The sequence below is a fragment of the Sciurus vulgaris genome, assembly GCF_902686455.1.
Source record: "Sciurus vulgaris genome assembly, chromosome: 1".
NCBI classification, from domain to species: domain Eukaryota; kingdom Metazoa; phylum Chordata; class Mammalia; order Rodentia; family Sciuridae; genus Sciurus; species Sciurus vulgaris.
Window position 1 is genome coordinate 25,800,435 of NC_136461.1, and position 235,125 is coordinate 26,035,559.

General features: G+C 36.0%; 1 protein-coding gene and 1 pseudogene across 2 annotated transcripts; one reads left to right on the forward strand and one right to left on the reverse strand.

Annotated features, from left to right (window-relative positions):
• Positions 1–26,376: 26,376 nt before the first annotated feature.
• Positions 26,377–28,245, reverse strand: LOC306653802 (chromobox protein homolog 3-like; annotated as a pseudogene). The gene is made up of 3 exons: positions 28,000–28,245; positions 27,667–27,914; positions 26,377–26,413 (listed from the first exon to the last, which is right to left on the reverse strand). The product of its transcript is annotated as a chromobox protein homolog 3-like (transcript).
• A 21,340-nt stretch (positions 28,246–49,585) lies between these two features.
• Positions 49,586–229,409, forward strand: ZMYM4 (zinc finger MYM-type containing 4). The gene is given in 32 exon segments (XM_079130012.1): positions 49,586–51,255; positions 51,257–51,319; positions 51,321–51,329; positions 129,544–129,589; positions 169,042–169,566; positions 171,225–171,286; positions 171,639–171,809; positions 179,288–179,372; positions 179,609–179,864; positions 185,029–185,203; positions 185,310–185,522; positions 188,799–188,949; positions 189,290–189,405; positions 189,504–189,779; positions 189,951–190,101; positions 190,928–191,100; positions 192,152–192,302; positions 193,215–193,355; positions 193,684–193,721; positions 195,057–195,201; positions 198,279–198,397; positions 199,149–199,320; positions 201,523–201,576; positions 201,959–202,138; positions 202,725–202,819; positions 208,441–208,612; positions 208,784–208,879; positions 211,498–211,649; positions 221,768–221,879; positions 223,415–223,663; positions 225,668–225,797; positions 226,947–229,409. Coding segments are annotated over 32 exon segments (4,836 nt in total). The 5' UTR covers positions 49,586–51,105; the 3' UTR covers positions 227,155–229,409.
• The last annotated feature ends 5,716 nt before the right edge of the window (positions 229,410–235,125 follow it).

The window sequence follows — 235,125 nt, forward strand, 5'->3', positions numbered from 1 at the left end:
TAGTCACCTTCATCAGGGAAAGAGTAAGTGCTGTACAGGTACTAATGCTCAGGCAACAATACCAGTCCCTCCGCCAAGGAAATAGCTTTGGAGAAGAGTATATAGAGACAGAAGTTCCATGATTAGAACTTTCCAAAAAGAAGATGGGGAAATGAAAGAATGGACATTTTTTTTAAGCTGTCTGTTTTATCTCAACTCCCTAAGGTCTCCCTCCCAGTGATGGGAACAGGGCCCTTGGAGCTGTTCCAGGAAACAGCCCCAAACAGAGAGTAAAAGAGTGAATTGAGCCAGATAGCCAGGTAGTGCTCAGACAGTAAGATTACCAGAAACTATTGACCAGAATCTACGCCCTGTTGTAAAACATTGTGAAACATGTTGTATGTTATCAGCAAACTCAGACCCCCTTTGGAATTTCCCGGCAACTTTGTTCCCCTTTTTTTCCCCTTTCATGTGCGACCCCTCCCAATGTGTGGTTTCTGCCTTTATAAGCTTGTAAGATTTTCTGCTAGGGACTCGACTCCTCGACTCCTGCGTGAGTCACGAGTTGGGTCCCAGCGCGCTGGAATAAAAACCTCTTGCGGTTTGCATCAAGTGACGCCTGCTGCGGTTGATTGGGGTTGTCGTCGATCCATGGGACAGAGTTGGGGTCTCCTTTTTGGGGGTCCTACACAACAAAAGCTCTCCCAACTCCCAAACTCCCTTTTTTAAAAAAAATACAAATTTACTCTTGAGAAGCAGGAGCCTGAAGCAGGAGGATCACAAGTTCAAAATCAGCCTGAGCAATTTAGCAAGGCCCTAAGCAACTTAGTGAGACCCTGTCTCTAAATAAAAAATAAAAAGGGCTGGCCATGTGGCTCAGTGGTTAAATGTCCATGTTCATTCCCCAGTACAAAAAGAAAGTGCTTATGTCACAGGGCGGGGTGGACCATGCCTGTAATCCCAAGGACTTGGGAGGCTCAAGCAGAAGGATCACAAGTTGGAGATCAGCCTCGACAACTTAACCAGACTCTTTCTTAAAATAAAAAAATAAAAGGACTGAGGAATATAGCTCAGTGGTAGAGCATCCCTGATTCAATACCCAGTATCACACACACACACACACAAAGAAAGAAAAGGAGAAAGATGAGTTTCAATACCTTGAAATATAGCTCCTGCTCTAACACATTACTGCGGTTGTACTTTGAAAGTACAACAAATATCCCTTTTGAGCCAGTCCAGGCCTTACTTCACCCTTATAGTTGCTGAATGTTTTAAAACTTGGCTCAGTAACAAAGCCCTCAAGCGCCTAACGGGAATGTTAAGGGGATAGTAGCAAGGACATGGTCAAAAGATTACGAGGGACCTCCACTAAGAAATAGAGCAATGGACGTAATTACACAGGCCATATAAATGGGAGTGAAAGGGATGTAAGTGTACCCAAAGCTGCGGGACAGTTTTATTACCCTCTCCTTTTTTTTCTTTTGCATTTGCTTTCCTGAGGCTGAGTGCCAACTACATTGGAATAAGGAGAGAACTTATGGCATTTATCTACTTATCATTTTATTCATTGGTATACTAGTTTTCATTTGTTACCCCATACTGTGTTATAGATGAGGTTTGAGTATGTTGCCCAAAGTTTCATGTCCTGGAAGGTTGGTCCCCAGGTGTCAGTGTTGGGAAATGGAACCCTTAAGAGGTGGGGCCTAGTGGAAGCTTCCTTAGGTCACGGGGATGATCCTTAGAAGGGATCAGTGTAGTAGTTCTCTTGAGAGCCCAGTTGGTTCCTGTGAGAGTAGGTTGTTGTAAAGAACAAATCAGGTCTCTGAATCTGTCTTCCTGTCTCACCATGTGGTCTCTTTCACACTTGCTCCTGCCATTGTGCTATTGCCAAAGTCCCTCACCAGAGTTGGGCACACGGAGCACTATACCCTTGAATCTTCAGAACTGTGAGTGAAATAACTATATTTTCTTTATAAAGTATCCAGCCTTAGGTATTGTGATTTAGTAAGAGAAACTAGGCTAATATATAATATTTATACTGCCATGTAAACTCAAGGAGACCAAGAAACAGACCCTCAGTCCTACTCATCCCTTTATCTTCGTAACAAATACAATGCCTGGCAAGTTGGCATAGATATTAACATAGCAAACAAAGTAGGAAAAACTAGGAGATATTGGAAAGCACTTATTTTCATTTTCTTGGGGTATACAAAATGTTCCTTAGCAAGAAAGAAAACTAAGAAGCCTCCTATTACCAACTTCTTTTGTTATAATTAATGAGACAATATTGATTTTTTTTCATTTTTTTTATTGTAAACAAATGGGATACATGTTGTTTCTCTAGTTTGTACATGGAGTAAAGGCGTACCATTTGTTTAATCATAAATTTACATAGGGTAATGTTGTTTGATTCATTCTGTTATTTTTTCCCTTCACCCTACCCCTCCTACCCCTCTTTTCCCTCTATACAGTCCTTCCTTCCTCCATTCTTGCCCCCCTCCCTAACCCTAACTCTAACCCTAACACTAACCCCTCCCAACCCCCATTATGTGTCATCATCCACTTATCAGCAAGATCATTCGTCCTTTGGTTTTTTTGAGATTGGCTTATCTCACTTGGCATGATATTCTCCAATTTCATCCATTTGCCTGCAAATGCCATAATTTTATCACTTTATGGCTGAGTAATATTCCATTGTATATATATACCACAGTTTCTTTATCCATTCATCAATTGAAGGGCATCTAGATTGGTTCCACAGTCTGGCTATCGTGAATTGAGCAGCTATGAACATTGATGTGGCTGTATCTCTGTAGTATGCTGATTTTAAGTCCTTTGGGAATAGACCAAGGAGTGGGATACCTGGGTCAAATGGTAGGTCCATTCCAAGTTTTCTAAGGAATCTCCACACTGCTTTCCAGAGTGGCTGCACTAATTTGCAGCCCCACCAGCAATGTATGAGTGTACCTTTCTCCCCACATCCTCACCAACACTTGTTGTTGCTTGTATTCTTGATAATCACCATTCTAATTGGGGTGAGATGGAATCTTAGGGTGGTTTTGATTTGCATTTCTCTTATTACTAGGGATGTTGAACATTTTTTCATATGTTTGTTGATTGCTTGTAGATCTTCTGTGAAGTGTCTGTTCATTTCCTTAGCCCATTTGTCCATTGGGTTATTTGTATTATTGATTTATTATTAATGAAATGACATTCTTTTTTTCAGACTTCCTTAGTTTTTCCCAATGTCCTTTTTCTGTTACAAGACATCATATTACATTTGGTTGTCATATCTCCTTAGGTTCTTAGTTCCTCAGATTTTCTTTCTTTTTAATGACCTTGATAGTATTGATGAGCACTGGATCAGTCTTTGCAGGATATATCTCAGTTGGGATGTATCTGATGTTTTTCTCATGATCATACTGGAGTTATGGACTTCTGGGAGGAAGACCACAAAAATAAAGGACTGTTCTCATCACATCATACCAAGGGTACTTATCATAACTGGCAGGTTATTTTTATTTATTTAAATATGTATGTATTTATTTGGTACCAGAAATTGAACCCGGGGGGGAGCTTAATCACAAAGCTACAACCCCAGCCCTTTTTATTTTGTAATTTTGAGACAGGATCTTTCTGCCTTACTTAGGGTCTTGCTAAGTTGCTGAGGCTAGGTTGGAACTTGCAATCCCCCTGCTTCAGCCTTCTGAGTTGCTGGGATTACAGGCGTGCATCACCGTGACCAGTTAGGTTATTTTTATAATGAAAAAAAATATATGTTTTCAAAGTTCTGCCCAAGAAATAAAGCAATGTGTTTTCTGATATATTAATTTTAAACATAAGTTTGACTGCTATAATAAAAAGAAACAACAAATTAAAACAGCCAGGCATGGTGGCACATGCCTATAGTCCCAGCTACTCCAGAGGCTAAGGAGGGAGGATCACTGGAGCCCAAGAGTTTTTGATCAATGCTATGTGGGCAATATAGTGAGACCCCATCTCAAGTATTAAAAAGAGGAAAAGGAGGAGGAGAGGGAGGAAAGGAAGGAGGAAGAGGAACAGTTCTTTTTTCTTAAAAAGGTGTAGACAGGGCTGAGTTTGTTGCTCAGTGGTAAAGCACTTGCCTAGCATGTGTGAGACACTGGGTTCAATCCTCAGCACCTCATATAAATAAGTAAAATAAAGGTATTGTGCCCATCTGCAACTAAAAAGACAGTTAAAAAAAAAAAAAAAAAAGGTGTAGACCACAGAGTTCATGGATGGTAGAGAAATTCACTTCACAAGTTGGTAAGAGATCCAGGTTCCTTTTATCTTGTAGTTCTGTCTTCCTTAACAAGTAGCTTCCACAGCTACTGTTACATGGCTTATTTGGTACTCTAGAGCCAACCATCAATCAATCACATCCACATCAGCGGGGAAGGAGAGGGTATACTCTTTCCTTCTAAAGACACGACTGGAAGTCACACAGTTCATTCATTCTGCTTATTTTCCATTGGCTGGAACCTAGTCACCAGGCCACACCTACCTACAAGGGAGGCTAGCAAACTCTGCTCAGCTAAAATTTCCATAACTATTAAAGAAGAGGCTGGATTTGGGGGAGCCAATCAGTAGTCTGCCAAAGCTAAATTGCAAGCATTTTACGAGTAAGAGACCGATGGAAAACCCAGAAAACCAACACTTTGGTGGTTATTAACTACTACCTTCCTTACGTTACTACCAACATTTTAATGTGAACACCAGACAGTCCTTTCTCATATCATCTAGTTCCCCGCTGCCAAGGAATTTACACCAACCCCTTTTATTCCAGATTCCCCAACTTCATACCATTTTCATCTTTGTCCTATCCCACTGTTCTTTCCCCCTCCTTCTCAGGGGCAAAACCATATCCCTCAACTCACTTGAAGTGGCTTATCCATTCAGACTTATGCCCTTAGGGTTTTATCTGCTGATACAGGAGGATTATCAAGGTATTTTCCCAGAGAAAGACTTTCTCTTAGAAAAAAACTTATTAAAAACTTCAGGGGCTGGGGAGATAGCTCAGTCGGTAGAGTGCTTGCCTTGCAAGCACAAGGCCCTGGGTTCCATCCCTAGCACGCCCCCCCCCCCCCCCGCCAAAAAAAAAGAAAGAAAAAAAAAATTTCAGCATATTTACACACTAAGAACACCCTTCCCTCCAACAGACAGGGTAAAATTCCTTTGTCTTAGAAACTCCTTGAAATTTCTTTACACAGCGAACATGAGCATAGTCTGAAAATCTCGGTCCACAGCAGGTTCCCAGCCCCATATGAATATAAATATTGGGAAAGATTGTTCTCAAGTCCCTTTGGATTTTCCTCTTTGCCCTTTGTTATGATTTGGACATGAGGTGTCCCCCAAAAGCTCCTGGAAAGCTACAGGAATGTGCACAGGTAAAATTGATACCACCTTTACTGGTGACAAGTTCTGCTCCCTCTAATGTTGAAGTCTGAACACTAGAAAAGCAGCCAAGGCAAGGGTATTAAGCAGGTTTTATTTAAAAGTTTTATTTAAAAGACTTCTTCCAAGGGAGAGAAGGGGGCCATGGCTGAAGTTCTAGAATTCCAAGAAGTGAGTGCACCCTACATCTTTTATAGTTAAGGTCTCTTTTGTTCTCCAATTCTCTCCCCACTTATCTCTCTTTCCTACCTACGTGACTAGGCCTGGTTTTGCAGGTGAGATGTAAAAAGTGAGATGCGGATGGGGCAGGGGGAGGGCCAAAGTGATTCAGGCAGGCCCTTGCATTAATTAGCATTAATTAGCAGCTCCTTTCCTACAGTCCTTGATAAGGGCAGGTAAATTTGGTAATCACTGGGCTCCGGAGATCCTTGACTTTCTATTCTCCCAGGGCAGTCTTCCAGAGGCAGATGCTTTTCATGGCCTCCATTTCCTCGTTGCCCGATCCCTTATTTCTGCACTAATTGCCTGTCCCCAATTCTGGCTTCAAAATGATTAGATTATGACAGCTATAACCTAATCACTCCATTCCAGTTTGAATGGATTGACTAGGAGGTAACTGTAGGTAGGCAAGGCATGGCGGGAGGAAATGGGTCACTGGGGCATGCCCAGAAAGGGTTCAACTTCCCTGTGGCTCCTGCACCTTTCTCTCTCTGCCTCCTTGTAGCCATGAGGTGAGCAGTTTCCCTTCATGATACCCTTCCCCCATGATGTTCTGCCTCACCTTGAGACCAGAACAAGGGAGTCAACCAACCATGGACTAAATCTCTGAAACCATGAGGCAGAATAAAATTTCCCTCCTCTAAGTTTTTTATTGTTTGTCTGTTTGCTTTTTGTGATGCTGGGGATTAAACCCAAGGCCTTGAGCATGCTAGGCAAGTGCTGTACTAACAGCTACCTCCTCAGCCCCTCTGAGTTGTGCTTGTTGAGTATTTTGGTCACATTGACACAGAGCTGACGAACACACCCTTCTCTCCCTCAGCCTCTCCCCTCCTTCCTTCCCCACCACGGCACCCACAAGCCTTCCTCATGCCTTTACCCTCTCAAAACAATTCATGAACCACACTTGACTAAGCTATAAATAACAGTAGAGCATCTTGTTACTAATTGCAGGATTATTTACATTTTAACAGGGACTAAAGACTGAAACCTAAGAGGTGAAAGTCTAAATAGGAAAATTTCAAATGTCTTATAGTTCTTAGGGGAAATTTCTTCATCTCTGATATATTCAGGGGAAAATATGAGGTTAAAAATGAACTTTAACTGAACAGCACTAAGCATTGTACAAAAACTTTCACTTAAGTAGTATACTTAATTCTCAAGAATAATTATGAGTGGCACTATCATCTCTATTTTACAGATGAATGGAGACTTAGATGTAATAATAGGAATCCAGATCTGTCTGGATCAAATCTTTATTGTTTCTACTCTAGCAGTTATGAAATTAAGGATTGCCACAATTTCCAGGGGCCAAAACTTCTCTGGAACTACCCCTAGACAGATCTTGATCTAAAATGATTCACACAGGGAGTGGTTGTAAAAGAAGAGTAAATTCTACACCCAGTCAAACTCAGTCCCCCAAGAAACAACCTACAGGGGCTGGGGTTGTGGCTCAGTGGTAGAGCGCTTGCCTCTCACGTGTGAGGCACTGGGTTTGATCCTCAGCACCACATAAAAATAAAATAAATATATTGTGTCCATCTACAACTAAAAAATATTACAAAAAGAAAGAAGCAACCTACAGTCATGTCACCAGGGGGCCTTTAATAAAAATGTGGTCTTCACAGGGCTAAAGACGTAGCTCAGTGGTTAAAGCACTTGAAAACTGTCAGAAACCCTGAATTCGATCCCCAACACCTCAAAACCAACAAACTCCAACAACAACAAAATCCCTAAAACTGACTTCCTGAACTGAATCTCTTTTCAGACTACTGATACTGCCGTTTACCGGTGACGAGTTCTGCTCCTTTTAATGTTGAAGATTGAACACTAGAGAAGCACGCCGAGGCAAGCATATTAAGCAGGTTTTATTTAAAGGTAATAATACAGACTTCTCCTGGCAGGAAGAAGGGGGCCATGGCTGATGTTCTAAAAGTCCCAAGAAGTGAACGCATCCTACATCTTTTATAGGTTAAATTGTCTTTTGTTCTCCAATTCCCCCCCCCCCCCCCATCTCTCCTTCGTGCCTACACGTTACTAGGCCTGGTTTTGCATTAAGTGAAAAGCCATGGGCAGGGGGAGAGCCAAGGTGATTCAGACAGGTAAGGGCCCAGGGGGCATTAATTAGCAGCTCCTTGCTTGCAGTCCTTGATAAGGGCAGGTAAATCTGGTAATCAACGGGCTCCGGAGATCCTTGACATTCCGTTCTTCCAAGGGCAGTCTCCAACTTCCAGAGGCAGATGGCTTCATGGCTTCATTTCCTCGAATTGACCCGATTCCCTATTTCTACACTAATTACTTGTCCTTAATTCTGGCTTCACTACTACTGATCTGACTTCTGGGGAACACAGTCCAGCCCATGGATCTCCATTTTAAATGAGACTTTCTAAAGCACATGAAGTTTGAGAATTACTAGGTTAGTGAATAAACAGCAAAGAAGAGCTGTCATCCTCCTTCCCACCACTGTCCGTATTTTTGTAATTTTTAGAGCTTGTTAGCACTCTTGTCAGAGGCTGGAAACCAGAAAGTCTAGAAATCATTCTTCTAAATTATTCATTAAACAATTATTTATCACATGCTTTCAAATGTGCTAAGCATAGGAAAGCAAACACATTGCTTTTGAAATGTATTAGAAATGAGGCAAAAGACTTGAGGGAGGAAAATTTGAAAGCAATGGTAAAGAAGAATTTATCTTTGGGAAATTATTTGAACGTGCAGTCACTCTCTGAGTGTCCCCAGAGAGGTAGCTGCGATAATCTGCAACTACACAGAAATTTCTGGTTCTGTGTGTACGATCATGTTACAGGACTGGAGAATGACTACCCGAATATACTGGACAAAGATGGAGAGACCAGAGAACCATTTTTCTTTGAATAAGCCAGATCTCTACCTCTTATATTGCTGCAAAGGGATAAAAATCTATACATGGAGTGGATCCAGGTTTTGTAGGAGCTGAGCTTTTGTAATTCTGGAGGCCTTCTTCAAGAGAAAGAGAACAAAATTAGGACCACAATATTAAATATGGATGTGAATATTGTTTAGAATGAGAAGAGAAATCAAGACAGATTACTGAAGACTTAGATGTTTAGATCTCTCTTTTCTGAAATCTTTAGATGATTTTTCAGAAATGCCTACACGGAAAGGCTTCTGGATTGCAAAATCTCTTCCTCCCTTTGTCTAGAGCAGACTGCAAGTCTCAACAACTCCCAACTCTCACTAAACCACCTGCAGATGAGGAATCCTAAAACCTAAGCTTCATTAACTTCCCAATAAATCCTTCTTCCCTCCTCCTCTCAGTAGGACATGGTGCTAATCTTTGTTCCAGTAGCCTTTGCTAGCTTCTGCAAACATGCACAAGGCCAGTGGTTTGACTGATTTAACTGAGAGCTGTGTTGACAGAATAAACTCCGATTATGGTGGGGTTTAGGTAGAGGAAATGAATAGTTAACTGGTTCTGAGATAGTTATTCCACATCTTCCCTCTGGGGAACCTGCAAGCAGCAAAGCTCACTGCCACTAAGTTAATTCCCAGGACTTTTTTATTTTTTATTTTTAGATAGGGTCTCTAAGTTGCAGAAGCTGGCCTTGAACTTGTGTGAACTAAAACATCATTTTAGTTTTCTATTTCTCTATTTTTGGTGGTACTAGGAGTGGAACTCAGGACCTCGCATGTGCTAGGTGAGCTCACTGCCACTAAGTTAATTCCCAGGACTTTTTTATTTTTTATAGTATATGTATTTACTGTAACCAAGGTGTATAAGTCAGAAACTTTTGGCTTGAATCTATTACTGTGATTAGGTTGCAAGGGGTAGCTCTCCTTTGTTACTCAGAAGTTCTGAGTATCATATGAGTAATATATGCTGGGGAAGAGAATAAATAATTTGTTAGTAAATGCTTTTTTTTTTTTTGGCAATGGGGATTGAGCCCAGGGGTGCTTTACCACTGAGTTACATCCCTAGTCCTTTTGCACTTTTCATTTTGAGACACAGACTAAGTTGCTGAGGCTGGCCTTGAACTTGAGATCCTCATGCCTCAGCCTCCTGAGTTGCTGAGATTATAGGTAAGCACCACCAAACCAGGCAATGCAACCTGTTTAGGGAAAAACATGGTGTTCAAGGGAGGGGTGGTAAAAATGTTGAGAAGGACTGGTCTGGTTCAAGCACCAGAATTTAGAGTACTCAAACTCAGGTCTGAGAAAGAAAGATATGTTCAGAATCATGCAAACCAGAGAAAGGAAGAGAGGTGCTCAAAACCACAGTCCCTGCAATAGTAGAACAAAAATTCTGCTATTCTTGGTCCAGGCTTCTTGTTTGATCAGACAATCTTCCTAGATCAAAATCCTAGTTTCTGGGCTGGGGAGATAGCTCAGTTGGTAGAGTGCTCGCCTCACAAGCACAAGGCCCTGGGTTCAATCTCTAGCACCGCAAAAAAAAAAAAAAAATCCTAATTTCTAACAGAGTGTAGAAATTTGGGTTTGGAGCTGTTGCAGACTTGGTAAGGAGGTGATGGGCCAGGCTAGACTGCTGAAAGGAAGGTAAATCGGCCTAGCACTGTGACAGTTACTTGGCCACCAGGATGTAAAACCTTGGATGGAAGCTAGGGGTGTAACTCAGTGGTATATGTGAAGCCCTGGGTTCTGACCCAATACCACCCCCCACCAAAAAAAATTTTTTTTAACATATGTATTCTTCCTGACCCTAAAATTTCAATTCTTGGAATTTATTGTAAGGACATATCAGAAATGAGTACAAAATGTATGTACAAGCAACATCATTTTAGTTTTCTATTTCTCTATTTTTGGTGGTACTAGGAGTGGAACTCAGGACCTCGCATGTGCTAGGTGAGCTCACTGCCACTAAGTTAATTCCCAGGACTTTTTTATTTTTTATTTTTAGATAGGGTCTCTAAGTTGCAGAAGCTGGCCTTGAACTTGTGGTCCTCCTGCCCTTAGCCTCCCAAATCACTGGCATTACAGGCTTGTACTACCATACTGGGCTAGAGCATCATATAAAAATTTTAAAAATTTAAAAATTTAAAATCATACTTACAAGTCAATACAGTCAGAGGAATGAGAAGTTGTGCTCCATTTATGTGCAGTATGTCCAAATGCATACTACTGTCATGTACAACTAATTAGAACAAATTTTCTAAAAATTAAAAAAAATATTATTTTAAAAATGCCAAAAATAAAAAAAAATCAGTCAATATGAACAGATTGTGACGATACCCAGTAATTCTTTTTCCTACCAGTACCCACTGACTAGTTCTATCCTCCAGACTGTCAGCTACACTACCTATATTTGTTTTTCTACTTTCATATCTCTTAATCATATGCTCATACCACAATTTTTTGATTTTTCAATTTCAGACATTATTCATTGACTTCCTATTATGGAAAATGAAGATTTAGCTCATAACACCCACCACTTCCACTTCCTCACCTCATTCTTCAAGTATCGCAATTGATTGTCAAAGCAGTGATCAGTATTTGCATTATTATGATTTCATAAGCATTTTCACATCAGTGCCAATGTGTATGATTGCAATTTAGTTTTTCTCCTGTTGTTTTTCCTGCAATTCTTGCCTCACATTTGCTTAATTTCTAATCTTCGTATGATGAGCTTTCTTTATGTGTTCCATGGGATATGCTATATGCCTATCAATATTCCTTTTCCATGGTAATTTATATCACATATTCATCAATTCCACTCCCCCCCCATCTCTATCCCAGAGCCTTCTGCTGCTCCATTTGGCAGTAAGATCTTGATTTCTATGTCTGCTGCAAGCTCTTATCACAGGATTTCTTTTGGTCATTTTCTTGTGTTGTATCACCTATTTCTTCCATCCTATTTCATTGTCTTTCTAGACTTATTCCCTTATTTTACTGGAGTGCATCGTCCAATTGGTTCTCTATTAAGGGGGCATATAATGTAATCTACTAAGTATTTGTAGACTAGACATGTCTTGTTTCTCTCTCTATATATGTCTTTTTTTAAGAGGTAGAAAAGTTTATTTTGGCTTATGGTTTTAGAGGTTCAGTATGTGGCTGGCCAACTCCATTGCTCTGGGCCCAAGGTGGCCAGAAACCCATGGTAGAAAGGTGGGGCAGAGGAACGCAGCTCAGGACATGACACATGACAGCCAGGAAGTAAAGAGAGCTTAATTTTTTTTTTTTTTTTAAAGAAAACTTGCTTTCTTGTGACCATATAAATAGTATAAGTTTAGTGCAAAATATTAATAAAATTAGAATATTCAAGAGTAAAAAGACTCTCTCTTCCTGACTTTCACTCTCTCTATCCTCCTCACTCTTGAGCTCTCTTGCTTTCTCTCTCTCCCCCACCCCCTCTCACCCTGCAGGGAGACACTGTGCCTGTCTGCTTAATAAAATCTCTTGTGTGGAAAAAAAAAAAAAAAGAGTAAAAAGATCCCATATAGTGCCATAACTAATGTTTATAACCACTGAAAACATTCAAGTCTTTCAGGAGCTAACCATTACCAAATGGAATTAAAGGAAACGTATTAAGAGCAGTAGCATCCAGATAGAAATGACTTAATTCTATTCTCACAGTTAATGATATGGCAGGGTGAAGAAAAGCAGAGTGATACCCACCCTTAGAATTTGGAAAGGTTTGTTCCATTGCCTTCCGGCTTCCAGTTTTACACTCTGTTTTCAGAATGCCATCTGTTTTTCCTTTCTAAAAGCTTTTAGGAGTTTCGTTTTGCTTGGTTGGTGGTATTGGGGATTGAACCCAAGGGTGCTCTACATTTTCAGTCTTTTTATTTTCTATTTTGAGACAGGGTCTCACTAAGTTGTCCAGGTAGGCCTCAAATTTGTGTTCCTCCTGCCTCAGCCTCCTGAGTACCTGGGATTATAGGTGTGTGTCACCACACCTAGCCAGGAGTTCCTTTTTCTTTTTCTTCTTCTTTTTTTAATAGTGAAGTCTGAAATTTTAAGGTGTGCCTTAGCATGAGTGCCTTTTAAATTCATGTGTTGATCCTGTTGGTAGGTTCTTTTTTTAAGAGTATTTTTTAGATGTCAATTGACCTTTATTTCATTCATTTACTTATATGTGGTCGAATCCAGTGGTTCACACATGATAGGCAAACACTCTACCACTGAACCACAACCCCAGCCCTGGTAGGCTCCTTTAACCTGGAGACAATTTCTGTTAATACAAAAATATATATAAATGCCAAACATGCAAACTTTTAAAAAATTGATGACATGATGATTATCATACTTGTTTATGGGTACAATGTGACATTTCTTTCCTTTTTTCTATTATTATTATTATTATTATTATTATTATTACATTTTTTTGGTACTAAGAGTTGAATGTAGGGTCCTCTACCCCTGAGTTACATTCCCAGTCTTTTTTATTTCTTATTTTGAGACAGGGTCTTACTAAGTTACTAAAGCTGGCCTCAAACTTTTGATCCTCTCGCCTCAGCCCCCAGAGCCTCTGGCGTGTGCATCACCACACCTGGGTAAAGTGTGACAATTCAATCCATGTATGCAATATGTAATGATCCTATCAGGGTGATTAACATCTCAAACATTTATCATTTCTTTGCATGGGAAACATTCAAAATCCTCTCTACTAACTCTTTTGAAGTATATTATTCATTGTTGTCCACTTATCCCACTGTGCTGTTGAACTATAAGTTATTCATGCTATCCAAATGCACTCCTGTACCCATTAACCATCCCCTCTCTATCCACCTCTGTACACATATTTCTTTTCTTTTCTTTTTTTACGGTACTGGGGATCAAACTCAGGGCCTTGTGCTTGTGAGGCAAGCACTCTACCGACTGAGCTATCTCCCCAGCCCTGCCAGCCCTGTACACAGATTTCTAAACACAAAAAATATTAACAATATGGCTTGATTTCCTTAAAACTTTCCATTTTCAATTCTAAAGCTGCCCAGATTTACCAGGTATGGTAGTGCATACTTGTAAACCCAGCAACTCCAGAGGCTGAGGCAGGAGTTTCTTAAGTTTAAGATCAGCTTGGGCAATTTAGTGAGACTCTGCCTCAAAATAAAAAATAAAATGAGCTGGAGCTGTAGCTTAGTGGTAGAGTGCCACTGGATTCAATCCCCAGTACCCCCACAACACACGAGAGAGAGAGAGAGAGAAAGAGAGAGAGAGAGAGAGAGATAGAGAATCAATGCTTTACTAACTTCAAGTGAAATTATAATACCATGATACATTTCCTTTTTCTTCTTCTCACATTCTATCCATATTAATTAATTGATTGAATTTTGCATTTCTTTGGTTCACAAGATAAAATTAAATACATGTCATTTCTTCTTAATTCTTAAAACCATTAAATCTGTTGGAATCCTAGGACATGTTAATAACATCTTGTTTATTTTTTAATTTTTATATTTTTTTAGTTTCAAAGACTTCGAAACTTGAAAGAATCTTAGAATTTTGCAGTCTTACATATTCCTAGGGAGAGACACGTTTTTTGAATACATGACACCCATTTAGCTTTGAACATCTCATAAATTTTGTCTGATGTATGGTTACAACCTAAAAGATAATTTTACTGACTTTTAAAAAAATTTTTGATTCATTGTACACAAATGGGGTACAACTTTCATTTCTCTGGGTGTACACGACGTTCAACTGACTTGAATGCCTTGAGTTCTGTGGGAGAGTATAAAAGACTTAAGACCAAATCCAGCAGGGAAACGACAGTCACAGAGACTAGATTTCCCTTGAAACAAATTTGTCCCAGGTGTTGTAAGAACTGTGGGGACACCATAATCCCGGTATTTACTGATAACCATTATCAGAATCACTAATGTTTCTCTAAATCTCTCTGCTGTGAACTTTACAACACTTTGCTATTCGAATACTTTCATTCATCTGTTCATTCAACACATACCCAGGGGCTGGAGATGTAGCTCAGTGGTAGAGCATTTGTCTATCACAGTGAGGCCCTAGAACTGCAAAACACACAAAACACATATCGAGGGAAGAGAGGTTCTTCCCACTTTTTAAGATCTGACAGACATGACCTCACAGAATAATCTCCCTAGGATCTTACCAGATGGGTAGCATTACTTCAGAGACCAGGAAGCTGATGTTAGCAGAGCAGCTACCTTGCTCCGGTTCACCTAAGAAGGTACTGTGCATCTGCTGTGAGGAAAACAGGCTCTTACCAAGGGAGATTTTATAACCCTGTAACATGACGGACACCGATGAGTACATATAAAACAAAGGACGTAACCAGGGAAGTAAAGGGGAGAGCAAAATGCCCAGCAAGACCACAGAAAGGGAATTAAAATGCCACTCATCTTTAAGCTCTAACACAAACACCTATGCCCACTTTGAAGTCAGGGGGATGGGTGTTTGTGTTGGTGCTTAAAGATGAGTGACATTTTAAATAGAATTTAAAGAGGGTTTCCTTTGCTCAGGACACAAAAGTGAGAAAGGGCCCTTTGTTACTGGGGAACAGCAAATGACTGTGTAGTTGATAAGCAGAGAGGGTAGAGACAGAGGGGAAATAAGGCCAGCTCATGAACGGTCTTGAAGGCCATGCTATGACACTCATATGGCCTGATTCTGAAGGTAGTAGGGACATAATCAGAAATGAGTGTAAAAATGTTGTGCCAATACGTAGTTTAGAGCAACAGTTCTCAAGTGTGTTCAGTGTATTCCAAAGAGTCCCTGGGACCCCTTCATAGGGTTCATGAAGTTGATACAATTTTTTGTAATAATGATAATAACAACCATAATGATACATTACTTGCCTTTTAAAAAGTATGATAGGGCTGGGGAGACAGCTCAGTCGGTAGAGTGTTTGCCTTGCAAGCACAAGGCCCTGGGTTCGATCCCCAGCACCAAAAAAAAAAAAAAAATTATGATAAAAAACACAATATAATATTTGCCATCTTTTTTTATATTCTTTTTTTAAATTGTAAACAAATGGGGTACAACTTCTTTGTACATGAAGTAGAGGCATATCATTTGTTTAATCATACATTTATATAGGGTAATGGTGTTTGATTCATTCTGTTATTTTTTCCTTCCCCCCCACCCCTCCCACCCCTCTTTTCCCTCTATACTGTCCCTCCTTCCTCCATTGTTGCCTCCCTCCCTCCCCGCTTATATATCATCATCCACTTTTCAGCAAGATCATTCATACTTTGTTTTTTTGGGATTGGCTTATCTCACTTAGCATGATATTCTCCAATTTCATCTATTTGCCTGCAAATGCCATAATTTTATTATTCTTTATGGCTGAGTAATATTCCATTGTATATATATACCACAGTTTCTTTATCCATTCATCAATTGAAGGACATCTAGGTTGGTTCCGCAATCTGGCTATTGTGAATTGAGCAGCTATGAACATTGATGTGGCTGTATCTCTGTAGTATGCTGATTTTAAGTCCTTTGGGAATAGACCAAGGAGTAGGATAGCTGGGTCAAATGGTGGGTCCATTCCAAGTTTTCTAAGGAATCTCCACACTGCTTTCCAGAGTGGCTGCACTAATTTGCAACCCCACCAGCAATGTATGAGTGTACCTTTTTCCCCACATCCTCGCCAACACCTGTTGTTGCTTGTATTCTTGATAATCGCCATTCTAATTGGGGTGAGATGGAATCTCAGGGTAGTTTTGATTTGCATTTCTCTTATTACTAGAGATGTTGAACATTTTTTCATATATCTGTTGATTGCTTGTAGATCTTCTGTGAAGCGTCTATTCATATCCTTAGCCCATTTGTTGATTGGGTTATTTGTATTCTTGGTGTAGAGTTTTTTTGAGTTCTTTATATATTCTAGTAATTAGTGCTCTATCTGAAGCATGAGTGGCAAAAATTTTCTCCCACTCTTTAGGTTTTCTCTTCACATTGCTGATAGTATCTTGTGCTGAGAGAAAGCTTTCTAGTTTGAATCTATCCCAGTTATTGATTCTTGCTTTTATTTCTTGTGCTATGGGACTCCTGTTAAGGAAGTCTGATCCTAAGCCAACATGTTGAAGATTTGGATCTACTTTTTCTTCTATAAGGTGCAGGGTCTCTGGTCTGATTTCAAGGTCCTTGATCCATTTTGAGTTGAGTTTTGTGCAGAGTGAGAGATAGGGGTTTAATTTCATTCTGCTGCATATGGATATCCAGTTTTCCTAGCACCATTTGTTGAAGAGGCTATCTTTTCTCCATTGTATGTTTTTGGCATCTTTGTCTAGTATGAGAAAACTGTATTTATTTGGGTTTGTGTCCATGTCCTCTATTCTGTACCATTGATCTACCTGTCTATTTTGGTGCCAATACCACATCATCTTTGTTACTATTGCTTTGTAGTATAGTTGAAGTTCTGGTATATCCCCCTGTTTCACTCTTCCTGCTAAGGATTACTTTATATTCTGGGTTTCTTATTCTTCCAGATGAATTTCATGATTGCTTGCTCTATGTCTGTGAGGTACGTCATTGGGATTTTAATTGGAATTGCATTGAATTTGTATAGCACTTTTGGTAGTATGGCCATTTTCACAATATTAATTCTGCCTATCCAAGAACATGGGAGATCTTTCCATCTTCTAAGGTTTTCTTTAATTTCTTTCTTTAGTGTTCTGTAGTCCTCATTATAGAGGTCTTTCACCTCTTTTGTTAGATTGATTTTTTTTGTACATTCTTAAATGTACACTTTAGTAGTTAAGTATATTCACTTTGCTTTGAGAACTTTTCCATCTTGCAAAACTGAAAATCTATGCCCATAGATTCAATGGGGAACTCCCCATTTCCCTCCTCTCCAAGCCCCTGTCAATCACAATTCCACTTTCTCTTTCTATAAACTTCATTGTTTTAGATACCACATATAAGTGGAGTCATACTTACACAGTATGTGTCTTTTCATGAGTGGCTTATCTCATGTAGCATAATGTCTCCAAGTTTTGTCTGTTGTAATGTGTCAGAATTTCCTCCTTTTTAAGGTTGAATAATATTCCATGGTAGGCATATGGTACGTTTTGTTTATTTGTTCATCTGTTTATACACATTTGGATTGCTTGGCTATTGTAAACAATGCTACTATGAACATGGGTGTGCAAATATTTTTTTTCTTTTTTTGTGTGTGGGGGTGCATTGAACCTAGGGCATCATACATGCTAGGCAAGTATTTGACCACTGAGCTATACCCCCAGACCACAAATATTTGCGATCTTCTCCTGTTTTCAGTTCACTTGAATATATGCCCAGAAGTAGGATTGCTGCTTCATATGGTACTTCTATTTTTATTTCTTGTTTCCTCCCTGTCTCTTTCTTCCTTTTGGAAATGAGATCTCCCTGTGTTGCCTAGGCTGACCTCAGACTCCTAGACTCAAGCAATCCTCTTGCTTCAGCCTCCCAGGTAGCTGGGATTATAGGCACACTCCGCTGTGCAAATGCCTATTTTTAATTCTTTGAGGAATCATCATACCGTTTTCCTTAGCTGCCATTCCATTTTGCATTCAGTTATTTGCCTTTTTAACTCTGTTGACATTTGCATTGACGCTGCAAATCAATGGTGGGTTAATCTGCTGACCTTAGCACAACAGTCCAACCTGGTCCTGTACTCGTTGTGCCCTTTTCCACCACACAGTCGTAGTAAAACAAATGTTCCTGATGCAGTATTAAAAATTATTAATTTTATTAAATCTCAGTCCACAAATGTATGCCTTTTTAATATTCTGTGTGACTAAGTGGGAGATAGGAATATAGCACTTCTGCTGCTTAGCCAAACATAATGATTATTTCAAGGAAATGCCCTTGTGGAATTGGCTCTTGTTTTGGAAGCAGAGCTAGCAGCTTTTTTCATGGAACACCATTTGTACTTGAAAGAATGACTGACAGACAAACTGGCTATGCAGGCTTGGGTATTTGGTAAACATTTTCTCAAAGCTGAATGACATGAGACTATTACTTTAAGGAAACAACTGACGGTCTTTTTGCCAGTAAAATCTAAACTTTCATGTGAAATTAGAATTTTGGAAAACTTGTATTTGCCATCATGAGCTTGACAACTTTGCAGTACTGAGGAATTTTGTGAGAAGATTGATGAATGTACTTTAAAAATATTTTATAGGGCTGGGATTGTGGCTCAGTGATAGAACACTTGCCTGGCATGTGCGAGGCCCTGGGTTCAATTCTCAGCACCACATATAAATCAATAAAAAATAAAAATAAAAGATCCATTGACAATTAAAACAAAAATTAAAAATAAATAAATATATTTTATAATGAAATATGTCGACAGCTGGAAGATTGGTATAATTTGGTGCACAAATTCTTTGTGTGTGTGCGTGTGTGCATGTGTGTGGTTCTAGAGATTGAACCCCAGGTCTTCCACGTTACAGTAGGCAAGCGCTCTACTCTACCACTGAGCTATATCCTCCCCTGGCCTGAACCAATATTTTCTAAATGACTAACACATGATGTTACAAAATTATTCATGGGTAGAACATCCCTTCAGGGTAAAAGATAATGCAATGAATTTTGATGTAATGAGTACAAAAAAATCATTAATATGGCTTCATATTCCATATTGAGATTAACCTTTTTGTGATTTGCAGGTATAATTCAGTGGCAGAGCACTTGCCTAGCATGCATGAGGTTCTGGGTTTAATCCCTAACACCTCAAAAAAAAAAAAAAAGCAATTATGATTTGTTGATGGTTGATGTAATGTCAAAAGGCTTTTGAAATATTCCTCTTTTCTAATAACATACCTGTGTGGGGCCAGATTCTCTACATAGACTTCAAGCAAAAGAGCATGTTGCAATAGACTGAATGCAAAGGATAGAAGAATTCAGTTGCTTTCTTGCTTTTTTTTTTGTCTTGTCATCTGAGGATTGAACTCAAGGGTGCATTACCACTGAGTTACATCCACAACCCATTTTATCTTTTCTTTTAAGACAGGCTCTCACTAAGTTTCCCAGACTGGCCTTGGATTTGCAATCCTTCTGCTTCAGCCTTCCAGGTCACTGGAATTACAGTGTGTATCACCACACCCAGTGTGAGCTGTCTGTATTAAACCAGATATGAGTTTCACAAAAATTGAAAAGATGGCACTTTTCATTAATTTTTTTGTATTGGAAAATACAGTTACTTTTCATTTACAATACATAAAATGGGTTTATTGCTGTTTTAGTTAGCTTTTTCACTGCTGTGATTAAAAGACCCACCCAGAACAATTGTAGACAAAGAAAAGTTTATTCAGAGACTCACAGTTTCAGAGATCACAGTCCATAGATAGCTGGCTCCAATTCTTGGGCCTTGAGGTGAGGCAGGACATCATGGTGGAAGAGTGTGGCAAAGGGAAGCAGCTCACATGATGATCAGAAAGCAGCGAGAGGGATCTCCACTTGCCAGATACAAATATATACCCCAAAGCTACACCTCTAATGCCCACCTCCTCCAGCCACACCTGCCTTCAGTTACCACTCAACTAATCTCATCAGGTGATTAATTCACAACCCAATCATATCCCCTCTGAACCTTCTTGCATTGTCTTATACATGAGCTTACACATCCGAACCACAACAATTGCTACAATTTTTTTTTTTTTTTTCTGTACTGAAAGTTGAACTCAGGGCCTCACACGTGCTAGAAAAACATTCTACCCTGGAGCTACATTCCCACCTCTTTTAATTTTGTTTTGAGACAAACTCTCACTAAGTTGCCCAGGCTGACCTCAAATATGCCATCCTCCCGCCTCAGCTCCTCAGTCAGTAGGATTACAGGTGTTCACCACCATACCTGGCTTACTGGTACAATTATAAGTGACGTATGCATGCGTTTGTGTGTGTATGTGTGTTTTTTAAAAAATCACACACACACACACACACACACACACAGACACACACACATATATATATAAAAATATATATATATATATATATATATTTTTTTTTTTTTTACTTTATTTCTTGGTTCTGGTTCTAGTGACTGAACACAGGGCCTCATGCATGCTATACCACTGAGCTACACCACTGGTACAAGAAAATATTGTCTACCTTTTAAATATTTAGTTTCAAATATGGTAAATATATATAAACAAAAACTGTACAATTTAATATTGCAAAGGGATTCTGACACCAATAAGCTTGACAACCACCCGATTTAGTTGCCAGGTACCACATGACCAGAACCTTTTTTTTACAATTCTCAAAGTAAAAGAAAGGCTTAAAGATTACAAAAGAAGGAAGGAAGGAAGGAAGGAAGGAAGGAAGGAAGGAAGGAAGGAAGGAAGGAAGGAAGGAAGAAAAAAGAGAAAAAGAAAGAAAGAAAGAAGAGAAAAAGAAAGAAAGAAAGAAAGAAAAAAGAGAAAAAGAAAGAAAGAAAGAAGAAAAAAAGAAAGAAAGAAAGAAAGAAAGAAAGAAAGAAAGAAAGAAAGAAAGAAAGAAAGAAAGAGGGAGGGAGGGAGGAAGGAAGGAAGGAAGGGACTGGTAATGTATTTTGTTGATGAAAGTGCAGAAAAATATGTGTTACTTTCACACATAGCTGAAGGATATATAAACCTTTGTAAGACATATCTATCTATCTATCGATAGATAGATAGATAGATAGATAGATAGATAGATAGAGAGATAGATAGATACACACACATATATATCCAGAAATTCAACTTAGAAATTTGTATTACATAGCTAGGGGTGGTGGCACACACCTGTAGTCCCAGCTACTTGGGAGACTGAGGGCAGAGGATCATTTGAACCCTAGGAGTTCAAGTCCAGCCTAGACTACAGAGAAAAACCCTGTTTAAAAAAAAAAAAAAAAGGAAAAGAAAGAATATGCACATTTGTTGAAAATTACATATATGTGTGTAATACATATGTATGATATAGAATAGATATAATTTTTTTCCACTATGGCTTAAATGTCCCCTCTAAACTCATGTTGAAATTTAATTGCTATTGTAACAGTGTTGAGAGGCAGGACACTTGAAATGTGGTAGGTTACTAGGGCTCTGCCCTCATGAATGGATTAATGTTACAGTGAGACTGGATTAATTATTTTGGGAGCAGTTTCCTGATAAAAAAGGATGAGTTGGATTGTCTTCCCTCTGTTTCACACACGCTTGCTTGCCTTTCTGTTATGTTACGATGTGGCATGAAGGCTCTCACTGGATGCTGATGTCAAGCTCTTCCAGTCCCCAGCATGGTAAACCTATAAACTTCTATTGTTTATAAATTATCCAGTCTATAGTACTCTGTTTTAGAAGCAGAAAACATACTAAGACATAAATGAATTTTTTTAATTTTTTTTTCATTGTAGGTGAACACAATACCTTTATTTTATTTTTATGTGGTGCTAAGGATTAAACCCAGGGCCTCACCCATGCTAGACGAGCGCTCTACCACCGAGCCACAACCCCAGCCCCTAAAGAAATGTTGATTATAAAAAATAGAGGCCCTTTAAAAGTCCTTACAGGATGGTTACGTATGTTGTGGTATGCATATAATGGCACAGTATAAAATCAGTGAAAAGAATAAATCAGGTTTGTGGATTCTAATATAGAATTATCTCCAATTAATTAACAATTAAAACATTGTTAGTGAAAAATATAGGGTTGAAAACAATGTGCATTGTATGCTAAAAAAATGTGTGTGCAAGTGTATGGTAGATATGTAGCATCTGGTAATATATACAAGAGACTTGTAATAGTGACTTCCACTGTAGTAGAGACAACAATGGAGAGAGATATACTTTTCAATGTTGTAACCTTTTGTAACTATAAAAAGTTTCATGTCAAGAGGCTGGGGGTGCTGGCCCTAGTGGCATATGCCTGTAATCCCAGCAACTCAGGAGCTGAGGCAGGAGGATCACAAGTTTAAGACCAGTTTCAGCAAGTTAGCGAGTCCCTGTCTCAAAATAAAAAATAAAAAGGGCTGGGGATGTGCGTCAATGGTTAAGCACCCATGGGTTTAATCCTTGGTACAAAAAAAAAAAAAAAAAAAAAGAGGCTGGGGGTATAGCTGCTGAGTGCTGAGTGGTAGCACTTGTGCTTAGAGTGTTCAAGACCCTGGGTTTGATCCCCAACACCAAAACCAAAAACCAAAAATTTCACATCAGGTATATGTGTTATTGTTAAAATTATTATTCCGCCAGGCACAGTGGTGCATGCCTGTAATCCCAGTGGTTCAGGAGGCTGAGGCACGAGGATTTCAAGTTCAAAGCCAGCTAAGGAACAGCTAGGTGCTAAGCAACTCAGTGAGACCCTGTCTCTAAATAAAATACCAAATAGGGCTCGGGATGAGGCTCAGTGGTCGAGTGCTCCTGAGTTAATCCCTGGTACCAAAAAAAAATTTTTTATTCAAATAATTAAGGGAAGAAATAGTTGTGATGATAGTTGAGGGTTTTGGCTATGGCAGATGCAGTGAACTGGACTGCAGAAGACAGGTGTGACAGACCTTGCAAAGGCAGAATGGATTGGTCATGGTAATTGATTTGATTTTGAAGGTGTGGATGATGGGGCTCAAAGGAAAAGAAAAAAAAGAAATTCAAGATGATTTAATTTCAGAAAGATTGGCTAACTGTGCCATAACCCTGCGGGAGTGGAGAACAGAAGTATGTTTACATGCAATAGTGGTGAGGGGATGAGAGGTTATGAGTTTCAGGCCCAAATTCTCCTATCATTGATGGAGGATATACTTATAATTTACTAAATGCTGCTAAATATATTTTCATAATCTCTTTAATCCATAAACAGACCAAGCAACCATATGAATTAGGAGTTCCTATCCCCATTTTATAGGTGACAAAATAGCCTCAGGGATTAAGAAACTTAAACACAACTAAACAGCTCTCAAGTGGAAGAGGCTGGACTTAAAGCTGGTCCCAGGCTCTCAGAACAGTGTTTTTTCCATATACCAAACTAGTTTTAAACTGGCAGAAGACGCTAGAAGGATGGTTTTGGATTTGAATAGATGGTTCAAATCCCAAGTTTGTTAATTCCTAGTTATATGACCTTGGGCAAGTTTACTTCACCTGTCTAAACCTCAATTTCATCCTCAGTATCCAGTAAAAAGGCTTAAATTAGATGGTGCATCCAACACTTCAGCAGACACACATAACTGCTTAGTAAATGGCAGCTCAGCTGTCATATCGATTGGACATGGGATGTGCTGGTATAGTAAATCAACAGTAAGAACTTTGAAGCCGGAGTTAAGGAGGGAGAAATACAGACTTAACTTACTGCATGGCCATTTACTTAACAACTTTTTGCCATAATGGCTCTTGAAAAAATTTTCCACTTTTCTAGTCAGTGACTCATTTTTTGCCTCCTGGTATGACTTTTTCACTTAGATGTATACAAAAACAAAACAGCTGTAAGAAGGAATGTTTTGGGCTGGGGTTGTGGCTTAGTGGTAGAGAGCTTGCCTACCATGTGTGAGGCACTGGGTTCGATCCTCAGTACCACATAAAAGTAAATGAATAGAAAAAAAATGAATAAAATAAAGGTATTGTTCCATCTACAACTGAAATTATTTTTTTAAAAAAGAAGGAATATTTTAATACTTTGATTTTAGGCAAAGACTCACCACTTGATGCTACAGATTTTAGGTAGAGACTATCATATGAACACATTTGAATTGTGTCTTCTGCTTGAATGAACACACAATGTTTTGTTTTGCATATGGATGCCTCTGTCAAGTGAGAGAAATGACGAGGTAGTATCTTTATGTCTCTTCCAACAATTGTGCATGTGTGTCATTTCCCTCTTTCAAAATACTTTAATATTTAGCCTTTACTTGCTCTAGAGAAGTTTTTCTGGTTACAAATTTACTTTTTTGAAATTTTAATTTTTTTTTTTTTTTTTATAACAGTGCTGGGGAATCAAAACCAGATCTTATATATACCAAATTTACTTTTGGGTTGGGGATATAGCTCCGTTGATAGAGTGCTTGCCTTGCAAGCACAAGGCCCTGGGTTCAATCCCCTGCACCAACAAAACAAAACAACCAAAAAAAAAAAAAAAAAAAAGGTTAAGGGCAGTTTAAGTGTTAAGTGCAAGATAACCACAAGTACTTAAAATTGAAAAATTGGTAAAAATTGACCAAAAAAAAAAAAAAAAAAAGAATGACCCCTTCTCTACCAACCACTTCCCACAATAATCAAGTATTCTCTTCTTCCTTTGGCCAGTTTGGTAAACTTAATTGAATGATGCTTCACGTACAAATGATGCTTACCTTCAAAGAGTTGTTTATTTGAAGGTTAATGTATCATGTTACATGATATAAACTATATAAATTTATTTTCAATGCCCCAAAGTGTATTTATTTATTTATTTATTTATTTGTTTTAGTTGTCAATGGATCTTTTGTTTAATTTATTTATATATGGTGCTGAGTATTGAACCCAGGATCTCACCCATGCCAGGCAAGCGCTCTACCACTGAGCCACAACTCCAGCCCCATGTATTTATTTATCTTTAGAAACTGCTTGCATACCTTGAGTTAGGACATTATAGTAAGCAGGATGCCAAGATGGCTCCAAGATTTCCATTCCCCGGTGTGCACAGTCTGTAAAATTCCCTCCACTTCAGTGTGAGTAGGAGTATGAATAGGACTTGCAATGATGATGGGATATAATTCTGTGATTAGGTTATCTCATATGGGAAAAGAGGGAAGACTTGGGGCATTGATATGTCCCTAATGAGTTGACTTTGACTTAATCAAAAGAAGGATTATCCTAGGTGAGCCTGATCTAATTGTTTGACTCTTTTAAAAAGGAGCTAGAGGTAAGAGACAGAAGAAGACAGAGATCGGAAGTGCTAAAGTGGCTCACCTGTTGGCCTTGAAGAAGCAGACTGTGGGCTGGGGCTGGGGTTGGGGCTCGGTGATGGAGCGCTTGCCTTGCACATGTGAGAAACTGGGTTCGATCCTCAGCACCCCATTAAAAAATAATAAATAAAAAATAAAATAAAGGTATTGTGTCCAGGTACAACTAAAAATAAATAAATAAAAAGCAGCAAACTGTCATGATAGAGAGAGGGCTATAGCAGGGCAGGCATCGTGGGGGGCTGCTAAGAGTTGAGGAACTTAGTCCTACAACTGCAAAAAAACTGAATTTTGCCAACAACCTGTGAACTTGGAAGAGGACCCCGAATCTAAGAGGAGGTCATAGCTCTTTGTTGACACCTTGATTTCAGCCTGGTAACACCCTGAGCAGAAAACCCAGATAAACCATCACTGGACTTCTAACCCATAGAAACTATGAGATAATAAATTTTTGGTACTTTCTTTTTTAATTTACTGAGTTTCTGATAATTTGTTATATAACAAAAAAACCTGACAAAAGTGTATGAATTACCTATTGCCACAATAATGCTATCTAACAAGACTTCTCAAAACTCAGTAAAGGAGTCACTGTTATTTGTCATAAAGATGGCTCACTGTTGATTGACTCTAAGCTGGTCCTGTCCAGTCAAGACTAGTCCCACTTTTTCATGGATCCATAAATGGCTGCTGGGTGAGCTGGTTGGCCTCAGCTGGGATGCCTTGGATCCACTTCCCAAGATCACTCGTCTTCCAGCAGGCTAGCCTGGGCTTGTTCTCATGGTATTGCAAGGTTTAAGGAGAAGAGAAAACGCTTAGGTAATTTTTCAAGACATCTTGCATCAAATTTGCTACTATTCCATTGGCTGAAGCAAGTCACTTGAGAAGTGAAATAATGTATTTATACAGGCCTCTTGCTGACTGCCATGTTGAACTCTTGTCAGAAGAGGGGAATCCAATTGAGCCAGTGGACGAGCTAGAGCCAGTCGTCCACTGTTAGAGCAGCCGGGGCAGGGAAGAGCCGAGCCTGATCCTAAGGAAACAGAGAAGTTAAGGGAAGCTGTACACTGGTGGTTGGAGCTTTGAAATTACAGAGGGTGGTTTAAGAGAACATTGTAAGAGGCTGGGCACAGTAGTGCACACCTTTAGCTACTGGCAGGTTGACACAGGATTACCAGTTCAAGGCCAAAGTTAGAGGCCAGCTTGGGCAATTTTTTTTTTAAGTAGTCAACGAGAACTTTATTTATTTATTTGTTTGTTTATATGTGATGCTGAGAATAAAACCCAGTGCTTCACACATGCTAGGCAAGTGTTCTACTACTGAGCTACAACCCAGCTCCAACCTGGGCAATTTTGAGAGACCTAAAATTGATGTATTGTAGTAGAGTGCTCTAGGTTCAATTCCCAGTACCACAAAAAGAAAGAGAGAGAGAGAACATTTTGAGAGATGGTGCATACTCAGATTTTGTAGTAATGAGAGATATCTCCAACCCTGAAAAAACAAAAAACATAAAACTAAATGAAAATATATTCCAGGGGCTTTGGTCCTGTGACCTACTCCTGTGTTGAAGAGGTAGATGTAGCAAAGTATACTTGAGCACACATAGTTGGAGAGCATGGAGTGGAACCAAAGAGCTGTTTTCTAGAGAGAATTCTATAAAACCTGGTGTTCATATAACAGTGAGGAAAAGCCTAGTGACATCCCCAGCCCTTTTAGTTAGTAAATTAATTTTTACATGGGATCTTGCTAAGTTGCTTAGGGTCTGGCTAAGTTGCTAACGCTGGCTTTGAACTTGTGATCCTCCTACCTCAGCCTCCTGAGTCACTGGGATTACAGGCCTGCACCATCACCACACCCAGCTCCTTTTACAACTTTTTTTTTTTTTTTTTTAAGGAGGCAATTACAACAGAAAGCTTTTATTGGTTTAAAGTAACTACTGCTATTGATGCAAACCAAAAAAGTAAAACACAACAACTCCCCCAATAATATTTTCAAAACCAACATGTCAAACTTGATTTTCATTAGAATGTAGTTATTTTTTCACACTAATAAATTGAAAACCAAGACACAGAGTTTAGAGCAAATATATATAAACTATTATATATATTATATATATATATATATATATATCTACACACACATATATATATATATTTTGAGAGACCTAAAACTGATATAGTAGAGTGCTATTAACTATAAAGTATATATAAATGTGTGCATATATATATATATTATATATATGCACATATTTTATATATATATAATAGTGTAAACAATTATTGAGCTTCATCTTCTCTTCATAAAAAGCAATTACAATTTGAGGACACTTCATATTTGCTTTTTTTACCAGCACCAAGTCTGCCTCATCTGAATCTTTCTATTTCATGAGAAACATCAATTCTCCACTGCTCTCTGTGGCCCCAATTATCATTCAGGATCAAGACCTCTTTCTTCTTTGATTTGCTAACATCAGAACCACTGTCTGATAAAGATTTGTACCATCTTTCTCTCTCTCTCTCTCTTTTTTTTTTTTCTTTCCAATGCTGGGGATTGAATCTAGGGCCTTGTGCTTGCAAGACAAGTACTCTACCAACTGTGCTATCTCCCCAGCCCTTTACCAGCTTTTTGAGAATTAAGAAATGCTTCAATTAGCTCTGGACAATCTAAGTTTTCTTCAGGTTCCCCTGTATTGCCAGCATCTGTAAATCACTTCCACTTCAGGAAGCATTCCACCTTTCCATTCACTACACGTCAGTCTAGTGCTTTTTCTACCACAAATTCTTCAGGCTCTGCCTCTTCAACTTTTTACTCTTTCCATTCTGTTTCTTTCCCATTTTTTCCAATGTTGTTTTGTTGGAGGCCATTTTTTTATTGCAGACTTGAAGAGCTATTACAATCTCTCTACCTACGATGCTCCAGGTCGCGGATCTGCCTGCTTTTCCAACTTATGATCATCAGAATACAGTTGCTTAAATTGTTGTTCAGAAATCCCACACTGTTAATGGACATAACAGTGAAGTGAAAAAGGCTTTTTATAAACAAGAGATGCAAGTCTGCTGGATCACAAAGAGGTTGTTGAGGGGGATCTGGCAACTTTATGGATCATGGAGAAAACTTTGGAAATGGTAGAGGTAATTTTGACCATGGTGAAAACTCCGATGGAAGAGGAGGCTATGGTGGTGAAGGTGGTAGCAACAGAGGTAGTTATGGAGGGGATGATGGTGGCAACTAAGGTGGTGGTCCTGGTTATAGTAGACAAGGAGGCCATGGGAGGCTTTGGTGGTGGTGGACCAGGATAGGGGAACTAAGGTTGTAGATACAGTGGTAGTGGAGGAGAATATGGTGGTTAAAATGAAGGAGGAAATTTTGGCAGTGGTAACTTTGGTGATGATTGGAACTACAAGGACTTTGGAAGTTATAATGGACAATGACAATCAAATTATGGACCCATGAAGGATGGAAATTTGGATGGAAGAACGCTGGCAGTTCCTATAGGGTGGTTATGGATTTGGTGATAGAAGTGGTAGATATGGTACCAGAAGCTTTTAAAATAGCAGAAAAGGGCTATAGTTCTCAGGATAAAAAGTGAGAAATTGTCAGGAAAGCTGCAGGTTACCTTGAGAAAAGTGTCCCAAATGTATTAGAGGAACTATAAAAATCTGTCATAAAAGAAATTATGATCTATGGTCAGAAAAATTATTGCGACTTTCTCTGTTTCCTGGCTGGCATGAACTGGAGAGCTTTCCTCCACCACACACTGTCCCGTGATGTTCTGACTCACCTTGGGCCTAGAGCAATAGAGTTGGAAAAACATGGACTGAAACCTCTGAAACCAAGAGCCCCAAATCAGTTTTTCCTCTTCTAAGTTGTTATTGTCGGGTTTTTTGGTCACAGCACAAAAAGCTGACTCAGTTCCTAGGTAGCTGGGATTACAGGTATGCCACTGTGTCTGGCTGTGACCTTGTGTTCTGAAGAAGGTTCTGAATTCATTTCCTCATCATTTCCCGCTACCTTTGTGAGGTCCTTGCTCCCTTTCAGTAACAGCTTCCACTTTACTGGTCTCAACTCTAATCCTCCACATCACCATCAGAGTTGCCTTCCTTAATACCTTTAGATCTGTACATTCTACCTATGTAAAGTTTATAGGTGACAAGGAGTCCCTCGAATTACAAAAAGATAGCAGGATCTCTGTATTAGTCAGCTTTTCATTGCTGTGACCATAAGCCCTGACAAGAACAACTTAAAGGAGGGAAGGTTTATTTTAGACCACAGTTTCAGAGATTCAGTCCACAAACAACTGACTCCCTAGCTCTGGGCCTAGGGTGATGCAGAATATCATGGTAGAAGGGCATGGCAGAGGAAAGCTGTGCAGTTCATGACAGACAGGAAGCAGAGATAGAGAAAGAGGGGCCAGGGACAAAACATAAATCCCAAAGGCATGCCCCCACTGACCTACTTCCTCTAGTCACACCCTACCTGCCTACATTTACCACCCAGTTAATCCATTCAAGTGGATTAATTCACAGATTATGTTACAGCTCTCATAAACTAACCATTTCACGTCTGACCAGTCTTACATCGTCTCACACATGAGCTTTTGGAGGACATCTCATATCTGAACTATGATAGTCTCCTTAAGAAATATCTCATGTATATGTTTATAGGTTACTAAAAGCTGTAATCTCCCAAATCATTGGTGATTAAGTACCAATGAGAAACTAAGATGAACAATATCTGAAATTATAGTGATAAAAATGAACATTTGTTATTTATGCAACAATTATTTATTAAGCACCTCCTATGAATCAGCAGATATTCTTCTAGGAGCTGGAGCTACAGACTTGTAAAAGATGGAAAGGAAAGACAAAAGAAAAAAACAAAAGTTACTGAAGGCTAAATTAAAAAAACCCTTCTTGTTCAAGATTATGGCCACAGTTTGCAAAAAGTGAAGCCATTGATCAATTCAATGTGGTATCAGATATCAGACTGATGTACATTCCTGAGGTCTTTTATCTACTACAGTTTTTTTCTTTTCATTACATCAGATATATTTCCCTGAAAACTGTGGTAATGGTACCAGAAGAGAAAATTAAATAACTTTAAATTTTTCAATATTTGCATACTTCAGTTCTTCTACATAATAGTACAGAAACTTTTTTAAAAAAATTCAGTTTTTCAGGGGGCTGGGGAGATAGCTCAGTCAGTAGAGTGCTTGCCTTGTAAGCACAAGGCCCTGGGTTCGATCCCCAGCACCCCCAAAAAAAAAAAAAATTCAGTTTTTCCTTGTTAGTTACATGTAAAGAAGATCATTATTTAAAAAAAAAAAATTTAGTTGTAGATGGATACAATGTCTTTATTTTGTTTATTTATGTATTTTTATGTGCTGCTGAGGATTGAACCCAGTGCCTCATACATGCTAGACTAGCGTTCTACCATTGAGCTACAACCCCAGCCCCTGTTTATTGGTTTTCTTTTTTTTCTTTTGCATGAATTTTGCTAAAGATGTAAAGAAACAATTACTGACTTGCAGTTGAAGAGAAATCTATTTCTCGCATTTCCAAACCATGACATGAATGGGCACTGATATGTGGAGAGAAGAGATACTGCTATGTTTGCAATGTGTGTGTTAGATAAACAGGATTGGGCATTTAAATTAGTGTATTTGTAAATTTAATAGCATTCAAGATTACCTTCAAATGAAAAAAATCTCAAAATTCCAAAAAAAATCCTTACAAAGACTTGTGCAAAATGTTCACAACCACTTTAGTTATAATAGCCAACAACTAGAAACTACCCAAATATCTATCAAGAAATTGTGGCATATTTACAAGTGAAAGATTATTCAGCAATAAAAGAAGAATTACTGATCCAAGTAGCAACTTGAATGAATGTCAAAAACATATTGAGCCAAAAAGTCAAGAGTCAGACACAAGAGTACATTCTGGAAGATTCCATTTATATGAAGTTAAGGAACAGTTAAAACTTGTGTATGGTATTAGAAATCAAAACAAAAATTGTCTACAGGCAACAGGAATGGAGTGGAAGAGAACATGAAGATGCTCTCCAGGTTCATGGAAATATGTTTTATCTTGACTAAGGTAGTGATTCCATTAAGTATATACATTTAATGAAACTCTTTAAATTGTACACTGTAGTTTTATGTATCTTGCTTTATCTAAATTTTACTTAAACAGGAACTGATGTAGTAGAAGGAACATAAGCATTGGTGTTAAAAGTCTTCCATTTTAATATCATTTCTAATTTATAGCTGTATAAAATCACTTGAATCTTCATAGCCTTAATTTTTTCATTCATAAAATGGGAAATTTGTTTAACTCTGTATTTTTGTTATTGTAGTAAACTATACATGATGTAAACAATAAAAATTATTATTTTAACCATACTTAAATATACAGTTCTGTCTTCTTGCTAAGGATTGCTTTGGCTATTCTGGGTCTCTTATGTTTCCAAATGAATTTCATGATTGCTTCTTCTACTTCTATGAAGAATGTCATTGGGATTTTAATAGGAATTGCATTAAATTCATATAACACTTTTGGTAGTATGGCCATTTTGACAATATTCATTCTGCCTATCCAGGAGCATGGGAGGTCTTTCCATCTTCTAAGTTCTTCTTCAATTTCTTTCTTTAGTGCTCTGTAGTTTTCATTGTAGAGGTCTTTCACTTCTTTTGTTAGATTAATTCCCAAGTATTTTATTTTTTTGAGACTATTATAAATGGGGTAGTTTTCCTAATTTCTCTTTCAGTAGACTCATCATGGATGTATAGGAACATGTTTGATTTATAGGTATTGATTTTATATCCTGCTACTTTGATAGAATTCATTTATTAGTTCTAGAAGTTTCTTGAAGGAATTTTTTGGATCTTCTAAATACAGAATCATGTCATTAGCAAATGATAGCTTGAGATCTTCTTTTCCTATTTGTATCCCTTTAATTTTTTCTCCTAATTGCTCTGGCTAGAGTTTCAAGGACAATGTTGAATAGAAGTGCTGAAAGAGGGCATTCTTGTCTTGTACTAGTGTTTAGAAGGATTGCTTTTAATTTTTCTTCATGTAGAATGACGTTGGCCTTGGATTTAGAAGAGTGAAGCATGAGACTTCACAATACCAGAGACCTTGAACTATCTAACAGAGCAACAGTAACAAAAACAGCCTGGTACTGGCACCAAAACAAACATGTAGACCAATGGTACAGAATAGAAGACAGAGAGACAGACCCACATAAATACAGTTACCTCATAGTAGACAAAGGCACCAAAAACATTCACTGGAGAAAAGAAAGCTTCTTCAACAAATGTGCTATGAAAACTGGAAATCCACATGTAACAAAATGAGATTAAATTCCTATCTTTCATTCTGTACAAAACTCAAAGTGGATCAAAGGCTTAGGCACTAGAACAGAGACCCTGTGCCTAATGGAAGAAAAAGTAGGCCTAAATCTTCACAATGTTGGCCTAGGATCTGACTTCCTTGACAAGACTCCTAAAGCACAAAAAGTAAAATCAAGAATCAGTAAATGGAATGGATTCAAACTAAAAAGCTTCTTCCCAGCAAAACAAAGAATCAATAATGTGAATAGAGAGTCTACAGGATGGGAGAAAATCTTTACCACATGTACCTTGATAAATCACTAATCTTCAGGATGTATGAAGAACTCAAAAATCTTAACACCAAAAAACAAAACAAAACAACAAAACAAAAAACAAATAACCCAATCAATAAATGGGCAAAGGAGCTGAGCAACACTTTACAGAAGAAATATAATCAATCAACAAATACATGAAAAAATGTTCCACATCTCTAGCATTAGAGAAATGCAAATCAAAACTACTCTAAGATTTCATCTCACTCCAGTCAAATGGCATTTATCAAGAACACAAGCAACAATAAGATAAGTGTTAATGAGGGTGTGGGGGAAAAGGCACACTCTTACATTGCTTGTGGGACTGCAAATTGGTGCAACCATTCTGGAAAGCAGTATGGAGATTCCCCAAAAAATGTGGAATGGAACCACCACTTGACCCAGGTCTCCTACTCCTCTGTTTATACCCAAAGGACTTAAAAATCAACGTACTACAGTGACACGGCCACATCATGTTTATAGTAACTCAATTCACAATAGCTAAACTATAGAACCAACCTAGATGCCCTTCAACAACTGAATGGATAAAGAAACTGTGGTATAGGGGCTGGGATTGTGGTTCAGTTGCAGAGCGCTTGCCTGGCATGTTTGAAGTCCTGGGTTTGATCCTTAGCACCACATATAAATAAATAAAGGAAATAGGGGCCCACTGACAACTAAAAAAAAGAAGAAGAAAAAAAAAGAAACTATGGTATATATATATATATATACAATGAAATATTACTCAGCCTTAAAGAAAAATGAAATGATGGTATGTGCTGGTAAGTAGATGGAGCTGGAGAATATCATGCTAAGTGAAATAAACCAATCCCAAAGAACCAAAGGCCTAATGTTTTCTCTGATATGCAGATGCTAATTCACAATAAGGGGTGGGGGCTAAGGAAATATAGAGTTACTTTGGATTAGGTAGAGGGGAGTGAAGGGAGGGGAGGGGCATGGGGGTAGAAAGAATAGTAGAGTGAATCTGACATCATTCTACATATATGACTATATATATGACTACACGACCTGTATAACTCTACATCATGTACAACCAGAAGAATGAGAAATTATACTTCATTTATGTATGAAGTGTCAAAGTGCATTCCACTGTCAAGTATAACTAATTAGAACAAATTAAAAAATGAAAAAATACAGTTCTGTAGCATTAAGTATGTCATTGTTATGCAACTATCATCAACATCTACCTCCAAAACTTTTTCACCTTCCCAACTGAAACTCTGTAACCATTAAGCCCTAAAGCCCCATTTTACACTTTCCCCAGCCCCTGCCAACCACCGTTCTACTTCCTAACTCTATGAAATTGACCATTTTGGAACTTCATATAATTGGAATAATAAAGTATTTGCTCTTTTGTGTCTGGCTTGTTTCACTCAGCATAATATTTTTTCAAGGTTCATACATGTAATGTATCAAAAATTCTCTTCTTTTTTAAGAATGAATAATATTTTCTTGTTTGCATACATCACATTTTCTTTATCCATTCATCCACCAACAGATTCTTGAGTTGCTTCTACCTCTGGGTGTTATGAATAGTGCTGCTGTTCACGTGGGTTTACAGATATATGTTCAAGGTCCTATTTTTACTTTTTTGGGTGTGTGCACAGAGGTGAAAATGAAGGATCATATAGTAATTCAGCGTATAATTAAAAAAATATTTTTAGTTATATATGGACACAATACCTTTATTTTATTTATTTATTTATATGTGGTGCTAAGAATTGAACCCAGTGCCTCATATATGCCAGGCAAGCATTCTACCACTGAGTTGCAATCCAGCCCCAGTGTATAAATTTTTGAGGCATCATAATATCATTTCCCATAGCAGCTATACTATGTCATATTTGTTTCTACCAGCAATGTGGAAGTATTCTATTTTTCCTGCATCTTGGCAACACTTGCTATATTCTGGGGTTTTTGTTTGGTTTTGCTTTTGGATAATAACCATCTTAAAAAAATAGTAGACATTCTAATGGGTGTGAGGTATTATCTCACTATAGTTTTGTCTTGCATTTCCCTAATTATTGGTGATGTTGAATATCTTTTCTTATTCTGACTGTTTATTTCAATTTCTTAGGAGAAAATTTTAAGTTCTTGCCCATTTTTAAATTATTCATTTTTTGTTGTTAATTTGTAAGAGATATATATATATTGAGTATGTGTGTGTGTATATATATATATATATAAAATATATGCAGATATGTGTATATGTATATATTTGTGGTGCTGGGGATTGAACCCAGGACCCTGTGAATGCTAGACAAGCATCCTGCCACTGAGCTACATCTGCAACCATATTCTTCATATATTCTAGATATCAAATCCTTAACAGATATACAATTTGTACATATTTTTTCCCATTCTGAGGTCTGCCTCTTCACTCTGTTGACAAGAATACACCACCATACCTGCCTTGTTCATGATGTTCTCTGATGCACAAAAGATTTATTTATTTATTTAGTACTGGGGATTGAACCCAGGGGTGCTTTACCACTGAGCTACATCCCTAGCCCTGTTTTTATTTTTTACCATGAGACATGGTCTCGCTATGTTACTTAGGGCCTTGATAAACTGCTGAGACTGGCCTTGGATTTACAATCCTCCTGCTTCTGCCTCCCAAGTCTCTGAGATTATGAACAGGTGTCAACATGCCTGGCTTAGTACCATGGTTTTATGGTAAAATTTGAAATCATGAAATGTGAAAGGTCCAAATGAGCTCTTTCTATTTTCAAAATTGTTTTACTACTTGGGGTTTATTGAGATTCTATGTGAATTTTAGGATGGTTTTTGTATTTCTGCAAAAATGTCATTGGGGTTTTGATAAGGATTGCATTACATTGATATCTATGTTGGATACTAGTGTCCTCTTAACAAAATTAAGTCTTCTAATCCATGAGCCCGGGATGTCTTCCTAATATTTGTGTATTCTTTAATTTCTTATTTATTTATTTATTTATTTTCTTTTAGTATTGGGGATTGAACCCAGAGCCACTTTAGCACTGAGTTACATCTGCCCTTTATTTTTTGTTTTAGGACAGGGGCTCACTAAGTTGCTGAGGTTGGCCTCAAACCTGAGATCCTCCTACTTCAGCCTCCTGAGGAACTGGGATTATAGGCATGGACCACCTGCCCAGCTCTTTTCAGTAGCAATTTGTAATTTTCAGAATGCAAGTCTTTTGCTTCCTTGGTTAAGTTTATTCCTACATATTTTATTGTTATCAATGTTATTATAAATGTATTTTTTTCTTAATTTATTTTTTGGAGTCTTCATTATTCATGTATGAATCAAAGCTGAGCTGGGTACAGTGGTGCATACCTATAATACTAGTGATTTGGTAGTCTTGAGTCAGTAGGATCACAAATTCAAGGCCAGCCTGTGCAACTTAGTGAGATCCAGTCTCAAAAGAAAAAACTAAAAATAAAAATTAAATGTAGTTTAATGGCAAAACATCCCTGGATTCAATCCTCAGTACTGTAAAACAGAAATAAAGATGAATGAACAAATAAACAAAAACAAAAAAACACAGGGCTAGGGAGATAGCTCAGTTGGTAGAGTGCTTGCCTTGCAAGCACAAGGCCCTGGGTTCAATCCCCAGTACAGAAAAAAAAAAAAAAAAAAAAAAAAAAAAAAGCCACACAGCTGATATTTTGGTGTTGATTATGTATTTGGCAACTTTGCTAATTGGTTTATTAGTTCTAACAGATTTTTTTTGTAGAATAATTAGGGTTTTCAACATGTAGGATCATGTCATCTGCAAACAAAGATAATTTCACTTCTTCATGTTTAAATTGATATTTTCAATTTCTTTTTCTTGCTCATTTGCTCCATCTAGGAATTCCATTACAATGATGTACATAAGTGGTAATAGCAAGTATCCTTGTCTTGTTTCTGATATTAAAGGAAAAGCATGGGCTGGGGTATAGCTTGGTGGCAGAGCACTTACCTGACATGCAAGTCTTGTGTCCTGGGTACTGGGGATTTAACCCAGGGGTGCTTTACCACTGAGCAATATCCCCAGCCGTGTTATTATGAGTCCTGGGTTCCATCCTCCACACTACAAGATAAATTAAAAAATAAGGAAAAGTTGTCCATCTTTCATCTGTATGATGTTGACTGTGGATTTTCATACATGGCCTTTATTATGCAGAGGCAATTTTCTCAAATTCCTTGCTTGTTAAGTGTTTTTAATCATGAAAATGTTGAAATTTGTCAAATGATCTTACACTGTATCAGTTGAGATGATCATTTAGTTTTTTCTCCTTCATTTTGTTTATGTGGTATTTTAGATTGATTAGCTTTCATATATTAAACTATCTTTGCATTCCAGGAATGAATTTCACTTGGTCATGATGTACAATCCTTTTACTATGCTGCTGAATTTGGTTTGCTGAATTTTTGCTGAGAAATTTGCGACAATGTTCATAAGGGATGGTTTGTAGTTTTCTTTTTCTTGTAGCGCCTTTTCTAGCTTTAGCGTCAGGGCAATGCTGACCTCATAGAATGTTAGGAAATATTCTTCCTTTTCAACTTTTTGGAAGAAATTAAGCAGGATTAGTGTTAATTCTTCTCTAAATGTTTGGTGTAACTCTCCAGTGAAGACATCAATCCTGAGCTTTTCTTTGTTGGAAGATTTTTGATTATTGATTCAATTTTCTTGTAGTAATATGTTTGCTCACATTTTCTATTTGTTTATGATTCAGTCTTGGTAGGCTGTGTGTTTCTGGGAACTTTTGCACTTCATCTGAATTATCCAGTTCATTGGCATGCATTATTTACAATGTTCTGTTGTAATCCCTTTTCTTTTCATAAAACTGGTGGTAGTGTCTCTCCTTCTTTTATGATTTTAGTTATTTGAGTGTTTTTTTTCCTTAGCAAATCTAACTACAAATTTGTCAATTTTATTTCTTTTGTTTCTGGTGCCGGGATTGAATCTAGGGCCTTGTGCATACTAAGTATGCAATCTACCACTGAGCAACAGTCCAGTGCCTCAGTGCTGTCAATCTTTTCAAAGAAGCAACTCCTGGTTTCATTAATTTTTCCATCATTGGTTTTTTTGTGTGTGTGTGTGTGAGAATTAAATAAGATAACAACATAATAACTCCTGAAGAAGAAATACAAATGATCAATAACTATGTTTTATATAGTTGGGTCTCCTAAAATAATTCAAAGAAATTAACGTGACAGCAAGATACAATTATTCTACCAAACTGGCAAAACTAGAAAAAGCCTGAGTTAGAAGTTACTTTCTTATGGAGGAAGGAAGGACAGTATAGAGGGAAAAGAGGGGTGGGAGGGGTGGGGGGAAGGGAAAAAATAACAGAATGAATCAAACAACATTACTCTATGTAAATTTATGATTACACAAATGGAATGCCTTTATGCCATGTACAAACAGAGAAACAACATGTATCCCATTTGTTTACAATAAAAAAAAAAAAGAAGTTACTTTCTAGGGTATGGGGATAGTTATTGAAAGGGGATATACTTAAGGGAAATTTGGGGATGCTGGTAATATTTTATTTGTTGAACTGAGAACTGGTTTCTTGTTTTAAAAATTCATTGAGCAGGGCTGGGGAGATAGTTCAGTTGGTAGAGTGCTTGCCTTGCAAGCACAAGACCCTGGGTTCAATCCCCAGCACCGAAAAAAAAAAAAAAAAAAAAAAAAGTGTACCCATGCAATGGAATATATAAAGTCATTAAAAATGTGCACTAGGGTTGGGGTTGTGACTCAGTGGTAGAACACTTGCCTAGTGTGTGTGAGGCCCTGGGTTTGATCCTCGGCACCACATAAAAACAAAATAAAGGTATTGTGTCCACCTACAACTAAAACAAAATATTTTTTAAAAAGTACACTAATCTTGGGGCTGGGGAGATAGCTCAATTGGTAGAGTGCTCGCCTCGCAAGCACAAGGCCCTGGGTTTGATCCCCAGCACCACAAAAAAAAAAAAAAATACACTAATCTTTATCAACATGGTAATATATTTATGCTACATTCAATGGAAAAAATAATGAAGTAAATATAAAAGATATAAAAAGCCACAAAAATTTGCCAGTGGTCATATACTTTGGGCAAAGGAAATATATTGACTTTTAGTTTTATTTTGCTTATCTGTGCTTTTAATTTTCTTTGAGGCATATACTGTTGCCTTTGTAAAAAGAAAAAAAATTGTTATTTGTAACAAAGTAAAATGCTTGACATTTACATTAATTATGTTGATGGCATAATTTCTTTCTTCTTTATGGCTGAGTAGAACACACACACACACACACACACATGCACACACATTACATGTTCTTTATCAATGCATCTGTTGATGAACACGTAGGCTGGCTCCATAACCTGGCTATTGTGAACTGTGCTGCAAATAAAGAAGGATACAATTAAGTAATTTGCAGGTAAATAGATGGTATTGGAGAATATCAAGCTAAGTGAAATAAGCCAGATGCAGAGAGTTGAGAGTTGAATATTTTCTCTTAGATGGAGAAACAGAGAGAGAGAAGGATTTTTAAAAAGGGGATCTTATGAAAATAGAAGAAAGAACAGTAGAGTAGATGAAGGGATTGAGGAGGAGGAAGGAGAAGTTGGAAAGGGGAGGAACAGTGGAATGAAATTGACTAATTTTGCTTTGTGAATGTATGACTCAATCATAATGAATCCCACTTTATGTAAAATTATAATGCACCAACTTTTAAAAATTAAAAAAAAAATTTGGAGTTGTAGATGAACAGTATGCCTTTTTTGTTTTGTTTTGTTTTTGTTTATTTTTATGTGGTGCTGAGGATTGAACCCAGAGCTTTACACAAGTAGGCAAGGGCTCTGCCACTGAGCTACAGCCCCAGCCCCAAATGCACCAACTTTTAAAAAGTAAATAAAGAAAAGGAAGAACAGAAAAGGAAGGGAATTGGGGAGGGAGGAAAATACTGGGGAATGAAATTGCCCAGTATGAATACATCACAACAAAACCTATTACTCTGTAAAACTATGGTGCACTAATAAAAGCATAATAAAAATGAGAGATTTATTTTAAGGAATAGGGTCACATGATTATGGAGGCTGGCAAGTTCAAAATCTTCAGGGTGGGTTGGCAGGCTAGAGATCCAGGGAAAAGTCAGTGTTGTGATTTAAATCTGAGGAGGCCTGCTGACAGAAAGCCTTCTTACTTGAACTGGGGACTAGAGAGGAAACCAGTCTTTGTTCTGTTAAGAACTTGAAGTGATTGGATAAGGCCTATCCACATTATGAGGAGTAGTTTGCTTTGCACAAAATCCACTAATTTAAACGTTAATCTCATCCAAAAAATACCATCACAGAGACATCCAGAATAATGTTTGAGCAAATATCTGGGCACCGTAGCCCAGTCAAGTTGACATAAAAATGAACCATCACATTACACTTTTGTAAGGCTTGGATGTGGTCATCTGGTGAGAGGTAGGGGGAATAAAATAAAATACTTAGCCTCTGGGCCACTTGAGTGTTTCCAGGAAACATGAATTTACCACAGAAGCCAGCATGTCCACAAACTCTTTAACTCTCTAGGGTTTTTACAAACTGTATGCAATTTAGTTGTTTGTCTCACACTAGGAAGTACTCATTCTAGGTTTGGTCACAACTAACAATGCACAAGATTATATTGATTAAAGTTGAAAGGGACAGGCACCCCATACCTAAGAGAAAAGGAATGTTTCCTCTATATTATTCCCTATTTTAACCCCAGAAGTTACAGCCTGCTTTGTCTTCAGGTTGCCCTAGGAGGCTAATAAGGGAATGGACTGTGTTGGTCTGGTCTGTCCAGGTCTGTGTCTCTCTTGTTTTTTTTTTTTTTGTACTGGGGATTGAACCCAGGGGTGCTTAACCACTGAGCCACATCCTCAGCCCTTTTTTATATTCTATTTATCTAGTGAGTTGCTTAGGGCCTCACTAAATTGTGGAGGCTGACTTTGAACTTTTGATCTTCCTGCCTTAGCTTTCCCAGTCGCTGGGATTACAGGTGTTCACCACCGCACCCAACTCTCTCTTGGTTTTTAATGTTTTCTTCTCCCAGTGTTTGCCTGCATGCCTTCCTTATTGATCTTTGTTATCCTACTTTATAATTCTGTTAGGTGACATTAGTTTAAAACCTTATAGGAAAGTTGCAGAATGGGGACTTTGCAGATGTTTCTTCCTGGTATGAGGGATATTTAAAACCATTTGACTTAAATGATATCACTCAAAAGTGCATCTATACAGTGGAATCTAATTCAGCTGTAACAAGGAATGAAATACATGTTACAGCATGGCCGAACCATGAAAACAGTATGCTAAGTGAAAGAAAGCATTCACCAAACCATACATCAGGCAATTCTGTTCACATGCAATGTCCAGAATAGGATATTGTTAGAGACAGAAAGTAGATTAGTTGTTGCTCAGGGCTGGGAGGTGGAGGAGATAGGACATCAGCAGTTAAAGGGTATACTTTCTAATTTTTGTTTTTATTTTTAGAGACAGGCCTAGCTATATTGTTCAGGCTGGATCCTGGGTAATTCTCTTGCCTCAGCCTCTCAAAATGCTGGGATTGCAGGTGTGCGCTACTGCATCCAGCTGAAAGAATCTCTCTTTAAGGTGATGCAACTGTCTAAAAGTGACCATGGTGATGATTGCATATATATGAATATATAAAAATAATTGAATTATATACTTTAAGTGGTCAAATTGTGTGGTAGGTAAATTATGTCTCAACAAAGCTATTTTTAAAAAATTGGGTTCTGAGCGGGACATGGTGGCACATGCCTGCAATCCCAGCGGCTGGGGACGCTGAGGCAGGAGAAACTCGAGTTCAAAGTTAGCCTCAGCAATTTAGCGAGGTGCTAAGCAATTCAGTGAGACACCCTGTATCTAAATAAAATACAAAATAGGACTGGGGATGTGGCTTGGTGGTTGAGTGCCCCTGAGTTCAATCCCTAGTACCAAAAAAAAAAAAAAAAATTGCGGGGGGGGGGGTTGTTGGATATTTAGTCAAAAGAATTGAAAACAGGGTTACAAAGAAATTATTTGCACACCCACGTTCATAGCTGTACATGGGTCCACAATAGTCAAGAGGTAGGGTATCCCAAGTATCCATTGACCAAGCAATAGATAAACAAAATATGGTTTTGAAATATTATTCAGCATTAGAAAGGAAGGACATTTTTTGCTGGGCATGGTGGCACAAACCTATAATCCCAGTGACTCCGGAGGCTGAAGCAGGAGAATCACAACTGCAACACCAGTTTCAGCAGCTTAGCAAAGCCGTAAGCAACTTAGCAAGATTCTGTCTCAAAACAAAAAATAAGGGCTGGAGTTGCGACTCAGTGGTAAAGCGTTGCCTGGCATGTGCAAGGCCCTGGGTTCCATACTCAGCACCACAGATAAATAAATAAAACAAAAATTCCATTGACAACTTAAAAAAGATTTAAAAAACCAAACAAACCAACCCCAAAATGAAAAGGACTGGGGATGTAACATAGCTCAGTGACCCTGGGTTCAATTCCCAGTACTACCAAAAAAAAAAAAAAAAAAAAAGGAAGGAAGAAAATTCTGACACATGCTAAGTGAAATAAACTAGTCACAAAGGACGAATATTATATGACTCCACTTATATGAAGTATCTAGAGTAATCAAACTTATAGAAACAGAAAGTCAAATAGTGGTTGCCAGGGGCTGGGGAGAGGGGAAAAGAGGAGTTATTATTTAACGGATATAGAGGTTCTGTTTTGCAAGGTAAAAAACTGCTGGAGATGAGATGTCTAACAAACTGAATATCCTCATCATTAATAAAACGTGCAATTGAAAATTCTTAAGATGGTCAGTCATATGTGTATTTTACCACAATTAAAACTTTGAAAGAAATTGAGAAATTTCAAGTAAATTCCAGCCAGGTATGAAAGTGAATGCCTGCTTGGGAGGCTGAGGTAGGAGGATTGCTTGAGACCAGGAGTTCAAAATAGGCCCGGGCAACATAGTGATATCCCCATCTCAAGACAAAATAAAACAAACTCCAGTTTCTAAATTAGGAATTCGAAGATCTGGCAAGTCTTCTGGCATTCCCTCGTGGCAAGAATCTCCTGGAAGGAGTAGTGACTGCCTCCTGTACAGTGGGCATGGTTTGTTTTACTCATTTATGCTCTCTACAAATTCCTGTTTTAAAAAATTTTTCATTTTTGCCTGTGTTCTGGGGTCTTTCACCTTCTTTTTCTTTTCTACCCATTGTCACTATATCCCAAAATGACCTCTAAAACCGAAATCCGTCAGCCTGAATGTCTATCAAGTTCACTCTCTTATTAGATATTTGACCTTGTGATGGTCACTTAACCTGAGAATCAGCTTCCTTTCCTATACAGTAATGTGAGGGCTGGAGGTTTTGTTCAGGGATCACACAGGATAAAATATTCTCTATCCAACAGGCAAGACAATGAAGTGTGTGAAAATACCTTGTAAGCAATAGTGGTCATAGGGAAAGCATGCTAAACAATATGTGTTCCAAATCTATTGTTTAATGTATGCTTGACTTTTTGTTTATTACACCATTATTTTAAAATTTACTTCCGTTCTCTAATTTTTTTTAGAAAAAGGAAAAAGAAGATTTATTGCTTTGCTTCAGTTCTCTAATATTTTAATCAGAAATTTGGGAAAAATAATAGTCAACTTCAGTTAATTTTTTAAAGCTATATGGCAGCTGGGCACTGTGACTTACATGGAATTACAATAGTAATTGCAGCTACTAAGGAGGCTGAGGCAGGAGAATCACAAGTTTGAGCCCAATATGGACATCTTAGTGAGACCCTGTATCAAAATAAGAAATAAAAAGGGCTGGGGATCTGCAGATGTAGCTCAGGGGTAGAGCACTCCTGGGTTTAATCCCGAGAACCACATACACACACACACACACACACACACACACACACACACACACAAAAAGTAGTATGGGGTTGGGGTTTTGGGGTGTGGATCAGTGGTAGTGTGCTTTCCTAGCATGTGGGAGATCCCGGGTTTCATCCTTACATTGCAAAAATTGAAAGTAAACAGATAAATAACACATTTAAATAGTTCAAAAACTATTCAAAAATTAAAAAGGTATAGAATGAAGAGTATCCCTGTCTTCTTTTCATATGACCCCAAATCTAGTATTAATTTCATCTGTGTTCTTTTCCAGATTTTTAAAAATACATATGCAAGCAAACAAATATTATTTTCTTAGGGAGGGTAATTTTTTTAAATATAAAACTTTAAAAGACTTTACTTTTGAAAAATAATTTCTATAGTACTGAAAGCAATGTTGCTGTCATTATTGTCATTATTTTAGGGAATTAAAACATGATTATTCAATTGACTTACGACGATTACTGTCACTTGCCAGGCTATGTCTTGACATTCCAAGATCTCTAACTCATCAGCATTCAGTGTGCTCATCTTTAAAATATCCTTGTTAGCAATGAAATTTTATCTCATCCAGTAGGACCTGAAAAACAAGGTTCATAGAAGTATAATGATATTCTCTTTCTTCAGTAGAAGGAAACTAATAATTATGACAACTCTAAAGAATGCATTTTCCAAGGGCTGGGGATACAGCTTAGTTGGTTGAGTGCTTGCCTTGTAAGCACAAGGCCCTGGGTTCAAATCCCCAGTACTGAAAAAAAAAAAAAAAAAAAGAATGCACTTTCCAGAGATTAAATGCTAGATGCAGCATTGGCTTCTAAAGTTGGCTTGACACCAAGATGCATGATTTCCTCTTTTCAACCCACTCTTGTCATTTACTTCCTGGTTCCCCCCACCCCCACCCCTACTGTTACAGATTCCTCTATATAGTTTGTGCCTGTTTGGAGGAAGAGGCCTTTGAGAATATGTCATCTACTTAAAATTTCCAAAATATTTGGAGACAGATGATTTACTATTTTATGAGGGGGGTACTGGGGATTGAACTTAGGGACACTTGAACACTAAGCAAATTCCCAGCCCTATTTTGTATTTTATTTAGAGATAGGGTCTCACTGAGTTGCTTAGCACCTTGTTTTTGCCGAAGCTGGCTTTGAACTTGCGATCCTCCTGCCTCAGCCTCCCCAGCCGCTGGGATTACCAGCATGCACCACTACTGCTTTACTATTTTTATTTTTATTTTTTTTTAAATATTTTTATTAGTCAATGAACCTTTATTTATTTGTATGCAATGCTGAGAATCAAACCCAGTGACTCACACATGCTAGGCAAGTGCTCTACACGCCACGATCCCAGCCCTGCTTTACTATTTTTAATGTGCTTTAGTGATTCCCATTTTAAATAGACAAACTTTCTTCTTGAAATAATTGTTCATGCTCACTGTCTCTATTTCTTTATCTCCGAATCTATCTTCAGTCCATTCTGATCATGGTCTGTCCATACCAACACACTGAAATGGCTCTGGTCTACACCACCAAAGATCTTTCAATCTTCTGGTCAGTCCTTGGAGCACATCTTCCTTATCCTCTCAGTGACATCTGACAAATTGGTAATTAATCCCCTCTCTTGAAACCTTTTTTCTTGGCTTCAGAGGCCACACACTCTTCCGGGTTTCCTGCTACTTTATGTATTCTCTTTCTCTTCCTGAGTTATAAATGTTGAAGTGCCTCAGGGCTTGGTTCATTTTATACTCCCTGAGTAATCCTATCCAGTCCTTTGGCTTATACTGATGACTCCCCAATTTCTATCTCTAGCTCTGTTATCTCTCCTGAACTTCAGACTCAAATGTCCAACTGCCCATTTGACATTTCCACTTGCACGTCTAGGAAGCATCTCAAATTTAACATGTCCAAGATATGACTTTTGCTTCTTTCTCTGCGTGCTCCTTCATATCTACTCTACTCTCTCCATTTCAAATAACTGGCAACACCACTAACCTAGTTGTTAAAGCTAATGAGCTAAGAATTTAATTATTCTTAAGTCATCTCTCCCTACATCCTATTGGCTAAACCTCCAAAAGATGTATCCTGAATTCAACTATTTCTCATTATCTCTTCCTATGAAGCTCTAGGGTAAGCCATTGTCATTTCTCACTTGGACTGTGCTATGAAGCCTCTTAACTTATGTCCACCCTTGCTCCCTTGTGACTCATTCCGCATATGGTATCCAGAGGGTTCACATAATTTTTTTTTCGAGGTCTCTAATGGCTTTTTATCATACACAAAATAAAATTTAAAAATCTTTACCATGACCATGTGGGGTGATACAAGACTGTAATTTTTTAATTTTGAGACAGGGTCTAAGTTGCTGGGGCTGGCCTTGAATTTGCTATCCTCCTACCTCAGCCTCCCTGGGCACCACCATGCCTGATTCTGCATAGGTGGTTCTTGTTCATTATTTAAGTTTCAGTTCAAAGGTTGCCCCCTGGGCTGGGGATATAGCTCAGTTGGTAGAGTGCTTGCCTTCCAAGCATGAAGGCCCTGAGTTCAATCCCCAACACTGCAAAAAGAAAAAAAAAAAAAAAAAAAAAAAGTTGCCTCCTCAGAACAATATTCCCCGATTACCATATCTAAAGTAGCTTCACTCCAGTCTCTTTTCATCCCAGCATTTTGCTTTACTTTCTTCTTAACATTCTTTGAGTTTACCTAATATATCCAATTTGGTTTAAAACATCTTTGAACTTGACAGTTAGAATTCTTTTATGGCATACCCCCTTTTGGAAAGAAACACAAAGTCTTTCATGTAGCTGCCCTTTACCTCTCTGTGTGTCCCTTAAGTGGTGTCTGTGTGTATGGCTGGGGAAGCATGAGAATGGGATCCATTTGATATTTCCTGTACCTTTCCCTTTCTCCTCAGATGCCCAGCACTCTGTTGGTCAGTGAGCGGAGGAGGATCTTGTAGGTTGACCTCTCTAAGCTTGCTCAGAATGTGAAGGCAACACACAGCTCTTCCTGAGGTCTGTTACTACTTTTTGTTTCCAGACCAATGTCATGTACAAAGCCACTTTCCCCATTCGTTCCAGAACTATTCTTGGCTGTCTTTCCCTATTCCACAGGGCATGGGGGAACTTCTGGATGCATTCTATATCACACAACAGCTAAAAGTCACTCTCTTTGCAGAGCTCTGAGTCTGTATTCAATTTATATGTGTAACTTTGTGTTCTTTTTCTTAAAAACAAAACCAAACCAAAACTCTGTCTCTATCACATAAGCTTCAAGACCTGTAAAACCTGGATTTACCCTTGGCTAAAAGACACTCAGAAGAGCCAAAGAGAGCCCTTTTCTCTTTACCCAACTACTCTGGGGTATCACTTTCACTCAGATGTGGCTGGCTGATTGCTGGTGTGGGTGTGGTCTGCAAGTCTTTCTACTTAGAATCCCAAATAGCAGCAGAGAAGAGTCCTTTCTGCTTTGAAGAGCTGGGAAGACAGGGGCACTTGTCACTCAATCGATACCTCTCTTACCTCTTGCTTTCTTTTCCCCCCCTTTCACTCTGTAATTAAAAGAATCAGGCTTTTATTTCTTGATGTCACAGTCTCATGGCTGAGTTGTTCTAGATGAAAGAATTATGTTCTCTGGAGTGTGGGAGAACTCCGAGACTCTTAATATTTGCAGAACTTCATAGGTTAAATGGAACCAAGGAAATTTAGCAAATTCTTCTTCACTCCATTAAGCCTATTCTATTCTCTTCTGAATAAGAAAATAAATCTGAGGGCCATACTTTGGAAAAGAGTCTGTAATGGAATATGACTTAAGAGAATTAAAATGAATCAGTTTGATACTTGCAAATTATTACCCTCATTGTATTCTAGTTTATTTACTAGCGAAGTAAAAAAACTGAGTTCGTAAGTGAATTATCTCATTTTAAATGCTGGCGTATACTTAAACAACTTTTAAAAAGATAAAGTAAAAACACATGGTGCTAGGAACCAGAAGTGTTCTAACAGATTAACAGATATTAATTTATTTAATCTCCCAATAATTCATTTTCAGATGAGGAAACCCAATTGCAAGGTAAGTAACTTGACCAAGGTCATGTAATTACGCACAATATATGTCAAATATATATCTATCGGACAGATTTGGTTACAAGGTCACTAGTTTGCAATTTCTCACTAAAGATATTTCAAATCCAGGAGGAACAAATATGAATTGTCTCAACCTCTCTGCTTAATAACCTTGATCAGTCCCTTAATCTCTATGGACCCCTCTGTAAAATTATGATTAACTTCATAGTGCTCACTAAATACTGGTTTTCTCTTTTCTTATCCCTCCACATAAAGGATTGCATCAAACACTCCAGGTATGCTTGTATCTTATCTGGAATGCATAAACCCTGCCTATTATTCAAGACCCAACACATGTCTAATACCTCTAGAAACAGCCTGATGCAGGAGAGAATCTTAGGCTGAGGGTCAAGGTGTCTGTTCCAGTCCTGAAGCTGTTACTAATCCTTTGTGTGATCTCCAACAAGTCACATCTCATCTCTGGGCCCATGGTTCCATCTTCAAAATGTCCAATTAGTCCAGGGGTTATAGCTCAATGATAGAGTGCTTGCTAAGTATGTGTAAGACACCGGGTTTGATGCCCAGCACCATGAAGCGGTGGGGGAGGCGGGGAGTGGAACTGGCCTAAATCAATGGCTCTAAAACTGTAATCCGAGAAACCCAACATTTTTCTAATGAGGGGATGGAACTGAAGAAGCAGAAGTCAAGTCTGAGGCTGAGGAACAGTCTTGTGGACACCCACTTCCAATTTAAATTTGGCAACTCCACTTTAAGCAGCTAGATTCTATTAAAAGCAAATATTCCACTGTTAATAAAACAGGTGAAAACCACTAGATCTTTTATGTACCTACAGTCACCTGGAATTATCTTTTCTTGTTTTTTTTTTTTTTTTTTTTTTTTTTTTTTTTTTTTTAATTTCCTTCTTGTTCAGAACATGAAACTAAAGAGTCCAATATATTTTTAAAAAATTCTGGCTGAAATGATCATATATACATATATATATGAACAAGGACCAGAATGGACATTTCCAACCATTTCAGAGTTTTCAGCAAAATATCATAGATTTGCAAACTTTTTGGGTTCACAACACCTCCCAAGTGACACACAAAAGTCAAAGTGACATATAGATGTTACTTCTCAATAACCTTTTGAATTCAGGAGTTGCTCATTTCCATTTGAATGTGTCTTGTCATGGGGAATGAGGTTAAAGAGGCAACTTCTTTGCATTTCCTACAATATTTCCCCATTGTCCCTAAGCTATCATTAGGAATGCCATTAGGGAAATTTTTCTGCACCCAAGACTCAGGGGACAAGAAAGAAGAAAGAATTAAGCCCTTCTTGTCCTCAGCCAACCTCATAGATGATCCAGCTTAGGTTCCAGGGCAAGATGGACCCAAATCTACTTCTTGGTTTCTTGCTTAGACAATAAGAAGATGCTCATTCTTTAAATCAGATTCTCAAGCTCCTTTAGTGTGTCATGGGAGAAGAGATGTCTCTGAGAAGGGTCAGAGGCTGGAGAGAAGCGGAGCTCAACTCAGGACCAGCGGGGGTCTTGACATACCTGACAGAAAAGAATTTCAGCACCCAGCAGTCAGAAGCATACACAGAAGTTTATTTAGGAAAGCACAGGCGCATCCAAGGGAGAATGAGTTTTACCTCCAGTGAAAAGCGGCAACTCATTGGTGTTGGGTGTTAATATTTAAGGAGGGAAAGTTGAGAGGCTGGTCTGCAGGTAGAGTCACTGCGGAGTTATTCAGTTTTCCCTGTGCTTGCGCATTGCCCTCTCGTGCTACTTTATGCAAAGGAGGGCAAGGGTCAAGGGTACTGACTCAGTTGCTCAGGAATTGCAAAGGTTCATGGGCGCTTTCTGCATCTCAGTGGTTCATGGGTACTTCCTTTGGGACTCAGTATCTTTCTTTTTTGTATCCCCAAATTCTTATCTCAAACGGAGGTGAATGGGGACGTACAAAAGCTGCAAATCATCAAACTTATTCCAAGAAGGACTACAATATTCTTGAATTATCATGGTACTTTCCTTTTTAATGTTCTTGCTTGCGTTGAAGATAGGTTGGTGCCTTGAAAATCCTGAAGGACTGTGACTCAACTCTTGATTCTAGTTCCACATCAGCCAGTAGGTATCTTGAGGTAAATTCTTCCCATGACCATATTGCAATTTTATCATTCAGAGACTGGAGTAGATGGTTTCTTTCCCATTTTGATATTGTACTGGCAAATTACTATTGAGGAAATTATCTCCATTGTTGGTTCAGTCTTCAAAATCACCAAAGGATCTGATTTTGAGCTTAGGCTATTGGAGTTGGTCCTTGATATTCTATATCCTGTGCTTCAATCAGGTTGGCAAGAGGTAGAGAAGCAAATTTTTCTTGAGATGACTGTCTTGTTCCCTTATTGGTTAGGGTTCTTCATGTTTAGAGGTCCACTGAGAACTTCAGCTCATCAACATTTTCTCTTTTCAACAGTATCTCTGTAGTCAGGTGTAAGATGGTGATGTGGACCCCTCAATGACATTTCACCCAATCCTCCAGACTGTCCTTTCATGGATTTCTTTCATTCTTCCTTCATCACTGCGTCATGGTCCCTTTAAGGGAGCGGCCATAGTTGAGTGGTGGGAGCAGCTGCTGGCAGTAAAGAGACTTGCAGGATTTGGCCTACCCTGGGCCACTCACCGCGCACGCTCAGGACCGGGGGCTTGGTGGGAAAGGGGGGAGGGGCTTACGGTGCGCCTGCGCATCAGGGGCGCGCGCAAGGGGCTGGTTTGGTGATCCCTTTAAGAAACCGCAGGCGGAGGAATTTCTCTGAGAGAAAATAATCCTACTCACGGGGCCCCTTGGAGGCCATTAACCCCCCGAGTCCCGGCCCCCCTTTCCCGGGCAGGCCCTCCCGCCCACGCGCACACCCGTGGGACCCCAGGATCCGCAGCCCCGCGCGCGGCATCCGCCCCCTCCTCACTCGCGCGCCAGGCCCGGCCGGGTCCGGGGAAGCCGAGGCGCGGCGGCCGTGTCTGCAGTGTGGGCGGGGGCCGGGGGCCCGAGCGGTGCCGCCGCCGCGCAGGGAGCCGCAGCGGTTCCGAGCGGGGCCCAACATGGCGGAGAGAGAGGTGGAGTCCGGCCCCCGAAAGAGGGTAGGTGAGGTGAGGCAGAAGTCGGGCGGCGGGGGGCGGGGCGCGGCCGGGCCGGGGCCGCGGCGGGCGGCTGGCCAAGCCGGGGCTGGAGCAGGGGGCGCCGACGCCCGCGGCTGGGGGAGGTCGCGGGCAGGTCCGCGGCCACCTCGGGGCAGGAGCGCGTCGGCGAGTGGTCCCTTCGGCAGGTGGGACAAAGATTGGCTGCTGGGGGGAGGGGCGGGGGCGGTTGTTTGCGTCGCCCCCCGCCCCCAGCATGGGGGGCGGGTGTATGTGTTATTGGGGGGGCCCCGGGAGGGAAGGGGGTCAGAACCTCAACTACGTGCTCAGTAAATGAGAGTCCGGGGAAGTTTCACTGGGAGAGGTCAGGTGGGGGTAGTGGTGGCGGGAATAAGTGGTGGAGGGCGTCTCGTGAGCGATAACCAGAGGGATTTTCAGAAACACCATCGCGAATTCATTTGGCTGCCTCCTTTCCCCTCCCCCCTTAACCGTTATCAAGACCAAAGTGGAGGTGGCACTCTTACCTGTGAAGAAGTGGGATCCTTGGCCTATCCTGATGTAGGAGAAAGATTTCGGCACCTACACACGGTCCTGCAATTAGGAACGTGGAAGAGTATGACAAAGTTTGTCATAACAAGGATGTCCCCAACCAGCCTGCATAGGTGAAGCCAGTTCTACATAGGAGTTGTTGAATGCCTTTTATTAAAGTTTGCCTTGAAACTTTTCTTATTGGATTCTGAGTGGTTTTCTTCAGATGGAGAACAATACTATCCATTGAGCAATATTTTTCAGACATTTCTTTTAAACTCCCCCTTCCCCCAACATGTTAAGCAGTAAGTTTCTCATCAGGAATCTTCCTTTTGGGAATGGTCTCAAAATGATCAATTAGTGTTAAGCCAACCTGGTTAAAAAAATAGCTACTTCATCTTTATTGAGAAAGCCCTTTCCTTTTAGCACAAAGTTGTCAATCTCATCATGTTGTTAGCAGCTAACATTTTGAGTGATTGGCACTGGGTGAAATGCTTTATGTGTAGAATTTAACCTCAGAATAACTATTGTAAAACTCATTTGCGAATGAAGAAATGTAGTCATAGAGAGGTTAAGTAACTTACTCAATATCAGACTGCTAGTTAAGAGTTTTGAACTGGGATTTGAACCCAGGTTCAAACCCAGGTTTGTCTAAAGTAATGTGCCTGTGTTGGATACCACTTAGGAGTTTTTTTTAAAATCTGCGTTTCTTACCTTAAAAGTTTAAGTCATTGGGAAATATTTATAACTGTCCATCTAAATTGAAAATACAGTCCAATTCAGGATGCATCCATAAAACCTACCACCTGGATTCTCCTATCAGCATTTTACTAGACACTAGTTTCATCATATATTTATTCCATCTGCCTTATCTATCCATTCACCAGTAGTCTTTTTAAAATACGTGTCATTGTATTTTGAGCAATTAAAATTTAATGTTGATAGTATTAGGTTTACAAAATGTTACATTCTCTTCATGCAGTAATTAGTCAAAGCAAGTTAAACTGAATGATAGTATGACTAAATAGTTCATTGAATATAAATATTGGGTATGGAATGCATGTATTTTGAAATTTTAAATTGTTCTGCAAACTGATCAGTTTTCAGATAGATCTCATTTTTCTTTTTCTTTCTTTCTTTTTTTTTTTTTAGGGTGCTGGGGATCAAACCCAGGGCCTTGTGCTTACAAGGCAAGCACTCTACCGACTGAGCTATTTCCCCAGCTCCCTCATTTTCCTTGAATGAATGCATATGAAAGTATGATCGATCAATTAAAATATATAGGATGAGTTTTAAGTGTAATGTTAATTCAGGAAGATTTTGTCATTCATCATTTAGGATGTTCTAGAATGTTCTAGGTACATTGGTAACTAATTAGACTAAATTTTAAGTATATTCTTTCTCCTGTTACATTCAAAGGTGTCACACTGGTTGCAGTAGAAACTTTATACGTGTAACATGTGTAGCACTTGTATAGGGTTTACCCATTATTTTACAGTTTTCATTGTGGGGGAAGGTTACAGTCAATATCTTCAATATCTTTTAGATCCATAGTCCATTTTGTTGTTGGTGTTTAATTAGAATGTTCAGTAGGATATTCTTACAGGTACAAGTGCTCTTCCCCCACTTTGTGTGTGTGTGAGCCAAACTCCATGTGTATTACACATGTGTATTCCAAACAAATTAGTGGAAATTATTTAGTAGTTTCTTTTTAAATAATTTGACTGTCTTGAGGCAGTTAAAGCAAATTAACTATATAGGTCTGGATGATAACCATTAGGTTATTTAATCTGAAATTGCATTGGTGACATGGTACTGTGTTATGATGCTTGTTGCCTTTAATGTTTATAATCATAAATTGCAAGAAAATTATTGAGCACCTATGCTAGTTGATGAGCTCTATGCCAGGCCTTGGGCCATGTTATTTATGGTCATTTGGGATAGTACATGTTGGTAATTCTGCTAAATGGTGAACCTCTTTAGGGTAGAGCCCTTTACTGCTTTTTGTGTCTTCAGTACTTAGGACCTCCACGTGAGAGGAACTCAAAGGCTTTTATTGATTTTTAGTAAGAAAAGTTTACCTCTTACAACAGAGGCTGTATAATTTGGGTACCACATTCTCTGCTTTGTAATTTTGGGGACTTCAGTAAATACTTCACACCATCTTCGATGCCCCTAAGTTCTCTCCTGAGCTCCAGATTAAGGGATCTTCTAATTATTCAAGATTGTTTAGGTGGAGAGTGACTGCTTTAAGACTGTTGGTGTAACCTTAAATTCTTTGTGGACCTGCTTGATGTTTTTTTTTCCTGTTTGTGGGTCTTTCATAACAATAGATATTAATTAGGCAGGATCATTTTGATTGTAATCAGATTATACTTGAGTGCCAGTCTCTGAGTTTGTGAGTGGATCAGCACTATATCCATCAATATCTCTTGTTACAGAGAGAACCATGTTTATATTCTACTGTCTATAGTGAAGGCCAGCATTACATACACATACACTGAACTCAGAATATTTTTGGGATACTATTCATGATTTTTTTAAAGATAGTAACTAATTTTATTTTCTAAAATAGGTTTTGAGATTTGTTTAGGCTTGTTGTATATAGTTGAATTATTTATGCATGGATGAAATAGTGTGTTAGGTATGAAGTCTAAATCTGGTGGTCATATTTTGTTGTAAAATCCCTATCTTTTCAAAGTTATCTTACAAAAAATAATTTTTGTAAATGTATATATTATTAACTGGTCCAGCAGATCCCTCCTAATACTTAAACTTCTGTCTATATTAAATTCAAAGTACAAATGTTTGATATGCTTAGCCATATAGATGGCATATCTATAAGTTATATACTTCAATTTTTGTAAAAACAAATTTAACTTGTTTCTGTGTATGTGACTATGTATGCTAGACACATACCATAGCAAGGGGACTAAGAGAAAGTTTATGTGTGGGGACTAAGAGAAAGTCCATTTGTAAGGACTAAGAGAAAGTTGTGAAGGATACTTGTCATGCTGTTATCATTGGTTATCTTCAAGGAGTAGAGATGATAAAGGAAAGAGTATAAGGATGAAAATTTTGTAAAGTGGAAAACATACTTGTGGTATTATGTGAAATGAAAATGTGGACTATGAAATGTCATGTTCTTGTAATATGTAAAAACTGGATATGCATATAGATAAGGAATAGAAAATAACACGAACAAATGAAAACTTTGATTTCATTAGGTAATGGGATTATGGAGAAATATGATTTTGGATTTCTGTTATTTTAATATTTTATAGCAAAATAATTATAAAAGATTGATCACTCTTAATTCCTTGATGGACTTTTTCTTTTTAATTTTTTGTAAAATGTTTTACTTAAGAATGGTAGTACATATTAAAATACTTGCAGTTGAAGTATATGTGGAATAAATCATCTACTTTAAGAATGTATCGGGGGCAAGAATGGATGAAGGAGGGACTGTATAGAGGGAGGGAAAAGAGGGGTGGGAGGGGTGGGGGAAGGAAAAAAATAACAGGGTGAATCAAAAACTTTCACCCTGTGTAAATGTATGATTACACAAATGGTACGCCTCTACTTCATGTACAGAGAACAAGATGTATCCCATTTGTTTAAAAAAAAAATGTATCACGGGCTGGGATTGTAGCTCAGTGGTAGAGTGCTTGCCTAGCATGTATGAAGGACTGGGTTTGATCCTCAGTACCACATAAAAATAAATAAAGGTATTGTGTCTACAACTAAAAAATATATACACACACACGTACATATGTATGTGAAAAAAAAAAAGAATGTATTGGAGCCAAGCATAATGGTTCATAGTGGTGCATACCAGCTACTTGGGAGGCAGGAGGATCTGAAATTTGAGGCCAGTCAAGGCAATGTAGACCCTGTCTCAAGATAAAGTAAAAAGGTCTGGGGATGTAGCTCAGTGGTAGTGTGCATGAGGCCCTGGTTCAGTTCCCATATGTGGGATGGGGCAGTGAAGGGGAGAGGGAGTGCATTGACTGTTTTTATAGAGAACATTTCAAGAGGCCATTCTGGAATTGACAGTGATCCTGAGTTGTTTTCATACTGTTTACTATCTTGTATTAAGCAGAGACATCTGTAAATAATGATATTTTTTATTTATAAGCCTTTAATTACTAGTCATTATTCTAAATATTTTATATGTAGTATAGTTTAGAATCCTCATTAATTTCATGAGATTGTCACTACTATTGTTCCACTTTATAAATGAGGAAACAGAGAATTGCATGAGATCATAATATAATGGACTAAACCAGAATCAAGTATCACGTGAACGTTGTTTGGCACCTTTGACCTCCTCTCTTCTAGTTGTTCATAAAATATATAACAGGTTATTGTGCTGTGCTGCAGAACACTAGAATTTACTAATTTCTGTGCTTTGGTACCCATTATTCACCTTCTGTACTTCCTCACCTCACCTTTCCGAACCTCTAGTAATCACTATTCTATATTCAGATTGATTTTCTTTTTAGCATCAACAGATGAGAAAGAACATGCAGAATTTTCTTTGTGTCCAAATTTTTCATTGACGCGATGCCCCCTAGTTCCATCTATTTTGTTGCAAATGTTAGGACGGCATTATTTTCTAAAACTGAATAATGTTCCATTTTATACACATACCACATTTTTGTTATTCATTTCCAGAAAATGATGGGATGGAAATGTTAATTACCTAATTTGATCAGTACATGTTGTATACATATATTGAAATATCACACTATGTCATAAGTGCAATTAAATTGCATTTAAATAGGTACATAAAATAATAAAATCTTGTGGTGGATATCTATTAAAAGTTGTTTATTCAGTATATTCATAGTTAAAGGTTCTATTTTCATTTGAGAAAACAGAATTTTTAATGTGGAATTTATGGATGTTAGAATAATTTGAATTACATTTAAATCATATTGCTGTAAATTATCTCCCAGGAAGCATCAAATTCACTTTTTCCCTAAGATGTACTTCCTTGTTTGAGATCATCTTAAAACAAGTCTTTGCTTCTCAGTAATTCTGTTTTAGAAAATGTACACTAAATATTTTGAAGACATGATCCTCTTATCTTTTTACTTCAGCTTCCCAAGTTGCTGGGATTATACCACACTTGAACTATCTGCCTTTGGCCAAGATAGTACTTTTTTCTCCCCCCCTTATTTAGGATGTACTCTACCTACCACTCTAGGCTCTTGGAGGTCAAGGATCATATGCGTTCATCTTTCTTTACATTTCCCATGTCTTAAAATTTAAGTGTTTTTTTCTTTTTTGTACCAGGGATTGAACCCAGGGGCACTTAACCACGAGCCACATCCCCAGCCCTTTTTTATTTCTTATTTAGCAACAGCGTCTGGCTCAGTTGCTTAATGCCTAAGTTGCTGAGGCTGGCTTTGAACCCTCCTGCCTCAGCCTCCTGAGCTACTGGAATTACAGGTGTGAATCACTGTGCCTGGCTTAAGTGTTTTATGTATATTCTGACATGCGTACTATTACATTTTTAAGCAAAACATTTAAAAATTTTTCTTAAGTTTTATAATTACGTATTGAGCACAAATATGGAATGATAAAGTAAACCCCCATGTTCCTATTAACCAGTTTTGACAACTTTGCAGTTTTCAGCATTTTATCATTGGTGTCTCTTCTAACTTCTCACTTCTTCTCTTCCCTCTTTCTTTCCTTTTCCTTTTGGTTGAAATAATTTGAAGGAACTATCAGGCATCTCCTTATTTAACCTGTAAGTAATCCTGTGTATATTTCTAACGGGTAATAACTTTTTTTTTTTGGTTACTGAAAATTGAACTCCAGGGTCACTTAACCACTGAACCACATCCCCAGCCCTGTTTTTTGTTTTTATTTTGAGACAGGGTCTTGCTAAAGTCCTAGGGCCTCAATAAATTGCTGAGGTGGGTCTTGAACATGCAGTTCTCCTGCCTTAGCTTCCCAGGGTTGCTGGGATTACAAGCCTGTGCCATTGCACCCAGTTCAGGTAAGAACTTTTAACAAATACAGTTATAATACTGTTTCGCCTAACAAAATAAAGAGTTCTTAATTCAGTCTATGTTTAAATTTCTCTGATTCTTTTCTTTTTCTTTTTTTTTTTTTGTGGTGCTGGGGATTGAACCTAGGACCTTGTGCTTACAAGACAGGCACTCTACCAACTGAGCTAATATCCCCAGCCCTCTCTGATTCTTTAAATGTCCTTTTGTACTTGGTTTGTTTTAAATCAGTGTCCAAATAAGATTTACACATTTTATTTGGTTTATGTGTCTCTTTTAAGTTTTTCTTAACTTTAGCCGTCCTCCTCACTACTATATACTACCAGTAATTTTTTCCCATGCTGTTTATTTGTGGAAAAAACTAGGTCATTTGTCCAGGAGAATTTCCCACATTTCTGGTTTGGCTGATTGAGTAAATCCTTGTTATGGTGTTTTTAACATGTTCTTTTACCCCTCATATTTCCCACAAATTAGTAGTTAAGTTTAGAGCAGTGGTTCTCAACTTTTGCTGAAACTTTAGAATTATTTGAGGAACTTTTAATTATCTCAGTGCCCAGGCCACATCTCATACCAATTAATCAGAACTCATGGAATGAAATCTAGACACCAGTATTTAAAAAAATTTCCCAAGTGATTATAGTCTGTGGCCAAAATTGAGAATTTGGACTGGTAGGGCTTGATGACATTTAGATTCAGTTTCTTAGGCAAATTTTATAGAGATTGTATAATTTATTTCCACACAGTTTTTAAAACATATAATTTTTAGTTGTAGGCGAACACAATAACTTTATTTTTATGTGATGCTGAGGATAGAACCCAGGGCCTCTCGTGTGCTAGGCAAGCGCTCTACCACTGAGCCACACCCCAGCCTCAATTTTGAAAACAAAAGGGGGGCTATTAATTACTACAGTGGGATGATAACCATAAACCAGGACTGTTATAGATAAATTAGGATGTATTGTCACACCATTAGATGGTGCTGTGAATTTTTATTACATCATTCAGAAGGGTCATAGGTGTTTATCCCTCATCTAGTGATATTGCAGTTGATCATTTGGTTTCATTTCTGTCCATAGGAGTACAACAGTTTTTTGTTAATTTTTCACCTAAATGGATTTAAATCTATGGTCATAAATCTATGGTCAGTTCTTTGGGTACCCTATAATATCGGTTGTCCAGGAATATCTGGGTAAGTGTTTTTTGCCTCTTTATCAGTTTTCAGAGGAAGAAATTGATGCTCTAGCATCTCCTAGAGGTAAGGTTTGGGAGAGGGTATCATTATGAACTTATGAATTTTAATATTTAATTTATTGTCATTTTTTTCATGGGGAATTTTTCTCTTAAGGTGCAGGATATTGAACTGAACGTAGGGCATTATGCATGATAAGTAAACACTCTACTACTGAGTTGTACCAGAGCCCTCTCTAGCCTTATTCTGGTCTTTTTTTGGCTGTGCTGGGGATTTAACCCATGGCTTTGTGCTTTTGAGGCAAGCACTCTACCAACTGAGCTATATCCCCAGGCTTCTGGTCATTATTTTTGATGTTCATATTTGTCACATCTTTAATCTTGGTGGTTAGTATTAGTTTTCTAAGGATTCCTTAAAAAATATTACAAGCCTAATGGCTTAAAACAAGAGAAAATTATTCTTTCATAGTTTGGTAGGCTAAAAGCCCAAAGCTAAAGTGTTATCAAGGCCATACTTTCCCTTGAAGACTTCAGAGAAGGATCCTTTCTTATTTATTTATTTTTTTTGGCACCAGGGATTGAACAAAGAGGTGCTTGACCCCTGAGCTATATCCCTAACTACCTTTATTTTTAATTTTGAGACACGGTCTTGCTAAGTTGCTTAGGGCCTTGCTAAATTGCTAAGGCTGGTTTTGAACTTGCCATCCTCCTGCCTCAGCTTCCTCTACTTTTTCTTACATTAGGCATTTTTGTATATCAGTGATGAATCCTCTGAAAGATTAGGAAAACTACCCCATTTGCAATAGCCTCAAAAAAAATTTTTTTTTTGGGGGGAATCAATTTAATAAAAGAGGTGAAAGACCTCTACAAATGAAAACTACAGAATACTAAAGAAATAAATTGAAGAAGACCTTAGAAGATGGAAAGATCTCCCATGTTCTTGGATAGACAGAATTATTGTCAAAGTGGCCATACTCCAAAAAGTGTTATACAGATTTAATGCAATGCCTATTAAAAATCCCAGTGATAGTCTTTATAGAACTAGAAAAAGCAAACATGAAATTCATTTTGAAAAATAATAGACCCAAAATAGTCAGAGAAATTCTTGGCAAGAAGAATGAAACAGGGGTATCACAATACCAGACCTTAAAATATACTACAGAGCAATAGTAACAAAACCAGCATGGTATTGCACCAAACTAAACATGTAGACCAATGGTACAGAATAGAGGACACAGAGACAAACCCACATGAATATGGTTATCTCATACTAGACAAAGGCTCCCAAAACATGCATTGGAGAAAAGATGGCCTCTTCAACAAATGATGCTGAGAGAACTGGAAATCCATATGTAGCAAAATGAAATTAAACCTCTATCTCTCACCCTGAAAAAAACTCAGCTCAAAGTGGATCAAGGACCTAGGAATTAGACCAGAGACCCTGCATTTAGCTTACTTTCATGCTCCATGTTTTACTTTCCCACAAAGTGCAGCATACAGCATGTGCCAGGGCAGGAATGTGGAGTGAACAAGAGTGAATAAATGGGTGGACAGATGGTTTCCACAAAGCAGGGGTCCCTGGGTACCTCCAGTGACCACTCTGATGACCTGCTGTGGAGGGTGAGAAAGTGTGAGGTTTTGGGCTCCTACGCCTGGGTCCTATAAGCAACACCCCCCCCCCCCCCACTTCTGCCCACCCTGGCCCACTTTGCCTTCAGGAACTCCTCACTAGTAGGCCCAAGTGGCTACTGGCTAGCATGGGTGATGGGCTCCACTACTAGCGTTGTTTTTTTTCTGGTAGAATATTCCTCCTTATGTAGCTAGGGTTCCACACCATTGGAAAAGAGAATTCTTCACAGATCCTTTCTAGATAACACTGTCCTTATTTGTGGCTTCTGTTGAGATGGTTGATTGGATCCATGAGTCACATAGCTAATAAGTTCAGTAAATGGTTATCTAACCACATCATTGATCCTCTTTCTAGAGCATGCTTTTCTGATAGTGAATTTCCTAATTTTAGCATCCTTTTCAATGGGGATAATCTGGAAACTTTGTACATGAAATCGAGAGTTGATTGTTCTGAGTAATAGTTTCTTCCTGCATTTCTTTCTTTCTTCTATTTTATTGTAAGCAGCAAGGAGAAACCAAGCTGCATCTTCAACGCCTTAATTGGAAATCTCCAAGGCTAAATATCTAAGTTCATTGCTTCCAGGTTTTGCTTTCTACTCATTAGTAAAACCCAGTTAAGCCAAGTTTTCTGCCATTTTATTAAAAGGATACCACTTATCCACTTTCCAGTCATTTACTCTTTATTTCTTTCTGAGACCTCAACAAAATGTCCTTACCTAAAATGTTGATATGAACCACCATGTTTATAATGAACATTCTGTTCATAATGTTTGTATTTTCTAGGATTGTGGAAGCTTTTTCTTATTTCATTTCCTCCTCATGGAATGTTTTGTTGAGAACATTCTGTAGCCCAGGCTTTCTATTTGTAAATTCTTTTAACTTTTGTTTATCATGGCAGGATTTTATGTCATCTTCACATCTGAAGGTTAGTTTTGCTGGGTATAGGATTCTTGGTTGGCAACCATGTTCTTTCAGAGCTTGAAATATGTTGTTCCAGGCCCTTCTAGCTTTTAGAGTCTGGGTTGAGAAGTCTGCTGCTATCCATATTGGTCTCCTCCTATATGTAATCTGATGCTTTTCTCTTGCGGCCTTCAAAATCGTATCTTTATTTTGAATGTTAGGCGTTTTCATTAAAATGTGCCTTGGTGTGGATCTGTTGTGATTTTGTGCATTTGGTGTTTTGTAAGCCTCTTTGATTTTCCATTTCATTCTTCAGGTTTGGGAAATTTTCTGCTATTATTTCATTGGATAAGTCGTTCATTCCTTTGGTTTGTATCACTGTGCCTTCCTCAATCCCAGTAATTCTTAAATTTGGTCTTTTCATGTTGTCCCATAGTTCTTGGAGGTTCTGTTCATGATTTCTTATCATCTTCTCTGTTTGGGAAACTTTTTTTTCAAGATTAAATATTTTGTCTTCATTGTCTGAGGTTCTGTCTTGCAAGTGGTCTAGTCTTTTTGGTGATGCTTTCCATTGAGTTTTTTATTTGGTTTATTGTTTCCTTCATTTCAAGGATTTCCGTTTGTTTTTTTTTTTTTTTTTTTTTTTTTTTTGAGAATCTCTGTCTCTTTGTTGAAATGATCTTTTGCTTCCTGCAGGTGCTCTTCCTGCAGGTGCTCTTTCAGCTTATTGGTATTATCATTCATTGCCTGCATTTGCTCTCTTATTTCACCTTTGCTTTGTGAATCATCTTAATCATGTATAATCTGAAGTCCTTTTCTGACATTTCTTCTAACATGCTGTCATTGGATTCTATTAATATAGAATCTAGATTTGTTTGGATCATTTTCTTCCCTTGTTTTTTCATGTTGTTCATGTACTTCCCCTCTAGCAGTGCAGATCTGGGGTATTGCAGATTTCCCCCTATAGGCTTATAGTGGCCCTATAGGTTTCCAAAACCCTTTCTTTAAGGGGAGGTCAATATTAGCAGTGCCCAAATCAGACACTATGCAATCCTAGACCAAATAGCCCCTATGAGGACAATAACAAAGTTGTCATAATAAACAGAATGAGTTCAAATATTATCTTCGGTAAAACAAATTCGCAATAAGGTCTGCAATTTCTAATGGAGGACAAAGAGGATGCAGAGAGATGTAGAATGTGGCTGTTAATGGGATAAGAAAAGAATATACATAAGTTCTAGATAATAGAAAGGGTGAGGGTGTAATCAAAAGAAGTTGGATGTTAGCATACAAAAAAGGGAGAAAGAGACTCTGAGGGAACAGGTAAACAAAAGGAAAAGAGAGAAGAAAAGTAAAGAAATAAAAACTTAAATTTTTTCAATAAGGAGAAAACAGAGAATCGACAGTATAAGAGTCATATAGTAATGAAACCTCCCAGTCTTCAGTAGCCTGATGCGTGAGAGGTATCTGACAATGAGCTTCAAGCCTCCAGCAGGTGTCTCAGGGTGGAATTTGCCCTACCGAAAGATCAGAGCTATGGCTTCCAGGATTATCCCAGATGGCCACTCTGGCTTTGAAATGTGTTGGCAAATGGGGAGCTGCAGCTCAGGGTGTGGACGTGGTCAGCTGGAGGTCCTGGAGTCAGGATGAGGTTGGTCAGGCAGGGGTCCTGGAGGTCGTGTGTGTTTGGTGTGGTTGTGGGATCCTGGAGGCCGGTTGCAATCCGTCGGTCTGGGGTCCTGGTGATAGGGCGCAGTCAGTCTGTCTGGGGTTCCTGGCGGCAGGGAGCAATCAGTTGATGTGAGGGCCCCAGAGGCAGGGAGTGATCGGTGGGGCTGAGGGATCCTGGAGATGAGGTCAGGCCAGGGGTCCTGTGGGGCCTGACTGTTGTCTCAAAATGGCGGCAGCCACGTGTAATCAAACCTGCAGGTACTGTGACAGAGAACTTCCAGGCAACAGCAGGCAGCTGGTGCTCTACTGGCGGTCAGTGATAGGTTTGCTGACTGTTGTCGGATGATCGGGAGGTGAACCTCGTGCGGTGGGTGATATATAGGTGTAAGGTAGGCGATGGACCGGCCAGAGGCAGGCAAATGGCAGATGATAGGCGTCTGACAGTGAGCAATCTGCACTCAAAAAAGGCGTCGATATGCTGGCAGACTGCAGGTGATCACAGCAGACAAATGGGGTAAACACCAGGGAATCGATAAGCAGCAAAAACTGCCTCACCAAGTAATAGATATCCTCTGCTTGAAACCGGAGTTACGGAGCGACAAGGAACACAGCCTCTCTCTAGTCCGCCATCTTGGATCTCGCTTTTTCTTATTGGCTCCTTCCATCCTTCTGAACCTTTTCCAGAATTGCTTTTAACATCCATATATCTACTAACCATCTTTTAAGGGTAGTTCTGTGTTTTTTTTTTTTTTTTAAATCACGCTTCTTAAAATTCTTCATCCTGTTACCCAGTTTCAAAGCCACATTTTTAGTTTTTTGCTATTCTGACATTCTACTTCTGTGTACTAAAATCTATAGTATTTTTCTAGGTTTGCCATAACAAATCATCATAAATTTGGTGGCTTAAAACTATAGAAAATGTATCATCTCACAACTCTGGAAGTTAGAAATATGAAGTCATTGTGTTTGCAGAGCCATTCTCTGAAGGTCCTAGGGAAGAATCTGTTTTAGCCTATGGTGGCCTCTGATATTCCTTAATTTGTGGTATCTTTTCTCCAGTTTGTTTTAAAATGAGCTCCTTTTCATTGTGTCTTCTACCCTAATCCAGAATGATCGCATTTTAGGATCCTTACATTAATTAGTTCTCCAAGGGACACATGTTTTTGGGGGATGAGAATTTAACTAGTTCATAGAAGTCTTTAAGGTTGACACCAGACTCCTTTAAAAAAAATCACTATTTATTTTGTGGTGCTCAGGTACCAGGGCTTCACACATGCTAGGCAAGCTTTCTACCATACATGCCCAGCCTTGTTGTTTTATATTTAAACAGTTATATTCAAGATTTTAATGTTAAAATATGCATAACATGAAGTGAAATAAGGCAGATACAGGAAGACAACCAATCTTTTCACTTCTGTGTGTAATTCCAAACTATTGAACTCATAGAAGTCCAGTAAAATGGTGGTATCAGAGCCTGGAGAGTGGGGAAAATAGGGAGATGTTGGTCAAAGAGTAACAAGGTGGAGTTAGGGTAGGTATTTATGGTGATGGATATGTTAGGTAGCTTAATTTAGTCATTTCACACTGTGTGTATGTATATATATATACACACATATATATATACATATATCCCATAATTACATATAATTATTTGTCAGAAAAGAGAAAATACACAAAACTGACCATTTAACTATTTTAATTGTATAATTCAGTGGCGTATGATGTACAACCATCACCATTACCTGTTACACCCTAGATAGAAACATGACAATTAAGCAGTAGCTCACCATAGCCCCTCACCCTTCCTGGTAAACTTTAATCTGCTTTCTGTTTCTATGAAGTTGCCAATTCTAGATATTTCATGTAAGTGGAATCATAAATTTTTCCTTGGTGTCTAACTTGCTTCACTTAGCCTTGTTTTTTCAAGTTTCATCCAGTTGTAGCATGTCAGAACTTTCCTTATCACGACTGAAAAATATATTTCGTTGTATCTGTATACCACATTTTGCTTATCCTTTCATCCATCAATAATCACTTGAGTTGTTTCCACCTTCTGACTATTGTGCAAGTCCCTGATCTTGATCCATTCTTTAGTGTATATACCTAGGTGTGATTTGCCGGGTTATATGGGAATTCTGTCTTTATCTTGGTGAGGAACTGTATAACTATTTTCCATAGCTCCTGTACCATTTTCTGTTCCCAGTAGTAATGCATGAAGTTGATCCAATTGCTCCATGACCTTATCATCATTTGTTATTTTATTGTGAGTAATGCTACTTTACATACACCAGTGTTTATAGTAGCATTATTCACGATAATCAGAACATGGACAAACAAAATAACTGACCATTGAGACAGGGTCTCACTAAGTTGCTTAGAATCTTGCTAAATTGCTGAATTGCTAAATTGAACTTGTGATCCTCCTGTCTTAGTTTCCTGAGCTTCAGGGACTACAGGCGTGTGTACCACTGCGCTCAACTGGTAACCAATTCTTTTTTTTTTTTTTTTTTTTTGTGGTGCTGGGTATTGAAACCTGGGCCTTGTGCATGTGAGGCAGGCACTTTGCCAACTGAGCTACATCACCAGCCCTGATGACCTTAATTCTTGAGGATAAATACCAAGGAGTGGTATAGCTGGATCATATGGTGGGTCCATGCCTGATCTGTTGAGGAACCTCCATTACTGATTTCCATAGTGATTGTACTCATTTACAATCCCAGCAACAGTCTAAAAGTGTTCCTTTTTCTTTGTATCCTCTCCAGCATTTATTATTAGTAGTATTCTTGATGACTGCCATTCTCACTGGGGTAAGATGAAATCTCAGTGTAGTTTTGATTTGCAGTTCTGTAGTTGCTAATGATGTTGAGCCTTTTTTCATATATTTGTTGGCCATTTGTATTCCTTTTTTTTGAGAATTGTCTGTTTAATTCATTTGCTCATTGGGTTATTTGATTTTTGGTGGTAAGTTTTTTTAGTTCTTTATATAGTCTAAATATTAATTCTTTGTCAGAAGAGTAGCTAGCAAAGATTTTCTTCCATTCTGTAGGTTCCCTTTTATTTTTCTGTGGTGCTGGGGATTAAACCCAGGGCCTTGTGAATGCAAGGCAAGCACTGTACCAACTGAGCTACATCCCCAGCCCTGTAGGTTCTCTTTTCAAGTTTCTAATTTTAATGAAGTCCAGTTTTATCTGTGTTTCTTTTGTAGCTTAATTAAGCTATTGATGTCATATTTAAGGAAGTATTGCCAAATTCAAGGTTGTGTATGTTTTCTTCTAAGTGTCTTTTTAAGTGAACACATAAATATTATACATATTTATGGGAGAACTGTGATATTTTAATACAGGTGTACTTATGTAATGTTTATCATCAATTGTTTATCATTTCTATATGGTGAAAACATTAAAACTCCTTCTAGCTTTTAGAAAATATACATTATCTGTATTCATTCTGTCATAGAATTTAATTTTAATTTACATCTTTAGTTCATTTTGAGTTAATTTTTGTTAACGGAAGTATTGAGTTTTATTCTTTTGTGTGTTGATATCCAGTTTTCCAAGCACCTTTTATTCAAGTCTGTTCTTTCCCTATTGAATGATCTTGGTATTCTTTTGAAAGTCATTTGATCATTGTGTTAGTTATCTTGGGTTACAATAACAAAATACCATGGACTAGGTGACTTAAACAACAGACATTTCTATCTCACAGTTCTGGAGGCTGGGAAATTCAAGATTAGTGACTGTAAGTTAGGTGGTTTCATTTTGAGGCCTCTTCTCTTGCCTTGTGGATGGTCGTCATCTTGCTTGTGCTCACAGACTTAGTGTGTATGAGAAAGGAGAGGGTATAAACTATGGAGTTCTTCCCTCTCTTCTTTCCTCCCCTCCTCCTCCTCCTTTCTTTTTCTTTTTTCCTTTTGTGGTATTGAGGATTGAACCCAAGTGTGTTCTACTACTGAGCTACATCACCAGCCCTTTGTATATTTTGTTGTGAGACATGGTCTCGCTAAATTATGGAGGCTGGCCTCAAATTTGAGGTCCTCCTGCCTCAGCTTTCTGAGTTGTTGGTATTACAGGTGTGTGCCAATACACCTGATGGGGTCCCTTCCTTCCTTCCTGATGGGGTTTTGCTGTGTTGCCCAGGTTGGCCTTGAATTAGTTATCTTCCTGCCTCAGTTCCTGAGTAGCTGGAAATGCAACTACATGCCACCATATCCAGCTTTTGGTGTTTCTTGTATAGGGCATTAGTATTAATTCTGTCACAAGAGAGCATCACCCCTCTTGATCTCATGATTATTTCCTAAAGGCCTCATCTCCAACTACCATCACACTGAAGGTTAAGACTTGAATATCTGAATTTAGGGGGGTTTATTTCTTGAATCTTATTTCTGTTCTGTTGGTCCTAATGTCTATTCTTTTTTTTTTTTTTTTTTGGCAGTACTGGGGATTGAACTCAGGGCTTTGTGCTTGCAAGGCAAGCACTCTACCAGCTGAGCTATCTCCCCAGCCCCTAATGTCTATTCTTGTGCCAGTACTTCTCCATTTTCATTATTGTGACTCTGTAGTAGGTTGGAAATTGGGAAGTGTGAGTCTTCTTTTTCAAGATTGTTTTGCCTATTTGGGGTGCCATGAAATTTAGAATTTTTTTTTTTGTCACTGCAGGAAAAGAAAAATCTGTTAGAATTTTGATAGGGTTTGAATTGAATTTGTAAATAAAGAGTAATATTGTCATCTTAAAAGTTTTGTCTTCCAATGAAATTATGGCATTTGCAGGTAAGTGGATGGAACTGGAGAGTATCATGCTAAGGGAAATAAGCCAATCCCCAAAACCAAAGGCTGAATGTTTTCTTTGATAAACGGATGCTGATCCATAGAGGGGGTGGGTAGAGAAGAATGAGGGAACTTTGGATTGTACAGAAGGGAGGGAGAGGAGGTTGGGGTGGATGGGGAGGGGAAGGACCGTAGATTGTGAGACATTGTTACCCTCTATATACATGTATGAGAAGAATTAAAAAAAAAATTATCACTGTACTGTCAAAAATCAGTGAAAATAAATAAATAAATAGTTTAAAAAATAAAATAATGCTTTAAGAAAAAATTTAGTTCATCAACATGGAATGTCCATTTATTTTGTTTTTTAATTTTTTTCTTTTAAATGTTTTTTAGTGTTTATGTACCTTTATTTTTTATGTATTTTTTTATATCAGTGGACCTTTATTTTAATCATTTATTTATATGTGGTGCTGAGACTCGAACCCAGTGCCTCACACATGCTAGGCAAACACTCTACCACTGAGCCACAACCCCAGCCCAGTCTTTAATTTTTTTTAGCTGTTTTATAAAAAAAAAAAAAAATTGTGTAGTTGTAGATGGACGGCATGCCTTTATTTTATATGTTTATTTTTATGTGAACCCAGTGCCTCACGAACATGCTAGGCAAGCACTCTGCCACTGAGCCCTGGTCCCTTTTAACTATGTTTTGTATGTCTTTCAAAAGTCTTGTGCCCCCCCCCCCCCCCCCCCGCCCCGCTTTTTTTTCTTGGTGGTACTGGGAATTTAATGCAGAGGCACTCTACCATTAAGCTACACCTATCTCCCATACCCCCCATATTTTTATTTTGAGATGGTCTTAAGTTGCTGAGGCTAGCCTTGAACTTTCAATACTTCTGCTTCAACATCCTGGAGTTGCTGGGATTATTGGTATGAGCCCACCACACCTGGTATTTAAATTTATTTCTAAGAGGTGGGAATTTTAGCTCAGTGGTAGAGTACTTGCCTAGCATATGCAAGGCCCTCACAGGATCACAACTACGACAACACCCCCTATGTATCCATTAGTGTAATATACCACATATAAAGGATAAAGAGAAAAAACCCTACATCATCATCTCAGTTGATGCCCCCCCCCAAAAAAAAAAATTTAACAAATTCAGTGGCCTTTCATGATAAAATTCAGTAAATTAGGAATAGAAGGAAATTTCCTTAACATGTTAAGAGTACATATTAATAATCATAGTACATATTAATAATCTTATACAATCATACTCTGTGGTACAAGAGTTTTTCCCTTAAGATTAGAAAGATTAGGATGACCTGTGTCGCTACTTCTACTTAATGTTGTATTGAAGTTCTAGCCAGAACAGTTATGTAAGAAAAAAGAAAAGGGATCCAAATTGAAAATGAAAAAGTAGTACTGTCTTTATAGATGGCATGATCTTAAACATGGAAAACCCTAAAAATACACAAAAGGAGAGCAAACAAGAAATTCAGTTGGAGGGAAGCAAAACCAGTGCATAAAAATCAATTATATTTCTATATGTTTGTTAATGAAAAGTCTCAGAAATCAAGCAAGCAGAGTCAGATGCGGTAAAACCTACCTGCAGCCCAGTGACTCAGGAGGCTGAGGCAAGAGGATCTAGAGTTCAAAGCCAGCCTCAGCAATTAAGTGAGACAATAAACGACTCAGTGAGACCCTGCCTCTCAATAAAGTATAAAAAAGGGCTGAGGGTGTGGCTCAGTGGTCAAGTGCCCCTGAATTCAATCCTCAATCCATGGTACCAAAAAAAAAAAAAAAAAGCAAGTGTTACTTACATTAGCATCAAAAACAATAAAATACTTAAGCACCTGTATCCTTTTAACTTAAATTTCAGTAGTTCCTGGAAGATTCCTTCCTTCCAAAAAGAGGTACCCAGGCTCAGGCTCATCCTATACATTACTCTCATACTTGAAATTAGCTAGTTTGGGGGCTGGAGTTGTAGCTCAGTGGTGGAGCAGTAGCCTGGCACATGTGAGGCACTGGGTTCGATACTCAGCACCACATAAAAATAAATAAATAAAATAAAGATATTGTGTCCATCTACAAAAAAATATTTAAAAAAAGAAATTAAGCAATTCTTGGAGAAGCCCTGGTACCTTTCAGTAAGAAATAATGTATAGGGAACGTAGTCTGAACTCAAGCAAGCAAGCTTTTTTTTTTTTTTTTTTGGGTGCTGGGGATGGAACCGAGGAGCTTGTGCTTACAAGGCAAGCACTTTGCCGACTGAGCTATCACCTCAGCCCCTAAAATATATTTTATTGGTGCATTATAATTGTACATATTAGGTTCATTGTGATATATTTGTACATGCACATAACACAGTTTGTTCAATTTCATTCTCAGTACCTTTTTCCTTACTTACTTTCTTCCTTCCCCTAATCCCTTTCCTCTACCATACTGGTTTCCCTTCTATTTTTTTTCCTCCTCTAACTTTGCCATATGATAGAAAACAAAGAACCCTTGACTTTGTGAGTCTGGCATATTTCACTTAACATAATGTTCTCCAGTTAAATCTTGTTTTCCTTCAAATGACAGTTTTGTTCTTTATAGTTCAACTCCATTGTGTATATATTCCACATTTTCATAATGCTTTTATCTATTATCGGACATATCGACTGATTTCCATAACTTGACTACTGTAAATCATGCAGATTTTAATTTTTTTCGATAAATAACAAGTTGTGGTATAACTGAATCGTATGGGGGTTCCATTCCTGGTCTTTCAAGGAATGTCCATACTGACTGCCATAGTGGTTGTACTAATTTAAAATCCCACCAACAGTGTAAAAGTGTTCTCTTTTCTCTATATCCTCACCAGCATTTATTATGATTGCCATTCTAACTGGAGTGAGATGAAATCTCAGTGTAGGTTGTTTTATTTTGTGGTACTGGGTATTGAACCCAGGGGTGCTTTACCATGGAACCATATCCCTAGCTCTTTTTTATTTTTGAGAGAGGGTCTTGCTAAGTTGCTACTGGCCTTGAATTTGGGATCCTCCTGTTTCAGCCTCCCAAGCTATTGGGATTATAGGAATATGCCACCATACCTGGATTTGGTGTAGTTTTTTTGTTTGTTTGTTTGTTTTGGGGTGTTTGCATTTTGATGCTGGGGATTGAACCCAGGGCCTTGCACATGATAGACAAGTGCTCTACCACTGAGTCACATCCCCAGCCCCTCAGTGTAGTTTTCATTTTTTTAACATTTTATTTAAAATAATTTCCCCCTTCAGTTTAGGTTTTTTTTTTTTTTTTGTACCAGGGATTGAACCCAAGAGTGCTTAACCACTGAGCCACATCCCCAGCCCTTTATTATTTTTTATTTTGAGACAGGGTCTCACTAAGTTGCTTGAAACCTCACTAAGTTGTTGAGGCTGGCTTCAAACCTGTGAAGCTCTCCTGAGCTGAAATTACAGGAGTGTGCCATTGCACTGGGCCCTTCTAGTTTTGATTTGCATTTCCCCAGTTGCTGAAGATTTTGAACATTTTGGCTGTTGTATTTTTTTTTTTTTTGAGAAATATCTATTTAGTTCATTTGCCCCTTTATTGGTGGGCTTATTATTTATGTTTTTAATGTTAAGTTTTTTGAGTTCTAATCTTTTGTCAGAAGAGTAGCTAGCAAAGGTTTACTTCCATTCTGTAGGCTGTGTTCACACTCTTATTTCTTTGCTTTGTCGAAGCTTTTTAATCTGATGCTATCTCATTTATTCTTGGTTTTGTTTCACGAGTTTTAGGAGTCCTTTTGAAGTTTTGGCCTGTGCCTTTATGTCAAGAGTGTTGCCCCTATGTTTTCTTCTGGCAATTGCCTAATTTTCTGGCCTAATTCCTAGATCCTTGATCCAATTTGAGTTCATTTTTTTTGCAGGGTAAGAGATAGGAATCTAGATTCATTCTTTTATGTATGATGTCTGATGTCTGGTTTTCCCAGAACCATTTATTAAAAAGACTGTCTTTTATCTAGTGTTTGTTTTGGTACCTTCGTCACGAATCAGATGACTGTATTTGTGTGGGTTTGTCTCTATGCCTTCTGATCCATTGGTGTGTGTCTGTTTTTTGCCAGTACCATGCTGTTTTTGTAACTATAGCTCTGTAGTGTAATTTGAATCAGGTATTGTAACCCCTGCAACATTACTTATTTTGCTCAGAATGATTTTTTTGATATTCTGAATCTTTTAAAATTCTTCCATGTAAATTTTAGAACTTTATCTTGTTCTGTGAAGAATATCATTGGTATTTTGATGGGATGACATTGAATCTGTAGATTGCTTTTTTTTTTTTTTTTTTTTTTTTGTTGCTGTGCTGGGGATTGAACCTAGGGCCTTGTGCATGCAAGGCAAGCACTCTACCGGCTGAGCTATCTCCCCAGCCCGCCTGTAGATTACTTTTTGTAGTAAGGCCATTTCACAATATTAATTGCATGAATATGGGAGACCTTTCCATCTTCTATTGTTTTCAGTTTCTTCAGTGACCTGTAATTTTCATTGTAGGGCTTTTTCACCTCCTTGATTAGATTTATTTCTAGGTTTTTTTTTTTTTTTTTTTTTTTTTTTAAGGCTGATGGAATTGCTTTCCTGATTTATTTTTCTTTTTCTTTTCTTTTTTTTTTTTTTTTTTTTTTTTTTTGCGGTGCGCTGGGTATTGAACCCAGGGCCTGTGCTTATAAGGTAGGCACTCTAGCAGCTCAGCTGTCTCCCCAGCCCCTGATTTCTTTTTCAATGGATTATTTTTAAAAAACTATTTTTTAGTTGCTGACGAACCTTTATTTTACTTATTTTTTTATATGCAGTAATGAGAATTGAACCCAATGCCTCATACATGCTGGGCAAGCATTCTACCACTGAGTCACAACTCCAGCCTCAGTGGATTTATCATTATTATTATTATTTAATTTAAATTTTTTTGATGGTACTGGGATTGAACCCAGTGCAAGTGCATGTGAGGAAAGCCCTCTACCAACTAAACTATATCCCCTGTGCCTCTCACCTTTTTTTTCCCCCAAGTTTTTTATATATCTTGGAGATTAGTCTTTCTCATGTGCATGCGGTAAAAATTTTCTCCCATTCTGTAAGCTCTCTCTTCACATTATTGTTTCCTTTGCTGAGAAGAAGCTTTTTAGTTTGAATCCATTCCATTTATTGATTCTTAATTTTACGTCTTGTGCTTTAGGAATCTTGTTAAGGAAGTTAGGTCCTAAGCCGACATGATGAAGATTTGGGCCTACTTTTTCTTCTATTAGGCGCAGGGTCTCTGATATAGTGCCTAAGTCTTTGATCCACTTTGAGTTGATTTTTGTGCAGGGTGAGAGATAGAGGTTTAATTTCATTTTGTTACATATGAATTTCCAGTTTTCCCAGCACCATTTGTTGAATAGGCTATGTTTTCTCTGATGTATATTTTTGGCACCTTTGTCTAGTATGAGATAACCACATTCATGTGGGTTTGTCTCTGTGTCTTTTATTCTGTACCATTGGTTTACATGTTTCTTTTGGTGCCAGTTCTGTGCTGTTTTTGTTACTGTTGCTCTGTAGTATGGCTTAAGGTCTGGAAGTACAGTGCTTCCTGCTTCACTCTTCTTGCTAAGGATTGTCTTGACTATTCTGGGTCTCTTATTTTTCCAGATGAATTTTTCATGGTTCATTTTTCTCTTTCTATGAAGAATGTCATTGGGATTTTAATAGGAATTGCATTGAATCTATATAATACTTTTGGTAGTATGGCCATTTTGACAATCTTAATTTTTGCCTATCCAAGAATATGAGAGATTTTTTCATTTTCTAAGGTCTTCAATTTCTTTTTTTAGTGTTCTGTAGTTTTCTTTGTAGAGGTCTTTCACCTCTTTTGTTAGATCAGTTCTCAAGTATTTTATTTTCTTTTATTTATTTTATTTTATTTTTATTGTAAACAAATGGGATACATGTTGTTTCTGTTTGTACGTGGAGTAACAGCATACCATTTGCGTAGTCATACATTTACATAGGGTAATGATGTTTGATTCATTCTGTTATTTTTTTCCTTCCCCCCCACCCCTCCCACCCCTATTTTCCCTCTATACAGTCCCTCCTTCCTCCATTCTTGTCCCCCTCCCACACCCCATTATGTGTCATCATCCGCTTATCAGTGAGATCATTCCCCCTTTGGATTTTTGAGATTGGCTTATCTCACTTAGCACGATATTCTCCAATTTCATCCATTTGCCTGCAAATGCCATAATTTTATTATTCTTTATAGCTGAGTAATATTCCATTGTATATATATACCACAATTTCTTTGTCCATTCATCAATTGAAGGGCATCTAGGTTGGTTCCATTGTCTGGCTACTGTGAATTGAGCAGCTATGAACATTGATGTGGCTATATCTCTGTAGTATGCTGATTTTAAGTCCTTTGGGTATAGGCCAAGGAGTGGGATAGCTGGGTCAAATGGTAGGTCCATTCCAAGTTTTCTAAGGAATCTCCACACTGCTTTCCAGAGTGGCTGCAGTAATTTGCAGCCCCATCAGCAATGTATGAGTGTACCTTTTTCCCCACATCCTCTCCCAACACCTATTGTTGCTTGTATTCTTGATAATCGCCATTCTAATTGGGGCGAGATGGAATCTTAGTGTACTTTTGATTTGCATTTCTCTTATTACTAAAGATGGTGAACATTTTTTCATATGTTTGTTGATTGCTTGTAGATCTTCTTCTGTGAAACGTGTGTTCATATCTTTAGCCCATTTGTTGATTGGGTTATTTGTATTCTTGGTGTAGAGTTTTTTGAGTTCTTTATATATTCTGGAAATTAGTGCTCTATCTGAAGTATGAGTGGCAAAGATTTTCTCCCACTCTGTAAGCTCTCTCTTCGCATTGCTGACGGTTTCCTTCGCTGAGAGAAAGCTGTCTAGTTTGAATCTATCCCAGTTATTGATTCTTGCCTTTATTTCTTGTGCTATGAGAGTCCTGTTAAGGAAGTCTTATCCTAAGCCAACAAGGTGAAGATTTGGACCTACTTTTTCTTCTATAAGGTGCAGGGTCTCTGGTCTGATTTCAAGGTACTTGATCCATTTTGAGTTGATTTTTGTGCAGGGTGAGAGATAGGGGTTTAGTTTCATTCTGTTGCATATGGATTTCTGGTTTTCCCAGCACCATATATGGAAGAGGCTATCTTTTCTCCATTGCATATTTTTGGCACCATTGTCTAGTATGAGAAAATTGTATTTATTTGGGTTTGTGTCCGTGTCCTCTATTCTGTACTATTGATCTACCTGTCTATTTTGGTGCAAATACCATGCCATTTTTGTTACTGTTGCTTTGTAGTATAGTTGAAGTTCTCTTATTGCAATACCCACTGTATCATTCTTCCTGCTAAGGATTGCTTTAGCTATTCTGGGTTTCTTATTCTTTCACATGTATTTCGTAATTGCTTGCTCTATTTCTGTAAGGTACATCATTGGGATTTTAATTGGAATTGCATTGAATCTGTATTGCACTTTTGGTAGTATGGCTATTTTGACAATATTAATTTTGCCTATCCAAGAACATGGGAGATGTTTCCATCTTCTAAGGTCTTCCTCAATTCCTTTCTTCAATGTTTTGTAGTTTTCATTGTAGAGATCTTTTACCTCTTTGGTTAGATTGATGCCCAAGTATTTTATTTTTTTGAGGCTATTGCAAATGGAGTTGTTTTCCTCATTTCCATTTCAGGTGTTTTGTCGCTTGCATATAAAAATCCTTTAGATTTATGCATGTTGATTTTATAGCCTGCTATTTTGCTAAATTTATTGATGAGGTCTAGAAGTTTTCTGGAGGAGTTTTTTGGATCCTCTAAATATAGAATCATGTCATCTGCAAATAGTGACAGCTTAAGTTCCTCTTTTCCTATTTGTATCCCTTTAATTTCTTTGGTCTGCCTAATTGCTCGGGCTAGAGTTTCGAGGACAGTGTTCAATAGAAGTGGTGAAAGAGGACATCCCTGTCTTGTTCCCATTTTTAAAGGGAATGGTTTCAGTTTTTCTCCTTTAAGAATGATGTTGGCCATGGGCTTAGCATAAATGGCCTTTACAATGTTGAGGGATGTTCCCACTATCCCTATTTTTTCTAGTGTATTGAGCATGAAGGGGTGTTGTATTTTTGTCGAATGCTTTTTCTGCGTCAATTGAAATAACCATATGATTCTTATCCTTAAGTCTATTGACATGATGGATTATGTTTATTGATTTACAGATGTTAAACCATCCTTGCATTCCAGGGATGAACCCCAGTTGATTGTGGTGCATGGTTTGCCAATATTTTGTTAAGGATATTTGCATCTATATTCATCAAGGATATTGGTCTAAAAATTTCTTTCCTTGATGTGTCTTTTCCTGGTTTGGGTATGAGGGTGATATTAGCTTCATAGAATGTTTGGTAGTGTACCCTCCTTTTCTATTTCCTGGAATACTTTGAGAAGTATTGGAATGAGTTCTTCTTTGAAGGTCTTGTAGAACTCCGCTGAGCATCCGTCTGGTCCTGGGCTTTTCTTGGATGGTAGGTTTTTAATGGCTTCTTGTATTTCATTGCTTGATACTGATCTGTTTAAATTGTGTGTGTCCTCTTGGTTCAGTTTGGGAGGAGTATATGTCTCTAGAAATTTGTCAATGTTTTCGGTAGTTTCTATTTTGTTGGAATACAGATTTTCGAAGTAGCTTCTCATTATGTTCTGTATCTCAGTGGTGTCTGTCGTTATATTTCCTTTTTCATCACAAATTTTAGTGATTTGAGTTTTCTCTCTCCTCTTTGTTAGTGTGGCTAAGGGTTTGTCTATTTTGTTTACTTTTTCAAAGCACCAACTTTCTGTTTTGTCAATTTTTTGAATTGTTTCTTTTGTTTCAATTTCATTGATTTCAGCTCTGATTTTAATTATTTCCTGTCTTCTGCTACTTTTGCTAATATTCTGTTCTTCTTTTTCTAGGGCTTTGAGATGTAATGTTAGGTCATTTAGTTGTTGACTTTTCATTCTTTTCTGGAATGCGCTCCATGCAATGAATTTTCCTAGTATTACCATTTTCATAGTGTCCCAGAGATTTTGATATGTTGTATCATTGTTCTCATTTACCTCTAAGAATTTTTCTATCTCCCCCCTGATGTTTTTTGGTATGCATGTTTCATTGAATAGCATATTATTTAGTCTCCAGGTGTTGGAGTAATTTCTCTCTTTTATTTTGTCATTGATTTCTATTCTCAGTCCATATGATATGATAGAACACAAGGCAGTATCTCTATTTTTTTGCATTTCCTAAGAGCTGCTTTGTGGCATAACATATGGTCTGTTTTCTTTTTTTTTTTTTTGGGATTTTTTTTTAAATTTATTTTTATTGTAAACAAATCGATACATGTTGTTTCAGTTTCAGTTTGTACATGGAGTAACAGCATACTATTTGCATATTAATATATTTACATAGAGTAATGATGTTTGATTCATTCCGTTATTTTTTCCTTCCCCCCACCCCTCCCACCTCTCTTTTCCCTCTATACAGTCCCTACTTCCTCCATTTTGTCCCCCTCCCACCCCCCATTAAGTGTCATCATCCGCTTATCAGTGAGATCATTCCTCTTTTGGATTTTTGAGATTGGCTTATCTCATTTAAAATGATATTCTCCAGTTTCATCCTTTTGTCTGCAAATGCCATAATTTTATTATTCTTTATAGCTGAGTAATATTCCATCGTATATATATACCACAGTTTCTTTATCCATTCATCAATTGAAGGGCATCTAGGTTGGTTCCACAGTCTGGCTATTGCGAATTGAGCCGCTGTGAACATTGATGTGGCTGTATCACTGTAGTATGCTGATTTTAAGTCCTTTGGGTATAGGCCGAGGAGTGGGATAGCTGGGTCAAATGGTAGGTCCATTCCAAGTTTTCTAAGGAATCTCCATGTGCTGCTGAGAAGAAACTGAATCCGCTCTTTGATGGATGGAATATTCTATATATGTCTATTAAGTCTAGGTTATTGATTGTATTATTGAGTTCTATGATTTCTTTGGTTGGTTTTTGTTTGGAAGATCTATCTAGTGGTGGCAGCAGTGCATTAAAGTCACCCAGAATTATTTTGTTGTGGTCTGTGTGATTCCTGAAATTGAGAAGGATTTGTTTGATGTACAGGGATGCACCATTGTTTGGGGCATAAATATTTACTATTGTTAGGTCTTCCTGATTTAGGGTTCCCTTAAGCAGTATGAAATGTCCTTTATCCCTACTGATTAACTGTGGCTTGAAGTCCACTTTAACTGATATAAGGATGGAAACCCCCACTTTTTTACTGACTCCATGTGCATGGTAGGTTTTTTCCCATCCTTTCACCTTTAGTCTGTGGATGTCTTTTTCTATGAGATGAGTCTCTTGCAGGCAGCATATTGGTGGGTCTTTTCAATCCATTCTGCCAGTCTATGTCTTTTGATCGATGAGTTTAGGCCATTAACGTTCAGGGTTATCATTGAGATATGATTTGTATTCCCAGTCATTTGGGCTTATTTTTGGTTTTTAAGTTGGCTTGGTTTCTCCTTTGAGTGGTTTTTCTCTAAGGTTGTTCCTCCCTTCGCTGACCTACATTGTTGTTTGTCATTTTCTCCTCATGGAATATTTTGTTGAGAACATTCTGTAGCCCAGGCTTTCTATTTGTAAATTCTTTTAACTTTTGTTCATCATGGCAGGATTTTATTTCATCTTCACATCTGAAGGTTAGTTTTGCTGGGTATAGGATTCTTGGTTGGCAACCATGTTCTTTCAGAGCTTGAAATATGTTGTTCCAGGCCCTTCTAGCTTTTAGAGTCTGGGTTTAGAAGTCTGCTGCTATCCGTATTGGTCTCCCCCTATGTGTAATCTGATGCTTTTCTCTCGCTGCCTTCAAAATCGTATCTTTATTTTGAATGTTAGGTATTTTCATTAAAATGTGCCTTGGTGTGGATCTGTTGTGATTGTGTGCATTTGGTGTTTTGTAAGCCTCTTGTATTTGATTTTCCATTTCATTCTTCAGGTTTGGGAAATTTTCTGCTATTATTTCATTGAATAAGTTGTTCATTCCTTTGGTTTGTATCACTGTGCCTTCCTCAATCCCAATAATTCTTAAATTTGGTGTTTTCATGATGTTCCATAGTTCTTGGAGATTCTGTTCATGATTTCTTACCATCTTCTCTGTTTGGGCAACTTTATTTTCAAGATAAATATTTTGTCTTCATCGTCTGAGGTTGTGTCTTCCAAAGGTCTAATCTTTTGGTGATGCTTTCGATTGAGTTTTTTATTTGGTTTATTGTTTCCTTCATTTCAAGGATTTCTGTTTCTTTTTTTTTTTTTTTTTGAGAATCTCTGTCTGTTTGTTGAAATCATCTTTTGCTTCCTGCAGGTGCTCTTTCAGGTTGTTGGTATTATCATTCATTGCCTGCATTTGCTTTCTTATCTCATCCTTTGCTTCGCGAATCATCTTAATCATGTATAATCTGAAGTCCTTTTCTGACATTTCTTCTAACATGCTGTCATTGGATTCTATTAATATAGAATCTAGATTTGTTTGGATCATTTTCTTCCCTTGTTTTTTCATGTTGTTCATGTATCTTCCCCTCTAGCAGTGTAGATCTGGGGTATTGCAGATTTCCCCCTACAGGCTTATAGTGGCCCTATAGGTTTCCAAAACCGTTTCTTTAAGGGGAGGTCAATATTAGCAGTGCCCAAATCAGACACTATGCAATCCTAGACCAAATAGCCCCTATGAGGACAATAACAAAGTTGTCATAATAAACAGAATGAGTTCAAATATTATCTTCGGTAAAACAAATTCGCAATAAGGTCTGCAATTTCTAATGGAGGACAAAGAGGATGCAGAGAGATGTAGAATGTGGCTGTTAATGGGATAAGAAAAGAATATACATAAGTTCTAGATAATAGAAAGGGTGAGGGTGTAATCAAAAGAAGTTGGATGTTAGCATACAAAAAAGGGAGAAAGAGACTCTGAGGGAACAGGTAAACAAAAGGAAAAGAGAGAAGAAAAGTAAAGAAATAAAAACTTAAATTTTTTCAATAAGGAGAAAACAGAGAATCGACAGTATAAGAGTCATATAGTAATGAAACCTCCCAGTCTTCAGTAGCCTGATGCATGAGAGGTATCTGACAATGAGCTTCAAGCCTCCAGCAGGTGTCTCAGGGTGGGATTTGCCCCACCTAAAGATCAGAGCTCCAGCTTCCAGGATTATCCCAGATGGCCACTCTGGCTTCGAAGTGTGTTGGCAAATGGGGAGCTGCAGCTCAGGGTGTGGACGTGGTCAGCTGGAGGTCCTGGAGTCGGGTGTGGGATAGTCAGGTTGGGGTCCTGGAGGTCGGGTGTGTTTGGTGTGGTTGTGGAATCCTGGAGGCCTGGTTCAGTCGGTCTGGGGTTTCTGGCGGCAGGGAGCAGTCAGTTGATGTGAGGGCCCCATAGGCAGGGAGTGATATGTCGGGCTGAGGTATCCTGGAGATGAGGTCAGTCAGTCCTGCCAAGGTCCTATGGGGCCTGGCTGTCGTCTCAAAATGGCGGCAGGTATGTGTAATCAAACCTGCAGGTGCTGTAACAGTGAACTGCCAGGCAACAGCAGGCAGCTGGTGCTGCACTGTGGGTCGGCCATCAGTTTGCTGACTGTTGTCGGACGATCGGGAGGTGAACCTCTTATGTTGGGTGATGGATAGGTGTAAGGCAAGCGATGGAGAGGTGAGAGGCAGGCAAATGGCGGATGATAGGCGTCTGACAGTGAGCAATCTGCACTCAAATAAGGCGTCACTATGCTGGTAGACTGCAGGTGATCACAGCAGACAAATGGGGTAAACCCCAGGAGATAGATAAGCAGCAGAAACTGCCTCACCTAGAAACAGACATCCTCTGCTTCCAAGTATTTTATTTTCGTTGAGGCTATTGTGAATGGGGTAGTTTTCCTAATTTCTCTTGCAGTGGATTTGTCAATTAAGTATGGAAATGCATTTGATTTGTGGGTATTGATTTTACAACCTGATACTTTGCTGAATTCATTTATGAATTCTAGAAATTTTCTGTTGGAATTTTTTGGATCTTCTAAATATGGAATCATGTTGGCAAATGGTGATGGTTAGAGTTCTTTTCCTATTCATATCCCTTTAATTTGTTTCTTCTGTCTGATTGCTCTGACTAGATTTTCAAGGATGATGTTGAATAGAAGTGGTGAAAGAGGGCATCCCTGTCTTGTTCTAGTTCTTCAAAGTAATGGTTTCAATTTTTCTCCATTTATAATGATGTTGGCCATGGGCTTAGCATAGGTAGATTTAAAAATATTGAGGTATGTTCCTACTATACCTAATTTTTCTAGTGTTTTGAACACGAAGAAGAGTTATATTTTATCAAATGCTTAGCTGTGTCTGTTGAGATAATCATATTATTCTTGTCTTTAAGTCTGTTGATGTGATGTATTACGTTTATTGTTTTCCGGATGTTGATCCAACCTTGCATTCCAGGGATGAACCCCACTTGATTGTGGTGCACTATCTTTTTGACATGTTTTTGTATGTGATTTGCCAGAATGTTATTGAGAATTTTTGCATCTATGTTCATTAGGGATGTTGGACTGAAGTTTTCTTTCCTTGATACGTCTTTGTCTGGCTTTGTTGTAAGGGTGATACTAGTCTCATAGAATGAGTTTGAAGGAGTTTCTTCCTTTTCATGGGACAATTTGAGGAGTATTGGTGTTAATTCTTCTTTTAAGTTCTTGTAGAACTCGGCTGGGAATCCATCTGGTCCTGGTTTTTTCTTGGTTGGTAGACTTTTAATGACTTCTTGTATTTCATTGCTTGAAATTGATCTGTTTAAATTGTGTATGTCCTCCTGCATCAGTTTGGATAGATCATATAGCTCTAGAAATTTTTCCATGTCTTCAAGTTTTTCTATTTTATTTGAGTATAAATTTTCAAAATAGTTTCTATTTATCCTCTGTATTTCAGTAGTATCTGTTGTGGCATTTCCTTTTTCATCACAAATTTTAGTAATTTGAGTTTTCTCTCTTTCTCTTTGTTAGTGTGGCTAAGGGTTTATCAATTTTATTTATTTTTTTCAAAGAATCAACTTTTTGTTTCATCAGTGTTTTGAATTGTTTCTTTCAGTTTCATTGGTTACAGCTCTGATTTTAATTATTTTCTGTCTTCTGCTGCTTTTGTTGTTGATTTGTTCTTTTTCTAGGGCTTTGAGTTATAATGTTAGGTCATTTATTTGTTGACAACTTCTTATTTTAATGTCATAGCTCAATGCAATGAACTTTCCTTTTAGCACTGCTTTCATAGCATCCCAGAGATTTTGATATGTTGTATTGGTGTTCTCATTTACCTCTAAGTATTTTTTTATTTCCTCCTTGATTTCTCCTTTTATCCATTGAGTAGCATGCTATTTGGTCTCCAGGTGTTGGAGTAGCTTTTGCTTTTTATTTTATCATTGATTTGTAGTTTCATTTCGTTATAGTCTGATAGAATGCAGGTTCGTATTTCTATTTTTTTTTTTTTTTTTTTTTTTTTTTTGCATTTGCTGAGAGTTTCTTTGTGGCATAACATACGGTCTATTTTAGAGAAGGATCCATGTGCTGCTAAGAAGGAAATATATTCCCTTGATGATGGGTGAAATACTCTGTGTCTGTTGAGTCTGAATCGTTGATTGTATTATTTAATTCCGTAGTTTCTTTGTTTAGTTTTTGTGTGGAAGATCTGTCTGGTGGTGAGAGAGGTGTGTTAAAGTCACCCAGTATTATTGTGTTGTGATCTATTTGATTCTTGAAATTGGGAAGGGTTTGTTTGAGGAACGTAGATGCTCCATTGTTTGGGGCATATATATTTACAATTGTTAAATGTCTTGTTGGTGTTATGCTTCCCTTAAGCAGTGTGAAATGTTCTTCTTTATCTCTTCCTACTGACTTTGGTTTGAAGTGCACTTTGTGTGATATGAACATGGAAATCCCTTCTTGTTTACCTAGTCCATGTGAGTGATATGTTTTTTCTCAACCTTTTGCCTTCAGTCTGTGATGTCTTTTCCTTGGAGGTGAGTTTCTTTTTTAAAAAAAATTTTAATTGTTGGTGGACACATACCTTATTTATTTATTTTCATGTGGTGCTGAGGATCAAACCCAGTGCCTCACACATGCTCGGCAAGCGTTTTACCAGTACAACACAACCCCAGCCCTGGATGTGAGTCTCTTGAACACAGCATATTGTTGGAGTTTTTTAAAAATCCAATCTGCCAGTTTATGTCTTTTGGTTGATGAACTTAGGCCATTAACATTCAGGGTTGTTATTGAGATACGATTTGTATTCCTGGTCATTTTGGTTTATTTTTGGTTTTTAACTTGACTTAGTTTCTCCTTTGATTGACTTTTCCTTTAGTGTCATTCCTCCCTTTGCTAGCTTTCATCATCATCATCATCATCATCATCATCATCATCATCATTATTATTATTTTTATTTCCTCATGGAATAGTTTGCTAAGAATATTCTGTAGTGCAGGCTTTCTAGTTGTGAATTCTTTTAACTTTTGTTCATCATGGAAGTTTTTTTTTTTCATTTTCAAATCTGAAGCTTAATTTTGCTGGATATAAAAATCTCAGTTGGGGCTGGGGAGATAGCTCAGTTGGTAGAGTGCTTGTCTTGCAAGCACAAGGCCCTGGGTTTGATCCCCAGCATGGCAAAAAAAAAAAAAAAAAAAAAACAAAAAAAAACAAACCTCTGTTGGCATCCATTTTCTTTCAGAGCTTGATATATGTTATTCTAGGACCTCCTTGTGTTGAGGGTCTGGGTTGAGAGATCAGCTGAGATCTGAATTTGTTTCCCCTATAGGTTTTTTTTTCTCTTGCAGCCTTTACAATTCTATCCTTATTCTGTATGTTAGTCATTGTGATTATAATGTGCCTTGGTGTGGGTCTGCTGTAATTTTGTACATTGGGTCCTGTAAGCCTCTTGTAGTTGATTTTCTATTTCATCTTTAGATTTGGGAAGTTTTCTGATATTATGTCATTGAGAAAAAGATTATGCATTTCTTTCGTTTGTAACTCCATGTCTTCATGTATTCCGATAAATCTTAAATTTGATCTTTTCATGTCATCCCATAGTTCTTGCAAGTTCAGTTCATGGTTTCTTACCATCTTCTCTGTGTGATCAACTTTATTTTCAAGAGCATATATTTTGTCTTCAAAATATATATATATATGAGGTTCTGTCTTCCACATGATCTAGTCTGTTGGTGATATTTTCCACTGAATTTTTAATTTGATTTATTTTTGTTTCCTTCCTTTTGTAGGATTTTCACTTGATTCCTTTTTATAGTCACTGCCTTTTTATTGACGTGATCTTTCACTTCCTGTATTTTCTCTACAATACCATCCTTTTTTCTGAAGATCCATCTAACTATGTATTTTCTAAAGTCCTTTCTGGGACATTTGTTTGTGTTGTCCGTGGATTCTCTTGTTGGAGCATCTTGATTTGTTTGAGGCCCTTTGTTCCCTTGCTTTTTCATGTTGTTTGTGTGCTTCTCCTCTAGCAGTATAGAGCAGAGGCAGTACAGATTCTACCCTGTCGTCTTTTACTGTCCCTGAAGGCTTCTAGTACCTCACCTTTAAGGGAGGACCAATATTAAGAGCACCCAATGAAAACAGTATACCCCCTTAAATGAAATGGCTCCTATTAAGGTTTACAATTTTGTCATAATAGAAATGAAGTCTTCAATTATTGTCTAAAATATAAACAGTAAGTTTACTAAAGGGGTTTACCATTTCAAATGATGGACACTGAGGGAGCAGAAGTAGTGTAAGATGTGATGTTTATTAGGGAGAGGTAGAGAAGATGGAAGTAAAAATTTATAGTAAGAGCGAGGGAGGAATTAATAGAGGTTGGCTGTTAGTATGAGAGAAATGAGAAAGAGAATCTAGGGAGATAGGTGAGAGAAAAAAAATATGTACAGATTTTTTTAAAAAAGTAAAAATATAGGAATATACAATTGTCATACACTATTCAGACATATCATTCCTCAGTAAATGGCTGGGTGAAAAATATTTGGTTTCAAAGATGGTAGAGGTGTGAGAGGGCGAAAAAAGAAAAGAAAAAAAGGAGGAAGGTCGCAATGGAAAATTGAATGATTGCTTCCATTAGCTTTCAGAAATATTCTCAGCTTCCCTTCTCTGCTGATAAGAGGGGTTGTCTGAAGTTTGATGTTAACTCCAGTCCTGTGGGTGTCGGATTGCTTGGTTGAGTGAGCCCATAGCAAGATGCCCTCACACCCTCTTACAGTCTTCCCACTGTAGCTGGCCCCTTTTGTCCCTGCATACTTCAGGACTCACTGACCTGGAGAGAGCCCAGTTTTCTCCAGTTTCTTCAACCTGTGCTCCCTGTAGGGAACTGCCCCTTGTCTCCAACTTTCCACAGGCTTGCCAGACCCAGACTGACCCACACAAACCCAGCTGCAATCTGATGCACCTGGGCTTCAGCTTCTCCAGACCCTGTCTTGCTGCAATTCCAGGATCTCAATGCCTTTTCAGTTTACAGAGACCACCAGGGGTGTGCTCACACAAAGGAGCAACTCTGCAAAGAGGCAGCCAGATGGCAGCCACTACCACACTGAGCAGAAAAACCTCAGGTGCCCCCAGACCTGCAGGTACCTCAGTATATCTCCAGGCCCTGGCCTGGGTCCCTAGACTGATGTGGCCATCCCTGAGATGGCTGAGTCTGCTGTGGCAAACCAGCAGGACCTGGCTGTTGTCCCAAAATGGCGGCAGCCATGGGTACTGTGATAATGGACTTCCAGGCAACAGTGGGCATCAGGCTATCCGCTGGTGATCTGCAGGACGTGTGCAGGCTAATGGCAAATGATTGGCTGGTGGACATTGGGTGGTGGTGATGGGCAGGCAAGAGGCCTGCAAACAGGCAAATGGCAGATGATACAGGCTTTGGTATGTAAATTGGTCCACACTCAAAAGGCAGGCAATATGCTGGCAGAGGGTGTGATCATGGTGGACAAATGGGGCAGCGATGACTGCTTCATAGAGAAACAGTATTTCCTCTGCTTGAATCCCAAGTTACGGAGCAACAAGGAAGGCAACCTTTTTCTAGTCCCCCATCTTGGATCTCCCCCTTCCTATTTTTTTTTTTTAATTCACTTTTATTGTAAACAAATGGGATACATCTTGTTTTTCTGTACATGAAGTAGAAGCGTACCATTTGTGTAATCATACATTTACATAGGGTAATAGTTTTTGACTCATTCTGTTATTTTTTTCCTTCAGCCCCACCCTCCCACCCCTCTTTTCCCTCTATACAGTCCTTCCTTCCTCCATTGTTGCTTCCCTCTCACCCCCCATTATGTGTCATCATCCGCTTATCAGGAAGATCATTCGTCCTTTGGTTTTTTGAGATCGGCTTATCTCACTTAGCATGATATTCTCCAGTTTCATCCATTTGCCTGCAAATGCTATAATTTTATTATTCTTTATAGCTGAGTAACATTCCATTGTGTGTGTGTGTGTGTATCACAGTTTCTTTATCCATTCATCAATTGAAGGACACCTAGGTTGGTTCCACAATCTGGCTATTGTGAATTGAGCAGCTATGAACATTGATGCGGCTGTATCTCCGTAGTATGCTGATTTTAAGTCCTTTGGGTATAGGCCAAGGAGTGGGATAGCTGGGTCAAATGGTGGTTCCATTCTAAGTTTTCTAAGAAATCTCCACACTGCTTTCCAGAGTGGCTGCACTAATTTGCATCCCCACCGGCAATGTATGAGTGTACCTTTTCCCCCACATCCTCACCAACACCTATTGTTGCTAGTATTCTTGATAATCGCCATTCTAATTGGGGCGAGATGGAATCTTAGGGTACTTTTGATTTGCATTTCTCTTATTACTAGAGATGTTGAACATTTTTTTCATATGTCTGTTAATTGCTTGTAGATCTTCTTCTGTGAAGTGTCTGTTCATTTCCTTAGCCCATTTGTTGATTGGGTTATTTGTATTCTTGGTGTAGCCTTTTTCTTAATTGCTGTGGCTGAACTATCAAGTACTGTATTGGATAGGAGTTGTAACAGTGGACATCCTTGTCTTGTTCCTGATTTTAGAGAAGTCACTTAATTTTTCCTCTTTCTGTATCATGTTGGCTTTGACTTTGTCTCATTTATGTCAAGATAAGTTCCTTCTGTCCCTAGTTTCTTCAGTGTTTTTATCATGGATGAATGCTGAGTTTTGTTGAATGCTTTTTCTGCGTCTGTTGAGATGATCATGTGATTATTGCCCTTACGTCTATTTATGGGTTGAATTACATTTTGCTTTGTGTATGTTGAACCATGTTTGCATTCCTAGGATAAAACCAGTTTTGGTCATGATCTGTAATCTTACTGTGTTGTTGAGTACGTTTTGGTGATATTTTATTAAGGAGTTTTACAAGTATTTTTATGAGGAATATTGATCTCTGATTTTCTTTCTTTGATGTGTCCTTGGCATGTTTTGGAATCACAGTGACCCTGGTTTTATAGAATGAGCATTGACATTAGTTCTTTAAAGTTCTGGTAGAGTTCAGCTGATTATTCATCTGGTCTGGAGTATTGCTTTGTTGGAAGACTTTTTATTAATACTTCAGTCTTCTTCGTTAAGGTTTTTTGTATCTTCTTGGTTCAGTTTTGGTTATTTATATATGTCTAGAAATTATCCATTTCTTCTAGTTTTTCCAGTTTATTGCAATATAAGTTTTCAAAAGAGTCACTAATGATCCTTGGTATTTTTAGTGTTGTTAAATAGGCCTTTTGAAATTGGAATCTGGCTTCTTTTTTTCTTTTGTTACTGAAATCTCTTCTTTACGAAGAGATTTTCTTTCTGCTAATCACCATAGCTAATGTATATTTTCCATGATATTCTTTTATATATATATAGATATATGTGTATGCATATATATACATATATATCTATATATATTTTTTCTAGTTGTATATGGATGCAATATCTTTATTTTTATATATTTTTTTAATGTGATACTGAGACTTGAACCCAGTGTGTCACACATGCTAGGCAGGTGCTCTACCCCTGAGCTACAATCCCAGCCCTTCAGGATATTCTTATGTGACCTTTTCTTAGACATCTGACTCTATTGTTCTTGTCCTTCTTGAAACTTGTCTTATTTTATAAGATGGCATTTCAATGGTTTTCCTTTTGAACTGCTCACTTACAATCATCTTGTTTCTTTTTACATACCCAATAAGTTTCCTCAGCTTGTTTTTCTCAGGCAGTCACTTCTACAGTAGTAGTTTTTTTTGCCAGTTACTCTCTAAATACATTATGTGACTTTCTTTCCCTTTCTTTCCTTCTGTTTTATCTCTAAAACTCAAAACCAATTTCTGAATTATGCTTTGACTTGACTTTAACTCTCACAAATGTTACAAACGTACTGTGTGTAAACCTGAACCCTTATTTCCTCATTCCCTATCGATTACTTGTTTTGCCAAATAATGGTCTCTTCTCAACCTGTTTTCTTTATATAGTCTTCAGTTATTGACCTCTAGTTACCAAAGTTAGATACCTTTGAATCATCATTGCTTCTAAACTTTCCCTTGTTATCTAGTTTTAATTGCTAAGTCTTGTTGAAACTATATCAGATAGGATTTTAAAACCCTTTTTGATTTATATTGCCACCACCTCAGTTCTTCTAACTTTCCTTACCTTTCCAATCCTTCTTTTTCTTCTCCTTTCTCTACTGTTTCCTCTACCCTCTGTCCTATTTATATACTGGGAGATGGATTTATCTTCAAAAGTAAAAATCTGCTCATCTGTAGGATAACACAGTGGCTCCCTTAATACTATTCCAGTTACCTAAGATAGGTGCTGGTCAGTGTTTCACCCTGTAGCAAGATGCAGTTTAGTCTCACAGTGCTTTCGTCAGAAGTTTCTTTGAGATGATCTTTTTTGCTATCTTGCTAGCCTATTTTGCTTGTGTCCCATAGTCAGTATGGGAATAGAATCTTTGCCTATTTCTACCCAGCACACTGAGACCAGGCTGTTGTTTGTTTTTGGTACTGGGAATTGAATCCAGGGTGCTTTATCACTGAGCTACCTCCCCAGGGTTTTTTATTTTTTATATTGAGACAGTCTCACTAAATTGCTGAGACTAACCTGTATTTGGGATTCTCCTGCCTTGGCCTCCAGTGTTGCTTGATTATAGGTGTGCACCACCACATCTGACCTGGGTATTTTTTAAGAAAAAAATTTTTAAACAAATTTTATTAAGATGTAGTGCAATAGGCAATTATAGAACAAAAAAAAGTATAACTAGCTCTTATATATGGGTGATCTAGGAGAAACAGGCAACATCTACTTGCTGAGCCTTCATCTTGTCTCCTGGTGAGCAGAGGACATCTTTTGTTGGAAACTTGGAAGTAGTTGGAGACCTGGGGGGAGGAACTTTTTCTCTCCAAGAATCTTACTTCCTGACCTGTAATTTGTTTCTTGACTGATTGAGATTGAGAAGACTATCAGTTAACTTTAGGAGATGTGATTATTTTTCTGCAAAGATGTATTATTACTTTTTGGCTCCAACAGAGCAAATAGAACATCAGTAAAGTTGTTGGTTCATTCAGTGGTTATTTAGGACACAGGTCAGGCATGGTTCTAAGTGCTGGACAAAGAGCAATAAAAAAGAAATATAAAGATTGTGTTAGTGATATTTACAAGATAGAAAATAAACAATATATAAATCAGATATTTTCAGGTAGTGAATAATTTCAGGTAGGGTATTATGGTAATGATTGGGTTAGGGAGAAATAATAGTAGATATTTCTCTGAGAAGCCTGTTAGTTAATATATCTTTATATCTTTAAAAGATTCCTCTGGTTCCTGTGTAGATAACCATCCTAGAGCAAGATGGGAAACAGGATCATTTAGACTTTTGATATAATTCTGGTATAAAACTAATCATTAGGATGGAGATGATAATTAGTTGGTATGTATTTTGGAGGTAGAATCATTAGAACTTGATCAGTGTAGAAAAATAAAGTAAGACTGCTGATGTCTAGGATTTCAGATGTCTAGGTTTTTAGCTTGAAAAGCTGTGTATCGCTATTTCACTCCCCATGCTGGGTATTGAACCCAGGGCCTCACTCTTGCTAGGCAAGCTTTCTCCAATGAGTTACACCCCTAACCCAGAGCTGTTAAGTATCAAGGGATATAGTTGATTTTTTTTTTTTTTTTTGCAGTGCTGGAAGTAAAAACCAGGTCTTCAGTCATGCTAGGCAAGTGCTCTACTACTGTGCTACACCACAACTCTCATTTATTTATCCATCTGTCTCTTTCTGCTTAGGTGCTAGGGATCGAACCCAGGACTTCATGCATGCTACTAGGCAAGCTCTCTACCTCTGAGCTACATTCCCATCCCTGAAAAACTAGATAGTTGGTGGCATCATAAATTGAAATAGGAAAACCGGGGAAAGAATACACATTGTAATGTGGGAAATGAGGAAGCTATTATTTTCTTACTTTAGATCACTGTACTGATTTAAAAATTCTTGGTGATTACCTCACATTCTCAGTGTGCTCTGGATCAAAATTTCTAAACCTTAGCACTATGGACATTTTGGGTGAGGTAATTCTTTGTTTTGGAAGATTATTCTATGCATTCTGGCATATTTAACAGTATACTTGCTCTTTGTCAACTAAGATGTTAGTAACACTGTCCCCCAGATTATGGCAACTAAAAGTATCTTTGAACACTACTAAATATTTTCTGAAGGGGCAAAATCGCTCCTGGTTGAATTCTACTGGTCAAGATCTTTTTACTATGTGCCTGAAAGACTTCCAGATTCTTCTGGTCTATGTAGTTGCTTCTGATTATATAAATTCTGATAATACAGCTTGTTGATTCAGTTTTCTTACCACTTGCCTTTTAAAGATCATAATATTTATTCAGTCATAATGTCTGCTTATGCCTAGTACATTTCTTTTCAGGGTATTTCTATGCATATTTTATTCTATTTTTATGTTTTTTGGTACTGAGGATTGGACCCGGGCCTCATACATGCAGGTAAAAGCTCTTCTACTGAGCTGCAACCCCTACCATCATATGTGTATTTTAACATAATTAACATCATATGTACAATTTTGTCTTACACATTTTTATCTTAATTTGCATCTTGTGCATGTTGCTATTATTGAAAATCTATAAACATAATTTTAATAACTGCTTAGTATTTTATGGAATAGGTATACTATAATATGGTACATTCTTTGATTCTTAGGTTGTTTAAAAAAATTTTTTCCCCCATTAAAAATGGAGCTAAACTGGAGACTTTGATGGGACAGAGGAATGATAAACACTACAGGATTTCTTTTTTTGGATTAAATATTTTAAATCGATTGTGGTAATGGTTGTACATCTCTGAATATGCTAAAAACTATTGAATTTTCATTTTTTAAATGTACTAGGGATTTAAACCCAGGGCCTTGTGCATGCTAGGTTAAGTTGTCTGCCACTGAGCTATACCACCTGCTCCCCCACTCTCAAAAATTTTAGAACAGGGTCTTGTTAAATTGCCCAGATTGGCCTTGGAACTTGCCAGTCTTCTGAGTAACTGGAATTATAAACTTGCACCACCACACCCACTTTGAATTATGCACTTTAAACTGATGAATTATATAGTATGTGAATTGTATCTCAGTAAAGCTATTACAAAAAAAGGAAGGTAAGCCATGTAGGATTATGTGTAATTTCTGTCTATAGCTCTAGTTTCCAAAAAGGGAATTTTTTGCTTCAAGGCATGAATAGTCTATTCAGGTCTGACTATATAGTAACATGCATTGAACAGTTCTAAAAGGGTTTTTTCTTTTATTTCTTTTCATGGTACCACAAATTGTACCCAGGGGTGCTCTATCATTGAACTCCATCCCTTTTCTTTTTTCTTTTCTTCTTTCTTTCTTTTTTTTTTTTTTTTTTTTTTTTTAATTAGAGATAGGGTCTTCTTAAGTTGCTGAGGCTGTCCTCAAACTTGTGATCCTGCTGCCTCAGCCTGCTGAGTCACTGAGATTATAGGCATGCACTGTTGCGCCTGGCACTGTTCTGTAAGGTTTGACAGATGCCTGTAGTGGTAAATCTAGTACTACAATCAAGATACAGTGCATTTTCTTTACCCCTCCAAATTCCCTTATGCCCTTTGATAGCCAGGCTTCCCCCTCTGTTAGTCTGTAGCAGTCCCTGATCTATTTTCCATAATTTTTCTTTTTCAGAAAATTGTATATATTATGTCATATATTGTGCAGTCTTTTCAGTGTGAGTTCTTTGATATAATGTTATGCATGTGAGATTGATCTGTGTCTTTGTATGTATCTGGCTAATACTCATTATATGGATGTACTGAGATTTATTTTCTATTCACCAGTTGAAAGATATTTGTGTTGTTTTTGGTTTTGGGTGATTATGAATAAAGTCATCACATTTTCCTGTACGTTTAAGAAAATACTGTATTTTGCCAGGTGTGGTGGTTTACACCACCTCAGCTATTTTGGAAACTGAGGCAGGAGAATTGAGAGTTCAAGGCCAGCCTGGACAAGTTAGACCCTGTCTTGAAAAATAAAAAGGACTGAGGCTGTGGCTTAGTGGTAGAACACCCTTGAGTTCAGTTCCTAATTCCACAAATAAACCAAAACAAACCCCCGTGTATTTTAAATAAGAGTATACTACTCTTAACAGTTTACTAGTTTTTTTTTTTTTAATTTTAAAGCCAATTATACAAAAAGGGAAAAGGAGTTTTATTGCTACCAAGGAATTAGTAAAAGGAAAAAACTTCCTATGTTTAACCTAATTTCTTTATGGATATTTGTTTAAATTTGAGACAGTTCAACAAAAGGCATCCAAGAGTAAAGATAAAGGACCATGATAAAGGAAAATACAGATAATTTTAATGTTGTGATTGATCAGAGAATATGATTAGTTAAATATGTTCCATTATCAGATGTAGAAAACATTGCTGCATCTGCCAAGAAGCATTTTCTAACACTGATTCTCTTTCCATATTTTTAAAAAATTGGTGCATTATTTAACTGATTCTAGAAGTAATTTCAGATGTGATTCTTTAGTAGGAGGTACTGAGTAATGTCTTCAGTAATGTTTTATTTTTAACAGAAAAAATAGCCTGAATTTCTTTCTTTGATTTCTTGCTACACTAGGATTCTAACCCAAGGCTTTGTACATGCTAAGCAAGTACTCTTATCCCTGAGCTATGCTCCCAGCCCCCAAATTTCTTGTTTTATAATTTTTTACAAAAATATGTACTCATTTTTCTTGAATAAATATTTAGGAATTGGTTTTTGGGTAATACCTTTTTTCTTATATCGTGTTTGAGAGTTCTTTATATATTTTGAATACAAATTGTTTATTAATGTGTTTTGCACATATTTTCTCTTCCTCTATGAGTTGTCTTCATTTTTTAGCAGTGTTTTTCAATGAATAGAAATTATTTTGTCTGTCTATTTATGTATGTAGCTAGCTATCCATCCAGACTGAAGATTGAATTTAGGGATGCTTTACCACTGAGCTACATTCTTGGCCCTTTTCATTTTTTTATTTTGAGATAGGGTCTTACTAAGTTGATTAGGAACTTGCTGTTCTTGTGAGGGTGGTCTTGGACTTGTGATCCTCCTGCCTCAGCCTCTCAAGCTGTTGGGATTATAGATGTGTGCTACCTTGCCTCACTTGTCAGGCCCTTTTTATACCATATCCCTGCTTTGGTATCATAGCATTTTTTGAGTCATGTAAGAAAAGACTATTCTAAAGGTAATTGGGAACTAAAACCAGAGTTGGAGATTAATGCTGGTGAATACACACACAAAGACTCAGCCATACAAATTTAATTTTGTAGAAATCTTCAGGTAACATGAGAAGACCTACTAGAAAGCATATCTTAGTGGTGGTGTTTTTAGTGAGCAGTGTGCTTCAAAACCCTCTGGAATTTTCTCCTTTCATCCTTAAAGTAAACTAAAGCCCAGGCCATTCTGAAATGGAATATGGAATGCAAGGTGAAGGATTGCAGGGTAGGAAGCACTATCGTCAAATTGTAACCCTGGTGCCAGTGACATGGGTTTTGTTTTTTGTGGTAAAATGGAAACTCAGTACTTAATTATGTTTTTGTAGATTTCAATAGATTAGTGTGCGCTGAACACATAATACTAGGTGGTAATTTCTAGAAACAAAGCAGAAAGAGTAGGAGTTAAAGGTAGTATTAGGGAAGCTAGGAAGTAGAAATGAACATTTCCTATTTTCTTGCCTTCCCTTCTGTGTAAAACACTTGAATTATTTAAGAATCAAAATTTTGGGCTTGGGATATGTCTCAGTAATAGAGTGCTTGCTTAGTATAAGTGAAGCCCTGGGTTCAGTGGTCAGTACTGCACAGTTAAGTCATAAATAAATAATAAATAAAAATTGTATTGGAAAGTAAAACTATGTATCTCAATATATATTTGTCAAAACTCAGATTATCTAAGTGCAACAACCAACAGTAATCCCTAATATAGACTGTGGACTTTGGGTAGTAGTGCTTTGTCAGTGTAAGTTGTATACTGTAACAAATGTCAGGGCTAGGGATGTAGCTCAGAGGTTTGATCCCAAGCAGTGCATGAAGAATTAAAAAAAAAAAAAAATCAAAATGTGTCTTCCAGTTATTATTTCTTTCAGTCCTTGTTTTCTCCAAATTGGCTATGACAATTCTAGAAGTACTTGAACTCCAATGTCTTAGAAACTTTTTTTTTAATGTGCTCTTTCCTTGATTTTTCGTAAAATTTATAATTCTAGGACTTGAAAAACATGAGTGATATACCAGATTCTTGGATTGGAAAACTATTATAAAAATACATGTTCCATAAAATTAATATTATTACTTCAGTAAATATCCCAGTGAAAAAATTTTTCTTAATCTTTTTGTTGGTGAGGAAGGCAGAATTTGGGGTAACAAATTCATAGGGAATTATAAATATGTGATTGTTTTAAATTAGGAGAATAAAGGTGATGGAGTAGGGGATTATGAATCTTGTTCTGGACTCTGTGATGCTAATATGAAAATATTTAGATAAATTATTACAGATGAATAAATAGATTTATGTATGTTTAAGAATATGGCATACAGATTGTTCATTAAATGGTTTTTTGGATAGTCTGGTGGTTGTTTTGGAAAAAATGAATAAATCTTTTTCTCATCCAGATCACCAAAACTATATCCTAGAGGGATTCAGTATGTGCATAATAGAAAATGAAACTGTTAAGGTATCTGAAGAAAGTAGAAGTCACTGTCTTGGAATGGAGACTTACCTTTTCAAGCATAAACATTCAAGCAAATAAATTGTCATTCAAAAGAAAGATAGAGTAGACTACATTGAAAAAAATTACTACATTATAAAAAAGAGAAATACCAGAGGGAAATGGCTATATTCAGAACAAGGTATTGGGCAGATTATAACTATAGAACTGAGGTAGAGTAGCAAGGATGGAGCACATTTGGTTGATGCCTAGTCCCCTAGCCTTGAGGCAGAGAGGTGCAGTTCTTGGTTGAGGGAAGGTGTGGTTCACTGGATGCTGGAGAAATTTGAGTTGGTGCTGGCAAGCATGTAATCTGCCTCTGGGGTGCCAGCAAAAGTCATTAGGAAGCCCCTTATTAAATCTGGCTAAGAAACCAGTGGGGGCACTAGCAGAACTTTCTGGGAAGTCCTTCCTGTAGGAGTGCTGCTGAAACTTGTTGGGAAGCTGTCCTCTGGGGTGCTGACAGAACCAGGAAACTACCTGTGTGTGTGTTGCTGAGACTTGCTGAGGTGTTGGTTCTTGGGAGGACCATTTGGAATCTTATACACCACAACCCTTTACTGGAGCAAGAAGGCTAGAGCACAATATAATGGGAAGAGAAGGTTCTACTTTCTGGAGTATTCCTCCAGTGCCATTTACTGACAAAGGTTAACATTTCACATCATTGTAGCTGGCAAAGAGGAAATGTTTATGGGAACCAACTCCATTATAGGAAGTAGGACAGAGAGATGGTTTGGAAGTGAGAGAAAATCCATGTGTAACTGGTACACTAACATATTTGCATTGTCATATTTTTTATTCCTTAGGGTTGACCCTGATTTCCATGTGCTGTCATTTTCCTTCTGCCTGAACGACTTTGCTTTAACACTTCTTGTGGTACTGGTCTGCTGGTATTGAATTCTTTCAATTTGTATATCTGGAAAACAATTTTGCTTTCAGTTTTGAAAGGTACCTTTGCTTGATTTAGAATTCTAAGTGGATATTTCCTCCTTTTCTCAGTACTTGAATGACTTTTTCTTTTTTCTTTCTTTCTTTTTTTTAATCTTTTCCCCTTATGGTACTGGGAATTGAACCATAAGGGTCCTCTGCTCATTCCAGGCAAGTTCCACTGAACTACAGCCCTACATCTTTAAGTACTTTTAAGATGTTGCTTATGTATCTTTTAGCTTGCTTTATTTCCACTGTTTTTTCTGTAGATGTCATTTTTTTTCCTGATTGCATTTAAGAATTCTTTACTTAATTTTGGTAATTTGATTATGCTTTCTTGTAGTTTACTTCAGCCTTCTTCATAGGGTTTTTTGAGCATCTTGGTTCTAATGGGTATGTAGTTTTTTGTTTTTTTTGTTTTTTTTTTTTAATCAAATTGGAAGTTTTAGCCATTATATTTTCAAAAACTTTTGCTTCCTTCCCCTTACCATATTTGTTGATTCTAGTTACATGTTTGTTATATCACTTGATATAGGTCCAGAGTTCACTAATATCTCTGTTCATTTTCTTTAGTCTTATTTCTCCTTTTATTGTTGGTAGTGTGCTAATTTACTAATCTTCTGCAGTATAATCTACTAATTCTATTCATTGTAATTTTTATTTCAGACATTGGATTTTTTCATCTCGAGTTAAATTTGGGTCCTTTTTATACCTTCTGTGTGTCTCCTTTGTTCATGCTTTTGCCTCCACCTTCTTGAATATATTTGATAGCTCTTTTTCTAAAAATATTTTTTCTAGTTGTAGGTGGACACAATACATTTTATTTTTATTTATATGTGGTGCTGAGGATTGAACCCAGTGCCTCATATGTGTTGAGTGCTCTGCCGCTGAGCCAAACCCCAGCACACATGATAGCTCTTTTAATGACCTTTTTTTTACTAGTCATCTGTATTACTCAAGGTCTTTTTCTGTTGATTAATTTTTCTCATTATGAGTTGACTTTTCTTCTTTGTATGTGTGGTAACTTTTTAAATTTTTAGTTGTTGACATACCTTTATTTATTTACTTTTACTTATATGTGGTGCTGAGAATCAAACCTAGTGCCTCACTCATGCCAAGCAAATGCTCTATCACTGAGTTATAAACCCAGCCCTGTGTGGTAGTTTTTGATTGAATTCTAGATATGGCACTTTGTTCAGTGCTGGGTTGTTTTCACATTCCTCTAAATAATTCTGAGTTGTATTCTGGGATACAGATAAGTTACTAGAAACAGTTTGATGATCCTTTTGAGATTTACTCTTATGCTTTGTTATGTGGTGCTAGAATGTTCTATTTTATGCTCTGTATAATTGGTATCATATGTGTTAGAAGGTCTTTCCTTCTCTCTTTTTTTTGTGTGTGGTACTAGGGATTTAACCCAGTGACTTTTTACCATTGAACTACATTACCCCATCCCTTTTAAATTTTATTTTGAGGCAGGGTCTCTCTGTGTTGTTGAGGTCTCTAAATTGCTGAGGCTGGCCCCAAATTTGTGATCCTCTTGCCTCAGCCTTCTTAGTTACTAGGATTATAGATGAGTGCTAACATGCCTGGCTGATCTTTTCTGACTGGTGGGAATATGAACTATTTTATATTTTAGGTCGTGTGTAAGCTCTAGGAATTGTTCAGCTTGTTTCTTTGTGGTGGTGGTTCTATGGGCCTCCATAGTTTTTCCTCTTATGTGTATAATTCACTACTCAATAAAAACTAGAGGAGAATCCTCTGTAGATCTCTGGAGATAGGTCTCTCTCAGTCTGTGTCTCACTTTCAGTATTCTGCCCTGTGAATTAGGCTCTTCAGTATCTGCTAACTCTGAACTCTACTTCCTCAACTCAGTGAGATTGCTGGGCACAATTTTTGTTTTCCCTGTTTTGTGGCCTGAAAACTCTTTCCAGGCAGTACCTTTAGTTCCTTGGGGTAGTCATAGGACAGCTCACTTGCATCTCTTTCTCTCAGGGATCAACTTTGACCTTTTAGTTGTTTAAGACAGAAATCTGTCTTAAATTTAAATCCAATCTTATGTTACTTCTTTTTTTTTTGGTGGTACTGGGGATCAAACTCAGGGCCTTGTGTTCGCGAGGCAAGCACTCTACCAGCTGAGCTAACTCCCCAGCCCATGTTACTTCTTTTTTAAAAAAAAAATTAAATTTTATTTTTATTAGTGAATTATAATTATACATAAGTGTTACTTCCTTCCCTCCCCCTTTCTCCTTCTCTTCCTTTTCTCCTCCTCTCGATTGAACCCAGAAGCATTTTATCTCTGAGCCACATCCCCAGCCCTTTTTATTTTTTTGAGACAGGGTTTTGCTAAGTTGCTCAAGGCCTCCCTAAGTTCCTGAACTGGCTTTGAACTTGAGATTCTCCTGCCTTTGCCTCCTAAGTTGCTGGGATTACAGACATGTGCTAGTCTAATGCTATTTCATGATGACAGTTCCATTGCTTTTTGTTTTTTGAAGCCATTCTCTAGAATAGGGGTCTGCAAACTATGACCTGCTGGCCAAATCTAGTTTGTGGCCTGCTTTTGTATTACCATAAACTAAAAATAGCTTTTGCATTTTAAAGAGCTGTTTAAAGAAGAGGAGGAAGAAGAAAAATATTCAACAGATGCTTTTGTAGACTACAAAGCCTAAAAAATATTTACTATCTGGTATTTTATAGAAAATATTTGCCAATTTAGTGAGAACCAATTTAGTGAGAACAACATCCCAAGTTGTTCTCACATGTTGATACTTTTGTACAGGCTTGCCTTGTTTTTATTTTATTATTATTTTTACTTTTTTGAGATAAGGTCTTGCTTACTGTGTTACCCAGATTGGTCTCAAACTCCTCTGCTCAAGCAGTCCTCCTCTTGCCTTGGCCTCCAGTGTAGCTGAGACTACAGGTATATACTGCTAAACCTGGCTTTAGGGATTCCTTGTCTTACTACTTTTTTTTTTTTTTTTTTTTTTTTTTACAAATTGAAGGTTTGTGGCAACTCTGTGTCAAGCAAGTCTGTTGGGACCATATTTCCAACAGAGAGTGGTCACTTTATATCTGTCACATTTTGGTAATTCTCACAATATTTCAAACTTTTTCTTTATTAAATTTAAATCTGCTTTGATGATCTGTGATCTCTGATGTTATTGCAGTTGTTTGGAGGCCACAGACTGCACTCATATGAGATGGAAGACTTAATCAGTAAACGTGTTTGTGCTGACTGTTCCACTGACTAGCTCCCTCCTCCGTTTCTTCAGATAGTACTACTGAAATTAGGACAGTTAACCTTATAATGGCCTCTACGTGTTCAAATGAAAGGAAGAGGCCAATGTCTTTCTCATTCTAAATCATAGTCTGAAAGTGGCTAAGCCCAGTGAGGAAAGATAAGAGGAAGAAAGCAGGGCCTTGTGTGCCAAATAGTTAGCCAAGCTATGAATGCAAGGAAAAAGTGCTATTCCAGTGCTGACGTTACAGCTCAGTAGTAGATTTCTTGTCTAACCTAGCATGTATGAGGCCCTTGTGTAGATCCCCAGCATTGGAAAAAAGCAAAACAAAACAAACAAAAAAACGTGAATACATGAATGATACCAAAGTAAAAGAGCCTTATTGTTGATTTGGAGAAAGTGTTAGTAGTTTGGAAAGATTAGCAAACCAGTTACAACATTCCTTCAAGTCAAGCCTAATCCAGAATAAGAACAAGACTCTTAACTCTTTTCATTTTTAGGAAGGTTGAGAGGTTAAGGAAGCTGCAGAGGAAAAGTTTGAATCCAATGGAGGTTGGTTCATAAGGGTTGTTTTTTTTTTTTTTTTTTTTTTTTTTTTTGAGGTGCTGGGCATTGAACCCAGGGCCTTGTGCTTGTGAGGCGAGCACTCTACCAACTGAGCTATCTCCCCAGCCCGGTTCATAAGGTTTAATGACAGAAACCATTTCCATAACATGAAAGTGCAGGTTGAGGGGCTGGAGTTGTGGTTCAATGGTAGAGCACTTGCCAGTCATGTGAGGCCCTGGGTTTGATACTCAGCACCACTTATGAATTAGTTCTGATGGAGAAACCTGCAGCAAGTTATGCAGAAGATCTTGCTAAGATTATTGATGAAGGTGGCCACACTAAACTACAGATTTTCTGTAGATGGAACAGCCTTATGTTGGAAGAAGATGACATGTAGGACTTTCGTAGCTAGAGAGAAGTTGCTGCCTGGCTTTAAGGCTTCAGAGGACATGCTGACTCTCTTGTTGGAAATTAATGCAGTTGAAGCCAGTGCTCATTTACCATTCTGAATATCCTAGGGCCCTTAAGAATTACACTAAATCTGTGAACAACACATCTATTCACAACGTGGTTTACTGAACATTTTAAGCCAACCGTTGAGGTCCACTCCTTAGAAAAAAAGATTTTTTTCAAAATATTACTGCTCATTAAGAATGAACCTGGTCACCCAAGATCTTTGGTGGAGAATGTACAATGAATTTTCATGTTGTATTTATCCCTGCTAACAGATCATCCATTCTGTAGCCCAAGGATCAAGGAATAATTTCAACTTTCAAGTTATATTATTTAAGAAACATTTTGTAAGGCTCTAGCTGCTATCGATAGATTCCTCTGACAGATCTGGGCATGGTAAATTGAAAACTTTCTGGAAAGGATTCACCATAAGATGCTATTAAGAACATTGGTTATTCATGAATGAGGTAAAAATTTCGACATCAATACCAGTTTGGGGAAAAGTTGATTTCAACTCTCATGGATGACTTCGAGGGGTTCAAGACTTAAGTGGAGGAAGTAATTGCACTTGTGGTGGAAATAACAAGACATCTAGGAATGGAGCCTTGAAATGGAGCCTGATGATGTGACTGCAGTGCTGTAAGCTCATGATAAAATTTTAATGAAGAGTTGCTTCTTAGTGATGAGGAAAGAAAGTAGTTTCTAAAAATGGAATCATCTTTTCCAGAACGTGTTGTGAGCCTTGTCGAAATGAAAACAAAGGGTGTAGAATATAGCACAAACTTAGTTGGTATAAAACAGTGGCAGGGTTTGAGAAGATTGATTCCCATTTTGTAAGAAGTTCTGTGGGCAAAATGCTATTGAAGATCATTGCATACTACAGAGAAGGCTTTTATGAAAGGAAAAATTGATGGATGTGGCATACTTCATTGTTTTCTTATTTTAAGAAATTGCCACGCTTAGACAACTACCACCCTCATCAGTCTGTAGCCAGCAATGTTAATGCAAGACTCTCTACCAGCAATAGATTACTGGCTGAAGGCTTAGATTGTTAGTATATTTTTTAAGCAATAAAGTATTTTTAAACTAAGATATTTGTATTTTCTTTTAGTCATAATGTTACTGTATACTTAATAGATTATAGTCCAAACTTAACTTTTACATGCATTGGGGAACAACAACAACAAAAAAACACATAATTTATGTCAATTTATTGAAGAGGTCTGAAATCACACCCATAATATCTACATGTTATGCCTGAGTATTAATGTCTGATGAAGTAAGATTTTTAAAGAGTATAATGAGTATGGACTCATTTAATATCACGATCAATAATACATAATTTTAAGTTATGTATTACCTAGCATTACAACTTCAAAATACATGAAATGGGGTACCTAACATTACAGCTTCAAAATACATGAAGCAAAATCTTCTTAAAAGAGATTAAGGGATAAGCAAAATCTCCACTAGTTTACTAGATGTATAGTTTTGTTAGTTAGAGGCCAGGTGTGGTGGTAGACACCTGTAATCTCAGTTACCTAGGAGACTGAGGTAGTAGGACCACAAATTTGAGGCCAACTTGGGCAACTTGGTTAAATTCTATCTCAAAAATTAAAAGGGCTGAGGATGTAGTTCGGTGGTAGAGTGCTTGCCTAGCATATGCTCCAGGTTCAGACACCAGTACTGTGCAGAAAAAATAAAGTTAAAAGCCAAATAAAGCAAATGAAAAGAAGTGAAGAAAAAATTAAAGGTCTAAGCAAAAATCAGTTAAATAGAAAATGAAAACCAGCATAAAAATTAGTGGTCCCAGAAGCTAGTTCTATTAGAGGGGCAATATAATTGAAAAACCTTCAACTAGACTGATAAAAGAAAAAATAAAGATGCTCATTGCCAATATCAGGAATGAAAATGGGAACACCACTACAAACAGGCATTAAAAAGGACAATAGGAAAAATTATGAACACCTTTATGCCAATAAATTCATCTACTTAAGATGAAATGCATCACACCTTAACAGATTCAAATTACCAAAAATAAAACATGAAAAAAAAAGAGTAGGAAAATCCTGTATCTTTTAAAGAATTCAAATGGGTAGCCTGGGACAATGGCACATTCCTGTGATCCCAGCACTTGGGAGATTGAGGCAGGAAGATCACTTGAGCCCAGGAGTTTGAGACTAGCCTGGGCAATATAAAAACAAAATCGAACCAGAAACTGAAATTTTAATTGAATCTTCTCACAAAGAAAATTTAGGCCAAGTTGGCTTTACTAGCAAAACTATCCAACCTTTAAAAAAAAAAAATACTGATCTTACTCAAACTTACTTAGAAATTACACAGAAGAAATGTTTTCCAGCTCAATTTGTAAGACTAGCATTATCCCTAAAATAAAACAAGATGACAGTAGTCAAGAAAAACTGCTGACCAATATTTTCATGAATGTATATATAAAAATTCTTATCAAAATGTTACAAATGGAATCCAACAGCATTTAAAAAGTATTATTGATCATGGTCATATGGGACTTATAGCAGTATAAGATCAACTTGGGGCTGCGGTTGTGGCTCAGTGGTACAGCACTCACCTAGATGTGTGAGCCACTGGGTTAGACCCTCAGCACCACATAAAAATAAATAAAGGTATTATGTCCATCTACAACTAAAAAGTATTTTAAAAATGACAACATTCAAAAAGCAATCTTACTGTAAATGAAGAAACTGAGGGTTTGGGGGCACATGCCTGTAATCCCAGCAGCTTGGGCTAAGGCTGGAAGATTACAAGTTCAAAGCCAGCTGCAGCAATTTAGCAAGGCCCTAAGCAATTTAGCAAGACCCTGTCTCAATATAAAAAAAAATGGGGACTGGAATGTGGCTCAGTAGTTAAGTGCCCCTATGTTTAATTCCAGGCACGGGTTGTGGCTCAGTGGTAGAGTGCTTGCCTAGCACATTTGAGACACTGGGTTCAGTTCTCAGCACCACATGAAAATAAATGAATAAAATAAAGGTCCATCAACATCTAAAAAACATTTATTATGGATTTTTTTTTTTTTTTTTTTTGCGGTACTGGGGATTGAACCCAGGGCCTTGTGCTTGTGAGGCAAACACTCTACCAACTGAGCTATATCCCCAGCCCCCTAAAAACATACTTAAAAAAGATTGTAATAGAGCTAGACAATTTATATCTCAGTGATGTTGCAGCTATCATAGAGTTTGTGGTAATGGTGGTATAAACAATCCTCATATGCCGATATGCCACGTTATGTGCTGTAAAAGTAACACATACATAAAAGTATAGCTTATACAATGACAATACTACTTCAATAATATTTTGATAATACTTCAAAATGGCAATAGATACCTATGTTACTGTTCATGTATTTCTGTGCTGTACTTTTTAGTGTTAGAGTTACTCCTAGTTATTTAAAAAAGCTATAAAAAAGTTATTAAAAAATAAAACAGTAGGTTGTGTTATACTAGCAGCAGCTTCATATATCTTTTGTTTACTGTGCCTCTTGATTACATCAAGTGACTATGTTGAGTGATCTGTACCATTTAATTTTGTGTAAGTACACTATGATGTTTGCACAACAATGAAATAACCTAAGGACACATTTCTCAGAATGTATCTCAGTTGTTATATAATATGTGACTTTAGAATCCAAATTCGCCTGCTCAGGATTAAATGGAACCCATAATAGGAAAGAGCCAAATAAAGCAGAACACATAGAAAGTCAGATCTCAGAGTAACAAAATTTTTTTAAATTTATAATTTTATGAAAACAACACAGTAGGAGCTCTAGAGTATGGAGCTAGGACATCTAACCTGAAAATTTTTTCTCTTATTAAACGTTTGGGAAAATTGAATAAAAATAAAATGAATAAAAATTGAATTCCAAACAGTTATTTTAGGAAAGAGCAAGAAACAGAACAATATATCTACAGAGAAGAACTAAATATAAAAACCCAATATAACCACTGTTCTAGAAAGGCACTTGGTCTGTGCATAAAGTCCCTTCTCTTAACTTGAATTTCATAAATATATTGTTGTGGAAGCCTTATGGCAGTCATTTTGACCTTATAAAGAATTGATCTTGGGCTGGGGATATAGCTCAGTTGGTAGAGTGCTTGCCTCACCAGTACAAGTCCCTGGGTTCCATCCCCAGCACTGCAAAAAAAAAAACAAAAACAAAAACAAATTGATCTTGGGGCTGGGGAGATAGCTCAGTTGGTAGAGTACTTGCCTCTCAAGCACAAAGCCCTGGGTAAAAAGAATTGATCTTTTCATCTGTATACCCAGAAGATTTTTTTCTTTTTCTTTTAAATCCAGTAATTACATCAAACTGTCTTGATGTAGGTTATTTTGAGTTGAATTTCTCAATTATGTTCCCTTCAAGTTTATTTTTTTTTTCAAATTTCTAGAAAATTACCCATCAACCCTATGATATACTCCAATACCCACTCAAGACTGGACATATGTGGCTCTGATTATGTATCTAGTTTATCTTGTCTTTCTTATGCCTGTACCCGATTTTGTCTAACTGTTGTGGACTTTTTTCAGTTTTCATGTCCACCATTTGTTAACTAAAACTCCCTTTTTCTTTCATAGCAAATACTTTTTCATCCTCTGATCTAAAGGATGTCTTTAATTTCCAAATATGTTAAATCTTTGCTTATTCAATAACATTCATCTAACTTTGTAATTCATTAATTACTGTATTTCCTGCTAGTCTCTCAAAAAATAGGAATTTTGTTTCATTTCCTGATGTTTTAACATAATGACTAGAACAGTTTGTGCCTGATATGTAGCAGGCAGCTATTCAATAAATATCTGTTGGCTAACTGATTAAAGCAGGCATGTTAACCAAATTTATCCTTGGGTGATTTATTTTCCTCATCTCCAAAGTGAGAGAGCTCTACTAGCATTAAATTATCATTAAAATTCATTCATCTTTGGAATTCTTTCATAGTATGTGGTGAGAATAAGAGACTAATTGAGTTTGAGCATAAAAATCCACATCATGAAGTAGGGTGACAAAACACTACATTTGGGTGATAAAACATTATATATGTGTGTGTGTGTGTGTATATATATATATATATATATATATTTAGTGTTAACACAGTTTAGAAATTCTTCAGGGTATGAATGCAGTGGGAAAATCTTCACACTTTGGTAAAAATGTGACTGACAACAGATGGATATGGTTTGCTTAGGGAAACTATTCTTTTGTTAAATGCTGACTTTTTGTGTCTACAAGTTCATGTGGTATTAAATTTTAAGGCAGGTATAGAGCAGCTGTTGTATACCACACAAATGAAATACAGTGGCATATACAAATACATCGTCTATACAAACTACCTGTCACATTCTACATGCTTAAAAGTTCAATCGTGGAGGATTTTCAGTTTTAAGTCCCGTGTCTCAAAATTGGTGATTGAGCTAATCTTTAGAGTCCTGGTTGCCTTAACTTTTCTGCTTAGTGTTTGTTCTGCTTAAAGTTGTAGATTCGTAAGGAATTTTTGTGGTAAGAATGAATGATGAAGGTAGGTGCTTTTGGAATATTCGTACAAAACATTAAGACCAAATTGATGCCAAAAAAGGTTAAAGGTTTAGAGCAGGAATCCTGGTTTGAGAAAGGAAAAATGACAGAAACAGAAGATAGTGTCATGTTAGGGTGGTAAGTATATTTGAAGAAATGGGGGATGGGTTACAAAGAGGTTCTCAAGTATAGATGTAACATCCTGACAGAATAATGGATGCCACACTCACTGAATCAGGGAATTGAAAGAAACAAGGTAACCTCATTGTAGATATTTTATGTCCATTAACTATATCTTTGGATGGATATGTATTTTACAAGCTTGGGGATCTTCATGAAAATTGGTATTTTAATAGGTTTTAGTCTTTGTAAATTTAGCTTTTTTCTTTGATATTAATAAGTCCATTTTCCTTAAATTATAATAACAACTTTATATTTGCTTATTCAGCAAACACTTATTTTTTAATTTAGTGCCAGGTATTGTCTTAGGCTTGTCTTATAAGGAAAGGATAAAGTAATTTATCATAGGAAATTGTGCAACCAAAGTTTTCATTATTTGGAATGATTTAGTCTGATAATTGGCTTATAATGATCATTTATATCTGTATAATGATTATGTGTTTTGGAAGGGGAGTTGAATATACTTTGTAGGTTATACTGGCTCATTTGACTCTTCAAAAGCCTTATAATTGGATTGGGGTTGTAGTATAGTGGTAGAGTGCTTGCCTAGCATGTGGGATGCACTGGGTTGAATCCTCAGCCTGCATATAAACAAACAAACAGACAAAATAAAGGTCCATTGATAACTAAAACAAAAAAAGCCTTATAATTGTTTTGTTAGTATATTTTGGGTGGGGGGGGGGCAGATGCCTGCTATGTACTGCTTTATTCTTTGAAATCTCAAAAAAACATAGTGTTCTGATATACTCATTTTCCAAATAATTCTATGAGATAAATGTATTTAAGTGGCATCTTATAAATAAATTTAAGTATTTTGCAGTTTCTTTTGAATATTCTATTCTACTTTATTTTTTATTATAAAGTTAGCATTGTTGTAAATAGTTTGAAAGATTATGAAAGGTATAAAGTGTACCTGCTCATGCATTTATTTGTAATTCTGTATAAATTTATCTTGCATATACATACATATATATATATATATATTTTTTTTTTTTTCTTTCTGTTGCTCTTTTTTTTTTAGTATTAGGATTTGAACTCAGGGCCTCATGCGTGCTAGACTGCTATATCCCCAGCAGGTTTTTTTATGTAGTTTTGAGACAGGTTGTTTCTAAATTGTCCAGGCTGACTTTGAACTTGGAGTGTGCCTGCCTCAGCCTCCTGAGTTGCTGAGATTATAGATGTGTGCCATCATGCCTGGCTCATGCATTTAATTAATTAATTAATTAACCTGGTGCTCAGGATCAAACCCAGGGCTTCACATATGCTAGGCAAATGCTCTCCTACACTCCCAATCCATATTGTTTAAATGAATGCGTGTTAAAATTTTTTTATATTTGCTATATAGTGTATTAATTATAAATAACTAATAATTTGGTGCTAGGGATAGAACCCAGGGCCTTCCACATGCCAATAAGCACATGCTCTACCACTGACCTATATTTTTAGCCCCCATATGAATTTTAAACATGGATATATAGATTCTTCTAAATACCACCATAACCTCACCTAACAGTTTAATCATCCCCTAAAGCTTCATCATGCTACCATTCATACTCATATGCCCTATTTAGTCTTTTCTTTTTTAAAATTTTTTTAGTTGTTGATGGATCTTTATTTTATTTATTTATATGTGGTGCTGATAAATGAGCCCAGTGCCTCACAAATGCTAGGAGTCCCCCTTCAGTCAGTCTTAAACCACTGCAAATCATTGTAGTATTCTCTGTTACTATATTTTTGTGTTTTTGAGAATGTCAAATAGTGTGTAACATTTTGAGACTTGCTTCTCAGAATGAATATTTTCTTTCCAAGTAAAATTTAGTGAATTTGGAGGGTGGTTTTACTCTTCCCTTAAGTGTCATATTACATACACAAATATTGAAAGTCCATTGTATAATGTTATTTTTATATTCAACACATTGGGTAAAGAACTCAAGAATAAAATAAGCTATATTTACAGTTATATTTATTTAGATAGTTCACATTTCTGTTGCTTTTTCTTCATTATTGTATCCTAAATTTTCTTCTGATATAATTTTACTTTTTTAAAAAATTTCTTTTTATTGTAAACAAATGGGATACATCTCGTTTCTCTGTACATGAAGTAGAGGCATACCATTTGTGTAATCATACATTTACATAGGGTAATAGTTTTTGACTCATTCTGTTATTTTTTTCCTTCAGGCCCACCGTTCCACCCTTTTTTCCCCTCTATACAGTCCCTCCTTCCTCCATTGTTGCCCCCCTCCTACCCCCCATTATGTATCATCATCCGCTTATCAGCAAGATCATTTATCCTTTGGGTTTTTTTGAGATCGGCTTATCTCACTTAGCATGATATTCTCCAGTTTCATCCATTTGCCTGCAAATGCCATAATTTTATTATTCTTTATGCCTGAGTAATATTCCATTGTGTGTGTGTGTGTGTATCACAGTTTCTTTATCCATTCATCGATTGAAGGACATCTAGGTTGGTTCCACAATCTGGCTATTGTGAATTGAGCAGCTATGAACATTGATGTGGCTGTATCTCCGTAGTATGCTGATTTTAAGTCCTTTGGGTATAGGCCAAGGAGTGGGATAGCTGGGTCAAATGGTGGTTCCATTCTAAGTTTTCTGAGGAATCTCTACACTGCTTTCCAGAGTGGCTGCACTAATTTGCATCCCCACCAGCAATGTATGAGTGTACCTTTTTCCCCCATATCCTCACCAACACCTATTGTTGCTTGTATTCTTGATAATCTCATTTTGCTTTTTAATTAGTCTTACTTAGCAGTTCTTTCAGAACATATCTACTGACAACAAATACTTGCAGTTTAACTTCATCAGAGAAGTCTCTACATCATGTTTATTTCTAAAGGTTATTTTCATTGCATGTAGATTTGTCAGTTGACAGTTCTTTTCTTGAAGCACTTTAAGTATGTTTTTCCCACTTTTTTTGGCTTCAATGGTTTCTGATGAAATATCAATAGAAATGTAAGTGATATGTTATTTTTCTCTATTAGTAAAGTTTTTTTTTTTTTTTTTTTTTCAAATCTTTAGGTTTCAGCAATTTGATTATAAGCACCTTCGTGTAGCTACAAGTGTTACCCTTTGGTACCTTATCTTTTGTTTGTTTTTGTGGTAAAGTATATAACTAGAAATTAGCCCATTACTGTTTTTAAGTGTGTAGTATAGTAGTATTAAGTACTTCACACTATTGTGCCATGGTCACCACTATTCATCTCCAGAACTTTTTACCTTATTATAGTCTGCATAGAATCCTATAGTATAATATGTATTAATAAATTGTTTTGCTCTTTACCTGATGAAAGTACTTCAGTAATTTTTTATGGTTATAAATAAAATGGAAGTATTTAAATTTTTTTTTTTATTTTTACAGACTGCATTTTGATTCATTGTACACAAATGGGGTACTGGGTACTACTTTAAATAGAAGTATTTTTGAAGGTAAGCTTTTGTCTGTCAGTTTTATTTACAGTGATAGTTTTAGAGGTTAGAATATTTGTAACAATGTGAGCGTTTTGGTGAAAATTAGTCTTCTTTCTGTTGTTGTTGCTATTTTGTTTTTCAATATTTGTATTGAAGTGGCCTTGTGCAGTGGCTCATGCCTGTAAACTGTGTTGCTTGTGAGACTGAGGCAGGAGGATTACAAGTTCAAGGTCTTGGCACCTAATCTCAAATAAAAATTAAAAAAGACGGGATGTAGTTCAGTGGTAGCACATTCCTGGGTTCAATCCCTGGTATCACTGATCCCTAAATTAGATTGAAACGCATTGTATGTCTTAAATGCATATATCATATGACACCAGGGCTTAAATTTTTATTTTCTGTGTATCAAAGTGATACATGATGATTATTATTATTTCTTTAATGAATAGTAGTGTGCCAGGTGAGGTCCTGGGTTTGATCAGCAGTGCTGCAAAACAACAAAACAAGAGTTACTAGTCTTTAAATATGTTTGTAAAACAGCATGTTTGGACTTTTCATAAATTAGAAGTTTGAGAAACATGTAATTGAGAACATCTAGTTTCTATAGCTTGGTAAGCTTTGTACTTACTAACTTGCAATATACTGATAACTAAGCCATATAGAAGATCCATTACATTAAATTTAGATAGGGGTATCTTGTACATTCAGTAAAATGTTTATTTAAGAAGACATCTCTTATATAAGATGAATGATCCAGAAATGCTGAGGTTTTTTACTTCTTAGATACAGTTTTATTGAATTTTTTTTTTTTTTTCTAACTTGAAGATAAAACACCACACTAGAAATTGTGAGAAGTGGATGGGAAGATCAGTAGAATAAGACAGACTATTACCCTATATACATAAATAATTACACTACTGGTGTGACTCAGCACCACTTGTACAGCCAGAGGAATGAGAAGCTATGCTCCATTTATGTACAATGTGTCAAAATACATTCTGCTCTCATGTATAATCAATTAGAACAAACAAAAAGTTGTGAGAAGTAAGAAATATGAAAATGTAGTGAAAAAGTACTCTTTGTGCAGGGCATGGTGGGGCATGCCTATATTCTGGTTACTTGGGAAGCTAAGGCAGGAGAATTACAAGTTTGAGACTAGCTTGGGCAATTTAGGGGGACCCTGTCTTAAAAACATTTGAAAAGGTCGGCCAGTAGCTCAGTGTTAGGGTTCTCTGGGTTCAGTCCCCACTAATGCAAATAAAACCAACCAACCAAACAAAAAAGAGAATATAGGTAGAGAACAGAAGGTCAAAGTACAAAATTATTAGCAATTAAAAATCTGTTGTAAAAAAAAAATCTGTTGTTTTTTATTTTTATTTTTTGAGGAACTAGGAATTGAACCCAGGGCATGGTATATAGTTAAGCAAGCATACTACCTTGAGCTAACAACCCATCCTTGATTTTTATTTGATTTTGAGATAGGATCTCCATACCTTGCCCAAACTGTCCTTGAACTTGCAGTCCTCCTTCAGCTACCTGAGTAGTTGGGATTATAGGTGTGTGCCAGTTGTGCCTGCCTCTATCAATGCCATCTAGTTTAATATATTAAGTATTATACTAAATTGTAATTATATTTAATCTTATCACACGTTAGTTGTGACTTTGGGAAAACACAAAGAACTTAGATTGTAGAAATGTCTTTTTTGTGATTAAAAAATATTAATGGGGGACTGGAGTTATGGATCAGTGATAGAGTGCTTTCCTATCTCTACCAGTGTGAGGCATTGGGTTTGATTCTTGGCACCGAATATAAATAAGTAAATAAAATAAAGGGCCATCAGCAACTAATAAAAATTATAAAAAATGTTAATGGGATATCACTAAAGGAAAGAATATTTTACAATTATAGTTGAACTGATTAGTCTTGCTTTTGAGTTATTCTTTAAATAAAAGTCCTTGCCAGGTATGGTAACACTATTGTGTAATCCCACTACTCTGAGACAATTTTAAGTTGGAGGCCAGCTGTGGCAGCTTAGCAAGACCCTGTCTCAAAATAAAAAATAAAAAAGGATGAGGATATAGCTCTATAGTAGAGTGCCCTAGATTTCATTCCCAATACCAAAATAAAATTTATATATGTATGTATATAATTTTTCCTGGATCTATATAGTTCTATAATGCTTTTCCCACTTAAGAAATTTTAAAATGTTTAAGTGCTTTTTTCTCTCTAATATATACTTTCATGACAACCATTAATATTCAAAAGTATGGATTTGCATAATTTTTATTGGTCTTTGCTTTTTCTTGTTCTTTTTATGGAAAAATGTTATGAATTTTTTGATTGTGGGATATATACCTTTGTGGGCTTTATCACAAATTATTCCTTAAGCTTGGGATTCAGCTTTTAAAAATATTTGTCTTGTCATTAGGATGAAATTATAAAGGGACAAAAAAGCAACAAATCCTTTCCCTTAAGATTGCTTACTATATAACATTTACGACTGTGTTGAATATAGTGACTCTCAGTGTAGTTTAATGCAACTCACTGCTTATGAGTTCAGTAGTTCTACCCACCATTTCTTTTGTACCAGTTGTGCAAATGTCAACACAGTGAAAAATATAAATACTAACTTAGTATTACAGTGAAAACAGTTTTGACTTTTGGGGCTTCTGAAAGGGTCATGTAAAGAATTTCATGTAAAGAATTCTTTATGGGTCTGAAAATCACTGCTTCTGGGGTTCCCTCTTTTCAAAAGCTTTTTATATGGTTGCAGGTATCTTTGTAGGTAGAATGATCTTTTTCTTCATCAAACAGATGCTTTGGAAAAATCTAGACATTAGTTGTCTCTTCAATTTTTTGTCAATATTATTTCAGAGTTTTCTTTGGATTCATTTTTACATTTTGGAGGTTGTGATAATTTCCTTATTTGAAGTCAGGGATTACTAATTGAAGGCAAGTAGTTCAAGTGGTTTTTGGTTTTAACTTAAATAATTGAAGAAACTTATGTTGTTCTTTTATTTGTAAGTTTTAAGATTTACATGTTCATATTTGCAGATTTTACAAAGCACTGAAAATATTTTCCTTAAGGGGCAGCATGAATTTTATCACAAATGTTCTTGATTTTCCAAGCTAATAAATACTTGATGCATTGTTTTTGATCTAGAAAAATGTGACAAAAAGTGTAGTTTAGAAACTTCCCAACTTACACAGAATTTTGGGGAACACATTTTCTTCATTTTATTTCAAAGATAGATATAGCACACTCTACACATGCAGATTAAAAAGGAGGCAATATGTAACTACTAAAGGTTTTACTTTTCCTTTCCAAATCTGTGTAACTTGATTCTCTTTAGCTGCCATGAAGTTATTAAATCACTTTAAGATGATAATTTTTCATAATTGAATTTTTTTTTTTAAAAACTATTTTATCAACAGTGACTGGGAAGTTATACCCTATGTTTGGCAATAGATTTTTTTTTTTAATGAATCTGTTTTTTTTTTATAGTTGTAGATGGACACAATACCTTTATTTCTTTAAATTTTTATTTTTACAGACTGCAGTTTGATTCATTGTACACAAATGGGGTACAACTTTTTCATTTATATGGTTGTACACAAGGTAGATTCACACCATTCATGTAATCATATATATATACATAGCGTAGTACTGTCTCATTCTATTATCTTATCTTCTCCCACCCTCTCCCTATTTATTTATTTTATGTGGTGCTGAGGATCAAACCCAGTGCCTCACACATGTTAGGTGAGCATTCTACCACTGAGCCACAATCCCAGCCCCATAGCTATTTGTAATAGCCTGCACATGAAATGTGAATTACAATTTGATAATCTTATCTACAAGTTGGTAGATAGTAGATAGCCAGTTTTGTATTGAGGGAGAAACAAAGCTATTTAAATTTTAGTTCAGAAGTCCGATAATTTCACTGGAAATAATAATTTTGTTTAACAAAGTTTATATAAACTTTGAAATAAAAATATGAAAAGAAGATGAATTGCATTCCATTTTAAATGAAAAGTTAATAGGATAAAAAGTCATTATTGAGAAAGAAAAATGGCACATTGAGAAAGAATGTTATATACTCTTTTTTGTGTGCATGCTGCAGATTGAACTCAGGGCACTTTACTACTGTGCTAACATCCCCAGCCCTTTTTTCTTTTATCTTTCCTTTTTTTTTGGGGGGCGGGGGAGAGGGAGGACTGGGGCACTCAACCACTGAGCCACGTCCCCATCCCTATTTTGTATTGGGAGACAGGGTCTCACTGAGTTGCTTAGCACCTTGCTGTTGGTGAGACTGGCTTTGATCCTTCTGTTTCAGCCTCCCAAGCTGTTGGGATTACAGGCGTGCGTCACTGCACCTGGCCTTCTTTATTTTGTGAGACAGCGTCTCACTAAGTTGCTGAGCCTGCTGTCAAACTTGGTGATCCTTCCACCTCAGCATATTGCTGGGATTATAGGTGTGTGCCACCATGCCTAGTTTAGACTAATTTATCAGGTCCTCAGTTACCATTGTACTAATTTGAATTCTTAGTTAATGATTAGCTTGATAGCAAACTGTGAACATCAAGATTGAGAAAACTTTTATTTTTACGTAGACTGAAGAATTTGAGTGCCAGAGGATTTAAGTGTCTAGCTTAATGTCTGTTAGTGAATTAGTAGCAGAGCAGTGACTAGAACATAATAATACAGAAAGTGGCAGTCTTTGTTGAGATGTATTCCTTTATTTTTTAATTTTTGTGTTTTTTGGGTGGTGCTAGGGATCAAACCCAGTGTCTTGCACAAGCTAGGCAAATGCTCTCCCATTGAACCACAGCCCCTGCTGCCCCTGTTACATATTTGACAGCAAATATTTTCCCCATCTATTTGAAGATTTTTTATTTGTACAGTTAGTTCTTACTTCACAGTTCTGGTGTGCTTAGAATTTCAGATGGCACAGTTCAAACACCAGTGCCATAACAACAGTTTACCATAGTAAATGAAATCACTATGTAATTGACAAATTTCTGTCATGTTTGGTGACCAGTCATATCACTTATTTCAGTCTCTTTGAATTGGTCACTGTGTACACACAACTCATATACAGAATTGGCCAACGAAGATGAAAATGTGGAAAAGAAATGAAAAGTGGTAACATGGGAGTTGATAAAGTGTATGTTAAAAGAGTTGAAGATGATGAAAGGTACATGAAGATAGGACAGGTGCTAGGCCTACATGTAGCTATTGTGTGACTAGGTTGAAAAAGTTCAATAAATATAAGAAACAAATAGCTTCAACATCATTTAAATATCTTAGTAACCGATCCCACATCAGTTTTTCCAGCATTCAGACACAAATGTGTTGAAGTTAGCTGCGTTGATAGAAAACTGTAATGAAAAGGAGATTAAAGAACTTTTTATGTCAGTAAAGACTAGTTCTGTTTTTTCAGAATGCGTGTGGATTAATAATCTTTCTGGTGAAATGAAGCTACTAGAGAAGATAGAGATGCTGCTGTGAAATTTGTATCCACATTACAAGGATTGATTAAGTTGAGTAGTTAGGGTTTTCACCTGTTTAGTGCTGATTAAAATAGGTCATTTTTAGAAGCCATCCTCACTAACTTGTGTAATGAAAAAACATGGAATTGCCAAGTGGCCTTAAGGAGAAGTATATAGATACATAGTCTCAGGAATTTATAGTAAAGGCATATTCAACATAAATAACAGAAAGGATGAAGATGTCCTAGTAGAAATGATACTGGTAACAGTTTCAGAGTAAAGAACTCTTGGAGATATTCACAAGATTGAAAGGGTAAAGGGTAAAATTTTGGAAACTAATAAAAACTTAGAAAGAATTGTGACACTTTGCCAAGGCATGGAAAAAAGTGCTTGTTATGTGTGTGGATGTGTTTGAATTGAATTTTTTCTAGTGCTGGTATGGATCCCAGGGCCTCTCATAATGCTCAGCCAGTGTTGTGCCCCAAAGAAAACACTTCAGACTGGGGCTGTTAGTCTGTTGGTAGAGCATTTGCCTAGCTTGCATATCCAGTACCACTCAAGTAAACAAAACAGCAGCAACAACAAAAAACACCACTTGGATCCTCACCGTTTCTTGTGTGTGGGTATGTATGTATGTATATATATATGTACGTATGTATTTATTTATGGTACTGGAATTGAACCCAGAGGTGTTTAATTGCTGAGCCACATCACCAACCCTGTATTATATTTTATTTAGAGACAGGTAGGGTTTCACTAAGTTGCTTAGGCCCTCACTAAATTGCTGAGGCAGGTTGAGCTGCTGGAATTATAGGCTTGTGCCACCATACCTGGCTAGAGTTTCTTGGGTTTAAGTTACTAGTTATACCGTATTTTTCATTTCCCTATACATTTAAAGTGGCAAAGTTTTAATGTTTTAATAAAAATTCAAAAGGTCATGAAACAATTTAAATTTTTCCCTTTGACCTTTAAGATTACTTTGCATGTTTTCAGCTTGTATGACCATTTTTATGGTCCTGCTGTATGGCTGCTTGCATAAAAAATATAATTTTTTCCATAACATTTGTTGCATTTTCCAACTTGAGAAAATAATTATAAAAATCATTAGGAAGAATACATTTGAAAGAATAAGTAAAGGATGTTTGAATTGGGGTAATAAAAGGAAGAAACAATCATTACCATTGTGGGGTGAAAGAGGAGGATTGGACCTTGGTTCTGGAGGGGTCTGTTGCAAGCATAAAAAATTATTTGGATCTTCTGTGTAATCTTGAAGATTCTTGCACAATTTAAGGTGCACTTAAGGATGTTTAAACATTTGATCTAAGCAACTTTTGAAGTGCTTGATTGATTCTTTTATTTAGCAAACTTTTATTGAACTTTTTTATGTTATGCAGTGTTATAGGTGCTAGACTTATAACAAAGCAGAACAGTCAAAAATTCTCTCTAGGCTAGTGTGACATTATGATGGAAGAAATATTTATTTGATATGTGTCCCAGGTTCCTGGCACATAGATTCTAAAATCCTTGGATCTCTGGAATTAGAAGTGTCTTTTGTATTCTGGATCAGTGGCTGGGGGCTTTTAGACAGTTTTCAGGGTGGGTATTGGTCCCAGAAAGATTAGGCATGGTTGGAGGGTTAAAGGTTGAGTCAGTCATCAGTGACCAGTGTTAATCAATCATGCCTTCATAATGAAGTATCCATAAAATCCCCAGAGTGGAGTTCATAGAGTGTCCCCATTACTGAACATATGGAAGCACTGGAAAGTTAACATGTCTATAGAAGATATGAAAACTCCTTCCTTGCAATACCTTGACCTAGGTGTCTTCTCTTAAATGAGTGTTCATGTTTATTTTTTATTGTAAAGCAATAAACCTAAGTTTAAGTGTTGCTCTGAGTTCCATGAGCTCATTGTTACTAATAAATTGAGGAAGAGATTGTGGGAACCTGATTTATAGCTGGTTAGTCAGAATCATAGGTCACAACTTGGGGCTTGTGATTGGCATCTGTAGTAAGGAAAAGTTTTATAGGACTGGACCTTCAGCCTGTGGAGCTTGATGATAACTCCAGGTAGATAGTATCAGAATTGAACTGAATTATAGGACACTCAGTATCTTCTGAAGATGTGATAGTGTAGTAGGAGAAAAACTGTCATCTCCCCCACCCCACATCTAGCTGGATGCTCTTTTGCCTACCTTCTGGCTTTAAGAAATGTAGAGGAACTGGAGTTGTGGCTCAGTGGTAGAGCGCTTGCCTTGCATGTGCAAGGCCCTGGGTTCAATACTCAATACCACAGATAAATAAATAAAATGAAAGATTCATTGATAATTATAAAAAGAAAATTTGTTTCTGATCCCTTATAGTCTTGATTTCATTTAGATTTTTTTGAAAGAAACCAACTAGATTGTTCAATTTTTGTATAATTCTAAAGGTCATTGTACAAAAAGTTTATTTTTATTGATTTGTTAAAGAAGATAGTCTCCAAAATGGAATTAAAAATCACTGTATAACCCCTGTTATTTGTAGGTAGATTAGACTATAAAAAGAATGGAATATTTCATTGTACAGCTTCCAAAATGCCTGAGTAGTTGATTCTTTATGGTATTTTCAGATTTGAAGTAATGTTTTGCAGAATTGTTGTCCTAAGACACATCTACCCCAGAGGAACTGGGAAGAGAGTTGTGAATTATACTTTGTTTAGAAAGTTGAGTGTGTGCAAGATTAAGGCATCATAGAGGATTTGTAACTTTAGCTCAGTAGGTGTTTGCTCTTGAATGAAAACTGTAAAAGTTAACAACTGTACAACAGTCCAGATGTATTGAAACTACCTGAAAGATTGGGTGAGCTATAGGTCATTCATAATAGCTAGAGCATTTGTTTGGGTAATGAAAATATAATAGGAACATGAAGTTAGGGAAAGTAGGAGCTGTAAGGGAAGGTAGGAGTTCTGGAGGTAGGTTCTGAAGGTAGGTTCTGGAGTATAATATTTATTTAGAAATTTGGATTTTTTTCTTAAGAGACTCTTGGAGCTGTTTATGTATGCCGTCCCCTCACTCTCTCGGTACTTCTGTTTCTTTGTCTATAAAACAGAGGTGTTAACAAGTACCTACCTTCTGAAATTTTGGGGGAGATTAAGTATAATTAACTGATGAGCTTGAAAAAAGTGTTTGACACAGAATGAGGTTCCTGCTGAGTGTTATTGCTGGCTCGAATGGTTGGGGAATCACTGTTTTAGGCCACCTACAAAACTCTATTCAGGTAGTGGTTAGAAACATGAATGACATGGTTAGTAGCCAGAGTGTTACTCAAAACTGGAGAAACAAAAATGAAAATAAATATAAAGTAAAACAACAAAATGCACACTGGTAGGTGGGAATATTGGAATGTTTTTTGTTGGGCAATTTGGTAACATATCAACAAGTTAAAAGTCTGTGTCCTTTAATGTCGTGGTTCTACTTCTAGGAATTGATTCTACAGATAAACTAACATGTATAAGCCAAATTATAGTTTCAAGGATGACAACTACAATATTATATTTATAAAAAAAAAGCTGGAAGCCACTTAAACATCCATCAATATAAGACAATAAACATAATATAGTCACTATGAGAAGTGAGGTAAATTTCTATGTAAAGAGGAATTTCCAAGATATACTGTTAAAAAAAATTAATGGGGAATTTTTCTCTCTCTCTCTGTACTTATTTATATCTTTGTCAGTGTCAGAGAAAGTGGTATCTGATTTTAAGTTTGATTTTTGGAGGGGAGTATATGTTTAGTATTTATGTACTATATATCATCATTTGGGATGGTTGTCTTTAGATAAATTTAAGATTGTTTTGTAAATAAGATATTAACCATTGACATACTATTAATACAAACTAGTTTGATTTTAAGTCTTAAAGCAATATTAAAAACTGTGGTTAAGCTTTTAAAAATCTTTTTTTATGAAGATTTATGTTTCTGGTTAAAAGATTTAATTATTTTCTAGTATGTTTGGTGTTTTTTTTCCCCCCAAAATTATTTTTAACTTATCTGAAATTTATTTTGGTGTGAAGTAGTGGTCTCAGTTTTTCTGCTGTAAATGGTTGCTTGTTATAGTCTGTTTTGCTTTGTTTTGTTTTTGTTAAGAAAGGGAATTGATCTTTGGGTTTAGCAGCATAGAGGGGTCCTTCATGACATTGACAAGAACAGTTTCAGTAGAAATAGGAGCAAAAGCCTTAATGAAGTAGGTAAGCATGTATGGTACAACTCTGAGAGGCAGCATGTGTAAACAACTCTCTTGCTGGTCAAGGGGAGAAGAAAAGTGGGCAGTATTTCTAGGGGAATAGGGAGATGTGAGAACCGGTTTTTGTTGTTGTTGTTGTTTTTAAATGTGCTGAGGATCAAACCCAGTGCCTCACACGTGCTAGGCAAGTGCTTTACCATTTAGCCACAACCCCAGCCTGAGAACCGTTTTTTGAGATGGAAGAAATAATATATCATGTGTGTATGTTTTGGGAAAAATCCATTAGAAAGGGGAAAATTGATGGTGTAGGAGAGAAAATGGAGACTTCAGGACAGTGTCTCTAAGAAAGTAAGAGAGAGTGTGATTTAAATTAGTGCCCAAGTGAAGGAGTTGACCTCAGTTTGGTAGGAACATTGATAGCACATCTTTAATAACAAAGAGGGAAGGAAGGAGGGCGATAAGATTGGCAGTGGAGACTTGCAGATGTTCTTTTCATTTTCCTTGATAAAAAAAAAAAATTAATTGAAAAGTAGAAATTACATATATGGTGAACAGTATGTGTTGATTTATGTACACATTGTGGAAAATGACTAAGGCTATTCACATAGGCATTACCTCACATACTTACCATGCTTTTGTAGTGAGAATACTTAAAATCTACTTAGCAATTTTCAAGTATACAACATACTGTTATTTAGGTTCACCACAGTATATTTTCTCCTAACTGAAATTTGGTGTCCTTTGACCAACATTTCCCCAATTCTCACACCTCCCAGTCTTTGGTAGCCACTGTTTTACCCTGTTTCTATGAGTTTGATTTTTTTTTTTTTTTTAAAGAAACGCTTCTACATATAAATAGGATCTTGTGGTCTTTCTGTGTCTGGCTTTTCTCATTTAACCTTACACCCTCCAGGTCCATTCATGTAATTGAAAATGACAGAATTCCTCCTTTGCTGCTGTATTGAACCCAGGGGCACTCTGATCACTGAGCCTCACCCCCAGCCCTTTTTATTTTTTATTTTGAGACAGGGTTTTCCAGGGTGGCTTTGAGATTGTGATCCTCCTACTTCAGCCTCAGAAGTCCTTTCAGGTATGCCAGTCCACTGGGCCCCTGCAGCATTTCCATTTTTTTTTTTTTTCCAAAATCTTCAAAAGTTGATATATTTATATATGTGTACTTGGAATTCTTACAGATTAGTGTATGCCTAACCAACGGTATGCATTTAAATAAATTTAAAAATAAGTAGATAAGAGGAAAGCATCAATGGTTACACTGTCAAGGAGATACATAGGTGGCATATTATAGAAAATATTATCTTATAGAAGATTAATGTATATAATTTAAATTGTCATTACAATTAGAATGAATATGCCTCACAATACAAAGGATCTAATTTACTAATAAGACAGACTTTGATTTTTACACATACCCTGTCAGTTTAGAATTGGTCATCCATAAAACCTTCCAGAATTCAAATAAAAAGTGTTTCTACCCAACCACTTACTATAAGATAGCCATAATGTATATAAAAGTTAAAGAAAACACATACAGTGATTACTGAGAAAGAGTTGCTCCAAATGGTCATTAAAATTATTCAGCTATAAAAAAGTGAACTTAATTTTTAAAAAATTTTGGAAAATCTAAGAATAGTTAAAAGCTTTTGTAGCCACTCTATGGTATGAATTAAATTGGGAGGATGACATGCAAACACTCATACCCTACTGTATAGCATCTTCATCTTTTAACCCAAAAGAGAACATTTTGTGATGACTTTGTCTATAGTCAACACACTGTGGTCAGATGTATCTCATCTAGACATACAGACTAGAGGAGGATACATCATTTCCTTCTTTTTAAAGGTTGAATAATGTTCCATTGTGTATTTCTGTGAGATAGGGGAGGGATGAGAAAGACTGAGAGAAGACACCACATTCCCCCCCAATCCCTCTTTTCCCTCTATGCAGTCCTTCCTTACTCCATTCTTGTCCCCCTCCCACCCCCCATTATGTATCATCATCCGCTTATCAGAGAGATCATTCGCCTTTTGGTTTTTTGAGATTGGCTTATCTCACCTAGCATGATATTCTCCAATTTCATCCATCTATTGATCACTACTTGGGTTGTCTCTGTCTAGGCTATTGTGAATGGTGCTGCAATGAACATGAGTGCAGGTATTATTTTATATACTGATTTGCTTTTATGGTTCTGGGGATGGAACCCAGGGCTTTAAGCATGCTAGGCAAGTGCTCTATCACTGAGTTACATCCCCAGTTCCAGAAATGAACTAAAAATCTCATATTACTTTGGATTATGTTACTAAATATTGAAAGAGATTTTCTTGTATTAAAATGTATAGGAATTCATGTTATTGTTTGGATTTGAGGAGTCCTCCAAAAGCCCCTGTGTTCATGCAGGAATATCCAGAGGTGAAAAGATGAGATGATGGGAATTGTAACCAATCAGTCCATCCTAGTTTGAGCAAACTGACTGCCTGTAGGCAGGTGGGGCGTGGCTGGAGGAGGTGGGTCATGGGGGCGTGCCCTGGAAGGGTTCCTCTTCCCTCCGGCCCCTTCCCCTATCTCTGTCTCCCTCCTGGCTATGAGAAGTTCCTACGCCACACCTTTCCACCATTTTGTTCTGCCTCACTTCGGGTCCCACTTCAGGTCCCACCTCGGGCCCAGAGCAGTGGAGACTGCCAACCCTGGACTAAACTTCTGAAACCGTGAGCTGGAATAAACTTTTCCTCCTCTTAAGTTGTTCATGTTGGATATTTTGGTCAAAGCTTAATGCACACAACTTAATGATTTTTTTTTTTTAATATTTTAAGTTGTTGATGAGTCTTTATTTTTTATTTATTTATTTATTTATATGTGGTGCTGAGAATCGAACCCAGTGTCTCACACATGCCAGGCAAGCGCTCTACCACTGAGCCACAACCCCAGCCCCAACTTAATGATCTTTAATGCTGACACCAGTTAGTATCATTTCCCAAAGTGGTTTGATATTGTTAGTGTTATCCTTCAAAAGTGTTCTATGATCAAGTGTATTTGGAAAATGCTGGATAAAAAATAATACAGGTTTCTTGAGTTTTAGAAGTCTTAGTTAGCATTTAATGAATCAACATGCATTGTTAATCACCAAAACAGATTTCTATTTTCCGTATTTACTTGACCACAGAAAGTTTTTCTTTCTTTTTTCTTTCTCCTTTCCTTTCCTCCCTTCCTTTTATTTTCCTTTCTTTCATGGCACAGTTAGTATTGGGGATTGAGCCCAGGTGCACTCTTTAACACACAGCTATGTCTTCCCAGTCCTTAATTTTGAGACAGCGACTCATTAAATTGCTGAGGCCTCAAACTTGCGATCTTCCTGCCTGGACCAGCTCCCTAAGGCACTGAGGTTATAGGTGTACCTCACTGTGCTTGGGTTGATCACAGAACTCTTTTTTTTTTACTTTTTAATCTCAGAAATTGAGAAATACAAAGTTATGGCAGTCATTTGTTTTAAATGATATTGAGAGAATATGCAAAATACAGTGTGCTAGGGCCTGTTGATATCCGAGGATAAAAAAAGATTGATCTAGAAGGTGATACTGATACATGCATAAATTAACTATCACAAGTGACTATAAGTGAAATATAAATCAAGGGCTACAAAAGAGAAATGATTTATTAAAAGGGTCAGAAAAGGTTTCACTGAACAGCTGTACTTTGAAAGAACAGTGAGATTTTATTAAGTCTTTCCCCAAAGAGTGGAAATAATATAAGAATGGTATGATTAGAACTTTGTATAGGAGTGAGAAAGGACATTACTTCATAGCGGTTACTTTTAAAACCCAAATCTTCTATTTTGCTGCCTCCCTCCTTCATTGGTTTTTCACAGGATAAAGTCCAGTACGACTGATATTTAGGGTGAGCAAACAGACATTTTTTTTTTGAGAGTTGAAGGGGAGCACACTAATAATTACTAGGAAGCTGGGCATGTGGCCTGTGCCTATAACCCCAGCCATCAAGAGGCTAAGGCAGGAGCATCACAAGTTTGGGACCAGCCTCAGCAATCTAGTGAGGTCCTAAGCAATTTAGCAAGACTTTGCCTGAAAATAAAAAAATAAAGACATGGGGTGTAGCTTGGTGTTTAAGTGCCCTTGGGTCAATCCCCAGTACCATATATATAAAAAATTATGTGCAGATGATAGATATAAACTGGGATGCCTGACCATCTGTCTGTGAAGAATGTACTGCAGTGTTTGGTGTATTACTTTGTCCTCAGCTTTATATTGCTCTACCTGCTTTATTCCCTGAATTTTCATCCTGCTAACCTTTCTGCCATTGAATTCTGTTTGTTCTTCTGCTGTCAACTTTTATATTTGCTGTTCTTTCTTGACCTCCTCCCACCTGTCCAACTGTTTTAATTTCTACTTATCCTTTAGATCTTAAGTGAAGGGATAGGATAGTTTTTTTTTTTTTTTGCCTTCGCAGACTCTTGGGTATAGGTTAGGCTGGCTTTCTCATTCTCATTTGACAAGAGTTCTGTTCCTACAGTCTGTCTCTGTAACCATTAATTTCTTTAGTTGACGTTTGATAAGTATTTTCCACATGAAATAAGGGTTGAGTCTGTTTTCTGCCCACCATTTTATTGCAAGATGTCTGGCATAGAGTATGGACTGAAAACATATCCAAAAGCTACAAATGTAAGCAGAAGGAGTAGAGTAGAGGATTTATCTAAAACATTAAGGTATGTTAGAAATAATAATGATATGTATAATTAAAGAGAATGAGGGAAATACTCTTATTTTGAGGTCTCTAGCTTGAACTCCAGGGTGTTTGAGGCTGCCGCTAAAATGAGAGAGGGAACAAAAGAAAAGGTTTTAGATAGGAAGAAATAAATCTTATTTGATAGTTTTATTGTTTTCTTAATCAGTGAATAATTTAGCATAATTCCCCACACTATTTCGGAGTTGTTGATGTGTTAATTATTTGTCTTTGAAAGAGTTTATCATGTGAACTCTTTACATAGATATTAAAAGCAGTTTGAGAATGTTATTATTCATATTATCACTCATGTCTAGGGAATTTGTGAAGTGTCATGGTGTTTGTATCAGGGGTAGAAGAGAAAATTAACTTTCTAAAAATAAGAATTATTGATCCAGAATCCAATATATTTCTAATTGTGATCCTCTTTGGAGGGTTGGCTGGGGTGTGTGTGCAGGTGATTTGTTTATCAATTCACACTATATAAAGCATACCCCCTCCTCTGGAATTAGGGTACTTGAGTGTTTGGTTTAAGTTTTGTAAGTAAAAATTATATTATGACCCCCATCGCTTAATTTTTGAAATACAAGGGACCGTGTGTCATTTGTCCAGTGCTTTTATTTTTTAAAGTGGGTATATTTCTATAAATATTTAGTGAACTCTTAATTTTTAAAGCAGGGAAATATGTCTCTTTTTTTTGGGGGGGTGGGGCGGGTGGGTACTGGAGATTGAACTTCAGGGCACTCAACCACTGAAACACATCCCCAACCCTAATTTGTATTTCTTTTTAGAGATGGGGTCTCACTGAGTTGCTTAGCTCCTCCCTTTTGCTGAGGCTGGCTTTGAACTTACCATCCTCCTGTCTTAGCTTCCTGAGCCACTGGGATTATAGGTGTTTGCCACCTTGCCCGACTGTATTTACAATTTGACAAAGTACCATGCTAAGTCTTTTGTACTTTTAAAAATTTAATCCTAACTAGCCTATGAAGTAGGTATCTCTATATCTAGATTTTATGGACTTTTGAATAGCTGGTAAGTGGCCAGAGTTGAAATTTAAAATCAAGCAATTTGAGAGTGGCGTAGGCTTTTAACTAATGTGCTTTGATTGTTTTTAATGGTGTATATAAAATAAGCTTAAACATGCAATAGTTACATAGTAACATGCAATAGTTAATGTGTAGAAACTATGAGACTTTGTTGCTGATTAAAAATTCAGTGATATTTGTAGTATTGAATTAAGATCCACATTCCTATTTTCTTTTTTGGTTTTGTAGTTTTGAGAAAACTGCTCTCTCTCCAAAATAGTATTACAGAAAGAAAATCAACTTTAGGTTCACTTTAATCTTTTCATTTAAACTTGAAGGATGAGTAGTATGACTTTGATTTTCAAGCTAAATTGTGAATTGCTTCTGTCTAATTTATAAATATATAGGTTGTACAGATTTGGGGCTTACATCATGGTAAGGTATGTGTTTAGCATGCAAGAGACCTTGAATTCAGTCCCCAGCATGGGGTGAGGGGAAAGCATCTAAAATATAGAATGAACAAGAAGCACTCAAACTTCAGTTTAGTAAAACCATAGTATCATCATGAAGCTAAGTATTACATGTTGTGATGGTTTTTTTTCCTTTTGGTACCAGAGTTTGAACGTAGGGTGCTTAACTACTGAGCCACATCTGCAACCTTTTTAATTTTTGAGTCAGGGTCTTGCTAAGTTTCCTAAGGCTTCGCTATGTTGCTGAGGCTGACCTTTTAACTTGCAATCCACCTGCCTGAGCCTTTGGGATTACCTGTGTTTGCCATCACACCCAACCTGTTACTTGTTGTTTGTTGTTACTCAGTTGGTGAGAACATAGGCCAAGCGGATATTCTGGAGTCTTGCCCAACATTTGAGAATCATGTTAATGTTATCTGCTTGTATAATGTTAAGTGAGTGGTCATCAGCAGATTTGAATTAAAAGCAAAATTTAAAAAGTCATCTAAAACTAGACTATCCTTAATTGATACTGTACCTTCATATATGTGATTTCCATTGAAATGAGGTAATGCTATTATCAAATAGCAGTGTTTATTTTCAAATAACTGACACAGTAGGCATGTCACAGTGCCTACATCATTCACTTCGTTTCATCTCATCAAGTAGACATTCTATCATCTCATCCTCACTAGAAGGTGAGTGTATAGTACAGTAAGATATGAGAGAGGAGACCACATTCATATTATTTATTACAGTTATAATTGTTATTAATAGTTGATCTCTTGCTGTGCCTAATTTATAAATTAAACTTTATCATAGATATGTAAGTATAGGGAAAAAGCATAGTATATATAGGGTTTAGCACCATCCATACTTTCAGGCATCCACTGAGTTTCTTCAAAAGTATCCTCTGCCGATAAGGGGAACTGCTGTATTCATAGTTGTGCGTATCCGTTAGTAAATTGTTTACTGATTCTCCCTCCTGCTCCTGCCCTAGCCTTGGGCAGCCACTAATCTATTTTATTTCCCCAGGGTTTTGAAATGTATACCCATTTCCAACAAAAGAGACTGGGTATAATTTTGTCTATTTGTAAATTGGTTGGTGATCAAGAGGCAATGTTTTAGTCTTTTGTTTTGAGAGGAGGAGGAGGGAGGGAGAAGCAGGAAAACAGGAGTTTGGTTTTGAACCTGTAGAGAAGGAAATTTAATTCTGAAATCTTTGACATTTTGAAAGAGTGTTTTCTGAAATTTTAACACCTGATTCTTTCCTCCCTCCCCGCTTTTTTTGGTGCTGGGAATTGAATCCAGGGGGTGCTTTACCACTGAACTAAATCCCCAGTCCTTTTTATTTATTATTTTGAAACAGAGTCTTACTAAGCTTCTGAGGGGCTCACTAGGTTGTTGAGACTGACCTCAAACTTGTGATCCTTCTGCTTTAGCCTCCTGAGTCACTGGGCTTACAGGCGTGTGCCACCATGCCTGCCTGGCAACACCCGGTGTTCTTCCTGACTAGATTTGTTCATTTCCTGAGAATGATCAGTTGCTATTTCTTATATTCAGAGTAATTTTAATTATTTTTCCTCATTTTCATTTTAGTATTTTTCATATGAAATTGTAGAGGGTCTAAATTAAATGTTTTATTTTTTTTTTCTCTTTTTCTTTTTTAGAACACTGTGGAAGTTATTCATCTTTTTTGTGTCCGGCTTAGAGAGGAGATACTTTTTCCTATAGAATGGAGTCTGATCTTAGGAGTTAGGTTTAGTGTCAGCTCAAAAAATGTAAAGGTTATGTTCCTTACAAACTCCTGGAGCTGAAGAAATAGGTTGTATTGGAGAGTGCTTGCCTAGCATGCGCAAGGGCTGCAGTTCGAATTTCCAGTGCCTTAGAGGATTAAAAGAAATAATAATAATAAATAAATAAAAAATTAGGAGCTGTAGAAATAGCTCGTTTTGGAGAGTGCTCGCCTAGCATGCGCAAGGGTCGCGGTTTGAATCCCTGGCGCCTCAGGGGGGGCGGCGGGGAATCTTTTAAGTCACTCATAAATTATAGACCTACTTCATTTTGGTAATATCATGAGTGCTATTTTTTTTTTCCTTATAACATTGTGCAAGGTTGTTCCTTTATTGGTTGAACATGGTTGGTAAATTGTCTATGGTCAATATTTTATAAAAAGCATATAACATTAAAAAAAAATATGGTGGGTGCCCCCCTTCCCCTGTGCCAGTTTATGCATTTTAAAAACAACTCCTCTTACTTTCTTTTGGAATTCTGAAATTTATCTGTATCTTTTCTCTACCTCTTTGGTATTGGATGGGCCCATTCAGTCACCAGATATTTGTATTTTCAGTTCAAGAAATTTTGATTTACATTATTCCCTTCTTCTGGGGTACCTTTATATATAAATTTATTTATTTTTAAGTTGTAGATGGACATAATACCTTTATTTTATTTGTTTTTATGTGGTGCTGAGGATCGAACCCAATGTCTCACACCTGCTGGGCAAGTGCTCTGCCACTGAGCTACAACCCCAGCCCCTTTGGGTACCTTTGAGATTGTTGTCAGACCTATGATTTCATCTTCATGTCACTCAAATTATTTCTAGTTTTTTGTCTTTTTTTTTTTTTTTTTTTTAATTGATCAAGAATTTTGTCATCCTTCCCAATAAAGTTTTTATTTTGGCAGTCATTTTCTTGTTTCCAAATATTTTTCTTTTTTTCTTCTCATGACCTCATGCAATTATTGTTATTATTTTGCATATGTAGCCTCTCAAAATTTCAAGATTTAACTTAAAACATTTAGAAGCTTTTTTTACTTTAAATTACCCGTTTCCTTCTTGAGTGGTTTTCCATTTGTTCACTTTGAACCTTCTCTTCCCTGGAGTTAATTTCTTTTAGGAACATGGGATGCTGTGTTTGTTTGTTTGTTTTTTCTTCTCATATAGTGAATATCAGGCACTGTTAATTTCTATAGCTACTATGTTTTCTTTGCAGTTATGTAGGTAGCTAGGTAATTCTGTTTCTGTCTTGAATGGAGTGGCCAACTCTGAGTTTTAGGAGGCAAGGTTTATCAAGAAGTGGTGTTCTTGTGTTCTTATGTCATTGGTATATACAGGAGGCTGAAATACTAAGATTTGCCAAAGTAAGGAGGTTTTTGAAGACTCAAAGTGGAGCATGCTACCTCTTTAATTCCTTGGTGGAGTTGCTTATGTTTTAATTTCACCTCTGTGTCTGTTAAGGTCTAGAATTTCTTTTGACTTGACTCTACTTCTATCTTAAGCCTTAATATACTCAATTGAAAATATCCCTGTAACACGACTTACTTTCATTTTGAGAACAACAAATTTCTGCTCTTAGCCTAAGATTAGAAATTGTCATTGCCAGTTGTTCTGTTTAATTTGGTTTTGGTAAGTCTTTATGTAATTCTCCTTAAGTTCTTCTTCTTCTTCTTCTTCTTTTTTCAATGAAGGAAGGAAGGAAGGCAGAATTAGTGAAGAGGACATCATTTAAAAAAATATTTTTAGTTGTAGATAGACACAATACCTTTACTTTGTTATAGTTTTATTTTTTTTTGTTTTGTTTTGTTTTGTTTTTAATGTGGTACTGGGGAATCAAACCCCGTGCCTCACATATGCTAGGCAAGCGCTATTACCACAACCCCAACCACAACCCCAGCCCAAGAGTTTATAGGTTCTTAAGTGTTGACTGTGCTTATTATGGATGGATATATGTGGTCATCCTTTTTTGTGTGATTTATTATAAGAGTGATTAATAAGATAGAAAATGTAATATAGTTCTTGGGTTCTGATTTGGAGGCTTTGGCCTAAGAACAGTTTTTGTTCATCCTAAATTTTATTTTACTCCCATTTGGAAATGTTTTTGTTTATGTCGTTTATTTGCATAATTTGTCTTGAAAATTAGAGCTCCTGAGGGGCTGGGGAAATAGCTCAGTTGGTAGAGTGCTTGCCTTGTATGCACAAGGCCCTGGGTTCAATCCCCAGCACCACAAAATAAAATTAGAGCTCCTGGAGGAATAGGGAAGGATACCAAGAAGTATGAATGAAGAATATGAGAATAACGTTACTTTTCTCTTTCCTTTTTTGCTTTTTCAGTTTGAACAGAAAAGTGGTGCAGTTTTTGACGAAATTGTGGAGAACTGTAAGTACCATTTGAGAAAACAATCTTTAGATGGTTTTAAGTCTAGACAAAGCATTTAGCATTAGCATGGTTAGGGTTGATTTATGTGATGGTCCAATTACATTTAATCTAGATCTCATCACATCCTGTTAGTACTTTTAGCAGATTAATTTGAATTATGAGTCTTGCTTTTTATTTTCCATGAAATATTTTACTGTTATTAATGTGTTGAAATATAGTAACACGTTGTGCCAGTGTGACTTATATAGAAAATTATACTTAACAGTTTTAAAGGTTTCTACTTTGTTTATAACATCTTTTAATGTCCTCTTTAGAATCTTTGCGCTATAGCATTTTAAAGAATTCTTTTTATGATTATAAAAGTAATACATTCAATTTATGGTATAGAAATCAATAAAGTAGAAAGTAAAAATGTTTATCATTATCATTCTCCAAAGATAACTGATTTTAAGAGTTTAATATATATCTTTCCAGACTTTTTTCTATGACCACAGATACATATGGCATATGAGAATTTATGTGTATGTGCAGGAATCATATGAATGCCATTCTTTTTCATTCAATTGCATAGACATCTTTTTGTGTCAGTGGGTATAGTCTTATTGCATTCTTTTAAATGGCCCCTTAGTATTTTATTCTTTGGCTATATTATAATTTAACCAGCTTCTTCTTTTATACATGTATAAATTATTTTCAGTTTTTCATTATTATAAACAATATTGGATATGTTTTCCTCTACATGTCTTTGTATACTTGTTAAGGTGTTTTTGTAGGATAAATTCTAAGAATAGAATTGATAAATCATTAAAGGATGTTTGTGTGCTTGTTTATGGAGTGTAATTTTTGTCAATTAGAATTCTTCAGGGGAAGGTACCTTTCTTTTTTTTAATTAATTAATTAATTAACTTATTTATTGACATAAGAGGGTTTATTAAGCAAACAGAGTATCTCCCTGCAGGGTAAGAGAGAAAATGAGAGGAAAAGAGAAAGGGCGTGGGCAAGAGAGAGTGTGAAAAGAGAGGAGGAGAGAGAAAGAAAGTAGGAGAAAGAAAGCATGAGAAAAGATCAGGTACCTTTCTTTTTTTAAAGTTTTCATCCACCAGTAGAATCTGTGAGTAGGTTGTTTCTTTTTGGAATTTGCTGGGTAATATTTTCGAATGATAACAGTTTTTTTTAAGACTAGTCTTAACTTTTTTTTATTTGATATTGAGATAACTAGTTCTGGTCTTCAGTGTATTTAATTATTGAATATTGGTTTTGTTACAGGCAACAAAGTAGACTAGCTAGTTTATCTGGAAGAAACATTTTAGATGTATATTTGGTGTTCCACAAAATTTAGGGTGGAGGTGAAGAACAAATTTCCTACAGGGTACTCAGCAAAGATCACCGGCCTTTCTCTATAGTGCTGTCAGAGAACAGTTATATGGCAGTGACTTTTAGTCTTTGTTTATTCATTTTTAATTTTAAGTTCCTAGAAGAAACATTATCGTTGGATCACCCTGATTCTGATGTTCATCTTTGAACCAATAGTGTGATACAGGAAAACAATCAAATGTTAAAACAGCTTTTAGAACATGTTCTTCTACCACTACTTCGTTTTTTTTTTTTTTTTGAGTACTGAATATTGGACTTAGGGACAATCAACCACTGAGCCACATCCCCAGCCCTATTTTATATTTTATTTAGAGACAGGGTCTTATTGAGTTGCTTAGCACCTTGATTTTGCTGAGCCTGGCTTTGAACTCTTTTTTTTTTTTTCTTTTTAAGTTGTACATGAACACAATGTCTTTATTTTATATATTTATGTGGTGCTGAGGATTGCACCCAGTGCCTCACACATGCAAAGCAAGCGCTCTACCACTGAGCCACAACCCCAGCCCCGGCTTTGAACTCTTGAGCCTCCTGCCTCAGCCTTCTGAGCTTCTGGGATTACAGGCTTGCACCACCTCATCCAACATTTTCATTGTGTGTTTTTTTTGTTGTTGTTGGTTTGGTGTTTGAACCAAGAATCTTGTGCTTGCGAGGCAAGTGCTTTACCATGAGCCACATCCCCAGCCTTCACCAAGTAATTTTTGAATACTTGCTCTAGACGTGTCTGTGCTTAAGTCTATATATTGGTAATGGAAATGAACAAAATAATTTTTCAATGAAGGTTTTAATCAGATGCTGTATTTGGTAGTTATTGCAATAACAATAATCTTAAAAGTGGCAACAGGAATTTGTCTTTAAAGCTGTAATCAAGCTGCTCTATCTGGAGTCTTATACCTAACATTTATGTTTATATTTTTAATAGTGCTTTTTAAAATCCCCCCCTGCCCCCTGCATGCTGGGGATTGACCCCGGGGCCTTGTGCATGCAAGGCAAGCACTCTACCAACTGAGCTATATCCCCAGTCCTTAAAATCTTTTTAAAAAACTTTTTTGGTACTGGGGATTGAACCCAGGGATGCTTAACTGCTGAGCCACATTCACAGCCCTACTTTTGTGTTTTGCTTTTTAAAAGAGATAGGGTCTCACTATGCTGTTCAGGGTCTCCCTAAATTGCTAATTTGAATTAGCAATCCTCTTGCTCCTCCTGAGCTGCTGGGATTACAGGTGTGTGACACTGCGCCTGGCTAATAGTGCTTTTTCACTCTACTCTCTCAGATACTGTTAAGCTGGAGAAGGGCTGAGGATGTAGCTTAGTGGTAGAGTGCTTGCCAAGCATGCTTGAGACCCTGGGTTTGATCCCAGGCATTGCAAACAAAACTAAACTAAACAAAACAAAACTCGAGATGTACAAGTAGTTGGTTTTACACCAAAGGTCAGATGTAAGTCGTACAGTTTCCCTTTTTCTCTTCCTTTCTGGTAGTTTATCATTAAAGAGATATTGAAAGCTCTGGAAGCAGGGAGGTGACTAATTTTGAGGAGACACCAAGCCTCTCTCCATGAATATGTAGAAACATCTCTTAGAATTAGTAAGGGCACACTGCTTTCTGAATAATATTCAGGATACCAAAGATGGTTTTCAAGGCCTTACACTTTGTCTTAGGATACACGTCCAGGAAAAAATAGATTCGTCATATTCATCATATTTCAACGAGTGCCTCAAAATCATATTGCAGTTGTAGTGCTAGACTTACCATGTACTCCTGACCCAAGATGTCAGGAGGACATGAAACTTCATATATTTATTTTGTTAATTGAATTCTGTAACTTTTAGCAAATTATTGTATATGCTAATTATTGGTATACATAAATCGATAGAACTTAATCCCATTAGTGAGGAATTTGAGGCAAAAAAGCTAAATTGACTTTTCAGAGATACAGTGTCTTTAGTGAATGGAATTTAGAAGAAAAAAGTCTTCATTTTATGGGTAAAAAGAGAATGTACAGTTGTCCATCTTGTTCATTTGTCAGGAGAATATGTGCTGTGCTTTTTCAAGATACATGGTATGAGAGAAAGTGACTGATACTGTGAATCATTCATGTTCTCCCATCTGTTGATGGTTAATGTGGCGTTTGAAAGAAGTTCAAATACTGTACAGAGATTATTTTTCTTTAATGTATTCACATAGCTGTTTTCTTAAAGACTTTTCATTAAATGACTCTGAGATAACCAAGTGGTCATTCAGCAGTGATTAATTTTGTTCGTTTTTTGGTACTGGGGATTGACCTGACTGCTATCCCACTGACCTACATCCTCAGTCTTTTTTATTTTTTGACACAGAGTCTCACTAAGTTGCTGAGGCTAGCTTGAATGTTTGTCCTGCCTCAGCCTCCCTAGTTGCTGGGATTGTAGGCATGTGCTACTGTGGCTAGTTTAGCATCAGTTAATTTTCTTAATGATAGAGCAAGTTCACTGAATGTAATAAACTTGACAATTTCAAAGGAAAAGTAGGAGCATAACTGATTTGTCCTTGAAGTTGTTATTTGGATTCAAAAATTTATTTGATTGCTTGTAATGTATGAGTTTATTTGTAAAAAACTTTACAAGTATTATTCTTTAAAAATTCAGATATTAGGTTCAACTATTTATAGTAGAAACAGGATAGAAATTTATTTCTCATAATCAAGAAGCCCAGATGATAATATGGGTTCATGGTTTTCAGGGATCCAGGGGCCTTCAGCTTTCTCTATTGCATTCTTAATGCATGGCTTCCATTTTCAAGATGTCTTGGTGTTCTACGATGGATGATGTTTCCAGGGGAGGAAGGAGAGCAAAACCAGCACACTTCTCAACACAATCAACCTCTTAAAGGCCTTTTTTCTGGAAATTCTACCTGTGTGGTTAGGTGTATATTTCTTTTTCTTTTTCATTTTTTTAAATTTATTTTTATTGTAAGCAAATGGGATACATGTTGTTTCTGTTTGTACATGCAGTAACAGCATACTATTTGCATATTCATACATTTACATAGGGTAATGATGTTTGATTCATTGTTATTTTTTCCCACCCCCCCACCCCTCCCACCTCTCTTTTCCCTCTATACAGTCCCTCCTTCCTCCATTCTTGCCCCCCCTCCCACCCCTCCTTATGTGTCATCATCCGCTTATCAGTGAGTTCATTCCCCCTTTGGATTTTTGAGATTGGTTTATCTACTTAGCATGATATTCTCCAATTTCATCCATTTGCTGCAAAGTGCCATAATTTTATTATTCTTTATAGCTGAGTAATATTCCATTGTATATATATATACCACAGTTTCTTTATCCACTCATCAATTGAAGGGCATCTAGGTTGGTTCAATTGTCTGGCTATTGTGAATTGAGCAGCTATGAACATTGATGTGGCTATATCTCTGTAGTATGCTGATTTTAAGTCCTTTGGGTATAGGCCAAGGAGTGGGATAGCTGGGTCAAATGGTAGGTCCATTCCAAGTTTTCCAAGGAATTTCCACACTGCTTTCCAGAGTCGCTGCACTAGTTTGCAGCCCCACCAGCAATGTATGAGTGTACCTTTTTCCCCACATCCTCTCCAACACCTGTTGTTGCTTGTATTCTTGATAATCGCCATTCTAATTGGAGTGAGATGGAATTTTAGTGTACTTCTGATTTGCATTTCTCTTATTACTAAAGATGGTGAACATTTTTTCATATGTTTGTTGATTGCTTGTAGATCTTCTTCTGTGAAACGTGTGTTCATATCTTTAGCCCATTTGTTGATTGGGTTATTTGTATTCTTGGTGTAGAGTTTTTTGAGTTCTTTATATATTCTGGAAATTAGTGCTCTATCTGAAGTATGAGTGGCAAAGATATTCTCCCACTCTGTAGGCTCTCTCTTCACATTGCTGATAGTTTCCTTTGCTGAGAGAAAGCTATTTAGTTTGAATCTATCCCAGTTATTGATTCTTGCTTTTATTTCTTGTGCTATGAGAGTCCTGTTAAGGAAGTCTGATCCTAAGCCAACAAGGTGAAGATTTGGACTTTTTCTTCTATAAGGTGCAGGGTCTCTGGTCTGATTTCAAGGTCCTTGATCCATTGTGAGTTGATTTTTGTGCAGGGAGAGAGATAGGGGTTTAGTTTCATTCTGTTGCATATGGATTTCCAGTTTTCTCAGCACCATTTGTTGAAGAGGCTATCTTTTCTCCATTGCATATTTTTGGCACCTTTGTCTAGTATGAGAAAATCGTATTTATTTGGGTTTGTGTCCATGTCCTCTATACTGTACCATTGATCTATCTGTCTGTTTTGGTGCCAATACCATGCCATTTTTGTTACTATTGCTTTGTAGTATAGTTGAAGTTCTGGTATTGCGATACGCCCTGTTTCATTCTTCCTGCTAAGGATTGCTTTAGCTATTCTGGGTTTCTTATTCTTCCAGATGAATTTTATGATTCCTTGCTCTCTTTCTGTAAGGTACATCATTGGGATTTTAATTGGAATTGCATTGAATCGGTATAGCACTTTAGGTAGTAACGCCATTTTGAAAATATTAATTCTGCCTATCCAAGAACATGGGAGATGTTTCCATCTTCTAAGGTCTTCCTGAATTTCTTTCTTCAATATTTTGTAGTTTTCATTGTAGAGGTCTTTTACCTCTTTGGTTAGATTGATTCCAAAGTATTTTATTTTTTTTGAGGCTATTGCAAATGGGGTTATTTTCCTCATTTCCCTATCAGCTGTTTCATCGCTTGCGTATAAAAATGCTTTAGATTTATGTGTGTTGATTTTATAGCCTGCTATTTTGCTGCATTTATTGAGGAGGTCTAGAAGTTTTCTGGAAGAGTTTTTTAGAGTATTATCCTCTAAATATAGAATCATGTCATCCGCAAAGAGTGACACCTTAAGTTCCTCTTTTCCTATTTGTATCCCTTTAATTTCTTTGGTCTGCCTAATTGCTCGGGCTAGAGTTTCGAGGACAGTGTTCAATAGAAGTGGTGAAAGAGGACATCCCTGTCTTGTTCCTGTTTTTAAAGGGAATGGTTTCAGTTTATCTCCATTAAGAATGATGTTGGCCATGGGCTTAGCATAAATAGCCTTTACAATGTTCAGGGATGTTCCCACTATCCCTATTTTTTCTAGTGTTTTCAGCATGAAGGGGTGTTGTATTTTGTTGAACGCTTTTTCTGCGTCAATTGAAATAACCATATGATTCTTATCCTTAAGTCTGTTTATTGACATGATGGATTATGTTTATTGATTTACAGATTTAAACCATCCTTGCATTCCAGGGATGAACCCCACTTGATTGTGGTGCACGATTTTCTTAATATGTTTTTGGATACGGTTTGCCAATATTTTGTTAAGGATCTTAGCATCTATATTCATCAAGGATATTGGTCTAAAATTTTCTTTCCTTGATGTGTCTTTTCCTGGTTTGGGTATGAGGGCGATATTAGCTTCATAGAATGAGTTTGGTACTGTACCCTCTTTTTCTATTTCCTGGAATACTTTGAGAAGTATTGGAATGAGTTCTTTGAAGGTCTTGTAGAACTTGGCTGAGAATCCATCTGGTCCTGGGCTTTTCTTGGATGGTAGATTTTTAATGGCTTCTTGTATTTCATTGCTTGATATTGATCTGTTCAAATCGTGTATGTCCTCCTGGTTCAGTTTGGGAGGAGCATATGTCTCTAGAAATTTGTCAGTGTCTTCGGTAGTTTCTATTTTGTTGGAATACAGATTTTCGAAGTAGCTTCTCATTATGTTCTGTATCTCAGTGGTGTCTGTCGTGATATTTCCTGTTTCATCACGAATTTTAGTGATTTGAGTTTTCTCTCTCCTTCTCTTTGTTAGTGTGGCTAAGGGTTTGTCTATTTTGTTTACTTTTTCAAAGCACCAACTTTCTGTTTTGTCAATTTTTTGAATTGTTTCTTTTGTTTCAATTTCATTGATTTCAGCTCTGATTTTAATTATTTCCTGTCTTCTGCTACTTTTGCTAATATTCTGTTCTTTTTCTAGGGCTTTGAGATGTAATGTTAGGTCATTTAGTTGTTGACTTTTCATTCTTTTCTGGAATGCGCTCCATGCAATGAATTTTCCTAGTATTACCATTTTCATAGTGTCCCAGAGATTTTGATATGTTGTATCATTGTTCTCATTTACCTCTAAGAATTTTTCTCTCTCTCCCCTGATGTTTTTTGGTATGCATGTTTCATTGAATAGCATATTATTTAGTCTCCAGGTGTTGGAGTAATTTCTCTCTTTTATTTTGTCATTGATTTCTATTCTCAGTCCATATGATATGATAGAACACAAGGCAGTATCTCTATTTTTTTGCATTTCCTAAGAGCTGCTTTGTGGCATAACATATGGTCTATTTTCGAGAAGGTTCCATGTGCTGTTGAGGAGAAAGTGAATCCGCTCGTTGATGGATGGAATATTCTGTATATGTCTATTAAGTCTAGGTTACTGATTGTATTATTGAGTTCTATGGTTTCTTTGGTTGGATTTTGTTTGGAAGATCTATCTAGTGGTGACAGCAGTGCGTTAAAATCACCCAGAATTACTGTGTTGTGGTCTATATGATTCCTGAAATTGAGAAGGATTTGTTTGATATACAGGGATGCACCATTGTTTGGGGCATAAATATTTACTATCGTTATGTCTTCCTGATTTAGGGTTCCCTTAAGCAGTATGAAATGTCCTTCTTTATCCCTTCTGACTAACTTTGGCTGAAGTCCACTTTAACTGATATAAGGATGGAAACCCCCGCTTTTTTACTGAGTCCATGTGCATGGTAGGTTTTTTCCCCATCCTTTCACCTTTAGTCTGTGGATGTCTTTTTCTATGAGATGAGTCTCTTGCAGGCAGCATATTGGTGAGTCTTTTCAATCCATTCTGCCAGTCTATGTCTTTTGATCGATGAGTTTAGGCCATTAACGTTCAGGGTTATTATTGAGATATGATTTGTATTCCCAGTCATTTGGGCTTATTTTTGGTTTTTAAGTTGGCTTGGTTTCTCCTTTGAGTGGTTTTTCTCTAAGGTTGTTCCTCCCTTTGCTGACCTACATTGTTGTTTTTCATTTCCTCATGGAATATTTTGTTGAGAACATTCTGTAGCCCAGGCTTTCTATTTGTAAATTCTTTTAACTTTTGTTTATCATGGCAGGATTTTATTTCATCTTCACATCTGAAGGTTAGTTTTGCTGGGTATAGGATTCTTGGTTGGCAACCATGTTCTTTCAGAGCTTGAAATATGTTATTCCAGGCCCTTCTAGCTTTTAGAGTCTGGGTTGAGAAGTCTGCTGCTATCCGTATTGGTCTCTCCCTATGTGTAACCTGATGCTTGCTGCCTTCAAAATCGTATCTTTATTTTGAATGTTAGGCATTTTCATTAAAATGTGCCTTGGTGTTGATCTGTTGTGATTGTGTGCATTTGGTGTCTTGTAAGCCTCTTGTATTTGATTTTCCATTTCATTCTTCAGACTTGGGAAATTTTCTGCTATTATTTCATTGAATAAGTTGTTCATTCCTTTGGTTTGTATCACTGTGCCTTCCTCAATCCCAATAATTCTTAAATTTGGTGTTTTCATGATGTTCCATAGTTCTTGGAGATTCTATTCATGATTTCTTACCATCTTCTCTGTTTGGGCAACTTTATTTTCAAGGTAAATATTTTGTCTTCATCGTCTGAGGTTCTGTCTTTCAAGGGTCTAGTCTTTTGGTGATGCTTTCCATTGAGTTTTTTATTTGATTTATTGTTTCCTTCATTTCAAGGATTTCTGGTGTTTTTTTTTTTTTTTTTTTGAGAATCTCTATCTCTTTGTGGAAATCACTTCCTGCAGGTGCTCTTTCAGCTTACTGGTATTATCATTCATTGCCTGCATTTGCTCTTTTATCTCATTCTTTGCTTCGTGAATCATCTTAATCATGTATAATCTGAAGTCCTTTTCTGACATTTCTTCTAACATGCTGTCATTGGATTCTATTAATATAGAATCTAGATTTGTTTGGATCATTTTCTTCCCTTGTTTTTTCATGTTGTTCATGTATCTTCCCCTCTAGCAGTGTAGATCTGGGGTATTGCAGATTTCCCCCTATAGGCTTATAGTGGCCCTATAGGTTTCCAAAACCCTTTCTTTAAGGGGAGATCAATATTAGCAGTGCCCAAATCAGACACTATGCAATCCTAGACCAAATAGCCCCTATGAAGACAATAACAAAATTGTCATGATAAACAGAATGAGTTCAAATATTATCTCGGTAAAGCAAACAGATTTGCAATAAGGTCTGCAATTTCTAATGGAGGACAAAGAGGATGCAGAGGGATGTAGAATGTGGCTGTTAATGGGATAAGAAAAGAATATACAGAAGTTCTAGATAATAGAAAGGGTGAGAGTGTAATCAAAAGAAATTGGATGTTAGCATGCAAAAAAGGGAGAAAGAGACTCTGAGGGAACAGGTAAACAAAAGGAAAAGAGAGAAGAAAAGTAAAGAAATAAAAACCTAAATTTTTTCAATAAGGAGAAAACAGAAAATCGACAGTATAAGAGTCATATAGTAATGAAACCTCCCAGTCTTCAGTAGCCTGATGCATGAGAGGTATCTGACAATGAGCTTCAAGCCTCCAGCAGGTGTCTCAGGGTGGGATTTGCCCCACCTAAAGATCGGAGCTCTGGCTTCCAGGATTATGTCAGATGGCCACTCTGGCTTCGAAATGTGTTTGCAATGGGGAGCTGCAGCTCAGGGTGTAGACGTGGTCAGCTGGAGGTCCTGGAGTCGGGGTGGGGTTAGTCAGGTTGGGGTCCTGGAGGTCGAGTGTGTTGGCGTGGTTCTGGAATCCTGGAGGCCTGGTTCAGTCGGTCTGGGGTCCTGGTGATAGGGCGCAGTCAGTCTGTCTGGGGTTCCTGGTGGCAGGGAGCAATCAGTCGATGTAAGGGCCCCAGAGGCAGGGAGTGATATGTCGGGCTGAGGGATCCTGGAGATGGCGCTCAGTCAGTTTGGCCAGGGGTCCTAAGGGGCCTGACTGTTGTCTCAAAATGGCGGCAGGTATGTGTAATCAAACCTGCAGGTACTGTGAGAGAGAACTTCCAGGCAACAGCAGGCAGCTGGTGCTCTACTGGCGGTTGGGGATCGGTTTGCTGACTGTTGTCGGACAATTGCGAGGTGAACCTCGTGCGTTGGGTGATGTATAGGTGTAAGGCAAGCGATGGAGAGGTGAGAGGCAGGCAAATGGCGGATTATAGGTGTTTGACAGTGAGGAATCTCAGGTGTCTATTTCTTGCCTAACTTAGCTTCAAAGAAAGCTGGAAATTATAGTCCTGTGTCAGAGCCTGTTGTTGCCAAAAATAAAATTGAGGATCTATTAGTAAGGAAGAGAAGAATTGTTATTGGTGGGCATTATCTTCCACAGCAAACCATGTGGATGAAGATAATATGGCTGACTTCATTTTACTAAGGAGAAAACTAAGGCTTAGAGATATCATTTAGCTTTTAATTGATGGGGTCAGGATTTGTATGCAAGTCTACCTCACTCTAAAGCCACGCCTTTATTTTTATTTTTTTGGGGTGGAGATTACTGGGGATTGAATTCAGGGGCACTCAACCACTGAGCCACATCCCCAGCCCTATTTTGTATTTTATTTAGACAGGGTCCCACTGAGATGCTTAGTGCCTCGCTGTTGCTGAACTAGCTTTGAACTCGGGATCTTCCTGTCTCAGCCTCCCAAGCTGCTGGGATTACAGTCGTGTGCCATTGCACCTGGCTAGCTCCTCCTTTAAAATCTTTCATTACCTGTTTCTAAATTACCCTGTAATTCATTTTAGTCACAGTTTTGGAAGAATAACAATCATTTGATAGGAATAAAGGAATTTGTAAAGTAACTTTGAAATATATTAAGGAGTATTAACTCTGAGGATTTTGTTGTTGCTTATGGGGAGTCAATATCAGTTTATGGCTGAATTTTATCTGCCTTGTCAATACAGTTCAATTTAAGAAAATTGATACAATTTTTAAAAAAGCAAAATATAAGAAAACAATTAAAAAAAACCCTGATAATTGAATAGTTTTCTACCTATAACCAGAACTGTTTACATATTTTTGTTTACATTGTTCATTGTTGAATGTTTGAATTCTTCAGACATTGTGAAAGTTTCTTCAGGGGTGTAACCTGAGAATTGCTAGGTCCTTAACTGGTGTTGGGGGGGGGGGGGGGCACCTTACAGTGCTCTACAATATTTTAGTTAATTAAATAGAGACAGAGGTGCTTCTTTAATTAAGCAGATTGACCAGTAACCAGTATAATTATGGACTTAAAGTAATTTTTGTTTTATTTCTGTGTTTTTGTGAACAAATTACAGCTATATTTCAGTATTGTTATCAGTAATACTGAGTTTTGTCAGAGAAACTGAAGAATTGTATGTGAAATTTAGTTCAGATTGATCAGTAAGATTATAGAGAATAAAAGCAGATTGTAAGTGTGTAAACATAAGATGATTTGTAGTATAGGATTCGGACCTATTTCTCCAATGAAAGATGAAAAAATAGAATGTGGCCATTTATAACACATGTACAGAGACACATGGATGAAGTATAGTAACCGAATTGTGTATATATTTAAAACTTATTTATGTTGAATGATTTAGAAAATATACTTGGTCCTCCATATCCATGGGTTCTGTATCTTTGGATTCAGTAAAACTTAGATAAAATATTTGGAGAAAAATTGCATGCGTACTGAGCATGTATAGTTTTTTCATTGTCATTTTCTGTAAACAATAGAGTATAACAACTATTTACATCATATTAGGTATTATAAGTGATCTTGATGATTTAAATTATACAAGAGGATGTGTCTAGCTTACATGCAAATTCAATGCCATTTTGTCATATAAGGAACTTGAGCACCTGTAGATTTTTTTAATCTATGAGGAATCCTGGAAACAGTCCTACATGGATACTGAGCCAACTATAGTGATTTTCTTCCAGTTATTTTGTGAAACTTTTATTTATCTGTGTATCATGTGTTTTAGAACTTTGACATTTTAATCACCAGTATAGGTTTAAAAGTCAATTGACATAGTTTTCTGGGATTTTTAAAATTGTGTAAGATAGAACACAGTTTGAGTTTGCATTCTAATTACTACATGCAATTTAAACCATCTGAGACTTAATATAAAATATCAACAGTTTTATTCTGCTCAAAGACTGGGTGACTCAGTTATTCAGAAAGGGATCACTCCCCCACCATAAAACAATGTCTTGGGTCTTGACAGAAGAATTGAAGGCTGAGGGTGACTCTAGCAGCCTGGAGTAACTTGGAAGAATAGCCTTAAAGTTGATTGACTTATGTCTGGTGCCTAGGCCGGAGGACTCAAAGTATGGGACAGTGACTTGAGCACCAGGAAATAGTCCGTGCTTGCTTTCCTCATACATAGCAGATGGCCTTGGGGTAGTCAGACTTTTTTAATGGTGGCTTAGGGTTCCACGCAAATTGGTAATCCAGTGAATAAGGCAGAAGTTGTATCATCTTTTTTGATTCAACTTCTGAAGCCTCACAGTATCACTTCCACCACATTGCATGGTCTATGGGCAAGTCACAGGCTTGCCTGGGTTCAGAAGAAGTTGCAGACTCTTCATCTTTATAGGAGGTAGACAAGGTCACATTATGGAAAGCACATGGATGTAAGGTGATGTTATGGCCATTTTTATGAAAATACAGTGTGCTGTCACAGCATAGGATTCTGTAATTAAATATTTCATTCTAACTATAGAGTAACTTTTAAAAAACTCATACTATATGTATGTATATAAATCTCCACAGCATTAATCACTTCTTGTAATACATACTCATAAATTACATGAATCTGTTTATGTATTTCTTTTTTTAGAGTAGTTTTTTGACATTTCTTTTGGTTTGTTCTCTCCTTTCCATGTCATTGACCCTGTCCCTTTTCATAGTTGATGTCAACAGCTTTGTAGGTAGCTCCATGTTCTTATCAGTGCTCTTAAAATTATTATCCATGAACATACATAGATAAATATATGTAATAGTTTTGAGGGGTATTTTGTTTAGCAAATGTGGAATCATATACATACTCTAGTCAATTTTACTTTTCTCTTCCAAAAGTACTTCATGAAATCCTTCCATCACAATGGGAATAGCTATACCTCTTGTAGTATATAATATTTTGTGATTTAACTGCACAGTAAGTCTTTTTCTGCCCCGTTTTTAGGCATTTACATTGTTCTTAGGGTTTTTTTCCTTTTGCCATGATAAAAAATGATGCATTTAGAATCCTTTCATATATGTCCTTACTTATTTGTGACTTTCTATCTGTGCATAGATTCTGAAGAGTAGAGATTATGGGATAAGGGATATGCCTAATTTTAATAGGATTGGTGGACTACTTTTAATCCTTAAATCTAACATTTTAGCCAGCAGGTATAAGAATACTTTGTCCCATTCCTCAGTACATGTTATAGCTCTTCTTAGTGTTTGCCAATCCAGTAGATGTAAAACCTCTGTTGTTTACTTTAATTTGCATGTTCTTTAGTCTTATTGAATTAATATGTTTAACATTTGAACTTGTTCTTCTGTATTGTCTAGTCACAAATATTTGTTGAATATCTTTTGCTTATTTTTCTATTTCCTTTTTAATGCCAGGTTGTAGTCTTGTTTTATATTATCATAAAAATTGTTAAGGTGAGTCACACCATAATAAACATTTGAAGAATATTTAGGCATATGTTTAAAAAGATAGACAATCATTGTGTTCCTCAGTATTTTTAACTTCTGGAATGCATAACTAAAAACTCTTTTGAAAATGGAGGCTGGGGTCCTGATTTCCTGTGTTTAGCTTTCTTTTTTATGTCATCTTTTGTTAAGTAAATTAAAAAAATATTTTTAGTTGTAGGTGGACACAATACCTTTAACTTATTTATTTATTTTTATGTGGTGCTGAGGATTGAACAGTGCCACAGCCACGTGAGGCAAGCATTCCACCACTGAGCCACAATCCCAGCCCTAAGTAAATTTTTAATTTTTTTAGTAGTCAATGGACCTTTATTTTACTTATTTTTGTGTGGTGTTGAGAATCAAATCCAGTGCCTTACACCTGCTAAGCAAGTGCTCCTCCACTGAGGTATATACCTCAGCCCCCTAAGTAAATTTTTTAACATTTAAAAATTTCAGCAATTTTAAAAGTAACATCTGGATTTGTAGTCTTGGTTAGGAAAGTTTTTCTTATCTCTTGATTATATGCTGTCCTAGAATTTCTTAGAGTTTTAGAAATCTGTTTTTATAAATTATTAAATAAGCACCAAAATATAACATGAGAGAGATAAAACAAGAATCTGTGACTTTGCTCCCTAACTTTTAAAAAAAAGTAAATTTCATGCTTTTGATGCCAGTTCTCCAATCCCATGTAAATAACCAGTTCTTCAGTAACCACTATCCTGAACATTATTTTCTTGCTTTAAAAAATAATTTTACCATATTTATAACTAATATCTTTCATTTTCCTTACTTTTGAACTTTGCATTGTTTTTGAATCATAGTGTATATATTACCCTTGCTTTTTTTCTTTATGTGTTCCTGAGACTTGGCTGTATCAATGTAAGTAGTTTATTCATTGATTACTAACATATGATAATTCATTATGTAAAGATACCACATACTTCTTTATCTGTTTATTTAAAATAGTCAAAAACATAAGAAAACTTACTACCCTAAACCCATTTTAAGCATGCAGTTCTGTAGTGTTAACTGTATTCACATTGTTCAAGAAATCTTTAGAACCTTTTCATCTTATAAAACAGAAACCCTATATGCAATGAGCAACAACTCTCTATTACTCCCTCTTCCCATCCCCTGGCAACTACATTTTTCCTAAGAGTTTGACTCCTTTAGCTACTTCCTATAAGTGGAATCATATAATATTTGTTTTTTCTTGCTGATGTATTAACTTAGCATAATGTTGTTTTATCTTTGTTGAAATATGTCAAAATTCCTTAATTTTTAAGGATAAGTGGTATGCATATATCACATTTTGTTTATTTATCTATTTGATGGGCATTTGAGATGTTTCTATTTCTTTGCTATAGTGACTAATACTGCAGTAAATTTGGGTATGCAGATAGAAACTCTTTGGAATGCTGACTTTTTAAAAAATATATTCTCGGAAATGGAATTACTGGATCATATGCAATGCATTTTAAACTTTTTAAGAAACTACCTTCCAGTTTTCTACAGTGATTATAAGATTTAACATTCCTACCAAGGGTGTGGAAGGGTTTTAATTTTTGCATATCATCATCAATACTTGTTATTTTGTTTTTGATAGTGTCCATCTTAATGTGTGAGGCACTGAGTTTAATCCTCAGTACCACATATAAAATAAGTACAATAAAGATATCGTGTCTATCTGCAACTAAAAAAAATATTTTAAAAAATGTGGCCCAGGGCTAGGGATATACCTCAGTTGGTAGAGCACAAGGCCCTGGGTTTAATACCCAGCACCGCGCAAAAAAAAAAAAAAAAAAAAAAAAAAAAGTGGCCATTTGTCTTACTTTTGCTTTAGTTGCCTGTGCTTTTGTTGGTATATCCCAGAAATTACTGCCAAATCCAGTATCAGGAAGCTTTTGCTTGTTTTCTTTTTTTTTTTTTCCCCCTTCTGTTTTCTTCTAGGAATTTTATATTTTTAGTCTTATACTTAAAATACATTACAGTTTTAAATTATATTATGTTGTCTGTAGGTTCCTTGACGTTTCCACTTTTTCTGTTATAAATCTTCTGTGAATATTCATGTTTATGTTTCCTGGTAACACATAAAAAATACCATGTATGAAATTCAGTGTAAGATGTATTTCTATGGCAGTTTCAAAAATATTGTTGGAGGGATTTTAGCTTTGAGTGGTAAAATGCTTGCTCAGCATGAATGAGGTCCTGGGTTTGATCCCTGGCACTGGGGGTGGGGGGAGTGGAGTTCTAATTGACAAATGCATACATTTATATATTACTTTGGGAAAGAATCAGTGTTTTTATTTCATATTGTATTATGGCACATCTTATCATACAGATCTTGTTTTATGTCATTCATTAAAATTTTGATTGATTTCTAGTAATAAATATTTTATGCTTTTCTTTATGCCATTTATACCAAAGTACTTTGCTACCTTTGAAAATGAAGTATTTTTTTCATTTCTAGGTTCTTACTGCTAGAATAGTCTAGAATATTTATACAAAGTCTAGAGGCTTTTAAAATAAACTTGAGTCTTTAGTGATCTAGACAAAAACCATTATCATTGAATAGAATTTTTTTTACCCTCAGTGGTTGCTCACATATAATTTCATTTGTTTTGGTAAAACTTGTAGGACTTCCTGAAGTAATAATCAAGGTAAAATAGTTACCTCTTACTGATTTTTTGATTTCACTTCAAGTAGTTCTTACATTTCGTCATTTGGGATTAATTTTTGTTGGTTTCTGCCAAATAAGCTTAAGCTTTATTACATTAAAAAATATTGTCATTTTATCGTGAGAAATTGCTGAAGAATATTAGTATTTACATATTGTTGGCTTCTATTTGCTAATATTTTCTTTTTCTTGGGTTATATGGGCTTTTGCTCATGCTAGGCAAATTCTCTGCCACTCAGCTGTATCTCCATCCCTGATATGCTACTTTTTTTAAAGGAGTTTCCTGTCAAAATTTGTGTAAGATTGGGATTATAGCTTCATTAAGTTTTTAAAAAGAATTCACCAGTGAAACCATCAAGGTCTAGAGATTTCTAGATATGAAGGTTTTAAATTATGAATTCACTTTCAATTGAGATAATGTTAGTCACATTTAATGTTTCATCTTGTGTCTGTTTTGGTAAATTTTCATGGAATTGGTTCATTTTAGTTAGGTTTTCTCTTTGTCTTTTGAATTATAGCTATTTTAGTGGGGTTGGGTAGTGACATCTCATTGTTTTAAGTTGCATTTCCCTGATAAATAAGGCTATTGAGCATCTTTTCAGCATGCTTATTGGACTTTTCTAAATGCTGTTTTGTGAAGCATGTGTTCAAGTCTTTGTCCATTTTGAATTTTGTTGATGTTCTTTTTGTTTTTTTGGATGTAAAGTTTATATACTTTGGATTCAAGTCTCTGTCACTGTAGATTGTTTGATGGCAAGAAATAAATGGGAATATTTCTGTATGTTTTTTCTTATACCTATATTCATATATCTTTCTCCATTTACATCCATCCATCTCTTCTGAGATTTGCCTTTTCATTATCTTTGTACTATCCTATGGGGAAAAAAAAAGTAGTATCCTTTGAAAAGCACAAGTTTTTAGTATTGATAAAGCCCCATGTTATTAAAATGGTATAGTCTGTGCCCTTTGTGTATTAACAAATGTCCTAAAATCATGAAGATTTTAACTTTTCCCTCCTACAAACCTTAAATTTCATATTTAGATCAGTAATCCATTTTGAGTTAGTTTTAATATGTAGTATAATGTAAGTCAAAATAAATATTTTACATGTGAATATCCAGTGCAGTACCATTCATTAAATGATTTTTGTTTTTTCAAATTGATTTACTTAGGTACTTTTGTTGCATATCAGTTGACCTAATATGTTTGAGTCCATTTCTGGACCCCTTTGAATGGATCTCTACGGTTTTCCTTAGGCTAATACCATATTATCTTGATTAATTTAACTTTATATTAAATCAGATCTTTTTTTTTATTTTAAAATTTGTTTATTGACACATAAGAATTGTACACATTGAAGGGATTCATGTTATATTTCCACACATACATACGGAGTGCATTGTTGCTTCCATCCACTCTTCTACCATCTTCCCTCACACCCTTTCCAGTCCCTAATAAGCACTTTATGAGGTAGTTCCATATTCCAGGTAACTTTTTTTTTTTTTTAAATTGCATATTTGAAGGAGAATGTGCCAAATTTACAGCTATTTTCAGAACAGCTGGCAAAAGTAAGCAGTCTGTATATGTAAGTGAATATTTATGGAAGGTTTTTGACACTGAAGGTAAAACAGAGAAGACTGTGTTAGGCATTAAGGTGCAGTTATGGTTCATCACCAGCTCCCAGAAACGCTCCACAGATACAGGTCTCACACAAGGAACTTCTATTTTATGCAGATGATTCACGTCTGCACGAGGGAAAGGGAAGAAAGAAAGAGAGAACATGGCGCAAGGTTTCTCTCAGACACAGGAATTTCGCGGGCTGAGAGGAACCAATTGTGGAGGAGAATTCTTACAGACTGACTGATGGACCAATGATATATTAGAACGTAATGTGGGAGGCAGGACGATTATGGCAATGTAAGCCGGAAATGCCTGTAACGTGAGAGGCGGGCGAACACAGATTGACAGGTGGTGGGGCAAGCCTGGAATTCCTTATATTCCCCCATTTCATTTTATATAAAAAATAAAAAAATCTTGCTCTCCAGTTCTTTTTGAAGCCTTTTCTCCTTCCTGCCTAGGTGACTGGGGTTGGTTTTGCAGGTGAGATGTAAAAAGTTCATTCTCCTCCCAGGCTTCCAAAGGCAGATGATTTTCATGGACTTCATTTTCTCGATTTGACTGATCCCCTATTTTTGCATTAACTGCCTGTCCCCAGTTCTGACTTCATTTACCCCTCTAATACTAGGAACTCCTTCACTGCTGCAGGGAAAAGGGCCGATGACCGATCTGACTTCTTCGAGCTGGAAGTGGGCAGCGTGGGGCAAGCAGTTTGGAGTGTCCTTTTTAGAAATCAGGTCAACTGAGGGGTTCATGGTAGAAGTCCAGTTGCGGGGGGAGCAGGCTGTAAAGGCATCTGGGGATGGGTGCTTCTATGGGAGAAGAACAAAAAGACATGAGTACTGAAATGAGATTGATACAATATAAATGCTGCAGGATCTGGAACATGCTAATGCATATTATAAAGATGACAGAAGTCAGTAATTCCTCACCAGGGGGTGGAAGAACTGAGAAGTTGTTCCCATAACAAGGCCTAGCAAAGGCTGGAGAGGACAGGCCTTTATTCAGGAACTTCAACATTGTCTAGGCTATCAGGAATGTGAACACAACATTTAGTAGAGATCTCTATACTTCTGTTACTAGCAAACATAGATTAAGCCTACCTGTGTCTGTAGGCCTTAAACTGACTAAAAACTTCTGACTCTGGCAGTTTCTCTTGATAGTTACTATTATTTTTAAATGCCCAAGAATGGCTATACTTTGGTTTTAACTGATTTGCTAGGTGTTTATGATCAAGCTGGTCAAAGTGACCTGTTCCTGTCTGTTAAAGAGTCAGCTGAGTTTCCACAGGGGTAACTCATAGAGAACTTAGAAGCAGCTTCTCAGCTCCATTAGTGCCATTTGGTTAGGCAGGGTCTTCTCAATGACGTGGCTTTCCTTGAAAGCATTAGGGATGTCTCCCTTTTTCCTTGACCCTCCTCTGTAGCAGGTGCACTGAGTGATTTTTCATCCTCTTGTGGTCTCATCAGTCTCCTTGGTCAGGAGGTTGTGTGACCCAGAGTTGCAAAGCTCCTTGGAGAAGTCCTCTTGTTCCCTGGGTTCAGGCTGACTTTGAGGGCAAGACCCAAATATGGATTTTCTTGACCTCTGTATTTAATCTCAATCTCTAAGTTTGATCTTAACCATCAAGCAAGTCAGTCTCATAAAGTAAGAGTACTGGGCTTTGGCTTTAATGTCTATAACTTTACAGTTATTTACCCCCTTTTATGTAATTGGGGTTTACATTATCTGTTCTATAGGTGATGGCTTACTATTCCAAGTTAATTTATGATGTTTCCTCTTGAAGCAGTACTTCTGCAAAATATTGATCAGGCAACAATTAGAGTTTATAAGGAAAATACAAAATGGAGTCATCAACAGTAAAACATTCAGTTGTGCAATAGCTATTTTGAATTTTGGCTCAGTTCCCATTTAAGATCACAGTAATCTTTACAACAAACATTAAACTTTTGAACACAACTTTAAATGAGTTAAAGTCAGGCTTACTTTGGAGCCATTGTAATGTGTAGCAGGGTGGTGAGGCAGAGCCTTATCTCAGGTAACGTGGGGCTTTTCAGTGAGGGGCAAAGGAGTATATAAACACAGATTTTGAAGATTAAGCTGAGATCAGATGGAGCTCTGTTCTCTGATGGAAATGTGGATCTAAAGAGTTATGTCAGCAATCTTAGCAATCTTTATATGTGTGCAATGTTAGGTTATATATACCCTATTGATGACAGGTCCTATAATAGAACATTAAATGGTAGGTTTACCATTACAGACAAGTTTAATTTGGAGAACAGCAGCTTGATAAATTTTCTGCTTTAAAGGCTTGTATACCTGGAAAATATGAACACAATTAATATACAAAGAAAAATGTTTTTAAGCATGTTACTCCATGGAATAGCTTTATAAATTAATCAGATGTCCCTAACAAACACATTTGAGTAATCCCATACATGTTGCTTATTGTAGAAAAAACAAGACATCAGACAAGTGTACCAACAGTATTTGCCGTCTCTTTCCTGTTGAAGAAAATTCCTAGAAAAATTGATGTTAGACATTTTACTTTTATTAGTTTACCCAATTTAAATTGAACCTCATTAAATCATGTGAATTAAAAATATTTGGATCCATTTTTAAAATTTTAATTTTTATGCGCGCTTATATTTAACACAAAAGCAAAGGCCTTGCAATATTTATTTCCATTGCAATGTAATGAACGTTCAAAAATAACTCTAGAGTTGGATAAAAAGAACTGATCAAAAATTATTAACCTGGGTCTGTAGGATCAAAATTGTGAGCTCAAAAATACAGCATTTAAGAAAAACAAAGTCCTGGAAGAAAAATGATAATGGTCATGAATTAAAGAATGAGAAAATGAGAAGGAGAGAAAAGTTGAAAGGGAGAAAAGTATTCTGAGTTGTAGCCCAGGAGAAATTTAAAATGGACACTTTTACACTTTTTTTTTCCTTAGGTTTGAAACTGGTTTCCTACTGTGCCTTCCTTCATTCACATGTTAATGTAACCCTTGACTGAGATCTGAATCTGAAAGGGGCCAATATGTTCTAGCAGAAACTTGATGCTTAGGTCCTTTTAATTTCTTGAGCCGGCAGGGAGAGCTAAGAGAGAAAGAAAAGATTTGAAAATAAGGAATCAGCCAAGAGAACGTGTTCAGGTTTTACTCCCTCTGCACCAGCCACCTCCCGTAAAGGGGCTAAGACATGTGCACGGGACCGCGTGGTGGGGGGACTTGGTGGGCAGAATGGAGGAGCGGAAGGAGAAACAGAATGAGGCAAAGGAGAGAAATGAACAGGAACTTCTGCAGTAGGAGACCTTAAGGACATGACTCATCACCTGGATTAAACTTAGAAGAGAAAGGATTAAAAGGGGGAGGAGAAGCAACAAGAAAGAAAGGAAAAACACGAAGGGGAAAAAGTTCCTTTCCATTCACCAGGTTGCCCACATATGTACTTAATTATAACTAGTACAATTAGCCATATAATTTTACCTAGTATAAAGCTAGAATTTAGGGTGCCATAAATAGACCATTCTGACTTATTATCTAAAGGACAATTTAGCTCTGATTCAGCGAATAGGTGAAGGGGTTTGAGATGATTCAATAAACATCTCAGGGAGGAGTTTGCTGAACTGGATGTCCTGAAGCCCATGGTAAGCTGAGACCCACCTGGCTAGTGATTTTGGCGTCCCACGAACATGGTGCCAGGCAACGAGAGGTTAGAACAGAGACTTGGTCGTCACCAAAAAAACCAATGTTTAACCAGGCATTAGCCAAAAGAGTTTGGAGACCTGATCAGGATTTCGAGCGAGACACAGCGGGAAATAAAAGAACTTCAAACCCTGAGAAAGAATCTCAGCACCATAAAACCCAGGAGTCCACCCAGCAACTAGGACCAGCTATGGGGACCAAGGAGATACCCCCACACCTCGGCAGTCCGGCGGCGGGAGCTGCGGGGCAGGCTGCAGAAGCCACGAGCGGGAAGCCGCAGGGCAGCGGGAAGGAGCCCCGGGGCGGGCAGCGAAAGCCCTGAGCAGGGAGCCCCCGCCTCAGGGCGGAACCGCAGGAATGGCTGCTTCTCAGATACGGGGTGGGGGGGGGGGGGGGGGGGGGGGCGACAACACGGCGGGAGCCGCAGGCGGCTGAGATGTGTTTAAGTGGTCAGGGCCTGCTGAAGGGGAACTCACCAATTATTGAGTCTGGTGTTGTATGCAGAAAACTGGGCATCCAGGTAAATGGAAGGTGAGCCTGTATCTGCAGGCGCCAGGGCTTGCTATCGGATGGGATTCCGCCTGCTAAGTCAGCGGAAAAACCCATCCCCGAGTCCTCGGCACCAGATGTTAGGCGTTAAGGTGCAGTTATGGTTCGTCACCAGCTCCCAGAAACGCTCCACAGATACAGGTCTCACAAAAGGAACTTTTATTTTATGCAGACGATTCACATCTGCACGAGGGAAAGGGAAGAAAAAAAGAGCTTAAATCAGATCTTCTAAGTCATTATTTTTCAAAGTTGTTTTGCTGTTCTATATCTTTTGCATTTCTGCATAACATTTAGAATGAGCTTGTCAAGTTTCTAAAAAAAAAAAAGGTGCTGTGTCAAGCAAGAAGTTTGGAGAGAATTGACATCTAAATAATTTTAAGTCTTCCAGTTAATTAAGCATGATAATATCTTTCAGTTTCTATAGATCCTCTTTACTATCTCTCAGCAGTGTTTTATAGTTTTAAAGAGTGTATCTTGTACATATTTGACTGTCCTTAGGTATTATAAGTTTCTTAGTTGTAAATGACATTTAATAAAAAAATTAAATACATTTTGTTGTGGTATAATTTACAGATAATAAAATTTGCTATGCTTTAACGTCATTTTAACTTTTCACTTTGAAATAATTCCATACTTATAAAGTTAGTATAAGCCATCCAAATTTTTTTTTTTTTTTTAATTTTTTTGATTCTGGGAAATGAACCCACTCAACCATTGAGCCACATCCCCAGCCCTTTTGTTGTATTTTATTTAGTGACAGGGTCTCACTGAGTTGCTTAGGACCCCACTAAATTGTTGAGGCTGGCTTTGAACTCGTGATCCTCCTGCCTTAACCTCCCAAGACGCTGGAATTACAGGTGTGCTGCACCACGCCTGGCCAACTCTGTTCTTTTTAAAAATTGTTTTGGCTGTTCTTTGCATTCACATACATATTTTAGAGACAGAGTATAAATTTCTGCAAAGAAGCCACAAGGAATTTCATTGGAATTACATTATATCTGTAGATTAATTTGAGACATATTAAAAAAAAAAAACCTTTAGTATATAGCCTTCCTTCCTATCAATGAGTATGATACATTTCTCTATTAAGGCCTTAAATCTGTAATCAACATTTTGTACTTCTTCATGTACAATCTTCCATATATTTTGCTAAGTTTAGTGTGTGTGTGTGTGTGTGTGTGTGTGTGTGTATATACATACTCACAGTCTTTTAAATCTTTTGTCTGAATTTCTTGTTTATGGATAAATTGAAAGATAGCCCTGAAAGATAGCCAGTTAGTCTTTTCTAAGCCAGTGAATTATAAAATTATAACTCATCTTTTCTTTTTGTTTGTTTGTTTTTTGGTACTGAGGGGTTGAAGCCAGGGGTGCTTTACTGCTGAGTCACATACCCAGCCCTTTTATTTTTTATTTTGTTTTATTTTTAATTTTTGAAACAGAATCTTGCTAAGTTGCTTTTAGAACTTCACTAAATGCTGAGGCTTGCTTCAAACTTGCCACCCTTGTGTTTTAGCCTCAGTCTCCCAAGTATTACAAGTATGTGCCACCATGCCTAGCTGTATAATGATCTTTTCTTTACTGACTTAAAATGTATTCTTATTTTAAATTTATTATAATTTTTTAAAAAATACAATTTTTGGCAGCTCAGTGGTAGAGTACATCATGTATGAGGCCCCGAGTTCTGTTTCAACACTGCAAAAAATTAATGATCTTTATCAGTATAAAAATACAGTATATTCTGTGTATTGATTTTGTACCCTGCAACCTTGCTGAGACCACTTTTTAGTCCTAGTAACTTTGTTGAATTCTAAAGTTTTTCTAGGTCTGTAGGGATGCGGCTCAGTGGCACAGCGCTTGCCTAGCATGTGTGAGGCACTGGGTTTGATCCTCATCACCACATAAAAATAAATAAATAAAATAAAGGTTAAAAAAGTTCATAGTCTTTAAAAAAACTTTTTTCTGCAAAGATAATCATGTTACCTCTGAATAAAGACAGTTTACTTATTGTTTTCCAAATTACCTTAAATTCCTTTTCCTAGCAAAGGCTAGAATCTTTAGTACAACATTATATAGAAGTGGTAGAGCTTCTTAAAGTGGAAGTTTTGGATAGTGATTTTGGGCTTTTTCTTATCAGAAGCAAATCTATTTATTTCCTTCATAAGTACTGCTCATATTTTGATAAGTTTTCATTGTTACTCATTCATAATATTTCCTGATTGTCTTCCTGATTTCTTCTTTGATTCATAGAATATTTTCCTTTACCTTTAGTTTTTGGGCATTATTGGGGATTGAACTCGTGGTATTGAACATGCTGAGTCAAGTGCTCTACCACTAAGCTATACCCCAACCCTTTTTTATTTCATTTTGAGACATGATCTTGCTAAGTTGCCCAGGCTATCTTGAACTCTCTTGAACTCGTGCCCTCTTGCCTTAGCCTCTGAAGTAGCTGAGATTGCTCCTGTGTGTCACCATACCTGACTGGTCCATGGGATTTTTTTTTTTTTTTTTTAAACAAAAGAAGCATTTTATTTTATTTACAAATATTTTGAGATATCCGAATATACTTGGGTGTTGGTATTGGGGCGGGGGAGTTGAGAATTGAACCTGGTGTCTTACACCCGTTGAGCAGGCACTTTATCAGTGAGCTATAAGCCAACCCCAAATAAGTTTTTTAGAAATTAGTACTAATTTAATCTCATTGAGGTCAGAGTTTATATTCTATAAGATTTCCATTATTTGAAAATTCTGCCATATAATATTTCCCTCATTTATTATATGATTAGTTTTGGCGATGATTCCCATGTGAACCGGACAGGTATATATTCTGCCATTTTGGGCTATGTTATTTTATAAATACCATTTGGATCAAGCTAACTGACTGTGTCTTTTCAGCTCTTTCATATTTTTGCTAGCTTTCTGATTTTTCTGTGAATTACACTTAGGGAAGTGCTGAATTCTTCAAATGTTATTATGGAATTGTATGTTTCTGCTTTTAATTCTGCCTTTTTCTAGTTTTCGTCATTCCTTTTTGAAAGATCAGTTTTCCATAAGGTATCTTTTTCTTCCATTTGAAGAACTTTTTAAAACATACATTGTCATGCAGTCCTACTGGTGACATATTTTGCCATCCTATTTTTGAAGATTATTTTTACTTTATAAGGAATTTTAGGATGAAGGAATGTTTTTGTTTTAGCATTTTCAAGTTCAAAGACTGGGGGAAATATTTCTGGAAATGCCCACCCTTTCCTACTCAAGTTGAATGTGTTAGCCTGTCCAGTATTGTACTGTGGATCAATATTGCATTTGAAGTTTTTCAACCTTTTTTCTTCCTTGCTTCTGTCTATATAGTTTTTTTTTTTTAATAGTATTTTAAGTTGTAGGTGGACACAATACCTTTATTTTTATGTGGGACTGAGGATCAAACCCAGGGCCTCTTGGATGCTAGACGAGTGCTCTACCTCTGAGCCACAACTCCCTGCCCCTGTATAGTTTTTATTTTCCTATCTTCCTGTTTTGCTCCTGTTTTCTTTTGTATTTTGTATTGTTATGAACCTACCAGTGAATTTTTATTTTAGATCTGTGTTTTCCAGTTATGGATGCTCTTGTTTTAAAAATACAGTTTCACCAGGTGTTGTGGCTCATATCCTGTAATCCCAGTGACTCAGGAGGCTGAGGCAGGGAGATTGCAAGTTTGAGGCTAGCCTCAACAACTTAGTGAGACCCTGTTTCAAAATAAAAAACAAAAAAGGCTGGATGTTGCTCACTGGTAGAGTGCCCCTGGTTTAAATCCCCAGTACCTAAGTAAATAAAGTTTCTACTTTACTCCTCAAGTTCATGTTTTCCTTTATTATCTTTTCTTTCTCTAAAGAGTGATTGTTGAGTTTTCTTACATGGGTGTTATTGTGTGGGCGCTTGATGCAGTTAGTTTGCTTTGAATTAGCTTCATCTTTTCGGCACTTGTTTTTTAACCTTGTGAAAACAGCTCTAGGATTGATTTCATGGTAGAGTTAGTTTAGCCCTATTCTTAGTGTGCAACATTTTAGGGATTGCTATTGATTAACCCAGGTATTTGACAAGTTCTTTTTTCTTTTTCTTTTTTTTTAATAGTCTTTATGTTTTAGAGCAGTGTTAGACTCATAGGAAAATGTAATTAAAAGTACAAAGAATTGCCATACTTTCCCTACCTCCTTCACTGTACCTTCCCCAAACATGGATATCCCAAACTGCAGTGGTACATTTATTACAATTGATGAACCTACAGTGACACATTATTGTCACTCACATTTCATAGTTTGCATTAGGGTTCACTCTTGGTGTTAATAATTCTGTGGCAGATGTATCATGACATATCCTCCATAGTAATATCATATAGAATAGTTTCACTGTTGTAGAAATTCTCTGTGTTCTCTCTGTTCGTCTTTCTCTTCCCTCTAACCTTTGTAAATCCACCAGTCTTTTTACTTTCTCCACCATTTTGCCTGTTTTAAATGTCATGTATCTGGAATTGTATGGTATGTGACCTTTTCAAATTGGCCTTTTTCATTTAGTACTATATGCTTAAGGCTGTCTTTTTTTGGATCGATAATACCTTTTTTTAAAAAAAGCATAGAATAATATTCTGTTATCTAGATTTATCAGTGTATAAAGTGAAAAGGTCTCATCACTCAGGTTAATCAGAATTTAAAAGTATTCTCATCCTTGTGAGAACACCAATAATTTTTCATCTTATACTTCCATAGTAGTTGTTCTGTGTTCATCCTTACAGAATTTTACCTATACGTGTGCAGCTTACTATCTAGCCCAAGAATTCTTAGTGCTTCTTTTCTGAGTATTTGTTCCTTCTTTGGTAATTTGTTCAACAAATATCAGCTGCTGCCACTTTCTTTCTTTCTTTCTTTTTTGGGTGCTGGGGATCGAACCCAGGGCCTTGTGCTTGCAAGGCAAGCACTCTACCGACTGAGCTATCTCCCCAGCCCCACTCTTTCTTAAGCTCTATATCTTGTATCCTCAGATTATTGAACCTGGAGTGCTCTTCTTTAGTTTTGCCTCTTGGTGCCTGGGTTTGCTAAGTTCCCTGACTAAAAACCAAGATGAACATAGGGCTCACATAATTTGCTTCTGTTTTCTCAGAACACTGTCTTGTTTGTACTCTGAAAAGAATTGTTTTGTACATTTTGCCTTATTTTTAGTTATCTGCAGCAGATTTATTCATTCTGTGAATAGTACCTCTACCATGGCTGGAAGTGGAGTGTTTCAGTCATTATTGTAGCTGGTGTCTGATTTACATTCTCTGTTCTTTTGAACTTAACTCAAGTACAGTTCTATAAGAATTGTCCCTAAGTAGTTTTCTAGACCTGCTTAACTCAATGTATTTCTCTAGCATGACGCCATTTGTATTCTGTGACCCATGCGTGGAAATATTCCTATAGGTCAGAGGCCAGCACACTCTTTTCATAGAGCCAAATAGTAAATTAGTTCTTGACTGTGGTGAGCAAATATTGTTTCTCTCTTCTTCCTCTTCCTCATCGTCGTCTTCTTGATCTTCAAATATATGTTTCTTTATCTGTTGATCGATTGATCTATTTATTGATTTAGTGGTGTTGGGATTTAACCCAGGGGCCTCGTGAGTTTTCATGACGCTTTGAAAATATAAAAGAATTTTAAAAATGCCCTTAGTCAAGGGCTGTAGTTCACCAGCTCTTATTCTAGATAAAAGTTATTCAAGGATAATTTTTCAATTTTTCTTTAAAAATTAAAAAGAACATTTTACTGACTGTTGCAGATACCACGAGCTAGTAGAAGTGGTATGTCTTGTGTTTAATGGTCTCATGAGAGTAACAAAATTATGTTGTCATAAACTTACTAATGTTATCAAGGGGAGAAAAAGTATAGGTTACTCTGTTTCTGCAGTTTAAAGGCTTTAAAAAAAGAGAATTTAAACATAGCTTTTTTTTTTCTTGCTTATAAAGTGTCAAGATTAAAAATTAGATTCAGAACTTGGACAGATCTTTGTTTATCTAAATAGAGGGGGATACCAGGTAAATCTTGGGTGGCAATAGAGGAGAGGAAAAATAAAAATAAAAATTCCATTTTATAAATAACATAACTATGTTACAGAAATTTTTTAATTAGAAGGAAGAATAGTAGGAATGCCTTTGGACTTAAAGATTAGAGCACAGTTGGAACTGTCTCCTCATACCTCTGTTTCTTCATCTATTGGCATAAGTGACTTTGGCTTTCATTTATTTTTATTTAAGTATTTTTTCTGCTTATGAAAGTAATATGCTCTTCCAAATATTGGGGTGTTAAAATACATATAAAAGTTTTGAAGCCAGACATGGCAGGGTGTTGCACACCTGTAATCCCAGTGGCTCAGGGCCAGGTTCTCACTATGTTGCTGAGGCTAGCTTTGAACTTGTGATCCTCCTCCTGCCTTAGCCTCCTGAGCTGCTGAGGTTACAAGTGTTTAATCACATCACCCAGCTCAATTACCCATATCACAAAACAGTAGGCGGGAAATATAATTGCCAGCTTACAGGTAAGGAGAGCAAATCAGAGGTGAAATCACTTGTCAAAGTCATACTGCTGGTAAGCAGTGATGGCAGAATACAAATGCAGCAGTATGGAATTAATCATTCTGCTAACCTGGCTCCCATCCTGTATCTTTATCATGCAGAATATAAAAGCAAGTAAATGAGTTTATATATAGGTGAAGTATTAATTTTAAAAAGTGTTGCTTTGTTTTGCTAAAAACAGCAATAAAGAATTTTACCTAATAAGGCAAATCCATCAATGATATAATGTATGTACAAGGAAGTCATTAAGAATGACTTTTTAAGAAAATTTGTACAACAAATGCACTTTAAACCTTATGTATTCAAATAAGTGTTAAACTGTAATATTGATCCTGGGTGGGGGGAAATTATAACAACATGGCTCAAAATACTTTCTTCTGTTTTCTCTTTTTCCCCCCTAGTTTCTCTTAATTTATAAGAACCTGAAAACATTTTTAATTATATGATTGAATTTCATGCTTGACAGGATAATTCAGTTTAATCACTCACTATCTTGACTTGATAAGGCATCAAGTAACTTTTCAACTCATGCTAAAAAGTCAGATGTGTACCTAATTTAATCTAAAAGAGTGTTTCAGAGACTCTGAAGGCAGTACCATACCAGAGATAAAAAACTTTTTGAGAGGCTGCTCAGGGCAGAGCATTTGCGTAGCATGTGTGAGATCCTGGGTTTAATCCCTGGTATTACAATAAATAAATACGTACATAAATAAACAAATCTAAGCAAGGGCAGCATTATGGTAAAAAGTCACTGACCAGGGTGGCTACTTAAAAAAAAAAATGCATTTGGGTATGTAAGTCATGGCAAGTTCTTTAAAATGTAATTCATTTTATATTGATATTTAATATGCTGAAAGAAAATATCTAAAAACAATTAAATTTACTTTTATATCAGTTTCATTAAAATGACATGAACATATTAAAGTAAGGTATAAGAAGGGCATTTAAAGCCAGGCATGATGGCACACGCCTGTAATCCCAGCAGCTCTGGAGATTGAGCCAGGAGGATCAAGAGTTCAAACCCAGCTCAGCAAAGGCAAGGTGCTAAGCAACTCAGAGAGACCTCCTCTCTAAATGAAATACAAAATAGGGCTGGGTATGTGGCTCAGTGTGCATGCCCCTGAGTTCAATCTCCAGTACCAAAAAAAAAAAGAAAAGAAAAAAAAAAGGACATTTTTAAAACAAATTAAATTTGAATATATAAAACAGTGAACAATATCTCTCCCTTTTGGAGATTTTTCTTTCAGCAGGATTTACTTTTAGATGCCTTAGGCCAATACACCAAATAGGTAAACTGTCACCTATCTCAAAGACAAAATATTCTATAAATTAAGTATACACAATAATAATGCAAAGTAATAATTATAAATAGAAGCACATAAATATTTAAAATTTATTAACAATAAGATCCCATTTATTAAATACTGTGTGCTAGACAATGTGCTATCACTGTCTTATTGAAATCCTAGGGAGCCAGATGTGGTGGCTCACACTTATAATCCAGCCTTTCGGGAGGCTGAGGCAGGATGTGAGTTCAAAGTCTGCTGTAACAATTTATCAAGGCCCTAAGCAACTCAGCAAGACTCTGTCTCTAAATAAAAATTTTAAAAAAGGTCTGGGAACATTGTTCATTGGTTAAACACCCCTGGGTTCAATCCCTGGTAACAACAACAAAAAAGTTTTGGAGGCAGTAAGTTCCTGTAAGTTCAGTAAGTTCCTGTAAGTTCAGTGGTAGAGTGCTTGCCTAGCATGTGGAGACCCTGGACTCAATCCCCAGCACTGCGAAAGAAAAAAAAAAAAAAAAAAAAGACACCAAGAAAACCTCACAGAAAACAAATAACTTTACTACATAAAACGTGATACTTTATTGTAGTCATGTGCTTCAACTTTAATAGGCCATTAACAATTTTTATGTACATGCTGAATATTTGGATCATTTTATAGCTACCTCTCATCTGATCATTACAAATATCAGTGAGCATTAAAAAAGTAAAATCTGTTGTCTGGAATTATCCTTTGAAGAACAAATGGTTATTTTATAAGATATTTTTATAATGTACTTAAAAATTATAATTTTTACTTTATTTACTTTGTACAAGTAGACTTAAAATTGGTAAAATCAAATTCCTATCAAAAAATTTCAGGTGTCAATATCTGTTAGTTATCTTTTAGTAATGTATAAAATCAAATTGATCTAAATATTCCACTTGCGTCAAGCTTTTAAAAATTTTTTGAAACACTTAGAAATATATTTTACATTGAGACTATATATATTTGTGCACATTGTGTACACATATCCACAAATGTTTCTTGTAGCATTGCTTATTGTAATTCTGTATAGTGAGCTTTTGCTTTCTGTTAGTTAATTTAAATGAAAATTCTGGCTGTGGTCCACTAATATGTTGATACCTGCATTTTGAAAGTAGATTGAAACATATTTTACATCTTGTCCCATTTTCATGAAAAGTTAGTTTTCTCTTGGTCGCTGTTGATAAATAAGAGTCTTTTTCAGCATATGGTAGTTTCCCAAACAAAATTCAGTATGCCTACCAAGAGTTAGTTTTATTTGTTCCCAAATTTGTTTATTAACTGTTAATATTTGTCGTTGTAATTAAATATTTGGACTATGGCCTTTTTTACACAACTAAAGTCTTCCTTTGAAAAGTGAGCCATTTTTTCTTGAGTAATTTGAATGCTTTCAAAACACCAAGTGAGTCAGTAAAAACATGAATGTGCGAGTGACTTTATCATTCCACTTTAAAGAAACTTAATTGCAATTATAAACGTGATATTAGAGTTGTGATTTATTCAAGAAGTCACGTTATCAGGGTTTTGACTGATCACCACGTGACTGCAAATGTGCTTCTAAATGTCTCAAATAAAAATAAGCATTTAAGGCATTTATGTTTAATAATTTCTGGCTTTATATAAATGTTATTAGCTGTTGAACTATATTTGTGATCTTATAGTTTAAAGAGTCTTTTATTATTTAGAAAATTGTATCATATTAAGTAGCAATAAAAATCAAATTATGAAATATTTCTGTGACAAAATGCTGATTTAAACTTTTATTTAGAATATACCACAATCACCTCATTTTTATGTTTATTGTTTGTTTTTGCATTCTTAGTAGTTTTGGGAATCCCCTGCCCCCATTCTTTGTTCCTTTTTATAGCAGAGAAAAGTAGCAACCTCAGGAAATTGATAGAAAACCATAATTTCTGAAGTTGGAATTATAAGTGACATTACTTTGTGACAGTTACACTTTAATTAAACAAAACAGGCAGACTTAAGTGATATTATAAATGAAAGCAATAGCCCTTTTGCATGTTCATTTAGTAATTGGATCTCTTAGTTGTTAGTATATTAAAATGAAATGATTTTTGGACATAGTATAGAAATGTTAGTATACCATTAATGCAAGGATTAAGCATAAGAACAAGTAGTAGTAAAATTTGACTTTATCTGTCAACATGAATTTGCTCTTAATAGCAAACAAATATTCTACTTAAATCGGTTAAAATAACTTTATAATTTCTCTCCTAATTCTACCAATCTATATTTTACCCATTTTACCGATCATAAACTGTATTGCCCAATGATTTTTCTCCTGAATACATTAATTACTGTTTAATGAATCATTCCCATGAGCATATTACAAAGTTGAAATTTTTCTCCATTTAAAATTTTTTTCTCGTAAACAAAACAAAATAAAAATACAAGTTAAAAAACCTATTTATTCCAAGATTTTAGTTTAGTTTCAGCTTATTTTCTTTAATTCAGAGCACAATTTCTTTGAAGAGTTATTTGTACTTAATGTTTGCCAAGTTACCTTCTCTTTTTGAAGATTACCTCCTGCATTCCAGTTCTTAAGCTAGAAGTTCATTTTAACTTTGCCAATATCAGTAATAAATTCTCAGTCTTCATTTTATTAGTTATGTTAGCATTCAATATATAGTTGGTTATTCTCTTTTTTTCCCCTCCTACCTTCTGGCTTGTCTCTCCCATCCTCACCCCCACCCCAGTTGGGGATTGAGCTCAGGGTCTGGTGCTTAAGAGCAGGCACTTCACCACTACATTTCCAGCCCTGGCTGTTCTTGTTTTTTTCTGATCCCTTTCTTTCTACCAGATTTCTAGATGTTAAAATACTTTATGACTCTTGGCTGTTTTCCATTTGTAGTAAGTAAACTAATTAGGTGATCTTATCTAGTCAGGTGGATTTTATACTGTCTTCTACTTTGTATTCCCAATATTTTTTTTCTCATTACTTGGCAGAAGTCTTATCTTTAACTACAGACTAATATATTCAAATGCCCTATTTCATTTTTTAAATTATTTTTTTGGTACTGGGGATTGAACTCAGGGTAGCTTTCCCTCCAGTTTCATCCCCAGCCCCCTCTTAAATTAAATATTAATTAAATTTAATTAAAATTTTAAGAATTTAGTTTTGAAAGTGTCTCACTAAGTTGGCCAGGCTGTCCTTGAATTTGCAATCTTTCTGCCTCAGACTTCTCAGCTTCTGGGATTAGACTTTCACTGGGCTCCAACTGCTTATATTTCCACTTGAAGATTTAATAAAGGCATCAAAATGAACAAGCCTACAACCAATCTATTCATCCTATTCTTTTTGGTTTGCTATTCCTTTAGTGTTCCTTGTTATGTTATCCTTGACTTCTTTTATTCCCAGTGTCTCATATCAGGAAATGTCTCTACCTTCAAAGTATATCCAAATCTGATAACTTCTTTATGCCATTACTACCTTGACCCTAGTCACCAGTTTTTCTTTGAATTATTGCAGTAGCTTCCTAACCAGTCTTCCATCCTCTGTTCTTCTCCTCCTCCTATTATTTACACTCCTCCTATTTAACACTCCTCTGGGATATGGAAGCCATATATAAAACACAAGATCCTTATGTCAGTTTCTCTTCAGGAATTGTAAGTGTCTTCCCTTCTCACTTAAATACTTACAATTTTTCTGTTATCTGCAAATATCTAATAGATCTATTCCTTCCCTGTTCATTTTTAGCACTTTTGCTCATTCAATTCTAGCATAATGTACTTGTTTTTCCAGAAACATGCCAAGCATCATGTACAGTATAGGAGAGGAAGAGATTCTTTCTTGCTTCCCCCTGAACCCTTATTTGGGCTTTTTGACTGGATCCAGGAACCAAATTAACTTAAGACTGATTAATAACAGCAGCAACAACAACAACAACCAAAAAAGCATACAGGTTTTAATAATTTTACATGTACACGAGGACCTTCACAAGAAATTAAATCCAAGTGACCAAAACAAGATATTTTATACTCTTTGCACATAGAACAGTAAATTTGTGAATAGAAAGACCAGAACAAATGAGTATCTGGATAAGTAAATTCTAGGAATGTCACTAAGAGACAGACATATGGGAAGGGTATAAATCTACTGGAACATCAGGGGCTACTCCAACAAGTTTATTTATTCAGGTTCACATTACCTCCAATTTCTAGCCTATGGTGAGAAAAGCTATTTTCTCCCCTAGTACATACAGGGAAGGTACTGCTTTTCAAAGAATTGTTATGGCTTGCACAGGTCAAGTGGCCCTTCCTGTAGCCACAGTTCCTGGGTGCTTTGACTTGAAATCATTAATAAGTCAATTTGGAATGTTTTGAGGTGGCACATCCTTAACTCCTGGAGTCTAAAACCTAGGAATTTTCCATGAGAAATTTGTGCTTTCAAGTTTTTGAGGTACTGTGATCATTGTGCTGTTTTTCCCCCCATAGATCTGGGCTGTGAAACAGAATGCCCACGTGTTGTATGGACCACAAAGGTGACAAAAAAAGGTTTCAATTAATTAATATACTTATCATCTTTTAACTGTGTAAGAGTTTAAGCAGCCTGCAGATTTATTGTGTGGTAAGTACCAGAGTGCAAATTCAAATTAGGGGTTTTGTCAGAAATTGACACCCAGTAAAGCTTTAAATCTCCAGTGCATTTTCTAGTAAGATTTTAAAAATTGTTAATAGATGCATGTGTTTCATAACTCAAAGTTAAAAGATCCTATGAAAAGTGAGTGTTTGTTGTCCAGCCATCCATGTTCATAGAAAATCAGTGAATGAATGATGTTTTGTGCAGTGATAACCTTTATGTATGTATAATATATATATATGCGTATTTTTTCCTTTACTCATTAGATATTGGGAACTCAAAGTCACCTCATTCTTTTTTTTTTTTGTGGGGGGGATGTTGGGGGAGTGGTTCTGGGATTGAACTCAGGGGCACTCAACTACTGAGCCATATCCCCAACCCTATTTCATATTTTATTTAGAGACAGGGTCTCACTGAGTTGCTTAGCACCTCAGTTTTGCTGAGCCTGGCTTTGAACTCATGATCCTCCTGCTTCAGCCTCCTGAGCCACTGGGATTATAGGCAAGTACCACCTTGCCCGCCAACCTCATTCTTTTTAACAACTGCATAGTATTATGTTGTAGCTGCCTTATGGACTATAATTAATTTACTCTCACTGATGAACAAATAGGCCCTTTCCCATCTTGTGCTGCTGTAGATGTTCTTTCATAGATGTTTCATGAGAGTATACCTGCAGGATAAATTCTTAAAAGGATTATTGTTTCAAGAGGTGTATCTGTTTAAAGCATCATAAATATTGTCTAACTGTTCTTTATTAGTTTTGTATCAGTTTACATTCCTACTAATAAGTGTCTGACTGCAGGGTTTGGAAAATTAGTTTTTTATTAAGGACCATATAGTAAATATTTTAGGCTTTGTAGCCCATGTTTGGTCTCTGTCATATATTCTTTATTTTTTGGCTTTAGGCCATAGTTGACAGTTTTGGTGTACAGTGTTATTGAAAGACTTACCATAACTTTTTTTTTTTAAATTACCAACCTGCTATGTGAACATGGTAGCTAACTCATTGCATTATTTCTTTTACTAACCCTTGGTATTTCCCTTCTTTGAAATGTTTGTTCAAATCCTTTGCTTTTTTTTTTTTTTTCCAGTGCTAGGAATCTGAGCCCAGGGCCTTGTGCTTGCAAGGCAAGCACTCTACCAATTGAGCTGTATCCCCAACCCCAAATCCTTTGCTTTTATCTATATATTTGGTTATGTGTTTCTTTATTGAACTGTGAGTCTCTTTTTCTCTTAGACTCTATTAACCTTTATGATATAGTTCAGTGAAATCTTTTCAGCCAGTTCATCCTTCTATCTTTTGATTTGATTTTTTTGGTAGTTATATTTGATCCTTTGTTTTTATTCAGTAAACTGGTATTTTAATTTCCTTTTATCATTATGAAACTTGTTTAATCTTTATGACTTAAAAATAATTCTTTCATGGTTTCTTTAAAAAAAAAAAATTAGGATATCCAAACTAGGTGCATATGGAAGTTATTTTAGTGTGGGTTAGGAATCTGATTTTTTTCCAGGTGATTAGCTTTTTTTTCCAATTCTACATTCTGAATTTAAATGTAGAGATAGAAAAAATTGCTTGCAATATTGCTTTTTAATATTGATTCCTCATCTACTGTAGAACTTAAACTGCAGGTCTTATAAAATGCATTTAATTTATGGAATAGAAAGCGTATGCTATGTGGCCTGCTAATAAGGATAAACTGTTGAAGAGAAAAGGCTCTAACCCTAACCTTTAGGTGCTTACATTCTGGTAGAGGGGTGTGTGTGTGTGTGTGTGTGTGTGAGATACACACTGTTTATTTGTATTTTCTTCCTAATCTTCTCTTATTATGAGAATTTGCAAATAAATGGAAAAATTAAAAGAATAATGAATATCTATAGTATTATTCCCTCTGTCTTCTCCGTCCTTGCTTCTTCTGTGTGGGATACTGTGAGAAAGTAAGTTACAGGCATGATGATGACTTATCCTGTAAGTTCTTAAGTGCACATATCCTTTAAGATTTTAGCATATGTTTTACCATTTGTTGTCTGAATTTATTATTATTTCAGAAAGTAGGAGTGATTTTTTGGTTCAGTATTTCTTCATTTATTAGCAAGCATTCTTCTGATATATTAAACAAAAAAAAATTAATCTTTTATGTCTTCCGACATCATTATGAACTTGAAAGTTTTATTTACCATCACCCTATTTTCTAATTTTCCATTTTATTGTTTTTTTCTAGCTCTGAGGAGTAGAAATTATAATCATCTTTTTATCCTTGGTACCTAACACAGTGTTTACCACAGAATATGTGCCCAGTGAGTGAATCAATATTTTAGGAAATCAATATTGAATCAATATTGAAGAATATCATGGGAGGGAATAATATGGAATGATTAATGTTTTAGATAATTCTGGTGTGTCTATAATTCTCATTTGAGTACATCCACACAACTGGGATACTAATTAGAATAAGACATATTCCACGTTTGTATCAATATGTCAAATAACACAATATGTCCCTACTACATAAAATAACTGTCATATATAACCAAAAAGATCAAATAAGAATAAATAAATAAACTTATCATTTGGACTTTTTAAAATATTTTTACAGACTGCATTTTGATTCATTGTACACAAATGGGGTACAACTTTTCATTTGTATGGTGTACACTATGTAGGTTCACACCATTACCATTCGTGGAATCATACATGTACATAGGGTAATGATGTCTGTCTCATTCCACCATCTTTCATACTTCACTGTTTTTTATTAGTTCCGGTTTGTCTATTCATGGACCAATTAAGTGTATACTGGGCCTAGGATTTGTAAGAATATAATTGTTTCCTAGATGATTATATGGATTGAGTTAGTTTACTGTCAAAGATACTGCAGTAGGACAGCAAGAAATTTGAAGTATTAGAATTAGGTGCTGAATGTAAGAGATGTATTTGAGGGAGTTTAACTAATAGAGTTGACAGAAATTGTCCAGGGGAGAGGAGAATTGGAGCAGTTCTCTTTTGTATCTTGAGAAGTTGCTATTCTGGAGCAAGTGAGGGAAATACAAGAAGCGTTAGCTTGGAATAGGTATAGGATGAGTTTGAGTTTAGAGTTACTAAGTTGGAATTCCTTAGGAATCTATGTACAAAGGAGATAATTAAATATAGATATCTGATTCTTAGGAGAATGTCTAAGCTAAAATAATTAGAAAGTAGCAAAAGTCAAGGCTATTTAGGTGAATAAAATATTTTAATCTGAGTGGAATAAGATAACTAGAATTCTGGAGATAAAGCTAATATTGAAACTATGAACAGGAAAAGGGATAGGAAATAAGTTAATATTAATAGCCCAGTTAGAAAGGTGAGAAGAAATTCAGTTTCAAAGAAATCAGAAGAATTTTATGCAGTAGGGACATACCCACATATGGATTGAACATAATCAGTTGGTCTTGATGCTAATATTATTAATGAGAATAGTTTCAGTGGAAAGTTGGGAGCTGATTATATCAAGTTCAAAAGACTGGTGATTTGGGAGGTGAAGTAGAAATGAACTAATGTAGACCTCTTTCTATAAGTTTGTGTAGGAAAGGTAATTGAGGGCAGTATAGGGTTGGGGGGGTCTTCTTTTTTTTTAAATTTTGGAATGGGAAAGACCTTAGCATATAGTTATAAAGAGTAAACAGGCTTTTTTTTTTTTTTTTTTTTAAAGAAAATTGTATGATGGCTGAATTTTATTTTTATGTTTACTTACTTAATTTTGTAAATATTACCTGTGTTAAGTCTGAGTTAGTGTTAACAGAAAGACAATGGAACTCTTTAGACCAAAGTCCTGGGTTCTACTATAGAGAGTATTCTGGGTAGCTGAATCCAGAATTGTAAAGTTACATTTATCACTTTATATTCCGTTCTCTGTTTCAGTCACTGTGTTAGTAGGTTCTTTATCTTTCACTAATTCTCACCATAAATTAATCTCCAAGGTGAGTATTATGCCGTTTTATCTATAGACCCTTGAGAGTTTACTTTTCAGGATCATGGTATGAGTACAACCCAGATATGTCTGATTCTGAAGTTGGTGCTCTTTTCTCTATGTCACTTTGTCTTCCTTTCTAATCTAAAGTAGTTTTTCAAGTTTTGGCTCTCCATTTCTTTTAAGTGTCAGGTAGGGATAATCATATCTGTCACACCTATATCCAAATGTTAAATGAATACTATGGTTATATTATCTATTTTGTTTGAAAAGAAAAAATACATATATTTGGCTAACTACCAGACAGACCTTATAATTGTGGTCATTCTTAGCACTATTATTTGTCTAAACAGTATTTTACTTTTTAAGGTGGTGGTATCATGGATACAGAAATGTCTGAAGATATAGACCACAACTTAACTCCTACCCTTGACAGCATGTCTTATGGAATGCCGAATCAAACAGGATCTGAAAATTCATTGCTGGATGAAGATGATTATTTTTTGAACTCTGGGGATCTTGCAGGAATTCCAGTCGTTGGTAGTGACAATGAGGATGAACAGGATTTTAGTTCAAAGGACAATCTTGTTTCTTCAATTCATACTGATGATAGCTTGGAAGTAGAGAGAAGAGTCACACAGCATGAATCAGACAATGAAAATGAAATACAAATTCAGAATAAATTAAAAAAAGACTTTCCTAAACAGTTTGATCAGGTTTCTGTCTTTAAATCAATACGGAAAGATTTTAGTCTAGTAAGAGAAAACAGCAAAGAGACATTTTCTGGAAAGGAGAAAAATAGAGACCTAACTTATCATGAACGTGAAAAACGGTTGGATAAACCCCATAAAGATTTGGATTCAAGGTTGAAAAGCAGTTTTTTTGATAAAGCAGGTAATAATTGTTGGAAAGCACCATGAACACAATAACAAAGTACTGATAATAATATAGCTTTTTATTACTTTTGATGTTAAGTGAATATGAAAAGTTAAATTCATTGTAAGCTTGTCATTTTTCTTTTATCCTTGTTCTTTGCAGAGTGACTGAATTTATCCCAGTAACTTTTGGTAATGGTATAAATGGTTGAAAAATAGCTCTAAACTTCATTTCTCCTTCCCCTGGTTGCAATATTTTGATGAAAAGGCAAGATACTTGAATCACCTGTTCATTTTCTTTGAACATTGGAACCTGAAGTTGGATTTAACTTCTTTGTGCTGTAAGCACTAATTCAAACTGCTGTCCCACCAATTAGTGTAGAAAGATTTAAAAAAACAAAAATCTATTTTATGTTTTAGAAGTTTCTTGAGGCTCCTTTTGAGTCTCTTTGCCCAGTGCAACAAATGTTAGCTTCAGTACCATTCTTGAATATACCACATATTTTCTTCTATGCCTTTCTTTATTCTTGCTGTTCCATTTGCCTGTGTCCTTTTCTCTTTGTATATGTGCCTATAAAAGCGCCTCTTACTCAGTGATGCCTAACTCATAAACCTTTTCTACTCTGTCATCATTCCTAACTGCTCTATATCAAGACTGAATTGTTTTCTTATCTGTATTTCCACAACATTTTGTTTCTGCCCCATTTGTAGTACTTACCACACAATATGATAGTTATTTTTTGTTGTTGTTATTGTTTTTGTTTTTCTTTACCTATCAGTGCAGGAGTTTTTTGAGAGCTGGATTGTATCTTTCTCATCTTTGTATTCTTGGGGCCTAACCTGGTGCAATGAAAATTGTAATCCTTCCACAAATGTTAAAGTGATGGGAAGGAAAGCAAGTACACTATGCCAATTATTATGTTTCTTTTGACAATGCTAGTTAATATTATAGTTAAAAGAACAAAGTAGTATTATTTATAAGGAAAATTATATACAAGGTTCTGTAAGGATATACTGTGTTTTTTGAGTTGTGTAATTCAGTATATATTTTCAGTATCTCTGTAGAGGATATTGAAAATTATAGGAGTCCTTTTTTCGAAAGGAACATATTATCTAGTAGTAGAAGGGGCAAGACATCAAATAGCTGAGTTTGAATGACCAGTTGAATAGCATAAGATTTAATTTATAATTAAAGGCAATATTAGAAGAGTTTATCATAAGGTAATACAAGATTTCTTTCAAATAGCTGAAGCATTGTGTTCTAAGGATTCTTGGGAGAGATATTTCTTAACCTAGTGAACAGGGCAGGTAGTGTTTTATAGAGGAGAGGTGAATTTGAACTAAGCAGAGTCTGGAAAATTATAAACATTAGGATAGAGGAGACTTAAAGTGGAATTAGCAGAAATGAATGGAGAACAAACACAAGTAATTTTCAGAGCACAGTGAATAAAGGAGCAAGGAAAAGAAGTGAGGTAATGCTAAAAGGTAGGTGAGGCCAGATTGTGCAGAATTGTGAGTGAAACTTCCCTTTTGGGTGTTCTTTGGGACCCAGTTCACTCTAATGAGCGTATTTGTTAGAAAAGAGAGGTGATTATCAAATGATAGCTTTTTAGGTCACTTTTAATAAGATTTGTTATTCATATACATGTATTTGTTTGTTTGTTTTTCTTTCAATAGCTAATCAAGTTGAAGAAACATTACATACCCATTTACCACAAACCCCAGAAACAAACTTTAGGGTAAGTTTTCAGTGTGTATGTAGATTGCTGTTAACTGTGGCAAGTGTCAAACTTTTCTTTATGTCACTTTCTACTCTAACTATATGTGTTAGGTAGAACACTGATTTTTTTTTTTTTATTTGCTTTATTATTTGGGTAAGGACATATTTGGAGACACTCTACAAAGCCTCAGCTCTTAGGTGCTTTATTTATATTTGATATTTAGACCTATAGCACATTTACTTTTAGGTATAGGGAATCTGATGAATGTCCATAGTTCTTCATTTCCAATAAGCTTTTCTTTGGGTGTTAAACCTGAAGAGGAATAATTTTTAAATTTGAATATTTATTAATCCTTTATATTGTGTTTTAGGATTCCAGCTACCCATTTGCCAATAAAGAATCCATTGGTTCGGATCTGGGGAATTCCTTTGCATCAAATATTAGAATTAAAGAAGAACCTTTGGATGATGAGTATGACAAAGCAATGGCACCACAGCAGGGACTACTAGACAAAATTAAAGATGAACCCGAAAATGCTCAAGTAAACATTTCACCTTTTTGTTTTTCCCCTCCTTTTTGTTCCACACATTGAATTATTCATTTGAGAGAGGAAGTGCTTAAGTGAAGTTGCTTGTTGACAGGGTGAAAGGAGACTGTTAAAGGAGGTTGAGCTGATTCAAATTGTCTTGCAAGGCATTAACAAGAGTTAAATGAAAATTTCCCAATTAGTAATTAAGGCTTTTAATTATCTTTGTCTGTCAATACCACTGTGATTTTTGCAATGCATCTCAGTGAAGGATTAGGAAACAATGAGTCTTTAAGGATTTGAGATTGATAGAGTAGATTTGCTTGAAGGCTTATGGTAGATTATGGGTTTGTGGTGTGATTGCATATAGAATGATAATCCTTTGCAGTTACTGCTAATGAAGGACAGGTTAGATATGGATTTACTGTCTTTCAGGATGGGGTTAATGGCCAGATTATCTTTGGAAGGGTTAATTGAACAAAGAACCAGTTTATTGGATTAGTGGGTAGAAAGTAAAGGAAGCTTTGGTGAGTGATACATGTTTCCAAGTTTGAGATTTTTTAGAACTAAGGTTAAGAGTATTTTAAGTTGCTCTCAAGGTGAAAGTCATAGGTATCCTATAACTGAAATCTTGAAGTCAACTAAGTTATCCAGTTAATGACTTTACAGTGGTTGGTATGGAAGAAAGAAGTTATATCAGATGCCATCATCATTTTTAAATAGAGGAGGGAGTCTAAAGGATGAATACACAGTAATAACAATTATTTGAAGTTGTCTATGTTTTATACAGATGGCATGAAGTCAGATGATAAGAAGTGAACATAGCATGAATTAGCTATTTTTCTGAAATTATGTTTGATCTGGAGAATGTTCTATTTTTTTTTTTTTTATTTTGGTACTGGGAATTGAATCCAGGGACACCTAACCACTGAACCACATCCCCAGCCCTTTTTATGTTTTATGTTTTTGAGACAGGGTCTCACTAAGTTGCTCAGGACCTTGCTAGTTACTGAGTCTGGCTTTGAACTTGGTTTCCTTCTGCTTTAGCCTCCTGAGTTGCTGGGATTACAGGCATGTGCCACCATGACTCTTACCTTTTCCCATCTTTCTGTTTTATTAGAGAATTTAAGAATGTGGGATTTCTGTGGAAGAGGATTTTTTTATTCAGGTCTCCTTGAGCAGAATTTCTCAAATCTCAGCACCATTGGCATTTTGGGCCAGATGATTCTTTGTTAGTAGGGGCTGCCCTGTGCATTGTAGAATGTTTAGCCACATCCTTGGCTTCTACTTCTCTCTCTGTTTTTAACAACCAAAAATGTCTCCAGATATTGCCTGATGTCCCTTGGAGAGCAAAATCATGTTGTATTGAGAACCACTGTTCTAGAGTAAAGACAGGGAAGAATAGGTGATTATGGAGATAGGTGATTCATATGTATCAGATTGATACCCAATGAAGCCAGAATTTCATGGTGCCTAAGAGAAGGTGTATGTGTATTAGGGTAGTGACAATAAAGCTATAGGTATTAGATTGATAAAAGTGTGGTTCTACAAAGAAGGCAGTAAAAATATGAAATATTTGAATAGAAAGTAGAGTGGACACTTTTGTAAGATCAGGTAAAATGGAGATCTTAGATTTTTGAACTAGAGATAAATGTCCTGACACTCAGGGAAAATTCATGAGAGAGTATATGCCTTAGAAGATGACAACTATGGCTGTATGCAGGGAAAATCTCAAATCTTACATGCTCCAATGTGGACATGGGAGATATCATAAGAAATCATAGTGCTGGCAGGACACCAAAGACATTGGTTTCTCTTGTACATGACCCAGTGACATTTCTTTGGAACAAAGGGCAGTTATAGCAAAGACCAAATACAGTGGGGGTAGAGGACATTGGTGACTGGAAAATATAAATAGGATGAAATGGATAGAAAAGCATATTTTTTACATATTCAGAATTATAAAATATGTTATAAAATGCTGAATATGAAAATTTATCCTGACTTTGGGGAAGAATTTCCCCAATTGCTCACCTCATGGTTAGATTCTTAAGAACGAAGCAGTAATGTTAGTAGGTCCTGGGCATATGATTCAAAAGCATTCTTTACCCTGACCCCATAATAAAGCAGTCCCAGCATGTGAGTAGATAAATGTAGGTTTTCCTTGAGCAGTCTTCTCTATTGTCAGCCACAGTAATCCTGTTGAACCAGACCTCTGATAATTCTTCTAGAATCCCCCAGGGGAGCTCATGTTATAAACTATAGATACACGAGTTCTTTCCTCTTTGTTTTTCCCTCTCTGGCTCCCTCTCCATCTTTCTCTCTTCCCTCCCTTCCTGACTTCCTTCTCCTCCCTCTTCATTGTCCTGTTCTTTTATATATTTCTCCCCCATGACCCATAGAAATCAGTATTCCTTGCTTTTCAATGCTGCATAATGCTTTATTAATCTTATTAATTTCCCATGGACTAAAAAAGGGAATTCCTATGTATTACTTTCATAGTCTCAAAAACATTACTTTAACCTCTTATAATACTGATAGACTTTAACAGTTGGTCAGCCTTTACTTTTGACTGTCATTTACTAGTAACATCTCATGGTTTAATAAAATCATAGTTTGAACTCATGGCACCTTTTCAAAACTTCCCTTGGTTTTCTTTATGTTTAACTTTGTAGTTTTGCTTTCAGTTCACTTCTTAATTCTCTTTTTTACACAGTTCATTTTGGTTTTAATTTCTTTACTTTTATATATAAATTGCAAAGGAATTGAAATGTGTATATGTATATTTAACTTCTACCCATTTGCTCTTGGTTATTTCTTCAGTTATAAACTTCTGGGTTTGTCAGTCACTTCCTTCTGGTTCTCTTATTACCATAACATCATTTGATTTTCCAGTTTCATTTCTTCATTCTAATCCCATTGCATGTTACTGTAGTGTTTTCTGTAGTTTTTTTTTTGTTTTGTTTTGTTTTGTTTTGTTTTGTTTTTTTTAAATAGGTATAGATGCCTTTATATGTACTTTGGTATTTCATCCACTCAACAACACTGTGCAAGATGGCCAGAGTAAAGATATTTAACCACTATTGAATGGGGGAGCTGCATTTCTAGAGATTGTTATCTACTCAAGGTCTTATGTCCAGGAAAGAACCAAAGTGGGGTTATAATCAAGGTCTTGTTTTTGTTGCTTCATTTCTTAAAATGCCAAGAGAAGAAGATTTTAAAATGGAAATTTTAAGGAGGGCCAGAGACCTAACATTTACTTTTCTTTTTTTTTTTTAAACAGTTCTGAAAACTAGACACAGCAAGTACTATATGAAAATCATGATTCTTTTCTTCTTGCTCATAAAAATAGAGGGAGAGCTTTCCCCAACCCCTTCCTTTCTTGGTATTAGGGATTGAACTCAGAGGTGCTCTTGTCACTGAGCTATATTCACAACTTTATTTATTTTAAATTTTAATACAGTGTCTCAGTAAGTTGCTGAGGCTAGCCTCATACGATCTTCCTGCCTCAGTCTCCTGAGTTGCTGGGCTTATAGAAGTGTGCTGTTGTGCCTGGCTAGGGAGAGTTAATCTGTAATCTCTCATTGAAATGAATTAAGATGGGAAAGCAAATTTACCTGATTGTCACAATAGTGATTCATATAGTCTTGGAACATAGAATACAGTCATTCAAATGTTAGGACTTTGTTTTAGCCTTAACAAGTTAATTTGGCTATAGGAACTGTGTTCTTCATTTCTAAAATAATGTCCTGGAATATTGATATGGATCTTTCTGTGTGGTAAGCAAAGTCAAGGTATTGGTAAAGGATTGTTTTGGCACCTGTGTTTTTCTCCTTCTGAAAGCTTTGGGTCATCAATCAGTTCTCAAAATACCTTTATTAATTATTTGCTACTCGTTGATCCATTTAGCAAATATTTGTAAAATTACCCATTGTGGAGGTATACCGACAAACCAGATATTCTGCAGATATTCTGAAGATATTATGGTGTATTCAAACAGAGAACTTAACATATATACTTATTTTACTACAAGTAATATAAGTATAATAATATAGGTTGGTTGGTTAAGAATGCATCAGACTTTTGGAATTGCCATCACAGAGAATAATAGAGCTCTTTGGAGACCATTGATGTGAGCTAATGAACACTGATTATTTTTGGAGTTTTCTGAGATTAAAATTTTTTTGCCACTGGAAATTTGTTTTAATATACTTTGTAACATAGGAATGTCAGGATGTCAATATATGAAAAACTTCTAATATATACATTTCATCAGCAGCACAAATAAGAGTATTTGTTTAGTCATTTTCTTAGATGCCAAAAGACATCTCATGTAATTCCTTATACATTTCTTATAATAGATACTCTGTTAAAAGACTGCAGATTATTGATGTCAACATTATTATTTAACTCTTACTGGATTTTTGGCCCAGTAGATGTTAAGGATATTAGAAGAAAAAATTAATGGAAAAAAGGAGATAAAATGATCATCATTTGCTGGTAAGGATCTTTGTTAGAGAATTACTAGAACTTTTGAAGGTTTAGTGGAGTACCTAGTTGAATTATAGTTATAAAAAAGTAGTATTTCTATAAATTACTTTTCCAAAGTTTTACGATAATGAGAAAGATAGTTATTCCCAGCAGCATCTAATAAGTACTATGTCACATGAAAGATAACTTGGAGACACAACTTTTTAAATAAATGTAAGAAATATATCAGTTTTTTTTTTTTTTTTTTGTGGTGCTGTGTGATTGAACCCAGAGCCTTGTGCTTGCAAGGCAGGCACTCTACCAGCTGAGCTATATCCCCAGCCCAGTTATTCTTAAGATATATACTTGATATAATTCTGAGGAAAATGTCAATGGTTAGGTCCCAAGTTTTGAAGACTAATATGTGTGCACATACACACATATATTTTCTACCTTTTCTTTTTACTTTTTTAAAATAGTACTGGGGGGGGTGTTGAACCCAGGTTCTTGTGCAAGCTAGGCATGCTGTACCACTGAGCTATATACTTATGTATTATAAAAATTAGTTGGGGAGGTTGAGAGTGGCAAATCATGTTAAATGGTTAAATATCCTACAGTTTCATTTGATTAGAATAGTGTGGTATAAGATCAGTTAGGCTGAAAATGACACAGCATAGATAGTTCCAAGGTATACATTATTGTCATGAACTTAATTTTTTTTTTTGTTCTGAGGCTGAGACTGAATCTTTATGAACTTAATATATTATTAATGGCAAGTGGGAAGGAATTCACTAGTTGTTTAGGAGAAGAAAAAGATGCCTAATCCTGGTTGGCAAATTATCACTGGCTGGCCAAATCCAATCCACCTTGTGTGTGTGTGTGTGTGTGTGTGTGTGTGTGTTTTTCCCCTAACCCACTGCTTTCATAAATAAAGTTTTATTGGAACATTGCCACGGTCATTTATTTACATTTATTTGGGTGTTTTTGCTCTACCAGGGCAGAGTTGAGTAGTTGTAACAGAGACCAGAGTTGAGTAGTTGTGACATAGACCGTATGGCCTGCAAAGTCAAAAATATTTACTATCTGGCCCTTTGCAGATAAAGTTTGCCGACCCCTGGATTAAAGGACTGTATTATAAACAATGAAACCACTTTCTTATTATTTTATTATGGAAGTAAAACTTTGTAAGAGATAGAAGAAACCACAAAGGTAAAGATTGTTAGACTTTTGGCATAAAAATGGAAACCTCAGTACATAAAAATTTTAACTTAAAAGTACATATTGAGGAAATGTTGACAAGATGGTACAGAAGGTTAATTCCGTAAATTATAATGTACTTATGGAACACTAAAAATAACTGCAAATGGAAACAATGGGAAAATACTTAAAAAAATTTTTTTTTATTAATTGCTGGAATAAATATAATTAAGAACAGTTTAGAGCTGGGCATGGTGGCGCATGCCTGTAATCCCAGTGACTCGGGAGGCCGAGGCAGGAGAATCGCAAGTTCAAGACCAGCCTCAGCAACTTAGCGAGGCCCCAAGCAATTTGGTGAGACCCTGTCTCAAAAATAAAAAGAACTGGGGATGTAGCTCAGTGGTAAAGCACCCTGGGTTCAATCCCCAGTACCAAAAAGAAAAAAGAGAGAGAGAGAGAGAACAGTTTTGTTGGAGAACAAATCTGTCATTAAGTATCAAAAGCCTTTATTATGTTCCTTTTTATCTAGTAATTCCATTTTAAGAATTAAATTATGGGTATTCACAAAAGATATTAATCGTGGCATTATTGATTGTACTAAATGTGTGGAAACATTAAATGAACTGGCATTGGGTTATATCATCTCAGTACCATGCAGGGCCATATTGGAGCCTGAGGCAAAAGAGAAAAAGTTGATGTCTTTATTTAAAAATTTGCTGTTTTGTTCATCATGATTTTTGCATAAGTTTTGGTTTTTGAAAATACTACATTAAAATACTATCTTAATTGCTGAACATTTTGGTGCCTTTAATTTTGTGCCTGAGGCAAGTGTACTCAACTGCACTTCCATCATGTCCCTGTGTAATCTTATATCTGTTAAGTAGTATGTATTGATATTTCTCAAACTGTAATAATGTACTGACACCCCGCCTCACCACACACACACAAAAGGAGTATGTCTGAGATACTCCAGAATTCCGAGAACAAGGGATCTTTGCAGTAATTTGAACTTTAGTGTGATAACAATATCTTAAAAGTTCAATCTGTCACTAAAATGTTACGATGAAACAATATCATTATAAAAGCAAACAACAGCAATCAATTGTATTAGACCTCATTTATGTGATGGTTATTCATGACCTAAAATGTTTGTATGCATTTAAAAATCATTTAAATAGCAATTTAAAAAAATTTATTTTAGATTTCTCAGACTACCTAAACCACAGGGTTCTTGGCCTTCCATCTTGGAAACATTGGTATTTTAACCATTAGAAGTTATTTGGAGTAACATGAATAATATGCAAAAGTTCAAATGATTGAAATTCATGATGCATTTTAACAAGACATCAGTTTTTAAGAATAGTTTATTTAGCATAATCACAACTGTGTAAAGAAGAAAAAAAAAAACGTTTGAATAGAGAAGGGGAAAAGACTGGAAAGAAATATACCAAAAGAACAACAGTGGGTTTTTTTGGGGTGATGGAAATACGTTTAGATTTTCTTCTTATTTCTCCTTATCTAAATTTTCTATAGAGTGTGTATTACTTTTATAATAAACTGTAACTTAATATACTGTATTAATTTATAAATATCTAGTGCCAAAGGCTCACTAGGTAGCTAACTTTCATTTTCCCTCTTTTATTCTCCCAATGTGTACAAATACCTTGTTATAGTTTGCTTACTGTTTTGTATTTTATTATTTTTATTGATGTTAATATAAACATTTTCCACCTATATAGCAGTATTAAAATGTCTTGAATGTCTGGATTTCTTTAGGCATTTATTGTTTTCTCAGTGTGTTTATTTATTTTTTTTCCCTTTTAAAGGAGTATAGTCATGGCCAACAGCAAAAAACTCAAGAGGGGGAACTGAAAATTAGTGCTGTGTTTTCAGTCAGTGGCAGTCCTCTTGGTAAGAAACAAAACTGAATAAATGAATTTTATTTACTCTGACCAACATGAATGAGAGGAAGTTTCTACTTGTATTAATAAGGCAGTTCTGTCTGCCCATTTAGAATGCCTTTAAATTGTTTCTTATATAATTACTGTTGGGTTTCAAATCTAATTCTAGAAGAAAAAGAAAGAATGAATACTTAAAATGCATGGTAAAAAGTAAAACATTTTTTTTCTTTCAATTTTTTTCTTAAGCTCCACAGTTGACTACTGGCTTTCAGCCTTCACTGGCATCATCTGGCATGAATAAAATGCTTCCTTCAGTTCCAGCCACAGCTGTTCGAGTTTCCTGTTCTGGTTGTAAAAAAATCCTCCAGAAGGGGCAAACTGCTTATCAGAGGAAAGGGTCTACTCAGCTTTTCTGCTCTACACTGTGCCTCACAGGATACACAGTTCCACCTGCGCGCCCACCGCCTCCTCTCACCAAGAAAACTTGCTCAAGTTGCTCAAAGTATAGCAGAATTCTAAATTATCTTCTTTTTTCTTTTAACGTACTTTGTTCTTAGCCTGTATGTTATGTTTAATTTCCTATGTTTCTGTGTCTTATCAGAAATACCACATAATTTAGTGCCAACATGTTGCTACTTTAAGTCATTCTGGGTGTTAGGTGTTCAGTTTTCTTTTAGCTTTAAATAATGTGCCTTTTATGTATTAAGAAATCAATCCTTTCATCTTTGTCAGCTGAGATGCTTTATATAACAAAAAATATGCATTTAGGAGTATTATAGTATCAAAGTATTTTATCTTGTAGCTGTAGATAATAGTGCAACAATATTAAAAGTTATGTTTTATATTGTTACATAACTGGAATTTATTTACTGTTTTTCTTCTTAACTTTAAATGACTATATATAACATACATATATATATGACGTGTGTGTGTATAGATATATATTTTTTTAATCATCTCAGTACCACTGAACTACCCCAGACCATCCACTGCAGTATTAAAAACAAAAAAGAAATATGACCCCATGACCTTAGTAAGGTCAAACTGGTAAATTATAGAAATACTAAGGTCATCCTAATATAGTTTGTAAGGTAATTGTTAGAAACATTTTTAATGAGTAAGTTAAAAAAGAGAACTAATTCTTTTCTGGTCTTGAAACATGTTGGCTTCTATTTAAACCATGATTTTTTTACTTTATTAGGGTTTATAGATGTATGGTGGCACCCATTCTGTGTCTAGAAAGGGGAAAAGATGGTCCCTTTTCTGCTTTGGTTAGATAAGAGACTTAAGTTTGAATATGGTTAGGTTTTTGCCAGAAGCTAGTTATATGCACATCCTTTTATGCTTCATTTCTTTTAAAGATTTGGAACAATAAATTTTGGTTATATTTGGGTAGTAAAATAGCTTTTTAAATACATACTGTAATTCATGTATACAGGTATAGATTAATTTTAGTTTCCTTTGGAAATTGTTTTCCTTGTAACAGCTCTGCTTTTTAAAACAACAACAACAAACTCTGCAATGTTTTGTTCTGGGATTATCTCTTTTAAAGGGAATACAGGGTGAGCATCCCTAATCCAAAAATCTGAGTCTGAAGTTTTCCAAAATCCAAACATTTTTTTTACTACTGACATGATAATGAAAACGTTCTGGATTTTGGAATAGTTCAGATTTTGGATTAGAGATACTTAACCAGTTAAGTCTATGCAAATATTTCAAAATCTGAGAAGTCTTGAAATCTGAAAATTTTTGGTCTCGAGCATTTCAGACATTAAAGGACCTTTAAAGCCGGAACACATTCTTTTGCATGTTTCAGTTCCATCAAATTTTTTATCTTCTGGTAGTCTTTTTCATTATATGTGGCTAAAAGTCATCTAGAACCATGTATATTGAGTAAAAGATAGACTAAGAAATATCAGTTTTTGTTTAAAAATGAAATTTGATTAATAAGATTGGTGTTTTTGTTACTTACAATTTGATGAATAAATTCAAGCAATTTGTTATACAACTTGGTGACTATAACATATTGAATTCTTGAAACACATTCTGAGAGTGAATATAAGGTATTCTCACCATAAAAATGATAATTGTGTGGGGTAATGCATATGTTAATTAGCTAGATTTAGTCATTCCACCATATTTGATTAATGGATTATTTAATGACCCTAACTTTTGGAGGGGGAGGAACTATTCTTACTATCTTATAGCTGTAGCTTTTGTGATATAAATGATTTCTATATAATAATTTTGGCAAGTTTAACAAGAACAAACTTCTTTATACTGTTTGTTATAATAGATGGTTTTAAAAATGTACTTAAGTATATATTATGTCTAATTTCTGTGTTCTATACTATTAGATTCTAAGATTCAGTCAATTGAAAACTATAATTTAAAAAAAAAATTTTTTCCTTACTATTTTGCCATGTAATAATTTGATGTGATAACTTCCTTTTAGACATCTTTATTCTTATTTTAGGGACCAGGAGTTTCTAAAATTTCAGTGATTGTTCCCCTTTCATAATAGAGATACCTCTTTCAAAGACATCAGTTATTTTCAAAGTGACCATAGAAAACTCACATTTAAAAATGTGTGCCCCCTTTTCATATTCATATTTTATTCATATGTAATATATATGTGAATATGTGCATATGTGTATATATGTGTGTGTGTGTGTGTATATATCTTACCTATATGTTATTTTCATGTTAATTCATCACACTTCTTCAACCTTTGCTGTTTTTCATAGCTTTGTCTGAAGATGGTTAATTTTTACCTACCTCTCTTGTCTTTATTTTGATCTTAACATGATTCAGTTTTTCTTTGAGTTTGCGTTTTGCCTGTCATGTTTGATTTTATTCATTATTCAGAGATTCTCTATTCTTTTTATCCTGTTATTCCTGACTCTTAACTGTTCATTCACTTACTGTTTGAGCTTTTTTTTTTTAATCTCTTACTTTTTTCCTCTGCCACACTTTGTTCTTTCAGGTACTGTTTACCTGCTATTCTGATTGGCCTGTTTTTTTTTTTTTTAATTTTTAAAAATTTCCTGTATTAACTTACTTTTTCCTTTCTTTTCTTTTTGCATTCTACCCTTTTCCATTGTCTTGACCTCAGGCATTGATCAATCTTGTTTCTCCTTGCACTCTATTTTATTTGCTGACTACTCTTTCATGTCTGTTCACCCCCTTCCCTTTCTTTCTTTCCCCTCTTATTACATAGTCATTTCAGCAGTTTGATACAGTATGATTTATGTGCTTATACAGTTGCCCAATTGGGTGAAATTTAAATTCAAAGAAACTGAAAGATTCACGTAGTGTTACATAGCTTTAGTTTGGGCATATGCATTATTTTCCTATATAATCCATAGTGTCATACAGGTTTAAGGAAATTTAAATTCAAAGAAACTGAAAGATTCACGTAGTGTTACATAGCTTTAGTTTGGGCATATGCATTATTTTCCTATATAATCCATAGTGTCATACAGGTTTAAGGAAATTTAAATTCAAAGAAACTGAAAGATTCACGTAGTGTTACATAGCTTTAGTTTGGGCATATGCATTATTTTCCTATATAGTCCATAATGTCATACAGGTTTAGTTTGTAAATTAATCACAGTGGGAAGAATTTCAGTTTAAGTATTTAGTGTTTAAGTATTTAGAAATAGAAAAGATTTTTTTTTCCTCCTAAAAGCTACTGCTTTTTTAAATAGACCAGCAGCACTTAGGCTAAAAGAAACTCATTAGCTGTTCAGAGTAGCAGTTTTGTTTGTTGTTTGCTTCTTATATTTTTTTGTTAAGTAGTATCTCTCTTAGCCTCTTGAATTTACCTAAATTCTAAATATGTTTTGGTCAATCATCATTTGATTTTAAGGTTTCTTTTAGTAAGAAGAAATTAATAATTTATTTGAAATGTTATTTAAATCCTATACAAAAGAACTAATTTGGAGGATAATTCTGTTAGATCAGATTCTTGGTATAATAATATTCAAACAAGTTTCCATTTCTGGATTGTCTGTACTGTTTCTGAATTTTCACTAACTAGAATGAGATTGCTGCTTCTCATTCTGGTGTATGATATCATCAACCACATGAAATATAATCAAATTAGATTCTGAGTATATTGAAATCAGTGTGACATACCTGTTTTTAGGTATTTCTTCCATTTTCTGATCCATGCTGTACCTAGTCCTCATCCCTTTAACCTTCTAAAACATTTCTGTTTAAGAGCTAAGTTGCTCAGCTAATATGTTGCCTTCTTTTGAGAGGCCTTTCCTATCACATATGGTCTGATCTAAAATAACTATTTCTTCATTTATATTTTTGTAGTACATTATACCTATTTCAGAATCATTCATAATATTACAAATTTTAACAATGTTTTTGTAACAGTCTTGTAAATTTGTTGTCCTTTCCGGGCTCCATGGCACATGTCTGTAATCCCAGCAGCTCAAGAGGCTGAGGCAGGAGGATTGCAAGTTCAAAGCCAGCCTCAGTAATTTAGTGAGACTCTAGGCAACCTAGCAAGACCCTGTCTCAAAATAAAAAGGACTGGGGACGTGGCTCAGTGGTTAAACGCCCCTGGGTTCAGTCCCTGGTAAACAAATGAGTGAATTAATTACATAAATGAAAAAATAATAGATTGTCCCAATAACTGAGTTTAAGCACAAGCAAGAATCATGTCTTGACTCTGGGTTTAGCTAGTTTCTGGCTCAGTATAACTGCTTAGTAAAATACTAGTGAAACACACTAGAATGTAATTTTTTAAAAATGCCATGAAGGGGGAAAAAAAAAAAGCAGAAAGCAAACCAGTCTAATCTACCAAGCATAGAAGACAGCAAAGAATGGAGTAATGTATTATAGAATAGTACAGGATTAAGTGTTTCTTATGATAATTTTTCTTTATGTTTACTATTATCTTTCACTGAAGCAGAAATAATAATTATTTTCCTTAAAAAATGTCCTGTTAGTGTATTCTGTTAAAGATGCAAAAAAACTGGGCGTAATAGTTTATTTTGTGGGTGTGTGCTCATAAGAGAGACTGCTTACAAAATTTCACCAGCTTGAGAAAAATTTTTAAAATGTTTTACACTTCTAAACTGTCTGGTAAATTATTTTAAGAAGACTGTTGTATGGTAGAATTAGGGTTGAAGTGATACAGAGCCTTCCTTATTCATTAGGTTTTTAGAATCTATTGCTTTTTGCTACTAATGCTTATGAATCAAATTGATTTTTTTGTGTGTGGAAATACTAGATTTTATTAATTCATGTTGGAATACATAGTGTTGTTTAAAATGTCTATTTGCTTTCAAAAGAATGGTTTTGAAGAATTTCAAATGCAGTATTATCTTTAATGAATATTTTGAAAATACAGATGATTCTAAAGAAAAAAATTAAAATCTATAATCCCACCTCTAAAGATAATGAGTGCTAATCATCTTTGAAACATTATGCTAATACTCAACAATAATTTCATGAAGCACATGGTTATTATTCTGTTTTATAGAAAAGAATGTAAGGATCAGAAAAATTTATGTTTATTCAAAATATCAATTCCAGTGCCTTTTCCCTTCACTAAAATTGCCTGTTTTATTTGTTTACTTTAACTCATGAAAAGAAAAAAGTAAGAATTACATTGTGGCTTATTTTGTCTTTGTTATCATTTCTAGAGACATTTTAAATCCAAAGGATGTGATCAGTGCCCAGTTTGAAAATACCACCACCAGTAAAGATTTTTGCAGTCAGTCATGTTTGTCAACATATGAACTGAAAAAAAAACCTATCATTACCATTAATACAAATAGCATTTCAACCAAATGCAGCATGTGTCAGAAGAATGCTGTTGTAAGTTACCTTTTAAATTTATTGGGGGAATGAGTCTAATGCTTGCTTAAAGAACAACTTTTGATGGTCTCTGCTTGTTTGTATATTGTTGTTTTTCAATTCTTAGATTCGACATGAAGTGAATTACCAGAATGTGGTACATAAGCTTTGCAGTGATGCATGTTTTTCTAAGTTTCGATCTGCTAACAACCTCACTATGAACTGTTGTGAGAACTGTGGGGGTTACTGTTACAGTGGCTCTGGACAGTGCCACATGCTTCAGATAGAAGGACAGTCTAAGAAGTTTTGTAGTTCAGCATGCATCACAGCATACAAACAGGTACTTTACCACATTTAATCCTGATGTCTCTGTTCATTTCAAGGGAATACAATTTTTTGGTAGAAATTATTTATGAAATAGTTAAAATACTAAAAGCTTTTTCCTCTTTTAAACCTTGTAGTTTGTTGAATGAATGTGAGTGTTAAATATCCTATAATAAGAATTTCTGTTCATGGATTTGAAATAGGTGTTTTAGGGTATGGTGTGGTATTTCTAGGATATTTTTGAACAGTATTGCTTAAATGCAGAAAATTATGAAGACGAAATATAATTTTTCTCCCAGAGATATCCAGTCCTGTGCTTTTGGTGTGTAGCAGCATAATCTTTGAAATACATTTTGATTTGCATGTATACTTTTTGACAAGAAAGGGTCCAGTTGTATTCTTGAAATTGGAGTCATATAATTAAAATTGCATCAGAAATTCAAAGTCTTAATTGTTTAATGGGTTTTTCTTCATGAAATAGGAAATAATAAATGGGGGTTATATATGTATTCTGTGAATTATAAAGTTTGCAGATAAATTACGTAAACTCACATGACAGATGTCTTTGATTCAGTTTTGTGTGTATTAGATTTACATTTTTGTCAGTAATTTTTTTTTTAATTATCAAATACTAGTTTTAAAATTGGCAAACCTAGTTGAGAGCAATGGCTTACACTTTTAATCCCAGAGACTGAGGCAGGGGGATAGTGAGTTCAAAGCCAGCCTCAGCAATTTACCAAGGCCACAAGCAATTTATCAAGACCTTGTCTTGGAATAAAATATAAAAAGGGTTGGGGATGTGGCTCAGGGGTTAAGTGCCCCTGGGTTCAATCCCTGGTACTTTAAACAACAACAAGAAGAAATAAGCCTAAAGGAATAGTTAAGTACTTTTTATATTTTTAATTAATTATTAAGTTAATCTTTTTTTATTTTTGTGGTACTGGGTATTGAACGCAGGGCCTTGAGCATGTCGGGCAAACACTACCACTGTTCTACACCACCAGGGCTTTTTTTTTTAAATTTTATTTTGAGACAGGCTGTTACTAAGTTGCCTAGGCTAGCCTTGAATTTGTGATTCTCCTGCCTCAGCCTCTCAAGAAGCTGGGATTACAGGAATGTTTCTCTGTTTAAGTGCATTTACTGATTCTTTTTAAGAATAGTGATTTTTTTTTAAACAATCCACAAAAAATTGGTGAATTTAATAGTGTCAGGAAATTTCCTATGAATTATTTTTAAAAACTGCTGTGATTTTGGAATTTTAAGTGTAATAGACAATTTTCAGTTTATTTCTTGTTAATATATAGCACATTGAAAGGACTTAGCTTTATTATTAATTTGTTTTTTCTTGAAAAGGTAAAAAAATTCTAGAATCTTCTTGTGTATTGTATTTATTCAAAGGGTTGTTATTTTCATGATGGTGTATCAGATACTAAAACTTACTGGACTCTGTTCCCTGAAAGATGATTCCTGTTCCACGAGAGAAGGAAAAAATAGGATGAAATACCTTATTTTGCATTTATTCATTACTTTTAAAAAAATCTTTGTGTTTCTGGAGTGTTGGGGATTGAACAGGGCCTTCCATGGCTAGGAAAGTGCTCTACATTGAGCCCTATTGTTACTTTTAATTTAGTCAATACCTATTCAGCTTCTCACATATTTTAGTATGTACTGTGGTAGGGAAAAATTGTAATTTAGTATTGAAGTAGATCTAAGATTTAATTCCTATGCCTTGTGTTCATATACACTTTTACCTTGTGGAAAGCAGTTAAACTCCCTGAATCCTACTTTTACTGTCTTTGAATGACTGTGGCACCACCTATGTTACTGGGAGGTTGTTGGGATTACATAAACTAAGAATGAGAGCCTGTCACATTGTTGATGGCCATTTCTGTTACTTTTCTTTCTTAACTATAATTCTTAAATGCATCATTGAATCCACTTCCTATTTTGAGGAACTGCATGTCTCCTGATACAAATGAGCAAATACAGATGATATGATACATATTTTATGGGGGTAAAGTGGGCTACAAAGAAAGCATAGTTATCTATATTCAATAGGACAAGATGTGTCAGCAAGAGCTTCACAGAAATTAACTCTTGCCTTATAAATTAACTTAAGTCTTATAAATGAAGTTTGTGTTTGAAGTCCTAATGCAGGGGGAAAGGCAGGTTTTCGAGATTTAGAAGACATTGCAGAATTCAGGCATATCTTTGTTTTCATGTTTCTATTTTAATATCAATTCTCACAAATGCATTCCCTTTCTTTTTTTAGTACCAGGGATTAAAACCAGGGTGCTCAATTACTGAGCCACATCCCCAGCCCTTTTTGTATTTTATTTAGAGACAGGATCTCACTAAGTTCTTTAGGGCCTCCCTAAGTTGCTGAGGCTGACTTTGAACTCACAGTTCTCCTGTCTCAACCTCCCGAGCCACTGGGATTTACAGGCATTTATCACAACCCCCAGAAATGTATTCTCTTTAATTTTTTAAATTTTTAGTTGTATATGAACACAATACCTTTATTTTATTTTATTTATTTATGTGGTGCTGAGGATCTAACCCAGAGACCCATACATGCCAGGCATGCTCTTTACCACTGAGCTACAACCCCAGAAATGTACTCTTTAAAAAGGAAGAAGTTCTTAAAATCTCCTACTTGGTGCTGAAAATACTTTGTTGTTCTGAATGTGTGACATGTAATAGCTTTTAACATTATTTGCTGTTGAATACCTAATTGAGGTCATTTATATTTGGATACTTGTGATACAAAATCTCCTATTTTACTGCTTATGGTATACTTTGTTATTTGGTGGTAGAATATTTGTGTTTTCTAATAAATTCATTAATTTTCTTAAATTTACACTTTATTGCTACATATGGCACCTCTTGGGGGAAGTTCTTCAAATTTTTAGGATAGTATAGCCTAAGAGTATGAGCTCATTGGTATGTAATGTTTAATGTTTTTAAACAGTGAATTAATAGATACAGAAATTAGTTGCTAGGATATAACCAGTATTATTTTCTAATGAAATGGAATGGAAAATATCAGAGTTCATCATATAGTTTGATATATATTCCTCTATGAAACTTTTGTTTTACATAGATACATAGTACAGAAATGCAAAATCTTAAAAGTATGTGTCAGTTACTTTGTAAAACTTCTTAATGAGGATTGTGATCATGGAAGTTGGAAAACCACTGATTTAAAGTATTTCAGTAGTATTAATATTTCAAAGAACTGTGCTTTTACTAGGAATTTGGTAAATAGAATGTTGTTTTATTCTCTTAATAGAAATCAGCCAAAATTACACCATGTGCGCTTTGCAAATCATTGAGATCCTCAGCAGAAATGATTGAAAATACCAATAGCTTGGGGAAGACAGAGCTTTTCTGTTCTGTTAATTGCTTATCTGCTTACAGAGTTAAAATGGTTACTTCTGCAGGTAATACTGCTTTCATAAACTATAGAATGTAATAGTTGAAAATTATTCTTACTTTGCCTTTAGTACAGTTTTGTCCAAATTTAGTTGATTTTTAAGGCAAATTTAAGATATTTCAGGTTTATCCACACCTGATTTCTTTCAACATTCATTTATATAGTTTCAGTGTAGATTGTGATTTAAAAAGAAAAAAATTTCTGTTACATTAGTTTTTGTATGTGACATGACTGAGTTTAGTGTCAGTTCCTATAACTTAACCTGGCCATTAAATTTTTGTTTATTGTATAGCACTTAATTTCTCAAATTTGTATAATTTACTCAGTTTTTATTTTGATTTGCTAAGGTGTACAAGTTCAGTGTAACAGTTGTAAAACGTCAGCAATCCCTCAGTATCACCTAGCCATGTCAGATGGAAGTATACGCAACTTCTGCAGCTACAGTTGTGTGGTAGCTTTCCAGGTATGGCTTCAGGAATCTTCCTTTTTTGTCATACGTAGGTGCACAGTTCTTGCTTTTGTGAATAAATGGTTTAAGTTGATCTATATTTGTTTTTTCAGAATTTATTCAACAAACCAACTGGAATGAATTCTTCAGTAGTGCCCTTGTCTCAGGGCCAAGTAATTGTAAGCATCCCCACAGGTTCAACAGTGTCAGCAGGAGGCAGTAACACCTCTGCTGTTTCTCCCACCTCCATCAGTAGCTCTGCTGCTGCTGGTCTCCAGCGTCTTGCTGCCCAATCCCAGCATGTTGGGTTTGCCCGAAGTGTTGTGAAACTCAGGTGTCAACACTGTAGCCGTCTTTTTGCCACAAAACCAGAACTTCTTGACTATAAGGTAAAGTATAGGTTCATGATAAGGGTTTGAGTATAAATGGGTCTCTAGAATTATTTTTAGCTTTTCAAAATCTCTCAGAGTTACACCACTTGTTTTGAAAGTAAGAGGAATAAGGATTTCCATAGAACAAACCAAATGCTTAATTAGTACTTAATAATTATTTTTTTGCAGGGTAAAATGTTTCAGTTCTGTGGCAAGAATTGTTCTGACGAATATAAGAAAATAAATAATGTAATGGCAATGTGTGAATATTGTAAAATTGAGAAAATTGTGAAGGAGACTGTGCGATTCTCAGGTGCTGACAAGTCATTCTGTAGTGAAGGTAAAAGCAGAAGATAATCTTATCTACTGCACATGTTGGTTGTTTTAAAAGTAGTTGGTGATTTAAGGTATTACTATGTAAATTTGACTGTTTTTATCTTTTGTGTATATTCCCAAAGCTTTTTTGATTGGGACACATAGTTTACTTTTTAAAAATCTAGTCCTTCATATTATATGGATAATAAAATGAACTCGGAAAACTTCAAAGTATAATTCAGAAGATGGTGATAATGCTAAACATTTTACATTATTGGATTGATGAGGAACTAAAAGATATTTTAGTTCTTGTTCTAATTTCTAAATGGAAATCCTTAAATTTTAGTAGCATTCTAGTTTGTACATTCATTGTTTTAAACAGCCATTCTGGTTTTGAATATAAGAGGTCTGAATATGCAAATTAATATAGAGTAGATTTTTTTCTTTTTTTAGGTGATTGTTTTGTTTAGACAGTGTTTTGTTTGGCTCTTAAATTTCACAGGATTATCATTTTAGACCCATGACTTTCAAACCTTCTGGTCATAGCACAAAAGAATTACATCTGACATTGTGACCTAGTGTATTTTCACATACCCAAATAAAGACAATTTCATGAAATAAAACTTCATATATGGGATACCCCGTATATTGTTTTCTAGCCTGTCCTAGTTTCTTTTACTTAAAAAAAAAAAAAAAAAAAAAAATGCTAGATTTGATCCTCTTAATTGATCTCTTGACCTGCTAATAGGTCAGGACCCAAGTATGAGAACTTTGTTCTAGGCCAATTAATTTAAAGATGTAGATAATTAATATTTCTCCTGAAAGTTAACTTTATCTTTCTTAATTTTTAGGTTGCAAACTGCTTTATAAACATGACTTGGGAAAACGCTGGGGAAGTCATTGTAAAATGTGCAGTTATTGTTTACAGACATCTCCCAAATTAGTACAGAATAATTTGGGAGGAAAGGTGGAAGACTTTTGTTGTGAAGAATGCATGTCCAAATATACAGTTTTGTTCTATCAGGTAATCTATAATTCACATTCCCGGGTTTTTGGAGTTTTGGTATGAATTATTTTCTTTTCGAATTTTGTAATTGGGCACGGTGGTACATGCCTATAATCCCAGCCGCTCAGGAGGCTGAGGCAGGAGGATCATGAGTTCAAAGCTAGCCTCAGCAGCAGCAAGGTGCTAAGTAACTCAGTGAGACCCTGTCTCTAAATAAAATACAAAATAGGGCTGGGGATGTGGCTCACTGGTCAACTGAGTTCAATACCAGTACCCCCGCACCCCAACGTAGAATTTAATGATTTAGGAAGACTTTAATGTTGTTAAATTTTATCCCTTTTTTATTTTTAATTATTTGTAGAAGTCACATTAGTCATAAGATATTAAAATATTTAAAATTATAATTTTTATTTATTTAAAAATATTTTTTTAGTTGTAGATGGACATAATACTTTTATTTTATTTATTTATTTTTATGTGGTGGCAAGGATTGAACCCAGTGCCTCACACATGCCAGGCAAGTGCTCTACCACTGAGCCACAACCCTAGCCCTAGTTTTTATTATTTAAATAAAACATTTTTATTTTGAAGTCTGATGAAGATATTCCTTATTTGAATTTAAGCTTCACTTTGTTTTTGTTTTGTTTTGAATTTTTTTGTACTTGGAGTTGAACCCATGGTGCTTCACTGAGCCACATCACCAGCCCTTTTTAATATTTTATTTAGAGACTGGGTCTAACTGAGTTGCTTGGGGCCTTGCTGAGTTGCTGAGACTGGTTTTGAACTTGGGATCCTCCTGCCTCGGCCTCCCCAGCTGCTGGGATTATAATAGGCATGCACCACTACACCCAGCTTACTTTTTTTTTAACTGTTCTTTTTTCGGGTGTTTATAATATGACTTAAAAAAATTAAAATCATTAATAGATAAGTAAATACCATTTTAGGGCAGTCTTTAGTTTTATGATTTATATTCTAAGTTACTATCCTTACTTGTTCTATGTGTCAGGTTTTATTCTGTCAGACCTCAGATAATTTATTTCTTCATTACTATCTTTTATTTTGGTTTCAGATGGCCAAATGCGATGGTTGTAAACGACAGGGTAAACTCAGTGAGTCCTTAAAATGGCGAGGGGAAATAAAACATTTTTGTAACTTGCTTTGTATCTTGATGTTCTGCAATCAGCAAAGTGTATGTGACCCACCTTCACAAAACAATGCAGGTAAAATTAAACTTAAGTAATAAATGGAGTCTTTGATCAATGCCAAGAACTATTTTTCTTCTACAAACTAGGGACTACAGTTGTCAGTAATTTAATTAATTGTAAATTTCTTTATATTCAAATGGCATTAACATTTAGATCCTATTATTTATTTATTTATTTTATGTGGTGCTGGTGCTCAAGCCCAGTGCCTCACACCTGCTAGGCAAGTGCTCTCCCACTGAGCCACAAACCCAGCCCCTAAACATTTTAAATTAAAGCCAGACAAATGAGTTTGGGTTTTTTGTTTTGTTTTGTTTTTTAGAATTTCTGACTATATTGAATTAATCATCCTATGCAAGTACTTAACTTTATGGGAAAGGATGACAGTTAAGGTTTTATAAATATATAAACATACTTTGGATTCCTTTAAAAAAGGTTTGAGACTCTTGTAACAAAAGACATAAAGACTAAATCGCATGGCCTTTTAAATACACCACATACTACAATTTATGCCATTTAATCTCAGAAAATTTGTGGTTTAAAAACAAAACTTGTACCATCGTAAAAGTTAGAGTAATTTGTATAGTATCTTTATAAGTAAAAAGAAGTATAAAAGGCTACTCCATAAACTGAAGAAATCCTTCAAACATTAAATGCCCATTAAATGTACCCTGTGATCTTCAGTGCTTTGGAGATTTTTGTTGTTTGTTTTTAAGTGTATTTGTTTCTTTTTTATAAAGCAACATGGAAGACTTTCAGGTTTCACTATTTGAAAACTAGAAAACCAAAAACCCTGTTAATCCTGAAGTGACTCTGCTACAAAAGAAATTATTCAGACCTGAAAAAAAGCACTGCTAACTCTTTGAGATGCTGGTTTCTATGTAAGAACATATAAATTACATGAGGTTTCTCTATTTTTATTTTAACCAGCAAGTATTTCCATGGTTCAAGCTGCTTCTGCAGGGCCCCCATCTCTCAGAAAAGATTCAACTCCAGTTATAGCTAACGTGGTGTCATTGGCAAGTGCTCCTGCTGCTCAACCCACAGTGAATTCTAACAGTGTCTTACAAGGTATGACTGGATTTGAAAGGATATATGTAGCCTTTTTGAGTTAAATACAGTGATTTTCTGCCTTTTTCTCATGTGGTCATTTTCATATGTTTGACACATTCATATTTGGAATAGTGAGTGGCTCACTGTGAGTAGGGCCTGAATAGTATTTTCCATCTCTCTCCATGCTATGCTTACTTTAGAACTGCTAGTTTCTTCCACTGAATTGAATGAAGATAAACATGCTCTTAGTTTGAGACTTTGTGCTTATAGACCAATAATCAGCTTTTAATACTAATATTTAAATAACTGTAAAAGATCCTAAATTTTTCTTTTAATTTATATCAAGGTGCAGTTCCAACGGTAACCGCGAAAATCATTGGGGATGTAAGTTTTATTATTTTTATTGGTATTGTCACTGTATTTATATTCTGTTCTTATGCAATACAAATATAGCCGAGCTAATTTGCCCTCCTTTATTTAAAATAAATTTCATGAGTTCTCTTAACCTTTGTTCAGGAATAGGATTTCTTGACTATTTAATTAGATCTTTAATTTCTTTTCTTTTTTTAAATAATTCAAAATTTAAATTAAAAAAAATTTTTAGTTGTCAGTGGATCTCTTACTTTTCAATTTTATTTATTTATTTATTTTTAATTTATATGTAGTGCTGAGTGAACCCAGGGCCTCCCACTTGCCAGGCAAGTGCTCTTCCACTCCGCCACATCTCCGGCCCCTATTGTGTACTTTAATTTCTTTGAATGCTTGCTACAATTATGATGTTACTGAATGTTTTCTTTTTTTAAAATGGTATACAGTTAAATTTTACAGAATTTAAGCATTTTATCTTTTAGACTTTCAGATGATTTATAACATACTTAAGATTGTCAATAAAATATTTTTAAAGTATAGCTTATTCTCACCCTATCTCATGAAGATTATATTGTAAATAACCATTCATTTTTTAAAAACTCATTAATATTTTCTACTTCATCTCTTAAAAGAAGAAAAAAATACATAATGAGTAAAAATCATGTCTGGAACAGTGGCATTTCTAAAGTGTTTACTGGTCTCTGGAATAATTCAATCATTGTTATTCAAGTTACTTTAATGATCATAAATGATTCTGTTGTTCCTAGTTCAGTCCTCTGACAGTGATTATGTAATTCTAACTTGATTAAGAAATAACAGGTCTTATTTCAAACCTTGCCAGTATTGTTACTGATCTACAATGTATTATAATAGGATTAGCATTTTACTTAGTGTACAGAAGTGGGATCTAAATACATTGAATCAATATATGCTTATTAAAATACCCATTGATTACTTCTAATGGTTCAGAAATACTGTATTTCTGCCATTCAGTTGAATATTTACATCCTGTATCTTCTGCATAATTCCCATATAATAATTGGGTTTTTTTTGGGTGCTGGGGATCGAATCCAGAGCCTTGTGCTTACAAGGCAAGCACTCTACCGACCGAGCTATCTCCCCAGCCCAATAATTGGTTTTGTTTTTCTCTTGCCACATTTTTTTTTATCAGTGCATTGGCGTTGTATATAATGATGGGATCTGTTGTTGTATATTTGTACATACACACAGTATAACATTGTAATTTGGCCAATATTGTTCCCCTGGTATTTCTTTTAAAATTGTAATAGTTCTTATAATTAATGATAAGATTTTGAAAACCTCTTTGATTTCTCATTTATTTTTTAATAGGCAAGTACACAAACAGATGCCCTAAAACTGCCACCTTGCCAGCCTCCAAGACTTTTGAAGAATAAAGCTTTATTGTGCAAACCTATCACACAGACTAAAGCCACTTCCTGCAAACCACATACCCAAAATAAAGAATGCCAGACAGGTATGTTCCTTGGACTTTGTTTTTTTTTTTATGGGAAAGGAATGTGGGATCAACTTACATTAAGGACACACTTTTTTCTGGGTAAGGTCTTGGGTCGCTTATATACATTGCCAATTTAATTCTCACAACATCTCTGAGTAAAATTTTTTCCCTGAGGCTTAACAAGTTAGGTTGAAGAGAAGAAAGTTAATTGATAATGGCATTCTGTGAACACTTCATTTAATTTCCTTATTAATGATTGTATTAATGAGGGGTAAGCATAAGCTTTGGAGTAATGTAGGCAGGTTCTAAAGAGGGGCTGTTTAAGTTTGAACTACTACAACTCTGTTTTGTTTGTTCCCCCTTCCTTCCTTCTCTTGTTCCTTCCTTCTAACGTAGGCCCTCTCTATACCCCAGCCCTTCACACTCTGTTTTAAATAAAGTTGGTTGCCTTGGGGAGAGCTTCAGAAAAGAACTTTTTAAAGAAGAAGAGCTTTCTTCCTTATAAATTGCCTCTCTCCATAAGAAAAATCTTTGTGCTGCTTCTCTTAAAACTGGGCAGGATGGTAGCCTCTGTCTACTTAGTTGACCTCTGCTGGCATGCAATTTTTGCCCTATAAGTGAGCTGGGGTGAGGGTGATCAGGACCCCAGTATTCTTGGCTTCCTATTCCTATTTTAGATCCTCCATCCTATAGATGAAAGTTGGCTAAAGCTTGAAAGTTGGCTAAAGCTTTGCCATACACACCAGCAATTTAGTTTCTTCAGCCCTGAGTTGGAGGGAATGAGAAATGCTGATGAGTTTGGTAATTCTTACCTGATACTGGTGAGTTTGGTAATCCTTGACTGGGGAGAGAAGCTTGTTCTTCCTTGTTATAGTGACTCAGAATGGAACTATGTCAAGTTGAGCTGAGTTGAACTTGGGTGATAGAGCAGGTAGGGACTGGAATATCATAGATTCACTATTCTTACTGAATTTTAGTAGTTTTTCTTGAAGAAATTTTTCTTCATTGGCTGTGTGCCCTTAGGACAGTTCCCCAGACAGTTTTAGGACTTTTCATCTGCTTTGCTTATTCCACTAGGGAATGAATCTGCATAGTTTTCTCATGCTACCATCCAAAAGTCCCAGAATATTTGAACTAGAAAGGAATCTTAGATTCCTAAATCTGTAAGGTTGTCCTATAGGCCAGTGCTTCTCAATATGCTCATAAACTGCCTTACTAAGTAGATTCTTACTCAATGGAATTTGAGAATTTACATTTTTATAAACTCCCAGGTAAAGTCAGTGCTGCTGGTCCATTGACCACACAAAATAACTATAGCTAACTTAATGATTTCTTTTTATTGTATTAGTAATTACTTATTTAATATTATATAATTTGACCATCAAGCCTGTCTAATCAGGTAATATATATATATATTTTTTTGTCTCCTGCACCATGCTAAAATTGATGCCTTACAATCTTCTCACCTCTAACCCTAGTCTGATTATCAGCTTTTCTGTTTTTGTGACTTGTTCTCCTACATTAATGATTTTACAGTTATTTATCGCATATTCTGGAATTTAGAAAGTTCTCTATAGATGTTTTTTGTTAAATAATAGAAGGAATCCTGTGTTCTTTTTAAATGATAGTTTTGTTTCTAGTTTTTGCAATTGTTTTTCAGAGACTGGGTTTTGCGGAGTTGCCCAAGCTGGCCCTGAACTCCCATGCCAATGTGCTCTGCTTTAGCTTCCTAAGTGGCTGCTACTACAGGCAAATGCCACCATACCTAACTTGTGTTTTCATGTTTCTCTCTCTCTCTCTCTCTCTCTTTTTATTAACCTGGGATTGAACACAGGAGTGCTTAAGAACTGAACCACATCCCCAACTTTTTTTATTTTTTATTCTGAGACAGGGTCTCACTAAGTTGTTATGGCTGTCCTCAAATTTGTGATTCTCCTGCCTCAGCATTTCTGGTCTCTGGGATTATAGGCATGTATTACAACATCCAGTTATTTCTTTTTTTATGAAGAACCTCCATACTGTTTTCCATTAATAGCTGTACTAATTTACATTCCCATGAACAGTGTAGAATTCATCTTTATCAATATCCTTGCCAGCATTCATTATTTTTTGTCTTTTTGATAAGTCACTCTGAGGTGATATTGTGATTTTGATTTATATTTCCCTGATCATTAGTGAAGTTGAACATTTTTTCATATCAGAAACCTGAGGCAGCTAACCTTATAAAGAAAATAGGTTTCTTCATCTCACAATTTTGGATGTTCAAAGGCCAGCTGGCATCAACTCAGCCCCATTCATTACTTCATGGTATGGACAGCATTGGGAGGAGCACATATGGGAGCAAGCAAATAATTGCATCTTGAACCATGAGCAGAAAGAGACTAACATTTCATAGTCCATTCCAAGGGTGTGCACCCAGTGATCTAAGGATCTCCCAGTAGCTCCTACTTCTTAAAGATTTCCCCATCTCTCAACAGGGGCCAAGCCTAATTATAGTGGAGTCTTGTGGGCACAAACATTCATACCTTAGCATTGTCCATTATTTTTATTTATTCTTTGAAGAAATATCTGTTCAGATCTTTTGCCCAATTTAAAATCAGATCACTTTTTTTTTTTTGCTTGTTATTTAAATTCCTTATACATTCTAGATATAGATTCCTTGTCGGATGAATAGTTTACACATGTTTTTTAGCTTTACTCTTAACTCTTCTAATTGTTTCTATTTGTCATTTTACTTATGTTGTCTCTGCTCTTTAGGCCATATTAAAAAAATCTTTGCTCAGATCAGTGTCCTAAAGCATTCCCAGTTTCTTCTACAGTTTCATAGTTGCAGGTCTTGCATTTATTTCTTCAGTCCATTTTGAGTTTGTTTGTTTTTTTTTTTTTAATGTAGTAAGAGATAAGGAGTATAGGTTCATTCTTTTGCATAAATTTTTTCTTCCTGGTACCATTTATTGAAGATAAATTCGTCTTTTATCTAGCATGTCTTCTTAGAGATTATACTTATTTTGAAACACAAATCTCCATAGCCTTTTTCTAAAAGATATTTTATTAAAATATTTCTCCTTTTGTTTGTCAATTTTTTTCCCCGTTAGAAGACACTCCAAGTCAGCCCCAGATTATTGTGGTGCCAGTTCCTGTGCCAGTGTTTGTGCCGATACCTCTTCATCTTTATACTCAGTATGCACCAGTTCCCTTTGGAATTCCTGTTCCAGTGAGTAATCATGTAGAGGTTAAGGTTAATTTAGCATGTGTTTTCCTCAGTTAAAATTATACAGCTCTCTAAAGAAATTTTCACTCATTGGTAAAATGTAACTGTTTCTGGTTGACTCTGGAGTATGTAGAGGACTATTTTTAGTTATGTCTTGCCTTCTCAGAGAAGATGATATAAAACCACTCAAATTGAAAAAGATCAGGAACTGCATGTATTAGAGTCTTAGATTCTAGTCGGGGTGAAAAGAATACTGTGATTTTTATTTCTCGGTCTTTTTTTAAAGAAAGTTATTTTATTTTATTTATTTATTTTTATTTAACACATTTATTTTTCTTATACTGAATCATTAAGGGAAATCATTGTATGAAATTTTTTTTTTTTTTCTTCTCATTTGAGTGGCTGGGGATTCGAACTGCGGTCCTTGCGCATGCTAGGTGAGCGCTCTCCAAAAGGAGCTATTTCTTCAGCTCCTGAAAATGTTAAGCAAGGAGTATATGCCAAAACAAAAATGAAACTGTTATAGAATTACTATTTTGAAGGATTCAGAGACATATTTTTTGTAGAGTGTTCAGAAAAGGACTTATTAACCTTTTATTTTAATAGCTCTAGTCTTACAAAAATGAATAATGATCATCAGCAATGACAACATCTTTAATTTATTGTTTTTATTACTTAAATCATCTCATAAGTAATGGATTTTAGAACAAATCTATTGTGTAAGAAACTCTTCAGTCTGTCCTTGGTCTTTCAGATGCCTGTCCCTATGCTTATTCCCTCCTCAATGGATAATGAAGATAAAGTCCCTGAAAGTATTGAAGACATTAAGGATAAACTCCCTACACATCCATTTGAAGCTGATCTCCTTGAGATGGCAGAAATGATTGCAGAAGATGAAGAGAAGGAAAAGACTCTATCCCAGGGAGGTTAGTACAATCAAAAGTAAAGAAAAAAGCCACGCATGGTGGATACACCTGTAATCCCAGTGGCTTAGTAGGCTGAGACAGGAGGACAGCAAGTTCAAAGCCAGCCTCAGCAACTTAGCGAGACCCTAAGCAACTTAGGAGACCTTGTCTCTAAATAAAAAATAAAAAGGGTCAGCAGTGGTTAAGTGCCCTTGGATTTGATCCCTCCTCCCCCACCCCCACTCACTTAAAAGTTTTTAAAAAGGAAAACTAAAGAAAGAGGGGGAAAAAAAAAAATCTACAAAATTTCTGGTAATTCAAGTAATTTTTAAACTTAAATTATGATAATCTCAGTTTTGTCTGTGTATTCAAAGCCATGATCTCTATATACAAATTCCCGATATATAATCACCAGCATGCCGATAAAGGGTAAACAGAACCTTAGGATGTAAAACCTTTGAGCTCAAAATGGTCTATATGTAAATCTCATTTTACTAGGTTGGAACAAGGATGATAGTAACATTCATCCATATTTCTCATACCTTCAGCATTGCCCTAAGTGCGTTTTGAGTATTGCCTGTTTTATTTTAATCTTTACAAGAGCCCTAAGAGGAGGGTATTGTTTACTTTAGATTTCTCATATAAAAATAGAGTATTAGATTTGCACTGATTATGCAGTCAGCAAGTGTGGAACCAAAGAACATATTAACCAGATATACACATATATACCAGAAAGGTTTCTAGCCTTAATTAACATGTCCTTGATTTTTAGATGTAGAAAGAGATGGAGAAAATATCCTTTATAATATTTGAAATATGCAGCTGAGTTTTCACAAAGACCTTTTCATGTATCACTGATGAGTTAAGAAATTTACTCTTTTGACAGTTTTTTCTTTTATTCAGTGTTAGATTTTAGAAGGCTAGGCACATTGTTTTAATTTTGCATAGTAAAAGCTAGATGATTTTCTGAACACTGTAGGATTTGAAAAAGTTTCTAAGTAATATATTTTGAGAGATTGATGGAAGCTTATTTATTCTTTTCCCAGTATTTCTTTTATTATTTTACTCCTTAATGTTAAAATCTCATAATTCTGATGCATATGTATAGAATTTAATGTTCCAAAATATTGTCCCTGTGCTTGATCATCTAATCTTTGTTAATATATTTACTTTGGAAGTTCAGACAGTTCTTGATTATATACTTCATTTTAAATTGGCTTCTCCTTTCACATTAACGTTTAACCTTTGTCAAGTTCTTGCTCTGTGCAAATGCTGTGACTTTTGCCTTTGTCTATAGTTGAGCCAGATTAAAAAACTTGAAAAACTGAGTTTCAAGAGACATAATCACTGCAGTATGTATGAAGTAAAATGGTTTAGAAACATTGTAGGAGAGGTGAATTCCAGCTAAGGGGATCTAGGGCTGTAATTTCTCTTAGATTTTGTGTGTGTGTATGGTGGGGAGAAACCCACAATGTTCCTGGGTAACCTGGAAGGAAAAAAAACAAAACAAAACAAACAAACAAAACAAAAAAAAAAACACCACTTGAATCTTTCAGCTTCGTACTTCTTATACTGTACTTTGTAATTGATAGTACTATGTTCTGCTTAGTTCCGTATGCTGAATGCTCATGTAACTTTTTGTTGTTGTTGTTCTGGGTATTGATTACCACTGAGATAATATCTGTAGTCCTTTGTATTTTTTATTTTGAGGAGAGACAGGCTTGACAAATTACTGAGGCTGACCTTGAACTTGCCATCCTCCCATGTTAGCTTCCCTGAGTAACAGAGAATTCCAGTTGTACACTGCCATGGTCAGCTAATAAAACATTTAATTATAAGTCTGTTGACTTTTCAGTTTGATAGTAAAGATTATTGTATTTGGGGGAACAACTTAAAGCAAATGTGTTAATCTTTGAATAAATATGGAAGGTGTGGTTTAAAAAAGGATTTTATATAACAGAGTATAGAATCAGAAGTAAAAATTCCTCTCCGTGAATTTTTTCATACCACTACCTAGAAGTATAACCACTATTAATAGTGATAATTGAACTGCTTTTGCCACTCATGTTTAATTATATTGATGAGTTGCCCTTTATGTGTATGAAGTCTGTTGACTTAGAATTCCATGGTATTGTTCATGTATATAACGATCATCTCATTTGAAATGCAGTTTGTTTTTGTATAATTATAAGTCATTTTTTATGTGTTTTGCTTTTTCTTTAGGATCTCAGACTTCTGAACAGGAACTGTTTCTAGACACTAAGATATTTGAAAAAGGTTTGTAGTTGTAAATATACTTTGGTTTTTTTGAAATTCTACCCTTTCTTAGTAATTAAAGCCTGGAAAGAATTCCATTTAATATTTTTGATTTTAACTATTTTTAAGGAGCATCACGTGTCTATGGCACATGCCAGTCTGTAATGAGAATAATAAAAGCTACCCCAAATATTTGTTTTAAGGATTGATATAAGCTATAAAGTGCTTACCAAGAATATGAATTCAGTTCTGTAAGACAGACGAACAAATTACTTCATTCTTCAGTGTCCCTAGGTAATTGCTCATCAGTTGTATTTCAGATTTGGTGTTCAGAAGTTCAGGAAGGTTTCTGACATGTATAGAGGCTATGTTGTTTTGAGGGTTTGTTTTCTTAATATTTCAGACCAAGGAAGTACATATAGTGGTGATCTTGAATCGGAGGCAGTATCTACTCCCCATAGCTGGGAAGAAGAGTTGAATCATTATGCCTTAAAGTCAAATGCTGTGCAAGAAGCTGATTCAGAACTGAAACAGTTCTCGAAAGGGGAAACCGAACAGGATCTGGAAGCAGATTTTCCATCAGGTTTGTGCAGTAGAACCTATTCATTTAAAGTCTTTTATTTTAGAAGATGGTGAAACTCCAGATTGACATTATAAAGCAGTTGAAATGTGTTAGAAATAATCTAGGGTACCAGTGGTTCCTGTTTTTGTAGCCGTTGGTTTGTACTATATTGTTCTCAAAAGTGGTTAAATTGTTTTGAGTTTTTTGTTGTTGTTGTTGTTTCTGGTATCAGGAATTTTTTAGCCACATCCTCAGTTGTTTGTATTTTTTATTTTGAAACGGGTGCTTGCTGAGTTGCTGAGGCTGACTTTGAACTTGAAGTCCTCCTATAGGCCTCAGCCTCCCAAGTCACTGGTTTGAACACTGAATTTTGAACATCTTTTTCTTTCCTTTCCTTTCCCACAGTAACCACTTATAGGAAGTTTTCTTGCTTGTTAGTAAAGTTTTCATTTAAGTCCTATATCCCTTGTTTCTCTTAAGTATATAAATTCTCATCACAAACAAACTAATGACTGTAGTGATGATTACCTAGTATTTCCCCAGGCTAAATCTTTATTTAAATCTGGAAGTTAATTAACTCTTATCATACTTTCTGCTGATGTCATAGAATCCTTTGACCCACTTAACAAAGGACAGGGGATCCAGGCACGTTCCCGAACAAGACGACGACACAGAGATGGCTTCCCCCAGCCCAGACGAAGAGTAAGCAACAACTTGATTTTTCTAGAGTTTTCTTTCCTTTAATTTACCATTATTTATTAGTTCCTGCTATTTATAAACCTCTGGAATAGCTAGAATCAAGTAGTTTCCTACATCATTTTACAGCCTCATGTTTTTGTGCTTTTTGTTTTTATTTATTAAAGTTCAGTATCGCATCTTTTTTTTACATTTCATTTTAATTAACCAAACTCAGGTGTGCTTTACCACTGACATATATTCCTAGCTGGTTTTTTGTTTTGTTTTGGTGTTGTTTTTTTGAGACAGAGTCTTGCTAAGTCGCTTAGGGCCTCGCTAAATTGCTGAAACCCATCTTGAACTTGTCATCCGCCTCCTGCCTTAGCCTCCCAGGTTGCTGGGATTACTGTCATAAACCACTGTGTCTGGTTGTATTTTACATTTCTTTCAGTCAAGGTTGACCCTCCCTCCCTCCCTCGCTTCCTTCCTTCCTTATTCTTTTTCTTTTCTATGGTTAACAGTTTATTATATTTAAAAGTTTTCATAATCCTTTTTAATGTATGTTTCTCCTTTAAAAAGTCTAAATTTAGCTATTCTTTTTATGTTCTAATACTTAAGTTCACTATTTTATATAGTAAAGTATAATGGTGAAGGTCATATAGGCTATCTTTTGTTAAAAGGGTTTTTTCCCTTATCAAAGTTAAAAGAATACTTATTTTTTTAATTGGTTCTATTGAGTTATGAAAATTGGATTTAATAAATTCTAAAGGTATAATGTGATGGACTTTGACACATGTATACAGTATGTTCAGATCACCACAATTATGAAAAATTCCTTATTTCTGAAAGAACCAGAAAGTTTTTTCAGAACCTTTTTCTGTCAGCCTCATCTCCACTTGCTGACACCACCAGTATTCTGTGTCAATTGATAGAAATGTCTGCCTTTTCTAAAATTTCATAAAAATGGCCTCATAAGTATATTGTATTCTATGTCTAGGTTTTTTCACTTAGCGTAGTGTTCTTGAGAATTATCCATGTTGTTTCATGTCTCAGTGGTTTTAATCTTTTAGTTTTGCGTAGCATTTCATAAGGACAAACAAAATTTGTGCAACTGTTTGACAGGTGATGGAAATTTGTGTTTCCATTTTGGGGCTTTTTGTTCTTATTGCTGTTTTTGGTTTTGGTACTAGAGATTAAATGTAACATGCTAGACAAGTACTGCCACTGAGCTACTTCCTCAGCACCTTTATTTTTTTGGAGACAGTGTCTCACTCAGTTGCCCAAGACTGGCCTCAAACTTGCAGTCCTCTTGCCTCAGTCTTCCAAATATCTAGGATGATAAGTGTGGCATATTTTGAATAGCATTCTTAGGAATATTTTAGAATAAGCCTTGGTGTGAACATATATTTTCATTTCTCTTAAAGAAAAATATCTAGAAGTGGGATTGCTATGATTTACAATAAATACACTTTTAACTTTATAGGAAAACTGCCACATTATTTTTGAAAATAGATCTACTGCCAGGCATAGTGGCACATAACCTGTAATCCTATTGTCTCTGGGCTGAGAAGGATTGCAAGTTTGAGGTCAGTCTCTGCAGCTTAGTGAAACCCTCCCCCCAAAATAAAGGTCAGGGGTAAGGAGTGTTGGTGCTCTATATATAGCTCAGGGGTAAAGGTTCCCTGGGTTCTGTCCCCAGTACTGCCAAAAAACATAGAAATAAAAGTGGATATACCATTTCACATTCCAGTTAACAATGTTGAAGAGTCTGTAAGTTCCGTGACTTTGCAAACACTTGGTATTGTGGAGTTTGAATTTTAACATTCCAGTGACTTTGTAGTAGCATCATATTCTGGTTTTGTGTTTAGTGATTTTGAGCAACTTTTCATGTTCATATTTGCCATTTTTGTGTCTTTGGTAGAGTATCTATTCAAACCTTTTGCACATTTCTTTTTTGTTTTTGGAGGGGTTGGTTGTCAATGAGTTGTAAATACTCTTTCTTACAAACATAATTCCTTTATCTACTTGAAGTTTTGCTTTTAGTCTGTGATTTCCTTTTTTATTTTCTTAGTGGTAAATAGATTTTAATTTTGAGAAAGTCCAAAGTTCAAGGGCTGGGGAGATAGGCCCTGAGTTCGATCCCCAGTACCACAAAAAAAAAAAAAAAAAGGCTCCAGAGAAAGTCCACTTCACACCGGGTGCAGTGGCTCACACCTGTAATCACAGCAGCCTGGGAGGCTGAGACAGGAGAATCACAAGTTCAAAGCCAGCCTCAGTAATTGAGTGAGGCCCTAAGCAACTCAGTGAGACCCTGTCTCTGAATAAATATTAAAAAGGGCTGAGAATGTGGTTCAGTGGTTAAGCACCCCTGGGTTCAATCCCCAGTACCCCACCAGAATAGAAAAAAAAAAGAAAAATCCACTTCACCAATTTTTATTCTTTTATGGATCATGCTTTTAATATGTCAGCTAAAAACCTTTATCCAACTCATGTAAGAGATTCTCTTATGTTTTCTTTTAGAAGTTTTATGGTTTTAGCTTTTATGTTTATGATCCAGTGTTTTCATTTTGTTTTGTTTTGTGGCTCTGGGGCTCAAACCTAAGGCCTCACACATGCTAGGCAATGCTCTACCACTGAGCCACGTCCCCAGACCTGTTTTCACATTATCAGTTGAGGCAAGGGCCAGGGTTAATTTTTTTTGCAGATCCAATTCTTCTAACACCAGTTGAGGAAAGGATTGTCCTTTCCACTTTGAATTACATTGGTACCTTTGTTAAATGTTAGCTGACCGTATATGTATGGGTTTCTTTCTGAAACTCTCCATTCTGCTCTGTTGATTTATGTCTGATTTTACACCAGTACCAACTGTCTTGATTACTGTTAAAATGAGTCTTGAAATCAAGAGTGTTATCTTCCCACTTTGTTCTTATTTTTTCTAAATTGCCATTTGAATGACTACATGACCTTCAGAGTCACCTTGATTTTTATTTATTTAAAAAAAGAGAATTTCTTTTGGGGCTGTCCTGAATCTGTAGATCAGAGAATTGTCATCTTAGTAATTATGAGTCATATAGTCTATGAGAATAGTATCTTTCTCATTTATTTAGGTCATGTTTAATTTCTCTTAGCAATGTTTGTTTCGTTTATAGTACTGGGGATTGAAACCAAGGTGCTCTACCACTGAACCACATCCCCAGTTCTTTATTTTATTCTGTCTTAATTTTAAAACAAGTCTCACCAAGTTGTTGAGGCTGGCCTTGAAGTTCTGATCTTCCTGCTTCATCCTCCCAAGTAGCTTTCTTAGCAATGCTTTTTATCTTTCATTTTACAGCTCTTTTTTGTTGTTGTAGTTGTTGACGTACTTTTATTTCATTTACTTATTTATGTGCAGTGTAGAGAATCGAACACAGTGCCTCACACGTTAGGCAAGTGCTCTACCACTGAGCCACAAGCCTATCCCCTACAACTCTTTTCATAGTTTGTTAAATTTGTTCCATAAGTATTAAAAGGTTTTATTCTGAGCTGGGCATGGTGACACATGCCTGTAATCCCAGTGACTTGGGAGGCCGAGGCAAGAGGATCACTATTTGGAGGCCAGCCTAGGCAATTTAACAACACCCTGTTCCAAAATACAAAAGAGGCAGGATGTAGTTTAGTATTAGAACACCCCTGGGTTCAATCCCCAGCACTGCCAAATAAATAAATAGTAAGTAAGTTAGTTAGTTTTAATTGTTATAAGTAGTAGTATTTTAAAATTTCATTTCTGTGTTCCTTATTAGTATATAGGAATACAGATGATTTTCATGTGTTTATGTTTTTTAACTTTGTTCCATTAAATTCCATAGGATTTTCTACCTAGATAATCACATTATTTGTTTTACTCTTTCCTTCCTAATCTGAATGTATTTTTCCTTTTTCCTTTTTTTTGGGGGGGGTGCTATATTGTAAGAAACACGTATTTCTAGCAAGGACTTTTCCTGATTATTATTACTAAGATGACCTTTGCATTGTTCCTAATCTTCAGACAAAAAGAGTTCAGTTTCACAATGTTTAGTGTATTGATTCCTGAAGGTCTCCCATGGATGGCCTCCATCAGGTTGAGCACATTCACTTCTCATGATTTGCTGCAGGTTCTTATCATGGTTGGATGTTGAGTTTTGTTAAGTGGATTTCTTGCATCCTTTGAGATCGTATCTGGTTTTCCTTTTTTGAGTCTTGTTAAATGACAAGATATATTGCTTTAAAAAAAAAAAAAAATCCAAATGGTTGAACTTGGATTTCTGGGATAAACCCTACTTTTTGAAAGTGATGTATTTCTTTGGTTTTTTGGTATATTGCAGGATTCAATTTGCTCATATTTCATCAAGGTTATAAGTGTCTCTGTTCATGAGGGTTATTTACATGGTTTTCTTGTAATGATTTTGGTTTTGATATCAGGGTATTGGTTATATCAAAAAGCGAGTTAATATTTCCTTCTCTAATTATGTGAAATACAATTTGTATAATTTCTTGAACTGTAGTGGAGTTCAACCGTGAATCCATCTGGGTCCAGTGTTTCTTGAGGAAAAGGTTTTAAATTTTAAATAAGAATTTCTGTAGCTTTTTGGATTATCAATTTCATTAAGTTTTCTCTGCCACCTTTTATTCCCCACTGATTTTTGCTCTTATTTTAAATAGTTCCTTCTTTCTACTTAGTTTGAGTTATAGTCTGGTCCTCTTTTCTAGTTTATTAAGGTAGAAGCTTAGAATATAGATTTTATGGTTTTTGTATCATTATTCATAAAAGTATTTAGTCTTAACTCCATCACAGAAATTTTCATACATTTTGTTTTCATTTGTTTACAATATTTTCTAATATTGTAATATTTGTAATTCCTTCTTTGTTTTTTTTCCCCCTGCTGGTACTAGGGATTGAACCCTGGGCCCTAGTGCATGTGAGGCAAGTGCTCTACCACGGAGCTTCATCTCCATTTGTAATTTCTTCTTTGACCCATGGAATATTTATAAGTGTACTATTAATTTATGATTTTGGAAGGATTTTCTAAACATATTTCCATCTGTGGTTTCTAGTTTAATTCCATTGTAGTAGAGAATTTTTTAAGGTCTGTTTTATGACTCAGAATATGATCTATTTGAATGTTCTATTAAATAGACCCAACTGGTGGTAATAGTCATATCTCTCTCTCATTGGAAAATAAGAAGTACCCAAATGTTGATAATTAGTACAAAGTGATTTTCTGTATTTAAGTTTTTTTCCATATGAATTGGTTTAAGTAATCTGTAAAGCCCTTTTCAGCTTTGAGAATTCTGAATTTTTTTTTTTTTTTTTTGTACCTAGGAGTGCTTAACTACTGAGCACATCTACAGCCCTTTTCTTTTTTTTATTTTTAGACAGGGTCTCCATAAATTGCTTAGGATCTTGCTAAATTGTAGGTCTGGCTTTGAATTTGCAATTCTCCTGCCTCAGCCTCCTAAACCACTGAGATTACAGGCATGTCCCACCATGCCCATTCAGAAATCTAAATCTTAAGAACATAAAACTAAATTTCATATCCTATAGATTTATGACCTTTCCAGCTTTGTGAACTCTGATTCTTAAAGATCCAAAACTGCATTTTATATTCTGTAAATCTTTGGAATTCTTACAGGGCCGGAAGAAGTCTATAGTGGCTATGGAGCCCAGGAGTCTTATTCAAGGAGCCTTTCAAGGGTGTTCAGTGTCTGGAATGACCTTGAAATACATGTATGGGGTGAATGCCTGGAAGAACTGGGTTCAGTGGAAAAACGCCAAGGAAGAGCAGGGGGATCTAAAGTGTGGAGGTAAATATAACTGCATGAATTTGTGTCTTGATTTAGGCAGGGGAAATATAAATAAGTAAAGCCATAAATTAACCCAAAAGGGATAAATCTTTTATCAGAAACCCCATAAAACTCAGTTTGGTTTTACATAATTAACACTTTTCATTTTTATTTGTTTCTCTCTCCTCCCAGGAGGTGAACATGCCTCATCCAGCCCATGTTCTGACCACTTAGGAAGTGCTCAAGACCAGGTACTCAATCAAGAATCCTCAGAGTCAGGCTGTAGAGGTAAAACTTGTTTATTTCCTCTCCATTTGCTATGAATTATTCATAATTTATTGATTTAAATTTGTAAGGTGACTGTCTAAAGTTTATAATTTTTGAATCTTAAGATAGAAAAGAGAAACTATTACCCAGCCCTCAATTTTAAAGGTTATTATAAAGGTATAAAGGTAAAATTGTGTCTCCTGATGGTGAATTTATTACACAAATACAGGAAATTTTTTTCTAACGCTGCACAAGTGGATCAAAATGTTTTCTTTGTCCTTTTGTCTATATAGTTACCCATATGTAACCCACTGTGACATTTTTTATTTTTCATATTCTTACGAAAAATAACAGGAAAAAAAGCCTTGCTTTGTTAAGAATTGTTCTTAACAACAATAGCTATATAACTGGCAATATTTGTTTCACTTCAGCTGCCAGGAAACGTAGAATCAAATAAAATAGTTCAAAAATACTTAAAATAAAGCAATGTTATATAATTTTAAGAGCCAAATAATTTTCATTTTTTACTAGTTTTGCTGTCTCATTGGCTTCATTGTTGTTGTTGTTCTTTTAGGGTTTTTATTTTGGTGGGGTGGGTTTTTCTTTGGCAGTACTGGGGATTGAACCCAGGGCCTCACACATGCTAGGCAAGTATTCTACCACTGAGCTGCATCCCCAGTCCCTCTAAATTTTCTTTTCAATTTATATTTTACTTTTTATTGGTTTCGTATGTATATAATCCTTTGGAATGAAGTAGGATAGGAATGTATGAGTATATTCATTTTAACTAGATTTTTTTTTGGGGGGGATCACTTTCCAACTGTATCTTCTTTCTTATACCTGGTTGATTGCATATGCTTTTGGCTTCACCTACTATTACTCTGTCCTGCTGGTCTTGGGTTGCACTCAGCCTTCCTATTAGTTATTGCTTAGCTATGATTTATTGCTTAGCTGTGACTGACATCATTAAGTTCCTACAGATAAGTGTAATCTTTCTGCTCCAAGGTTTTGTAAATATTATCCTGTGATGGGGATTTATTAGGCCAGTGACCACCCACTTTAAACCATGGCACTCTTTGTCTCATTAAAGAAAGGAAGCCAGCGGGGCTGGAGTTGTGGCTCAGTGGTAGAACGCTTCTGACATGTGTGAGGCCCTGGGTTCCATACTTAGCACTTATAAATAAAATTAAAAGATCCTTTGACAACTTTAAAAAAAAAGGAAAAAAAGGAAGGAAGGAAGCTAAATAACAGCTATAGCCCCAGCTTCTCGGGAGGCTTGAGCACACAGATTTGAGACAAGCCTGTGCAAAATTGGGAAACCTCGTCTCAAGAAAGAAAGGGTCATAGTGAGAATGGAGAGGTAATATTGTTTTAGACTACAAGACCTAAATGCAGTAGCCATAGGACATACCTACCCATTTCTACTACTCAGTCACCTATAAAATACTTTTTGAATGTTTATTATGTACCAGGCATCCTTGCTATGATCTGGGGTAAAAAATATCAAGCTTGGTCCTTACCCTTATGTGCCTCCACCTGCCAGTGCATAACCAACTCAGGAGCTGGGCATGGTGGTGCACACCTGTAATCTCAGCAGCTCAGAAGGCTGAGGCAGGTCCAGGATCACAAATTCATAGTGGGCCTTAGCAACAGTGAGGCACTAAGCGCAACCCAGTGAGACCCTATCTAAATAAAATACAAAATAGGGCTGAGGATGTGGCTCAGTGGTTGAGTTTCGTCTCTGGTTACCCCCCTCTCAACCCCCCCCCCCCCGCAAAAAAAAAAAAAAAAAAATACAGGAGAGACCAAGTGTTTTAATACTAACCTCACATCATGGATTAGCCATTGTAATAGAATTTATACAAGTATAATCAAATTGGTATCTTCCCTACCCAAAATTGTTTTTCATTGTCTTCAAAATCTTTATATAATACATGAAGCTCATCATAATCTGTCCTAACTTCTTCTGTACACCTAAATTCCCTGAACCTTTTTACCCTTGTGGCCAGTGGATGGAAGAATACTGTATTCTATGATTTCTAAGAGCCTGAAGATATTTCACATTACTTGGGGTATTCTGTAGTCAAATCTGAGTTAAAGAAAGTTCAGCAGCATTCTTTTTTATGAATATTCTTAGTCTTTAAATGTGCCAGGAGGCACTGGGAATTCTTCAGAGGAAAGATACAGTATCTTGCATTTTCCAAAATTATCAGATCTCAGAAACTCATTTTTCTCTGGCTTTCACATAGAACTAGTGTTTTATAGAATATACTTTGGGATATCTTTTTGTATCCTCCAATTGGAATTTTTACCTATTCACCTTTTAAATTCTTCACCTTTTAAGGTGTTGCCTTTGTTACTTCCTCTAGAATCTAATCAGACTCTTCCCTGTTAGGTGTTCCTCATTTGCTTTCACGGAATCCTTTGTAAACAAAATCTCTGTCATGGAACCTGTTGCACTATATATACTATGTTGTCTTTATTTCCCTAACTGAAAGTATGTTGAGATCAAGATCTGTTTTTAATCCATAGTCTACACCACAGTACCTGGGTACTGTACTACTCAGTGTTTATTCAGTGAATCAAGTAATGTTACTATGTTTGTTATGTTAATGTTTCAGATGTTTACCTTTCTACAGTTCGCTCTGTCAAGCTGAAGGAAGATATTCTGTCCTGCACTTTTGCTGAATTGAGTTTGGGCTTATGCCAGTTTATCCAAGAGGTGCGGAGACCAAATGGTGAAAAATACGATCCAGACAGTATCTTATACTTGTGCCTTGGAATTCAGCAGGTATCAGATTAAATAGCTGTTAAGAAATTGGTTGAATTTTTAATAATTCTGAGAGAACATGTGAATTAAGCTGAAGAATTATGATATATACTGGTTATGTTATGTTGCTCCTGTATGCTTTATTAATGAGCCACTGTCTGATTTTAAAGTCTTATTCATGTAGTGGCCTTTTTTGTTATTGTTGTTGTTTATTTTTTTATGTGGTGATGGATATTGAATCCAGGGCCTCATGCATGCTAGGCAAGCTGAGCTCTCTCTCCAGTCCCATGTAGTGGCCTTTTATAAGTTAAATTAGAACTGTTGGTAGGATAACAGATATTGGAGAAGGTGCATTTATAGGTAAATGAATAAAAAGGGCATAAATGGCAATTTCCTAAAGAAGCATAGATGAATATGTATTTTGTGTGTATTAATCAGGTAGTTTCATGTAAATTTTTTAAGTGCATATTAAAGTAAAAGATATATCATTGTTTATCACATTAGTAAAGACCCAAAGATTATAACACTGTTGATAAAGAGTGCTATGATATGGAGGTTTTGGTTAGTTGGAGGCAGTTAATGCATTCTTTCTAGAAAACAGTTTGAACATGTTTCAGGAATATTTTTTAAATTTTTTGTTAGTAACTCAGTTTTTGCAAGTCTCTTCAAAACTCATATTCTGAAGTTCACACATCATTGCCCCCCCCCAAAAAAATGCAACGATATAACCTCAGCTCCCACTAGTGTGGTTAAATAAATTATAGTGTCTTCATGAAGTAGTATGTTATCTACCTAATAAGTTTACTTACAAAATAGCATCAGTGACATGTAAAAATATGAACATTAAAGCATTAAGTAAACGAGAATATAAATTATATGTATATTATTATATGTTGATGTAGAGGTTTAAATACATAATAAAATTAAATATAGCAGGCCAGTTGTGGTGGTACATGCTTGTAATCCCAGTGGCTCCGGAGGCTGAGGCAGGAGGATTCTGGGTTCAAAGCCAATCTCAGTACCGTGAAGCACTAAGCAACTCAGTGAGACTCTGTCTCTAAATAAAATACAAAATAGGACTGGGGATGTGGCTCAGTGCCCTGAGTTCAATCCCTGGTACCAATATAAATACATACATACATACAAACAAATATACCAAAAATGTTTACAATGGTTATTATCTATTGATGGTATAAATCTGCATGTTGTTGATTTTCTTTTTTTGTTGTGGCTTTGTTTATTGTTTGGTTGGTCGTCACATTTTCTTTCATTGCTGTCTTCTGTCAGACCTTTAACATAAGTGTTGTTACTAGTTTTGAGTTTGCTTAGTTTTTAATAAAATAGAGACCCATACCATTCATATGCTTTTGCAGCTTGCTTTTCTGGCTAGCCCCCCCCCCCCCCCCCCCCCCCCCCCCCCCCCCCCCCCCCCCCGGGTCAATATAAATCAAAACTTTTTCTTCTAAGCAAATTCTTTATGATATTGCTGGGTATAAACACACTAGTTACTCAGTAGTTCTTCTTTTGGATATTCAGTTTGTTTTTCTCTCCCCACCCCTTTTATGCTTCCCGCCCTCACAGTATATTTAATTAAATTTAAATGGATTTCAGTTAAATCGATTTGATTTAATTTGTTAGACTTACTTTACTCATTCTTTTCTATGAATAACACATTCTGATTCAGTATACCAGTATTTATATTCTTTATATTCTTTGTTTTTTCTTTTCCTTTCTTCCTTTTTTTTTTTTTTTTTTTTTTAAATGTTATTCTACCCATGCTGGCTTTTAATTCCTAGGTTCAGGCAATACTGTCTTAGTCTCCTGAATAGCTGAGACTATAGTCATGTGCCATTGTACCCAGTTCTCTGTGTGTGTACACGTGTATGTGAGTGTGTGTATGTGTATTTTCTTAATATATTCATATATATATTCTTGATAAATAAAAAATTTCTAACTATTTTTAAATAAAAGATATAACCCACGCCTTATATTTCTTTTAATTGTGAATTTATAAATTATAATTATGTATTTGTGGATTACAGTGTTATATTCTGATTCATGAATATATGTAGAATAATTAAATCAGGCCGATGAATATGTCCATTACTTCAAATACTTATTTTTTGTGCTGAGAACATTTGAAATTTACTCTGAACAATTTTGAAATGTACAGTATGCTGTTCTTAATAATATTCACCCCACTGTGCAGTAAAACTGAAAATAAAAGGAAAAAACAAAGAACCTTATTCTTCCTGAGGCATTGTATCCTTTGACCATCATCTCTCTGTTCCCCATCCCTCAGCCTTTAGTAACTACCATTCTACTCTCTGTTTCTGTGAGTTTAATGTTTTGTATATTGCTCCTTTTTAAAATATTTATTCTTTTAAATTTATTTTTTCTGGTTTTTAATTTTTTTAATTATTTTGCTTTTGCAAAATAATCAACCCAGGGCCTCATGTATACTAGGCAAGCACTCTACCACTCAACAACAGCACTGGCCCTGAATTTATTTTTTAACTGTCACATAAAAATCATACATATTAGCTAGGTATCATAGTCAGGAAGATCTCAAGTTCAAGGCCAGTCTCAGCAATTTAGCAAGACCCTCAGCAACTTAGTCCCTGTCTGAAAAAAACAAAAATCAAAACAAAACAAAACAAAAAACTTTAAAAATGGGACTCAAGATGTAGCTCAGTGGTGAAGTACCTTGGTCCAATCCCCAGCACCCCCCCCCCCAAAAAAAAAAAGAAGAAGAAAGAAAGAACTTAAAAAACTGTACATATTAACAGAGTACTATATTTTTGTACATGTGTAATATACATTATGTAATGTTTAAATCAGTTTAACTATACTTATCTCCTCAAATATCTATCACTTATTTCCTTTCAAACCATGAAAACTTTCAAAATCTTTTCTAGCTTTTTGAAATACACAGTTAATTATTATCTACCATCATCATACTGTGCCGTAGCACACCAGAACTTCTTGCTCCTGCCTGTAACTTAGGACCCACAGTTCAGTTTTTTAGATGCCATGTATATGTAAGAACATTTGGTATTTGTCTTTGTCTGCCTGGCATACCTCAGTTAGCCTAATAATCTCCAATTCTATCTCTGAAATCTATCACAAATAATAGAATTGCCTTCTTTTAAAGACTGAATAATATTCTATTATGTATATAGGTACCACATTTTCTTTATCTATGCATCTACTTATGGACACTTACATTCATTCCATAATTTCACTATTGTGAGTAGCGATGCAGTAAACATGGAAGAAGTGTAGACATCTCCTTGGGCAAACTGATATTAGATCTTTTGAGGAAGTTCCTGGAAGCAGAATCACTGGATCCATTAGTATTTCTGTTGTTAATTTTTCAAAGACCCCCCCCCAAACATTTTTCCTTAATGTCTAAACCAGTTTACATTTCTACCAACAGTGTACAAAGATTCCCTTTTCTCTACAACTTTGCTCTTTAAAGCAACATTTCAGTAAATATTTCACTTACATATCTTATGAACTGATATATTTATTTCTAAGTCCAAGCATATATGCATACCAAACATGTAATTTTCAATATTAAGATATTTTCAGATTCCTTTTAAGAATATTTTTAGTGATTAAAAATCACACCCATGTGTATAAGTGCCCATTTCATGAATCTTCTTTACTATTCCTCATTTTAATTTTTATTGTTTTAATGAGTAAAGTGAAAAATGTCATCTTGTGGTTTCAGTGTACATTTTTCCAATTTTTATAAAGTGGAATGCCTTTTCAGGGTAGACATTTTGGATTTTTCCTTTGTATTTGTGGGCTCTGTTGTACATTGAGGATATTACCTGTAAAATAAGTGTTTGAAATATATTTTCTAAAGTCCTTTTGCTTTTAATTGTTGTGTTCTGTTTTATCATTCAAAAATTTTCCTTTTTAAGTAGCTAATATGTGTTTATTTTCTTTATAATTTCCTGGGGTTTTCTCTATTGCTTAGTATGGTCTTTCTTACTTGAAATTGACAATTTCTCAAATATTTATGTGGGCTTCTTTTTTTTTTTTTTTTTTTTTAAAGATTAACATCTTTAAACCATCTAAAATTCATTATTACATGTGATACCAGGATATTTCTGATAGACATTATTTCTGAAGGGTAGCCTAATTATGCAGGTAGCATTTATTTTCCCACAGAATTGAAGTGGCACCTTTGTTGTAAGTTCCCATTCTATTTTGATTCAGTCTGTAGACTCCAATTTTTTTTAAAGAAACTGGAGAATTTTTAGTTTCTTTAAACAAAAATTTATTGAGCATCTTGCTATGCATGCATTTTGCTTCAATAAAATTCTGAACATGCCTGTGCTCTTGGATTTCATTATATTACAGATTAAAAGAAAATTTTATCAATGCAGGTGTTAGGAAATATGTTTTCTGATGGTTATTAATATTCTAATGACGTCAAAACATGTTTACTGCAGTGATTTCAATCAATAACACTTGAGTACATGTCAGATATTTTGCTGTCAATAAGATATATTTTGTGAAGCTAGTCATAAACCTGTGAAAGATTTTTTACTAGAGTATTCATTCTGTTTATGTTAATAAGTGACTTTATATTATAATACTATTAAAATTTGACCATATTTTAACAAATAACTTAAATGATTAGAGGCAATAAATATTTTAAAATCAATTTTCATAAAAATTTAAAAATCAGTTTTGATAAAAAATAAGATTAAGTTTCAGAAGGTTACTTATCAACATATTTCAGACTTCTCCTTTTTCCAAAAATAATTATGGAACCTGGGCATGGTGGCACATGCCTATAATTCCAGCAATTTGGAAGACAGAGGCAGGAGGATTGCAAGTTCAAGGCCAGCCTTAGGGACTGGGTTTTGAGCACTTGCCTAGCATGTGTGAGGCACTGGATTCAATTCTCAGCACTGCATGTAAATAAATAAATAAATAAAATGAAAGTCCGTCAAAACTAAAAAAAATTATCCTGTTTAAAACAAAAACAAAGCCAGCCTCAATTCAGTGAGACCCTGTCTCGAAAAAAAAAAAAAAAAAAAAAATAGCTGGGCGCAGTGCCACACGCCCGTAATCCCAGCAATTTGGGAGACTGAGGCCAGAGGATTGCAAATTCAAAGCCAGCCTCAGCAACTTAGACCTAAACAAGCCAGTGAGACCCTGCCTCAAAATAAAATATAAAAATGGGGCTTAACCACTCAGTGGTTAAGCGCCCCTGGGTTCCATCTCTGGTACAAAATAAATAAATGAATAAAATAAAAAATAGAAAGGGGGGCTGGAGATACAGCTCAGTTGGTAGAGTGCTTGCCTAGCATGCACAGGGCCATGGGTTCAACCCCAGCACCACCAAAATAAAATAAAAAGGGCTAGGGATGTGTCTCAGTGGTAAAGTGCCCTGGGTTAAGTCCCTGGTACCAAAAATAATAATAATAACAACAACAACAACAACAATAATAACAACATAATTCCAAGAAAATTTGAGAACAGAAAAATATAAAGAAAGAAATTGATCTCAACTGTAGAATCAACACCTTAGCCATCACTTTAACTTTAGCTGGAAAAGATGACAATGAAGGAAACTGTTTAAACAACAGAATTATTCTTAAATGTGTCTATAACCTATTCTTTTTACTTAATGATATATCAGTCAGCCTTTTATCAGGTTTGTGATACATATGCTGATAATGTCATTTAATTGATGAGATTTTTTCTGTATTGATGAATTGTTGAAATTTCTTTTTGTACATATATGTTTGTATACCACTTAATTATTTCTTTAGGGTGAATTCTTGAAAGTAGAATTTCTGGGCAAAGATATATAAACTTTTTATTTTATGTTTTTGCTACGTATTGCCAAATTGTTCTTCATAAAAATTGAAATAGTTGATATTTCTGTTAACCATCTGTTTTGTGTCTCTTTTCCACATCTTCATACAAATTGAGTGTTTTCTTAGTTCCTGGTATTACCATATATAACTAAGAATTATTAGCTAACATGTATGAAAAACACCTATAAATCAATAAAGCATACAATAATAATAGAGGAAATTGTTAAAAGATACAAATAGGCAAGAACAGGGGAAAAATGGCTTAATAGTATCTACTAAGTAATACCTAATGATCATTACTAATAAGCCTTGCTTTAAGGTAAACCCATTATATACATTAACTCATGTAATTATTATTATTTGAATGACCCCATGAACTATAGCAAGTGTCACCATGTTTTCCATTGATGAACTTGAGGCATATGAAAGTTAAATAACTTAACCTATACTGTTATTGATCTTTTCAGAAGGCATGTTAACAGTGGTGATTAAAATTTTAAATGCATATAGACTTTATTAATTTTTAAAAATTTGTTCTAATTGGTTATACATGACAATAGAATGCATTTTGACACATTGCATATAGACTCTTTATCCTGACAAATCTATTGATCAGTTTATGTCTTAGGAGGAATACACACACACACATAGACATATTCTTGAATTTTCTTTGTAATACTTTTTTAGACAGCAATAAGTTAGAAACCACCCAAGTGTTAATCAAGAGTTATAGTTGGATCAACTACAATATGTCCATATTATGGAGTACTGTACAATAGTTAAAAAGATATGACTTGCTTCTATATGTAATGACATGGAGAATTCTAAGAGCCATACATTTTAAAAAAGTAACTTGCAAAAACTATATATATATATATATTTTTTTTTTTTTTTGGGAAAAAAAATAACATTAAAAACTTACCATTTTAAGTTGTGCTAGTGGGTGCAATCATCACCTCTACCTGTTTCAGAACCTTTTCAATCATCCCCATTGTAAGCTCCATACCCATTTAGCAGTCACTCCCTATTACTCCTTCTGTCTAGTATCTGGCAAGTATAAATCTGCTTTCTGTCTCCATAGATTTGCTGCTTTGGCATATTTTATATCAGTGTTTGCACAATGTGGCCTTTTATGTCTGACTTTCCTTTGCCATATATTTTCAAGGTTTATCCATATTGTAACATAATTCCTTCTTATGCTGAACAATATACCATTGCATGGAAGTACCACATTTTGTTTATCCATTTATGAACATTTGAGTTGTTAACTCCTTTGGTGATCATTCATTTACAAGTTTTTATTTGGCACCTGTTTTTGGTTCTTTTGTGTATATGCCTGGGAGTGGAATTGCTGGGTCATATGGTAACTGTGATTAACTTTTCTACAGTGGCTGCACTATTTTATGCTCCCAGCAACAGTATATGAGGATTCCAATATTTCCACATTCTTGCCAATACTTGTTAATAACCGTATAACCCCCCCCTCCCCCGCCATGCTAAGGTTCCATCCTAGGGCTTTACACATGCTAGGCAAGTGTTGTACCACTTGTACATCCCCACGGCACTCCCCGCCTCCCCCTTTAATTAAATAACCTTTCTGGTGGATAAGTGGTATCTCATTGTGGTTTTGATTTACATTTCCCTAATGAATAAGCATCTTTTCATGTACTTATGGACTTTATTATATCTTGGGAAACATGTCTAAGAATTTTGCCAATTTAAAAATTTTTGTTCTTGACTAGGAAGAATCATTTATATATTCTGGGTATTAAGCTTTTGCAGATATGTGATTTGCAAACATTTTCTCCCATTCTCTGGGTTTTATTTTCATTGTCTTGATAGTGTTCTCTGAATCAAAACATGTTTAATTTTGATGAAGTTCAGTTTCTTTCTTTTTTTTTTTTGGGGGGGTTGCTGTTTTGTTGTTGTCTGTGCCAAATTCAAAGTCGTGAACATAATTTTTCTCCTAAGAGTTCTACAGTTTTAGATCTTATATTTACATCATTGGTCCATTTTGAGTTATCTTATGTATCTGATGTGAGATAAGATCTGCCTTCCTTTATATGTAGATACCCATGTCTCCCAGCTCAGTTCATTAACAAGGCTGTTTTTTATACATAGAATGGTCTTGAAACCCCTACTGTAGGAAATCATTTGACCATATATATATATATATATATATATATATATGGTTTTTTATGGCAGTACAGTTGAATGCTATGGATTTGTATTAAATTTTAACCAGAATGTGAGATTCCTGAAGATTTCTTTTGTCTGTTCAAATGTCTTTTGAAATTCCATGTGAATTTTACGATAGACTTTTCCTTTCCTACAAAAAAAGAGGCCATTGGAATTTTGATACAATTGCATTGAATCTGTAAATTGCTTTGGAGAACATTGCTATCTTAACAATATTAATTTTTCTAATCCGTGAACCACAGGATCTTTACATTTACTTAGGTCTTTAATTTCTACTTTCAGCACCTTCTTGTAGTTGTGTATAAGTCTTTTACAAGCCTTACATTTTTAAAGTATTTTATTCTTTTTGATGTTACTCTAAATAGGCCTGTTTTCTTAATTTCCTGTTTGGATTGTTCATTGTATAGAAATAAAACTGATTTTTTTTTTTTTGGCGGGGGAGGGGGGCTGTCTTGCCCCTTTCCTGCAACTTTGCTGAATTCACTTACAAGCCTTTAAGTTTTTTAGTGTGGATTCTTTAGGATTCCTTATAGATAGGATGCTGTCACCTGCAAGTAGAGATATTTACTTCTTTCCTATCTGAATGCTTTATATTTTTCTTGCACATAGTTGTTCTGTGTAGGACTTTCAGGTCAATATTAAACAAAAGTGGCAAGAGCTATCATTCTTTTCTTACTCCTGATCTAAATAAGCAGGATGCAATTTTTTTTTTTTTTAATTAAGTGTTTTAAACTTGGGTGCAGTGGCACATGCCTGTAATTTCAGTGACTCAGGAGGCTGAGGCAGGAGAATTTTAAGTTCCAAGCCAGCCTGGATGACTTAATGAGACCCTGTATCAAAAAATTACAAGATCTGGAAATGTGATTGTCTAGCATGCACAAAGCTCTGGGTTCAAACCCCTGGTACTGAAAGAAAAAATATATATGTACTGATATATTTGTATAAGTAGATAAACCTCAACTCTGTTTATAATGGATATTTTTTAAGATTGAAATATCCCTGCATATTAATAATTGACTTTGTAAACTGAGTTAAAATAGTCTTTTCTTTCATTTTTTCTGTATTTTAAACTTTTTTCATAATGACGATAAAATATTTTAAGTTGGGAAAATGACTTTATTAAAAGGAAGGACAAAAGTATTATTCAACAGCAAAACTATAATCTGGCAGTAAGATCATAAATTGTCTTTGAAGTGGCCTCATAAAAATGCACATTGCAGGGCGTATAGTTTTCTCCAGGTTATATGTAGATAGAAATGCAGGTTTGAAACAATGTTAGGCATGGAAGAATTCAAAGTACTATAATTATAATTATGATACATAATATTTATACCTATATAACATATTCTTTTAATTACATGCTGAAGACCTTTAGTATGTAATTATAATGCTGCCTTGTATTGTTCTCTACTTGCTCATTGTAGTTCCCTCTTAATTTTATTTGACCTAAAAGTTAATTTTATTTAAAAATTCATTTTTAACTGAACTTTATCTAGGCTATTCCCTATTTCGTACCGTGTAGCACAGCTGTTGATGGTTATAGTGAGCATAGTTTAATGTTCTATAATTAAACTTGAACTTTTTGAGGGCTAGGTTGTGGAACAGAGAGAGCTGAGAGCTGTAGTTAGAAGGCTCCAAATAAAGTTTTTTACTTGGGTTTCCTTGAGTACCTGATATTAGCTAACTGTGTTATTTTAGGAAAGAATCTTGTAATTAGTGTAAAAAACAAATTTCTAAGATGTACAGATATACATTATAAGAAAAACATAGGATTTGGGAAATATGCATTAGAACCAGTTTTTGTTTTATCAGTGTCTTAAACTGAGTAAAGGTTTATAATTTATAATAATTATTTTATGTTTTAAAAAGAAAATAGAAACTTTACCTCAGTGCTGAGGATAACTTCAGCAAACTGAAAGAAACCTTTAACTTGAATCCTGGCATTTCAGAATGAATCTTTAAAACATTTAGAGGTTAAACATGATTTACATCATTATAAGAGTAAAAATTAAGGAAAAATATATTCCTTAAAATAATATTTTTTTAATCTTGTGTTTTTTCTGTATCAATATGTGTATTTCTTTTTTCTTTTAGTACCTGTTTGAAAATGGTAGAATAGATAACATTTTTACTGAGCCCTATTCAAGATTTATGATTGAACTCACCAAACTCTTGAAAATATGGGAACCTACAATACTTCCTAATGGTAGGATGATTATTTTTTATTTTCATTGTCTTTATGATATGCTTTTTAAAATCGCTTACATTTTGTGATTATCTTTTTATAAAATTGTTTTATATGTCCTGGTTTATAAAATATTTGAGCTTTTGAGAAGAAAGTCTTTGGTTTATTGTTGGAACATTTTAATAACATTGTAACTTTCTTTCAATGCCTGTATGGGTACTAATGCCCAAAATGAAAACTAAATTGAGATTTCATTTACTTTTTTAAAATTGTTTTTTATCTGGTAGTATCAGTGAAGCCACACATTTGACCTGTAGTTCACATGTGTTCTGCCCTGTTAGCATTGAATCTTTACACAGAACTGGTCAAGAGAGTTATGGTCTCCTCTTTGAATTTTCTTTGACCTTATGTTATCAGAGAATTATCATAATTCACTCTTCATCTTAGACTCCTTGACTGTGAATGGAGAAGTTGAGTATTCTCAGAAATTATGTCCCTGTTAATTGGGCTACTGAACACCATTGAGGTATTCTAAGCAACATGATGATTTGATGCATTCACCATTCAGAGAGGGGACTAGGGACACATATTTGGAAGTAATAAAGTTAAGTTTTCTGCATCCAAGAATAGGATGCAGAAGCAGCAACAAAGAGGATTGAGAACATTAGGAAAAACCTACATTTAAGGGGTACCATAAAGGTATATTAAATTCTTACATAAGCCCTCTACCTTTGAAAAAGAATCTCAGCTAAGTCATTAGGATGTAATCACTGTTAATTTAAGATTAAGAGGGGTGGCAGAGAGGGGGTCATCTGCCTTCTAATCTTGGCTAAATAAGACTGAGCCCGCTAGCAGTAAGTTTAGTGATCTCAACAGAAGTTGATAAACTGTTACCCAGTGGCTAAATCTGGCCTATTCCTATTTTTGTAGTCCACAAGCTAAAAATAAAAATAGTTTTAATGTTTTTTAATGGTTGGGGAAAAAATTTAAGAAATTAATATTTTTTTGTAATAAAAATTATATGAAATCCAAATTTGTCTATGAATAAATTTTAGCTGGCATATAGTCACATCGTTTTGTTTTATATATTGTCTGTGGCTATTTTCTACAAGAACAAAGATGTAAAGAAGATCAGAGCCTATCTAACTCACAAAACCTAAAATATTAATTCTCTAAACCTTCACAGGGGAAGATTGCCCCACCCTCTGATGTAGAATAATAGGCTAGAACAGTTTCCTTGGGAGTGCTCAGTGTCTACTTTGATGGAATCCTATCTATCTCTCCCCTTTCTCTCTCTCTCTCTCTTTTTGCTGGTTCTGGGGCTTGAACCCCCCCAGGGCTTCGCCCATGCTAGGCAAGCGCTCTACCACTGAGCTATTCCCCTGGCCCCTCTGCCCTTTTCTTTATGGCGTTTCTTCTTTTTTTTCTGCATAAAGAAGAGGGGGAAAGAGAGGAGCAGTCTGTTTTTCCCTTCATACCTTCCTGTCCTAGAATTTGAGAGTTTATGTAGTGCTGTGTAGCAGGAGCTCAGTACTGTTTCTTCCCCCTCTGTCTAGGTTACATGTTCTCTCGCATCGAAGAAGAGCATTTGTGGGAGTGCAAACAGCTGGGCGCTTACTCACCAATCGTCCTCTTAAACACCCTCCTTTTTTTCAATACCAAATACTTTCAACTAAAGAATGTTACTGAGCACTTGAAGCTTTCCTTTGCCCATGTGATGAGGCGGACCAGGACTCTGAAGTACAGTACCAAGATGACATATCTGAGGTTCTTCCCACCTTTACAGAAGCAAGAGTCAGAGCCAGGTGTGTGGTGGTGTCTGAGTCTTCTGTTTGAAGTCTCATAGTACTAAAACAGTTATCACAGGGGGGTGATTGTAAGTTACACACACAGGAGGGTGCAATGTAGCTTTCTTTTAACATTTGAATGTTTTTCTCTGTCATCAGGGAAACTTTTAAACACTTACCTCAAAATATGAGGAATCACTCACTTCAGTATACTTTTATTGGCTTTTAAATTAGAAATACTGGTTTAATTGAGTAGAGCCCAAATAATCTACATTTTAAAACTTCTCAGGGAATTTAAATATACAACTAGAATAAAGAATCACTGCTGTACAAGTATCAGTCAATTGCTACTTAAAAGACTCCTTCTCAACTTTTAATTTGTTGTTCCTAAATCTTTTTTTTTTTTTTTTTTTTTTGTGACCATGGCACCTTTTTTTAGTTAACACTGACATTCTGAGGGGACTTTAAAAACTGTCCTACACATACTGCTTTAATCCACAGTAAACTGAAGTCAGCAGGGGCAGGTATTTTTTTGTGGGGGTTGTGTGTGCTAGGGATTGAACTCAGGGGCACTTGACCACTGAGCCACATCCCCAGGACTATTTTGTATTTTATTTAGAGGCAGGGTCTTACTGAGTTGCTTAGCGCCTCACTGTTGCCAAGGCTGGCTTTGAACTCGTGATCCTTCTACCTCCTGAGCCACTGGGATTATAGGCATGTGCCACTGCGCCTGGCTAGCAGGAGCAGTTTTATTACATGGTTTATGATCTTTTGTTGACAAACGCCCTGTTAAATGTTTATTTTAGTATTTAAAAAATTAATATTGGCATTATAGAACTAGAAATTAATTAGTTTTGACCAGAATAAAACTTCTGAAATGCCCTAAATTGAATTATACTTGTAAGAGTGAAACATGTTTTGAATATGAGAACTTAAAATTTCTGAAACTGAAATCCATGAATAATTGTGGCATACAACTTTGTATAAACTTCCTTCATTTGCTCCTTTACTTCAAAAAATACTGTCTCTTTCTCCTAATGTCTACATCCTATTTCCTTAGATTTGTTCATATGTAACCTGCTTTTGTGTTCTTAATTGATACTAGTTGGAGGGGGGAGAGGCAGCAAGGTAATATTTCCACTTTCTGATTAGGTGCTTGACAAGGTTGGTAATAAATACAACTTGTTTTCTAAAACTGAGGTCTTCCTATGTAGGCAACCTGTAAGTAGAAAATGGGTGAATTTTGTTGAAGTAATAATGCAGGAAGCTGAGTAAAGTCCTAAAGCTTGTTAAGAGCAGCTTTAGAAGAAGAAAGCCTTTTTATGGGTTCTCAGATCTACCTACTGTACTGTTCTCTTGAAAATTGAATGGAAAAGTGGGAAAGAAAAAGCTTACTTTCCATGTCTTCACCCTGGTGTCTTTGTAGTAATCCTTGGCCTCTGCAGAATTATATTGGTGAGGAAAGATTTGTTCTTTTCTTATCAAATGATACTGAGAATTTCTTTTCCTAAGAACAGTGCTAGAATAAAAGCACACAATACTAGAATAAAAGCAACTTGAACAGGTGCCCCAGTCAGCACTGGTGCCCCATGGTAGAAATAGTTTCTGATAAAGGAATGACAACCTCTAGCTAGGTGTACGCTGTAGTAGAAGAGCTTATGGAACCCTTCTTTCTGCCCTGTGTGCTTAGGAGCCCTCCTCGTACTAAGTCTTCTAAAGTGCTGGGCTCAGAATAGGGACTTATCTTCAGCACCATGCTTTTTTTCATGGTGCCTCCACTTTGGTGAACTAGAGAACCTAACTGTCCCAGGACAGGCACTTCATTTGTTTAATGCTATAAACCCTGCCCTTAGGGTAATGCCTGGCATTTCCACGGGAGCTTAATAAATATTTGTTGAATGCATGAGTGAAAGGGAAGGAGTGGCAAAGTACTGGCTGTGAAGCATAGCTCATTTGGTGTCTTGACACTGGAGAAATAGACTTTTCTAATGTAATCCTTTGATTATTATTTCCTGTCTCAAGATAAACTAACTGTTGGCAAGAGAAAACGAAATGAAGATGATGAGGTTCCAGTGGGTGTAGAGATGGCAGAGAATACTGATAACCCACTGAGATGCCCAGTCCGACTTTATGAGTTTTACTTGTCAAAATGGTAAGTGATCTTCCTCTGCACTACATAGAGTACACTTCAGAACTCAGTTAACAGTGTGGATTTTAGATGCTTGAACATCAGAAATGTACTGATAACCTTAGGTAGGGATTTGCCTCTCAGTTTTTTTCCCTCCATTCTAGAGTTTGTAGATTCATAATTTTGAATCCAGAAACAAATCACCTTATTTTGATATTAAAAAAAAAAATTCTTGGTAAGAATCACTGCTAGTATTTCATCTTTACAAGTGTTGCCCAGCCTGTGTGTGAGACCTAATCTATAGTAGTTTATTATTAATGTAGGAATGAAATTCTAAGGAGAGGTTCTTTTACTAAATCTACAAATGCAAAGACAACTTTTAAGGAATTGAGGCTTTTTTTTTTGTTTTGTTTTGTTTTGTTTTGTTTTTTTAAAGAGAGATTGTCTACATTTTTTAAAAAATATCTTTTAGTTGTCAATGGATCTTTTATTTTATTTATTTATTTATATGTGGTGCTGAGGATTGAACCCAGGGCCTCACACATGCCAGGCAAGCGCTATACCACTGAGCCACATCTTCAGCGCAGGAATTGAGATTTTTATTGGTTGTTTTAAAGAAACTTTATGATTGTAAAATTGTATGAGCCATACTAAAGCAATTTTTCTCAAAGAAACAAAATAATTGTTTGCCCTATGATATTAAGTACTTTTGGGTTTCATTTTAGGATACTGGGCACCTAGGATGTGTGATTCTCAGCAGTAGTGTCACACATTAATTGACTTTTGTTGCTTCTAACAATGTATTTTGTTTGTTTGGTGGTGTTGGGGATTGAACCTAGGGCCCTGTGCATGCTAGGAAGGCATTCTACCAACTGAGCTATATCCTCAGCCCCTCTAACAGTGTTTTAAGGACTCAAGTTTATGATTTACATTTTTTCTTACATTAACATATTCACTTCAATCAATGAAACTTAAGTGTTCAAGAAAAGATGTGAAGTGACAGATTACTTCTGGGAGGAAAATGCTTATAAACCTTTTTATCCCTTTGGTCACGTTATTTACAATGTGAGTCACAGTGGGGAAAAGTTGAGAGCCATTATATTAAAGAATAGTTCATATTTCTCGAACTCTCTGATCCTCAATTTTCTTTGTTTTTTTCCCCCCTGTGGATAGTTCCGAAAGTGTGAAGCAGAGGAATGATGTGTTTTACCTTCAGCCTGAGCGCTCCTGTGTTCCGAATAGCCCCATGTGGTACTCCACATTCCCGATAGACCCTGGTACCCTGGACACCATGTTAACACGTATTCTCATGGTGAGGGAGGTACATGAAGAACTTGCCAAAGCCAAATCTGAAGACTCTGATGTTGAACTATCAGATTAAGATGGAAGTGAGGTTCCTATTTTCATACACATTGGTATGCACCAAACTGTGAATGCATCCAGCTGTTGGAAAGCAATGTATAAGCCCAAGTCCTCTTGACTTGATTATGAGACATGGGAAACAGATGACTTGTGAACCACAGTATGGATGTACAAATGAAAACTGAAGGAAAGAATTTGAACTAAGAAATGTTCTTTGGCAGTGATATAGTTCTTAGACATCTTCAGAATGACTAACCAATTTCTCTGAGTGGTGCATAATCTTATTTTGTTTGGGAATAACAAAATTGTGGAATATTTTTAAGGAAAACTGTTGTATAAAACTCTACCATAGTAACCTTAGACCTTAGAGAGGTAGCTTTGGAGTGAGACCTTGGCTACTTGGGCAAACCCTTCATAAAAAGTCAGGGGAGAAATCAGTGCAGAGCTGAGAGTGACATCAGATGGGGACTGTGGGACCCAGTCTTAAAAGACCCAATAAAAATACTCAACTTTTTTTAAAACATAGTGAAGTGGTCTTGATTTTGATTTTCACTGCCAAGCCAATTATGTGAAGGATAGAAGCCTCTGGTACTTTTACCAGGGGCCCCTCATATCAGGGAAAACGACCTTCACTCCTATTAACAGTGATGTATCCCTTTCACTTTCTGGGTTTAGCCTTCTCATCTCTGGGTCTAGATGTGGGTAAATGAAGGTAAAGGGGATGATATTCCACAAACTAATTATGCACACAGAAGATCTGTGGAGCCCATTGGACCCCAAGTGTCTTGACATGTTTGTAAAGAATCCACTAAAATGCCCACTTCTCTGGGTGCAGGCCTTTTTTGCTGCTGTCTCATAGCTTGAGCTGTGGTACACAGAAATGGGGCTCTTTTTGTTTCCATTTTTCCCCCAATGGCAGCTTTTCTCCCATTGTTTTACCTTTCTATTTCCCAAATGACTCCTCTTATTTTGTCTTTTGCACCAGTTTTTGGAGGCCCTTGTCATTTCAAAAAATATAGTCTCTCTCCTGAACTTTGTCTGGCAAACCCTGGGCAGTTCCAGAGACAGTATTACTTAGCTATCCGAATTATGGTAGAAAAGGTCTCAGTAGGTTCTTATGTAAAGCATTTGAAGGATGACCTTGTTGCCCTAGGAAACTTGAAATTGGGGATTCTGGGGTTAGGATTCAGACATTGACTGTCTTACATCTCCATAAGCAGGTCTTCTTGTAGCATTATTCCAGACTCTAGCTGTTGTAGTGTTCTATGAGGATTGCAAGTCATAGGCGTGTGTGGCCATATCAGTCCATGTCCCTTATCACAATTCTCAGTTCTTCCCCACAAAAGTTTGAAATCATAGCTTTTATGATGTTGGCCAATCTCCGAACATCTTTAGCCAAGTTTTTTGACCTTATGATAAAATTGAACCAAGTCCAAAGCTTAGAAAGTTTAACCTTGGAATACTTTCAGTATGTCCCATATTTTAGGTGGGGATGGCAGGTTTATTTTTTTTAATAAATGAAAGTCACTTAACTATAACAATTAAAAGTGGGCCTTTTGACATTGTGTACTTGATGGTTCTGTCCCTCTGCCTGTAACAAATCTCATTTTTGTTACCAAGAACTGTGTGAAAGAAGTAAATCTGCCCCGATTCTGTATGATTAATTACATCTGTGTGTCTCATTTCTGACTGGAAAACTTCTTACTTCTAGACCTTGTTCAACTGGAGGAAAACAATTGGATTGTCTGATAAGTCTGCCAGTAAAACCATCCAGAAACATCAGGTGTAATAGTCCCACTATACGAATTTTATGGTTTGTATAAACTCTGACATTTTCCCCATCTCTGTAGTTGTATGAAAAACAAGTCCTGTTAGCACATAGTAGATAAATTGTTATACCCAAAAGGAAAAAAATCTGTATCTTTTAATTGAGAACAACCAATAATAACCAGATAAATGACTGTATCAGGATTTCAACTGCATGTTAGTACAGAGTCACTCAGAACCTTAAACTAATTCGTAAAGAAAATACCATTAATCATTGGTCATTGCTCATAAGTATAGCTGTTGATGTGTCCAACTGTTTGCTTTTTAAATTTTATTAAAATTGTATAAAATTACATTTCCCCCCCAGGAGAGAAAAAACCATCAAACAAAAAAGAAAACATCTTAATCATCCTTTCTGTTCTTTTGGCTTTTAACTACTTTTGGGTTTTCCCTTTGCAGAAACCACAGAAATATTCCCTTAGAATAAAACAGTATATTTGTATTTGGCGGATGAATTCTTTTTCTTTGTCTTCAAGCAACTTTAAATACATTTATGTATTTGACCATATTGTTGTGACCCAACAGATAGTAAAATCACAAAGAAAAAGCAATTTTCAGAAAAGAAATTATTTTTTTATTTAGTCCAGAAGTAATGTTTCACTTCATAATCTTTCAGTTTCCTTTATTCTATCAAAAGATTTGTTTCCATTTTTTAGTTTATTTCTTGGCTATATTCAAAGCCCCAGCATCAACAAATATCAGGTATGTATATATTTCATTTTGGACCTTTTTTTTTTTGATGTGTACAAAACTTGCATCAGTTCAACTTCAGTGATTTTGAAATTGTGAGATTAAAATAAGGAATCTGTCTATTCCTAAGTAAACATAGAATCCCTTAACATGGGAATGTAAGACTAATGGCATTCTCCTTAGTCTTGGTGTTCTGCAGTTGTTCCTCCAGATTGCATGTATACCATTTCTATCTGCCTTGTGACATTCGTTTTGTAAAAGAGTTTTCCCCCCAAAAAAAGGCTAAAGTAAATGAATTTTTGTAAAGGAATCACAGTTTTCAATTAAATTCAGATATCACTTTTCCATGTGAATAAAAGGATCCCTTACAGTGCTGAGTTGAAATTTTAGAAAAGCATTGAGCAATACTACCTCCATTCCTCTATATTGGTCATGTCTTACCATCACACGTGTTACCATCATTGAAGAAAATTTTAATTCAGAGGCGTTGTTACATAGTGGAACAAAAATAGGCTTTGCAACCTAGTTTTTCCACTTGCTGGTTGTATACAACAATAGGTAAATTGTGTCTCAGTTTTCTCATTTATAGGTCAGACAACAACTCCCTTAGTTTTGACTGGCTCATGGTAGGCTTTTTAAATGTCAGGTCTTTTTTTTTTTTTTTTAAACATACAAATTGCCTGACATATACTAAGACTTCAAAAAAAATGTAAGTTCCCATATTGCAGTCTGAATTTTCACTAAGTTCAAGTACTGTGGATTCTGCAAATATAATACTCTACATCATCAGTTATATTTATTTTAATCAAATATTAAGTATAATTACTGAAATAAAATCATAAGTACTTATATGTTTATATATGCTCATCAGTATTGATTGGCATCACAAAAATCCATCGATATACTTTATTATATTGCAAAAGGGAAGAAATTTATGGTATGGCAATAGATACAGAAGGAACATTTCAGTTATTTTTTCACTGGAGTTTCACCTCATCTGTGAAACTCCTTTTCGTTGGTAACAGTTATACATCATCCCTTTAGGAATAAGACAGCTGTATCTATCCATTTCCCTACTTCACCTCATAGACAACCCCTCTCCGAGCTGCCTTGCAGCTAACATTGACTGTGGGACTAAGTTTTGACCAGTGGGATGGAAGCAGAAGAGAATTGACTACTACCAGGCCACATCTTTAAAAGAAGATGCATGTAGTCCTTCTGCATTTCCCCTCCTCCATAGGCTAGAATGTGACTGTGGTTGTGGCAGACTATTCTTTTCCATAAGGGAAAGGGCTGTGTACCAGAAGCACATTCACCTCATGGCAGTCACTTGTCTCCTGGTCAGGCCTTCACATAAGAAACTTTCCATTTTACTTAAGTCATTATTTGGTCTCTCAGTAGCCAAACCAGTATCCTAATACGCCCACTATGCTTAGTGTCCCCTGACTGCTTAAGGAATGGGAAGTTCTGATCACAACTGTAAGAAAAAATAAGATTATCAATATTGAAAGGTGAGAAATAAAACTATTTGTAAGTTGGCATTTTCAGATGTTTATGACCATCTTATATACAAAAAAGAGGGAAATCAACAAGCTATTAAAACAATTTGTTAGCCTTATTAAATAGAAAATAAATTTATAAACATTTCAATCATTCTTTATAAACATTTCAATCATTCTTCTATAAGAATAACCTTATTAGGTAATGTAGTTAAAACTATACACAGTTGAAACAAAAGGTAAAAGTATAAAAGCATTTTTTTTTTTTACAGTAATAGACAAGACTCCCCTAAGTTCTAGTAGATGGTGTTGGAAAGCTAGCACCTTACATGGAGGAAAATAAAACAAGCTCTCTTACTAGCCTATACAAAAGCGTGGGATGAATTAAAGACCTAAAAGTGAAAGGTAAAATAAAAAATTGTTAGCGGGCTGGGGAGATAGCTCAGTTGGTAGAGCGCTTGCCTCACAAGCACAAGCAAGGCCCTGGGTTCAATCCCCAGCACTGCATGCATGAATGAATGAATGAATGAATAAATAAATAAATAATAAATAAATAAAATATGGGAGAATATTGTTGTGATCTAGGTGCATCAACAAGCTTAAGTAAATTCCCCAAAGCACAAACCACATTGGGAAAATAAAGTTAATTTCATTATGTCAAAATTAAAGATTCTTGTTCGATAAAGGATAAAGACTCTGGATACTTGCAATGTTGAAAGCCACCAATGGATTTATATTTAGAATATACAAAAAAAACTGCTGAGTCAAAGAATATTGAATGAACAAAGGATAATGAATAGTTTATAGAAGCCTAAAAAGGTTAACAGTTTATGAAGAGATGCTCAAAATTCTATAGTGGAGGGTTTGCTGGGGTTTTTTGAGCTGACATTTTGTACCCTGAAAACTGTCCTAAAATAGAAAAATGGGTAATGCTGGTGGTGTAGGGAAATAAAAAAACCTTACACAGGGCAAGAGTAAACATGGACTCGTATATCCATCTGGAAAGCAGTTTTCAATATCATTAAGTTAGGTTTGATTGTTTTCTACAATCTCCACCCTACGCCCTCATCATAAAAAGGTGAACATTATCAAACACTTTTTCTCTCTGTAAAAATCATAGTTTTTATTCAGTGACTTTTTAGTGAATTTTTCTAATATTAAGCCTGTATTCCTTGATTAAGTCTTAATTGATCATGACATTTTACATGTATCGCTTCATGTGTACACGCTAACAGATATATAACCTTTATCAAGTTAGGGATATTCCCTCCTATTTCTGGTTTGCTATGAGTTTTTATTTTTAATTATAAATAAGTGATGAACTTATTAAATGCTTTCAGGGGGCATCTATAATAATACTTTTCTCCTTTATCGTTGTAAAGCGCATGGATTAATATTCTAGTGTTGAAGTTTTCTTGAATTCCTTAGATAAACCCATGTTGATTTTTTAAAAATATATAGTTAGGTTTAGCTAGTTAATAATTTTTGTTGTGCTTTTGCACCCATAGTCATGAGTAAAGTATTTTTTCTCTTGAATACTTGTTTGGTTTTGGAATCACTGTTAAAGATCTGGACAGGTTTTAGTTCTTTTTCACTTGGTGAAACAATTTATATAAAAATTCCTTAAGTGTAGTTAAGCCTTAAACCTTATTATTGCCCTCCCCCCCAAAGTCTTTGCCTTTTCATTTACATAATGCTTGTTGGTCTACTCAAGTTTTTAAGTCTTGCAAGAACCAGCATTTGATTTTGTCATTCTTACCATGTTTTTCTGGCTTTCTCACTGTTTTTCGTGTCCCCCCTTATATTGTTCATTCATTATTCTATTTATTTATGTGGTGCTGAGGATCGAACCCAGTGCCCCATGCATGCAAGGCAAGCGCTCTACCATTGAGCCACAACCCCAGCCCTGTTGTTCATTCTTGGAATGAGTGAGTGCTTCCTTCGTTGTTAATCTTCTGTTTCCAAAAATGATTTCACATCTGAATTCTTCTGTCAGCATGCTTCAGCTGTGCCCAAGTTCAGACAGGATGATAGTATCAGTCTGTTCTAGGTATTTTCTCATTTCCTTTTTTAAACCAAATTGTCCATTCTCCCTTTTCTTACCTGCAATTTTGTTTTGTTTTCAGATGTGTTGAAGATACAGTAATAACCATCCTCTTTACCTTTTGATTGTTCTTTTTTTTCACCCACCTTCCCCCACCCCCCACTTTCTCCACAGAGTTCTGTTTTGCAGTATCTCTTGATGAGTATTTGTCCAGTACGGGGCTTTCACCATCATTTTTGCTCTAGAATTTGGATTTTTCTTTTTTTTTTTTTTTTAATCATACTGAAACCAGGTTAAGTGGCATACACTTGTGATCTCAGGGACTCAGAAGGCTGAGGAAGGATTGCAAGTACCAGCTAGCCTGGGCAGCTTAGCAAGACCCTGTTTCAAAATTTTGAAAAGTGCTGGGAATGTAGCTCAGTATTAGAGTACCCCTGGGTTCAGTTCCCAGTACTGGAGGAACAAAAATACTGGTTTTACACCCACAATTTACATGCATGCATACATACACATATACACACATACATCATAGATTCATGGATTCCTGTTTTACTCATTAAGTTATAATCTGATGGGGCTGGGATTTTGGCTCAGTGGTATAGTGCTTGCCTAGCACATGTGAGACAATAGGTTCAATCTTCAGCCTCACGTAAAAATAAAGATATTGCATCCATCTAAAACAAAAAAATTTTTTAACGTTAACATCTGGTGCTCTGATTATTTATTTTGAAACCATTTGTCCTAGATTTGGCCAACAAATCTACCTCCTCTTCTGATGGGCTGTATCTTTCTGACTTGACATCTTTTTTCTTCTTCTTCTTTAGCATTTGTTAATTCAAAACAATGTGTTCCAGGCTCCCCCATCCCCCGTCCACTTTCAGTGATCATCTTGGACACTACCACTTCTTCCTAAGAATGCCTTAGACTTGTGCTCATTACTGAGTTAAAATTGCCTGTCTTCTCAGTGGGTAGGGCAAGCATTCAACAAATACATACACACTGATATGACCATACATGTGTGGACAGCACGTGATCCCATGTTTTCACCAGAGTATGCTCCAGCTCACTGTTTTTGAGCCAGTTGTCCTTTATCCTATTCACTATGTTTTTACACTTAGTGTTTCTACTTAGTTCATGTTCTGTTTCACATTGCTAGAATTTCCCTAATTAAATTGCCTTATTTTGAATTCTTGGTTTGGATAGTCCATGTTTAATTGCTGTTTGGGGGGACAGAGGTCATATTCCCCAAGTGGCATCTGGGTATGTTAGCCCGTTACCTCTGCACTGTCCCTGCCAGTGACCTAAGGGAAAGGTCCTGACCTCCAGGTACCTTACAGTTAGTATTGGCCAATCCCCTCGCCACTGCTTATAGATACCTGATTCAGGTCTTGGGAAGCAGCAGTGCCAAGGAGAGAGGCACAGTCCCTAAGTGTCATACACCAGCCCACCCCTGTCCATCCCAGCAGAGCCTTCAGCTGCCTTGAGAGGGTCTCACTGATACCAGTAACTTGACCAATTGTTTCCCATCCAGCAATAGCACACATCTCACTCATGTCCTGCCTGCCCCTCCAGTATATGGTAACCATCCATCTCCTTGGGGATGCCCACAGTATTTGAGGGAAACTTTTAAAATATTTATTAAGGGCACCAAGTTCTCAAAGGTTTGGGTGTGGGTGACTACTGCAAAAATAACTTATTGGTGTAGCTGTACTTCCAGTTGAGAATCCTGAAATGCTGCAGCCATTTATAGCACGAAGCTTGAATTAAAACACTTTGCTGTTTTTGTCCTGGCTCTTTAAGCAAGATCACAGAAATGGACATTTAAAGTGAGACTGGTTTTCTGGGCTACAGAATAATATCACCTTGTGTCCAGTAGTTGTGGGGACATGACAAGCTCTGGGGTTTGGTGAACAGCAACCTCTGCCACACT